We start from the raw sequence: 253606 nt of genomic DNA on the forward strand, positions 1-253606 counted from the left end.
AAGATAGTAATCTTATTTTCTTCATACGATTTTTGGGAGGATTAAATATGTAAAATGCTTAGAACTAGGCCTGGCCTAGTTTATTATACTTACACATCTATCTGTTGAGTGTTTTCTATCTGCTAGGCACTGTTCTAGACTATGTGGATAAAACTGATGTAAAAAGACAAAATTCCCTGTGTTCTCCTGAGAGGCGATAGAGTAATCCAAGTAATAAAAATACTCACGGTAAGACACTCATTCCCTACTGGTCTTTCCCTGAGGATGACATTTGAATAAAGATCAGATGCAGGAGCAATCAGCATTTCAAGTACGGGGAAGAGGCAAGCTCACAGTGAGGCTGCCTCCTGTATTTTAAGAACAGTGGGTCTCTGGCTTAGGGGAAGATCCAGGTTCGAGACCCTGAGGTCACCAGCTTGAGCGCGGGCTCATCTGATTTGAGCAAGGCTTACCAGCGTGAGCCCGAGGTCGCTGACTCGAGCAAGGGTCTGCTGTACCCCCTGGTCAGGGCACATAGGAGAAATCAGTCAATGAATAACTAAGGAGCCGCAACGAAGAATTGATGTTTCTCATCTCTCTCCCTTCCTGTCTGTCTGTCCCTCTCTCTGACTCTCTCTGTCTCTGCCACACGCAAAAAAAGAAAAAAGAAAGAATAATAGGAGATAAGGTGAAAAGAGTAATAGGAGATGAGGTGAAAAAGAGATAGAGATGGTAGAGGCTATTCTTATCTACAGGACAAGTAATAACAAGTGTTGGAGAGGTTGTGGAGAAAAAAAGAACTGTCATTCACTGTTGATGGGAATGTAAACTGATACAGCCACTATGGAAAACTGTGTGTCCGAAAACTGTGTGTTCTGGCCAGCTAGCTTGGTTGGTTAGAGCATCATCCTGAAGCACAGAGGTTGCTGATTCTATCGCCAGACAGGACACATGCAGGAACTGGTTGATGTTCCTGTCTCTCAAAATCTTTCTCTCTCTCAATCAACAAAGAAATATATATTTTTTAACAAAGAAATATTTTTTAAAAAGAGCAAACAGTTCAATTCTCAGCCAGGGCATACAGGAGAAGCGCCCATCTGCGTCTCCACCCTTTTCCCTCTCCTGTCTCTCTATCTCTCTTTTCTCCTCCTGAAGCCAGGCCTGGGCACTGAGGATGGCTCCGTGGCCTCCATGTCAGCCTCTAGATTGGCTTGGATTGCAGCAGAGCAATGCCCTAGAGCAGTGGTCCCCAAACCCCGGGCCGCGGACCGGTACCGGTCCATAGGCCATTTGGTACCGGTCCGCAGAGAAAGAATAAATAACTTACATTATTTTCGTTTTATTTTTTTATTTATTTATTTTTTACAGAGACAGAGAGTGAGTCAGAGAGAGGGATAGACAGGGAAAGACAGACAGGAACAGAGAGAGATGAGAAGCATCAATCATTAGGGGGGGGGGTTGTTGGGTTTTTTTCTGAAGCTGGAAACAGGGAGGCAGTCAGACAGACTCCCGCATGCGCCCGACCGAAACCCACCCGGCATGCACACCAGGGGGCAATACTCCGCCCATCTGGGACGCCACTCTGCTGCAACCAGAGCCACTCTAGCACCTGAGGCAGAGGCCATAGAGCCATCCTCAGCACCCAGCCAACTCTGCTCCAATGGAGCCTTGGCCACAGGAGGGGAAGAGAGAGACAGAGAGGAAGGAGAGGGGGAGGGGTGGAGAAGCAGATGAGCACCTCTCCTGTGTGCCCTGGCCGGGAATCGAACCTAGGACTCCCGCATGCCAGGCCGACGCTCTACCTCTGAGCCAACCGGCCAGGGCCTCATTAGTTTTTTCATTGTGCGTTGCAACACCTTAGTTGTTCATTGATTGCTTTCTCATATGTGCCTTGACTACAGGCCTTCAGCAGACCGAGTAACCCCTTGCTGGAGCCAGCGACCTTGGGTTCAAGCTAGTGGGCTTTTTGCTCAAACCAGATGAGCTCGTGCTCAAGCTGGCAACCTCAGGGCCTCGAACGTAGGTCCTTTGCATCCCATTTCGACGCTCTATCCACTGCACCACCGCCTGGTCAGATTATTTCCGTTTTACTTATATTTAAGTCTGAACGATGTTTTATTTTTTTAAAATGACCAGATTCCCTCTGTTACATCCATCTAAGACTCACTCTTGACATTTGTCTCGGTCACGTGATACATTTATCTGTCTCACCCTAAAGGCTGGTCCGTGAAAATATTTTCTGACATTAAACTGGTCCATGGCCCAAAAAAGGTTGGGGACCACTGCCCTCGAGGGACCGAGCATCACCCCCTGGTGGGCATGCTGGGTGGATCCCAGTCGGGCGCTTGTGGGAGTCTGTCTGTCTGCCTACCCCCCCACTTCTCACTTCAGAAAGATTTTAAAAAAAATTAAGAATGGAGTTACCATGTAACCCCTCAATGCCTTCTCTGTGTATCTACCTGAAAAAATTAAAAACATTTGCAAAGAGCCTGACCTGTGGTGGCGCAGTGGATCAAGTGTCTACCTGGAAACACTGAGGTTGACAGTTCAAAACCCTGGAGCTGCCTGGTCAAGGCACATATGGGAGTTGTTTCCTGCTCCTCCCCCCTTCTCTCTCTCTCTCTCTCTGTCTTTCTCTCTCCTCTCTAAAATAAATAAATAAATAATATTAAAAAAAAACATTTGCAAAGATATATACATCCCTATGTTCCTTGCAGCATCATTCATGGTGGCCAAGACATAGAAATAACTGAAGTGTCCTTCAATAGATGATTGAATAAAGAAGATGTGATAAATTCATGCAATGGAATACTACTCAGCCATAAAAAGATGAAATACTGCTATTGGTAGCAACATGAATGGACCTTGAGAATATTATGCTAAGCAAAATAAGTCAGAAAATGTAAGAACCACACGATTTCACTCATATGTGGGATACAGAACTGAGAGCAACAAACAAAAACTCATAGACACACCAATATGGCGGTTACAGAGGGAAGGTGAGTTGGGGGGAGTAGTAAAGTGTAAAGGGGATCAAATATATGGTGATGGAAGATGATTTGACTTTGGGTAGTGAGCACACAAGGCAATAAACAGATTACATTTCATAAAAATGTGCACTTGAAACCTATGTAATCTCATTAGCCTATGTCACCCCAATAAATTTAATTTTTAAAAAACAGTGAAATGGAGAGCCATTGAAAAATTTTAGCAGAAGACTGAATATAATCTATGTTTTTATTTTTTATTATTATTATTGCTAATCTATGTTTTTAAAGTATTGCTCTGTGAGGAATCAGATCAGGAGGACAAGACCACTAACAAAGAGACCAGAATACTAGAATACTGTCATATCCCAGGCTGGAGATGATGATGGTTCAAACCAGAGCAAGAAGGTAGAACTCTTACCTATGCCCATGACACATTAAAGGCCACAGATCTAGTAAGTGAATTCAACCCACATTATGTAGCTCCAAAATCCTCACTTTTTTCCTCTTAATGTTGCCCATCTTGCTCCTATACAAAGAACTCTTATGCAGTGTGCTAACTTCTTCAGCATTGATGTGCTCCTTACAAAAATTTTCTTTAATACATGCAAATTCAGGCCCTGGCCTGATAGCTCAGTTGTTTAGAACATCATCATGATATGCCAAGGTTGCGGGTTCAATCCCTGGTCAGGGCACATACAAGAATCAACCAATGGCCTGACCAGGCGGTGGCGCAGTGGATAGAGCATCGGACTGGGATGCAGAGGAACCAGGTTCGAGACCCCGAGGTCACCAGCTTGAGCAGGAGCTCATCTGGTTTGAGCAAAAGCCCAACAGCTTGAACCCAAGGTCGCTGACTCCAGCAAGGGGTTACTCGGTCTGCTGAAGGCCTGCAGTCAAGGCACATATGAGAAAGCAATCAGTGAACAACTAAGGTGTTGCAACACGCAATGAAAAACTAATGATTGATGCTTCTCATCTCTCTTCATTTCTGTCTGTCTGTCACTGTCTATCCCTCTCTCTCTCTCTGTAAAAATAATAAATAAATAAATAAATAAAATTAAAAAAAAATCAACCAATGAATGCATAAATAAGTGGAACAACAATGTTTCTCTCTCTCTCTCTCTCTCTCTCTTTAAATCAATAAAACAATGTTCCATTTAAAAATATATACTGTATATACAAATTTAATTTAGGTAATAGGTGATAAACAAGAAGTTGCTCAACCTGTTTCTTTTCCCATTCCCTAAATCCTGGCCACCTAGATGACTCAAACAACATCCCAATTGATCTTAGGCCTATAGGCTTGCCCTTTCCCGTCCATTCTTCACATAATAGAGTCATCAAAAATACAAATCTAGTCATTACCTACATTGAATACTTCAAAGGCTTCTCATATTTTTAGTATGAAGTAAAAAAAAATAAAAAATAAAAAAAAATATATATATATATATATGTATGTATATATATATTTATTTATTTATTTATTTATTATGGCCCTGGCCAGTTGGCTCAGCGGTAGAGCGTTGGCCTGGCGTGCGGGGGACCGGGGTTTGATTCCCAGCCAGGGCACATAGGAGAGGCGCCCATTTGCTTCTCCGCCCCCCCCCTCCTTCCTCTCTGTCTCTCTCTTCCCCTCCCGCAGCCAAGGCTCCATTGGAGCAAAGATGGCCCGGGCGCTGGGGATGGCTCCTTGGCCTCTGCCCCAGGCGCTAGAGCAGCTCTGGTCGCGGCAGAGCGACCCCCCGGAGGGGCAGAGCATCGCTCCCTGGTGGGCAGAGCGTCGCCCCTGGTGGGCGTGCCGGGTGGATCCCGGTCGGGCGCATGCGGGAGTCTGTCTGACTGTCTCTCCCGGTTTCCGGCTTCAGAAAAATACAATAAAATAAAATAAAATAAATATATATATATATTATAACCACCATCTGGTCCAGCAGCCACACCACTCCTCACCATTCACCTCATTCTGGAGGGCCCAGTCATGCTGAACAACTTTCACTTTCCCCCAACTCAGGGACTTGAAACAATCTGTTCCCTCTTCCTGCAGGGTTCTTCCTGACCCCTGCTACCCATGAACTCTAATTTATGCCTCAGGTCTGAGACTAAAAGTCAAGTCCTCTGGGACAGGAAACTTTCCATGATTCTCCTAGTCCAGGTTATATGATCCCCAACACACCTCTCCTAGCTTAGAAGTGAACACCCTGCAGTATAAACTCTGTAACTCAGTATCATGTGGGGATTAAGTTATTGATCTCCAAAGCTCAGCCTCGGTGTCCATAGGTAAGTCACTTGACTCTGTGTCTCAGTTTTCTTCTCTATAAAATAGATAAATCAAAATACTACCTACCCCATAGGGAAGATTGCAAAGAGTAAAAGAGTTAATGTTTGTGAAGTACAGTAAATTCTCAATGTCTTAATAGGTACTTGGAAACTGTGTGACTTTAAGTGAAATGACATATAATGAAACCAGTTTAACTGTAGGCTAAATGATAGAAACAAAAGTTAAGGTCCTACAGCATGACTACCTACTTGTTTTCTGTCTTTCTGTGGCACAAAGAGACATGGTTCAGTGTAAGTGTATGTGTGAACTTAGATAAGTTATTTATAATTAAGCCTCAGTTCTTTCATCTTAAATTCCTACCTCACAGGGATGTTGCATTGAGACTTAAAATGATTTCATGTCTGTAAAACTTCTGCTTTATAATTAATAAAACACTATACAAATTTAAGAACATTTTTAATATGGCACAAGGTGCTTAATGTTTACTTTATAACTAATACACTACAGTATATTGATATTTTGCCCAATTAAAAAACGTTTAAGTTTTGCAATAACACAATATAACATAAGAGGGGATTCTTTACGTTTTTCTTTCAATACCAGGTCATTTAACAAACATTTTGGGGTATTTACTAGGTCAGCAATTTTCAACCTTTTTCTTCTCATGGCACTCATGACCTAATTACTAAAATTCTGCGGCACATCAAAAAATATATTTTTTGCTGATCTGACAAAAAAAAAGTAGATATAATTTAAATTCATTCACACCGGATGGCTATTGTTGTGTTGGCTATTGTCATTTTTTAATTTTTTTAATTTGACAGTATAAGGGAAAAGAAGTCAGTGTTCCTGACGAAATAGGTATTGTATTTTTATTAAACAATTATTGTTGCACATCACCGGTTGAAAACAGCTGCTCTATAGTACAGTATAGACCTTTTTCCATCTTCTTTTTTCCTTTTTATTGATTTTAGCGAGAGAGGAAGGGAGAGGAAGAAAGAGACAGGAACACAGATCTGTCCCTGCATGTATCCTGACCAGGGATCGAACTGGCAACCTCTATGCTTCAGGACGATGCTTTAATCCGGCCAGGGCAGTATAGCCCTTTCAAAGGAAGAAAAACTACATTTCCCATGATGTCCAGGACCAGGAAGGAAATGAGACTAACTCCTTCCGTGATTGCTTCTAGACCGGAAGCCGGGCTGTTAGTTCTTTTTCCCATCTTGCAAGGTAAGAATGGCGGTTCTCATCTAGAAGACTCGATTTCAGGATCCCAATCTTTCGCCATCCGAACCAAGAGGGTATCGCGTTGACAGCTGCAAGGGTCAGACATACCCGTGGCCAACTGAGTGGCCGCCCAGACACTTCATTTGTCTTGCTTGGGCTTGCGGTGGGGCACGAAGAGGGTGAGGTGGAATGCAGAGGCTCGGGGTCGGTCTCCGGCTGCTCGCCACCCTCCTGGGCCGGGGAACGAGGCCTCTCCCAGGACCCGTAGCAGGCTAGTGGACCCACAGCACTAGGGCGACGGCGCGTACTGCGGAATCCAGGGCTGGTCTTCCCGAAAGACGCTGCCGAGCTTGTCTCCGCCACGTTGGGATTTGGGACTGAGGCCCGGTGCTACTCGCCCACTTCCCCGCAACCGGAAGTCACCTCTTGGGCTTTTTTTCAGTCCAGTTTGGGCTAATTGTCTATGTGCTCATTCTCTAAGCTGGATTTTTTTTTTTTTTTTTTGTATTTTTCTGAAGCTGGAAACGGGGAGAGACAGTCAGCCAGACTCCCGCATGCGCCGACCGGGATCCACCCGGCACGCCCACCAGGGGGGATGCTCTGCTCCTCCGGGGCGTCGCTCTGCCGCGACCAGAGCCACTCTAGCGCCTGGGGCAGAGGCCAAGGAGCCATCCCCAGCGCCCGGGCCATCTTTGCTCCAATGGAGCCTTGGCTGCGGGAGGGGAAGAGAGAGACAGAGAGGAAGGGGGGAGGGAGTGGAGAAGCAAATGGGCGCTTCTCCTATGTGCCCTGGCCGGGAATCGAACCCAGGTCCCCCACACGCCAGGCCGACGCTTAAGCTGGATTTTTTTTTTATTAATTAATTTATTTATTACAGAAACAGAGTGAGTCAAAGAGAGGGATAGACAGGGACAGACAGACAGGAACTGAGAGAGATGAGAAGCATCAATCATTAGTTTTTCATTGCACATTGCAACACCTTAGTTGTTCATTGATTGCTTTCTCGTATGTGCCTTGACCGCGAGCCTTCCGCAGACCGAGTAACCCCTTGCTAGAGCCAGCGACCCTGGGTTCAAGCTGGTGAGCTTTTGCTCAAACCAGTTGAGCCTGCGCTTTTGCTCAAACCAGTTGAGCCTGCGCTCAAGCTGGCGAGCTCAGGGTCTCGAACCTGGGTCCTTTGCATCCCAGTCCGACGCTCTATCCACTGCGCCACCGCCTGGTCAGGCAAGCTGGATTTTTTGAATGAGACAGTAGGTAGTGTGATAGGAAAGTCCTGGAAGCGAATGGTTCAAAATTCTAGCCTCGCTGCGCTGCTCTTAGTTGTGAAGATTTTTTAAGGCTCTTGAGTCTGAGAGTCGTAGTTCGCAAAACAGGACTAATGGAATAGGGACTTCTGACCATGAATATTTAGCAAGCACCTAAGAAGTGTAATGTATCTTCAAATCCTAAAGAAGTTTCTAGTGCATTGGAAAGACGACCCCGAGTTAACCAATCAGTATGAGATGGTTGCACATGTTTGGGGTTTGGAGGAAGGCCTATATCATATAAGGGGAGGGATGAAAAAGGATGCTATAGCTAGCATCCTTAGAGAGGGAGGGCTTGTCTGGGAACCCGTCTTTGTGCAGCTTAGATGTTGCCTTATGGGTTATTTGGTGAATATCTTTTTTAAAAATATATATGTGTTGGTAGATGGCGGGCGAAAAAACGGATAAGCCGGATACCAAGAAGAAACCTGAAGCCAAGAAGGCCGATGCAGCTGGTAAAGTTAAGAAGGGTAACCTCAAGGCCAAGACGCCTAAGAAGGGGAAGCCCCACTGCAGCCGAAACCCTGTCCTAGTCAGAGGAATTGGCAGGTACTCCCGGTCCGCTATGTATTCCCGAAAGGCCATGTACAAGAGGAAGTACGCGGCCCCTAAATCTAGGGTAAGGGTGACCCTGTACCCTGTTGTTACCGTCTGTCTCACCCTTAAGATTTTTGTCTGCCTCTGACTCTTGCTTGCGTTTGTGTCCTGATAGATTGAAAAGAAAAAGAAAGAGAAAGTTCTTGCTACTGTCACAAAACCAGTTGGTGGCGACAAGAATGGTGGAACCCGAGTGGTTAAACTTCGCAAAATGGTAAGCTTTGGTAGGCACTGTAAATTGGAGGGTTAGTTGAAGCTGGAATACTGCTAGGGTTTTAGATTTTTTATTTTTTTATTCATTATAGAGGGGGGAGAGGGAGGGAGAGAGAGAGAGAGAGAAGGGGAGAGGAGCAGGAAGCATCAACTCCCATATGTGCCTTGACCAGACAAGCCCAGGGCTTTGAACCGGCAACCTCAGCGTTTCCAGGTTGACGCTTTATCCACTGCGCCACCACAGGTCAGGCACTGCTAGGGTTTTGTGTGTCTGTGTGTACTCGGGTTTTGGAAGTTTGTGTTTCCCAGAGAATTACTAACGGAGGAAAATGGGTAAATGGGTTCTGTGTGTGTTTGGAATTAGATAAGAGTTACTTTCCTGTGCTTTTGTTTCTTTGCTTGTAAAACAGTCTGTCACACAGAGTGGTCATGAGAATTGGATATACATGGAGCCTAGGCTGCTGCCAGGCCTATAGAATGTTTATCCACTACAGCAGTGTTTTGTTAGCTTCTTTTTACTATGCACAAGTCCCAATGTTTCAGGTTTGCTCTGTGGTTTCCATTATAGAAATACCCCAGATTTATTGCACGCTTCACAGTTGGAGGTTACTGCACCAGGAGGGAGGGTGACACTTTGAGTCCTTTTTGTCAGAGGTTTTGTGAGCTTGTTTTTCTATCAGGTTTGTTATGAAAACAAAACTGTTCACTGAAATTATAACAGTATACTTAATAAATAGGTTATTGGGGGTTAACTTGTCATCTCCTTCATAGTCTTTGCATGGGGTATTATTTTTATCATTGAACTGGTATAACCTGTTCTAAACGGTTTTGTACAATGTACAATTTGTTTTCCTTTGTGGGTAAAATGGGGGGAATCATGTTAATGTGGCAGATAGAAGCCATGCCTCTTTTAATTATGAATGCAAAATTCCGGAGAATAGTCAGGGATCCCAGAAAAGCTTGAGAAGAACCACTGTTACATGACAGTATGTAATAAGAGCTTGCTGTGTAATTTCTAAAATTCAACCTTAAGTTTATGAGCATAACTTGTTGCTTTCTGTCTTTGCTTGAATGTGCAGCTCCTCCAGTTAAATGGATTCCACCCGTTTTGCATATAAAAGAATTGTTGGTAATTTCCAAATTAAAAAATATATGTAGAAATGAAAGTGCAATTGTGTAAATGAAGCATTTCAAGTAGTAAAAGGATTATAGCATAGGTTTCATTGACAATCAGCTCTGCTAACCTGATGAGTTTAAATAAAGTTAGACCTATGGACTCTCTGCAGCCTAGATATTATCCTACTGAAGATGTGCCTCGAAAGCTGTTGAGCCACGGGAAGAAACCCTTCAGTCAGCATGTGAGAAAACTGCGGGCCACCATCACCCCCGGGACCATTCTGATCATCCTTACTGGGCGCCACAGAGGCAAGGTGAGAAGAGGTGCCTGTGACTCTTGAGCGGAGTGTGTGGGACGTCTTTATTCACCTATGTTAGTGTCAGCCCCCAGTAACTAGTATAGCGTGGTTAGCCCATTATATTCAATAACTTAATACCACTTTGCTCCTGAGAATATAACTTGTTACAGAAGAATCAGGTGACCCTGTTCCCAAAAACATTTATGTATTTGAGTTATTTCCTTTGGTTTGATTTTCAGGGATGGAATTGCTGAGTTAAAGGATATTAATTTTTATTGTTGTTGAAAGTAATGGCTGCTCATTAAAAAAAAAAAAAAATGAACAAGCACACAGAAGTACTACTCATCATCCTGGTGTCACCTGTTCGCAGTTTGATTGAGTTCCATCCAGATCTGCTGCGCACATTAGTATATCATATATAGAAATTTCCTTTCCCAAATTTAGAAAGCTGTGATTTGATTTAATTCAGAGGTTGGTTCCTAATTGCAGAAACATAGTACATTTCTGTTTAATTCACAGAGGGTGATTTTCCTGAAACAGCTGAGCAGTGGCTTGCTACTTGTGACTGGTAAGAAGACCCTTGGGTTTTAGACTCTGAACTTTTTCTTTTTAAATTGCTGCAATATATGCTTTTGCTTCCACTTAAGATGGAACTTTTAGTGCATGAGATTCTGAGCCCCATTTCATTGCCTTATATACACGAATTCTAAGGAAGCAAGTATTTAAATTTTATGTGGCAGCATATCATCAAGTAACTGTCACCTAAAATGCAGACTGGTTTGCTATTAGCTCCAAGGAATGCATCCTGCCTAGGACTTGTAATTTGGTCTGCTACTTGACACTAGAATGGAGTTCCTGAACTGATAAGGGGAGCTTTTTTTTTTTTGCTTTTTTTTTTTTTTTTTAATTTTACTTATTTATTTTTTACAGAGACAGTGAGTCAGAGAAAGGGATAGACAGGGACAGACAGACAGGAACGGAGAGAGATGAGAAGCATCAATCATTAGTTTTTCATTGCGCGTTGCAACACCTTAGTTGTTCATTGATTGCTTTCTCATATGTGCCTTGACCACGGGCCTTCAACAGACTGAGTAGCCCCTTGCTGGAGCCAGCGACCTTGGGTTCAAGCTGGTGGGCTTTTGCTCAAACCAGATGACTCCGTGCTCAAGCTGGTGACCTCGGGGTCTCGAACCTGGGTCCTCTGCATCCCAGTCCGATGCTCTATCCACTGCGCCACTGCCTGGTCAGGCAAGGGGAGCTTTATTGAGGTCACAGGGTTTAGGTAGAAGGGCCTTATTTAACGTTGGCTACAGGGCATTGGTGTATTAACACCAACCAAGGTTCAGTTGACACATTTTTTTAATTGATTTTGGAGAGAGACACACAGGAACAACAATCTATTCCTGCATGTGCCCTGACCAGGGGTTGAACCCACACCTTGGCATGTGGGGATGATGCTCTAACCAACTGGGCTACTGAGCCAGGGCTGGCCACTCTTCTTGCAGCAGTTGACAGCATGGGGGTTGCAGCCATCATCTTGTTGCAGTTGTATTGGTAGGTGAGCTGGCAGAGGGAGGGCTTGATGCTGCTACCCTGCAGGCAAAGCTCTGAGTGCTGGTTGGACCCTATGAATATTGGAGTCTGAGAGAATGCAGCCATCTCCAGCCATTTGTCCACCAAAAAAAGAAAAGAAAAGGCACTACTGGTCAGCAGGATGCCCTCCTTGTCTTGGAGTTGAGCTCTGACATTCTAAGTAGTGTCACTGGGCTCAACTTCGGGGTGATGGTCTTGCCAGTCGGAGCTTTCACAAAGATCTGCGTCTGTTGGAGCTACTCCACTGCCTCATTGTAGAGAAAGCAAGTCTTGATGCTTGCAGCAGAAAGTTCTCTGGAATTTCTGCTGATCCAGAGAAAAATTAGAAATTCGCCCTGGCCAGGTAGCTCAGTTGCTCCACATTGTCCGTCCTGATAGGCCAAGGTTGTGAGTTCAATCCCTGGTTAGGGCACGAGCAAGAAGCAACCATCAATGCACAATTAAATGGGACAACGAATTAATGCTTCTCTCTTCCTCTCTAAAATTAGTAACTTTTTAAAAATTAGAAATTCAACTCACCTGCTTTCACCAAATTCAAAATCAGTTGTTATTTTTTTGCTTTCCCTTTTTCCTCATTATATGGATTTTCCCCCCTTAGGACCTCTGTGCCTTAACCGAGTTCCTCTGCGTAGAACACACCAGAAATTTGTCATTGCCACTTCCACCAAAATTGACATCAGCAGTGTGAAAATCCCCAAACACCTCACGGATGCCTACTTCAAGAAGAAGAAGCTGCGCAGGCCCAGACACCAGGAGGGCGAGATCTTTGACACGGAGAAGGAGGTGAGCCACCTGGGCCGCCCACAGCACTGCCTTCCTGGTCCGTGTATGAGACAAAACAGGGTTCAGTTAAAAGAAGAAATAGGCCCTGGCCAGTTGGCTCAGCGGTAGAGCATCGGCCCTGTGTGTGGAAGTCCCAGGTTTGATTCCCATTCAGGGCAAACAGGAGAAGCGCCCATCTGCTTCTCCACCCCTCCCCCTCTCCTTCCTCTCTGTCTCTCTCTTCCCCTCCCGCAGCCAAGGCTCCATTGGAGCAAAGTTGGCCCGGGCACTGAGGATGGCTCCATGGCCTCCCCCTCAGGCGCTAGAATGGCTCTGGTTGCAGCAGAGTGACACCCCAGATGGGCAGAGCATTGACCCCTGGCGGGCATGCTGGGTGGATCCCGATGGGGTGCATGCAGGCGTCTGACTGCCTCCCCGCTTCTAACTTTGGAAAAATAAAAAAAATAAAAGAAGAAGAAATAAAAGTTGTAAATAATGAGGAATATCTGGGGAATAGTCTAGATTCTGCTAAAAACAGTTCTTAATGGCAGGTAGCTCGGTTCAGAATCCTGAAGTTTTGGCAGAACTTTGAATTACAGTATTGCTACTTTTGGGTTGGTCGTTCATTTGTAATTAGTTTTGATGTGTTGTTACAGTAGACAAAAGAGTGAAAGCTGCTCTTTTTATTATATTAAAAACTAAAGAAAGCAATGTCAGTAATGCCTTCTAAATTATTACTGGGTTTAAGTACTTAAGATGGGGCTCCCTGTAAAGTTAATCAAGGAGTTTGGTGCTTGTGCCCTACTTTTAAGTGCTTTTCTCTTTCTTTAGAAATACGAGATTACAGAGCAACGCAAGGTTGACCAGAAAACCGTGGACTCGCAAATTCTGCCCAAAATCAAAGCTGTCCCTCAGCTCCAGGGCTACCTCCGCTCTGTGTTCGCTCTCACAAATGGGCTCTATCCTCACAAAATGGTGTTCTGAATTTCTTAAAAAGAACCTGATTAAAAAAGTAACCTATTTCCTTTGTGTCTTAATTCTTGTCGGCCTGGATTTGTTTTGTGACTCAGCCAGTTTGTAATGGGGCTTTAGCCTCTACTGACAGGAGTGAGCTAGAGCGGCATCAGGTCGGCATCCTGGCTTCCTCCGGTTCTGGCTTCTCCGCTCCTACCCAGCACCTACCAATATAGCATTTCCCTGAGCATCACTGAACCAAGTCGGTACTGAAATGTACAGGGATAAGAAATGTGTTCCCCCATCCTTTTCTCTCTCCCTCTTTCCCCAACCTCTAAAGTGGATAATTTTTTTTAATGTGGTATCTTCAGGTCACAGACTTGAACCCCATTCAGTGATTTAACATCCATTTCTCCCCCATCTCATCCTCAACCCGCTGCCATAATCATTACCAACTCATTCAGCAAATGAGTACAGTTATTTACCCTATTTAAAACCAAACTGTATAAATTATTATAGATACGAAGGAGATGACAGTTATTTTGATAATTCTGTAAAAAGTGTCTTAACTGCTACATTGTATAGTAGTCCCCGCCCCCTCTATACTGTATGTGGTCCAAGTCCTAGTGTGCTGGTTTTCACCCCTCATCCTCCAGAAAGTTAGTGCTGGTCCATGGAAGAGTTAAGTACCCTGATGGATGAAGATTATAGACCCAATGATTATAGTCTCCATAGTCATACAACATCAGGGTGATTTACTTGTGGACCAGCTGTTGAAAAACACAGCTCTAGTAGATAGCCTGAAACCATGGATAGTACCAAACCTGTTTATACTAAACATACATGCTTCAATGTGGTCTCAATACTGTATTCATCTTTGTGATACATGATAAAATGTGCTAAGTTGCAGTCAGCACTGACAGCATTAGCCCTGACAACTCGAGATGGTCACCTGCTTCAGGGGTCCTTGACAGTTGGATTTTTTGAGTAACCAGCTAGTTAGCATGTATAGCATGCATACACTGGACAAAGGGATAATTCACATTGCAAGCAGGATGGAGAAGACTGGGAGGCCATCATATGGCTCAGGATGATACACGGTTTAAACCTTGATTGTTTATTTCTGGAATTTTCCACTTAATGTCTTTTGGACTGGTTAACTATAGGTAACCATAGAAAACAAAATGGTGGATAATGACAACTGTGGCAGCCTATGGATATTTGGGTTTCCTCATTTGTAATTATATACAATATAAATAACATTAAGTATACATGCAGCCAAGTATGTATGATTTTTTTGCTGAATTGAAGGATATATGCATTTGAATTTCTATCAAAATGCTTAATTGCTCTTATATAGGTTATACTAGCTGGTTTTTTTTTTTTTTTTTTTTTTTTTTTTTTATATTCATTTTTTTTAGAGAGGAGAGACAGAGAGAGAGAAGGGGGGAGGAGCTGGAAGCATCAACTTCCATATGTGCCTTGACCAAGCAAGCCCAGGGTTTCGAACCAGCGACCTCAACATTTCCAGGTCGACACTTTATCCACTGCGCCACCACAGGTCAGGCAGGTTATACTAGCTTATACAGGTGCAAGAGTCCTTGTTCATTCACAGGCTTCCTAAACAGTGAGTCATCAAATTTGGGTTTTTTTGGCAATAAAGAAGTGAAAAATGGCTCTGGATTTTTTTCTTTTTTTTTTTTTTTAATTTTATTTATTCATTTTAGAGAAGAGAGAAAGGGAGAGGGAGAGGAAGAGACAAAGGGAGAGAGAGAGGAGAGAGACAGAGAAGGTGAGGAGAAGCTGGAAGCATCAACTCCCATATGTGCCTTGACCAGGCAAGCCCAGGGTTTCGAACCGGCGACTTCAGCATTTCCAGGTTGACGCTTTATCCACTGTGCCACCACAGGTCAGGCCTCTTCTTTTTAATTTATTGATTTTAGAGAGGGAATGGGAGAGGGAGAGAGACATCAATTTGTTGTTCCATTTATGCATTTGGTTGATTTCTTGTGTGCTTGCTGATCAGAGATTGAAACCACAACTTTGGTGTGCAGACAACGTTCTAACCAACTGAGCTACCCAGCCAGGGCCTGATGGTTTAGTTTTGTTTTTCCATTAATTTGAGAGACCGAGGAACAATTCTTTCCACTTAATTGTTCCATTTAGTTGTGCACTGGTTGATTGCTTCTTGAACGTGCCCTCACCAGGGATTAAACCAGTGACCTCAGTCCCTGGGATGATGCTTTATCTACTGAGCCACCTACTTTAAGTTGGTTATATTGATAAATAATTTACATTTGATGGCATTCAGGAATGTGGCATCTGGTTTTGTTAGCATCACCACCACCAAAGTTCCTATATGCTCTTTTATTTCCCTCCACCCCCACCAACAGCTGTCAAACTGCTGCATGCTCTTTCTGAAATAAAGTTTTTACTCCCCCCTTTTGACTGATGCCATCAGCTTGTTCTCTGTATTTATCGGTCTTTTTCTGTTCTGGTTTGTGCATTTGTTGTTTTGGATTCCACATATGAGTGAAAATCATACAGTATTTGCATGTTCTTATGTATTAAAAATTTTTTTGATTGATTTTAATGAGAGAAGGGACAAGGGTGGGGGACATCAATCTAATTGATCTGTTCCTGTCCATGCCCTGACCAGGGATCAAACCAGCAACCTTTGTGCTTTGGGATGATGCTCTAACCACCCAAGCTATCCAGCCACAGCTTGCATGCTCTTAAAGTCAGCCCCCACTCCAGGCAACCACTGATGGAATTTCTCTGTTCCTGTAGTTTTGCCTTTTCCAGAGCTTTATACAACATGCTAAGACTTAGCGTAACATCTGTGAGATTTGTTCATGTATGTTAGTAGTTCAGTGGGTATTTTTATTGTCAGTCAGCATTCCCTTGTATCAATGTATCATTATTGTTGTAAAATTCACCCAATGAAAGACATTTAGGTTATCTACAATTATTGGAGATTGAGTAAAGCCACTGAATAATGCATACAAGTGTTTGTGTAGATGTATCTTTTCGTTTTTTGTGGGTGAAAATAAATTGCAGTCACCGTGCTGTACATTATATCCCCATGTTTGTCTCTTTTATATTCTAGCCATTCCAATCAGCATAGGGGGTCCTCGGGTTATGACACAGTTCTGTTCCTACGACAGTGACGTAACCCGAATTTTGGTATAAATTGAAATACACCTAAGCCTAACACAAACAGAATACTTGCACTTTTAACAGTCCAAAATGGCGTAGGCAAGCATAATGGGGAGTGCCAACTCTCCCACTTATATGCTGCGTTACTGTGTATACTTCCACTGTGCATAACCAAACTAATTTGCCCGCATAGTCTATAAATACACTAATGGCGTAAGCCGAAACACTCATGTCTCAATTTTTTAAAGATTTATGGGCGTGAGCATTGCAAACTCAAAATGTCATATGTTGAAACTGTCGTAACCCAAAGACCCCTTGTATAGGCTCTGATGCATTTTTGAAACAAGTCCAAATGTCACTTCCAACTATGGTGCTTTAGTAGCTCCTGATCACTTAGTTACCATTCCAAAGTTGTCATGGCCACAAAGCCTATTTGCCCAGCCTTCTCCTTTCCACTGTGCCCCTCACCAGAGTGAGATTCTTTTAGTTCCTCAAATGGGGCTGTTTGTTGTTGCTTCAGAACTTCTGTTTGTGCTGTATGCTCTCTAGGATGGCCCTGCACACCTATCCACTCATCTCCCCTTCCTGCCACATGACTTAACTGAACAGTAATGATAATTTGACTTCTAGGGAGCTTAGCCAGGAGCAAGCAAACTGCTCAGGCCAGTGCAAGCACCCAGTCCACTTGGTAGATAAATTTAATCATGATACAGAAGGATAAAGTTTTGGGGTTTATCAGATCTAGAGCTACCTTCAATGTATACCCCAACACCAATCTCTGCCCTCCAACTCTTCAGCTAGAAGGGGCAGCTTCTGGTATTGCCTTGGGGTTCAGAGGACTGGTTTTAGAACTATCTTCCCTGGGTTCAGATCTTAGCTCGTGTCTACCTACCTATGAGTTCTTTTTGTGCCTTTGTATTTCCATCTGTAAAATGGGATAACAGTAGTGGATACCCTCCTGGGTTGTGGGTTCCCAGAGCAGGGGTCCCCAAACTATGGCCCGCGGGCCACATGCGGCCCCTGAGGCCATTTATCCGGCCCCCACTGCACTTCTGGAAGGGGCACCTCTTTCATTGGTGGTCAGTGAGAGGAGCATAGTTTCCATTGAAATACTGGTCAGTTTGTTGATTTAAATTTACTTGCTTCTTTATTTTAAATATTGTATTTGTTCTCATTTTGTTTTTTTACTTTAAAATAAGATATTGCCATACCACCCTGAACGCGCCCGATCTCGTCTAAAATAAGATATGTGCAGTGTGCATAGGGATTTGTTCATAGTTTTTTTTATAGTCCGGCCCTCCAACGGTCTGAGGGACAGTAAACTGGCCCCCTGTGTAAAAAGTTTGGGGACCCCTGGCCCAGAGTTTTGCTGACACATAGTAACAAATATGATCTATTATTGTTCTGGACTTTTTAATCTTTTTTTTATTTTTATTTTTTATTTTATTTATTCATTTTAGGAAGGAGAGAGAGAGGAAAGAGAGAGAGAGACAGAGAGAGAAGGGGGAGGAGCAGGAAGCATCAACTCCCATATGTGCCTTGACCAGGCAAGCCCAGGGTTTTGAACCGGTGACCTCAGCATTCCAGGTAGACTGTTTATCCACTGCGCCACCACAGGTCAGGCTGGACTTCTTTATTTCTTTCTTTATTTATTTTATTTTTATTTTTTTCTCCATAGTTTTCCAAAGCTGGAAACAGGGAGGCAGTCAGACAGACTCCCGCACGACCCCGACCGGGATCCACCCAGCATGCCCACCAGGGGGCGATGCTCTGCCCATCTGGGGCGTCGCTCTGTTGCAACCAGAGACATTCTAGCGCCTGAGGCAGAGGCCACAGAGGCCACCCTCAGTGCCCGGGACAATTTTTGCTCCAATGGAGCCTTGGCTCCAGGAGGGGAAGAGAGAGACAGAGAGGAAGGAGGGGGGGGAGGGGTGGAGAAGCAGATGGGCGCTTCTCCTGTGTGCCCTGGCCGGGAATCGAACCCGGGATTCCTGCACGCCAGGCCAACACTCTACCACTGAGCCAACCGGCCAGGGTATTTTTATTTTAAGCAAGAGAGACAGAGGAACAGATAGGAACAGAGAGACAGGGAGGGAGAGATGAAAAGCATCAATTCTTCGTTGCAGCACCTTAGTTGTTCATTGATTACTTTCTCATATATACCTTGACCAGGGGCCTACAGCGAGTCAGTGACCCCTTGCTCAAGCCAGTGATCTTTGGGCTCAAGCCAGTGACCATAGGATCATGTCTATGGTCCCACTCTCAATCCAAAGAACCTGCACTCAAGCTGGTGAGCCTGCACTCAAGCTGGCGACCTCAGGGTTTCTAACCTGGGTCCTCTGCACCCCAGGCCAATGGTCTATCCACTGTGCCACTGCCTGGTCAGGCAGATTTTAAGCTTCTTGAGAATAGGAGCTATGACTTAGTTATGAGAGCCTAGCAGGGAGTAGGAACTTAATCACTCCTTGTTGAACGAAAGGTTTCCATAGGTAAATTTTTAGGAGTGGAATGATGGATCCAAAGGCAGGTCCTTTTTATGACTTTTGCATATGTGTAGCCAGGGTGCTTTACCAAAAAGACTGTGCTGATTTAAAGTGTCACCAGGAGTAGCTGTGTCCACCCCAGAGCTTCACCATCTCTGGACTCAAATAGATTTTCTGAGGTGACACACAAAGGAACTGAGACCGCAATCCAGGCAGTCCATGATGTGAGCACCACACACACTGCATTTCACATAAATGTTTTTCTTTTGGTTACTAAGTTTCCCCAACCATCCTCATGTTTATTTAGCTAATTCACACATATCAGTTACTAGCATGAAATGCAATATTCTCAGGAAACCTTCCCCACTGTTCAGACCAGGTCCCTGAAATCCTCATCCTCTCTAGGATCACTTGTTTCAGGTCACTTCCCCATCCTAAGCTTCATGAAGCAGGGAGCCTGCCTGTCTCCCAGAGCGTTAGACTGTCAAACCTAACGCTTAGCTTGCACAAAGTAGGCACTGTAAATGCTGAATGAATGAAAACAGTGTTTACTTTTTCTCTGGACAGACTATACGATGGAGAGAACGTCTTTTGCCCACCTTTCCTTTGTGGGAGCTATCGATTTTTAATCTGCTTTTGCAGCTGGGCAGTGTTGGCTAACTTGCAAGTTGGAATTGGAAATTCTGGTGCAGCAAGGCTCCTTATGCTCACAAGGGGTCACTGGAGAACATGGCATGGCATCTTTTGGATCTCCATGGTGCACTTTTTTTTTTTTTTTTTTAATTTTCCCATTAAAGAGAGACAGAAGCATCAGCTCACTCTTCCATGCACTCATTGATTGCTTCTGGTACATGCCGTGAACCCGCAACCTTGATGCTTGGGGACAACACTTGATCCACTAAGCCGCCCAGCCAGGGCCCATGGGTGCTGATTTCTCCCAAGAGAGCTGCTCTTAACGCTGTTTGGGCTTTACATCAATGTGGAGGCTTGTCCCTTAGTTATGGAAATTCAAAGGCTCCAAGGAGACTTTCTCCCTCTTCGTTTTCAAATATCTCTTTCATCCGATGTTTTTTCCCTATCATCTCGTAGACCCCAACCATGAGCTGAAAGAATATACCTTGGGAGGGGTCGAGGAAAAGAAAAAAGGTAAAAGAACAGGACCTACCAGGTCACTGGAAAAAATATTTTTGAGTAGGTGTATGTGTTTCCTCTTTGAGACAGTGATTAGTGAGCTGGAAATAATCAATCCCCCCACAGACCCTGTCAATGCGTGAGTCTATTTAGCAGGGTGTGTGTGTGTGTGTGTGTGTGTGTGTTTTCCTTGTGTTTTGAAAGACCTTAAAAATTAACATGGCTGCTTTGTTTAAAGCTATTTCAAGCTCTATTAGTCTTATCAAGGACTACTTATCTTCATGCCACACTCGTATTTTTCTGAGCCTGGTAAGGATTACAGACTCATTTTAGACTGTCAGCTGGTGCAGAAAAGCCAGCAGAAGGGAGAGATATTTATTGCAGAATCCCAGAGAGGCCCAGCTGGGGCAGCAGGGAGATGGTCTTTATCAATAAATTTGCTTTTTCTTGGGGAGATGCCTCCCAGGAAAAACTGAGTCCCACCTCCTAAGGGCTATCCTTCCTCCTTCTGATGCTTCCTCTTTGCTCCCAACTCAAGGTTACCCAACTGACACCTTCTCTTGCTCCTTTTCCCATTCCGACCCTCCCCCTCATTCTCAAACTGAAGTGTGGAAAGGACAGTTCCAAAGAAAACAAGTCATAAACCATAAACCTTTCTTTCTATGAGTCTATGCAGGGATGTTTCTTGTGTACATCGAGTTCTTTGGACTAGGGGCTTTCTTTGTCCTGCTGATCCATTCTAGAAATTCCCAGTCAATGGTCTTTTTCCAGAGGGGGTTCTATAAACATTAATTCATCAGAAGCCTCATCATGGTACAATGGCAGCCATGCAGTCCTATGACTAATTAATTGTTGTTGCTAAAATATTAAATAACTACTCATTACGCAGTCTAAAGACTCTTAGTCCTGGATATGGGTTGTTTTCACTAATTGAGATGAAGGACAATACTCCCTGGGCATCTTGACTCCTGATCTTGAAATATAAACAATAAAAGCAGAAGAATTTTTTCTCTGAGCTGCACAAGATGGTTATTTAGATTCCTAAACCAGAGCATTTAAAATTTGTGATGCTTGTCCTTAGATTTGGAGGTTGTGAGCAAAAGGAACAAAAGGAAAGAAGGGTTTCTTTACAGCCAGAATAAGGAAGTGGGGATTGTAGAATGAGATAGAATTGGGTTCACATCTGAGGCTGGATGTTTACTGGCTTTGAGGCTTTGCACAAAGTATACAACTGGGCCTTGGTGTCCCAGATGAAAGTGGAGAAAATAATACATACTATATCTCTCAGAAGGCTGTTATGAAGATTTCCTGAAATGACCATTCTTTCACATTTGCCTGTTTTATTATTATTATTTTCCTGGCACTGATCTGGTCTGAACTGCTAGACTTACTGTCACTTGGTTTCTTTCTGTCTCCCCAACCAGATTGTCAGTTATTTGAGAGAAGACTTTTCTACATTGCTCAACCCAGTAACCCCACACCAAGAACAATGCAATGTTGGTCACGTGTCAGTAATCAAGAAATATGTGTTGAGTGAATAAGAGAGGAATAGCCATCTCCCAGTGGAAGATTCTCTGCATAGGTTAGATTAGCTGTCTAGGTCTTTGAAAGTCAAATTTTCATATATTATTTCAGGTATTCAGATATATTATATCTCCATTTTATATACCTCCCAGGATTTGGCCTGACCTGTGGTAGCGCAGTGGATAAAGCGTCGACCTGGAACACTGAGGTCACCAGTTAGAGGCCCTGGACTTGCCTGGTCAAGGCCCATATGGGAGTTGATGCGTCCTGCTCCTCCTCTCTTCTCTCTCTCTCTCTCTCTCTCTCTCTCTCTCCACTCTCTAAAACTGAATAAATAAAATCTTAAAAGGAAAAAAAAATACTTCCCAGGATTTGACACCTCTAGGGGCTCAATAATACTTGAGAAATAAATATCATGAAAGGAAAATTAACAATCACTGTAAGGACCATGAGATTATTGCAACAGTACAATGTGTAGGAATTATGTATTTGGGAGAAAGGCAGTGCAGGATGAAGCCAGTTATGGGTTCAAGTCTCCATCCTCCCAATTCCTAAGCAGGTGTAAGTCACTTAATTATAAGCCTCAGTTCCTTGTAAAATTGGGCAATTAATAAATACTCTGAAGGGTGTTATGATGAATAAATGAATGAATGAACCCTTACTCTTAGATGCTCAATAGCTTTTACTTTTTCTTTTTTTCCCAAAACTAATGCATGCTCTAGGAATAAAACTGGGAGAACATTCCAAAGCAAAAACCCCACAGATTCCCCAGTCACCTGTAAATGCACAGCTGAGATTCACCCAAATGTTATCAGGCATGTTACCTTCCCAGACTTTTATGCTATGCCTCTAATCATAAATGCATGTAATTTGAAAAGTGCAACCATATTATAAACACGGTTAAATTTTAAAATTTCCTTACTATTTTGGCCAGATTTTTTCCATTTAGCAATACATTATGCACATTCACTTGTGTCAGTATTCTTCATAAACATTATTCTGGATGGTTTCATAATATTTCATCTTATGGATATACCATTATTATAGTTAACCAGTCTCATATTGTGGGACCTTTAGCCTGATTATAATTTTCCTCCATATAAATAATACTAAGCTGCATATGATATATATTATATTTTATTTATTCATTTTAGAGAGGAGAGAGAGAGAAGGGGGGAGCAGGAAGCATCAACTTTATTTTTTAGAGCAGTTTTAGGTTCACAGCAAAATTGAGAGGAAGGTACAGATATTTTCCATGAATCCGCTCCCCCTACGCTTGCATAGCTTCCCCCATTATCAACATCTGTCCACCCTTATGGTATCACAGTGTATTATCACTGCCTTAACAAGGCTGTGTGCTCTATGTATTTATGCCTCCCTCCCGCAACCTCTGATCTTTTTATTGTCTCCATAGTTTTGCTTTTTCTAGAATGTCATATAATTGGTATCATGCGGTATGTAGCATTTTAAAAAGGTTTTTTTTCACTTAGTAATATGCATTTACAATTCCTCAACATCTCTCATGGCTTGATAGTCATTTCTTTTTAGCGCCAGATAATATTCCACTGTCTGGGTGTACTAGAGTTCATTTATTCACTCACCTACTGAAGATCTGGGTTACTTTCAAGTTTTGGCAGTTATGAATAAAGGTGCTATAAACATCCATGTGCAGGTTTTTTGTGGACACACTTTTTCAAGTTCTTTGATACAAAGGAGCGCTTTATTTTTTGTAGGTATAAAAGCAATACAAAGATAAAATTCTCACCTCAACCATTCTACGCCAGTCCTACTCCGGTTGGCAACTCACATTAACAATTAGGTATGTATTCGCCTACACATTTTTCTTGACACATATAGTTCTTTCCTGTTTTTATAAAAATAGGATCGCGTCAGAGGTGGATTTAATGGCAGGTTCACTGGGCGTGCACCCTGGGCCCCGCAAAACACCGACTTTACACTTTTTTTCTAATGACCAGGAGTCCAATATTTTCTTCTGCGCCCAGGGTCTCAACCGACCTTAATCTGCCTCTGGATCGCGTGCATATTTTTAAGGTACATGTCAATCAGTGTTGAATGTCGATGAAATATAACAATAGTTTTAACCTCCATTCGCGCAGCATTTATTAAGTGCAAGACAGTGGGCACTAATCATTATGACTGCTGTTTTGTTTTCACTAAATTTTGAGTGCTTATTGGGTATAGACTTTTTTTTATTATTTATTCATTTTAGAGAGGAAGACAGAGAGAGAGAGGGAGGGGGGAGGAGCTGGAAGCATCAACTCCCATATGTGCCTTGACCAGGCAAGCCCAAGGTTTCAAACCGCCAACCTCAGCATTTCCAGGTTGACGCTTTATCCACTGAGCCACCACAGGTCAGGCTGGGTATAGACTTTTTAGTAAATATGAAACACCTACTATGCGGTTCTACCCATGGCTATGAACAAGTTTGCAGCACCTCCTCTGTGCTATATTTTTTGTATATATCACATTTAAATGTGGAAGCAGGGAGTGAACCTCCATGCTCTGCCCAGGGTTGAGGGTTCTGGTATGAGCGCTGGGTGCATACCTGAGTAGGGGTAGGAGAGGAGGCGGTGGCCTCTTCCTCAGGTGGACTGCAGACTCAGGGCGCCCCCAAATGGCTAGGGAAAGAAGAGGAGGGAGAGGTCAGACTGAGTGCAAGATGAATTGAGAGGCGACATGGAGGTCCCACAGACCTAGGTTCCCGGGACTGTGGAGAGGTGGGCGGGGCCAGAGGTGGGCGGGGCTGGTATTGTCCGTTCCGCGGAGCATGCCGGGAGCCCCGCCCCCAACATGGCGTCTCACTGACAGTTGGCTGCTGAGCGCCAGAGGCGGATCCTGCTCCTCAGGGCGGCGGCGGCGGTGACGGCGGGGCCGGGGTCTCCGGGGCCGGGAGTGGGGGAGATGGCGGCTCGGACCGCCTAGGGCGGAGCTGCACGGGCGTGGCGGCGAGCGGGGCGTTGCAGGCGGGTGCGGCTGCTGCTGCCATGGACTGGTGATCGAAGCGACTTCTGCTCGCGTCTCCCCGGGCTGGGCGGCTGCTCCTCTCCGTCAACCTCTCAGCCGGGGCCATGGGCTCGTCAGCGGCCGCGGCAGCTGCTGCGGCGGCGGCCGCGGACTCGGCGCAGTGGCTCTCGGTGAAGGAAGAGACCATCTTTCTGCACGACGGGCTCATCCGCGTCACCGACCTGGCCGAGCTGCCCAGTGAGATCCTCGGCGCCCCGGAGGCCGCCGACACCGACCTGGAGGTGAGCGACGCTGTCTCCCTGGTCTCCGCCGTCAGAGGAGCCTATCCGCCCCGCAGCGCCGGGCTTGGGCTCTCACCTCCACCGCGAGGCCCCCGCGCGCCGCCCGGGCAGGTGTGTGTGGGCGCGCGGCGGGCAGGTGGAGCACCGCGGCCGCGGGTCCGCGGATCGCCTGCCGCACTCGCACCTCGGATCCTCAGGCCCACTGGGGATTTCATTTGTTGTTTCATTTGGAACGATCCGACACCCGGCACGGCCTTGACTGTCCGGAGGACCACTGCCGCCTCCCCTGTCCTCTGCCCCCTCACCCCCCTCCCAGACCCCCGGCCTCACTTCCAGGGCACACCCCGCTTGCTTAGCTTTGGGTACATTTTAATTTTAACGCTATACATCCCCCCGCTTTCCTTTCCCAGTTCTGTGTTGATGGTTGCTGTCTCCCCCCACCCTCCCACCCCCCGGGGGAGGTGAGTGGCAGCTGCTGGTCGGCGATGGGCAATCCAGCAACTTCTGTGTTTCATGCCTCGGATTGACACCAGGCCTTTGTCAGGGAAGCGGGCGGTGTGGACAGCGAGGGGGGGATGCTACAGCAGCCCTTGGTGCGCTCTCCGCGAAGGGTCACGGGGCTTTTAGGCTGTAAGGCCTTTTTGTGAGCGCCGGGGTCGCCGAGAAGCCCAGGCTTAGGAGCCCTGGCAGGTGCACAAGCCAATCTCAGCAATTGTGCTCCTGCTTTGGGGGCGGAAGGAAACCAAATATGCTTGGGTGAATGGGAACTTTCCACCGACTTCACTTGGCTTCACGTTAGCCCGGAGGTGGGATGCTGGCTGTAGCGTTTCATCCAGGCCACCGATGCTGACACTGCTCCCCTTCCACTCTGTGGGATGACATTTTGAGGTGTAGGTGGCCTAGGGTGTCACGAAATTCTTATTTTCGCAAAGAGGACTCTCGGGGGTAGGACTCAGAGAGGACGGCCTGTCTTCTGGCTCTAAACGGAATGCGAGGAATCTTTTGTGTTTTGCATGCACTTTGGCTTTCAGCACATGGAACGTTTATACGAATGGATTAAAACCCATTGCTGTGTGTTTTGGAAATGGCAGTGATCTGATGGCGTTGGCTGAGACATTTGGACGTGCCTGAGATGCGAAAAACGGTCTACTGTATTTTTGTGTCTGGATTTGAGATTGAGGTTGCAGCCTTCTCATTGTGACCTCTTAATTGATTTATTTTACAGTCTGGCCACCAAAAAAACAAAAAAAAAGGAAGATACAAGTTGGTAGGGAATTCCTAACATTGAATCACAGTTTTATTGTGTCTCATTTGAGCCTGTTCTATAAAAAGCAAGGTGTGTCTGAGTGTCTTATCTGCTTGAAAACTCATGGGGTAATATGCCGTGATGGTAGAATGTTTTGACTTAATTGGCTCTGTTGTATGTGGAATATGAGAATGAATGCTCTTTGTTCCTTAGAGACTTAAGTTCACAGGTCCAAAAATTTTATATATGTAATTTATTTATTTTTAGAATTAAAAAGAGAAGGAATAGTTAAAAATACCTGAGCTACGTTGGTTTTTCTAAGATGTTTACTGTAAATTGTGTTGAGTGAATCTGTCAGCTATTACCACAGAATAGTGATTTTAAAAGAAAGAATATCTCTGGCCTGGTAGATTAAAAAAAAACCCTTAAAAAATTGATGTTCTGGCTCTGGCCAGGTGGCTCAGTGAATAGAGCGTCGTCTTGGTGTGCCCTGGTTACTGGTTTGATCCTGGGTCAGGGCAGCACATAAGAGAAGCAACTGATGAGTGCACAACTAAATGGAACAACTAAGTGGAACAATGACTCAATACTTCTCTCTCTTTCTCTCTCTCAAATCGATGGAAAATTAAATAAAATTATTGTCTGATCTCTCAGAAACCAATATATATAAGGTGATAAACATTTATGACTGGCAATTGTAAAGAACTTTTTTCATTTCTTTCCACATGTTATATAGTCTGCATAGGTAGTATCAGGAGAAAAGGGTAGCTAAGAATGTTTTTGTGGCTATTGGATTTGTATTTGCTGGGTGTGGGTGTGTTTACATTTAATTATTTAATTATAATAATACTGATTAAGTGTATCCTTTGTGTCAGGCCTCATCTTACTAAATTCTCAAAAGGATCTTAGTAGCTACATATTGTTATCTACTGTAACAATTGTAAATATTGCACAGATAAGGCAAGTAAAGTGCAGAGCAGGTAGTGAGTTACTTAAGATCACACATAGTTAGGCCCTGGCTGGTTGGCTCAGTGGTAGAGCATCAGCCCCGCAAATGGATGTCCCAGGTTTCATTCCTTGTCAGGGCACACGGGAGAAGCTACCATCTGCTTCTCTACCACCTCTCTCTTCTCTCTTTCTATCTTCCTCTTTTCCTCCCACAGCCATGGCTTGGTTGGAGTAAGTTGTCCCTGGGTACTGAGGATGGCTTCATGGCCTCACCTCAGGTGCTAAAATAGCTCAGTTGCCAAGCAATAGAGCAACGGCCCCAGATGGGCAGAGCATCACCCCATTGGGGACTTGCCAGGTAGATCCTGGTTGGGGCACATGCGTGAGAGTGTCTCTCTGCTTCCTCACTTCTCACTTAAGAAAAAAAAGGCTACAGATAGTTAGAGAGCCTAGACCAGGCGTGGCCAACAGTTTTTGCCCCGGGACAGATTAGAAAGAAAACATTTTTTACAGGCCGGATGAAATATTAAAATTAAAAAATGTTAAATACAAAAACGATTCGTTTAAGTAAACAAAATTTTATTATGTAATTTGTTTATGAATAAATGTAAATGAGTGAAAAAGATTTTAATATACAATATTATTTTATTTTATTTTTTTATTTTTATTTTTTGTATTTTTCTGAAGCTAGAAACGGGGAGAGACAGTCAGACAGACTCCCGCATGCGCCCGACCGGGATCCACCCGGTGCGCCCACCAGGGGCGATGCTCTGCCCACCGGGGGCGATGCTCTGCCCCTTCGGGGCGTCGCTCTGCCGCGACCAGAGCCACTCTAGCGCCTGGGGCAGAGGCCAAGGAGCCATCCCCAGCGCCTGGGCCATCTTTGCTCCAATGGAGCCTTGGCTGCGGGAGGGGAAGAGAGAGACAGAGAGGAAGGAGGGGTGGTGGTGGAGAAGCAAATGGGCGCTTCTCCTGTGTGCCCTGGCCGGGAATCGAACCCAGGTCCCCCGCACGCCAGGCCGACGCTCTACCACTGAGCCAGCCGGCCAGGGCCTACAATATTATTTTAATAAAAATATATTTTAGTAAAAATGTAATTACATACCGTATAAATATCCAAACTGTATCACAATCAATCAAAACAATATTTAATTAATAGAATGAGCTTGAAGGGGTTATGTCGCAAATAAAACAATTATTTTGTTTTACAAACAGCCTGGACACGTTTTCAGTTATCAACTGCAGCTATTGTCTATGCTACAATGCCACTTGATTCAGCACACTTGACCACAAAAATAACAAAGTGTTTGACCTTGGGTGCGCACTGGCAAACACTGCCTAAAAGAATGTGGGTTTCACATCGCCACTAAACGTCAAACAGTTCATATCTAGTACAGACGAGTACAAAAGTTGTAAATCTTTACAACGGATTTTTTTTTTAAAATGAAGTATCACGAATCCATTCGACCAATTATTGGAAGTTAACCCTAGTTAGTCACACGCGGAATTCTTTTCCATGTATCACTTTCTTCTTAAATATCTCGATTTCCAATAATCAAAGATGCTCTGCTTCTGAGTAGCTAAGATTTTAAAGTAGTGGAGAATATTAAAAACTTAATCGCAGTACCTAACCAGGCAGTGGCGCAGTGGATAGAGTGTCGAACTGGGATGCGGAGGACCCAGGTTTGAGACCCTGAGGTTGCCAGCTTGAGCACGGGCTCATCTGGCTTGAGAAAAAAGCTCACTAGCTTAGACCCAAGGTCACTGGCTCAAGCAAGGGTTTATTCGGTCTGCTGAAGGCCTGTGGTCAAGGCACATATGAGAAAGCAATCAATGAACAACAACTATAGTTGTTGCAAGGAAAAACTGATGATTGATGCTTCTCATCTCTCTGTTCCTGTCTGTCTGTCCCTATCTATCCCTCTCTCTGACTCTCTCTCTCTGTCCCTGTAAAAAAAAAAAATTTCATCGCGAGCTGCATAAACTCATTACACAGGCCGGATTCGGCCCGCGGGCCGTATCTTGGCCATGCCTGGCCTAGACATTACCCCTAGGTCTGTTGGTCTCAGGCACATCTGCTCCTAATCATAATATTCTACTGCCTTTATGCATGCATAATATTCATATATGTAGCTATTTAAAATTTAATAACTGGCTAAAGATAGGGTAGTAAACAGCTATCTATTTTCTTTCTAGTAACTTATTCTTTTAAAACTTTTATTTATCAATTACAGTTAATATTCAATGTTATTTAGTTTCAGGTGTGTAGTATAGTGGTTAGACATTCATATACTTTGCAAAGTGGTTCCCCCAATAGTTCAAATACCCACCTGGCACCATACATTGTTATTACAATATTACTGCCTATATTCCCTATGCTGTACTTTATAACTCTAGGAGTATTTTGTAACTACCAATTTGTACTTCTTCATTCCTTCACTTTTATCACTCCATCTCCCCAACCCTCCCCTGTTCATTTATTTTGTTCTTTAGATTTCACATGTAAGTGAAATAATATGGTATTTGTCTTTCTCTGTCTGACTTATTTCACTGAGCATAATACCCACTAGGTTCATCCATGCTTTTTGCAAATGGTAAAATTTTATTCTTTTTTGTAATTGAGTAATGTTTCATTGTATATATATGTACCTCAACATTTTTTATGCACTTGTCTCTTAGTGGGCTCTAGTAACTTACACTTTTTAACAATTGAGAAATATTAGAGGTTCATTAACTTTTTAAAAACTAATTTTTGAAATTCTGTCATCCCTCATCCCTATGAAGTACTACCGCTATGGAGTTCCAGTGGACATGTGGGTGAACAATGGTCATTTTTTTAAACTAAGGTTTTATAATTCTTTAGAATACATCAGTTAATGCCTGGCCTGTGGTGGCACAATGGATAGAGCATAGACCTGGAATGCTGAGATCACTGGTTTAAAACTCTGGGCTTACTCAGTCATGGCACATACAAAAAGCAAGAAGCAAGCAATGAACAACTAAAGTGAAGCAACTATGAGTTGATACTTCTCCTTTCCCTCCCTCCTCTCTGTAAAGTCAATAAACAAATCTTTAAAAAGAAAAAAAGAATACTTGAGTTAACAATTTTGCATTTTGGGAGATGAGACTCAAACTAAGCTGACTGATTTATGGTTGGCAACCTTAATGCAAAAGACTGCACTAGCGAGCATTTGTGGTCTTGCTTCCCAGCCGTTGTCATCAGCTTGGTGCAAATAAATTCTTAACAAAGATTAAAAAAAAAAAAAAAAAAAAAGACTGCACTAGCTGCAATAGAATCTCTGAATTTTAGAGCAAGAAGATCCTTAGCAATAATAATTTCTCTCATTTTAGTGAGCAGGTATCTGAGATTAGGAGAGATTGTGACTTGGTCCCTGTGGTGTAGCTAGTTATAGAAGGGCAAAGGATCATTAGATCCTTTGAATTCCAGTGTTCTTTTCTCTTTGTAAGCGCTGCTCAAAGTTAAATGTCAGTATGAAAAAGAACCCATCTTGAGAAGTAGATCTGCATTAATTTAGCATTTTAATTTAAGCAAGAGATGAATTTTTGAATTAAGAGTTTTTCTCCAGTAAATTCTAAAAAGTATTATTATTTTTTAAGATCAAGTAGTGTTTAATCAATAAATTCATTCAACAAGTATTTGTGGAATTAAAGAGTGAGACGGGCCCACTGTCCTGGGTTTTGTGGACATACCAAGGGATAAAAAAATCTTTGCCCTTAAAACGCTTGTATTTTAGTGTTTGGATGTAGGCAATAACAAATAATCAAATACATAATATGACGTATACTATACATAAATGTCAAATGATAAGTTCAACGGAGAAAAATATAGCTGGGAAAGGGGGTGGAGAGTACCAGTGGGGAAGGGCTCTGTTTTACGTAGCTTGGGCAGGAAAAGAAAGCCCAGGATGGCTTTTGAGCAGAGACCTGAGGGGAGTGAGAGAGTACCATCTATCTGGCTTCTGGAGAAAGCACATTCCAGACAGAGGACAGCAGGTGCCAAGTCCCTGAGAGGGAGGCACCCTTAACATCCTTGGTTTGGAGCTCTGAGCTCAGTAAGCAAAGAGAAAAGGATAGAGATAGGAGATGGGGCACTGGAGATGCAAATCAAGTAGGGCCTTGTAGATAGGACTTTGCTTTACCTTCTGTGACTTAAAAATGCAGAGTGAGGATTTTTGGCTTTACAAGAGCTATCTGTATTTCATTTTACATTGCTGGCAAAAGCAAAAAGGCATGTAGTAAATTATTTTAAATTTAATTGAAATAAATGTCAATTTAAGAGAAATAAAAAACAATAGCTCAAACATGCCCACTCAAATATTATTGAATTTTGCATTACATTTCATGGAACATTAGTCTTTTTTTTCAATAAAGGGCATTGTAAGAAAAAAAAAAAAAAGCAATAGCTCATTTGTGAAAGTTCCAAAAGGTTTCTACCTCCTATCTCATTTTTCTTTACAAACTCCAGGTGGGGACAGGCATCATACATATGGATGTTGACAGAGATGCTAATTGCCTTCCCCAAATTGGCCAAGATACTTTTTACCCTGTAGTAAAAAATTAGATTGATTTAAATCCAAGCATTTTGGTTAATGTTTCTCATTTTTTATTGTGTTTGTTTATAAGGATTCCCCTACACACACACCACACACACACACACACACACACACACACACCCATTCAAAGACTTGAACACGAATGTTCATGGCAGCTTTATTTGTGATTGCCAAAAACTGTCCACTAACAGGTGAAGGGATAAACAAGTGTGGTACATCCATATGGTAGGTTCTACTCAGCAATGAAAAGAAATGAACTGTTGATATTCACAACATAGATTTATGCTGAGTGCAAGAACCCAGCCAGACAGGAGCACATACTGTGAGATTCCATTTAGGTGGAAATTATAGGAAATACAAACTAATCTGCAGTGACAGAAAGCAGATGAGTGTTGCCAGGAGATGGAGGCAGGCAGGAAGGGATCAGAGAAGGGATTGCCTAGGAGCATGAGAAAACTTTAAGGGTGATGGTGTTACCTATTTTGATTGTGAGGATGGTTTCATGGTTTCATGTGTCAAAATTTATTAGACTGTACACTTTAAATGTGTGTGGTTTCTTTTATGCCAGTTATACCTCAATAAAACGAATAAAAAGCCACACAGGCCCAGAATGCTTTACTGATATTTTGGAAATGAAAAAAGACTAGCAGGGTTTTCTGTTCATTGTTGCTGTTACAGTTTTTTGCCATGTAGGGGAAGGAGAATTTGGGTTTGAGCTGATGGACTGAAATAGTTAAGACTTTGACTACTTAGGTAGGATACACTCAAGTAAAATTTTTGAGACAGTATTTAGATTTATAAATATTGATCTGTTTGCTCAGGAGGATACTACTAGCCTGTTTATCCTGTGGTCAAGATCTTTAGAAGTGTTTTTATACTTTTATAGGATTCTAAATTCTAGATTTAGAAGTGTTAATGAATAAATAAATGACTGTTGTTCACCAGTATAATTAATTACCACTTAATTAGTGAACACTGGGACAGAAGTCACTGAATCTTGGTGCAGTGTTCTGTGAGCTTGGGTAAATGGTTGGAAAGCGCTCAGGCTTGGCTGGCTAGCTGTAAAGTTAGAATGAAGTATCTGAGGGCTGTTGGAGCAATATTATCTGGAGGTCAAAGTTAGGTTTAAAGATTCAGACTGGGCCTGACCAGTGGTAGTGCAGTGGATAGATCGTGGACACAGAATGCTGAGGTTCTGTGTTTGTAGCTCGAGGTTACAGCTTGAGCCCAAGGTCACAGGCTTGAGCAATGGGTCACTGGCTGAGCTTGAGCCCGCCCCTCCCAATCCCCCTCCTCCCGCACCCTGGTCAAGGCATGTATGAAAAGCAATCAATGAACAACCAAAGTGAAGCAACTACAAGTTGATGCTTATCTCTCTCTTAAAAAGCAAGAGTTAGAAGGGATTGAAATTCTAGCTCTGTCCCTTACTAGCTGTGTGACCTTGGGCAAGTTCTGTACCTTTAGTAATCCTTGTTTTCTTCTTCCACAGCAGCTTCTTTGTCATCACTGTCACCACTCTACCACCACCATGACAACAGTGTCAGCATATTGTGTGTCAGGCTCAATGCTAAGCACTTCCCACACATTAACTCATTTACTTCTCATAAAAACCTTATGAAGTTGATACTGTTTTTATTCTTATTTTACAAATGAGGAAACTGTGGTAAAGAATGGAGTAACTTGACAAAGGTCACATGGTAGTAAAACAGACTGATATAGATCTGACTTCAGTCCAGAGTCCAGGCTCTGAAACCATTGTACTAGACTGCCTCCTCATATGTAAGAGGGGATAATAATAAGGTTAATGTAAGCATTAGTGAGAGGGGAATGTGATTATGTATGTTCAGTGTGTGGACGCTCTTTATAAGGTACTATGTTGCTGGAACATTAGTTCATGCTTATTCAGTCGGTGCTCATTGTATATGAGAGCAAACGAGCCCATCAACAGAATTTCTTTTTCTCTGGAAGTGGGTAGTGAAGATAGTGGTGTGTGTGTGTGAGAGAGAGACGGAATTTTCTTTCCAGTTTATTTGCAATATGGCGAGGCAGATGAGATAATAGTCTTCATTTCAGTTTTCCTCCAATTGTATGCCTACGGTCTTGTTAAATAAATCAGTTTTGATATTATCTGTCTTCTTGGCTTCCATATTAACTGTCACAAAATACCACCTGTTGGCCAAGGTTACTGGGTAGATTGTCATCCATCTGTTCTTTCCTAAGTCATGAGGTGTCTGTGGTGATAATTATGAAAGGACTGCCAATTCCTGAAAATGCCCCATGCTTTCTGACCTCCCTCCCTCTTTCCATCTAGTTTTACAATGGTGGTGGGTGAACACAAGGAGTTGGCTAGCTTTGCAAGATGTTTAGTCAATAGTTGTACACATGTAAACAACAGCAGGTGATCAATATGGGACAAGTGCATAGTTATTTCAGAAGGAGAGAAGACAACAGAAATTATTGTAGAACTTTTACTTTGTGCATTTAAGAAAAATTTATTGATTGATTTTAGAGAAACAGAGAGAGGAAGGGAGAGAGAGATAGAGAAGCTTTCATTTGTTGTTCCACTTAGTTGTGCATTCACTGATTGCTTCCTATATGTACCCTGACCAGGGATTGAACCAGCAACCTTGGTGTTTCAGGAGGATGCTCTCACTGCCTGAGCTAACTGGCCAGGGTTTTATCATGCATTTTTAAGATAGCTTATGTATCCATTACGTTTTAAAAACCTAATACATTAATTCATTTTTTAAAAATGCAAGTGACAGATGAAACTGAAGTTCCATTTTTTTTTTTTTTTGTATTTTTCTGAAGCTGGAAACGGGGAGGCATTCAGACTCCTGCGTGCGCCCGACTGGGATCCACCCGGCACGCCCATCGGGGGCGATGCTCTGCCCATGTGGGGCGTCGCTCTGTTGCAACCAGAGCCATTCTAGCGCCTGAGGCAGAGGCCATGGAGCCATCCTCAGTGCCGGGGCCAATTTTGCTCCAATGGAGCCTTGGCTGTGGGAGGGGAAGAGAGACACACAGAGGAAGGAGAGGGGGAGGGGTGGAGAAGCCGATGGGCGCTTCTCCTGTGTGCCCTGGCCGGGAATCGAACCCGGGACTCTCGCACGCCAGGCCGATGCTCAACCACTGAGCCAACCGGCCAGGGCCTGAAGTTCCATTTTGACTATCATCCCTACTCCTGGTCTCCATCTACTCCCCACCCCAGTTAAATGAGGGAGAAAAATTTTTGTTTATTTAAGACGATTTCTGAATGTGTCTATGTATAAGTATATACATAACATTTTGTGATGCTAGACATATCTTTCTGTAACTTGTTTCTTTAAAAACCTCAATGATTTGTTTTGATCTTACTATGTCTCTATGTAAAGACCTACCACATTTTTTTTAAGTGCCAGTAAAGACTTTAGAAATTCCATACAGTTTATTTAGCCATTGCCCTATTGATGGATGTCTTAGTATCTTGTTGCCGTGCTAACAAATTATCACAAACTTAGTGGCTTAAAACAACACAAACTTATTCTTTTATATTTTTGGATATCAGAAGTCAGAAATGCGTCACTGGATTAAAGTTGGGTGTTGGCTGATCTGGTTCCTTCTGGAGACTAGGGGAGGATCTCCTCCCTTGCCTTTTCACAGCTTCTCGTGGCCCCCTGTCCTCCTTGGCTTGTAGCTCCATCCGCCGTCTTCACAGTCCATCGCCCTACTCTCTGATCTGTCATCATTTCTTCTTCTCTGACTGACTCCTCCCACATCCTTTATACAAGGACACTTGTGATTACACTTAGAGCCCACCTGATAATCCAGGCTCTCTCCATCTCAAGATCCTTAATTTAATCATATCTGCAAAGTCTCCTTGGCCATCTGTAGTCACATCCACAGGTTCCAGGGATTAGGACATCTTGGGGGGAGGGGCATTCTTCAGAATGCCATCATGGGTATTTTGGTTGGTTTCAGTTTTTCACTATAAAAATAGTCATTTAGTGCATATCCTTGCATGTCTGTTTTTGCACACATAGGAGTATTTCTCTAGAGTAGTTCCCAAAAAGTAGAATTGCTGGGTCACAGGTGACCATTTAAAATTTTAATAGATACTGACAACTTGCTCTCCAAAGTGACCATACTGATCCATACTCCTAAGTAACAGTGCTTGATAGGACCTTTTTACCTCACACCCTCATGGAGATTATTTTAGAACTCATGGATTTTGCTTAAATCTATCATTTTCTTAAGCCAGTGGCTTTCACTCCAAAAATGAGTCCAAGAGATGAAAGTGGGTACCTGGAAATGCATGCTGAACCATGGTTGCTGAAAGGAGCCTGAGTTTTCTGTTCCTGCTGTCTAGCTGTTACCACGTCCTTTCAGAGCACATCTTCTGTGGCTTGATCTCCTTGGCCTCCTGGCATATACTCATTTTGGTCAGTAATCCGGTTAATACAGACCATGCCCATATATAGGCAGGAGAGAGCAACAGCTTCCTATCCTGATGGGCTGGGGATGTGGCCAGGGGCGGGCAGAGGCAGGAGCTGCCCACTCTGGGAGGAGGCGCACTGGCCCCTGAAGTGTGTTTGGAGTACATAGCAATTGTTAAGACACGTTCATTCAGATTGTCTTAACATTTTCTCTCCCATGCCAGTATAAGGAGCAATTCTGTTTTTTGACCTATATGAAAAATAACTGATGTTAAATTGACTATATTTTAAAACTACGCAAAACTTTTTTGATTTTAAAGAAGTAATGCATGGGTGTTGTAGAAAATAGAGAAAACACATAAAAGTGTAAGAGAGAAGAAATATTCTTTGATTGCACTATGTAGAAATAGCCATATTAATGAAAATTTGCTATTATTTTCTCTGTTTAAATTTTTAAAAATTTGCCTGACCTGGGGTGGTACAGCGGATAAAGTGTTGACCTGGAACGCTGAGGTTGCAGGTTCAAAACCCCAGGCTTGCCCGGTCAAGGCACATATAGGAAGCAGCTACTATGAGTTGATGCTTCCTGCTTCTCCCCGCTTTCTCTCTTTCTCTCCTTCTCTCCCTTCCCTCTCTCTAAAAATCAATAAATAAAATCTAAAAATATAATATATGTATATTTTTTCAATTACAGTTAACATTCAATATTATTTTATATTACTTTCAGATATATATGTATTTGAAAATATATGCTGCATGCAGTTTTGTATCCTTTTTTTTTTTTTTTTTTGTATTTTTATTTTTTATTTTTTATATATATATATATTTTTTTTTTTTTTCATTTTTCTGGAGCTGGAAACAGGGAGAGACAGTCAGACAGACTCCCGCATGCGCCGGACCGGGTTCCACCCGGCACGCCCACCAGGGGCGGTGCTCTGCCCCCCAGGGGGCGATGCTCTGCCCATCCTGGGCGTCGCCATATTGCGACCAGAGCCACTCTAGCGCCTGAGGCAGAGGCCACAGAGCCATGCCCAGCGCCCGGGCCATCTTTGCTCCAATGGAGCCTTGGCTGCGGGAGGGGAAGAGAGAGACAGAGAGGAAAGCGCGGCGGAGGGGTGGAGAAGCAAATGGGCGCTTCTCCTATGTGCCCTGGCCGGGAATCGAACCCGGGTCCTCCGCACGCTAGGCCGACGCTTTTTTGTATTTTTCTGAAGCTGGAAACGGGGAGAGACAGTCAGACAGACTCCTGCATGCGCCCGACCGGGATCCACCCGGCACGCCCACCAGGGGCAATGCTCTGCCCACCAGGGGGCGATGCTCTGCCCCTCCGGGGCGTTGCTCTGCTGCGACCAGAGCCACTCTAGCGCCTGGGGCAGAGAGGCCAAGGAGCCATCCCCAGCGCCCGGGCCATCTTTGCTCCAATGGAGCCTTGGCTGCAGGAGGGGAAGAGAGAGACAGAGAGGAAGGAGGGGGGGGGTGGAGAAGCAAATGGGCGCTTCTCCTATGTGCCCTGGCCGGGAATCGAACCCGGGTCCCCCGCACGCCAGGCCGATGCTCTACCGCTGAGCCAACCGGCCAGGGCAGTTTTGTATCCTTTTAAAAAAATTTTTTAATTTATTGATTTTAACAAGAGAGGAAGAGGGAGAGAGATAGACAGGAATATCAATCCTGTATGCACCCTGATTGGGAATCAAACTGACAACTTCTGTGCTTTGGGACGATGCTCTAACCAACTAAGCTATCCAGCCAGGGCCACAGTTTTCTATCGTTTAATCACTTATTAGGACTATTTTAGCCTGACTTGTGGTGACGCAGTGGATAAAGCGTCGACCTGGAAAGCTGAGGTCACTGGTTCGAAACCCTGGGCTTGCCTGGTCAAGGCACATATGGGAGTTGATGCTTCCTGCTTCCCCTTCTTTCTTTCTCTCTCTTCCTTCTCTTAAATAAATAAATAAAAGGAAAAAAAATTATTTTTGGTATTTTTTTGAAATGAGAAGCGGAGAGGCAGAGAGGCAGACTCCTACATGTGCCCAACTGGGATCCACCCGGCATGCCCACCTGGGGGTGATGCTCTGCCCATCTGAGGCGCTGCTCTGTTGCAGCCGGAGCCATTCTAGCATCTGAGGCAGAGGCCATGGAGCCTTCCTCAGCACCCGGGTCAACTTTGCTCCAATGGAGCCTTGGCTGCGGGAGGGGAAGAGAGAGACAGAGAGAAAGGGGAGAAGCAGATGGGCGCTTCTCCTGTGTGCCCTGGCCGGGAATCAAACCTGGAACTTCCACACACCCGGGCTCATGCTCTACCACTGAGCCAACCGGCCAGGGCCCTAATAAAAGAAAAATTTAAGAACATAATTTTAAATGGCTGCATAATTATTTATGGATGTACTATAATTGTCCTATTGTGCATTACTGCTTTTACCTTGTATTTGTTTTAAAGATAATTTAAGCTTATCGGAGACTAAAAGATTTTTAGCATTTAGAGTGTTGTTTGATAAAGTTTGATAAGTTATAAATTTGGAGTAATTAAAGTGTGTTTCTGCAACCCGGTACTATTGACAGTTTATAATTTTTTTTTTTACAGGGACAGAGAGAGAGTCAGATAGAGGAATAGATAGGGACAGACACACAGGAACGGAGAGAGATGAGAAGGATCAATCATCAGTTTTTCGTTGCGACATCATAGTTGTTCATTGATTGCTTTCTCATATGTGCCATGACCGCGGGCCTTCAGCAGACTGAGTAACACCCCCCCCCCCTCGAGCCAGTGACCTTGGGTCCATGCTAGTGAGCTTTTTGGTCAAGCCAGATGAGCCCTCGCTCAAGCTGGCAACCTCAGGGTCTCGAACCTGGGTCCTTCTGCATCCCAGTCGGATGCTCTATCCACTGCGCCACCGCCTGGTCAGGCTTGACAGTTTATAATTTAAAGGGATTTTTATAGTGCTAAATGATTTCTCTCCCAATAATGTTGAATATTTGTGTGGAGCTTTGAGTTTCTAAAGTGCTGTTAAGCACAATTGTTGAATAATTAGTGTTCCAGGATGGGACACTTAGAGTACACTCTTGAATCCCTAGTGTTTCTGCTGAAACCTGCAGTTGGCTGAATTACTAGGTCATAGCACAGTGTACAGCAATTTTAGATTAACAGATTCATAATTTGCAAAATGTTTTGTGCAAATTATAAGTTTAGTAATGCTAATAACTACAGACACACATTCAAGTAGTGGTTTTATACCAACAAAATATTAACATTTAGCTTGTATTTGTAACAAATCTGATCCAATTTGCTTTGTGTTCTAGTTTGCATTACTGATTTCCGACCAACAAAAGTCTAACATTTTAGATGTAGCTACTCACAGAACAGACTGGAAAATTTGGACTTCCAGTCTCTGTTGATATGTTTGCTTTTCTTACTGTTGAAATAAAATAATTAAGAATATTAAAGGAGATGCTTGTCAACATATATTCATCAAACCAGTGGTTCAGGATAGAAGAATTACCTTTTTATTTTTTGATACTGATTCCTTCCTGATCATCTAAATGTAGTATAGATGAAAGACAGTGACTAGTTTATTTAATTTACAAAGGAGCAAATGGATAGAGAGGTAAAAAAACATCTGGGGAGCTTTGCAGAGAACACTCTTTGGATAAGCTTATAGGAAAGCAATGTTTTCTTTCAGAAAACATTCAGACCTCAGAGGTCTGAATCTGAATAGGATTCAGGGAGCCATAGGATCCATGGATAGAAATAAAAATTTTATCTTTATTTACCGTTAGCTGAAATTCAGCATTTCCTTCCATTATGAATGTAGTCAACAAACTCTAATAACATTGGAAGAATCTGTGGCTTTGTAACCAATAGAAATCATAGATATTTTTATATCATATTACAATTGTTGAACACATCTTGAAATATTATGTTCACCACCACCTAGAAATTATGGTATTACATCTTATTATTCAGTGTAGTAATAAAGAAGCTACTATACTGATATCACACAAATTTTTTTTTTTTTTTTTTTTTTTTTTTTTGCATTTTTCTGAAGCTGGAAACAGGGAGAGACAGTCAGACAGACTCCCGCATGCGCCCGACCAGGACCCACCCGGCACGCCCACCAGGGACGCTGCTCTGCCCACCAGGGGGCGATGCTCTGCCCATCCTGGGTGTCGCCATGTTGCGACCAGAGCCACTCTAGCGCCTGGGGCAGAGGCAAAGGAGCCATCCCCAGCGCCCGGGCCATCTTTGCTCCAATGGAGCCTTGGCTGCGGGAGGGGAAGAGAGAGACAGAGAGGAAGGCGCGGCGGAAGGGTGGAGAAGCAAATGGGCGCTTCTCCTATGTGCCCTGGCCGGGAATCGAACCCGGGTCCTCCGCACGCTAGGCCGACGCTCTACCGCTGAGCCAACCGGCCAGGGCGATATCACACAAATTTTAAGGTATTTTGGTAACTGTGTTTCAATGTACTGTAATTGGTTTCTTGTAATCCTGTGGGGGGTTTTTTTGTTTGTTTTTTTCAGAGACAGAGAGAGACAGATAGGGACAGACAGACAGGAAGGGAGAGAGATGAGAAACATCAATTCTTCATTGTAGTTCCTTAGTTGTACATTGATTTCTCATATGTTCCTTGACTAGGGGGCTACAGCAGACCAAGTGACCTCTTGCTCGAGTCAGTGACCTTGGGCTCAAGCTGGTGAGCCTTGCTCAAACCTGATGAGCCCGTCCTCAAGCTGGCGACCTTGGGGTCTCGAACTTAGGTCCTCCACGTCCCAGTCCGACGCTCTATCCATTGCGCTACCACCTGGTCAGGCTGTATTTTGTTTTATACACTTAAAAATGTTACCTGAGGCCTGACCTGTGGTGGCACAGTGGATAAAGCGTCAACCTGGAAACGCTGAGGTTGCCGGTTCAAAACCCTGGGCTTGCCTGGTCAAGGCACATATGGGAGTTGATGCTTCCTGCTCCTCCCCCTTCTCTCTCTCTCTCTCACTCTCTCCCCCCTCTCTATAATGAATAAATTAAAAAATCTTAAAAAAAAAATTAAAAAGAAAAAAATGTTACCTGAGAGGCATCGAAAGGCTTCACTGAACTGCAAAACGTTAAGCCCCTGAGATAGATACTCTTTGTCCAAGCATCTCTCCCTCTCTCTGTTTTTAGTTGTAGTTTGCTGAAGACCAGCATAGTTTGTAATTGTTTGAAATAAAAATGGCCACATTTTTGCCCTGTCCTGATAACTGAGTTGGTTAGAGAATTGTCCTGATACGTGAAGGTTGTGAGTTTGATCCCTGGTCAGGGCACATACAGAAATTAACCAATAAATGCATAAATAAATGAAACAACAAATGGATGTTTCTCTCTCTTTCCTTTTTTCCCTCTCTAAAATCAATAAATAAAAATTAAGAAAAATATGGCCACATTTTTGAAACTACATAATATTTTCTGTGGTAGAAAATGTTATTTATCCTTCTATAAGTTTTTCCACTACCTGCTATTAGCTAGTAATAGTTTTCTATTAGCTGTTTGCTAGTAATAGTTTTTTTGGGTGATCTGATTTTTGCCCATTTGCCTAATATGATATCATTAACAAGGAAGCTATTATTTATTTATTAAGATTTATTGATTTTAGGGGGGGAGAGAGAGATGGTGGGGTGGATTGGGAAGCATCAACTCATAGTTGCTTCTTGTATGTGCCTTGACCAGGGGTCTACAGCCGAGCCTGTGACCCCTTGCTCAAGCCAAGGACCTTGGGCTTCAGGTCAGTGACCATGGGGTCATGTCTGTGATCCCATGCTCAAGCCAGTGACCCCACACTCAAGCTGGTAAGCCCACGCTCAAGTCAGCAACCTCGGGGTTTTGAACCTGGTTCCTCAGCCTCCCAGGCCAATGCTCTATCCACTGTACCACTGCATGGTCAGGCATGTTAACATACTTTATATCAGTATTTTACACTGCTAATCATGAATTATGTAAACTTTCTCTGAGTAGTTCTATTTGAAGCTAAAACATCACTCTTTCTGTTTTGGGAGTTAAAAAGGCACTTATAATGAACATACATCTTGCGCAGGACTAGTTTTTAAATGTGTATAAAATGCTATACTGTATGGCTTGTAGAATGCGTGTTAACATGTGGGGCCACACAGAATTACATGCCCTCTGGGATTTAAAGAAGGATAGTATACTGAGTCAGTGACAAATAACCTGGACCTTCAAAATGCAGGAGTCTTGGCCTGACCTGTGGTGGCGCAGTGGATAAAGCGTCGACCTGGAAATGCTGAGATCGCCGGTTCAAAACCCTGGGCTTGCCTGGTCAAGGCACATATGGGAGTAGATGCTTCCAGCTCCTCCCCCCGTCTCTCTCTCCTCTCTGTCTCTCTCTGTCTCTCTGTCTCTCTCCTCTCCAAAAAAAAAAAAAAGAATAAATAAATTAAAAAAAAATGCAGGAGTCTTCAGGGGATGTGTAGACACAGAGAGTGAGCCTAGTGATTAAACCTGTAGGTTTTAGCGTTGACACATACAGCCGGCCTTTAGCCTGGCTCTGCTATCCATCAGAACTTCCATTCCTTGGCTATAAAATGCCCACCCTTAAGGGCAAATGAGAAGACTAATGAGATAAATTGAGTAGAACTCCCAGAACAGTGGCAGGCAAATAGCATATAATGAAATTATGTGTGTTGTGTGTGTTTGGGAGGGGGGAAGCTTTGTATTGAAACATTATTCATTCAAGTATTGGGTCCCTAAAGTTTTTTTAGATTTTCTATTTATTACTTTTTAGAGAGAGAGAGAGAAAGAGAAGGGGTGGAGGAGCAGGAAGCATCAGCTCCCATATGTGCTTTGACTAGTTTTTGTTGGCATGTTGTATTCTAAAATCATGTGTGGTAATGGAAGAATAGACATTATTCCTCAAGTTCTTTAAAACCTAGAAAAGTAAGATCTTGATCCTTGTCTTTATTTATGTAGCTGAAAGGTAGTATATACTGTGTCTTGATCTTGTCTTCAATAGGAGTAATATGATTGGTTATTTATTTATTTATTTTTTGTATTTCTCTGAAGCCGGAAACGGGGAGAGACAGCCAGACAGACTCCCGCATGCGCCCGACCGCGATCCACCCGGCACGCCCACCAGGGGCGATGCTCTGCCCACCAGGGGGGATGCTCTGCCCCTCCGGGGCGTTGCTCTGCCGCGACCAGAGCCACTCCAGCGCCTGGGGCAGAGGCCAAGGAGCCATCCCCAGCGCCCGGGCCATCTTTGCTCCAATGGAGCCTTGGCTGCAGGAGGGGAAGAGAGAGACAGAAAGGAAGGAGAGGGGGAGGGGTGGAGAAGCAGATGGGTGCTTCTCCTGTGTGCCCTGGCCGGGAATCGAACCCGGGACTTCCGCATGCCAGGCCGACGCTCTACCACTGAGTCAACCGGCCAGGGCTTGGGGATCTTGTTAAAATGTAGAGTCTGGCCTGACTGGTGGAGGCACAGTGCATAGTGTCAACCTGGGATGCTGAGGTTGCAGTTTCCAAATCCTGAGGTTGTTGGCTTGAGCGCAGGGTAGCCAGCTTGAGCGTGAGATCATCAGCATGATCCCATAGTTGCTGGCTTGAGCCCAAGGTCACTGGCTTGAGCAAAGGCTCAGCTGGGATCCCCCCAGTCAAGGCACATATGAGAAGCCAGCAATAAACAACTAAAGTGTTGCAACTAAGAGTTGACACTTCTTGGCCTGACCTGTGGTGGCGCAGTGGATAAAGCGTTGACCTGGAAATGCTGAGGTTGCCGGTTCGAAACCCTGGGCTTGCCTGGTCAAGGCACATATGGGAGTTGATGCTTCTAGCTCCTCTCCCCTTCTCTCTCTCTGTTTCTCTCTCTCCCTCTTTCTAAATGAATAAATAAAATTAAAAAAAAAAACTTAAAAAAAAAAGAGTTGACGCTTCTCATCTCTCTCCTCCTCCTCCTCTTCCTCTTCCTCCTCCTTTTTTTCTTTCTCTCTCTCTCTCTCTCTCCCCCCCTCCTCCCTCTCTCCATCACTCCCTCTCTCCCTTTCTCCCTCATTAAAAAATAATTTCTAAAAAAACAACTGTTAGTTTACCATGGTGTTTACAGGTTTGAGGGCATATTTTGCATACTAGTCAGGATGATAAAATTCCCACTCCCTATTTAAAGATAAAGAAATGTCAGTGACTGAGCCAAGTGACTCACCTCAAATGTCACCCCTTTAAAAAAATTCTTTGTATAATCCAAGAATCTTTAGAAATGAGATTTCCTTGACTTATTAGGTCTCATTTGGCAAATTTAAAAAATTTGAATGTTGAGAAACCTGCTTGGATTGCTTTTTGCTTGGAGATATCATCCATCTCTGTGATAGCCATACACAGAATGTAATAGGATAAATTTTTATCCATATAATGAAATGGAATGACACATTATATTTTTTTAAAATCTCATTTGGAACATCCTTAATCTTATGCTTAGTTAAATTTAGAATAAATATTTGATCTGTAGGGCAGCAATCTTCTTTGTTTTGAACCTCATTTTTATTTGTACAAGGCTCAAATTCTTTTTGAAAATGCATTGATTGATTGTAGAGAGAGAGTAAAGGAGAGAGAGACAAGAACATTGATTGATCTGTTCCTATATGTGCCCTGACCAGGAATCAAACCAGCAATCTCTGCACATTGGGACGACATTCTAAACAACTGAGCTATCCAGCCAGGGTCAAATTCTTAATATCTGCAATGTATGAAACTGAACTAGGACTTGAAATAACCAGCATCTATCATGGTTGAGAGTAGTTTTGCAATGATGACTCAAAATAATTTGAAATTTAAGGTGTTGTTCCCTGGTTTCAATAGGAGCATTTGTCTAACACCTTGGTTTCCCCCTCTCTCTCTTTTAGGAGCCAGGCTAATGAACGTCGAAAAAAGAACAACTATTATTAATCCTGTCTTGCATATACAACATTTTTGCAAATGCTTGCTTTGCTGATGAGATTAAAGTTATCCTTCATATTTTAAAAGTTATATTTCTGTAATAGTCTTAGCAAGCAATTGGATCCTAGGGAGACAGGACATGGAGATTTAGCCTAACTTTTCCAAGTTTAGAATTTATTTTAGGATTTTGCTTTGACATATGAAAGGATCTGGTCGTAGTTTCTTAAAATAACTCAGTTTATCTCTGTTCAGTAGTCATTGTTGAAACCCAAGGCAAAGCCACATTTGGGGAAATCTGAAAGGAAGAAACTGGCATTCATTAATGGTATATAATATATGCTTCTATGAGAGAGATGATAAAAATAGTCTGAAGGTGAGTTAATCATCCTAGAGCCTTTTCTCTCAGGTAGCATGGTTAGAATTTAGGAAAATAAGGAAATAATACAGGTTGGATGAAATATCCATTTGCCTAGAAAGGTATCTAGTAAGAATTCCTCACCTGTTCTTAAATTGCCCCTTGACTGTCATGAAGTGATTTGCTCATCCTTGGAAGTGCAGAGTGGTCAATATAACTTTGCTAGAGAGGTCAACATGGTTTTAACCTGGGAAGGGTGGCTACTGGTCAAGGGTCGTCCAATTAGGTTCTTAGTTCTTATGAAATTCTTCTGCTTATTTTCATGGTGTTGTCATTCCGTTTTGGTCTTGGCTAAGGCAAGGACTTCATCCTTGTCACAGATGTTTACTAACGTGACAATCATGATTCTTCCAGCCTTGTAGCAACTGACTGTCTTGTGCAAAATCTGAGTTCTCTTTACTCTCTCGTCGCAAGTCACGCACCAGTTTCTGCTGTTGAGTTTTTGAGGATCAAATAAACAAGTTATGTTCTGTGAGTTTAAAACTCAGGTTGATAGCTAAAACTGTTTTTTTTCCCCTTTTCTTCCTGTATTTTCAAGTGCCTAAATAGAAGGTATACATTTTTGTTACGTGGCTGTGTTATTTTCTGACCAGTCTTTGTGGACTGTGTATCCAGTACACAGCAGATGACCTGGATCAAGTTCAGCCCTGCACTGGGCTGGGCCATGCCCCTTTTTGCTTGTTGTCCCTCTCCATCCCTGTCTTGTTTTTGTTCCTTAGAAAAATTTTTTAAGATTTTATTTATTTATTTTACAGAGAGAGGAGGAAGAGAGTGGGGAAGAATGAGAAATATCAGCTCATAGCTGCTTCACATTAGTTATTCATTGATTGCTTGTTGTATGTGCCTTGATCCAGCAAGCCCAGGGTTTTGAACTGCTGACCTCAGCATTTCAGGTCATCACTCTATCCAATGTGCCACCATAAGCCAGGCAGAAATATTAATAGCCAGGAGGGAGGTTAGGTGGTGCTAATGTTTTGATGACTTTTAAAGCCAGCTTCTCCAACTTGTATTTATATCTGTGTATTATAAGCTAGTTTTTGTCTACATAGGATTTGAAATGTCGGTAAAACGGGCAGGAACTCTTTTCTGAGAAAACTCCATCTTCCTGTCTAATAGGGTTATATTGATGGCCACCTCCCTCTCAGTTTCTAAATTAATTCATACAATCCAGTTTATGTAAAAGAAACCTTCACACTGAACATTAATATTAGTTACATTTTTAGATATATAAAAGATGTGGTTCTAGTCTGAGGTGCTTTATGTGCTTTTTCATATTATAGCCTCGGTGCTTTACCTCCAAAAGATGAATGCCATTTCAGTCTTCAGAAAAGGCAAGGAAAAATCCAGTCTATCACATCCATTTGGTATCATAAACAAGAGAAATAGAGCTTTTTATCATTTAAAAAAAACCACAACTCTGCTTTTGAAGGATTCGCTATAAGATTGAACAAAGCTTTTAGACCATAATCAGGGAAAGCAAAGCTCTTATATAAAGAAAACTCATTTCATGAAGAAATAGAAGCATAGAAAAGGATTGTCTGGAGCAGATGAAAAAGGACCAGCGGCCCCAGAGCTGGGCAGAAGGGACAGTGCCACTACCTGGCTTCTTTCTCACTGTCATTGATTACTTTAGAGTCTTACTCATCATATTGTGCTTCAGGATATTAAATAAAGACTTTGGTGCATTAGCACAATATTTTAAATTTTATTTATTTATTTATTTTATTAGAAAGGAGAGCGTGAAAGTGGGGAATGGGGAGTGGGAAGCATCAACTCATAGTAGTTGCTTCTGCTATGTGCCTGGACTGGGAAAAATTTAATTTTTTAAATTATTTTTTGTTTTTTCTTAAGTGAGAAGCAGGGAGGCAGAGAGACAGACTCCTGCATGCGCCCTACCTGGGATACACCTCACTAGCCCCCTACCAGGTAATGCTCTGCCTATCTGGGGCTGTTGCTCTACTGCTTGGCAACCGAGCTATTTTAGCACCTGAGATGAGGCAATGGAGCCATCCTCAGTGCCCGGGGCCAACTTGCTCCAACCAAGCCATGGCTACAGGATGGGAAGAGAGAGGGGGAGGGAGAACGGGAAAGGGGAGGGGTGGAGAAGCAGATGATCACTTCTCTTGTGTGCCCTGACCAGGAATGGAACCCGGAATATCCATACATTGGGCCGATGCTGTACCACTGAGCCAACCGGCCAGGGCCTTGACTGGGAAAAATTTAAGTCAGGCAACATAGTATAAAAATGTGTAAAACTACTATGATGATTTTCCACAATTTATCTGTAGCATTAATGGAGAAAAAACAACAAAATACACTAAATTAAAACCTTTCAGGCCCTGGCCGGTTGGCTCAGCGGTAGAGCATCGGCCTGGCGTGCAGGGGACCCAGGTTCGATTCCCGGCCAGGGCACATAGGAGAGGCGCCCATTTGCTTCTCCACCCCCCCCTTCCTCTCTGTCTCTCTCTTCCCCTCCCGCAGCCAAGGCTCCATTGGAGCGGAGATGGCCCGGGCGCTGGGGATGGCTCCTTGGCCTCTGCCCCAGGCGCTGGAGTGGCTCTGGTCGCGGCAGAGCAAGGCCCCGGAGGGGCAGAGCATCGCCCCCTGGTGGGCAGAGCGTCGCCCCTGGTGGGCGTGCCGGGTGGATCGCGGTCGGGCGCATGCAGGAGTCTGTCTGACTGTCTCTCCCCGTTTCCAGCTTAAAAACAAACAAACAAACAAACAAACAAACAAACAAAAAAAACCTTTCACATTTACCCCCTTGCCTAGAAATTTCTGTTTATTAAAGGATGAGATTTATTTGACTCTATCCAGCCACTATGAATAGTTTATAGACAGATCTAGAGTTGTCTTTGTTGGGCTACCTTATAGAGTCCTCTTTCCTGAAACACTCACCTAGTTTTTTATACTATTAAAAGATGATTTAAAGTGGTTGCCTAGAGATCTCCATGATGCTGAGCTGAATTCTGAGATAGGAGGGCCAGCAGTGCACCCTTATCTGTGTCCCGGCAGACACTGAACCCACCCCACCCTGCATATTTGTTGAGAAGTGATCATGTGTTGGAGCTGATGATGAGTCCTGTCCCCTTCGTGCACTGTGGACCTCTGTTTTTATAGTAAGCTTGTATTACTTTGGATGCATGAGATTGGAATTCTTTGTAAACACGAGTAAAGCAAGTCATGAGGGATGAGCAAGGGCTGATTCCTTGATGCATCTACACAAAAAGCTGGGTTCAAGATCTTTCAGAGCTGCAAGATGGAGAAAAATAAACCCTTACTCAAACTGAACTGATGGCTAGACTTGGAAATGAAGTGGCTGATGAATGAAGGTGATTTATGCTGCCATTCACACTCAGTTGGATTTCTGACACAGAACTGAGCTCTTTCTTAGGGAAACTGAAAGGCCCTTAATGTAGATTGAACCGCAGCTTAGTTTGGTTCTAGTTGACTGAGCCGCCATGTTAGCCAAAAGAGTTGACCTGGCCCTCTCACTGAAAGGTCTAACAAGCAGGAGAACAACGAGTGTATGACATGTAGCCAAAAGTGTTGGTATCGTAAATCAGAGCAGACTGTATGTGGAAAACTAAATTGCGGGTATGTCTTGTTGACAGCCTTAAGCTTTTAATATTGGATTATTTATTCTTATGATGAAATAAAGTCTTACTTGAGGGGACACTAAAGATGTTTGCTTCTTTTTTTCCTGTATTTGATGTTTGCTTCCTTTGAAGCCTCTAACAATAAATTCATCCAAGAACACTGAAGCATAAAGTTAATTAGATAAAAAAATACTGAGAGATTAGGAAGGGCCTCTTTTAATTAATTCATTTACTGCATATTCTTAATAAAGAAAAACAAAATAGGCACTTTAAACCACTAAGAAGCAAATTCTGGAATTCGTATTAGACTGCTTAGAAGCTTAAGAAACGTACTGCTCCCAAAATTAGTGAAATCAAAGCAAGAAAAGTTACACGAAATGAGTTTTTTTCCTAGTAACATATGCTATTTCTTCAGATCTTCTTTCAGTACATTGTGAGAAGGGCATTTTTATTTTGGGTTTTGAATCTAAAAAGAAATTTGATACCAAAATAAAAAGTGGTGTATTTTTATTACCAGTAGCGCTTCTCCCCAAATTTTTTTCCAGAAATATAAAATTATTCAAGGTATTCCCGACATACTCTACTGCTTTTCTAGAATAAGTAGGCTTCTTTCATCAAATTTGTTTTTCTCTTTTGCCTTCAGCCCTTTCCAAAAATAAAATCCTCCTACACTTGCTCACTCATTTTTACTCCATAGCACTCCAGGGACTTTTTATAGGAAAAGGTGAAAATTAAGAATGCTGTATATCCTGTTGACCACCATGTTTGTACTGCCACAGCTGAATTCTGGACCAGTTTCTTTTGCCATCTGTTCTCAGCATGAATAAGTTGAGATTCATATAATTAGAGAGAAGTGAATTAAATGTTTTCTTTGATTTCCTTTTTCCACAAGAAGCATGGCTTATCTTTGCTAATTCGACTCTTCACTGGAAAAAAACTTGACATGGAAATAATACGCAACAAATTAAAAAATTTTTCTTTTTCATTGACTTGAGAGAGAGAGAAGCATCAACTCGTTGTTCCCCTTAGTTATTCCATTTACCTATACACTCATTGATTGCTTCTCATACCCTCACTGGAGATTGAACCCATGACCTTGGTGTGCCAAGGTGATGCTGTATCCACTGAGCCACCTGACCAGGGCCGCAACAGATTTTTAAAATGTTGATTTGGGGGATATTCTAAATTTCTCTCTTTTTTTTTTTTTTTACAGAGACAGAGAGTGAGTCAGAAAGAGGGACAGACAGGGACAGACAGACAGGCAGACAGGAACAGAAAGAGATGAGAAGCATCAATCATCAGTTTTTCGTTGCGACACCTTAGTTGTTTATTTATTTATTATATTTTATTTATTGATTTTTTTTTTTAGAGAGAGAGGAGTGAGAGAGAGAGACAGAGAGAGAGAGAAGGGGGAGGAGCAGGAAGCATCAACTCCCATATGTGCCTTGACCAGGCAAGCCCAAGGTTTCCCTTAGTTGTTTATTGATTGCTTTCTCATATGTGCCTTGACCGTGGGCCTTCAGCAGACCGAGTAACCCCTTGCTCAAGCCAGCGACCTTGAGTCCAAGCTGGTGAGCTTTGCTCAAACCAGATGAGCCTGCATTCAAGCTGGCGACCTCGGGGTCTGGAACGTGAGTCCTCCGCATCACAGTCCGACACTCTATCCACTGCACCACCCCTTGGTAGGGTATAATTTTTTGAAATTTATTTTTATTCATTTAAGAGAGCAAAGAAGGAAGAGAAACATTAATTTGTTGTTCCACTTATTTATGCACTCATTGGTTGATTCTTGTATGTGCTGCCCTGATCAGGGATCAAATCTGCAACCTTGGTTTATCAAGATGACACTCTAACCAACTGAGAAATCCAGCCAGGGCTATAATTTTTTTAAAATAATAAAAATATTTTATTTTTTTGAATTGCAGCCTGCTTTATTTACCTAATGTTATATAGATTAAGTATTTTCTCCATGTTATATTTGTTCTCCCCCTCCTCCATTCAAAGGCAATTTGTATTTATTTTACACAACTTGGAAAATAAAGATAATAAAAAGATAAAAATCAACTATAATTTTTCTACTGTTAAGGTTTTGAATCTGTTCTTTTTCTCTCTCAACCTTCTCTATAAATATACAGTATTTATACACACTTACATTTATGTATAAACTATATATTTGCATATTTGAAAATAGGATTATACTCTACCTAACATTTTAGTGACTGTAAGTTTTTGATCCACAGTTCTGTGTGATACAACTTTCAGTAATATCATAAAACCTATGTCAGCCTTGGCAGGATAACTTAGTTCGTTAGAGCATTGTCCTGATATCCCAAGGTTGTATGTTTGATCTCCAGTGAAGGCACATATTAAGAATCAACCAGTGAATGCATAAATAAGTGGAACAACAAATTGATGTTTCTCTCTCTCTCTCCCTTCTTCTCTCTTTAAAATCAACTGAAGAAAAATTTAAAAATAACCCTATTTAAGGACATAGCAGAGTCTACTTACTTATGAGGCTTATTTCTCTAAACCATAAAACTAGTCTGTTTCTTAACTCTTGCTTCAGAGGTTGCTTAACAAAATTAAATTTAAAAAGTTATGGTCACCCAGATACAATATATAGATAAAAATATATAGTCTTCTTGCCCTGGCCAGTTGGCTCAGTGCTAGAGTGTCGGCCTGGCGTGCAGGAGTCCCAGGTTCGATTCCTGGCCAGTGCACACAGGAGAAGTGCCCATCTGCTTCTCCACCCCTTCCCCTCTCCTTCCTCTCTGTTTCTCTCTTCCCCTCCCACAGCCAAGGCTCCATTGGAGCAAAGTTGGCCCGGGCACTGAGGATGGCTCTGTGGCCTCTGCCTCAGGCGCTAGAATAGAATGGCCCTGGTTGCAACAGAGCAACACCCCAGATGCGCAGAGCATTGCCCCCTGGTGGGCGTGCCGGGTAGATCCTGGTCGGGCGCATGCCGGAGTCTGTCTGACTGCCTCCCCATTTCCAACTTCAGGAAAATACAAAAAAAAAAAAAAAAATAGTCTTCTTAATTCATCCCTTGGTAAAACACTTCTTGTATTAATCTAATTTATATCTTAATATCAAAGCAATCATAATTTTTCTCTGTTCTGCAGTGATTTGAATAAATATAAAAAGTTTTTCCATCTGTAATTAGAATGTGTGGTCTTTAAAAACATTCAACCTTCATGTTCACTGGGCTCTACCATTTTATCTCTATGGTCTGTCCAAACTATAAGAAGTGAACTATTTCTCCCCAAACCTGAGGCGAGAACTAGGCAGAACCAATGAGGCGACAGCCTGAAAAAGTTCATGCAGGGAATTCTGTGTATTGTCCTAGTCCACGTCATCCATTTAAGTGGAATGTGTTTGCCTGACCAGGTGGTGGCACAGTGGATAGAGCGTCGGACTGGGATGTGGAAGGACCCAGGTTCGAGACCTCGAGGTCGCCAGCTTGAGCGCGGGCTCATCTGGCTTGAGCAAAGAGCTCACCAGCTTAGACCCTAGGTCGCTGGCTCCAGCAGGGGGTTACTTGGTCTGCTGAAGGCCCGCGGTCAAGGCACATGTGAGAAAGCAATCAATGAACAACTAAGAAGTTGCAACGCGCAATGAGAAACTGATGATTGATGCTTCTCATCTCTCTCCGTTCCTGTCTGTCTGTCCCTGACTATCTCTGCCTCTGTAAAAAAAAACAAAAAAAAAACAAAAAACACATGTAAGTGGAATGTGTTTATGGTTCATATGGCAAGCAATTGGCATGAAAGCAAACACAGCTTGGGCCAGCATACTGACCTTATGTTCAAAATAAGCAGTTCCTAACACCTGCCGCAGGGGCCCCCTCGCCTTCTGCCCTGAGCAGCACTGCATTGGGAAACTGCAGTGACTGGGAATAGTGTGCTGTGCCTTAGCTCTGGGGGAGCAGAGGAAGGCTGTGAATCATAGCTGCAAGCTCTGGCCACTATTGAGCCAATAGCATTCCTAATAGCAGTGTGCATATGGATGGTTGGAGGTGGGTAATTGCATGCAGGTAAATTCATCATTTTACCTGGCTTTGTATTTCAATCACTATTTCCCAACTTTGGAGTTTCTTTCTTCTTTTAAGCGGGGGGCTGGGGGCAGAGAGAGAATGAGAAGCATCAACACGTAGTTGTGGTGTAGCACTGTAGTTGTTTATTCTCATACAAGCCTTGACCAGGGGCTCCAGCTGAGCCAATGACCCTTTGCTCAAGCCAGAGACCTTGGGCTCAAGCCAGTGGCCTTTGGGCTCAAGCCAACGACCATAGGATCATGTCGATGATCCCATGCTCAAGCTTGGTGACCCTGCACTCAAGCTGGTGAGCCTGCGCTCAAGCCAGATGAGCCTGTAATCAATCTGGTGACCTCGGGGTTTTAAACCTGGGACCTCAGCATCCCAGGTTGATCCTCTATCCACTGTAACACCACCCATCAAACTGAAGTTTTGTTTTTCAAAGGGAACTTATTTGACAGATGCCAACTCATATACTATCATAGATTTATTTTTTGGCCTTATTGAAGTATAATTGGCAAGAAACTTTTAAATCCAATATTTATCCCCCCCATGAAATATATAAATATATATTTTATATAATAAATGCATATATTTATGAAAAAACTGAGATATAAAGAATTTGGGCCCACAAAATTGCAAACTACTATCAGGGCAAATTCAATCCACAAATAGGTTTTGTTTGGCATGCAGAATTTTAAAAAACACTTGAATTTTAGTGCCTTTAGGATGTACATGCACTTTCTAGTTTTGCTGTGGACCTGTTTTCTATATTTATGTGTATATGAAATATATATATATTTTTAAAGTGTTTGCCTTTTAAAGATTTTATTTATTCATTATAGAGAGGGGGGAGAGAGAGAAGGGGAGAGGAGCAGAAAGCATCAACTCCCACATGTGCCCCGACCAGGCAAGCCCAGGGTTTTGAACCGGCAACCTCAGCGCCTCCAGGTCAAAGCTCCATCCACTGCGCCACCACAGGTCAGGCTGTGTATATGAAATATTAATCTAAATACTTGCTAGCTAGGAAAGCTTTTATTTAGGAATATGACATTCCATGTCTCCTTTTCTACTATTTTAAAATATGGGAGTAACCAAGTCCAGCTGTCATTGAACACAATATTCGCTCCTTCTTTCCCAGCCTCTGCGTTCATGGTTGGGGAAAAACCCGCCAGTGACTCTCAGAGCAAAGATGGAGGCTGTAGAAATTCAGGAGCTATGGCAGCCTCAGCACAAAAGCTTCAGCTCCTGCTTCATGTTACAGACTGGTCCTTCCTCTCTCTCTGGAAACCCAAGAGTAGCTTCAACCAATAGATTATTTTTCTTTTTTCTTTTTTCTTTTTTTGAGAATGTAGAATCTGTCATTTAAACAGTTTATTCTAGCAATGAGGACTGGCTTGTATGCAGCGATAGGCTTCATCCCAAACAAATGTTTGGGTGGCAGTAGAGGGTGGACAGGGTTTTCCAAGTTATACCTGATAAAAATTACTGGGCTGCCTATAAATATACAAGTTACTGGAACCTCTGATGGAAGGTATAGGGCAGTGGTCCCCAACCTTTTTTGGGCCACGGACTGGTTTAATGTCAGAAAATATTTTCACGGACTGGCCTTTAGGGTGGGACGGATAAATGTGTCACGTGACCAAGACAAGCGTCAAGAGTGAGTCTTAGACAGATGTAACAGAGGGAATCTGGTCATTTTTAAAAAATAAAACATCATTCAGACTTAAATATAAATAAAACGGAAATAATGTAAATGATCTATTCTTCCTCTGCAGACCGGTACCAAATGGCCCACGGACCATTACTGGTCCGTGGCCCGGGGGTTGGGGACCACTGGTGTAGGGTACGTAGATACAGTGTGTTTCTCTAACTAGTATTCATGGCGATTCTTAGCATGTGTAGGAAACACGGGTGGTGTGGTTCAGAATTAGGCTCTGAACGCAGAGACTGACTGCCTTTTAATTCCAGTTCACCATTTACTAGTGAAGTGACGTTGGCTGTTGGCTTAATCTTCTAAACCAGCAGTTTTCTTATCTGTAAAATGGGCACCACACTGCTACTTTTCCAGATTAAAGACCATAGTGAATGGAAGCTTTAGCATAGTTTCTGGCACATAAACATTTGATAAATGTAGCTGCCTTACTACCAGGCTTCCTGTGAGCTCTTGAACTATAGCTTTCTAGAGCCTTCAGGAAAGATTATTTGATTACTTTTCTTTCTAAAATAACTTTTTTTTTTCCTAGTGAGAGAGAGAGAGAGAGAGAGAGAGAGATGGACAGACAGGGACAGACGGAAAAGAAGGGAGAAAGATCAGAAGCATCAACTTGTCGTGTCAGCACTTTAGTTGTTCATTGATTGCTTTCTTGTATGTGCCTTGACCCAGGGGCTCCAGCTGAGTTGGTGACCCCTTGGGCTCAAGCCAGCGACCATGGGTTCATGTCTATGATCCCTCGTTCTAGCCTGCGACCCTATGCTCAAGCTGGCAACCTCTGGGTTTCAAACCTAGGACCTCAAAGTCCCAAGTCAATGCTCTATCCACTGTGCAACCACTTGGTTAGGGCTAAAATAACTTTTTACAAAAGTAATACATGTTCTCTGGAGAAAATTTGAAAAAACAAAAGGATAAAAAGTATAAATTGTACTCCATTGTTCATGAATTTACTTACAGTGTCTATAGACAAATGTTATAATGTGATTAACATACAGTTAGTCATTTTTTTTTGTAAAATAGTTGTCTTCAAATTACTTATTTTGCTATTTACCTTTGTGTTTATTATATTATTAAGGTTTGCTTTTATTGATTAGTTTTTGTGCTTATAGGTAAGGTTTAGAGGATTGCTTGTTGTTTTTGTATTTTTCCTGATTTTTTTCTTTATCCAAAAATTTTGTATGCAGTAGGAAAAACTTGACATAGGCCAGAGACCTACCGCCAGTTTTGTTTCCTGTCTCTTCTGCTTTGTTAGTACCTGTGTGCCTCTGCTGTGTTGAGCGTTTTCTGAACTCCGGGTTAGGCCAATTCTGGAATTTGGTTTTTGGACAGAGGTATTGCTAAGTTTAGTTTCTTACAGTGTGGCTGCTTACCAGATCATGTTCTTTATGCTTAATGCTCATCTAAGTTGTTTTAAAGCCATAGGACCGGTTCTAACACCCTTGCAGTGTTTGGTTGACAGTTTTAGTTGTTTGACTTAAACAAGACATTGTAGTATCAATATTTCTGTGGTTTTTGTTGCTGATTTCTCTCCTTAAAGCCATTAAGAGACAGAAATAGCCTGACCAGGTGGTGGCGCAGTGGATAGAGCGTCGGACTGGGATGCGGAAGGACCCAGGTTCGAGACCCCGAGGTCGCCAGCTTGAGCACGGGCTCATCTGGCTTGAGCAAAGAGCTCACCAGCTTGGACCCAAGGTCGCTGGCTCCAGCAAGGGGTTACTCGGTCTGCTGAAGGCCCACGTCAAGGCACATGTGAGAAAGCAATTAATGAACAACTAAGAAGTTGCAACGTGCAACGAGAAACTGATGATTGATGCTTCTCATCTCTCTCCGTTCCTGTCTGTCTGTCCCTGTCTATCTCTGCCTCTGTAAAAAAAATAAAAAATAAATAAATAAAAAAAAAAAAAAAAAAAGAGACAGAAATACGCTGGAGTTAATTTTTTTTTCTTTGTATTTTTCTGAAGTTGGAAACGGGGAGGCAGTCAGACAGACTCCTGCATGCGCCTGACCGGGATCCACCCAGCATGCCCACCAGGGGGCAATGCTCTGCCCATCTGGGGCGTTGCTCTATTGCAACCAGGGCCATTCTAGCACCTGAGGCAGAGGCCATGGAGCCATCCTCAGCGCCCAGGCCAACTTTGCTCCAAAGGAGCCTTGGCTGCGAGAGGGGAAGAGAGAGACAGAGAGGAAGGAGGGGGGGTGGAGAAGGAGATGGACGCCTCTCCTGTGTGCCCTGGCTGGGAATCAAACCCGGGACTCCTGCATGCCAGGCTGACGCTCTACCACTGAGCTAACCGGCCAGGGCTGGAGTTATATTTTTAAGGTTTTCCCAAGAGTGACAGTTTTAAGTAAATGAAAATCAAATTTTATTATGAAAAATTAAGCGATCTGCAAACTTGCCTTAGGAGTCCTTGTGGAGAGATAATTAGGGTACACATTCAGCCCTATTCAAGATCCCAGTCCATTGTCCCCTAGCCATAGTCATCTCAGCTCCTAGTTTAGCCACAAAGCCTGAAGATGCTACCTATAGAAGATAATAGATAATATTGTATCAGTTCTAGACAAGGACTTTATAGCCCAGAAACAACAGCAAAAGCAGCATTAAGAGGGGGCATTTTATGTATACTGCTCACAAAAATTAGGGAATATTCTATCACTTCATAATCATTTTGAAAATATCCCCTAATTTTTGTGAGCAGTATATTTTCTCCTAATAATTGATAAAACTCTCAGAAATTGGAAGTCATCGATTCCAGATAAAGGCCAGAAAAAAGTAGATTTTTTTTCATTACATTTTTCTAGTCATGAGACAGGACCCCTAGCCAGCAACGAATGCTATATATTTCAGCCATCGAAATTGAAGCTGTAGGTTATAAGCCAGTTTAGGTTTTCTGATGTCCAAATGAGAGGGAAGTGAATGAGCAGAACTTTGTGGTTGATAGTCATATGTAATTATTTTGGGTGAGCAATATTTGGCATGTTAATTTCATCAGAAAGCTTTGCCTTTACATGTAAATCCATTTTAGCTGAGAGTTTCTGAATTTGTCCCTGATTTCTAAGGTAGGAGTTGAATATCTAAATATCTAATGTGGTTAAGCTTGTGTTACTTTCTTTTTAGTGATTTATCCTTATACTCCTTGCTCCCTGCCTCCAACTATATATGAAGCCTTAGCTAGAAAAGGTACATTTAATTTTAGCTAGTTGGTTAGTTTTTCTGAATGTTTGTTCTTTGCAGACTGAAGGAGACAGATGGATTTGAATTCTAAAGTGGAGTCTTTTGATTTAGTAGAAGAAATAACCAGTAAAGTAATAGATGAGGTTTCCAGGCAGTTTTAATTAGTCAGGCACAGCTGTGAGCAGGTATTGATGAGAAGGGCAAGATTCAGTGGCATTAAAAGATGCAACATTTCTTGGATTTCTTAGAGGTGCTTAGTGGTCAGCCATGGTCATCGGTAACTTTTATTGATTAGTCACTGGGTATGTATTCATGTTCTTGCCTAATCCAGCCAAACACTTTCAGGCCATGGGTTTAAAACTAATGCCTCTGATCTTATCATTAGTGTGTGAATGACACTGACTTCAGCTTTCTTGTTCATGTTGACTAGAAGATGAGGTCGGGCATCTCAAATAGAAGTGCTGACTCAGGAGTGCATTTGGATATAGTGCCTCATTGTGCCTATTGCTTTCTGTTGTTTTGTTTTCTTTAGGGGACATGCAGATGCACGCTCAAGTAGCATTTTTAGTCATTGGCTCATTCAATAAATATCTACTGAGCACCTATTATGTGCCAGGTTCTCTGGTGTTTGGGATATCTTAGGGAAAAAATAGACAAAATATCTTATGCTCTATTGCTGGCGTTTGAAATAAATTTGAAAAAGATGTTTTTCAGATAATATTAACTGAAATTATGAGTGCTCACTACATGCCAGGTGCTGGGCTCTGTGCCTTATTTTGGGAGAAACAACTCAAAGCATATTGAGCTTGTTCTTGCAGAAGATATAAAGACGAATGAATCAAAGGCTGCACCTTTGAGGAGTTTACAATCTATCAGAATCCTTTTGGCATAATAATTCTCCATAAACCTTATATTTTAAATGAGCGTATGATTAGAATCCCTCCTGTACACCATTCTGAGGATCAACAAATTTTGCAAACTGAGTCTCTCTATTTGCCTTATGGGAGATTGGGTCATCCCAGTTAATGTCCATGGCAGTCGGATAGGCTTCCAGAATGTGCTCAATCAAGTGGTTACTAAAGAGCAGGGTTTCACGGCCTCGGCTAGATGACTTCTGTTGTATGGCCTTCCTGCACCTTGTAGGATGTTTAGCAGTACTCCCAACCTCTACCCACTAGATGCCAGTAGCACCTCTATACTTGTGACAACCTTGATGTACCTAGGCACTGGCACATGTCCTCTGGGAGGTAATTTCTGTCCACCCTCCCACCCCCAGCACCGTCAAGAGTCTCTGCCTCAGCATTAGTCTCCCTGGAGAACCAGCAGCTCTTTCTAGAGACAGATGCAGCCACAGCGTCCCCCTAGCCAAGCTTGTGCATCGTCTCAGGCTATGCCTAAAAATACGGAGCCCTTGAGCTGTTCACACCTTATCCTGGGATACTTTCATTTTACAGTGGTGCCATCTCCAGAGAAACCACTGAGAGCTTATCGACAGTGGGGATAATGATCTTGGTCTACTTTTTAGGGCTGGAATAATAGGAATTAAACACTTTTTTATTAATAATATGAACATATTCAAAAATATATGTGTAAAGTGTATATCTTTTGGGCGGAACTTTTGAAAATAATATAAATAAAATTTGTGTATGTATATATATAATATAATATATAAATATATATATTATATAATATATATTCTGTGATCCCACCGCCCAGTTAAGAAATAAATGAATTCTTACCAGTACCTTTAAAATCATCTGTGTGTTCTGCAATCCAACTTTCCTTCTCTCCATGTAGGCAAACACTGTCCTGAATTTTGTTTTTCTTTTTCAAAATTGTTTTATCAAATTATGCACATAGCCCTAAACATAGAGCTTAGTTTTTTTGTGTGTGTTTTAAGACCGTATATAGCCTGGCCTGTGGATAAAACATTGACTTAGAATATTGAGGTCACCAGTTTGAAACCCTGGGCTTGCCCAGTCAAGGCATATATGACAAGCAAACAATGAACACCTAAAATGCAGCAACTATGAGTTGATACTTCTTGTTCCTCCCCACCTCCTCTCTCTATAAAATCAATAAGTAAAATCTTAAAAAAAAAAGACCTTATAAATAAATGTAGTGTGCCATATGTGTTTTGTTTTTGTTTTTTTGTATTTTTCTGAAGCTGGAAACGGGGAGAGACAGTCAGACAGACTCCCGCATGCGCCCGACCGGGATCCACCTGGCATGCCCACCAGGGGGCGACGCTCTGCCCACCAGGGGGCGATGCTCTGCCCTTCCGGGGCATCGCTCTATTGCGACCAGAGCCACTCTAGTGCCTGGGGCAGAGGCCAAGGAGCCATCCCCAGCGCCCGGGCCATCTTTGCTCCAATGGAGCCTTGGCTGTGGGAGGGGAAGAGAGAGACAGAGAGGAAGGAGAGGGGGAGGGGTGGAGAAGCAGATGGGCGCTTCTCCTATGTGCCCTGGCCGGGAATCGAACCCGGGACTTCTGCACGCCAGGCCGACGCTCTACCACTGAGCCAACCGGCCAGGGCCGCCATATGTGTTTTTTGACTTGCATTTTTCTCAGTCCCAAGTGTCTTGCATGTTGATGTGTGTAGCTGTAGTCATTTATTTCCATTGCTGTGCCATTATCAGTTATCTGACTACATAACAGTATGGCCATTCTCCTGTTTCTGAATATTTTAGTTGTTCACATTTGGGTTTATTACCATAAACAATGCTGTTCTGCATATTCTTGTACTAGTACAAAAGTTTCTGTAGGGAATAACCTAGGAGTGGATCGCTAGATTGTAGGCTGTATGATATGGTAGGCTGACCAATGGCTTCTAATAAGGTCCTAATCCTTGAAAGCTGTAAATGTTACCTTATGGAAAGAGATCTTTGCAGTGGTTAGATTAAAGATCCTTAGCTGAGGAGACTATTAGGTGGTCCCTAAAGCAATCACAAGCATCTTTATTTTTTTTTTATTTAAAAAATTTTTTTTAATTGATTTCAGATAGAGAGAGGGAGAAAGAGAGACAGAAACATCAAGCTATTTTTGTATGTGCTATGACCAAGGATTGAACTGGCAACCTTTATGTATCGGAATGATGCTCTAACCAACTGAGCTATCCAGCCAGGCCTTATTTTTATTTTTTATTTTTTTATTTTTTAAATTAAATTTAATGGGGTGACATTGATCAATAAGAGTACATCAGTTTCAGTGAATATCTCTATATCATTTGAATTGTTGATTGCATTGTGTGCCTATCACTCAGTCACATCATTTGTCCCTCTTTACTCCCCCACCCCCACAAGCATCTTTAATAGAGGAGAGGTGGAAGGAGATTTCACAAACTATAAAAGGAGGGGGCTCACAGAAAGAGATTGAAGTGATGTGGTCACAGCTAGGGAATGCCAGCAGCTTCTAAAAGGTGGAAGAGCCAAGAAATGGATTCTCTCCTCCAGCCCCTGGAGGGAGTGTGGCCCTGCCCACACCTGGAGTTGGGCCCAGTGATATTCTGAGTTTGGACTTCTGTTCTCCAGAACGGTGAGAAAATAAGTATCTGTTGCTTAAGCCACTAAACTTGTGGGGATTTATTACAGCAGTCACAGGAAATAGGACAATGTATTTTACATTTAACTTTTTTTTTTTTTGTATTTTTTCCGAAGCTAGAAACCGGGAGAGACAGTCAGACAGACTCCCGCATGCGCCCGACCGGGATCCACCCGGCACGCCCACCAGGGGGCGACGCTCTGCCCACCAGGGGGCGATGCTCTGCCCCTCCGGGGTGTCGCTCTGCCGTGACCAGAGCCACTCTAGCGCCTGGGGCAGAGGCCAAGGAGCCATCCCCAGCGCCCGGGCCATCTTTGCTCCAATGGAGCCTTGGCTGTGGGAGGGGAAGAGAGAGACAGAGAGGAAGGAGAGGGGGAGGGGTGGAGAAGCAGATGGGCGCTTCTCCTGTGTGCCCTGGCCGGGAATCGAACCCGGGACTTCTGCATGCCAGGCCGACGCTCTACCACTGAGCCAACCGGCCAGGGCCTACATTTAACTTTCAATGCCAATTGCCTTCTAATTTGTATTTTCACCAGAAGTATCTGAGAATTTCTGTTGTTTCATATTCTTTTCAGCATTTGGTACTTTTGCATTTTACTAACAGGAGATGTAACTAAGTAGTTCTATAAAACCTAATGCAAATTTTGAAAAATTTAGTTCAGAATGCAAAAAATAAAGAAACTTGAATATACTATTAAGAAGGTGAAATGTTGATACTGAATACTATAGAATGAAATTGAGGGGTTTAGTTAAATTTATAAATATGCTGTAGGTAATGTGTTATTATACCTATTATTTCTCTTGCCTCATCTCCTAACCACTAAACTTAATATTTCCTGCACACACTCTTTCTTCTCTAGAAAAAAATCCTTTGATTCGTTGATACTCACTACATAAATTGGCGTGCTCTTTAGTTTCTGTTTGGTTTATTTCTATTTTTAATCCATCTCATTTTACAAAATCTTTTGGTAAAAGATTAGTAAAATAGTATTTTTGGCAGGGAAGGGTAGTAACTAAACCTATCTGCTCAGTAAGATAGTGTACTTGTGCATACATTTTGAGGAAACAGATATAAATCATCAATCCCAGAAAACATTTTACAACCTTGTCTCATGAAGTTTACTTGGTGATAAACATATTGCTCATACTAACAATAATTGTACCTTAGAGATGAGTTGCAGTTGGCACTTCAAAAAAATAACTTTGGCCCGACGCTCTACCTCAGTGGTAGAGCGTTGGCCTGGCGTGCAGAAGTCCCGGGTTCTATTCCCGGCTAGGGCACACAGGAGAAGTGCCCATCTGCTTCTCCACCCCTCCCCCTCTCCTTTCTCTCTGTCTCTCTCTTCCCCTCCTGCAGCCGAGGCTCCATTGGAGCAAAGATGGCCCGGGCGCTGGGGATGGCCCCTTGGCCTCTGCTCCAGTCTCTAGAGTGGCTCTGGTCGCGACAGAGCGACGCCCCGGAGGGGCAGAGCATCGCCCCCTGGTGGGCAGAGCGTTGCCCCTGGTGGGCGTGCCGGGTGGATCCCGGTCGGGCCCATGCGGGAGTCTGTCTGTCTCTCCCCATTTCCAGCTTCAGAAAAATACAAAAAAACCCCAACAAAACAAAACAAAAAAAAACCCCTTTAAAATGTATTTTCTCATTCAAATAATTTCTGTTTTCTGTTGTGTTCCTTAAGGGTAAGCATTTAAATATATTTACCTACTGAGAAAACTGGACTAATAATATAGGCAGACCTTGTTTTATTGCACTTTGCTTTGTTGTGCTGCACAGATGTTGCTTTTTTACAAACTGAAAGCAAGACCCTCCACTAGCACAAAGATACAAGTCACTTTATTTATTGCTAGTGGTCAGAAACTGAACCCGCATTTTCTCTGAGATATGCCTATAGTTGTTTGGAAACAGTTTTGAGTCCCAAGAAAACATTTCTATTAGCCAAATTAAGTTTTTGTTTTTTTTTTAAATCAAGTGAGAGGCAGGGAGGCAGAGAGACACCCTGGATGCACCCTGACGGGGATCCACCCAGCAACCCCTATCTGGGGCTGGTGTTCTGCCTATCTGGGGCCACTGCTCCATTGCTTGGTAACCAAGCTCTTTTAGCACCTGAGTTGAGGCCATGGAGCCATCCTCAGCATCTGGGGCCAACTTGCTCATTTGAGCCCTGGCTGTGGGAGAAGAGAGAGAGTGGGAGGGGTGGAGAAGCATATGGTTGCTTCTGTGTGCTCTGACCAAATTGAACCCAGGACTTCCACACGCTGGGCTGATGCTCTACTGCTGAGCCAATTAGCCAGGGCCAATAGGCCTGTTTTAAAAGACTGCTCATTTTAATAGAGTCCTAGTATTGGAAAAAATCCTGTGTGTCATTTACATTACATGAACTAAAATAGAGGGCTGTCTGGTTTCTTCTTGATTATGGCCAGTGATGGGGCTCTCACAACCTCTCAATATACCCTGTTTTGGCTTTGACAAGCTTTTTTAAAATTTAATTATTGATTGATTGATTTTAGAAAGAAAGGAGGGGGGAAAAGAGAGAGAGAGCGAAACATTGATTTGTTATTCCACTTATTTATGCATTCATTGGTTGATTCTTATATGTGCCTTGACTGGGGATCAAACCTACAACCTTGGGTATTAGGACAATACTATAACCAACTGAGCTATTGACCAAGGCAGTATAATTCTATTTAAAATAAATGTAAAGAATAAGGTAAATCTATAGATAGATTTAGTGATTGCTTGGGGTTGAGAGATCTGAGGGAAAATGAGGAGTGGTTGCTAATGGGTGCTGAGTTTCTCTTGGTGGTGATGATAGCATTCTAAAATTGTGGTAAATGATTACACAACTCTGACTATACTAAAAGCCACTGAATTGTTAGATGAATTTCATGAGATGTGAATCACATTACAATAAGCGTTTTATAAAGATTATATCATTTTTAAGTAAGTATTACCCAGAATTACTCAGAGAACCTGCTTAAGATCGGATTCCAGGACACGTCGTAGACCTCTTGCAACAATCTTTATAAGTGGATCCCAAGAATCTTTTCTTAATAATTTATTTAATTTTTATTATTATATTGTACCTATTATGTGACAGATATGTAGCACTGTGGAGTCAAAGGATAGATAACACATGTCTCTGTCCTCTAAGGACTTGCAGTCCAGTAGGAAAGACAGACACATGTGCATGATTAGTTTATACAGCGTTACCTGTCACAGTTCAAGTAAGCCCAGGTCATCATACTGGAGCAGCTTCCAATTCTTTGCAATATTGTTTTCCTTTTTTTTTTTTTTGATTTTTCTGAATTTGGAAACAGGGAGGCAGACAGACTCCCGCACGTGCCCGACCGGGATCCACCCGGCATGCCCACCAGGGGGTGATGCTCTGCCCTTCTGGGGCGTTGCTCTGCCACAATCAGAGCCATTCCAGCGCCTGAGGCAGAGGCCACAGAGCCATCCTCAGCGCCCGGGCAAACTTTGCTCCAATGGAGCCTTGGGTGCGGGAGGGGAAGAGAGAGACAGAGAGGAAGGAGAGGGGTTGGGTTGGAGAAGCAGATGGGCGCTTCTCCTGTGTGCCCTGGCTGGGAATCGAACCCAGGACTCCCACATGCCAGGCCGATGCTCTACCACTGAGCCAACCGGCCAGGCCCCCCCCCCTTTTTTAAAAAGTAAGTACATCCAAGAATTCTGATATACACCGACTTATCAAAGTTCCTGATTGTGCTGTGCATCCCTGTGACTTCTTGTTTATGCTTCCTCGGGAGCAATAGAGATTGGCATTCTCTTCTGCGTGGCAACCCTTCAACCTGATGAAGGCAGCTCTCCCTACCCACTCATATTTCCTAGGCCATACATCCCCAGTTTCCTAACCCTTTCTCATGCAACATGATTGCCAGATTAGTCAAATCACCCTCTCCTGTACACCCTCTAGTCTCTTAATGACATCTTAAAATGAGGTGCTCTGAACTGAACCGGATATTCCAGTTACAGTTTGAACATGCAGAATACAAATGGGATTATTACCTCCCTTGCCACTGGCACTGGAATTCTAATACATTTTCAGATTGCACTAGCATTTTTTAAACATGTTGGCTCAAACAAAGCATGTGTTAAATTCAAATCTCCTTTATCCATCCCCAACACTCCTGCTTTTATCTAGTCAGGTCTGTCTTCTTGTGGGGTTATCTGGAAAAATTCCTTTCTTGGTTGTAATCTGCTTGGAAATAAGAAAGTCTCTGTAATGTCCTAACAATTGTTTAGCAGTTTTCATGTTTTCAGAGTACTCCCTGCACATTATTTCCCTTAATCTTAATAATTTTGTAAAATAGAAACAGGTGTCACTCTATTTTACAGATGTGGAAACACAGGCCGAGAGGGTGTAGGTAAATGCCTATGGGGAAATAGTTATTTGCAGAGGCTGGGCTTGAACCTTGTCTCCCTAACTCAGTGGTTTGCAATCTTGGCTGCACATTGCTTTCACCTCTGGAGTTAAAAAAAAAAAAAAAAGCCTAGTTCCCCTCCCCAGATAATCAAATTGGGATGGGGCCTACTTATTAGTATTGCCTTTTTTTTTCTTTTTCTTTTTTGTTTTTTTTTTTAGTGACAGAGAGAGGGACAGATAGGTAAAGACAGACAGAAAAGGAGAGAGATGAGAAACATTAATTCTTTGTTGAGGCACCTTAGTTGTTCATTGATTGCTTTCTCGTATGTGCCTTGACCGCAGGGGCTACAGCAGACCGAGTGACCCCTTACTCAAGCCAGCAACCTTGGGCTCAAGCTGGTGAGCCTGTGCTCAAACCAGATGAGCCTGTGCTCAAGCTGGCAACCTCCGGGTTCCAAACCTGGGTCCTCCGCATCCCAGTCCAACGCTCTCTCCACTGAGCCTCAGCCTGGTCAGGCTGCTTTTTTTTAGTATATGTGCTGCTGAAGCGAGCACAGGCTGCTTTTTTTTTTTTTTTTAAGATTCCTGAGGAGGAAATCTTTTTTTTTTTTTTTTTTTTTTAGTTTTTACAGGGACAGAGAGAGAGTCAGAGAGAGAGGAACAGATAGGGACAGACAGACAGGAACAGAGAGAGATGAGAAGCATCAATCAATCAGTTTTTCGTTGCGACATCTTAGTTGTTCATTGATTGCTTTCTTATATGTGCCCTGACTGTGGGCCTTCAGCCGACCAAGCAACCCCTTGCTCGAGCCAGCGACCTTGGGTCCAAGCTGGTGAGCTTTTTTGCTCAAGCCAGATAAGCACGCGCGCAAGCTGGTGACCTCGGGGTCTCAAACCTGGGTCCTCTGCATCCCAGTTCACGCTCTATCCACTGCGCCACCACCTGGTCAGGCTGCTTTTTTTTTTAATTAAATTTTTTTTCTCAATTGCTGTTGATATATTACATTATTAATTTTAGGTATGTAACATAATGATTAAACATTTATATAACTCATGAGGATCACTCTGAGCAGTCTAGTACCCATTTGATACCACGCATATTATTACAATATTATTGACAGTATTCTCTGTGCTGTATGTTACATCCTCAAGACTTTTTAATTTCATTTACAGAGACAGAGAGAGAGAGTCAGAGAGAGGGACAGATAGGGACAGACAGACAGGAAGGGAGAGAGATGAGAAGCATTAATTTTTTGTTGTGGCACTTTAGTTGTTCATTGATTGCTTTTCTCATATGTACCTTGACCCGGGGCGGGGGGGCTACAGCAGACTGAGTGACCCCTTGCTCAAGCCAGCGACCTTGGGTCCAAGCTGGTGAGCCTTGCTCGAACCAGATGAACCCGCACTCAAGGTGGTGACCTTGGGATCTTAAACCTGGGTCCTCCGCATCCCAGTCCAACACTCTATCCACTGCGCCACTGCCTGGTCAGGCCCTAAGACTTTTTATAGCTGCCAATTTTTACTTCTTAGACCCTTACCCCTTGTCACTCATTTCCTCCAGCCCACATTAGTATTATTAAAAAGCTCTCAAAGGAATTCCAATATTTAGCCAGGTTGAGAACAACTGCCCTAACTCATATTCTGGTGTCCCCTCCTTCAATCACATGTATTAATGTTTTCTTCATCTAATTAAGAGGCTCTTATGTGGAAGAGGAAGAATATTTTTTCAATGCTCTAGAAGGCAGAAGTATAATCAATCCAAGTAAGAGAAAGTTATTCAGATGTACAGTGGGAGCCAGATGTACGTCCTAAGAATTATTTTTGGAGTTTATGTATCTTCCCATTAATTTATCAGACATTGCCCTGGCTGGTTGGCTTAGTGGTAGAGTGTTGGCCTGGTATGCAGGAGTCCTGGGTTCGATTCCCGGCTAGAGCACACAGGAGAAGCGCTCATCTGCTTCTCCACCCCTCCCCCTCTCCTTCCTCTCTGTCTCTCTCTTCCCCTCCGGCAGCCAAGACTCCATTGGAGCAAAGTTGGCCTGGGCGCTGAGGATGGCTCTATATAGCCTCTGCCTCAGGCGCTAGAATGGCTCTGGTTGCAACAGAGCGGCACCCCAGATGGGCAGAGCATCACCCCCTGGTGGGCATGCCGGGTGGATCCTGGTCGGGCGCATGCGGGAGTCTCTCTGACTGCCTCCCCGTTTCCAACTTCAGAAAAAAATAAATAAATAAAATAAAATAATAATTTATCAGACATTTATGTGCCAGACACTGTGCTAGGCTCTGCTGGTACAAATAGAGTAAGATATGGTTTCCCCTTTCAGGACTTACAGTTTAAGGAGCGGACAGACTGTAAATCAATACCATTATGGTAGAGTGTGGTATTGCACATATTGGAGTTGTATAATTTCCTTCTTTAATTTGTTATCTTTTTTATTTAAAAAACTGTCAACAGTGATTTTCTTACTAAAACATATTTATGCAAAGCATATGAATATATCACACTATGGTAGTCTTTATGTTATATAATTCAAGAAATTAACAGATAAAGTTAGTCCTTTCGGAGATCTCTTTTTTCTTTAAAACTCCTAATACAATCTATAATAGTATGTAAACTATTTTGAGGAGTCCATCCCTTCATCTTTCTCCAAATATCATTCTGTTGAGTATTATTGGTTCTGTCAAGATTTTATGTTGGTGAAAAAAGGACTTTATAACATGGAGAGATTTTAGATACAGATTTGATATCTTGGGTCAACTTTCAAGAGCTGTTCTGTGCATCACTCACAACATTTTCTTAATGTACATCATTTATGAAAAACTAATCATTGATACATTCCTGTCGAAACAGCAGACATTTTTCCTTATTGTTTTGGCTGATCTGCTGATAGAGGTATGTGCTGGATGTTATGGAAACATGCAGAAGCTAATTCTGGAAAGGGGAAGAGAGAGAGGACATCAGAGTTTCTCAAAGAAGGCGGCAGAGCTGACTTTTGAAAGATAGGTGGGATTCAGATTGAGGGGGTTCATAACAAAAGATGAAAATTAGGCAGAGGCCAGGACAAAATGGAACTATCCTGTAAAAAAAATTGGACAGTGATTTCTTAAATATGGAATCCTCACAATTCTAACAATCTTGCTATCTGTAGCAATTTTGTGAAAGTCTAGGGAAGATCACCAAGCTTGACAGGGCTGAGCCAAAGCTAAATAATATGGTATCAAGTCAGGGTCCATTCCTAGTTTTGGCACCAAGCTATGGGCTAAAACTTATGAATTAAAGTGTGAAACTTAAGCCTGGTTATCAGTTGAGTTAAAGACCTTTTTAAAAAAGATGTTGAAAGAGAGTTTGAATGAACATGTATTTCCAATCTTGGATAAGGTCATGTAACTTCAGGGTCTAATTTAATTGCTAAGTGATCTAGTCTTGATATGGGCTTTCATATTAGAGATAGAATTCCATCCTTCCATTCACAATTCATTTACTCGGTCCACACGAGATCTTTCTGATCTTTGAACTGGCATATGCAATTCAATTTGGCCATGATTGCCATCTTCATAATGTGTAAAATGGTAGGACAATCTGTAGAAGGGTTTAAAAATGCACTCTAACATTTGAGAGGATTTCTTTATTCTGTACACTTTACTGAGAAGTTTTGTATTGAGGTTGCAAATCTGGTCAGTTGATCTGCTTTGAAATAATCCACATATAAGTACCTTTTATGCTGACAGGTTTGTATAACGAATTGAATTGGTTAGTTTACCATAGTAGGGAGTATAGTAATATAATTCATCTATTTGGAGCTTGAGTGATCCTGAGTTTTAAATTTCATTTATTCTTGGAGAGTGAAAGGTTTTATTATTCATTGATAGTTCCTACTATCTACAGTGGTCTTTCCTGTCCTGTTACCCAGCCTTTCCTCCTAGCCAGGAATATAATAAGCCCCTCGTTGAGATAGACTGCTGCAAAAGTTGAGTAGATGGAACTAGGGAAGTGGTTTAAGGAAAGCATTTCCTATGGTATTTGTGATTATTTTTTGTCAGATATGTCCCCCAAATTTGAAATACATCAATTGTGTCACCATTTGATTACCAGTTATTTAAAGATAGTGTTTGCCTGTAAAAACCATCAGCTCTAGTTATGACTGCTTTTCTTAAATATAAACTATTGAACTTGTCATTACTGGTTGTTTTTTATTGGGACCCCGCCCCCTCATGATTCTATTACCATAATTACTGATGACATTTCAAACTTGAACAGCATGTCTTACATAGTCCTATTATAGGGTATATACAATTTTATACTACTTTTTATTGTTGCTGTGTGGCTATTATTTTTATTGCATAATACTCTGTTGTGATGTGTTATAATTTAATCAAACACTTCTCTTTCGGACGTTGAGATTTCTTCTACTTTTTCCATTATAGGACTGCAATCAACATCTTTGTTTGTTTTTTATTTCTGGAACTTTTTTTTAGAGTAAATTTTTAGAAATGGGATTACTTCCTTTTTCTCTCAGAAATAGGCTTAATGTAATGTATAGTTTTCTACTTGACCCTTTTGGGGAATTTTTTTCTCTGCTCTTTTTTTTTTTTTGTGGCAGAGACAGAGAGTCAGAGAGAGGGACAGATAGGGACCGACAGACAGGAAGGGAGAGATGAGAAATATCAATTCTTTTTGGCGTCTCCTTAGTTGTTCATTGGTTGATTTCTCATATGTGCCTTGACCGGGGGCTACAGCAGACCTAGTGACCTCTTGCTCGAGCCAGCAACCTTGGTCTCAAGCTGGTGAGCCTTGCTCAAACCAGATGAGCCTACGCTCAAGCTGGTGACCTCGAGGTCTCGAACCTGGGTACTCCACATCCCAGTCCAATGCTCTATTCACTGCACCACCGCCTGGTCAGGCTTCTCTGCTCTTATATCGCAGATTATCTGGCAAAGAATATTTTCCCTACCTTTTATTAGTTCTCCAGAATGATTGTTTTTTTCTCAGCTTAAAAACATGTCATGTATGATAAAATTACATTAAAGGTATGAGTTACTTCAAAAGTCACTCCCTTAATTGGGGTGACTTCGGCATGATCTCTAAAGTACAATGAGTGACCTTTCCTTCTGATTAAGGGTGATAGGGATCTTCCCTTTTCCTTAAATAACTTTTCTTCTTTTTAAAGAAAAGAATATAAATTTTTCTAATGACATTTTGGTCTTTTCTCTTCTTGGTCAAGAGCAGTTACTGAGGGCAGTGGTTTTATATAAGGACAAATCATTTAATATTCATGAGGACCAGAATAGATCCTCCAGAGCTCACTTACTGAAACCGAAAGGTATAATGTCTTTATAAAATGATTTTAGGCCATGACCTTCAAACTTTAGAATTCTAAAAAAGTGGCAGCATAGCCGACAGTTCTTAGTGTTCATAGGGGCCACTGAAATGGATAATGCTGAGTGGTCTAATGGATTTCTGAAAGGATAGTGTGCGTTAGATACTGCTAAATCAATAAACATAACAGTCACTTAAGTGTCTATATTTTATAATATTTGGTTAATTATATTATAACTCACATTGTTTCAGAATATTTGTCTTTCAAGTAGAATGCTAAAAATATAACTGAAGTACTTTAAAATAGAATCATCAGAAAAATACAGTAGATTATATAGTTTTTTTCAGTTACTCTTAATATTGGGAGTTAGTTACAGATTCTGTCATACACATATTTTATGAAGCATGAAATACCATATTTCAGAAGCACTTATGTTTGAGATTGATAATAAAAATAAATGACTGGGTTTAATATTACTAAGTTGTTCTTTGCTTCTTTTTTTTCTTGAGTCTAATAAAAGCCTGTATTGAACTTTTTTTTTCTTAGCACACAAGAGAGAGAGAGACAGTGAAAGAGAGGGAGAGACGGAGAGAGACAGACAGGAAGGGCATGAGATAAGCATCAACTCATAGTTTCAGTACTTTAGTTGTTCATTGATTGCTTCTTATATGTGCCTTGACCGGGGTGGAGGTGGGGGTTGGGCTCCAGCCGAGCCAGCAACCTTGGGATCATGTCAGTAATCCCACACTCAAGTCAGTGACCCAGCGCTCAAGCCAGTGACTCAGGGTTTCGAACCTGGGTCCTCAGCATCGCAGGTCGACACTCTATCCATTGCATCACCACCGGTCAGCACCTGGATTGAATTTTGTAGTAGTTGCTTCATATAACATAAGTAGCTATCAATGTACCATAAGTAAAAATGTATGGGGAGCACACGAATTTTATATCAAAGCGTTGTGTTCGATGAAAATCACAAAATCAATGTTGGAAAAGCCTTTTTAAAAGGGCAACAAAATGTCTTATTTACTTAGATGTTCATAACTGGGAAGGTGCTAAAATTTTTAATTGTGATTTTATTTTAAGCAACATTCAAATATGTATATCTCAAGCTTTGGTTGTTGACCATCATGGTGGAACTGGGTGCTTATTTTTTTAGGGGGAAGAGAGCCTTTAAAAAAAGAATAAAGGGCAGTCTAGTTTCCTTGGATATGGTCATGCTTCAAGGTACATGATTTCAAGGCCCTTGAAAAGTGATCATTTTTTAAGAAACTTGAGTTATTTTGTATACTGCCATGTGAAAAATAACCAAAAGGATAAGGATAATTTGTATTTGATGAATCTCGACAAAAGATAGGAAAATGTTTTGTATGACTTGATGGTGAAGAACATTTAGTCATTATTTGCTTGATATGTATTAAAAACTAAGTAAAAACGACCCTAGCCTATATTTTTAATAACATGACTTGTAATACAGCTGTACCCAAGGATAGCTCCAGTGTCTGCATTGCTCTGGAAGTTCTTGTTCTTTTGGGGGGGGGGGTAAAAGTATTTTCCAGGTTCGTGAGAGAAATAAAGTGAACTATGAACTTTTATTTTATTTTCTTTATTGATTTTAGTGAGAAAGAGAGAAAACAGGAGCATCGATCTGTTCCCTGCATGTGCCCTTAACTGGGATAGAACTGGCAACCTCTGTGCTTCAGGATGATGCTCTAACCAACTGAGCTATCTGGCCAGGGCTGAACTATGACCTTTTAAAATGTCACTGCCACCTACTTAACAGATATTCTTTGCTTTTATTTCAAACCTTGACTTTCTGAGAACCAGGTACCTCTGGTGCTTGATAATCTGTTTTACATGCTTGCTCCTAGAAGGCCCTCCTTTATGTATTGGTTACAATAGTCTGTTCATTCTCATCTAGTCAAATGTATATGTATAAACTCTGCATCATAAATTTAGTTTGATTCTTTTTCTTGATAGCTGGTTTCTTTCTTAGTTGATTGAGGGTTTAATGATTTTATTCCCCTAGTTGCCAAAAATCTAGAGGAGGCTTTCTGATATGTTTCGGCAAGAAAATAGTAGTGATTTCTCTATCAGTATGAACTGAATAAAGTTATACCATATCACCAATTGAAATGATGATTAACAATAGTAAGAATGGAAGGTTCTTCAAAATCAGAGAAAATAACAATCATTTATTAGTAGGTTTTGAAGATAAAATCCACCTGGTAATAGGAATTAGAGACTGCGATTTTAAACTGACCATTTATAACTCCATTTTCTAAAATATTGCTAGAATTAATTTCTGACTTTCACACCTAACTCTTTTCATGATTTGCATTCTTTCAATTAGGGCTAATCTCATGTTTAATATGAGCATTAGCAGAAATGCCAGGAAAAAAAATCTCCATCAACAAATACCTGCTTTAACAGCACATAATTTATGTGTGTGTGTGTGTGTGAGTGACAGAGACAGAGAGAGGGATAGACAAGGACAGACAGACAGGAAGGGAGAGAGATGAGAAGCATCAATTCTTCGTCGTGGCACCTTAGTTGTTCATTGATTGCTTTCTTATATATGCCTTGACCGGGGGGCTACAGCAGACTGAGTGACTCCTTGCTCAAACCAGATGAGCCCACGCTCAAGCTGGCAACCTCGGAGTTTTGAATTTGGGTCCTCCGTGTCCCAGTCTGACACTTTATCCATTGTGCCACTGCCTCGTCAGACAACACGATTTTTTAAAAAGATTTTGTTTATTGATTTGAGAGAGAGAGAGAAATGGGGGGGGGGGGGGAGAGACATCAACTCATAGTAGTTGCTTCTCATATGTGCCATGACTAGGCAAGCCCAGAATTTCAAACTAGCAACCTCAGTGTTCCAGATGGGCATTCTATCTACTGCACCACCACAGGTCAGTCTAAAGCACATGATTTCATATTTAGTTGCAATTAAAATAATTTTTGATGTGGACCGTTTTTAGATACCATTGGATATATATATATGCTTCCACAGATGAAAGCATATATAACATAGTGAAAGCAGTACATAACTACCTTTTCTCTATTGTTTCCTTTTTAGATTTTAACATTTGAGACCAAGAACCCGATGGAACTAGCAGAACGTTTGCGCTCTGTCTGCGGGAATCAGAGCAACGCCTATGCCCGGCTGCTGGAGTACCGCCTGAATGCCCTGCGGGGACTGTGGAATGCCCAGCGCCAGCTGGCCCTGGAAGAACAGCACGAACGGGAAAGTTCAGGTGACGAGGAAACGCTGGCCCTGCTCAAACGCCAGGGCTTGTTGCAGCAACCTGAGCAAGCTCCCTTCACATCACGAATGGGGCTCCTGCTGGTCTTCCCCCTTATTCAATCCCAGAGTAGAACAGACCCCTCTCTCTGTAACATTACTGCTGAGGTGCTATTGAACTGCCTTCGTGACTGCCAGCCCCTGAGCTTGACCAAGGAGCCCGCCGACTGTCTCAATGGCATTGAAACTCTGCTTTGCTCTTGGCTAGAGGAGACTTCCGACACGGGCCGACACATCCCACATAAGCAAAAAGAAAATGCTGCTGCCGCCCTGGTGGCCTTGGCGTGTGCCAGGTAAGGAAAACCCAGCGTCCCACTTGGGGACCTTGTGACTGCTGCTGCTGCCTCAGTTGGGTGAGTGGCTAAAAGGGCAGGCACACTTGATGGCAGTCTTAACCTTCAGAAGTCCTTCTTTGTCTTCAGTATTGAATTTCACAGCCTTGACAGTGTAGAAGGTGCTTTCTCACCAAAACTTGGCACCAGCAGCCTGAGCAGGAACCCAAGTTCAAGTTTTCACTTTCTGCTATACTGTGATAACAGCTTAAATAGCTTGAAATGGAGAATCAACCCTTGCCATGATCTATTCATGCCCTAGCTGATTAGTGTTTGACATCAGGTAGTTTGTGGAGGATCCTCTATCTGTATTTCTTCTGGAAGGACAGTTTGAAAGTTTGTAAAGCTGTAATTTTTTTTCATGCATGTCTGTAGGTGTGCATTAGCAGGTGAGTGGGTTATTACTCACCCGGACTCAGTCACACAACTTGGTCACCAATTATATTTTTGGACTCTGATGCTTGCCTCCATTGATTTAATTGGAAGATGTCTCTGTATATGTCACGATTTAATAGTGCACTGTCCTTTGTGTGTAAGTTGATGTTAAGATCTGCAGTCAATAGGAAATGTGCTTGAAGTTGCTTTTCTAGGAGGGGATTTTTATGTTCTCCTGTCCAGTAACCTGTATGATCTCTGGCACACATTTGTGAGAAAAAATGTTCATGACCCTCACTTTTCTCAAAGCTAGTTGTCTGAAGACCAATTAGGACCATGGTCTGACAGATTAGTGTCACTCTCTGTCCCTTTCCCTTCAGAATGTTTTCTTTGATTGAATCATTCCTTTTGTTAAGGAGTATGTGGAAAACTCTCCTTGGAGGATTATGAAGTTTGCACCTATAAGACTCCTTCCCCTACTTTTATGGTTTCAAAGTTGACTTTCAGATGGTTGAGTCTCAAGCTAATTTTTTTTGGAATTTTTCCAAAGTTAGAAGTAGGGAGGCAGTCAGACAGACTACCGCTTGTGCCCGACTGGGATCCATCAGCATGCCCACCAGGGGGCAATGCTCTGCCCATCTGGGCTGTTCCGTTGTGGCTGGAGCCATTCTAGCACCTGAGGCAGAGACCATGGAGCCATCCTCAGCACCTGGCCAACTTTGCTCCAGTGGAGCCTTGGCTCTGGGAGGGGAAGAGAGAGATAGAGAGGAAGGAGAGGGGGAAGGGTGGAGAAGCAGATGGGCGCTTCTCTTGTGTGCCCTGACTGGGAATTGATCCCTGGACTTCCACACGCCGGGCCTATGCTCTACAGCTGAGCCAACCAGCCAGGGCTCTCAAGCTATTTTTAAAGGCAGAATGGCACCAGTATTTATTGTCTGTGTCTTTGAGCTGAGCAAACCATCCTAGCCCAGTCTCAGGTCCCTGAAGACCATAGCTGATTGTGGAAATCCAGATGTGAGCATGAGCCTGGAGACGTTATTGGGTAGTTCTATAATAAGTTTCCCTGTAAAGGCTTTATATTGGATTGACTTACTTTTTACATATGCAAACGACAGTTTCAAGCCCTAAATAGATTTGTTATTAGTGCAAAACTCCATTTTGAGGAAATTTACTTTTAGATAGACTGTCTTTAGATAGATTTAGAATTTTTGGAATAATCATCTACTTTTTAATTTCAAACATTTAAAATATTGGACAGATGATTATAACTTACTTTTTTTTAAGGTATATTTTATTGCTTTATATTCATTTTGAAATAATCCCCCAATATTTATGAGCATTATATTTGATATCCATCGACTACTTACACAGATTTATTTTAGGTTATTTTTAGATTTTGTTCATTTTTAGAGAGAGAAAGAGAGAAGGGGGGAGGAGCAGGAAGCATCAACTCTCATATGTGCCTTGACCAGGCAAGCCCAGGGTTTTGAACCGGCGACCTCAGCATTCCCCGTTAATGCTTTACCCACTATGCCACCACAGGTCAGGATATAACTCACTTTTTATTCTTTTTTTTTTTTTTTGTATTTTTCTGAAGCTGGAAACGGGGAGAGACAGTCAGGCAGACTCCCGCATGCGCCCGAACGGGATCCACCTGGCACGCCCACCAGGGGTGACACTCTGCCCACCAGGGGGCGATGCTCTGCCACTCGGGGGCGTTGCTCTGCCGTGACCAGAGCCACTCTAGCACCTGGGGCAGAGGCCAAGGAGCCATCCCCAGCGCCCGGGCCATCCCTGCTCCAATGGAGCCTCGGCTGCGGGAGGGGAAGAGAGAGACAGAGAGGAAGGAGGGGGCGGAGGTGGAGAAGCAAATGGGCGCTTCTCCGATGTGCCCTGGCCAGGAATCGAACCCGGGTCCCCCGCACGCCAGGCTGACGCTCTACCGCTGAGCCAACCGGCCAGGGCATAACTCACTTTTTAATTAAGTATCCTGCTTGACCAGGTGGTGGGCAGCAAATAGAGCTTCAACTTGGGATGCTCTGGATTCAGGTTTGAAACCCTGAGATCACCAGCTTGAGTGCAAGCTCATCTGGCTTGAGTGTGGGATCATAAACATGACCCCATGGTCAATGGCTTGAGCCCAAGGTCACTGGCTTGAAGAAAGGGTAACTAGCTCAGCCAGAGCCCCTCGGTCAAGGCACATATGAGAAGCCATCAATGAACAACTAAGGTGTTACAACTAAGAGTTGATGCTTTTCATTTCCCTCCCTTCCTGTCTGTCAGTCTTTCTCACAGAAAAAAAAATTATGTGTCCAAATTCAATCTGAACCACAGGTAGTTATTAACATTGCTTCATGTACTTGATATTTCAAATTTCACTCAGCAGAAATGTTGAAATGAATATTTTTATTTCCTTCTTGGATGCTTTTTATTAGATGGTTCCTATATTTTTATGCTAATATTACCTTGTTCTGGACATTTTTTACCTCAGAAGTCACATGTTTTTCAGTGTTAAATCAGCTCCTCTTATTAAGCCCAGATTATTGAACTTTTGAGATTGATGTTCTCAGAGATGAAACAACCTTTCCAAAAATAATTTTGAAGATGTTTATTCATTCAACTAACAGTTACCAAGTATTTCTGATGTGCCCGGAGCCTTGCTAGGTCTTAGGCATAGAGTGACTCATGGTCTCTAACCTTACAGTTGAACAGACTCAGGGAGATTCATCTGTCATAACTATTGCTCACTTGTGCAAGGCAATCTTCTAAGCAGTGGGGCACAGCGGTTGAGCCAGATGGATTGTCCCTAAGGTTGCAAAGTTTTCATGAGAGTGAGAGAGGCAGACCACTAGGAACAAATAGATGTATAAGTTAATTTTAGAGAGGGATAGTCACTGTAAGAAGACAAACCAGGATATTTTGATAGAGAATGACTAAGTGGAGGTGAGGGACAGCATTAGCTAGTTATATCAGGGAAGACATTGCTGAAAAGATGACGTTTGAACTGAGGACTGCATGATTGAGAAGAGCCAGCCACGCAAACAAGCCAGTGGCAGTATTCCAGGTGAGAGGAGCAGCAGGTGCATGACTCTGGTGCTGTCTCTGTGCTTGGACAGCAGAGTGAGCAGGATGGCCAGATGCAGTGGTAGAAGGAAATGGGCAGAGATGAGGCTGGCAGGGCCCAGACCATGTAGGGGCTTAGGAGCCATAGAAGGAGTTTAAATTTTACTCTTAAAATCTACTTGAGTCTGGCAAGTGAATACTGAATAGTTGGTTTAATGGTTTTAAATGTTCCAGTGTGCTTTCACCCTTTTATTTCTTTAACCTCACTGTGCCCCAGGAGTTATCTCTCCCTGCTGGATAAAGCAGCAAAAATCCATAGGAGTAGGGTGACAGGACTGAGATGGGGCAGTGGTGAGTGGCAGAGCTGGGTTTCAGAGCCCTTGTGCCCTGACTCCCAGCTTGTGCTTTATACTCTGTTGGCTGCCTGTCTTACACTGTTCTTTAGTTTTGGTTCTTTGAACACCAGAGATAGTGAAAGGGGCCATTAAGAGGAGGACTCCAGGTCTGCTCAGTCCAGCATTAGGTATTCCATTTCTTTTGGGGTTTAGGCATATGATACCTAACAATTAAAGCCTTGGCTAAGAGAATAAGGCAGCGATCCGAAGTCACCTATCTGATACAGGCGATCATTTAGATCAGGAAATGTTCTTTTGGTGATTTGTACTTGGGATCTGGCCAGGTAAGTCTTATGCATCTTAAAAGCACCTTCTCTTAGATTCTGCTGACCATATTATGGACTTCTCAGAGCCTCCAGCTTTGGGACAAAAAGGAAATCAAGTAGTGGTGACCTCTGAAAGTATTATAATTACCCATTTCACAGCAGGGGAAGCAGAAGGAACAGCTCTCAATACAAAGTATTAATTATTTGAATGTATTCCTTTTTTGATATGATGGGGTTCAGTGAGATGTTATGTAAAATGAATGAACTTAGAAAGACATGAAAAAATTAATCCTGGAAATACTGTTAGATTATAAATATAACCTTCTCCTATGAAATGTCTCTAGACTAGAGAATGACTCAATGAAAATAGCATCCGAGAATAGTAATCACATGTTCTTTGTACTTGAGCCTTATGTTTTGAACTTTTGTGTTACGGGCAATTATTAACCTTTACTAATGCAAGAACATGATAATTGACTGTTCAGATGGTGCTACTCACATAGCAAGCCAGTGCTCATAGGTAAGACACATCTTCTGATTGGCAGTTTAGAACCTTCCCAGGTGGTTAATAAAATTAACATTAACAACCTTCTTATTTGACTTTGCAACTTTGATGATTTTCTATTCCCTCCTTTTATTTTTAGGGGGTCATTGAAAACTTTTGTCCACACAGTCCATCTATTACAGAAACAAACCGATCTAGGGTCCCTGCCTGTGGCCGATGTACTGTACAGGTAAGTTTTCACTTTGGATCCTTACCCTCCTTCTATGCAAGGGAGATTGTGCATAAGGTCTCTTTTTATAAGTAGATTGCTAAACTCTTATCAATTAACGATTCTTTTTTTTTTTTTTTTTTCCCTGAAGTTGGAAACGGGGAGGCTGTCAGACAGACTCCCGCATGCGCCCAACCGGGATCCACCCGGCATGCCCACCAGGGGGCGATGCTCTGCCCATCTGGGGTGTTGCTCCATTGCAACTGGAGCCATTCTGGCACTGAGACCAAGACCATGGAGCCATCCTTAGCGCCCAGGCCAACTTTGCTCCAATGGAGCCTTGGCTGTGGGAGGGGAAGAGAGAGAGAGAGAGAAGAAGGAGGGGGGGAGGGTGGAGAAGCAGATGGGCACTTCTCCTGTGTGCCCTGGCCAGTAATCGAACCCGGGACTTCCACACGCTGAGCTAATGCTTTAACCGCTGAGCCAACCGGCCAGGGCCCACAATGAATTCTTATTGTAGTTTGTTGTTGTTTTTTTTACAGAGACAGAGAGAGAGTCAGATAGGGACAGACAGACAGGAATGGAGAGAGATGAGAAGCATAAATTAGTTTTTCATTGCAACACTTAGTTGTTCATTGATTGCTTTCTCATATGTGCCTTGACCATGGGCCTTCAGCAGACCGAGTAACCCCTTGCTCCAGCCAGTGACCTTGGGTCCAAGCTGGTGAGCTTTGCTCAAGCCAGATGAGCCCGCGCTCAAGCTAGCGACCTCGGGGTCTCGAACTTGGATCCTCCGCATGCCAGTCTGATGCTCTACCCACTGCGCCACCGCCTGGTCAGGCTTATGGTAGATTTTGAGATGATATTATGTTAAGGTGAAAAGAAGAAAGGTAAAATCATTCATCCTCTCATTACCCAGAGATAACTACTCCTAATGCTTTGGTGTGTTTCCTGATTCATACATTTCTCTCTCTCTCTCTCTCTATCATGTGTACATAAAATGTATACATTTTACACACAGCTGTAATTTTACTATAACATTTTTATAAGCACTGCTTTGTAAATTTTAAATTAAAAAATATATTGTGAATATCGTTTTAGATGTATAATATCTGTGTAAAACTTTTTTAGTTTCTTCTTTGAGATCGTAGGTGGACTTTTTTTTTTTTTTTTTTCTTTGTATTTTTCTGAAGCTGGAAACGGGGAGAGACAGTCAGACAGACTCCCGCATGCGCCCGACCGGGATCCACCTGGCACTCCCACCAGGGGCGATGCTCTGCCCACCAGGGGGCGATGCTCTGCCCCTCCGGGGCGTCGCTCTGCCGCAACCAGAGCCACTCTAGAGCCTGGGACAGAGGCCAAGGAGCCATCCCCAGCGCCCAGGCCATCCTTGCTCCAATGGAGCCTTGGCTGCGGGAGGGGAAGAGAGAGACAGAGAGGAAGGGGGGGGTGGAGAAGCAAATGGGTGCTTCTCCTATGTGCCCTGGCCGGGAATTGAACCCGGGTCCCCTGCACGCCAGGCCGACGCTCTACCGCTGAGCCAACCAGCCAGGGCTGGACTTTTATTTTCTTGCCAAAATGGATAGTCTTGGCATCTTATGACTGACCATTTCCTTCTTTTAGGCTGTTGCTTTTAGAAGGGGGGCCTGGATCCCCATCCTGTTTGCTCGGGGGCAAGCACATAGTGTCATGGGGATATGAAGACATGTTGCCTGCACCGGATAGCAACACTGGCTCCAGCTCTGAGAATAAAGGTGATATAAGGGGTTTGGTCCTGTGATTGAAATTAAGATGTGAAAAGAATGGTTTTAAATCATTGCAGCTGACGATTTAGATATAACTCTATGTTCCTTTTAATTAAAGAGCTCAAGGTTCCTATACAGTGTGTTCATTGTCTGCTTTATCAGTCAAAGTAGAAAAACTGATACTCAGTGAGGTAAGAAAATGGATAGGTTTCACTATCTCTCCAGGAAAAGGTATCATCCACACACTTCTGCCAGAGAGGCATGGATTACTTAAATTGGTTCCTGGGTGTTTGAATTTGGGCATGAGAGCCCTAAATTGAATTTTATGTCCATGAATAGAGTATCAGGTCTTTCTGCCTGACTGTTCCTTTTAGTTATTGATTGTGTGTATGTTGATGAATCCTCTTGTCCTTAAAGCAAATATATGAGATTGTTCAAGAGAACATGAATTGTTCAGTATGTATTTTTTTTTTTTTTTCTGAAGCTGGAAACGGGGAGAGACAGACAGACTCCCGCATGCGCCCGACCGGGATCCACCCGGCACGCCCACCAGGGGCGACGCTCTGCCCACCAAGGGGCGATGCTCTGCCCCTCCGGGGCGTCGCTCTGCCACGACCAGAGCCACTCTAGTGCCTGGGGCAGAGGCCAAGGAGCCATCCCCAGCGCCCGGCCTATCTTTGCTCCAGTGGAGCCTTGGCTGCGGGAGGGGAAGAGAGAGACAGAGAGGAAGGAGGGGGGCGGGGGGCGGAGAAGCAAATGGGTACTTCTCCTATGTGCCCTGGCCGGGAATCGAACCCGGGTCCCCCGCACGCCAGGCTGACGCTCTACCGCTGAGCCAACCGGCCAGGGCCTAAGTATGTATTTTAAACAAAGTGGGCTGGATGAAAAGGTTTTTATAGCTTCACAAATATTTCATATCAGTTTATTCTGTGACCTCAATGAAAATGGCAGAATCTCTCTTAATTGACCTACACCTAACTGGCCTGTCGGATGAATTCAGGCCCTCATTCACTGGGCAGACGTGCTGTCTGGTGCCCTGGCGCACCCCTGCTGCCCTTCTCTGGAACTGACGGCCTGCCGAGTCCACCTTGCTCCCAAACCTGTTTGTTATTGTAATTGGTACTTGTTATTATGATATATCGTTAAATATTACCTGAATGATGAAATAGGAGTGCAAAAAATTCCAGGAAATTTTCCCATTTAAAAAAAAACATGTTTTAGTAAGATTCAACAAAGCGAATCGCTAAGAAATTGGTGTTAAAAATGATTTACCCTCTTTAACTGATTTTTTTGAGGAAACAATAGGTATAAATTAATCTCAGATTAATAATTGTCTCAGGTTAGTATACTGAATTGTTAGGATAGCAGCACACTCAGTACTAATTTGAGTGCTGTGACATTGGATTCTCCTAAAATGACAAATAGTAAACAAACTCAAACATAGTGAGTGATTATGAAAATAAACACTGAAGAGCTTATTTATAAGCTCTATTTAATGCAAACTCTTTATAAGTTTGCAAACCATTTACTATTGTATAGAGATATACTATTTTAGGGGACACTATTATGTTTCCCCTAGCTAAGGGGAAACATAGTTGCTGTTTATAAATAGAAGAGATTATTCTTTGGTGCTATATCTCTCAAGAATTTAGAATTAGGATTTCTGCATGGACAATCCATAGAAGCAGATTTTTAGTTTAATGTATATCATTAGTATGTCAACATAATATCATTTATCATTTATGGAGCATTGGCTTTGAACCAGAGTACAGTATGGGTGTTTACCTGTATTATCTCATTTAACCTTCACCGTAACTCTTGAGGTATACTTGTCTTACAGATGAAAAAACTGAAGCTCAAAGAGACTCACGGTCAACTAATAAATGCCCAAAGCTCTTAAACCCTCCCAACTTTTTAAGTACAAAATTGTTAGTGAGAGTTTCATATTCTTAGTCATTTCAGATTAAAATTAGGAATGCATCAATTGGACTCAGTATTTTTGCTATTCTGAAAAAAGCAAAAACATTTGGCAGGCAGAACCTGGTAGTCCTACTAAAAACTATCTGACCTCTTTCCCTGACCGTGGTCCCTGATTTCACATGCAGTTTGGATGTTTGCTGTTGGGGTTCAAGCCATCTTCTTTGGAGGTCACATTGAAGCACTTATTTTAGAAGTGGGAGATTATCTTTCACTCAACCTCCTAATGGCTTTTTCATTAAAAAGAAAAAAAAAGAGCACATTAGAAAAGCACTTAAGTAATTTACCTGTGGAAAAATGATTTCAGATGCTGACTTGGGACGCTGTCTCACGGCTGACGGCCTTTACCTGTATACTACTAACTCGGTTGGAAGAGGAGTGAGCAAATTGGGGTCTGGATTACATGGTACTCTCAGGTGAGCTGCATGGAATTTGCTGAATGATTTGACCAGAACATTTCCTTCTTATATAAACTTCTATGAAGAAGACACATGGGGGTACCTGCTGACTCTTCGCAGGTGGTCTAGTAATAAGCCTGAAAGAATTCATGTAATTCAGGTTTTCTCTCATTGTCTGTCTCCCACCCCTTTCATTCTTAGCACGTTTCAGATTTGTTTTGACTCTGAAGTCTTGTAACCCTAAGATTGTTGTTTTAACCAGAAAACCCTCTATGATTAGAGTTTCTATAATATTACTTTCTTCTCCATGTTGAGAAGTGGCCATTTTTCTAGTTAAGTCTCTTCATACTTGGATTTGACATTGGATCAGCAGTGATTTTCAGTTGGGATGTAAAAAATCATGAATTGCTGCTAAAAGAAACCATAGTTTGAGATCCTTTTATATATTTAGTTAGACCTTTCTCCCAACTTTTTCTCCTCTCCATTTTATTATAGAAGATTAATATTTGCCCTAGAACATCAGTCCCAAAGTTAATATAATATAGTCATTCTCCTTTAGATTGTTTGCATACTTAGTCATTTTAAAAAATTAGGTGGAAAATGTTTATGTCTGTTGTCACTCGCTGTGGGGTTCAGACCCTGCCAGCTGACCCAGCCTGTGTCCCTTTCTCTTCCCACAGAGGCTTTGTGTACTGTCGCAACGAGGAGCTGGAACCAGGATGGGTGGCCTTTGGCAACGGCAGTCTTCTCCATCGGCCTGTATCTTTTGATAATAAACCTCACTCCCTTTTCCAGGTCATTGACCAGAATACCCTTCAGGTAAACAAAAAACCGAGGCATTGTCTTTCTCAGCAAGGGACATTTCTGACATCATCAGAAGTAATAACACAGTTGATGTAGTTTCCTGTGACAGTGGCGTGCTTTTAGTGAAAGGCGAAGGATGTTTGTGAGCCAAGGAGAAGCCAGAGTGTGCAGAGTGGTATACCTTTAGTTGTCACTGTCTGGACAGTCTAGTTTTTTATGTGATATCTTAGAGTTTTCCTACATGATTTGAGTGAATGTGCTCCCAAAGTTTCTCAGGCCAACAACAAACTTTTTATATTATTAAAAAATTCTAGAGAGTCAGAGATGATACAAACATTAGCTTCTTCTTCTTCCTTATTCTTTTAACCAGCTCTATTTTGGGAAGACATTACTTCCCTATCAATTTGTTCCAAACAGCCTTTCTGTGGGAATGGGAGCTCTGAAACAAATTTAGATAAAAATCATTATGTGTTATAGACTCAGAGCTTATCTTGAGTGCTCTCTTAGCCCTCTCTTGGCCCTTGCTGCATCTTACTGAAATACCTGCTCTGTGTTTAACTCCTCCCCCAGACCATGCGCACCTTTAAGCCTGGCCCGTCTTACTCATCTTGGTGTCCATAGAATGTAGTGCAGAGCCTAGCATTTGATTGATGATGATAATAACAAGTGCTATGTCTCTCCTGTGCCAGGCCCTGGTCTAGGCAGTTTACATGCACTTGTGAGGCATAACTATGGCAGTTTCATCATAAAGATAAGTCAACTGAAGCTAAATTCATTGCATGCAATCAAGTCAGTGTTTATTGTTAAATAAGGAGTGTAGCTCAGAGAGGTTAAGTAACTTGCCAAAGGCCACACCGACATGGCAGCACGAGAAATGGAATGCATGCTTCTCAGCTGTAGGGTTTGAGCTCTTTATGCTACAATTTCACCCAAAGTTGAACTGAATGGTTCAAGTTCCCACCTGTGGCGTGAGCTGACGGTAGTTAACGTCCAGGACTTAAGTGGGATGTTATATCTCTCTTTGTCACTCAGTTGTGTCTTTCCTGGAGAACAGGGACTAGGTCTTGTCACCATTGTGTCTCCAAAGCACACAGTAGGTGCTCAGTCATTGTCAGATAAGTAAAATAAGCACTTTAACTAATAGATGCCCTATGACCTTTGTTCATATCACTAACACAGATGAGAATATCTCCTGTATTTATTTGAAATAGAGTTATAAGCCTGGGAATTAAACAGATGTTAAATCTTGGAACGCCCTTCACATTTGAAGTAATAATCAGTTTCCTCTGTGTTGTTGCAGAAACTTTTTTTTTAATTGCATTTATTGGGGTGACATTGGTTAACAAAATTATACAGTTTTCGGGTGCCCAATTCTACAGCACATCTCTGGACACCATATTGTGTTCACCCCCCAAGCAAATCTTTGATCATCACCATTTATCCCCCCTACCCCCTCCTCTCCTGGAAGTTACCACACAGTTGTCCATATCCATGAGTTGTTTCTCTCTCTTTTTCTCAATTCCTCTCTCTGCATCAGAGCAATTTGGGGTGGCTTAGGCCAAGCAGTAGTTGTCAACTTCCTAAACTTCCTGGCACTATAAATGCCAAAGTGTGGTTATATAAACTAGATGACTTTTTAACTCCCCCCCCCCTTTTTTTTCTTTGCACTTCTCCGAAGCTGGAAACGGGGAGGCAGTCAGACAGACTCCCGCATGCACCTGACCAGGATCCACCCAGCATGCCCACCAGGGGGCGATGCTCTGCCCATCTGGGGCGTCGCTCTGCTGCAACCAGAGCCATTCCAGTGCCTGAGGCAGAGGCCACAGAGCCATCCTCAGCGCCTGGGCAAACTTTGCTCCAGTGGAGCCTTGGCTGTGGGAGGGGAAGAGAGAGACAGAGAGGAAGGAGAGGGGGAGGGGTGGAGAAGCAGATGGGCGCTTCTCCTGTGTGCCCTGGCCGGGAATCGAACCTGGGACTCCTGCATGCCAGGCCGACGCTCTACCACTGAGCCAACCGGCCAGGGCCGACTTTTTAACTTTTGAGGTAGAAACAAGTCTAGAAAAATAATTCACATGAAATGAGTTCAGGGGTCAAAAGTATTCTTAGGAAGCTAGTGACTCACCCAGAGAGGTGGAGTAACTGAAAGTTCTTCTTACTATTCTCTAAAGGCATCTGACTTTCTCTAATTATTTTTATCTTGGGATTTTTAGTTCTCCTACCATTGGACTTTTTAAAAATACCAAGTCAGCAGTTTTCTTGGTTCTCATTTTCTCTCATTTTAAATGCTTTTCTCTGGCAGTAAAAATTAGCATGTAACTACACATTTAATGTGAAATGATGTAAAACTTATTATGTGGAAACTGAAGGATGTTTAGTATTAGGAACACGTGCCTTCATGTCTAATACAGAGCGTGGATGTTTGTCTGTTTCTTCCTCCTCATGGACTTGATGAGTTTCAGTAAGCCTCTGTGTGCTAAGTTAGGATCTTGTGTGTGCCTTTTTTTTTCTCACTTTTTTCTCCCTTTCCCTTTTCTCTGCTTTCCCTTTTGACTTCCTTTTGCCCTTTTTTTCTTCCTTCTGTATTTATTAAATAACGTAGAGTTAGACTCTGAATTAGATGCTAAGTTTATAAAGATGAATAAGATACTGTTTCTGTCTTTTAAGTATACTTAATAGTTTTAAATTCACTTACTAAGAAAATTTCAGAAAGTACTATTTCTCTAAAACTCTGTTTTAATAAATGTTCGATAAAACACACATGCATAGCAAATTCAAAGGGTTTATTTTAGTAAATACATTTTTTAATGTAATTTGAATTAATCTCAAGAATCTTTTTATTTGTTGCATGGTCTTTTTACATTTATGTCATGTAATTTTCATATGTTATTCTTAGAGATAAATGTGAGTTTTATTTTGACCAAGAAGCCTACTGAATTCTCATCTTGGAATTAATAACATTATTGATGAACTGATAGAATTTATCACAAATTATATGCCACACTGATGAAGTTTTCCTTCTTTTTGGGTCCAGGTGTGTCAGATGGTGCCCATGCCAGCCAATCACCTCCCTGTTGGCAGCACTATGAGCACTGTGCACCTTTCTTCAGATGGTACATACTTCTACTGGATCTGGTCTCCTGCCAGTCTGAATGAGAAAACACCCAAGGGACATTCTGTCTTCATGGACATTTTTGAACTTGTGGTAAGTTTCACTTTCTCACTTTGTGTCTTTACTTAGACGTTTCTATTTGCTTCTTTTCATATTGGTTTACAAAGGACCTAAGAAACTTGGAGAATGTACAGTGTGTCCACTCTTGCCTCAAAATAGATTATTTTTTTCTTTACAGGGACAGAGAGAGAGAGTCAGAGAGAGGGATAGATAGGGACAGACAGACAGGAATGGAGAGAGATGTTTTTCGTTGCGACACCTTAGTTGTTCATTGATTGCTTTCTCATATGTGACTTGACCATGGGCCTTCAGCAGACCGAGTAACCCCTTGCTTGAGCCAGTGACCTTGGGTCTAAGCTGGTGAGCATTTTTTTTTTTTTTCTTCATTTTTCTGAAGCTAGAAACAGGGGGAGACAGTCAGACAGACTCCCGCATGCGCCCGACCGGGATCCACCCGGCACGCCCACCATGGGGCGACGCTCTGCCCACCAGGGGGCGATGCTCTGCCCATCCTGGGGGTCACCATGTTGCGACCAGAGCCACTCTAGCGCCTGAGGCAGAGGCCACAGAGCCATCCCCAGTGCCTGGGCCATCTTTGCTCCAATGGAGCCTTGGCTGTGGGAGGGGAAGAGAGAGACAGAGAGGAAAGCGCGGCAGAGGGGTGGAGAAGCAAATGGGCGCTTCTCCTGTGTGCCCTGGCCGGGAATCGAACCCGGGTCCTCTGCACGCTAGGCCGACGCTCTACCGCTGAGCCAACCGGCCAGGGCAAGCATTTTTTTTTTTTTTTAATTTTTTTTTTTAATTTTGCTCAAGCCAGATGAGCCTGCGCTCAAGCTGGCAACCTTAGGGTCTCGAACCTGGGTCCTCGGCATCCCAGTCCAACACTCTATCCACTGTGCCACTGCCTGGTCAGGCTCAAAATGGATTTTTCTCTTGGATATCCTTGAAGGTTTCTTTGTTTGGAGTTATATACCAAATAAAGCCAAGCTTTCCGAACTTTTATCTGGCACGAGAATGGAGATAATAGCAATTCATGTGTAGATACTGAAGTTTTTAAATAGAAATGCTCATGAGGCTTGTTGGAAATGTGAAACTAAATTGCATTAGCAAGATTGGGTCTATTGATAGGTTTTTGGAGTCCCTGAGAGAGATGACAATTAAAATTGTGAGAAGGCAATTATTTATTCATTAGATACCAGCTGACTGCCTACTGAAAACCAGGCAGTGTTTTTTCTATGTGGTGGGAAATTTAGTGGTGGGCAAGGTGGATAGAATCCTTGCTCAAACAGAGTTTGTGTTCTGGCTGGTTGGGTGGGTTGGAATGGTGGTGTTAGTGAAAAAAACAAAAACAACAACAACAACAAACAAATCATAAAGAAGTGAACAAATAAGTAGACAAGATAATTTTAGGTAAAGTAGTAGTTTACCAGATGAAGAAGTTGGGTAGAGACTATAAGTGCAAAGGCTCTGTGCCAGGAGTGAGCATGCGTGTTTTAGGGAATGACTGTGAATTAGAGTGGCTGGAATGCAGAGAGTAGGAAAGCTTGGGGCAAGGAGAGGCTAGGGACCGTGGTAGTCTACATCCACAGTGTTGTAACTTGTAGCCACAGGCAGCTATTTAAATTTAAATTAATCATAATTAAATAAATTTAAAACTTTAGTTGTTCAGTTGCATTAGCCACATTTCAAGTGCTCAGTAGCCAGTGTGTCTGGCTAGTGGCCGCCATATTGAACAGCAAAGATATAGAAATTGCCATCACCGAAGACAGTTCTATTGGACAGTGCTTATCTAGACTGTATTTGCACAGACTTGTAAAGGAAAGATTGTCCCAAGCCAGGTCTTTGTCCAAACCTTTTTTCATGATGTAATTTATAGCCTCCTTCTGGGAAGAAATTAGCATTCCTGAAAATAAACATTGAAGCCATTTTCTAATAAATTTTAATAGGGTTAAAACTTGTTCTGGGAAACCAGTCATCCATCCTGCCAGTTGTCAGTCAGGAGACTAGTAACCTTTAGCTGGACATTCTTTTCTAACTAGTTTCTCAGTATTCACTAATCATTATCTTTCCTTGTAAAATGCCTCTGCCAGAGTGAATGTTTGAATTGATCTGCTAGAGATTATACCACATGAAATGTGTTCATAATTGTCAGAAAAGCTGTTTTATTTTATTTTAAACAGACTTACTAGCTGGTTAAAGGACTTAGATCTTTGTCCTAAGAGCAATGGAAAACTGTTGAAGAATTCCCCCTTTCCTTGATATGCACTTGTTAAATTTAAAAAAAAATTGTATTCAAAGAGGTACATGCCATGGAGTAAACTTCAGGTAGCACATCCAGGTTCATACTGAGAAATGGGAGTCCCCCTCGGCCAGCTCCTCATAGCCAGTTACTTTCATGGTTTCAGCATCTCATTCTAAGCAATGGCTTCCATTGTTGTTTCTTGACTTATGAACTCCAGTGTGTGTGTGTGTGTGTGTGTGTGTGTGTGTGTGTGTGTTTTATTTGTTTGTTTGCTGTGATAGATGAAGATTTGGCTTAATTCTTACAAAATTTCTTATTCTTCCTAATGTATTTACTCCATTCATTTTAATTCCTCTTTTGGTTGTATCTGTAGCTTATAAATAAACCTTTATTTCTTGTTGCTCTGCTTTAAGCAGTATCTCTTATCCCCCTACTTTAGGAGATGGAGATGGTAGTGTCTGCCTGTCCTTCAGTGTGGGGAAAGTCCAAACAAAAAGTGTGTTTGGGGCAATCCTGAGAGGGAGACATATGCTTCAGCCCCGCCCAGCCTTAGCATGTCTATTGGATTGGAGCGTGTGGCCTGGTGCAGTACCATTGTGAGACGGGCTTGTAGGGTCAGGGTTATGAAAGAACTGCCCTCCCCTTCCTGGTGCACATAACGTCTGTGCTCAGGTGCCATCTGCCCAGGCATAACATGAGACCAAAAAAGACTAGACCTCAATTTTCTGAAGACACTGAACGACCATGGAAAAAAGACGCTGATAAACTGACATTGGGGTTCATTTAAGGAAAAGACGTGTCACCCAGTGACTCACCGCCACTGATGTGTTTCAGTAAGCAAGCCTCAGCCATGAGCACAGCACTTCTGATTGTGCAGAACTGTGAATAAAAAAGGCAGTTAAAACAAAACAAAACCCTACAAACTTTGGAGAGGTGTGTGTGTGGAAGAGAAATAGGTTAAAAAAAAAAGAGTTGGCAAAATACTGATAATTATTGAAGCTAAGTGGTGGTACCTGGGGAACTCATACTATTCCTTCTTCTTTTATGTACATTTAAAAATTACCCTAATTAAAAGTTTAAAAGCAGACAACCAAAGATCTCTAGACAAATGAGAAAAGTCACTAATTTGAGAATTAAAAATAAGAAAAAAAAATCAGAATTCTAGCGTATAGAAAGAATAGAATAAAACTTTATAAACACTGACCACTCCATGAGAGGTGAGAAGATACTGCATTCGTAAAGCTGAACAGGACGTCATGAAAGAAGAAGTTAGAGAACGAGAATGAGCTGGAAATTAAAACTATGACTGTCAAGATTTTTAAATTAATAAAAGAGTTAAAGATAAGAAATTTCTTGGAGAGTCAGACAGAGATAGAGGAACAGTAAACAGGAGAGAGAAGATAAAAGATGTAAAGGAGAAACCCATCGAAGGTTTTAAAATAGAAGATCCAAAAAAAGGACAGAGCAAATAAAGAAGAAAGCATGATTAAAGGAAGAATCCAAGAAGAATGTCAGACTAAAGGACACTGGTGTCCAGATTAATGAAAAATGCCCACAGCATGGTACATCATCCTGAAACTTCAGATTATCAAGAATGAAGAGAGAATTCTAAAGCTTCTAGAAATAAATTAAAGTCTTGCACAAATGATAAGGAGTTAGAAAAGCACCAGGCTATCCCACAGCATTACTGGATGTAAAAATGGAGCAAAGTCTTCAAAATTCTGAGGGAAATTGATTGCCAACCCAGAAGTCAGTAGTCAGCCAAAGTATCAATTCAGTGTAAAGACAACATGAAGATATTTTTAGACAGATGGTTATACAATCAAAAGCCCATGCCCACCCTGGGGGAAACAGGACTAAATTAGCCTTTCCCAGTGCCATGAAATAAAAAGTTGGAGGAAGGAGCCTGCTCTAGATTAAAAGAACAACTTTTTATTTATTTTTATTTTTTTATTTTTCTGAAGTTGGAAACACGGAGGCAGTCAGACAGACTCCTGCATGTGCCCAACCGGGATCTACCTGGCGTGCCCACCAGGGGGCGATGCTCTGCCCATCTGGGGCATTGCTCTGTTGCAACCAGAGCCATTCTAGCGCCTGAGGCAGAGGCCACAGAGCCATCCTCAGTGCGTGGGCCAAGTTTGTTCCAATGGAGCCTTGGCTGCAGGAGGGGAAGAGAGAGACAGAGAGGAAGGAGAGGGGGAGGGGTGGAGAAGCAGATGGGCTCTTCTCCTGTGTGCCCTGGCCGGGAATCGAACCCTGGACTCCTGCACGCCAGGCCGATGCTCTACCACTGAGCCAACTGGCCAGGGCCTAAAAGAACAACTTTTGAATCATTTTTGGAGTCTGGATCAAGCAAACCAAGTGTAAAAAAAGGAAAACCTTTTTGGAGACAATTTGAAATTTTGATATGCATGTTCGATGAACCGAGGGGTTATTCTTTATTTATTTTTAAAATATAATAACGGCAATGCGGTGATACAAGAAAATATGTTTTGAGAGATGTGTAGTGAAGTGTTCAGAAGTGGAATTACATGATATCTAGGATATGCTTTAAAATGTGTGAGCAACAGAAGAGGCAGATAGGTTAGATAGGTGTAACCATGCCTGGATTATAGGCGAATCTGGATGATGGGTATATGGAGGTTTATTATACTACTCTCTATTTTTGCATATGTTTGAGATTTTATTCCTCATAAAAAAATTTGAAACACCACTGGGCCCTAGTTTAGCAGCACCTAAAATGCTGTCTTGGGAAGCTAAACATAGCTATCTATCTGGCTTTCTGCCTGTGGTACTTGCACAGAATGGAACACTGTGTAGCCATTAGCCATTAAAAAGTATGAGGCAGATGGGCAAGGACTGAAGTAGATTAATTTCCAAGTTACATTGTTTAGTACAAAAAGCTAGACTGGATTGCTACCTGCTGTGCATTGAAAGTTAGGGTAGGGGGGCGGATTCTTTCTGCAATTGTCCTCCTACATTAACAGCTTTCCTCTCTTCAATGGTTCATTCACTACAGCATACAAATACGTTAGAGGATATCCTGTCTTTAGAAAACAACTCGACCCATACCCACCTCCACTTCCCTAATTTTGGCTTCCCTTTACAGCAATACTCTTCAAAGTGTTTATTCTTACTGTTTTTATGTTCTTTCTTTTTCATTCACTCTTGAACCTACTTTAGTTAGTCTTGTATCCTTATCACATCACCAAAACAGTTCTTTCGAAGTTCTCCAGGGACTTCCTCATTAGTAAATTCAGGGTCAACTCTTCATTTTACTTGACCTGTTGCAATATTTAATATGGTTTATCACTCCCTCAATCCGAAACTCTTTTTTTTTTTTCTCTTCTTTTTTTGTATTTTTCTGAAGCTGGAAATAGGGAGAGACAGTCAGACAGACACCCGCATGCGCCCGACCGGGATCCACCCGGCACGCCCACCAGGGGGCGACGCTCTGCCCACCAGGGGGCAATGCTCTGCCCCTCCGGGGCGTTGCTCTGTCGCGACCAGAGCCACTCCAGCGCCTGGGGCAGAGGCCAAGGAGCCATCCCCAGCGCCCGGGCCATCTTTGCTCCAATGGAGCCTTGGCTGCGGGAGGGGAAGAGAGAGACAGAGAGGAAGGAGAGGGGGAAGGGTGGAGAAGCAGATGGGCGCTTCTCCTGTGTGCCCTGGCTGGGAATCGAACCCGGGACTTCTGCACGCCAGGCCGACGCTCTACCACTGAGCCAACCGGCCAGGGCTCGAAACTCTTTTCATTTGGCTTGTGGGACACCCCGTAGGACTTCTATCACTGATTGTTCCAACCCAGTCTTATCTTCCCTACTTCTCAACAGTCATATGTTCCAGGACCTATTTCAGGACCCTTCTGATCTGTTCTAACTCCCTCATTGATCTCACTCTGTCTTAGAGTTTTAAACACCTGTATAGGACTGGTGATGCTTATAGTTGCCTCTTAGCCAAAGCCTGTCCGCGGAACTCTAGATGCATATTGATGTGGGTGTTTGTTCGTATATACACAGAATATGAGACTTGTCCTATCCCTCCCAAAGGCTTGCTCATTTCAGTTAATGGCATCTGTGACCTTCTGGGCTGGCCAGAGACTTTTGATATGACTCTTGATTCCTCTTTTTTTCCTTCCCAAATTCTATGTCTGGTCAGCAGATGCTGCCTACCTTCAAAGTTTATCCCAAATCTTACTCTCTCTTTAAGAGTACTACATGATTCAGGCCACCTCTTCACCTGTCACACTCTGGACCAGCCACATTGCCCCTCCCAAGTCACTCTGGGCACAACTGGCCTCCTTGCTGACACCCAGAAACACCCAGTGGGTGCCTATATGGGGACCTTTTGCTGGGACATTGTCCTGCAGATAACCATGGGGCTTGTTCGATCCCATTTTTAGGTCTCTGCTCAAATATTACCTTATCAGAAAGACCTTTCTTAAAATTCTGTATACAACATTTTATATAAAATTTATATCTTTTTATCTCTTTTGTCCTGTTATATTTTTCTTCATGGCTCTTATTACTGCCCATTTATTTGCGTCTTGACTCATGTCTCCCTGGCCTAGAATGTCAGCTCTGAGAGGGTAGGGATTTTGGTCACTTTGTTGACTCCTGTGTCCCCAGCACATAGAACAATGCCCAGCACAGGGTTGGTTGTGCTTCTAAATACTTGTTGAATGAATGGGTGAGGGGAAGCATCACAGGAAGCCCACAGCACTGGTTACCGCTGGGGAGGGGGAGAGCTGGGGCAAGGCTTGCTTTCCATCCATTCATTTTTTAATATATTTTTTAAAGTTTTAAAATGGGCTTTAAAAAAATTAACTCAAAAATAAGTTTTTATAAAAAAGAGAACTTGGTTAGCAGCATTGCATTCTGCTGAGGAGTCAAGATTGAGAGTGAAAGTGGTCTTTTGAATGGAGACTGTGGAAGCCACTGGTGGCAGCCTTAGCAAGCTCTGTGTGTGTGAGGGGTGGGGTGGGGTGGGGGCAGGGCTGCAAGCCAGACCAGGTTGGCTGGGGAGTCAAGTGCAGAAGTTAGGATGGAGAAGAACAGATAATTCTCTCTAGAGGATTGTTAAGAGAAAGAGAAATTGGAGGGAGGGAGGGAGAGGAGTAGACTGTGGGAATATTGAAAAAAAATTTTTTTTTAAATTTTTTTGCATTTCCTGAAGCTGGAAACGGGGAGAGACAGTCAGACAGACTCCCGCATGCGCCTGACCGGGATCCACCCGGCACGCCCACAGGGGGCGACGCTCTGCCCACCAGGGGGCGATGCTCTGCCCCTCCGGGGCGTCACTCTGCCGCAACCAGAGCCACTCCAGCACCTGGGGCAGAGGCCAAGGAGCCATCCCCAGCGCCCGGGCCATCCCTGCTCCAATGGAGCCTTGGCTGCGGGAGGGGAAGAGAGAGACAGAGAGGAAGGAGGGGGGGGCGTGGAGAAGCAAATAGGCGTTTCTCCTATGTGCCCCGGCCGGGAATCGAACCCGGGTCCCCTGCACGCCAGGCCGACGCTCTACCGCTGAGCCAACCGGCCAGGGCCTTGAACTATTTTTAATTTTAGTTTTTTAAATTTAAATTATTGAATAGATATCACCTTCTGCAATTAGATAACTATTCATTATTTTATAAGGTAGACTAGACAAGTATAGTTAGAAGCACAGTTTGAAGAAATGCAATGTAGAGAATCCCCTACCTAACTAACTTCTAAACCAGGGGTCCCCAAACTTTTTACACAGGGGGCCAGTTTACTGTCCCTCAGACTGTTGGAGGGCCGGACTATAAAAAAAAAAAAGAACAAATCCTTGTGCACACTGCATATATCTTATTTTAAAGTAAAAAAACAAAACGGGAACAAATACAATATTTAAAATAAAGAACTAGTAAATTTAAATCAACAAACTGACCAGTATTTCAATGGGAACTATGCTCCTTTCACTGACCACCAATGAAAGCGGTACCCCTTCCGGAAGTGCGGCGGGGGCCGGATAAATGGCCTCAGGGGGCTGCATGCGGCCCGCGGGCCGAAGTTTGGGGACCCCTGTTCTAAACTATTATTCATATAAAACAACCTCTAACACTTGGATCACAGTTTCTCTCATGTTTGGGGTATTTAGTTCAGCAAGCCACCCCAAGACTAAGTGACTTCAAGCAACAGCAATTTATTGGTTGCCTGGACTCAGCTGGGTGGTGGTTCTTCTCTGAAGGTGAATCTGAGGTCACACCCACAGCTTCATTCAGCTTGGAGCCTGGCTGGGACTGAAACATTCAAGATGGCCTCTCATCTTCCAGAGCCTCTCTACTCTTGACCTCGGTAATCTTGGCTGAACCTTGACAGCATAGAGGCTGGCTTTTGGGTGGGAACTTTTCAAGAGGACAGCTGCTTATCAAGCCTCTGCTTGCATCATGCTTTGTAATGGCTAAGCCCCGAGTCACTGTGGGAGGGGACTGAACAAGGATGTGCATACCAGGACTCATTCACTGAGGCCACTGATGTGACAGTCTACCACTTGAAGTCACAGGCCTTTTGAGGCTCTGAGACACTTTGAATTCTGGCATTTAAGACAATAGATTTAGTGAGGTCTGGAATCTTCTTGCCTGATTGGTTACTTCTACCTTGGCCACAGCCCTGCCTGAGAATCTTCTATAACTCATTTTACCTTTTCAGAGCACTTTTTAACATCTTCTGTGTTGTTCTGAGAGTTCTTCCTGCCCCCATGTTATCTCTATAAACTGCTGTTCTTTGGATAGATTTAGTGACAATTTTATTGCTATTTTGTCCTCTTTATGTCCCTTCCTAAACATATGCTCAGTCTAGTACTGGACACACTAGGTTCCTTTTCCCCCTCTTCCTTTGGGTAAGTTTCCTTTGAATTAGGATCTGGATGACTAAGGTGACCTTCATTCATTCAGTATTAAGCCAGTACCTACTAGTTGCCTTGTCTAGATAACAGGTTAAAACGCCTTTATTTTCAAGGAACTAACAGTAGAGTGTGGGGAGTTAGACAATAAAAAGAACAAAATAATTTTAGCTAGTGATAAATACTGGGACAAAACTAAATCAGGAGAATGTGATAGAGAGTGAGTAGGAAGGTAGGGCGCTCTGTTCGTCTGCCTGGCTGATAGGGCCTTTCTAAGTAAGGAAGGACATCTGAGCTGGGACCTGAATGATAAGCAACCATCGTCCTAACAGATAGGGTGACCAACCATTCCAGTTTGCCTGGGACTGAGATTTCTGAGGACCTGGGACTTTCAGTGCTGAAACCTGGACAGTCCTGAGCAAATGGGAATGGTTGTATAATCTAGGAGGAGGGGACAGCAGCACAGGCTTGCGTGAGGAGAAGGCGTGGGCACTTGGAGGAGTGACAGAAGCCAGTGTGGCTGAACGTGTAGTGTGTAGGGTGAGCCAGGCCAGGCGGTCAGTGGATGTTGCACCATGCAGCTTTACCAGTATTTTGTATTTCATTATAAGTGTGTTCAGAAGCCACTGCAGGGTTTCAAACAGGGAAGGACATGGTTTTATTTACATGTGTAAATGCTCATTGGCTGGTGTGTGGAGAATAAAGCATAGGGGTGCCAAGGTGGAAACAGGGAGACCAGTAGAAAGGTTGGTCAGTCCACGGGCTGGAGGTGATGGTGGCTAGGGCCAGGGAGGGGCTTCTTGCTTCTCTCAGCCTAGTCCCCTCCTTTCTAAATCGGTAGCATTTTAATCCTGAAGAGCTTCTTTGCTAAGTGGAGAAGTTGCCAGAGCTTATTACAGGTGCCTTAGCAGGTTTTCTTTTCACTGTTTTCAAGGTACTCGAATACCATAATACAGTTTTTCTTAAGTTACCCATTGATTTCTCATAGAGCCACATGTTATTTTTTTGTTGGTTTGTTTGTTTTTTAATTGACTTTGGCAAGAAAGGAAGTTTGGGGAGAAGGGGAGAGGAACATCCAGCTGTTTCTATAGGTGCCCAGATTGGGGATTGAACAGGCAACCTCTGTGCTTCAGGACAATGCTCTACAACTGAGCCATCTGGCCAGGTCTAGGGCCAGATCGTTTTTATTTGATTGGAGTATTTAATCCATTTACAGTGATTACTGATATGTATGTAGTAATTGCCATTTTATTATTCATATTTATGGTTTTGTTTTCTCCTTCTTAAAGAAGTCCCTTTCATGTTTCTTATAATACTGGTTTGGTGGCAATGAACTCCTTTAGCTTTTTTCTGTCTGGGATCGTAGGGCCAAACTGAATAAAACTTTCGAATGCCAAGCTTAAAATGATTGATTTTTATCTTGGATGCCTTTGAAGGGTTATATTTAGGGATTGTGCAACATAAAGAGAGGTATGCTTGGTAAAGGGTAATCTAGCAGGAGAGTGTGGGTAAAACCATGTGCTAAGATGTGGCTGTGTTAAATTTTAGGCGACAGTAGGCTATTCAAGTCCAAATGCCAAGGTGGGAGGCGGTTAGAAACATGGGACTGGATCTCAGTAGCAAGAATGGGTCTGTGTAGAAACACGGAAATGCATTTGGGTGAGAGCATGGATTTGTTAATTCAATAAGGCATCAAATTGTCATTATGTGCCTCCTAAATGCTGGGAATGTTGTGTTGAACAAGGCAAGCAGGATCCCTGCTGTCTGGGAGCTGGCATTCAGTCAGGGTGGGAGAGATAGAATGGCAAACAAAAAATAAGTTAGTAAGATCATTTCAGAGCGGTAAGTGCAATGTAGGTGTAACAATGATGGATGCGCTCTGTCTTGGGGGTGGTGGTGGAGGAGATTCTCCTTTAGATTGGTAATCAGGGAAGGCCTCTTTGACATTCTACCTGAGACCTGAATTCAGGGAAGAGCTAGCGACAGGAGGATAGAAGTCTTGGACACCAGAAACTAGGTCTAGTCCTAGGCAAACTCTCATTTAAATAAGTGGAGATGGGGGAACCAACAAGTACGAGAGAGCAAGGAAGGCAGCAGCTCTGGCTTTACTCATTAGTGGAGTATCTCACACATAGGTCAGTGCTTATGTTAAGAAGCAAACCAGGACTGTGGAAGGAAAACCCCAGGAAGACGAGCATCCATGGCACAGCCTTGGATAAGACACAGAAGCCAAGGATAAGTTAGATGGTTTTGGTTTTAGGTTACTTGTGGGCCACCAAGAATGTCCACTTGTTAGAGGGTGCTGAGTTAAGTAACTGCCGAGGGTTAAGAAGCAGGGACGAGGAAATAGAAACAGCATTTTGGACTCTACGAATGCCTCTCCCTTACCGTTTGTGAATGTGTCACAGACGTCTCCCAATTCTGTACAGCTCTTCCTAGCTGTGCTCCTGAATTTGCTTGCTTTCTTTGGCCTCTTCTGTTACCAACATTTCACTTTGGACTCCTTGGCTTTTTAGTTGTTTCTTATAAGCCTTGCCATTTTGTACGCCTGTCCATCTTACACCCTGCAGCTGCAGGCCAGTTCTGGTCACCTTTGCTGGTGGCACCAGTTTCTGAGATTCCAGCCAGATCCAGAGCCCAGGTCTAAAGGGGACAGCGGGATGCAGAGGCTGCATGAGATGTATGTGAGATGTTTGACAGTACATGGGAGTGGAGAGAAGGGGTGGGATTTCCATGGGCCAATGAGGGTAAAGTTGTGGGTGAGGTTCCAGAAACCTGTGAATATTGGAAACCAAGGAGCGGGAAGTTAACAGGGAGACACTGGAGATGAGGAGCCAGACAAAGTTAAGAGAGCAGTTAGGAGGCAGAGGTAGAAGACAACCTTAAATAACTTGAGGCGAAGTGCTTCTTCCTTGGATTAAGAGGAAAGGAGGAATAAATGAGGCTGAGTACAAAGATTCTTGAGTTTAAAGAGGAATGAGTGTGAGCAGCGTACAGTAAATGGTCTGGATCTTTGAGGCAATAAAGACAACCAAGTGGTCTGCTTAAAGTCAAGCTCAAAATTGGTAAAGGAATTTTGAAATCACCACTCCAGGGACTTTGCTGGGGAATAATCAAGTGATGAATGAGGAGCTGCCAGCGCCAGCGAGGACCCAGTTGACGTTGGCATATATTTTTAGCAGTCTACCTTTCCCTGATTGCTCTGCCAGGACCCGAGCAGCTGGGGCGAATGTTAACTGCTGTTAATACGGGGTTTGGATTGTAGCCACTAATTAGATTTCAAGAAGACATTGTCCTCATAGTGGTACTTAATAGTAAATAAAAAACTGATTTGTTTTCCTCTCATCGTACTTGTACCTGTCAGAAGCTTGCAGTTCATGAGAGCTGCCCGTGAAATTCAATGTAAGGAATTTTAATCAATGACCTTTCGTAGAATTATTAAACTTGGCTCATTACTTTTAGAAACTGGGCTATTAGGAAATATGAAAGCTCCGAAACTTAGCATGGCCTTTCTTTTGTTCCCAGTAGTTTGTGCAGAGCACATGAATTTTGAGGTTTCCCCTACTCAGGTACAGTTTGGGGGAAGCTTTTGAGCAACCAGATATAATAATGTAATTCTTACATAGAAATTTGCTAACTAAACGGAAACAGATCTCATTTAAGGACCTCTTTTTTTTTAATATTAGGTTGAAAATGGTGTGTATGTAGCCAGTCCACTTCAGGAGCGCACAATTCTCATGAGGAAAGAGGGTGAGTCAGCGAAAAGCATCAACGAGATGCTCCTGAGCAGACTGTCCCGCTACCGAGCCTCACCGTCCGCGACTCTGGCGGCCCTCACCGGCTCCACCATCTCCAACACGCTGAAGGAGGACCAGGCCGGTATGCTGCCCTTTGCCCCCGCCTCTCACCTCCATGGCTCCATTCGGCTATGTGGTTATAAGATTTAAGACTCTTATAGAACAGTTTTAGGTTCCCAGCAAACTCGAGAGGGAAGGTACTGCTATTTGCATGTACCGCCTGCCCCCACACAGTCATAGCCCGTCATTAACATCCTGCACCAGGTGGTGTATTTGTTATAACTGGTGAGCCTGCATGGGCACACCATCACCACCCAAAGTGCATCATTTACCTTCCCTTAGGTCAGTGGTTCCGATGGCTTTAGGCGACCCCTGTGTTTTGGTCGTTCGACCCTGCCGGGGTCGCGACCCACAGGTTGAGAACCGCTGACTTAGTGTCACTGCCCTAAAGATCCCTCATTCCCCACCTATTCATCCCTCCCTATACCCAACCCCTGGCTACCACTGATCTCTTAAATTATCTTCCTAGTTTTTCCTTTTCCAGAATGTCGTATAGTTGAAATCATACAGTATGCAGTCCTTTAAGATTGGCTTCTTTCACTTAGTAATATGCATTAAATTTCTTCCATGCCTTGTCTTGGCTTTTGTTTTTTAAGATTTTTATTGATTGATTTTAGAGAGAGGAGAGAGAGAAGGGGAAGAGGACAGGGAAGCATCAACTTGTAGTATAGTTCTTTTCCTTATGTGCCTTGACTGGGCAAACCTGGGTTTGAACTGGTGACCTCAGCGTTCCAGGTTGACGCTCTATTCACTGTGCTACCACAGGTCAGGCTCTTGGCTTAATATATATTTAGTGGAGCTGCCTATGGGATTCAGGCAATATTCTTTTTAAATTTCTGTAAGAGTTTGTTTGAGCTGGATGGATGACATATATCAAGGAGCAAGATCTTAAATGCTCCCCAGGCAATATTTTTATTAAGCGCCTACAGTGCACGCCATACAAAAGCACTTTGCTTTATATCATTTGCCTTTTTATCTTTTTTCAGTCATTGTCCATTTTTTTATTCCATCCTAATACATGTTATTGGCTATGAATATGAATTAGCATGAATCTGTAATGTTTCAAAACAACTTTGCCTTTAACAGCAAATACCTTCTTGTTACTGTTAGTATAAAGTGATTTTATGTTTAGCATATGCTTCACAAATGTAAAAAGCTCATATTTAACATTATCTTCCCTAAATATAACCTTCACCAAGCAAGTAAGAGGTAAAACTTCCACAGCAGAGTTTGCTTTTTCTAGAATTTAGCCTTTGGTGTTTGTACTTTGTTTTAGAATAGATAATACATTTACAAAGTTTGAAAGTAAAAACAACATAAAAAGCTGTATGGCCTGACCAGGCAGTGGCACAGTGGATAGAGCGTCGGACTGGGATGCCAAGGACCCAGGTTCGAGACCCCGAGGTCGCCAGCTTGAGTGCGGGCTCATCTGGTTTGAGCAAAAGCTCACCAGCTTGGACCTAAGGTCGCTGGCTCCAGCAAGGGGTTACTCGGTCTACTGAAGGCCCACAGTCAAGGCACATATGAGAAAGCAATCAATGAACAACTAAGGTGTCACAATGCGCAATGAAAAACTAACGATTGATGCTTCTCAACTCTCTGACCCTGTCTATCCCTCTCTCTGACTGTCTCTGTCTCTGTTAAAAAAAAAAAAAAGCAAAAAAAAGCTGCATGTAGAGAAAGTTTGGTGTATTCTAATTTTTCCCCCACCCTGCCCCTTATGGCTAACTATGTTTATTAGTTTTTATCCTTATAGAGTTCCTTTATGGAAATACAATTAAAGACAAATTCGTGTTCTTATTTTCCTCCTATTCTTTGTGTGTGTGTGTGTGACAGAGACAGAGAGAGACAGAGAGAGGGACAGATAGGGACAGACAGACAGGAAGAGAGAGATGACAAGCATCAATTCTTTGTTGCGGCACCTTAGTTGTTCATTGGCTGCTTTCTCATATGTGCCTTGACCGGGGGTCTACAGCAGAGTGAGTGACCCCTTGCTCAAGCCAGCTACCTTGGGCTCAAGCTGGTGAGCCTTGCTCACACCAGATGAACCTGCACTCAAGCCGGAGACCCCAGGGTTTCTAACCTGGGTCCTCTGTGTCCCAGTCCAACCACTGCACCACCACCTGGTCAGCCTTCTCCCTATTAATAACAGGTAGCCTACTAAATACACTGTTCTGTGCTTGAAGGCAGGAGTTCTTAACTGGGTGGGATATGCCTTTAGGGGTTCATAACCATGCTCCCCCACAGTTTGAAATAACATCTGTATTCATCATAATTCTCATCAGATTTTTGAGGTCATTTATGGCCAAAAAAGATTAAGAACCATTAATCTTGAAGAGTTTACAGCTTACGTAGCAACAATGTGAATTTGTGCCTAGTCATCAACTGTAATTAAAAGATAAGGCTAGAAAAATGTATCTGACTTAATATTTAATGAATTCAATGCAATTTTATGCTTTAATCCTTTTATATATTGAAGTGTTAAGAGGAGAAAATTATTAATTCATTATGAGGCTATCAAATTAAATACTTATTAGTTTATATTGGAATTTAAGAAGTATAGTATTTCTTTAGATCTCTGTTGTATTAAGTATAAGTGGGGGGATTATTAATAGCTATTATTGCTCATGTGGAAAATTTAAGTTATAGGAAATACTGTTAGGGGACAATTCTTTTTACCTAAATAAACATTTTCTTGACAAGCTGAAGGTTTCATCTGGATTTGTTCCTTGAGAGAAAATTGAATCCCACCCTGAACCGTATAAATACTAAATGAATGTTTGTTGGGTAAGAAAATATGAGCGAAATAAAAAAGAGAACTCCAAAGGCGAGGGTATATTTAGAATTTTGTGAAAACAGGAATCTGTATTCTAAACATGTGATCTCACTGTTTTTACAGATACATTCTGTATGTGTTCATGTGACATGACAGTGCTACATAAAAATTCAGCAGTCACCAAGCTAAGAGATTTTTGACAGTTCAACATTTAGAGACTAGAGCATTTTTTATTTTGTGATAAACTAATATATCTTGCCATGTTACTAACAGTATGTCTATGAAAAACATCTTGGTGAAAATGTTATCTGACAAAGTTGCTACCTTTTCAATCATTATCCCTTTTGGTTTTCTTACCTATGGGAAATTACCCTCCTGAATTTATAGTCTGAACAAGAATATACCTGTTGGGGGCGTGGAGTTGTAAAAAATAGAGCTTTCTTAGAAGCACAAGAATTCAAAACAAATACCAGGCAGATTAGGTGTCATTTTTCTAATCTACACCATCTAAGATGATTTGACATCTGTCTAAGCAGTTGTATTTTATACCCTGACAGTGTCCTAGGTGAAACACTCTTTCTGTGGCCGTCATCAATCCTCACTAGACTAGTATAGAAAATCCTTAAACTCTCGCTGAGTTTTCAGATCTGCCAGTGAGTAAGGGAGATTAAAGTTTGTTTTATGCCTCTTGATTAGAAACAAGTATTTTCTTAATGATAATTTATGTCCTGACCCTTTAAAGAAACTGTATAATGGGTTATCATAATCATACAGGTATAACATTATTTTGTGATAGATATTGTGAAAGCTTTCTACTGTATTAACTAGTTATAGGTTGAAATTTCTGGTTTATTTCATGTTCAAAGCTGTTTCTAATGGACGTAATATCACAAACTTGTTCTTTATAAAACGAGAAAGTCTCTATGGGAGCAGTTTCCTGCAGGAAACAGAAGCAATAGGATTCTTCTTTTATTCTGAGATTTAGTCAATATGAGAGTTCATTATTTTGAAAGAATTCTTAGACCCACAAGGTATGACCACGGGGAACACCTTGTAGAACTGTTGTGTATCAGGAGGCTTGAGGCCAGGCTAGGGAGCCAGAAGATCATTATTTTTTCCCTTAGCTTATTACTTCCTGTTCTATTTTCCGAATCTGGGTCTATACTTGTATGAATTTGGAGCCCCCTCATTATCCTCTGATCTGTTTTGGTAATAAAATTAATGTGTCAAATATTTCTACTCACCATTTTCATTCCTTTCATTAGCAAATACCAGCTGTGGGCTACCTCTAAAGATGCTCCGGAAGACACCCATCTACACCTGTGGCACATACTTGGTGATGCTGGTCCCACCGCCGGGGGGGTCGGGCAGCTCTGCCACCCGCTCTCTTTTTGGTGGAACGAGTGGTTTGTCTTCTTTAAAAAGTAAGTACATTTTACTTTCGGCACTTTTCCCAATTTGTCTCCAACTTTGAAATGTAAGGCTTTTCTATGAATGATTTTAAACTTACTCTGTTAAACAGTCATTTGCAGTAGCTCTCTGCTGACAACCAAAAAACATATCTATAGAGTGACAGGCTAGGAGGAATTTAAAATATAATTTTTATAGATGATATAATATTACACTTCTGAAAACTGTCACCCTGTAAAATTATTAAAAATAATACTGAGTTCAGGAAAATTTCGGGAAATAAAATAATGTGTTGCTAACATTATTTATAGCAAGAGATTTACTCACGGTGATAGAATCCCAAGGTATTAAAATAAGTAAGTAAAATGCCTCCATTTTAGGACACATATACATACGAAATATTAAACCAAAAATGTATAGTACAAAATAATATATGCAAAAATTCATTTATGTTAAAAATGCAAATATTTTCATAAAAGAAAGAGGCATACTAGAGTAATTAAAGCAGTGCGATTTTACTGTCAGAGTGGGCATATAGTTAAATGAGAGAAAATAGAGAATCAAGAGTGTTTCTTTTGCATTTGCCACTTCCCGGCTTTCTTACCTTAGGGACATCATTAACCCTCTTGAGCCGCACTTTTCCCACTTGTAAAAAATAAAAGGATAATACTATCTCACACTATTTTTTGGTGATCATATACAATAAAGTCAGAGTATTTTTAAAAAACAAAAAACAAAAGGAATTGTTCTTTTTATATATGATAACTTTTTTTAAAATTTGTTTAGGCACATAAAATGAAAATGTTTTAAAATCTATTCACTTGTTTTCATTTTCCAGTATTTGATATTCTGTATTCTTAAAATAATTTGCTTAGAGTAATTTCATTACAGGGTTATATTTCACATTTAGATTTTTTTTTTTAGGCTAGAGGTGGGGAGATAGACTCCCACACGTGCCCTGATCAGGATCCACCTGGCAACCCCATCTTGGGCTGATGCTCAAGTACTGAGCTATTTTTAGCTCCTGAGGTTGATGTGTTCCAAGGGAACTATCCTCAGTGCCTGGAGCCATGCTTAAACCAATTGACTGCAGGAGGGGAAGAGGGAGAGAAAAGGGAGAAAGGGAGAGAAGCAGATGGTTGCTTCATCTGTGTGCCCTGACTGGGAATGGAACCAGGGACTTCTACACGCTGGGCAACACTCTATCCACTGAGCCATGTGGCCAGGGCCACATTTAGATTTTTAAAAAGCATTTCTTATCCTGACTTAGCTTGCAGATATAAATTTGACCTCAGCAGTTTAAAAAAATTATTTATGTAAGAAAAGTTGAACTTTAGGCCATTTCCAGTAGTTGCACAGTTTGGAATTTAGATATTCATAATAACTATAAAACTCTTTTGCCTTTAGAATTAATGATTGGACTTTTTTCAACAGTTTATTTTCTCTAACAGTTCATATGACTAGACTTTAGTCAATGGGTTAATGATATAAATTTGCTATTACTATCTTTAAAAAAAAAAGCAGCGCGTGCGGAGGACCCGGGTTCGATTCCCGGCCAGGGCACACAGGAGAAGCTCCCATTTGCTTCTCCACCCCTCCGCCGCGCTTTCCTCTCTGTCTCTCTCTTCCCCTCCCGCAGCCAAGGCTCCATTGGAGCAAAGATGGCCCGGGCGCTGGGGATGGCTCTGTGGCCTCTGCCCCAGGCGCTAGAGTGGCTCTGGTCGCAACATGGCGACGCCCAGGATGGGCAGAGCATCGCCCCCTGGTGGGCAGAGCATCGCCCCTAGTGGGCGTGCCGGGTGGATCCCGGTCGGGCGCATGCGGGAGTCTGTCTGACTGTCTCTCCCTGTTTCCAGCTTCAGAAAAATGAAAAAAAAAAAAAAAAAAAAAAAAAAAAAAAAAACAGCTTTATTGAGATATATGTTACATACCATAAAATTCACCTCTTCGAAGTATAGAGTTCAGTGGTTTTTGGTGTATATATATATATTCACAGAGTTGTACAACTAGCACCACTATCTAATTCTAGAACATTCCCTAGAACTCCAAAACAAAACCCCTTGTCCATTAGCAGTCACTCTCCATTTCTCCCGTTACTCTAGTCCTTGTCTTCTGAATTTACCTATTCTGGACTTTTCCTATATATGGAATTATATAATACATGAACCTTTGTGACTGGCTTTTTAAAACAAAACTTAATACTTTCAAGGTTCATCCATGTTGCAGCATGAATCATTACTTTATTCCTTTTTGTGGCTGAATCATATTCCATTGTATGGACATACCCCCATTTTGTTGACATTTGGGTGGTTTCTACTTTTTGCCTATTTTCAATAATGCTAACATTCATGGGTCAGGTTTTTGTGCAGACCTATTTTCATTTCTCTCAGAGATGTACATTGGAGTAGAATTCTGGGTCATATGGTAACTACATGACTACCCTTTTGGAGGGGCTGCCAGACTATCCCAGCCATGCTGCACTGTTTCCCGTTCTCACCAGCAGTGTATAATGGCTCCAGTTGCTCTACATCCTTACCAACATTTGTTATTTTCCAATTTAAAAAAATTATTATTATAGCCATCCTAGTGGGTATGAAGTGGTATCTCATTATGGTTTTGATTTGAATTTCTCTAGTGACTAATGATGTTGAACATTTTTTCTTGTGCTTATTGGTCATTTGTAGATCTTCTTTGGAGAAATACCTATTCAAGTCCTTTGCCATTTTTAAATTGGGTTATTTGTCCTTTTATTGACCGTTAGTCTTATTAAACTCATTTTTGGTCTGCTTGGCATGGCTTTTTCTCTCAACTGAAATTGGCCCCATTCGATTAAGGCAGGCCTTCACACTGCTATTTTTTTTCATAAGGATATAGCTTACACAGTGATTCTATTTTAGACCAACAAATCAATAAGTGCTGAAATTCCTCCTGTGTCCTGTTCCACATTGGTCACTGTGGGGGCCGCTCAGTAAGCAGGAGAAGTGGTGCTTGCTGAGCTCACAGGCTGGGTGGGGGAAGTGATGGAGGGGTGAGAAACAGCTAGAAAATGATTTACGACACTGTGTCACTGCCCGATCTGCGGGCAGCATCAAGTGCTGCAGAACCAGACAGAGGGTTGTCGTGGTGTGAGCTAGAGGGAGAGAGTGATGAGGTCTTCAGTGTAAGTCATGAAAATGGATAGTATTTGTGTAAGTGGCCAAGTCGAGGGAAAGGCATATGCATGGAGACAATGAAAAAGACATTGGGAGAAGATCTTTTTGTTGCTGTGCAGGATGGAACAATGGTAAATAGACCAGAAATGAAGAGTACAGTGTAGATTATAGCTCACATCAGGTGTGGTAAGGATCTGGATTACTAGGGTGATAGAAATAAGAAAAACAAGCCCAAGTGACACAGTGCTCGAATTTTATGTTTGAAAGTCAGGGAGAAAGTAATAGCAATAATAGCAGCTAGCACATATGAACTGGTGTAGGTCCTGGACATATTTTAACTTATTTAATCTTCACAAGAATGGTTTAAGGTTGGCTCTTCTATTATCTCCACTTTACACATGAGAGAACTGAGAAGTTCTGTAATTTCCCAGAGTCGCACAGGAGTGGTAGAGCTGGAATTCAAACCCAGACACCTAGAGCCTATGCTTGTCATCACTGCACTATCCTGTGTTAAGGAAAAAGGTCAAAGCTCCAAGTGTTAAAGCTACTGCTTGGAAGGACAGCCACTGGGCTGTGTTTGTGTCCACTAACCTTTATTGAGCACCAACTATATATAAAGTGTTTCTTGTAAATGTTACCTTGTGATATTAATGATCATAGCCCTTTTTGCAATTACCCATAATAACCTATATTGAAAAAACCTTTATACAAAGTTGCTGTTTATAAAACACTTTTAAAAAATGGTCCAGCCTGACCAGTGGTGATGCAATGGATAACAGTGTTGACCTGGGATGCTGAAGTCCCAGATTTGAAACCCGAAGGCCACGAGCTTGAATGTGAGCTCATCCGACTTGAGCACAGACTCGCCAGCTTGAGCATGGGATCATCAACATGATCCCAAGCTCGCTGGCTTGAGCCCAAAGGCTGCTGGCTTGAAGCCCAAGGTCACTGGCTTGTGCCCCTGGTCAAGGCTTGTATGAGAAGCAATCAATGAACAACCAAACTGAAGCAACTATGAGTTGATGCTTCTCATCTCTCCCCCCTTCCTGTCTCTCTCTCTCTTTTCTCAAAATAAATAAATAAATAAATAAATAAAAAGGTTTACTATTTAGGAAGATATTTTGTGACAGTGTTCTTTGTGATCTTATGTGTGTGTTTTCTCCTCATTGTTACCATCAATAGTCAACAAAAGGTGTGATTTTTATGAATGTCTTCTTAAGAGCCCAAAATTTAAACTCTAAAAGTAGACTGACCATCATTTTAAGGCTTATTAAACAGCTTAATGTTTGTTTTCGAAGTCCTAGCCTCTAGCTTGGTGTATAATATTTCGGATGGTCAGTTCACAAGTCGTGCCGATCTCATAGATGCCGCTGGAAGCTCACTGGGGCGTGGTGCTCTTGTACCAGGATTGGGTAAGAAATGCCCACATTTCCTTGGGAAATTCAAAGTTTTAGCAGTTTCTCTCGAAAAACTTTGCCAATTCTCTGTGGTATTCTAGTTTCCTTGAAAGAGAGATTTTTAAAAATATTACTGTTTAATTTTGAGAATTAATATAAGAAACTGCCATATGAAATGCCTCTGCATAAGCTGCTATCGAAGACGCTGTTCATTAGGTTGTGTAATGGTGCCTGTAACAAATTCTTCAAAGTTCATGCCATTAAAAGGTATATTTCCCGTGAGGAATTGATGAGCTGTTTATTGTTTGAAAATGAGCATTGTGTAATATTTTTTTCTTTGCCTTGATTCCTAGGATGCTCTTATCTTAAGTTATGAGCTTAGTTACTAAGACTTTTTATTGGGCGTTATGTTAATTAATCCTATTGTACCTGGGTTTTAATGTACACTACTTAAATCCTTTTTGGAATTAACAAGGCCACATAGAAGTCAGTTACAGTACTAAGAACTGCCTCTTTTATGAGACTTACTCCATTTCAGTTTTTTGTTTGTTTTCTGAAATGAGAAGTGGGGAGGTAGAGAGTCAGACTCCCACATGCACCCAACCAGGATTTACCCAGCATGCCCACCAGGGGAAATGCTCTGCCCATCTGAGCCACTGCTCTGTTGCAACCGAAGCCATTCTAGCGCCTGAGGCGGAGGCTATGGAGCCATCCTCAGTGCCCAGGCCAACTTTGCTCTAATGGAGCCTTGGCTGCGGGAGGGGAAGAGAGAGACAGAGAGAAAAGAGAGGGGGAAGGGTGGAGAAGCAGATGGGCGCTTCTCCTGAGTGCCCTGACCCAGAATTGAATCCGGGACTTCCACATGCCGGGCAAATGCTCTACCACTGAGCCAACTGGCCAGGGCCATTCCATTTCAGTGTTAAGGAGAGCAGACATTGAATCCTGCCTTTTTGCTGAGCCTCAGTCTGTGGCTCTGCCCAGGAAATGCATGGGAGGAGGATGGGACAGTCAGCACTGGGAGAACCCGAGCATTCCTGTTCCATAGCAGTCTGGGAGAGCTCTGCACACTGGTGGAGGATGACATGACAGTTGGGTCAAGTATGCTCTTTCTGCAGGTGCCTGCTACGACACAGTCAATAACATGCTGTGGACCTGCTCAAACGACTATATCGATCAGTGGTGCAATCCTGGGAATCAGGCCTTCCATTACGTCTGCCAGAGACTTGGAGTCAGCCACATCATTGCTGAGCCTAGAGGTGAGTTGTGCTCCGTCTTACCAGAAAAGACCCCCCCCCACACACACACATGGGATATCAGAGTGCAGCAGCGAGTGGGAGCGTAGCCCAAGCAACCAAATGGGTCAATGGCCACTGAGACCCATTCTAAGTTCTCTGAACTTAGAAACCTAAAATCCTTGTTCTCTGATTGCTTTATGATTAAAATAAGTTTTTTGGGTTTTTTTTTTTTTTTTTTTTTGTATTTTTCTGAAGTTAGAAGTGGGGAGGCAGTCAGACTCCTGCATGCGCCTGACCGGGATCCACCTGGCATGCCCACTCGGGGGCGATGCTCTGCCCATCTGGGGCATTGCTCCACTGCAACTGGAGCCATCATTCTAGTGCCTGAGGCAGAAGCCATGGAGCCATCCTCAGCACCCAGGCCAACTTTGCTCCAATGGAGCCTTGGCTGCGAGAGGGGAAGAGAGAGATAGAGAGGAAGGAGAGGGAGAAGGGTGGAGAAGCCGGTGGAGAAGCAAATGGGTGCTTCTCCTGTGTGCCCTGGCTGGGAATTGAACCTGGGACTTCCACATGCCAGGCTGACACTCTACCACTGAGCTAGCCAGCCAAGGCAGGAAATAAGTATTTAAATAGAGCTTTTGAGGTGGTCTATAGATTTTTTTTTTTTTTTTTTACAGAGAAAGAGTCAGAGAGAGGGATAGACAGGGACAGACAGACAGGAATGGAGAGAGAGAAGCATCAATCATTAGTTTTTCATTGTGACACCTTAGTTGTTCATTGATTGCTTTCTCATATGTGCCTTGACCATGGGGCTACAGCAGACCGAGTGACCCCTTGCTCGAGCCAGCAACCTTGGGTCCATGCTGGTGAGCTTTGCTAAGTTGGTGATCTCGGGGTCTCGAACCCGGGTCCTCCGCATCCCAGTCTGACGCTCTATCCACTGCGCCACCACCTGGTCAGGCCATAGGTTTTTTTTTTTATGGGAAAATTATGTTTTTTCTGCAGTTGTCAGAACTTTGGTACAAAAATTGATTCTTTGTTTGTATTTGGCATGGGATTAAATGCTTTTATAATTGACAACTTATACACAAACATAATTAGATAGAATTACTAATAAAGGATCTTTATAAATCTTAATATTGAGATTCTTAATATTAAGTTTATTTTTTTTATATATTTAAAATGTGCTTATTGGGACAGTTCCCCACTCCTCTTGATTCGGGATGCTCTCAGGGCTGCTCCCTCTTCTGGAAGCCTCTTCTCTGCCTCCTGCAGGCTGGGGAAGGACAGGGCAGCAGGCAGCACACAGAACGACCGTTTGTGTGCAGCTAGAAACAGTGGTGACTCCATAGCATCCTGGGCAGGTCCCGCCCATGCAGCAGGAGCTGGGTCTTTGCACTGGGCGCTTCTCGGGTTTCCTCTCTCCTCTGAAGAGAGAGGCGTGTTGTTGTGGAGGGTTGTCACCGCCAGAAAGCAATGTTAAGTTAGTATTAACTCTAAATTTTGCAGCACCCAAGTCAGCTATAGCGGTATGGAGGAGTAAGTAGCTCAGCAAATTCTCTCTTCATAAAGCAATGATAAACTGACAAAATAACAAAGTCAACTATTCCTAGGCTCCGGAAATTGAACAGAGGCATACACCAAATTGAAAAGTGGGTGTTCTTTAGAACCACTGGACTTTGGGCTGGAACACTGCACATTTGTGGTGTTCTTAGCTGGAGATGCTTCCCTCGCCCCCCTCAAGCGTGGTCAGCGCAGTAAGTGCACCAGGCTGGGGCAGACTGTGTGAGCCAGCATCCTTGCTGCCAGAGCAGCCGACTTGCTTTGGAGCAGAGCACGGAAAAACTCATGCCCAGCAGTCCTGTCCCTGACACTAGCAATCTGGCGGTGAACAGAATACCAGTGGCTTGGCTAGACTGAGGCTTGTGGTCCTGGGTCGGGCTAGCAGTGAACCAACAGTCTAGCCAGACTTTGACTAGTGAAATATGGGTAGTACGAAAGCTACTGAAGGCCTTGATAAGCTCCCCACACATCTGCACAGAGGAAGCCGAGAGGGCCCAACTGTTTGCACAGGCCTGGCTAGACACGAGCCTGCAGAGGTGTGACAAGGGTCTGGCAGGAAGTGAGGCCCTGGGCAGAGTTGAAAACTACCTGAACTGTGGTGTGCTCCCCCTGAAACAGGCATCCAGGGTGGAAGTCTTGCTAGCTCAAGGTGTTTGAGCACAACCTCTGACTCATATGAGATAACTCCAAGGAAGGGAGGCTTAAAAGAAAAACAAGAATAATAAAAATAAACAAAGAAAAAATTAAAATAGAAGCAAAATTAAAAACAAACTAAGAGAAATCAGTAGCTACATGCTGTAGCAAAACTCAGATGTTGGACTTAGTAGATGAAGACTTTAAAGCAGCCTTTATAAATCTATACAAAGAACTGAAGGAAACCATATTAAAATATTAAAGGAAGGCCTGAATGGTGTTAGCGCAGTGGATAGAGCATCAACCTGGGACACTGAGGTCCCAGGTTTGAAACCCTAAGGTTGCTGGCTTGAGTGCAGGCTCACCAGCTTGAGCACAGAGTTGCCTGCTTGAGTGTGGGAGTATCGACATGATCCCGTGGTCACTGGCTTGAGCCCAAGTGCTCACTGGCTTGGCTGGAGCCCCCTGGTCAAGGTAAATATGAGAAGCAATCAATGAACAACTAAAGTCCTACTACTATGAGTTGATGCTTCTCATCTCTCTCCCTTCCTACCTGTCTCTCTCTCTTTCTTTCTCTCTGAAAAAGAAAACCACACACACACACAAATATCTATCTCTACACACACACACAAAAGGAAAATATGATGACTATGATTGAGCAAATAGAGAAATTCAACAAATAAATTATTTTTTTTTAAAAGATCCAATTGGAAATTCTGGATTTGAAGAGTTAAGTGACTGAAAGAAAAATTGTTAAGAGTGGCTCAGCAGCAGATCTGAGACAGTTGGACTTAGATGGATAGAGTTACACTCTCTGCATAAGAGAAGAAAAAGGCTCTTTTGAGGAGTGCTGGTCAGGTGTTTTATAGACTGTCCCTTGGTTTGGGTTTGTCTGATGTTTTCTCATTTTAAGTTGAACTTACAGATTTGGGGAAGGAATACCACAGAGATGAAGTGCTTTTCTCATTATGTCAATATCACAGGGGTACATGATATCAACATAGTCATCTTTTTCTTTTCTTTTTTTTTTTCCTGAAGTGAGAAGCAGGGAGACAGTCAGACAGACTCCCGCATGCACCTGACCGGAATCCACCTGGCATGCCCACCAGGGGGCGATGCTTTGCCCATCTTGGGCATTGCTCCACTGTAACTGGAGCCATTCTAGCACCTGAGGCAGAGGCCACAGAGCCATCCTCAGTGCCTGGGCCAACTTTGCTCCAATGGAGCCTTAGCTGCGGGAGGGGAAGAGAGAGACAAAGAGAAAGTAGAGGGGGAAGGGTGGAGAAGTAAATGGGCGCTTCTCCTGTGTGCACTGGCTGGGAATTGAACCCGGGACTTCCACACACTGGGCTGGCACTCTACTGCTGAGCTAGCTGGCCAGGGCCAACATAATCATCTTAAATAGAGTAATATTCAACTTATTACTAGTGATATTAAAATTGGTTACTTGGTTTAAATGCCAGCTTTTTTCACTGTAAAGTTACCATTTTTCCCTTCCCATGCTCTATTAGAAGCAAGTCATTGAGCCATTGAGCCCACACGAATAGGAAGGGGAATTAAGCTCCAGCTCTGGGAAGAAAAAGCATCAGAGAATTTGTGGACATGTGTTAATCAGCACAGTAATTAATAACTATTTGGGGGGAAGGGAGAGTATGCGGCTATGCAGTTTTCTACTCATATTGTTTATTTCTTCTTGAGTTAGTTTTGGTGATTTATGTTTTTTCTAGAAACTTGTGTATTTTATCTAAGTTTTCTTACTTGTGAGCATAAAGTTGCTCATAGTATTCCCTTATAATTAGTTTAACTTTTATAGGGTCAGTAGTAATTCTTCTGCTTTGGTTCCTGATTTTCATATTTGTGTAAATTTACTAAAAATCATAGAATTGTGTACTTAGAATGGGTGAATTTTATAGTATGTAAATTATATCTTGAAAAAGCTGCTTTTTAAAAAGCAAAAAGAAAAAGTCAACTATGTATTAGTGACTCCCTAATTATTATCCCTAAGCTTCTTGCCTGAACTCTAGACTATGTATTCACCTCCTCTAGGACAGTGGTTTCCAACCCCTGGGCTGCAGACAGGTACCGGTCCATGGGCCATTTGGTACAGGTCCGCAAGGAAAGAATAAATAACTTCCATTATTTCCGTTTTATTTATATTTAAGTCTGAATGATGTTTTATTTTTAAAAAATGACCAGATTCCCTCTGTTACATCCATCTAAGTCTCACTCCTGATGCTTGTCTCGGTCACATGATACATTGCCACTAAAATTAAACCCATAAACTAGCAAAATGAGTGAAAAACAAAATTCCATCAAAAGTTTTTTTACGAAATGGAAAAGGGCCAGTGAGGAGACAGAAGAAGAACCTATGACCTGAAGAATAAGAAGGCTTCATTTAACAGATAATACCAGGAGTCCTACTTAAAGTATGGATTTATCGCAACTGGTGATTCTCGCGCACCAAGGCCGCTCTGCATAATATGTGGCGACCGGCTAAGTAATGAGGCAATGAAGCCTTCAAAACTGCTTTGCCACTTGGAGACCAAGCACCCGACTTTAAAAGACAAGCCTTCTGAGTATTTCGAAAGAAAAAAGCATGAACAAGAAGGACAGAAAGAATTCCTGGTGGCCACTACATCAATAAATGCAAGTGCACTGAGAGCATCATACTTGGTGGCTAATCGTATTGCTAAGGCTAAGAAGCCATTCACCATTGGTGAAGAATTGATCCTTCCAGCCACTAAAGACATTTGTTGTGAACTTCTAGGAGAGGCTAAGGTTAAAAGATAGCACAGATGCCTCTTTCAGCTACCACCGTCACACGGCGCATTGAGGAAATAGCGGAGGACATTGAATCACAATTGTTGGAAAGGATTAATAAATCACCGTGGTATACTCTCCAGGCTGACGAATCTACAGTTATTGACAGGCAATGCTACTTGTTTACGTGCGTTATCTTTATCAAGAAGATATGCATGAGGATATGTTATTTGCACTATCATTGCCAACCAAAACCACAGCTGCAGAACTATTTAAATCGCTGGATGACTATATATCAGGAAAACTGAAATGGTCTTTTTGTGTCGGCATATGCACAGATGGAGCTGCTGCCATGACCGGAAGGATGTCTGGTTTAACTACTCGGATTAAGGAGGTTGCACCTGAATGCGAGTCTACGCATTGTGTCATTCACAGGGAAATGCTGGCTAGCCGAAATATACCACCGGAACTTATCAGAGTATTGAATGATGTCGTTAAAGTTATTAACCACATCAAAGCACATGCCCTTCACTCGCGCCTGTTCGAGCAGCTTTGTGAGGAAGTGAACACAGAGCACAGACACCTTCTCTTATACACAGAAATAAGATGGTTATCCCGAGGGAGGTCCCTGGCCAGAGTGTTTGAATTACGAGAGCCGCTGCAGAGATTTCTCTCAGAAAAAAAGTCACCGCTAGCAGCACATTTCAGTGACGAGAAATGAGTCGCAAAACTCGCTTACTTGTGTGACATATTTAACCTCCTCAATGAACTCAATCGGTCATTTCAGGGGAAAATGACAACTGTCTTCAAGTTGGCAGATGAAGTAGCTGCATTTAAAGCCAAACTGGATTCGTGGGGACGACGCGTGAACAGGGGTATATTTGACATGTTTCAAACATTTGTGGGAATTTTGGAAGAGACTGAGCCCAAGCCTTCATTGTCCCAGCTGGTGCATGATCACCTGTATTTGCTTTTAAAAGAGTTTGAACACTACTTCCGAACCACAAAAGACCCACAAATTGCCAAGGAATGGATCCGCGATCCATTTGTCAACAAACCAGGTGAATCCAGCGTGTCTGTGCAAGAAGAGGATCAACTACTGGAGATCGCAAATGACAGCGGCCTTAAAAATATGTTTGAGACTACAACTCTGCCAGTGTTCTGGATTAAAGTCATGGCAGAATACCCCGAGATCGCCACAAAAACACTAAAAACTCTGTTGCCATTTCCGACATCCTATTTGTGTGAAGCGGGATTTTCTGCAGTGACAGCAACCAAAACAAAATTACGGAATAGACTGGACATAAGCAACACACTTTGGGTGTCATTGTCTCCCATTACCCCTAGATGGGACCGTCTCGTTGCAGAGAAACAAGCTCAGGGCTCCCACTGATTTAGCATTATGGTTGTTGAGAGAGAGGCTACTATCTCTCATTCTAAATAAACATTATAATAAATAACCCTTAACTTACAATATTCATAACAATGGTGAGTTGTATTTTTCATGCACTCTTTATATTTGTTTTTGTGTTGTATCTTATTTTTAAGGCGTGTTTAAACTTTACATAGCGACTGGAAAGTGTTTGGAGGCAGAAAGGATGTTATTCATGTTATGTTGTTGGTGTGATGTTAAGAGGACGCTTCTAATAAACTTGCATATGAGTACACAGTGGATTCATGTTTATTTTTATTGTTGTAGGTTCATGATTGGTAACGAGCTTGTACCTATCATATTACATATTGATGTCAGACATGAAACGTTGTCAGAATAACATTTAAATACAGCCTGAATAATGAGGATCATGCTCGTTCCTCCTTTAACTTAGCCCAATAAATATCGTAAGTTCGACAATTATATTTAAAAATACCACAGTTTTTGCGCCAGTCACATAATTTTATTTTGTGCATTTATCTGCCCCACCCTAAAGGCCGGTCCGTGAAAATAATTTCTGACATTAAACTGGTCCGTGGCCCAAAAAAGGTTGGGGACCACTGCTCTAGGATATCTAATAGGCATCTTCAACTTAACATGTCAAAAACAAACTCCACATTTCTTCCCTTTTCCAAATCTATACTTGTTGAGTCCCCTATTCTAGTATATGGATTACTATTCTTTCATTGCTCAGACCAAAAACATTGCGGTTATCTATGACTCTCATTCTCTCACACCTCACACCAGATGGACACAGCAAATTCTATCAGCTCCTACTTTCAAAATATATCCCAAACCCAGCCATTCCCACTGCCTGTGCCACTACAACTCTAGTCTAAGCTGTCGTTGTCTTCCCCAGAATTATTGTAGCAGCCTCCTTGTTGGTCTTTCCATTTCCTCTGCAGTTCCTTCCTCTGCCCCATCTCCATGTAACAGCCAGTCTTTTAGTCTGAAATAGTCAGATCTGACACTCCTGCTCAGGTACCTCCAATGGCTTCCTATCTAACACAATAAAAATCAAAGACTTCAGCCCTGCCAGATGGTTCAGTTGGTTAGAGCATCACCCTGAAGCACAGAAGTTGCCGGTTCAATCCCTGGTCAGGGCACATACAGAAGCAAATCAATGTTCTTGCCCCTCTCTCTCCCTTCCTCTCTCTTTAAAATCAATCAATAAATTTGAGTGTGTGTGTGTGTGACAGAGACAGAGAGAGAAACAGATAGGGACAGATAAGGGAGAGAGATGAGAAGCATCAATTCTTCGTTGTGGCTCCTTAGTTGTTCATTGTTGCTTTTTCATATGTGCCTTGACTGGGGCAGGGGAGGCTACAGCAGAATGAGTGTCCCCTTGCTCTAGCCAGCGACTTTGGGCTCAAGCTGGCAACCTTGGGCTCAAGCTAGCAACCTTGGGCTTCAAGCCAGTGACCATGGGGTCATGTTTAGGATCCCACACTCAAGCCAGCGACCCTCACTCAAGCTGGATAAGCCCACACTCAAGCTGGCGACTTCAGAATTTTGGACCTGGGTCCTCTGTGTCCCAGTCTGATGCTCTATCCACTGTGCCACCGCCTAGTCAGGCAATAAATAATTTTTTTTTTAAATCAGAGGCCTCTGTTATATGAAAGCTAGCTTTTGAAAAGTCTTTAGTGAAAACGAATAGTGTGAACCTGAATTTTATTGTTGTGAGATCAAGGACTCAAAAGACACAGAATTAATGGGGCCCAGTCTGACCCTAGGATTAATACTCAATCAAAAAGTGCAGTTTTGGCAAAGTTTGCCTTCTCTCTGGTTTCCCTGAGTCTCAGTTCCCAGTGCCCACAATCTGAGTGCGGCTCTAAGGTTCCCCCACCCAGTCCTGCCTCTCCAAGGTTACCTGCTCTCCTTTTCCGGCAGTTCACTTCAGCTATTTTAAGGAAAATATGCAATCTTTTAAAGAATAATTTTGTACTTTGCATGTTTAGATGTTCCCCTCTATTTCCTGAATTTCTGTGACCATGAGACATTTATTATTATATAAGAGGTTACATGTCAACCCTCACAAGGTATGGCTGATGGCTATTTAGGCTATGGTGACCAAATAAGATAAAAATGTTGAGGTGTTGTGGGAGGAGATATTTTCGGAGCAGGGAGGGGTGATGGGGTCTACCATAGCGGAGCCATGGAAGATGGAGAGATGTTACCAGTATGATTGCGGGCATGGGCTCTGAGCTGAGATGGCCTGAATTCACATCCCAACTTTGGGGTGAGTTATAACCTCTCTGACCCTTGATTTACTCTTCTACAAAACTGGGCTAAAGCAGTCTAAGTTTATAATGACGCTGTAAGGTAATGCATGCAAAGCAAGTAGCCAATGTCAAGCGTATGGAAAGGGCTCCATGGTGGTAGCTACTTACGCTCTAAAAAATGTGGAAATTCCCAGCTGTTTCCACCCCAGTGCTGTGGGGCAGGGAGAGGGGTTCTCTAGAAGCAGCAGAAGATATTGGAGCTGATACTCTCCTAGTGTGTGTGCACCTTTTGTTAAGTCAAAAGACGGTTCTTTGGGGATGGCCCACAGAGATGTCTTCCTTTACTGCGTTTCCTTTTTATTTCCTAGAAGAGGCTATAACCACGAATGAGGTTATAAATCAGTTACTGCACCACGTTGGTGCGATGTGCATACACCAACTCAATCTTCTTGCTACCAACCCAAACCTCCCGATCACCAGTGTCTTGGGCAAGCAGCACCCGATTGAAGCGCACCATCTCAGCAGCATCTGTGACATCATGGAGAAGGCCATGGTGAATGGAGACACCTGTATTATCCGCTGCATTCTTGTTGTCTTTCAGGTAAATACACTGTTTGGAGATAAATAAGGTAATAGAGAAAAAAAAACAGCACAAAGCTTTGCTTCAGCCAGCTCATCTCTACCAGAAGAAAATTTAATAATGTTCCTGTTTTGCATCTTACTGCATTCTAATCCTATAATCTGAATTATTATCATATTCATTGCATGGCAGTTAATGGAGCATTGCTGCTATATGTAGTTCATTGTAATTAATATATGTAAAATATTTACTGTAATTATATTGTTACACAATAGAAGAGATTGTGGTTAAAAATCTATTCATAAGAACATCGACATGATTTTCTTTAGAGGGATAATTTTATTCCCAGTAGCATTTTTAGTTATGCCCTTTATGTTTCTGTAGGTGGTATTTAAATTTTTCTTCAGCCCACAAACCGAAAGGAATCGAGACATCATTCGACGGTCGGGATTGCTTCTTTGGCAGCTGTTGATGGCACCGAAAGATCAAATTTGCCCTGAAATTCAGAAGGAAGTCTGCCTTGCCATCAGGTAAGCAGAAAATAGTTTTCTCTTCCAAGCATGGCTGTCTCTTACCCCATCCCACCCTGTCAAGACCTCACACACAGAGTATAACTTAACGGACACAGGCTTGTGCCTCACTTCCAGAGGATCCATGCCATCTGTGTACCTATGTTCTTGTCTCACTGTGCACCTAAGATCCTACTGGATATTAAATAAAACAAAAGACAAAAAATCCTTTAAGTGGATGTTTTGATGGTTTGCAAGCAGGTGTATATTTGGGAGAGACTATGGCAAGGTAGTGAATAAGTTTTTTACTTATTGATTGATTTGAGAGAATGAGAGAGAGAGAGAAACACCAACTTGTTCCACTTATTATGCATTCATTGGTTGGTTCTTGTATGTGCCCTGACTGGGGATTAAACCCACAACCTTCGCATATCAGGTTGATGCTCTAATGGTTAACCAACTGAGCTACTCAGCCAGTGCTCCTTTGAATTTTTTTATAACTCAGTTCTCTTCAACCAGTTCTGCATCTGACCTCAGATAAGTTAACATTTTGGTAACTCTCAGACAGGAGAAGGATAGGGAAGCTGTCAGCAGACTATAGCACAATGGTGAATTTAGGTTCAACTGCTTTTTTAGGGATGAAGCTTACCTCAGAGTTTTATGTAACCACCCTGGCATCCTTAATAAAACAAAAATTTAAATAGAGTTTGAATTTTCTAGAACACTTGTCTAAAAGCATTTTGATTTTCCTGTCATTTCAGCTCTGGTTTAAATATCTTGTACCCAGGTGAAACTGAAATCAATAACTTACTTAAGTTGGTCTTAACAGAAGGTGAGAATCCTTTAATTATCCTTGAACTACCATCATTTTTTTTGTCCCTTAGGAAACAACTGGATATAGATAATAGATTTTTTTCCTTCATATCTGTTAATCAGCATTAATTTTTAAAACATATCTACACATTTGCCAACACTTCAACCAGATTGAAAGCGGAAACTGTTTTATATATTTTCAAGCTTTATAAACCTTTCTATCTCCACTGCTTAGTTTAATATACCTTATTATAAATGTTTAATGAGCGTTAAAGATAATGACTTCTTAGAGATTTCTAAGCCATTTTTTTCCCATGCATTAAAATGGAACTTGAAAACTAGACTAAACCACAATAACAAAATTTACCATGTCAAAAACACTGCACTTATAAGCAACATTAATTAAAGGAGTTAGAAGTCACACATATGATGAATCAAGGGGGTGACTACCCTTAAATCAGGATGCAGCGGATTAAAAAAGTCAAATTGTTTGTGATGCACTTCTTGCTGCTGTTGCTTGTGGGAGTACAGATGCCGGGTACTAGATTATCGACAGTCTGCTTGTTTAAAAACTTGAATAGCATCCCTTTTCTAAGTGTAATTACCAGGGTTGTTAATGGAGCTTTGTTCTTTGTTAGGAGAGAGAAACAGTGGCCTTTCCCAGCTGCGGGATGTGATCCTAACCAATTTAGCTGAACAGCTTCAAAACAACCGATTTGGCAGCGAGGACGATGATCATTACAGGTGACACCAGTTATCTTAGTCACTGCTAGCTCTTACTCTGCATTTTTCTCAGTTATTAACTTACATATAAATGCAATCAACTTTAGTCTACTCTAATATCTAATACAGTTAGCATGTTTAAACCATGGACCAGTTGAAAGACAATAAATCTGACAGTTGCCACTTAGCACCTTTCAGTTTTATAAGTAAAGTGACTTGGGCCTGAGGAGAAAGGCACTTACCAGAAATAACGGGTGGAGCTGATTTAAAAAATCTTGATGGAAGGCATCATCCAAATTGCTGATTTGTGGGAGAATGAGGGTGTGGTTGGAGCTGGTGAGGAGAGAAAGGTGCTGGTTTTCTCTGTTGTTTATAAAATCCTTGGACTGGGTGCTTGGGTGCCATTTTGTTTCTGTAAGTTTCATTTACACCCAGTTGTTAGCATCATTACTTAGATCATTGACTTCCACCAATTACTTTGTGTCTTCTATTTATTTTCTAATACTGATTGTATAGAATTTATCCTTTTATTACTAAACCATCAATATCTTATTGTTACGTTTTTCCTGCATTTAAAGACTAAATGATGAACTTTTACACTACATTCTGAAGATTGTTGTACGAGAATCCTGTATCTTAATCACCAAGTGCCAAACTGTCTCTAAAGATGATTTTCAAAAACTCCTTTCAACGGTGCCTGTAAGTAAAAATGTATTTATCCTGGTTGATTGTTCTATAATTTAGTTGTAATTTTGATGTCGTGGGAGACGGTGAGTGCAGTGTTCACCTACTCTGCCATCTTGACCAGGTCTTAGCAAAACTGTGTTTAAATGAAAGTAAAATTTAATTCATTGTTCCTGTTTTCATTTTACTGGGTTGAGGTGTGTGTGTACACATGTACATACACACTTTACAAGGATGGACTAACTGGTGAAGGGCCTTACATGACTGTGCTGGCCCTGGAAATGTAGAATTAGACAAATTCACTTGAGTTATTTTCTCCATGATGACTCCTGCTTTACATGTCTTTTTTGCAATGAATTATTTAACTGAATTTGGATGTTTTTGTTTTGTTTAAAATAGTAAGAGAATTTCTCACGCATTAATTTGAAGTTGAGCATTGTTTTCTAAACTATCAGTGTTTTTACAGAGATTGATAAGCACCAAAGATTCTTTTAACGGTTTTGGTAGAGTCGTCTCTAGGGAGATATATGTGAGGGGATGGAGGGAGGGGAAGAAAATTACTAACAAAAATTCAAGGCAAAAAAATTACTTGGCAAAAATTCAAGTAAGTATCCAAGTAATTGGTGCAAAGTATGTAACCGAAGGCAGAAAGTTATGGTAAATGTGCCAAATTCTATCTCACAAGCCAAGTGGAAATACATCACCTTGGAAACTAACTTGATCTGTTTTCTGTACTTTGCCTTTTGCTTCCCTTGTCGAAACGTGAGGATTACATGCTCCCTTTTTTCAGTAACATCTAGATCATTTAAATGCCCTTATTTGTATTAAAGGCGGCGTCCTCCTGCCTGCGCTATCTGATGGCAGTTCAGAACCACCTTCTCAGTAACACTATTTTGATTAAACCTGATGAGAATGATGACAGTGACAACTCCTTGCAGGGAGAGACATTGAAGGTACAGGTAAACACCAAGCTTTATTCTAACGATGCTTTCTATCCAATGTGTAAAGTACAGCTTAACTGGCTAAATTTCTGTGTATTACGATGTCAAAGTTCACCATGTGGCTTATATTTTTGTGAGAGATAATATCAAGCGACTCATTTCATAGATTTTTATGTCATTGCACAGTGGCTACCATGTATGTGACACTCTCATAATGTGTCATCCATGTGCTTCTGTCTATCTTTCTGTGCCTTTATTTTCATCTTTTTTTTAAGAACTATAAAATATGGCACTTACAAGTGATCTCATATGCATCTGAAAGTTTTATTTATACAGAAATATATAAATAAATCTGGGACCATAACAATTTAAACAGCTAGGTCATTTTGACTGGTTTATTATATTCTCTTGGTTCAAATAACTTTAAAGAGATAATTTTCTTAAAATCTTTACATTGAATAATTTCTAAACCTAGAGTTCATTTTATGTAATTATTTTTAAGTTAGCTTCTGTGTAAACTCAATAATTTGTTCCCACATGGCAATTTATAGCAATCCAAAGACTTTTTATAGCATTGTTTGTTATAATTTTGACAGATGCTCAAGGCTGTTGTTTGCATTGTTTCTCAGAATTTCATCTTTGTGGGAGAATAAGAAAAATCAATAAAAACTTGTTTTTTCCTTTAAAATGTTGACCAAAATACGCTGAAAAATTGGCCCTGTTGGGTTGGCTCAGCGGTAGAGCGTCGGCCTGGCGTGCGGGGGACCCGGGTTCGATTCCCGGCCAGGGCACATAGGAGAAGAGCCCATTTGCTTCTCCACCCCCCCCCTCCCTCTCTGTCTCTCTCTTCCCCTCTCGCAGCCAAGGCTCCATTGGAGCAAGGATGGCCCGGGCACTGGGGATGGCTCCTTGGCCTCTGCCCCAGGCGCTGGAGTGGCTCTTGTCGTGGCAGAGCGACGCCCCAGAGGGGCGGAGCATCGCCCCCTGGTAGGCAGAGCTTCGCCCCTGGTGGGCGTGCCGGGTGGATCCCCGTCGGGCGCGTGCGGGAGTCTGTCTCACTGTCTCTCCCCATTTCCAGCTTCAGAAAGATACAAAAAAAAAAAATACGCTGAAAAATTAACCAAGGAAGCCACAGTTAGAGATAAAATCCATTACAGTATGCCCTTTTCTTACTCTTTGATGCACACCTACTATGTAAATTATACATGTGCTAGTTTATATTTATGAATTTATCTCATTATAGAATCAGTTTTTTTAAATAGGCAAAAATATATGGCAGTCATTTAAATTGCTGCCACTATCTATTATCTTGTTTTGCCTTAGTTTTTTCTTTTTTTTTCTTTTTCTTTTTTACAGAGACAGAGAGAGAGTCAGAGAGAGGGATAGACAGGGACAGACAGACAGGAACGGAGAGATGAGAAGCATCAATCATTAGTTTTTCGTTGCGCATTGCAACACCTTAGTTGTTCATTGATTGCTTTCTCATATGTGCCTTGACCACCGGCCTTCAGCAGACTGAGCAAGCCCTTGCTCGAGCCAGCGACCTTGGATCCAAGCTGGTGAGCTTTTGCTCAAACCAGATGAGCCCACGCTCAAGCTGGCGACCTCGGGGTCTCGAAACTGGGTCCTCGGCATCCCAGTCCAACGCTCTATCCACTGCGCCACCGCCTGGTCAGGCGCCTTAGTTTTCTAATCAATAAAGAGAGACAACTCTGTTGTAAAGAAGCTATGAGTGTCAGAGATGAGGCGTGTGAAATTCCTGGCACTGGGCTGCTTCCAGGTACGCAGGCAGCAGCGAGGGCACTGGTGATCAGTATGTCAGCCATGATTTATCTCATCCGGTCCATCCCAAGTTCCCTTTCTCTTAATATATAAATAAAAGAGAGAGAAAGAGAGAGGGACTCCAGAAAATTTTAACAGTGAAGGCCAGTGTTTTCTATTTGAAAGGCTAAATTTTATAAATTCTTAATAATCCTTAGAAATATTCTTGGTAAAGGCAGAATAGGCTGGGTTGTCTAGTATTTGTGGGAAAAATAAAAAACAGCCTGACCAGGTAGTGGTGCAATGGATAGAGCATCAGACTGAGATGCAGAGGACCCGGGTTTGAGACCCCGAGGTTGCCAGCTTGAGTGCGGGCTCATCTGGTTTGAGCAAAGCTCACCAGGTTGGACCCAAGGTCACTGGCTCGAGCAAGAGGTTACTTGGTCTGCTGTAGCCCCATGGTCAAGGCACACATGAGAAAGCAATCAATAAACAACTAAGGCGTCGCAACCAAAAACTAATGATTGATGCTTCTCATCTCTCTTCATTCCTATCTGTCCCTAATCTATCCCTCCCTCTGATTCTGTAAAAAATAAATAAATAAAAATAAAAATAAAAACAGATTTCACCTAAATGGTTAGTTTGGTTATATTTTTTTAATAGGAAATAATTGTACATGAAACATGTCTATGACCTCAACGAGTGTTTCTTACATTATTTAGTATTTGTACTCCCATGAACTCTTTAATAGTCATTTTCAATGTTTAATAGACTGGAACTGCCTGCTACTTTAGTTGAATTTTATTTTAACTTGCCTGTTTTCAAGTGTAATGGTTTAAAACATGAAGTAAAAAGGTCACTTGTACTGTTTCAGAATGTTGTGTTTCTGTCTCATTTTTTCCACCGCCTCTACATGCACCTTTTACTGTTCTGTTTTTCTCTTTAGCTATCTTCATACCACCCAAGGCACTCTTCCACCTGGACAGTTTCTGGGCTGGCCACCGGGAGCCCCCTTGTGCTGGAGGGGATGGGAGAAATGCCTTTCTCCTGGGACTAGGTGTGCTCCCTGGGAAATACTGCGTATTTCTGTCAGCACTCCCAACCAGAGCCTCCCAAATCACACGGCTGCTTGCCATCCTAGCGGAACTTACTGCTTTGGGCTTACTCTGGCCACCTCATTGTTTGATTTGGAAATGCATCATAGAATACGTCATTTCATGTTGTCATTGTGAGTGTGTACTCATCACAAAGCTTAAAAATAACGTTATGATATTTTCTACCTAGGAGCTAAAGGTCAGTATTTTGGCTCTTGCCACCCAGATCCTGACAGGATGTGATGAAGTGTTGGAAATGCTGCAGCAGGTCACAACTGCCCTCATAAATGGTGACATACCCGACCGCGAGCAGAGGTGAGGGGGTGGGTTGTGAACTGTGATCTGCTGCCCTTCGGGGATAAGAGTGTGCTTAGGAAAGCAGATTCCATTAGAGCAGACATCAGATGTTCAGTTACCACAGAGGGGTTTTGTGAGAATAAGTTGAAACGGCAAGTGTTTCAAAGCCAAGCGCGATTGAGCACTTGAATGATGCTTTTCGGTGCGATTGGCTAACAGCCATGAAATAAAGGCAGCGAAGTTGTAGGGGACAGCATCTGCTCTGACCTCTGGGTCTTCTGCCATCATTAGTCCCAGATGGCCCTCTCCTTCGGATATCTAGCTCAGCACCATGTGCTCTTAGCTTTCTTGTGATTATTAGTATGTCAGGGGGGTTGCAGTGACTTAGTGAAACTGACAGTTCCCTGCCATGCAGAAGATGACACTGACATGCTGTCTCCAGATTTTACTGTAATTTTATTTCTCCAGACATAGAAGTGACCGGTATAGAGCGTAGACTTCTCATTTCCAGGAATAAAACTTTCTCAGCTCTCCCCACTACAGATTCTGCTGTGACTTGCTATTAGGGATGACTTCCATACTGTGTGTGTTGATGATTCTAATGTAGAGATGCTGATCTAGAACAGTCCTGCAGTGTGACTTTTCCTCCAGTAACCCTGTCTGTCCCTGTGTCCCTGTTTCTGGGCTTTTCCCAGAGAGTAGTGGGGGTGGGTTGGAACTGAGAACATCATAGTTCAAATGTACATGGCATTTGGGTTTGGTAAGGCAGATAGGGTCCCCTGTGGGCATGTGGTGCAGGTCTGCCCTGTGGGGGGTGCAGCCCAAGAGCCGGAAGCCTGAGTTCTGTTTCTGTTCCAATCTCAATGCCCTAAGTAGTCTTAGAGAACCTACCTAACCCACATCTTTCTTTGGGCAAGTCGCATACCTTTATTCTTCCAGCAGAGGATTGGGAGACTAAGAATGTGACCAGGTAGTCATTTCACAATTTATAGATAGTCAGATCATTACATCGTTCACTTTATTGTTTTTGGTGGGGTTTTTTTTTTTAATTTTTTCCCAAAGTTAAAGCAGGGAGACAGTCAGACTCCTGCATGTGCCCAACCAGGATCCACCTGGCATGCCCACCAGGGAGTGATGCTCTGCCCATCTGGGGCATTGCTCTGTTGCAGCCTGAGCCATTCTAGCACCTGAGGCAAAGGCCATGGAGTCGTCCTCAGTGCTTGGGCCAATTTTGCTCCAGTGGAGCCTTGGCTGCAGGAGAGGAAGAGAGAGAGAGAGAGAGGAAGGGAGGGGGAAGGTTGGAGAAGCAGATGGGCGTTTCTCCTGTGTGCCCTGGCCGGGAATTGAACCCAGGACTTCCACACGCCAGGCCGACGCTCCACCACTGAGCCAACTGGTCAGGGACATCATTCAGTTTAAATTTATGCAATGTTATTTGTCAGTTAGAGCTCAGTAAAACTGGGGCTGTGGGAAGAATGTGATTTTAAATATAAGTGAAAAATCTGCTTGTCTCTGTAACCCACCTGAATCAGTTTCTCTTGGCTAGAGTGGGTATTACTCCTGTGGGCAGGTGCATTGGTGCAGTTGCCATTCATTTTCTCCCTGTCAGAGACTCAGGGCAGTTCCAGAGCCAAGGGAACTTTGTGGATGGTAACCACCTAGAGTAGCTGTTTGCCTACCTTGCGACCCATTTATAAAGTACTTCAAAGGCGCTATGAAATTCACCATGTAAATTTTTTTGTGTGTGCAAAATCATAGGTTGAAGATGAGATTTATTATGAGATGTCTATTCCCTCTCTCAGTGGTAGAAGATTGGAAATTTGTAGATTGAATTGCTGTTAACTGTACCTGCTTCACTAGTTTGAGGAAATGTAGTTTAAAAGACTTGTCAAAGAAAAATTATGTTAATTTTGCATGATTGGAAATTGCTTAAGATGTGTGTTTTCTTGAACTTTTTGTAGGTTAAAAGGCTTGGAACAAGTTACTAAGGCTACTATGCTTGGTCACCTTCTTCCAGTGTTACTGACCTCCCTGATGCATCCAAATTTGCAGACTCTGACCATGGCCGACGCCCTGATGCCCCAGCTAGTCCAGCTGGTACTCTATACCAGTCAGGTACGACTCTTGGTGTGCCCGAGTGGACTGCTCTTCGGCCAGCTTGCCTCCCACTGCAGCCATGCATGTTCACTGAAGGCAGACTAAATAGAACTGTGTCTCTTAGAAGCTAAGGGCGAGAGTGATGGAATGAAGAAAAATATTGTGGCATAAAAGTAAACTGAAACATGAAGGGAAAACATTAAATTACTTACTGCAGTCTTTCAGCGAGAATTACTGGTCAGCTGTAAAAATGCTAACCTACACTGCTTGTGAGATCCTACCATGATATTTTGGCTCCTGAGTCCTTGCTGGCTATTGGTAACCAGTATAAATGATGTGTTTCATTCCAGCATTAGATAAAGTGATGTTAAGTGGTCTAAATAGCAAAGTATTTCTTAGTGAAAGAGGGCAGAGTAGGATTGCAAAAAGGTGATTTGAATGAGAATTCTAAGTTTAGCTCTGGTACCATCCAGATAACTGACAGTAAGCACTTTAAGACATGATGATGGTTTTGTGTTTCAGACGGCTCTGCTGCTTAAAACTCAGTGTCCAGTTTTTGCCGAAGTGGGCTGTTCCCCATGTAGTGCGTCAGACCAGAAGGGCAGGCTGTTCCCTGATGAGAGGTGAGCGACGCTGCTTCCTTGCAGGATCCCCTGCCTTGTTTTCTTCTGGTGAAAGCCTAGGGCTCCTTTTACAACAATGATTTTTGGCAAAGGATTACCTAAACAAAAAAGAAAGCATTTAGGGACAAAAATTTACAGATAATTATAGAATTGCTCTGTAGTCTTATAGAAACAGATTAGACTAAATTTCTGCACAGATCAAGAGGTTAGTTCAAAATTGACTAACTGTCAAATGCTAATGATGAAGTTATAAAACATTATGACTTTGGCAAACAGTTTGACAGTTTCTTTAAAAAGTTAAACATATACCTACCGTATGACCCAACTATTTCACTTCTAGGTATTTACACAAGAGAGAAGAAAGTGTGGATTCTTACAGAGACTTGTATATGAAGGTCATAACAGCTTTAGTTAGAATAGCCCAAGCCAAGAAGCAACGCAAATGTCTATCAGCAGGTGAAGGGATGAACACATAGTGGTATAATCATATAACAAAACCCTGCCCAGCAATAAGAAGGAATGAACTATGGATATAGTCAACCTCATGGAGGAGTCTTAAACTACTTATGCTGAGTGAAAGAAGCCAGATCCCCCCAAAGTATATGCTGTATGATTCTATTTAAACTCTGAGAAATGCAAGATGATTTCTAGGACAGACCTCAAAGAAGTGGTCTCCTGAATTACCAAGAAAGGGAGGATACATGTGCCCCAATTTACCAAATTGTACACTTTAAAATTTTTTTATTGATTGATTTTAGCAAGAGAGGAAGGGAGAGAGGGAGAGACATGAACATCGAGCTGTTCTTATATGTGCCCTTGACCTGCTATCAAGCTAGCAACCTCTGCACTTTGGGATGATGCCCCAACCAACCGAGCTATTTAGCCAGGGTCCAAGTTGTACATTTAACAATGTGCAATTTATTATATGTAAATTATACCTCACTGTGGCTGTCTTTAAAAACATTGATCAGCAAGAAGGACTTCCAGGTTTCTCTAGAGCAGTATGCTATCTAACTGAGCTTTGTGCAGTAATGAAAATTTGTGGTTTTGTTGTCGAATACTATTGGCGACAGCCACATTGTTATTAAGTACTTGCGATGTAGCTGATGTGACCAAGGAATTGAATTTTAAATTGTATTTAATTTAGATTCGATTTAAATACCCACGTTTGACTAAGTAACTACCATATTGGATAGCACAGAGCTGAAAGAGAGTGAGAGAATTTCCCACCAGCTAAGTGCAGGTATTCGAGTTTGTATTACCCTGGGCTGTGAAGTCCTTGAGAGTTCAATTACAGTAGATAAGAGGAACTTCAAAGGTACTTTTCTTTAGTAAAAATTACAGTAAAAAGTAGTTGTGTAAACTCATGGAGTTTTCAACAATTGACATTTAGATATCAACAAAAGGAACCTTTATAGGATGTTGATCCTGTGGGATTTGGAAAGTGGCCAATTTAAAGGTCCTTACAGTATCTTTTCTTTTTTTCTGAGTATCTTTAAATGAGAGTTGGCAAGATCCTCTCTTAGATGTGAATTGGGCCTCTGCTTTGAAAAAAGAAGTGAAGAATGCAAATATATTTTATAACAACAAAAGAAATGAACCTTAAATATAGAACTTTTTTTTTAATGTTTATGATTGCCACTGATAGCAAGCTTTCAAAGGCCACAATGTTGTTGTGCTACATGCTATGGAAAATTAAAGTGAAATGTCTCAACGTTTTGTGTTTTCCTGTGTATACATTTTCTTCCTTTTTTCCTTGCCGCTAAACTCAATCACGTTTTCCTTGTCTGATTTTAGAATGCTGGAAGAGAAGGAAGAGCCGGGCTTTCTCACTGGTTTAAAGATTCCTGCCCCATGGGCTGCTGGCAAGACTGTGGAAACAGTCCATCCTGTCAGAGACAACTATAAATTTAAAGAAACTGTCCACATCCCAGGAGCTCGCTGCCTGTATCTTAGATTTGATAGCAGATGCTCTTCACAATATGACTATGACAAAGTAAGCAAGAACTGCTTTAGAATCAGATCCACCCCTAGTAAGCTGGTTTCTTTGATGCTTCTTATTTTTCTTTACTGCTGGTCCCTACTCTTGACTTATTTCTGTCTGCAGATACCTTTTAGGATCACTTTCCTAAGATAATGCCTTAAAGGGTAGTGATTGAGGGAGTCAGAAAGCCAGCCCCTCTACGGTGTAAGAACTGTGTTTTAACGATCTATTGAGAGTGGACTTTTGTGAGCTTTCAAAGTTTAGATCCGAGTCACAGGAAGTTTTCCTTTCCATTCTCCTTACCTCCTGCCCTCCCTCTGTGCTTGGAATTCCTGTAGATGTGTGTGTCTATTCATCTGGAGACCTCTTACTGTCTAATTCTTGGGGCTTCTCATGAATCTTTTTTTTTTTTTTTTTGTATTTTTCTGAAGCTGAAAACGGGGAGAGACAGTCAGACAGACTCCCGCATGCGCCCGACCGGGATCCACCCGGCACACCCACCAGGGGCGAAGCTCTGCCCACCAGGGGGCGATGCTCTGCCCCTCCGGGGCGTCGCTCTGCTGCGACCAGAGCCACTCTAGTGCCTGGGGCAGAGGCCAAGGAGCCATCCCCAGCGCTCGGGCCATCTTTGCTCCAATGGAGCCTTGGCTGCGGGAGGGGAAGAGAGAGACAGAGAGGAAGGGGGGGGGGTGGAGAAGCAAATGGGCGCTTCTCCTATGTGCCCTGGCCGGGAATCAAACCGGGACTTCTGCACACCAGGCCGACACTCTACCGCTGAGCCAACCGGCCAGGGCCTCATGAATCTTTTGGGAGAAGGTAGCCTGTTAGAATTTCAGAAGTGTTAGAATCTGTTTGTGTTTATTGAAGTTATTCCTTGCCATTACCTCAGGGAACACATAGATTCTGAGGAAGTGTAGTTTCCAACCTGGTGGGCTGAAACCAAATTATAAGTAAAAGCAAATGTTTAGGATTTGAAGTATCTTCTTTCGTTTGTAGTTGTTGCACTGTAAACCATTATATTGAACCTAGGAGGAAAGGCTAATGAAATCATGATATGTAATGTATAAAAGAACAAGCGAAGGATTATCTAATCACTTTGTACATACATGGGACTATTTTTGTGTAGGTTGTTAGCTGTCTGTTGTTGCTGTCCTCTGTTGAACAGTGTAAGACACGTGGTCTTGAATCCCACCAGGGAAGATTTTTAGGTTTAAAATAAAGGACTTCTTAACTGTATGTACTAGGAGTTGGTAAAACACATTACTAGGCAAATTATAGAGTCCTCTTCCCCATTATCTTTAGACTCCTGAAGACTCTCTGATGTCAGCAGGGGTTAAGACCTGCCCCCAAAACTCACCTGAGCTGCAAGAGAATTTAGAAAATGGTCTTTGGTGGGCCTTTCAAAACATCTATCTCCTGACACCACTTCATAGCTGCTGGCATAAGCTATCCCCATTTCCTAGATTCAAGTGATATGATTATTTAAAATGGAAATGGAAGAGATTGTCATTTTAGTTGGTGTCATTTTGTTTCTCCTTTAAAAGCCAGTAATTTGCATCTTCTGATGTATGATAAGCACCTGCAGGATACATCAGTGTTAAATGTGGAGGCACATGGATGCCCACTGCACAGACAAAAGTAACATATACTTTTCCAGTGTCCCCAGCTGGTGTAAGATGAGTAAGAAGTCACAAAATGATGTGTCCAGAGCTAAAAGTGCAGCTTTAGATCCGAACTGATCTCTCTTACGCAGTCGGAGGCGGTCAGAGTGCACACTGGAAGGCAGGATTTGGTATTGACAGAAGCCAAAGCCTTTTTCTTCCCGAGAAAGTATTTGATGCCAAATAATCTCTGAGTGGTTCTCCTGCATGTTAGGAAGTTGGTTAATTGGATGTAAATGCATAGCCTTTGTGTTGATACATGAAAACTGACCCAAGAAGCAGCAGCCCCGCTCTGGCCCAAATTTCTGTCACTTTCCATTTACACCATGAAATGACATTCTAAGGATATACGGCTTATTTTCAATTTGTTGCATTTTATAAAAATCCTCATTCATTGAAGTTTTGGGTTTTTTTTTACTTTTATTTTGTTGTTGTAGGAGCTCTAACCATTTTTTCACCTGTATTTGCTCACTTTATTAGTTTTGGGGAGGACTTAAGAGGGCACACTACCTTTTATTAATGAATTGTATGTGATTTTTAGGATTAAAATAGCTATTTAAGTATATGTGTATATATGTATGTGTATTAGCTGAGTCTATTTTAACGTGAGGTCCCCAAGTCAATTAAATTGTTGTGATATCTGTTAATATTCTGTGGCTTGTCCTATAAATCACCATGGCCAATTGCATTCAAACTAGTATCAGTTATACTTTTTAAAAAATCAGGAATATTAGTTATATTATGACACCAGTGCCTGGATATAAATGTATTTTTAAACAAACATTTTCTGCAGCCTTTTTATTTGTAGATGTTGTCTTTGTTTTTCTTTTACAGTCTAACAGTATATTTTCTGTTTTGAAGTTGGTGATATATGCGGGGCCTAACACAAACAGTAGGAAGGTTGCTGAGTACGGAGGCAACACACTGGGCTATGGCAGCCGTAGTGTCTTAGGAACTGGCTGGCCCAAGGACTTGGTGAAGGTATGGTATCCATTCACATTTGCTTCCTAGAAAAGAAAACTGATCTTCCTCCTGGTCATGAGTAGATTAGCGTTCCAGAGGAAGTTTGCTATGGGGGCGCTAGTTGAGGTGGGGCAGCCTTGTCAGGCCTGTGTGGTCACTGCTTCGTTCAGACTGCCGCCCCTCCCCCTGTAGGGCCTCCAACCCCTGACCACTCCAGAACCTGTCCCAAAGGTCATTGCTGGGACTGAGGTGGTCACAGCACTTCCTTCCCTGTCCTTTAAACGGACTGCTAGTTCTTCCAGCTTCTCTAGACTGCCTTATGATGGGTATCCTGGAACCACAAGGCCACTGACGTTTAAAAATGTGGGATCCATGTTTTCTGGGGCCTTTGGGCCTTTGGAGCAAAGATAGTGATCCATTCTCAACCTGGTGAGATTGGAGCCAGGCTTTGTAACCTGGGCCCTTGAAATGCAACATCTCTACCTAGAATATGAATATGAACTGAAATGCCCACTAAAATCCGAAAACCTCTCCAAAGTCTGTTGCTGAAGCTGTATCTCACGTACATTATATCCAGTCTGACTCAGCCTCAGGGGCCTAGTGCAGATGCATCCAAGCCAGATCAGCACAGCGCTTTCAGCCCTTCTCTGTTTCCTGCCCTTTGTCTCTTATTCACTGTGTTGGTTCCACAAAACCGAGTAAGCTTTTCCAGCACTGTCTCTGTGTTTTTCATGAACCGGCCCTTTGTTCACCTATTGGCATAAGTGAGGTGATGACATGGAGAGAGGGCATGGGGGCCCAAAGAAGAGGATTGGAAGAAATTATTGTAATTATGCTTAAGATTTGATTCATCTTTACTTTGATCCTGCTATTGGGCAAAAGTGACCCATTTCAGAGATGCCTTGTCCCAAAAGCTACCTGGTCAGGAGAGACACCTGAAAGATTGGCATCCAGATGAGATGGGATGGAGTTTGAATGTAAAAAGCAAGTGAGAAAAGGAATGAAATATTGCTATGATCCTTTTGAAAGTAAATCTCTGAAATTCAGTGCTCTCTTGAAAACTGTCTTGTTTTTAAAGTGCATTTTCCCCCCTTAAATTTTAAGGTGGAAGGCGATACAGTCACCTTCTCCTTTGAAATGAGAAGTGGCCGCGAACACAACACTCCCGATAAGGCTATGTGGGGCTTTGCTTGCACAGTTCGTGCTCAGGTATTTGAATCTAACCACTGCTGTGGACATAACATCCTTTCTCCTCTGTGCCTTAGTACATATATCATATTTGCCTTGGAAATGGGGCAAAATATGAGCTACTGTTTCATTCATCTCTTCCATTTGGCAGAGGTAGACTACTGATAGTATGTTGTAGTTTTGTGGAATAAAACCAGTTGTGACCTCAGATGAGTTCAGCAGCCCAAAGAATCCATTGCTAGGGGCTCTGTCTTCAAAGCCTGGAGAGGTGATCGGCCTCCAGCGTCTTTACTACGGCAAAGAAAGCTTCAACCCTAAGCACTTGGACTGAGTTTTAAGCATAGTCAGGTCAGATTATTTTCATTCTATTCCCAAAGGCTTTTCTTGCTAGACTGGGTCTGTCTCTGTTGATAAATGTTATACTCTGTGTATAGTTTTAATCTACTCTTTTTGCAGTACCCAACAGTTATACCCCCAATCCCTGCCCCTGGAATCTATGTAAATAAGTTCTATTCCCACCTGAAAATAAGAGAGAGGGAGTGGTAGGAAATTTACTAGCCCCTCAAGTTGCCTGATTTGTGAAACGTATTTTAGATGGGAGGTTGCTTAAGTTTAACAGAACTAAGACCTTCCAGAGTGGCATTCTCCACTAGAATGTAAGCTCCATGAGAGCAGGCATCTTTGTTGTTGTTCTCTGCTGCACCTCAGGCACCTAGAACAATGGCTGGTATACAGTAGGCGCTCAATAAATATGCATTGCATGAATTCAGTGTCATCAGTGACAACCTCTTGGTTCAAGCATAGTTTGGAGGTGACAAAACGACATAGTGATTTATACACAGGAAGGCACAGCAGGGAGGGTGTTACCCAAGGAGTCATGAGTGGATTTGTGTTGTTTCTAATACAGAGTCCTATTGGCTCTTCTCTCCCCAGAATTTGTGTTGAGACTTCACTCTGTGCTCATTCCAGCACCACCATCTATCTGCTCATAGTGTCGGGTGCTGTCCCTGTGTCCCATAGCAGTGATACTCGCTGCTGCTCTGTGAGCCCCGTGGTTGGGGACAGTGCCGTGCGGTGAGCGTGGTGGAAGGCTTCGCCATGTACACTGACCGGTGTGGTTTGCCCCTGTCTGCATTGTAGGAGTCTTCGGAGGACGTGTCAGGAGGCTTGCCCTTTCTGGTAGACCTGGCTTTAGGTCTGTCTGTGTTAGCTTGTTCCATGTTAAGGATCCTGTACAATGGACCAGAAATTACCAAAGAGGAAGAAGCCTGTCAGGAGCTATTGCGATCCAAACTTTTACAAAGGTAACAAAAGGCTCAAATTGAGCTAGTTATGCCCACAAAGGAAAAAGGGCTTGATGTGGAAAACTACTTTTAGTGTGTTTCCCAGCTGATCCTGCCTACTGCCTGACTATCCCATGGGTGTCATTGTGTCTAAGAAATGTATAAAATGAAAATTACACCAAAGTACCTTCTGGACTTGACTTTACCAACTTTGAAATTACAGCCTTGAACTGTAAGCTTTTCTCCAACAAATATTGTTTAATTAAATTAAAGGCTCCCCAGAAGGATGGGTAGATGGGAGATAAACAGGGCAAAGAGTTTATTCGAGAATCTGGGCAATGGGTGTCAACCATGTACTTCTTTCAGATTTTCTATATATTTACAAGTTTTCATAATGAAATGTTGGGAATTGTAGTTTCATATATTATGCCCATTTGTACAGTGGTTTCACACGCTATATGGTTTGTATACTACGATCATTTCTCTTTAGAGACTTTATGAATAAATACTTAACACATAATGTGATCCTTCATATGTTTGATTTATCTGCAAACTATTGTAGCTTTCTGGATAGAAGAAGAAATGAAGAGTCCCTTTTCTGTCTGTTCAGGTGCCAGTGGCAGGTGGAGGCCAATGGTGTGATCTCCCCTGCCCTCACTCCCAGCCCGTCTCCACTGCCTCTGACCATCGAGGAGGACAGAGAATTCACCTACCCCTCTGACGTCCTCGTGCCCCCTGTTGGAAACTACTTTGACCTGCCCCGGATCAGGCTCCCTCCAGGAATCATGATAAAGCTCAGAGAGATTTCTGGGCGTGCTAGACCTCAATTTAGACCAAGTATAAAGTATGTTGCTCTAGAGCATTTCTTATTTCCCAATGGAAAAAAATGTTTCAACAGTTGAAGGGGGTGTTCTTTTACAGTCTAGCAAATCAACTTTTAATTTTCTATTTACTGAATGACTCTTAACCAAGTACTTTGGGGAGTATCCCCAGGTGGTACTCCAGGGCAGCAGGTCTCAAAGTCAGGGCCTCCGGTCAGCAGCGTGAGCATCTGCTGGACACTTGCTAGTTCTTGGGCCCCTTTGCACACCTGTTGAATCAGAATCTCTGAGGAGGGGCCTAGTTAATGTGTATTTTCATAATTTTTCCTTATAATTCTGATACGTACAACAGTTTGACACGTTCTGGGTTTTTCCCAAGTGGTTTGACCTTCTATTGGTAATCATCAACTTTCATTTCCTTTGAGTCTAGAGGCATTTCTTTGATGCCTAGAGAGATGATGAGGAGGGTTTTACTGTAGAAGGTGAAGTCTTGCAGTTACAGATATCTTTGTGGTACTCTTGTTTAAACTGGAGTCTATTTTGCAGGCCTCTGCTCTGCCTTCTGAGGCGAGATGAGCCATTTCAGAGAAAATTTCCGGAATATATGAAATTTAAAATGAGCAAATACAGAAGCACCATTGTTTTTAGCCCAACATCCATACGCATGAAATAACCACAAGCCATAAATTGTGTAAAATTAATTGGCAAATAAATGGTACCGAAGGTCTCTCTTAGCCTGAGACTAACTCTAATGTGACTATAGCTTAAAATGTATAAGCCATAGAAAGTGAAGTGTCTTTAATTTTGATTTTCAGTTTTATCAGCCAATGTCAGTTTTATCAATTAAACATAATTGCCAACTTGATAGGAAAGCCATCATGCCTCTTTATTGGAATAAAGAAGGTGTAGTGAATATTTAATATATATATTTAAATCAAAGCCTATATTCTTTAACTTATAAAAAAAGTATTGGTGAGCACATGGCGTGTACCTGACTACTTTCCATCGTAATCACAGAGAAGTAATTCAACCAGATGTGATGGAGGAAATGGTGGTATCATGTGTTATTAAGCACTTGAACTTGGTTGATGCACTGCAGTCCCTAATAAATTTCCAGTATCAAGAAGAACATGCTGAGGAATATGATTTGTTGTGTAAAATTATGGGAGAGACCTTTAAGAAACTCAATGCCATGGAGAGACAACTGCAGGTAAGTAAAGCTAAAATACCAAACCAGTATTGCTCTTCTAAGTATTGGATATCATTTCTTTCCTAAAAATTTAATGAAGTTTACCAAAGTGATCTGAACTTTAATAAATTATTACAACTAAAATTTCTGAATTTATAGATTGCTCTTGTTTTTATTTTGCATGAATGTTCACATTATTTTATATTTTGACATATCAGAGTGTTGCAGAATTGGAACAGAAATGGCAAAGTGAGGTTGATGATGCCATGCAGGGAAAACTGGAGAACAACATGCCTTTCTTCTATGACTACCATTTCAATGAGGTGAGCAAGCTGTGTGCGTTCCCACAGTGCAAGGCTATGTCCCCTATGTGCAGAGATAAAATAATGTCACTTCTTAAAGTGTTGTGGGCCTGGCCAGTTTGCTCAGTGGTAGAGCGTCAGCCTGGCGTGCAGAAGTCCCGGTTTGATTCCCGGCCAGGGCACACAGGAGAGGCGCCCATCTGCTTCTCCACCCCTCCCCTTCTCCTTCCTCTCTGTCTCTCTCTACCCCTCCTGCAGCCGAGGCTCCATTGGAGCAAAGATGGCCCGGGCGCTGGGGATGGCTCCTTGGCCTCTGCCCCAGGCGCTAGAGTGGCTCTGGTCGCAACAGAGCGACGCCCCAGAGGGGCAGAGCATCGCCCCCTGGTGGGCAGAGCGTCGCCCCCTGGTGGGCGTGCCGGGTGGATCCCGGTCGGGCGCATGCAGGAATCTGTCTGTCTCTCCCTGTTTCCAGCTTCAGAAAAATACAAAAAAAAAAAAAAATTAAAAAAAAAAAAAAAGTGTTGCACATCCCAGAATGTACCCATTTTTTAAAAGGATTAAATAAAATTATTAGATCCATATTGTCAATAATGCAAATAAATTTTTTTTTTATTAAGTGAAAAGCGAGGAGGCAGTGACAGACTCCTGCATGCATGACCAGAATCCATCTGTCTAGCCTCCTGTGGGCAATGCTCTGCCCATCTGGGGCTGCTGTTCTATTGCTCGGCAACTGAGCTATTTTTAGCAACTGAGACAAGGCCATAAAGCCATTCTCATGCTTAAACCATTCAAGCCATGACTTCAGGAGGGGAAGAGAGAGAGAGAGAGAAAGAGATGAGGGGGAGGGGTGGAGAAGCATATGGGTGCTTCTACTGTGTGCCCTGACTAGGAATCAAACCTAGGATTTCCACACGCTGGGCTGACATTCTACCACTGAGCCAACCAGCCAGGGCCATAAATTGTTTTTTAACTGATTTATCATGTTATAAAGAAGTTATCATTATCAAATTTTGCTGTCAAGCCTTAAAAAACAAGTCAGAGTTTATAAGCACTGAAGAAATCCCCAAAAAGCAGTGAATATCATTTTTTATCATTGAAATATCAAATAATAACTTACAAAGGTACTTCTGGCATAGAACTATAAACCAAAAGTGGTGTGTTTTTTCCTTGCAATTTTCTATTCCTTTTAACATGTACAATAAAACTCTAGTTTCTGCATACACTCTTTTCTTGATTTTTCTTTCTCTAGAGCAAAATGAAAGAACTAGAACTTTTGTGTTCAATGAAGGAAGTCTCCTTTGATGGAAATGATCTTGAAAACATGGTTCTATCACTGAGGTTAGTGATGTTAATAATTATGTAAAGCTAATTTATTCCCTTGCTGCTCAAAGCAAAATGTGACGATCTAGTCTCAGCAGATATTTTTTTTTAAATATTGTGCATACACTAAGTGCTTTAGCTTTAGAGACATTTGGTAATTTGGGAAGTTTGACTTTAACCTTCAAAAATTAGGACCAGGGCATTTGAACCTGGGCAAAAAGAACTAAAACTAACCCCAGTTTATCACACTGCTCCCCTTGGATGGGGAAAGGGGCAGGTGAGCAATATTCAGCAGATGACTTTTGCTTAGTTTCCCTGCTGTCTTCTCACATCCTTTGTAATTGAAAAACTTTGGTTCGGGCCAACTGGAGACCCACTAAATGCACCTGAGCTTTTCTTTACAGGGAGAAGTTCCTACAGGAAGTGAGTTCTCTTATTCAGAAACCCTCACACCCACTGGCTAAAACGAAGACGCTGGTGAAGAGTTTGATGAACCGAGCTGAGCTCTTGCTGCACGTCACCATCGCGGCCCAGTCTGGCCTCACCAGAAGCATCTCGGGGACCCCTGCGGAAACACCGGGTACTGCTCGGAGCAAGCCCCACAAGGCAGTCCACACTAGTCTGTCTCGAAAATGCATATCAGCTGCTTACAACAAAAGTCGCTCTTGTGTACTCCCAGAGGGAGGAGAAAGGAAATGTCAACAGTTTTTATTTTGCCTTTGACTTTTCTCAGCCAAGAAATGCTTTCCGTTGAATTCATGTGGTGGTTTATGAGTCAGCTGAGCATCATGGATGCCTCCTCACCTGCCTCATTCCGTTTTTTCTGGCAAGCATCTGAAAAGCCCAATGACCTGTTTTTTTTTTGTTGTTGTTGTTGTTGTTTTTCATTTTTCTGAAGCTGGAAACAGGGAGAGACAGTCAGACAGACTCCCGCATGCGCCCGACTGGGATCCACCCAGCACGCCCACCATGGGGCGACGCTCTGCCCACCAGGGGGCGATGCTCTGCCCATCCTGGGGGTCGCCATGTTGCGACCAGAGCCACTCTAGCGCCTGAGGCAGAGGCCACAGAGCCATCCCCAGCGCCCGGGCCATCTTTGCTCCAATGGAGCCTTGGCTGCAGGAGGGGAAGAGAGAGACAGAGAGGAAAGCAGAGGAAAGCGCGGCGGAGGGGTGGAGAAGCAAATGGGCGCTTCTCCTGTGTGCCCTGGCCGGGAATCGAACCCAGGTCCTCTGCACGCTAGGCCAACGCTCTACCGCTGAGCCAACCGGCCAGGGCTGACCTTTTTTTTTTTTTATAATTCCAGGCCTCTTATTTTCAGTTGGTGGTTTGCCATTTTCATAGTGACGTATATAACTAGATAGTCAATATTGTGACTCTTTTAATGCCTCATATTTTCCGCTTAAAGCTGTTTGAATTTATTTTAGTATTTAGCTGGAACCTTCTAGTATGAATTTCCACTATTCATTTTCTTTTTCCTGATCACATTTTAATCATTAGCCTGAAAAATGTATTTCTTGGGAAATCAATGAATCTTCTTACTTAAGCTGGAACCACAACACTGGGCATAGCCCATAATAACAAGTGTTAATTCTTCCCCTGAGAAAACAAGTTGAATGAGACTCCATGTTATCCAGCCCATAGCCTCATGGACACTGTCAAGCAAGCACACTTGTGTGCACCCTAGCTCCCTAGCTGATGGCCCCAGGTTCCTCTCACTTGGGAGAGAAGTCTAGGCTGATGCCCAGGCTTCTGACCCTGGCGATAGCTCCTGCTCTCTGAGGACATCAGGGGAAGTTGGCCTAGTATATGGCTGATCGCATGCCAGGGTGGTCTGCTGCACACATCCCTGGCCACGTGAGCCCTTGGTTAATGAAAGGTCCCGTATGAAGATCTAACCGCTCACAAAGTCTAGTGATGCTGTCCAAGCAGCTCTTGGTATCAGAGATGATGAACCAATAGTTTCCTGAGAGATCATCTTCAAAAATTAGGGTTTTTAGATTGAAGCTATCTAACCATTCCTAAGAGAGATTCAAAATGTCCCCTTCTCCACTTTCCTCACACATTTTATTTCTTAGCAGATCTTGACATGTCTCCCAGTAAAGTGTCTTTTTATAAAACAACTATTTCCCTGAATAGGGTTAAGGAGTTATCTTTTAGGAAGGGGCAGGTCAGATTCTATCTCGATTGTGATATTGACTCATGCCAACTATGATCAGAGCAGAGGTGCCACCAAATGGTAATAAGGCAGGATCCTAAATAAATCTAGGATCAAAGGGGGAACAAAGGCCATCTCTGAAAAAAAATGAATCTGGATTTATTTGAATTAAATTATTGCTTTCAGAAATTACTTTCTCTGTCCTCTCTTGCTTTCTCAAATGCGTATATTAAAGTGAACATTGATTTTTTTATTTTATTTTATTAGGGTGACTAGTTTACAAAATTAATGAATTTTTCAGCCTTCCTTTGAAAACCCAGTTTGAAGAAAAGATTTTTTTTTTTTTTTAGGAAAAGATTTTAGTTTTCCAAGCTAAGGTAATTTTTGACCTAATATCTAGGTTTAAAAAATTAGCCCCAAAATATTAGTTATCCTCTGCTGGCTGGTTTGGTGGCTGAACTCGCATAGAAAGCAAAGACACCTTAGTAAGTCCCCAAACTTTTTACACAAGGGGCCAGTTCACTGTCCCTCAGATGGTTGGAGGGCCGCCACATACAGTGCTCCTCTCACTGACCACCAATGAAAGAGGTACCCCTTCTGGAAGTGTGGCAGGGAGGCCGGATAAATAGCCTCAGGGAGCCACATGCGGCCCGCGGGCCCGTAGTTTGGGGATGCCTGCTAGACTGTTGGTAGCTCCGCGGTAGGCTTACTGTTGCCACTGTCCTCACCAGTGGGGAAGGGCGTGTCAGCCCTGTTACTCCTCTGTTCCAGCCTGTAAATCGGCCTCTGAGACGAAGGTGATATCTCACGCTGTGCGGCAGCCTGTCTTTCTGCGTAGCATGTCGGCTCCCTCTGACCTGGAAATGATTGGTAATGAAGACTTGGAATTCACTAGAGCCAGTCAGAGGTAAATGGCTGACGGCCAAGGTTAGAATCCCACCTGCAACTGAGTACCCTTCATCGAAACACATTCCCTGAAGGTCTCTTGTTTTTCGGATCCAACACTTTTCTTTTCCATAGGCGACGCCATGTGACCAGCCACCGAAGCAGCTCCTTTACACTCCTACAGTCACTAGCCATTGAGGACAGCAGGGACAAGCCCACCTACAGCGTCCTGCTGGGGCAGCTGTTTGCTTTCATCGGCACCAACCCCGACCAAGCTGTAGGTCACGTTTTGCCGACTGCAGATGAACAGCACTGACCAGTATGGGGTCCTGTGACAGTCAGCAGTACTCAAGTGGACTTCCTTCTCATGCGTTTCAGGTGTCCAGCAGCAGCTTCCTTTTGGCTGCGCAGACGAGGTGGCGGCGGGGAAACACGCGCAAGCAGGCCCTGGTGCACATGCGAGAACTGCTGACCGCGGCTGTGCGAGTCGGGGGAGTGACACATCTCGTAGGTCCGGTGACGATGGTCCTTCAGGGAGGACCCAGGTCAGTTTCTGTTGGGTTACAGTGGCCCATCTGGAATGGGCAAAAGCCTTTCCAAAGATGATTTTTGGGGCCAAGTCATAGACAGTGTCATTTATTTACGTTTTCCCCTAAAATAGTTTATTTTTATGAAAGTAGTTCATAATTTTGGAAAAAACTCACATATATAGCAGAAAATAAGTCTCTTTATTCACCTTTTCCTTCTAAATGCCACTGTTCATTAACAGCTTGTTATATCAACTACACATACATAAATACCTATTTAATTCTTTTTGCACATAAGTGTGAATGTTTGTGGTTTTTTTTTTTTTTACTTAATTCAGATCTTATCGTACATGCCGTACTGTAATCTGCTTGTTATTTTGCTCCATGAATCTTGGAAACCTCTATCTTCTAATGTCTCTACATGTAGATCTGCTTTATAGTTTTTAAGAACTTCATGGAGCCCTGGCCGGTTGGCTCAGTGGTAGAGCGTCGGCCTGGCATGAGGGAGTCCCGGGTTCGATTACCGGCCGGGGCACACAGGAGAAGCGCCCATCTGTTTCTCCACCCCCCCCTCTCTCCTTCCTCTCTGTCTCTCTCTTCCCCTCCCGCAGCCAAGGCTCCATTGGAGCAAGGATGGCCCGGGCGCTGGGGATGGCTCCTTGGCCTCTGCCCCAGGTGCTAGAGTGGCTCTGGTCGCAACAGAGCGATGCCCCGGAGGGACAGAGCGTCGCCCCCTGGTGGGCGTGCCGGGTGGATCCCGGTGGGGCACATGCAGGAGTCTGTCTCTCCCCGTTTCTAGCTTCAGAAAATAAATAAATAAATAAATAAATAAAAAAGAACTTCATGGACCTCATTGTATGGAAGCCTATATATATATATTTTTTTTCTTTACAGAGACAGAGAGAGAGAAAGTCAGACAGAGAGAGAGTCAGAGAGAGGGATAGACAGGGACAGACAGACAGAACGGAGAGATGAGAAGCATCAATCATTAGTTTTTTGTTGAACGTTGCAACACCTTAGTTGTTCATTGATTACTTTCTCATATGTGCCTTGACCGCGGGCCTTCAGCAGACCGAGTAACCCCTTGCTTGAGCCAGCGACCTTGGGCTCAAGCTGGTGAGCTTTTGCTCGAACCAGATGAGCCCGCGCTCAAGCTGGCAACCTCGGGGTCTCGAACCTGGGTCTTCCGCATTCCAGTCCCATGCTCTATCCACTGCGCCACCGCCTGGTCAGGCGGAAGCCTATATTTTATTTAATTTAACTCATCCTCTACTGATGGCCATATCGGTTCATTCTTACTTTGCTCTCTCTCCCCCTTCCTTCCTTCTGTTCTTTCTTCCTTTTTTCTGTTTTGCTTTGTATTCAACAATAGTGCTTTAGTCAACATCCTTATACCTATATTTTTATTTACTTTTGTGCTTATTTACTGGATTAATTTCTAAAAACATAATTATAGATATTCACTTTGAAGAAGGTTTTGTAATGTATTTTCTATACTGGTCTTCTACTGGGCTTCCAAGACCTTCAGCCAGGATAGAAAAGGTGTCCCCCCCCCCCCCCCCCCCCGGCTTCAGGCCCAGGGCCGCTGCCGCTGGGTGCTGCTGGCCTCCTGGCGGCTCTCTTACAGAATTCAGGGCAACAAGCAGAGAGCCGAGGCTGGAGGACAATGTGTTAACCAGGAGCTGATGCAAATAGCTTGAGACATTTCTGACAGAAGAGCCCGAGTGATTCTTCACAAACAAACAACCCCAAAATCTCAGTGGCTTCAGCAAAGTGTTAGTTCTTGCTCAAGTCCATTGCCAGCCATCTCAGCTCATGGTGGTCACAAAGAGCCCAGGATGGAGATGAGACAATTGTCTCAAGTTCTGGCTCACTGGCCAGACTGGGCGCATGCCCACCCAACCACAGGGCTGCGCAGAAGGCTTAGAGAGTAGCACTAACGACTGCCACAGCTGACTTCCAGAATAATTTCTCCACAGCACTGGTGGCGTTATTCCTTTTTCCCTTCATTGCCAATACCATGTGACAAATATTTGGAAAAAATGCAGAAAATGCTGAAGTATAAAATCATCTTAAATTCAGTATTGAAAGATGAAACCTATTAACATTTTAGCATATTGTCTTTGTTCTAACCATAACTATATCATCTTCTCTAGTGTTTTTAGTTGTATAGAACTGTATCGTATTCCTGAACCTTTCTTTAGCCAACTCCTTATTTTTAAACCTTAGGTGTTATTTATTTATTTTTGTTATTATAAACGGTATTATGTTGCTTATCTTTGTAGATAGATGGAAATAGTTTCAGTTCTCAGCTAATAGCAGTTACTATCGAATCTACCCCAAGCTGTGTTTTTCCATTGGGAAAGTCTTCTGTCATACCAACTAGGTTCTTGTGTTCTGCTAAGGAGTGTGAACTTGAAAAGGACACTTAGCTAATCTGTCTGGACCTTGGCTTTCTCATTAGAACAGGTGCATTTACAGTATTCATTGCTGCATGGGATACTGTAGTTGTGTCTTAAATGATGGTTGCATTATTAAATAAGTTTAAGAAACGTTAGGTCCCATCCTCTTGCTCTTAGAGATACTATGAACTTTATAAAGTTCTGAGAAGTTCTGCAGAAGAGCACCCTGCTTAACATGACCTGACCTAGGATTCCCCTGACTTTTCTTGAGTGTGGGCATTGTCTTTGAGGCACACTTAGGAGTCCTGCCCAGCGCTCTTCTGTCGTCCTGCAGCTTGGGAAGCAGCAGTGATCTTCAAGTTCCTTTAGTTTTGAACTTATCTAGTGACTCTTGGGTTTTGCAGAAGAATGCTTCTGTTCTCATGTTCACTGTCACTGTCCTTGACATGGCTCGAGAAGCCTGAGTTTTGGTTCTGTTTCATAGAATCGAAGAATTAACCTGTGGTGGGATGGTCGAGCAGGTCCAGGAAGCCTTCGGCGAGACCATGACCTCTGTCGTATCTTTGTGTGCTCGTTACCCTATTGCGTGTGCCAATAGCATTGGGCTCTTGTGTACCATACCTTATACCAGGTAAGCCAGGAAATGCTTTTTATTGTATGGAAGTTATACCACAATGTGGTTGATTAAATCAAACTATTTTTAATTTTAAAAATTGGACTTTTTGCTTTGATTATCCAATGACATTATCACTCTGATTATATGAGGTTGCCCCCTGACCCCTGAAGTTATATTTAAATTCCTTATTGTTGAGTTCCTATATGATGAAATGTGGCCATTAGGGATTATATTACATTATCAGAGTGGAGAAAGGTTTGGAGGAAAGAAGACAGTCCCTAAAAACTTAACATTTGGCAAAATTTTTTTTGCATATGCACATCTATTTCCTCTCTTAGTCACTCAGTTAATAGTTTGAAGAAGTCAAGCGCTCATGAAGTCATTCTTTGAATCCTCTTTTGATAAACTACATAATTATTTTTATTATGCCAACCTTGAGTTGATACCATACATTTTTACTTTGACGTTCTGTATGAACAAACTAAAACTTGATGTTCCTTATTTATGGAGGAAATCCTCTTTCTCCAAAACCATTTCTATGTTCAGTTGTACATCGTGATATCCTGCATTGTAGACAGAGAACTGTACCGACACGGTTTCTGTCCCTTTGATAACCTGAGTCCTAAGTAGGAGGGTCCTGAGGGCAGGTCAGTTATGTACTGCACAACTCTGTCCACCCGGCGCAGGAGCGAAGAGAAGTGCCTGGTGCGCAGTGGCCTCGTCCAGCTCATGGACCGGCTGTGCAGCCTGAGCAGTCAGACTGAGTCCAGCTCCAGTGAGAAGCAAACCAAGAAGCAGAAGGTGGCCACCATGGCCTGGGCAGCCTTCCAGGTGCTTGCCAACCGCTGTGTTGAGTGGGAAAAAGAAGAAGGTAAGAATAAGAAGCAAGATTCCTTTCTAGAACACATTGATTTCTTCGGTTGATGTGTTTATTTATTATTTATGCTGGAAGAGGGAAAGAGAAGCTGTTGTTAAACGACATCATCAGTTGGGCTTCATCGATTAATGACTCCATGAAAGCCTCTTCCTTGGCATGGTTCTAGGAAAATTTATAGCTATACTGTGACATTGAACAGTACCCTATCCTAGGGGGCATGATGGTAAGTGAAATATGCCAAACACTAAAAGACAAATCCTGAATAATCACATTCACACGTGGAATCCAGAAACCCAAACTCATAGAAACAGAGTAGAACGGTGGTTCCCAGGAGCTGGGGAAGTGGGAAATGGGGAGATGTTCGTCAAGGGACAAACTTCCAGTTACGAGTACGTTCTGGGGATCTAATTTATCACTCCCAAGAAGGGCAACTGTGAGATGATGAGTATATGAACCAACCTGACTGTGGTAATCCTTTCACAATGCATATGTATATTAAAGCATCAGGTTGTATACCTTTTAAAAATTCACATTGTACTATCTAAACATATATCATTTTTACTTGTTAATTATATCTCAGTAATGCTGGGTGGGGCAGGATGCTAACCGCCCTAAAGAAGTACAGTAACCCCAGGAAATTGAGAAGACATTTTTGTTTCTTTCTTGTCGACACTGATAACAGTCTCCAGATAAGTATTTTAGGAAATGGTTTTCCAGTTGCACTTTTGAGGTGCTATTTCCAAATTATATTTTAGTTATTACCAATATGATTTAAAAAGTAAACTTGAAGGATAATTATTCCCTAACATCCCAGCTCTGTATATAGCTTGTTCGTTTACATTTATACATTCACCATGTATTTCACTGTCTTGAGAGCCAGGCATAAAATGAAGAGGGCGTTGTTTCTCCCTGTGGGACCATAGAGGTTCCTACAGATGAGCTATGCTAGGGGGCAGGCAGAGCTTACCAAAGAAGGTGGCACATGGATGACTCTTGAAGGGATGACGAAGACTTCCAAGCAGAATAAACAGTGTGTGTATGCGCAGGGATCCAAGAGATCATGGCAGGTTCAGGAAATGACAAATAATTTTGGGGCTTTTATAAGAGATGCTGTGAGGGGTGGGTAAAAGGATGCCCTGGAACTACAGTGAAGAGGGAAAGATCCAAAAAGCTCTTATTTGAAAAGAGGTAGGTTGTGGCTTAAAAATTACTGATTTCGGCCCTGGCCGGTTGGCTCAGTGGTAGAGCATTGGCCTGGTGTGCGGAAGTCCCGGGTTCAATTCCCGGCCAGGGCACACAGGAGAAGCGCCCATCTGCTTCTCCACCCCTCCCCCTCTCCTTCCTCTCTGTCTCTCTTCCCCTCCTGCAGCCAAGGCTCCATTAGAGCAAAGATGGCCCAGGCGCGCTGGGGATGGCTCTGTGGCCTCTGCCTCAGGCGCTAGACTGGCTCTGGTCGCAGCAGAGCATCACCCCCTGGTGGGCGTGCCGGGTGGATCCCGGTCGGGCACATGCGGGAGTCTGTCTGACTGCCTCCCCGTTTCCAGCTTCAGAAAAATTAAAAAAAAAAAAAAAAATTACTGATTTCATCACAGTAAAATGGTGACTCTTCCCTGTCAGTCACAGTCTTGTTTTGTATGGATTAATTGTAGTCCGTTTTAATTAAAGATAATGTCTTTCCTCAACATTGAATCATTGTTCAAGTTACTAGTACCTTTTTATGTGCAGATGTTATCTAATGAGGGGTTGCTAATTGGATGGCTAATGAAATACTGAGCAAGTTAAAGAAAACAGTTGGGCAAGGGAGAGGGCTTTAACATAGGGAGGCTGGGATGGAGGGCTGCCCATAGCTGCAGGCCGCCATGGCTCCCTGGGGTTTCACCGGGCTTTTCCTTCTTTAACTCAAGGCGGCTCCACAGAGGCTGTGCACTCTGGGCTGGCCCGGCAGGTGTCCAGCCTTCTCACAAACCACCTTGCCCGAGCGACCGAGTGCTGTGGCAACCAGGCTGCGGGGAACGATGCTCTCCAGGACGTGCTCAGTTTGCTCAATGATCTCTCGAGGTATGGCAGGCCGAGTTGGGACCCTGGGGTGGGGGCTTTCCTCTTGAATGACTGTGATTCCTTTGGGTGGTCCTTGTCTTTTGAACCACCTATGGTAAATTGCTAGGCTGTTCTGACATGCTCCTGCCTCGAGAAAAAATAGTGGGGAATAAAGTCATTGAAAGTTAGTATTTAGTTCCAAAATGTAAGGATTATTTAGATTATCATTTGCTTTAATACTTTACTGGTAACATCTGCTACCCTTTCAAGTCTATGTATTTGCATTCAATGACCAAATCCTTTACCGTCATTATAGCAAGATTAAAGAATAATCTGCCAGGACCTGTTCATTCACTGTCTCATGCTGTGTCTTTGAAAGATCTCGGTGGAGGTTTAATATCATCCTCTGTGAGCCATGAGGCCCACAGAGCTTGTCCACCTAGGCTGCTTGTTCCTTGGCTTCTGTTGGACTGTGTACCTTCTCCTTAGGAAGACGTGACAGATTCAGCTGTGGCTGGTCCCATGCTGGTGAGGCTGGTGTGATACCTTTGGTCTTGAAGTATTCCTTAAAAAGGAAAAAAAGACAAAACTGTAAGGCACCTAGATTGGGTTTCTAAGTCTTGGTGCTCTGTGAATGAATCATGCCAAACTACAGGAGTTCATGTAAATAAACATCAGGGATCAGAAAATAATCAAAAAAAATTTTTTAGTATAATTGGTCAATTGTGAGCTTTCATCAGATAATTACAACCTGAATTCTCTTCCATAAAAACAGAGTGCCAAGTCTATGTCTTTGCTGTGATATCTGAAAATTAGCCTCATTCAGAGACCTCTTTCTTCTGAATGTCTATAGACGAACATTCCTAGCATTGCTCCTTTCTTGCTGCTTTTCCAGGAGTCACATAGGTAAAGCCATCCTAAGCCAGCCAGCTTGTGTGTCCAAACTCCTCTCCCTGCTGCTTGACCAACGCCCATCGCCAAAGCTGGTCCTTATCATCCTTCAGCTGTGCCGTGCGGCGCTCCCACTGATGAGTGTGGAAGACTGTGGGAACGTGGAGCTCCCACCATGGAGCTACTCTGTTCCCTCCCTAAACAGTGAGCAGGAGGATCCCAGCGACCCAGCGTCCAAGATTGCCTCGTTGCTCTTAGCAAAACTGGCAGATTACGTGGTCCCAGGTGAGCAGCTTTTGGATGGGAGACTGGCACAGAGGCGCCCACCTCTGTGGATGGTCAGACTGGGCTTTCACTGGTCCACAATGGCAGCTGTGCTTCCTGTGGTAAAAGAGACAGAAGGGACAGAGAGGGGAAGAGAGAGTCCAAAACCACTGTTCTCCATGCACAAACAACACAGCAATTGTTCTGTTTACTTAAAGGCTGCCAGACAGTTCTTTCTCCAACTGCTTCTGAACCGGACACCACACTGACAAAAGCCAGTCCCAAGAATTCCTTAAAAGGAGATAAAGATCCTGGAGAAGAGAGTGAAGCGGTAGATGGCAAGCTCTCCATCTTCATCCATAAGCGGGAGGACCAGTCATCCCACGAAGTTCTCCAGCCGTTACTAAGGTGACCATGATTGCAGTAGCTGCATGTCATCAAGCAGTAACCCTGTCTCAGGTCCTGTGCTGAGTAAGCCCCTTACGTATATCAGCTGTCTCAGGCCTCCTACCAATTCTAAGACATAATCTGTTACTATCATCCCTATTGTTACCCATGTCAAACTGAGGCTGAGCTGAAATGCAGATACAGGCCCACTATCCACAACTTAATCACAGCTTAGTGCTATTTCCCAACGCAGCAGAGAGCAAAAGCCCCGTTGAGAATGTATTGTTTGTGTTTGATGGAGAGTTGACAGTGTGACTTGGGCTGTGAGAGGAATAGTGTCAACAGTGTTACTGGCGTCCCTCAGCCATCAGCAAATTGAAGGATACCATTGACTGTGGGATGGAGAAATAAGAAAATCTTTTTGAAAGCTTTAATTCATTGAGGTATGAATGGTATGATTGCTCAACAAGGAAGGAGAAATATATTGTTATTGTCCCATGATTACAAACCTATGGGGCCCTGTTAGTGGGAGCCAGGACATGGGACGGCCTGCCACAGAACACCGGGGAATGTAGGCAGGTGTTTCTGTCTCAGAGGGGGAGTCCTCTCTTCAAATAAATGATTTGATGATGGTGTCATCTTTGTAATTGGGTCTCTTGTTAGCTGTCATGGCAACTGAAAGTACTAGTGGGCTGCTGGCATAAACCTATCAGGGTCAAGGCAGGTCAGTGCTTACATGAGGAAATCGCCAAGAGGTAGTCTTGGCCATTGCAAAATGTCATAGTGTCAAATTGGTGGCAGAGGAAGCTGAGAAAGGATAATATTGCGGTCATTCACAGCAAGACTTAGACTCCATACTGCTGTGAAAGTCCCCTCGCTTGGGCATTCAGATCACTTGCTTGAGGGCGTCATGGGTGCCTTGCCTTCCCTTTATTATAGGTTCAGTCTCCCATTTCATTTGGGTCTTTGGTGTTTTTCACATAGGTTTTTAATTATATTTAAAAACAGATGTTGTTTTGATTGCTTATTGTGCTATAATTAAGCACTAATAGATGGTTTCCTTTTTGGAAAAATTGAGTCTTCCTGTGAATTTTTAAAACCCTTTATAGTGTATAATGGTGGCCCGACCACAGCAAGGTTGCCCTATGACATGCAGCCCCATCCTGACCATGCCCGTTAGAGTGTGGCCTCTCTCTGCTTCCCTTTCCAGTAGTTCAGAAGGACGGCCCTTCCGCCTTGGGACTGGTGCCAACATGGAGAAGGTTGTGAAAATGGATCGAGACATGACCAAGGTAACCTTAATGTGGAGGCACCTGCTTTGACGAGACACACGGTTAAAGAACATTTGCCATGCTTCAAGTTTCATGAGAAAAAAAATAAGATTAATTCAAGTTCCCGGAAAGAAGCAGGGTGAGAAATTGAAGCCAGTGGCTTAACTGAAGCCATTTTCATGAGAAGTAGTCAAAATCAGTTTGTCATTAATGTTAAAACGTAAAAGGGAACTCTTGGTTTTGACCTAGAAATTTTTTCTTAGCTCTGTTAAAAAAAGTTTTATAGCCTAAACGTACTTTAAAATTGATAATAAATGAAAGGCAGTTAAAAGAGTTATATTAGATAATAAGAAATAAAGACAAACAGCCCATCAAAATATAAAAATGTGCCCAGGCTTACAAATTACCCAATATGTATAAATAAAGAAAAGGAATGAAACCAACAGTAGTATGTGACTTTCACGTGGCAGGCGGGTAAAGTTAAGAAAGATTGATAATACTCATTATTGTCACAATGAGGGTAAAAAGACATTCTCAAGTATCCAAAGACAACCATTTTCTCTTCATGATTTTGTTTGTAAAAAACAGAACAGAATCTGTGTGCACATAAAGAGAGGATTGGTTAAAGAAATTGTTATATGTCAATTACACCTCAATTTTTAAAATTATAAACAATTTTTTAAATTATATAATAAAATACTGTACACAACTATAATAAAGAGTCAGATAACTCTTTATATACTAGCCTAGAAATACATTCATGATATTTAATAACCAAGAGACATAAATGGAAAAACTGTGCGTGTAGGGTGGTCCATGATCATGGAGGTCAGAATCTGCACGGAAAGAATCTAGAAGATAAACATTTACCTGTGTCCAGGTGAAGACACAGGATTTTGGAGGGATCTCACTTCCTACATAAAATATTTTAATATTTGAACTTTTGAAAATTAGCCTGGATTGCTTTGGTAGTTGGGGGAAGCAGGTTTACAGTCCGGTGGTGAGAAGAGTGACATATGGAGACTATCTTGAAACTGACCCCCAGGGCGGCTGTTGTGAAGTCATCACAGAAGAGGCTGCAGCTGCTCTCCGGAAAGCAACCAAGTGGGCACAGTCCGGCCTTATCGTCAGTGTCGGGCCGCCCGTGGAGTCCATCAGCCCAGAGACTGTGAGTGGACTGTCCACAGGCGACAAAAAGAAAACCGCCCAAACCTCCATTTGCCGAGAGAGGAACTCTGATCTTGCCAGGTAAAATCTTTCACAGCATGGAACCTGTCCGCACTCTTCTCAGATTTTCTTTGTAAGGGGTTTGTTTTTAGGGCGTTAACTCTATATTACCCCCTTGACCTGCTGGCAGTGGGACTGAGGGCTTCAGATACCTGCCTGAGGTTGTAAGCAGTGAATAGGGGTGCACTCTGAGCAAATGAACAACCTGTGGCCAGAGGGTTGTTCTTCTGAGAAAGGCCTCTACCAGGAACACCAGTATAGTTTTCTGAGTACAGTATTAGCGAGCTCTGGTCTCACTGCCTTCACTTCTTCCAAACGATACACTCTACCATCCCAGCTGTGATGTCAGCTTCTTCCTAGGAGAGGAGAGGGTGAATGGGCGGGTCCCTGGGGAGTTTGTGCCAGCTGTTCTGTGCTTGTGTGCCAGTGGCAGCTACCATGTGGTAGCTTTCCTTTATCCTGATGGCTTACACAGTCAAAAATCATGGATCCATTCCTTGGCAATTCATGGGTCTTTTGTGGTTAGGAAGTAGCGTTCAAACTCTTTTAAAAGCAATTATAGGCCCTGGTTGGTTGGCTCAGCGGTGGAGCGTCGGCCTGGCATGCAGGAGTCCTGGGTTTGATTCCCGGCCAGGGCACGCAGGAGAGGCACCCATCTGCTTCTCCACCCCTTCCCCTCTCCTTCCTCTCTGTCTCTCTCTTACCCTCCCGCAGTGAGGCTCCATTGGAGCAAAGATGGCCCGGGCGCTAAGGATGGCTCTGTGGCCTCTGCCTCAGGTACTAGAATGGCTCTGAATGCAACAGAGCGATGCCCCAGATGGGCAGAGCATCGCCCCCTGGTGGGCACGCCGGGTGAATCCCGGTCGGGTGCATGCGGGAGTCTGTCTGACTGCCTTCCCGTTTCCAGCTTCGGAAAAATGAAAAAAAAAAAAAAAGCAAATACAGGTGATCGTGCACCAACTGGGACAATGAAGGCTTGGGCTCAGTCTCTTCCAAAATTCCCGCAAATGTTTGAAACATGTCAAATATACCCCTGTTCACACGTCATCCCCACAAATCCAGTTTGACTTTAAATGCAGCTTCTTCATCTGCCAACTTGAAGACAGTTGTCATTTTACTCTGAAGTGACCGATTGAGTTCATTGAGGAAGTTAAATATGTCGCACAAGTAAGCGAGTTTTACGACCCATTCCTCGTCACTGAAATGTGCTGCTAGCGGTGACTTTTTTTCTGAGAGAAATCTCTGCAGCGGCTCTCATAATTCAAACACTCTGGCCAGGGACCTCCCTCGGGATAACCATCTTATTTCTGTGTATAAGAGAAGGTGTCTGTGCTCTGCGTTCATTTCCTCACAAAGCTGCTCGAACAGGCACGAGTGAAGGGCATGTGCTTTGATGTGGTTAATAACTTTAACGACATCATTCAATACTCTGATAAGTTCCGGTGGTATATTTTGGCTAGCCAGCATTTCCCTGTGAATGACACAATGCGTAGACTCGCATTCAGGTGCAACCTCCTTAATCCGAGTAGTTAAACCAGACATCCTTCCGGTCATGGCAGCAGCTCCATCTGTGCATATGCCGACACAAAAAGACCATTTCAGTTTTCCTGATATATAGTCATCCAGCGATTTAAATAGTTCTGTGGCTGTGGTTTTGGTTGGCAATGATGGTGCACATAACATATCCTCATGCATATCTTCTTGATAAAGATAACGCACGTAAACAAGTAGCATTGCCTGTCAATAACTGTAGATTCGTCAGCCTGGAGAGTATACCACGGTGATTTATTAATCCTTTCCAACAATTGTGATTCAATGTCCTCCGCTATTTCCTCAATGCGCCGTGTGACGGTGGTAGCTGAAAGAGGCATCTGTGCTATCTTTTAACCTTAGCCTCTCCTAGAAGTTCACAACAAATGTCTTTAGTGGCTGGAAGGATCAATTCTTCACCAATGGTGAATGGCTTCTTAGCCTTAGCAATACGATTAGCCACCAAGTATGATGCTCTCAGTGCACTCACATTTATTGATGTAGTGGCCACCAGGAATTCTTTCTGTCCTTCTTGTTCATGCTTTTTTCTTTCGAAATACTCAGAAGGCTTGTCTTTTAAAGTCGGGTGCTTGGTCTCCAAGTGGCGAAGCAGTTTTGAAGGCTTCATTGCCTCATTACTTAGCCGGTCGCCACATATTATGCAGAGCGGCCTTGGTGCGCGAGAATCACCAGTTGCGATAAATCCATACTTCAAGTAGGACTCCTGGTATTGTCTGTTAAATGAAGCCTTCTTTTTCTTCAGGTCGTAGGTTCTTCTTCTGTCTCCTCACTGGCCCTTTTCCATTTCGCAAAAAAACTTTTGATGGAATTTTGTTTTTCACTCATTTTGCTAGTTTATGGATTTAATTTTAGTGGCAACGTATTACGTGACCCAGACAAGTGTCAAGAGTGAGTCTTAGACGGATGTAATAGAGGGAATCTGGTCATTTTTTAAAAATAAAACATTGTTCAGGCCCTGGCCGGTTGGCTCAGTGGAGGAGCATCAGCCTGGCGTGCAGAGGTCCCGGGTTCGATTCCCGGCCAGGGCACACAGGAGAGGTGCTCATCTGATTCTCCACCCCTCCCCCTCTTCTTCCTCTCTGTCTCTCTCTTCCCCTCCCGCGGCGAGGCTCCATTGGGGCAGGGATGGCCCGGGCGCTGGGGATGGCTCCTTGGCCTCTGCCCCAGGCGCTAGAGTGGCTCTGGTCGCGACAGAGTGACGCCCCGGAGGGGCGGAGCGTCGCCCCCTGGTGGGCGTGCCGGGTGGATCCTGGTTGGGCGCATGCAGGAGTCTGTCTGGCTGTCTATCCCCGTTTCCAGCTTCAGAAAAATACAAAAAGGAAGGAAAAGGAAAAATAAATAAATAAATAAAACATTGTTCAGACTTAAATATAAATGAAATGGAAATAATGTAAGTTATTTATTCTTTCTCTGCGGACTGGTACCAAATGGCCCACGGACCGGTATTGGTCCTCAGCCCAGGGATTGGGGACCACTGTTCTAGAGGATTCTTGAGTTACCAGAAAGAATAAGAGAGAAGTGATTTCTTCCTTATGATAACTTAGCTTCACTTTTTCTGTATAAATAGAAAACATTCCCATCGGAGGCCAATGCTAAAAGCCACTTCTTACATTCTGAACCATGGCACTGGGCACTGACAGTTTTCCCTGTTGACCCTTGTAGGACCGACCCCGTCCGACCCTTCATCAGTGGGCACGTGGCCAACAGCATGGCCGCGGAGGTGATCGCCTTGCTTCATAGCCTGCTAATGGCCCCAGAATCAAATGCCGCTCAGATATGGACCACCACTGCAGAAAAGGTTAGTGCGGTATCACCACTTAGCTGAGGAGGCACCAAGGAAGTCGGGGTTCTTTTTGAATCATGCCTAGCGGGGGATAATTTTAGTAGAGCGAGATTTCCCCAGTTGGCCAGTTATACTTGTTACCTATTTTCCCTCAAATTTGCTTTGATTTGGCAGTTTCAACTTTGTTCACATCTATGGTTACTGCCAGATCTAATCTTGCAGAAGACAGGACAGAGTTCTCAGGGAAAGGATAGCACCCCTTGTTTCTCCCTCTTGCTTGTGTTCAAGTGGTACCGACATAGGAAAGCATGCAGCAGCCTTGTTTATTGGATATTTTGAGTGTGCTAAGTCCTAAGGAGGCCTCTGTGTGAGTTACCCTTCCTGAGTGCTCTGTCAGTGATCCATCATTACAAACAATAGCCCAGTGTCTTGAACAATAGAGACCTGTGATCAATTCCCCTTCCGTATAGTCATTCTGCAAGTGAATTCTTTGTGTCGGGTCCTTGAAGTAATTGGGTGTTGAGATGTGGGCAGTATGCCCTGATGGTTTTCCTTCAGATAAGTTTGTGCTTTATTTTAGGGGTTTTATTAAAACAATGTTTGATTTTTCCATATTTTGAGGTTGTGCGTTTCCAATTCTGTCCAATTACCTAAGGCCAACATGGCAGGAATGTCAGTGGTCGCACCTAATAGTTATTTCATCCATTGCATAGCCACAGTTCCTTCAGTGCCTGGGACCCAGTCACTGTTGTAGACACTCATCACCCTTCCTACCAAAACGGCCAAATCTCTGACTCCTCCTACATGGGCTGCTCTCATGTTTAGGTTCTGTCTCGTGCGCTGATGTACATTCCACAATTGGGGAAATACGCAGAGAGCATTCTGGAAAATGGAAGCAGTAGTGGCAGAAAACTTGCCAAACTTCAGAGAATTGCCCGCCAGGCCGTGGCTGCACTGTGTGCACTGGGAGGCTTCAAAGAGACAATCAAGATAGGGTCCGAGGTCCAGGTAACCAGCCACCTTTCCCCAAGTCCTTGCTTTTCCCTGTATATAAGTATCCATTGATTAATTGACCATCTGTGACACAAGTATTGTTCACCCATTTGGACAAAAATCCTTGGTCCTTCAAGATGAATAAGGAACCTGAAAAACTCATCAATTCTATCCACACTATGTTGCAGACAATTTAAATATTAGAACGATACTGTATGGTGTTAATTATAATACTTGCGTCTTGCAGTGTTGTTACTATTGGCAGTATTTTAGAATTGAAAGTTTTGAAATTAAATCATATTATGATCATCATGACATAAGGTTTTAGGACTTATTACTTTAACCCATGTTCAGGACCTGGTATCTGCATTATAAATAAACTGTACTGGAATGCCTGTAATGATAGCTGTCAGTTTGCTCTTCCTGCTTGTCACACACAGAGTTGCTTTGCCCACCAGAGCCGGAATGTAGTGGTGCTGACCCATTTGTGTCTCTAGGTTTTAGGTAGAGGAATATCAGGAAGCATCGGAGTAGTGGCTTCTATCAATGAACAGGAAGGTATAGCTACAGTCAGATTCCCACCCATAGACTGTAGAAAGACTTCGCAAGCATCAGACACACTGACTATTCCATTGTCTAGACTTTGTGTTCCAAGATCAGAGGTAAGGTGATTTTTAAATGCATTATAAAATGTCTCTGCAAATGGTAAATGTACTGTAATGAGTAATATGCACAGTAGAGAAGCACGGATACTTGGTTATCTTAAATTTTATTTGTGATGTGTATTTATATATGGGGATAATTATCTAATAGTCATATTTGTATGCAAATTTTTATCTTAATGCCAGAAGTCAAATCTTTGGTTAGAAATATTTCATTGTGTTGTATTCTTAATTGGTTGGGTCTAGTCTGTAATTTTCTGTATGGTGATTTGATATTTTTTAACTGATATCTTGAGAATTAACTCCAGAGAACACCCTCATTTCTTATACACTAACTACTTGAATTTAACTTTTTGCCACGCCCCCCCCACCATCAGGCACTGCCTCTTCATAAACTGTCCATTACTGAGAAGGTAGTACAGGCAGTCCAGTCCATGTTGCTCCCTCAGGAGGGAAGTCTCTCTATTCACACCTCACTTCCTGCAACAGGAGATGGGTCAGCTCCTGTGATGGCAGTCGTTCGGCTCCTGGCTGAGATAAGGACAAGGTGAGCACCCTCCAATGTGCTGGGTGGCGCAGACACAGAGGCCGGGTCCTTGGGGGCCTCAGTGCTCCAGCCGTGCTGGGGCCACAGTGTGAAGCTTGTGCCTAGCTGAGTAACAGAAACCATTCTCTTATGCTATGTGAACTACAGTTTTTGGTGCATTTCCCAATTTCTGCAACTTTTGTTGCAGTCCCCATTTTCTGTACTCTGAAAGTAAAGTTTAGCTATTCCTAATGTGATTCCTGCAAATGCATTTTTTTACTATTAAACAACAGAAACAAGTTTCACTTTTTATTCTTTTTTTGTGTGTGTGTATTTTTCTGAAGCCAGAAATGGGGAGGCAGTCAGACAGACTCCCGCATGCGCCCGACCAGGATCCACCCGGCACGCCCACCAGGGGGTGATGCTCTGCCCCTCTGGGGCATCACTCTGTTGCATCCAGAGCCATTCTAGCACCTGAGGCAGAGGCCACAGAGCCTTCCTCAGCGCCCGGGCCAACTTTGCTCCAATGGAGCCTTGGCTGCGGGAGGGGAAGAGAGAGACAGAGAGGAAGGAGAGGGGGAGGGTTGGAGAAGCAGATGGGCGCTTCTCCTGTGTGCCCTGGCCTGGGATCGAACCCAGGACTCCTGCACACCAGGCTGACGCTCTACCACTGAGCCAACCGGCCAGGGCCAAGTTTCACTTTTGATAATGAGACTTCTCAGAAAACCCTCATGTGTATTTCAAATCAGGTGAGAATCAGAAAAATGACAGATCTTCCAAGCCTTTGGATTCCTCTTATTCCCAGAACACTAATATTGCCCACGGAACTCAGTTTATGAAGAACTTTTAAGGGACAATGCTAATTTCTCACCTGGCACTGTATGTCTCCATTTAGTGGAGGTGACATCCATTTTTCGCTTTTCTGGTTGTCCTTGCTGTGTCGGCAGTTACTGTGTGGGAAAAGCGAAGTTATTTATGTGTGTCCTAACTAGTCCAGCTCAGAAAAGAGGCAGGGGGAGTTTGAACCTTGTTATCAATTAGGGGACAAAATTGATTGAAATGTTTTTCACAGTTGACTTTTTAGAGAATGAACATTGATGACTTTGAAATATTGTAAATCTTTTAACATTAAGAGCATGCCTGGTCATGGCCCAGCTTTTAGAAGACAGTTTGTTTTGTGAAGAATTCATACAACAGTGCCCAGCAGCTGTCGAAGTCCTTAACCTAGTCGCCCAGGAATGCAGTGCTGGTGAGTACCTATTATGGAAAGTATCCTGCTTTATGGAGTTTTGTCAGCACTTTACGGTTTGATAATGGAATATACAGTTTCCATACACACACCTGTCCAACATCTGAGCTCTCTAGACAGCACTTATCACAACTCACTTTTATCCCAGATCTAGAAATGGAAATAAGCTTTCGGTATACACCAAGTAAGAAATCGCCATTTTCAGTTTAACTTTAGGACTATCTCAGAGTGTTATTTTCCCCCTCCATTCATATTAATTCATTGCCTTTATTTTTCCATTAGAGCTATGCATGATTGCAGATACTTTGGGACTGTTGTGACTGCTACATTTGAATTTAAAGTCAAGAGTTGCACTAACATCTATCTTTATGTATGTGTATTTCTATGTGTGTTTATGAAAAAGTTTAAACAAACAAAAATAGGAAGACTAGTATAATGAGCCCTTATGTTTCCGTCACTGGTTTCAAGAGTTATCACTCATAATCAACCCTGTTGCATCTGTGCTCTGCCCTCCCCATGGTCTCTTAAGAAAATTTTTAAATATTATTTTATCCAGAAATATTTTACTATGTGTCTCTAAAAATACTAAAGACTCTTAAAAATATAGCCACTATGCCATGATCACATCTAAAATAATAATAGTAATTCTTTAATACTATTAGATATCTAGTCAGTGTACAGCTTTCTAATTCTCTCAAAAAGTCATAGCTATTTTTACATTTGTTAATTTGAGTCAGGATCCAAGTAAAGTTCATACACTATAATTCATTGCTGTGTCTTTTATGTTTCTTTAAAATACAGATTCCCCTCAGGGTCCCTTTTCCCTGGCAATTTATTTGTTGAAATGTTTCTCACAGTGAATTTTGTCAATCGTATGCTATGGTGTCATTTAATATGTCCTTTTGTCCTCAAATTTTCTGTAAATTGGTAGTTGGCCTGGGTGTTTTTAAGTGAAAATTTATGCCTTGTCCCCAAGGATATAATTGAACCCTATATAAAATTGTTTACAATTAGATTAGCTTTCCTCCATTTACTAGTTTTTCCTAAATTATAAGGAAGAAATTAGTTTTTAGCTTCCTTAATAGTTTTAGTTGATTTTTTAGTCATTTTTTTGTATTATTTACTATTCTTCATTTAATTTGCTTTTTCAGTAACTCTCTAATCATGTTTCTGTCCTTAAATTCTTGTCCCTTTTCATGTGGTAGTGATCTCCATTGGTGTGTTTTGCTTTTTAATTTGTCTTTGTTCTGTATCTGTTTTACTTCTCAAGCCTCCTCCTCTGAAAAGCACAGTGCAGTGGAGCCAATGACCATTGTTAAAACTCTGAGACCCTGTCCTGGCCGGATAGCTTAGTTGGTTAGAGCATCATTCTGAAGTACAGAGGTTGCTGGTTTGATCCCCGGTCAGGGCACATACAGGACAAATGGATGTTCCTGTCTCTGTCTCTCTCTCTTTCTTCCTCTTCCTCTAAAATAAAAAAAATAAACATTAAAAAACAAAAAACAAAAAAACCTCAAAGACCTTGAGAATAGAGGAATAGAGCAGAAGAAAAGGAATTTGCTAGACTTCTTGGGTGAAATTACTTGTGACTAAATTTTTGCTCATGATTTAGTGTTATATTTGTGACAGGTCTTTGATTCCCTGTCTCTGCTTTTTACTCTTCTTGATTTAGGTTGCATATGAGACATTTTTGAATAACTTTAGCAAGCACATAACTTGCTGAATTAATCACTTGTTCTTCTATAGGACTCTTCCTGAGTATCCTCTTTTATACATTTCATGAAATAAAGAGGTCTTATTGTATGGATTTAACTTTGGTACTTAATGTACAGGCTTGAATTCATAATAACTTAGAGCACTGATCTCAGATGGTTTTAGTAATAACCCACCTAACCCTTTTTTCCTAGTGGAAAAGAACTCTGTGGTCACAAAGGGTTGCAAAGAAACATGTGGGAAGTACTTATTAATTGATACAGAAGAGATGAAAGTAAGCTTATACACATCAATTATATTCTAAAGTAGTGTCCTATGTCATAAAATATAAAGTTGCTGACTCCTCAGTCATAAACCAAGCACTCTTCCCCCTGCCCCAGCACCCGGGTTACTTTGCAGCACAACAGTGCATTCTCATAGCCTACAAACAAAGAGAACTAGGCTGCACTTGGCAGAAATGATGTGTAATAAAAAAGATTCAGCCCTGGCCGGTTGGCTCAGCGGTAGAGCGTCGGCCTAGCGTGCGGAGGACCCGGGTTCGATTCCCGGCCTGGGCACACAGGAGAAGCGCCCATTTGCTTCTCCACCCCTCTGCCACGCTTTCCTCTCTGTCTCTCTCTTCCCCTCCCACAGCCAAGGCTCCATTGGAGCAAAGATGGCCCGGGCGCTGGGGATGGCTCTGTGGCCTCTGCCTCAGGCACTAGAGTGGCTCTGGTCACAACATGGCGACACCCAGGATGGGCAGAGCATCGCCCCCTGGTGGGCAGAGCGTAGCCCCATGGTGGGCGTGCCGGGTGGATCCCGGTCGGGCGTATGCGGGAGTCTGTCTGACTGTTTCTCCCTGTTTCCAGCTTCAGAAAAATGAAAAAAAAAAAAAAAAAAGGTTCAAGGTGTGGGTAGAAGAGAAAGTTCTTTGATTTTTATTTTAATGTGTTAATATTTTTAAATTTCATGTATGAAAATGTTATAAAATTTACAGGCAATAATATATTGAGTCTCTATAATGCCCCCCAAAATTCAGTGAATTCCTTCTATTGTTTTACTTCCTCTGGGATGAATTAATTAAGCAGCACATTTTGCCATGGTAATGTTAACGAATGCATATCTAAATTTTATAGCTTCTCTGATCTAAGGAGGAGTATCTAATTCCATTTGATCTAAGAAGATAGCACTACAGAGCTTTTTCCCATGAAGAAATATTCCTGAGAAGTTAACTTGATCCCTAGGTTGAAATAGCATAGGAAACAGATTTTGAAACTGAAGAAAAGGCTTATGGAAACCAAAAAAAAGTTCTTGATTTTATTTTGTGCTCTTACAGAAACCAGAATCTCGAGGTTCAGCTGCTTCCTCTCCTTACTTCCTAAATTTACACATTCCCTGACCCAGAGGTTTTTCTCAAACTTTGAAAGTTCCTAAGAATCCTGGGAAGCATGATTTTTTTTTTTTTTTGTATTTTTCTGAAGTTGGAAACGGGGAGGCAGTCAGACAGACTCCCGCATGCGCCCAACCAGGATCCACCTGGCATGCCCACCAGGGGGCGATGCTCTGCCCATCTGGGGCATTGCTCTGTTGCAACCAGAGCCATTCTAGCGCCTGAGGCAGAGGCCACAGAGCCATCCTCAGCGCCCGGGCCAGTTTTGCTCCAATGGAGCCTTGGCTGCGGGAGGGGAAGAGAGAGACAGAGAGGAAGGAGAGGGGAAGGGGTGGAGAAACAGATGGGCGCTTCTCCTGTGTGCCTAGGCCAGGAATCGAACCCAGGACTCCTGCACACCAGGCCAACACTCTACCACTGAGCCATCCGGCCAGGGCCCTGGGAAGCATGTTTAAAATGCTGTCCAAGCTCTACACAGAAGGCAGAAGTCACAACTGTAAGCTGGGGGAGAGGGGGTGCCCAGACAGTTGTGATACAAAGTGGACCTCAGGCCTCACCTAAGGAAACAGTGCTCTGAGTTTTGCCCTGGCCCACCTTCTGCATCTGCCTTCTGCTATGCCTTCATGGCTCCCGTGTGGGCAGTCCTTCCCTTGATACCTGGGCCTGGCAGCTGTTCCTTTCAGAGGGACCACAGCCTCAGGAATACATGGGTTTTAAAACCATCATTATTTACTGTGGAATTAGCTCTCCTCTCTGACTTCCCCATTTTAGGTGGCACTCAGACTATTCTTGACACACAGATACTGAGTCACATATGAAGCCTCCTCCCTGTCCCTCACACATCCAATCAGTTGCCATATCTGATTCTGCCTTTGAAATCCTCCCAAAATGTATCCCTTTCTGCACATTTCCACAACCGGCTCCTTAATTCAGGTGCTTTTTCTCCTGTGTTTAGACATTTGCTTTATTCTCCAAACTTTTCCTCCCGCTCCTCATCTTTTCACATTGTCATTAGTCACTTTCCTGAGGCCCCAATTCGAGTGGCTGCCTGTCAGGGGCATGGAGCTGTCAACAAGAGGCTGGCTTTCCTAAGCACAGTTACTACTGTGAATCTGTCATTTATGGACTAGAAGGAGTTTACAGCTACTTCTGGCAACTACTTGTTACTATGGCCCAAGTACAGTCTTTCTTGAATTTCAAGTATAGGAGCTTTTTATTCTCACACGAGAGTCTGTAACGTCTCCTCTGACAGACAGTAAGTCCTCCTCGGGGTGGCTATGCCTCAGCTCTGCTAGGTTACCCCTGCCCCCTCCAACTCCCAAGCACGTGCTGGTCCCTTGTTATTTGGTGTGATTCCACCTGTCTGTGTGATTCCATTCTGTCTGCATTGAAATAGCTCCATGACACTTGTTACTGATTGGTTATAAGGACATTGTTTTTTTGTTTGTTTAATTATTTTGACAGAGACAGAGAGTCAGAGAGGACAGATAGGGACAGACAGCAAGGGAGAGAGATGAGAAGCATCAATTCTTTGTTGCAGCACCTTAGTTGTTCATTGATTGCTTTCTCATATGTGCCTTGACCGGGGGGTTACAGCAGAGCAAGTGACCCCTTGCTCAAGCCAGCGACTATGGAGTCATGTCTGTGATCCCACGCTCAAGCCAGCAGCCCTGTGCTCAGGCTGGTGAGCCTGCGCTCAAGCCAGCGACTTCAGGGTTTCAAACCTGGGTCTTCCGTATCTCAGTCTGACGCTCTATCCACTGCGCCACCGCCTGGTCAGGCTATAAGGATGTTGTTGAAAATAGTGTTCATTGAATTATCCAGTATAAAGCCTCTCAGGACAATTTTTAAGTCATCTTAACAAGAATTACTGCAAAGTGCTTATCAAAAATAGCTGAGCTCTTAATGACTAGTCCTTTTACGTTTATGGAATGGATTCCATGAATCCTGTGACAGAATTGTCACTGGGACACCCAGATCTGGATTCGTGCCTTCCCAGGTCTGAATAAAGGACACTGAATGTGCACCTCGTGGCCTGGCCTCACTCCTGCCTCTGCCTTGACTCCCTTGTGTCTTTGCCTCAACTTTCCTCTCACCTTCTAATTCACATCATTGGATTATGTTAGGTGTCTGGATGTCTGTAGCTATGGTACAAGTCAATAAACCTTTCTTGCTAGTACTGTGTTTTACTTTTATTGGACTACATTTGATTCATTTTTTAAAGATCTTTTTTTTAAGTTGAAGTATAATTCATGTACCACACATATCATTTTAATGTGTACAATTCAGTGGGTTTTAATATATTCACAGAGGTATGTGACTGTCACCACTATCTAATTCCAGAACATTTCCACCTCCTGCCCCCCCAAAAAACCCAAAACCTTTGAGTTGAACCCATTAGGCAGTTATTCTTCATTATCCCCCTTCCCGAAGTCCCATGGCAACCACCAATCTACTTTCTGTCTCTCTGGATCTGCCTGTTCTGGGCGTTTCATATGAATGGGATCATGCAGTACGTGGCCTTTTATGTCTGGTTTCTTTCACTTGGCATCATGTTTTCAAGGTGCATCCATGTCATAGTGGGAATCAGTGGCTCATTTTTTATGGCTGAATAGTATTCCATTGTATGCATGGACCACACTTGGTTTACTCATTGATCAGTTTAAGAACACTTGTGTTTCTACTTTTCAGCTGTTATGAATGTTACTACAGTAAACATTCACATACAAGTTTTTGTGTAGACTTGTTTTCAGGTCTGGTGGGTGTCCAAAGGAATGGAATTGTGAGGTCTTAATAGTAATTCTATGTTTAACTTTTGAGAGACTGCTTCCTTTTTGGAGGAACTGTTTTCCAATGTGACTACACTTTGGTTTTTTTTTTGCTTTTTGGGTTTGTTTTTTTTTTGTATTTTTCTGAAGCTGGAAACAGGGAGAGACAGTCAGACAGACTCCTGCATGCGCCCGACCAGGATCCACCCAGCACGCCCAGCAGGGGGCGACACTCTGCCCACCAGGGGGCAATGCTCTGCCCCTCCAGGGCGTCGCTCTCTTACGACCAGAGCCACTCTAGCGCCTGAGGCAGAGGCCAAGGAGCCATCCCCAGCGCCCGGGTCATCTTTGCTCCAATGGAGCCTCGCTGCGGGAGGGGAAGAGAGAGACAGAGAGGAAGTAGAGGGGGAGGGGTGGAGAAGCAGATGGGCGCTTCTCCTGTGTGCCCTGGCCGGGAATCGAACCCGAGACTTCTGCACGCCAGGCCGACGCTCTACCACTGAGCCAACCGGCCAGGGCTGTGACTACACTTTGCATTCCCACCAGCCATGTACAAGGATTCCAGTTACTCCATACCCAAGTTGTCCTTGTGGGTGGGAAGTAGCATCTCAATGTGGTTTGGATTCACATTTTCCTAGTGACTAATGATGCTGAGCACCTTTTCATGTACTTATTGATCATTTGTATCTCTTCTTTAGAGAAATATCTATTCAAATTTTTTGCCCATTTTTAATTGGGTTATGTTGAGTTATAACAATTCTTTGTATATTCTAGTTATACTAGTCCCTGATCGGATATGACTTATATTTTCTTCCATTCTATGGGTTGTCTTCTCACTTTCTCAAAATGGTCTATTTGTGTCTTTAGAAACACAAGTTTTTCATTTTGATGAAGTCTACTTTATCTAATTTTCTTTCATTATTTGTGCTTTTGGTTTCATATCTAAGAAATCATTTCCTAATCTAAAGTCATAAAGATTTACACCCATCTTTTATTCTCAGAGTTTTATAGCTCTGGTGTTTTAGATCTTTGATCCATTTTGAATAAATTTTTGTGTGTCATCTGAGGTACTCCTGAGACATCTGACTCCTGACTAGTCTAGACTATTTTCATAGTGCTGAGCCACCCAGAATTCCCTTTTTTCTCTGCTTATTGAAATTGATAGGATATAACATCTAATTTAATGCTGTCTTCATTTAGCCTTTTTGAGTCCTGGAATGAAGTGCCTATGTTCATGCCTTATCATGTAATGACATACTACAACCTTGTCCTATGTTCTTCATTGTATATATGTATGCATGTACACGTTTTATCTCTGTGTCCAGGCTGGAGACTTCAGCTCATATGTCTTTGCACTCTCCACACCTAGCACTGTGCCTTGCTTACAGGTGATGTCCAGTAGGTATTGGACTTTTAAAATAATCAATTTAGATGGTAAGAATAATAGCGTTGTTAGATGATAACTGCTTTCATTTGAGTGTTTGCCTCATGCTAAGGACTTGGCTAAAGCCTCTCCTTGAACTATTTCATCTCCTCGTCACACCCATCCTGTGAGGCATAGGCACTATTATTACCTCCATCCTGGAAGTGAGATAGCAAGTATTGAGCAAGGGTGCCAGATTCAGATTCTGAACCCAGGCAGCCCAGATCCAGAGCCCGTGCCCTTGACCACATCGTTCTGCTGCTAAGCTTCATGTAGTAGTCAAAGATATCTCAGGGCATTTTCTCTTTTGGGAGAATTTGAATAATCTCTGCAATCATTTTATTGCTTTGACCCTACTTGATAAGAGTTAGATAGAGCCCTGTCAAGTAGGGCTTGTTGTCACACATCTGATGTGTCCCCTGCAGGAGAGCGGCTGGCAGTTGTGGAGGTGCAGTGTGAACGGCTGAGGATGCTCTACCGGGACTGTGCTCGGCCCCCACCGCCGCCCCTGCAGGCCGACCGGAGACAGGTGAGCCCCCTTTAGAGTGAGCATTTGCAAAACCATTTGGAGGCATATACTCTGCAGTGACATGCTATCACCTTTGAATGTCAAAGCACATTGATTTGACATTGAGTTTTAAAAGGTTATAGCAGAGGAGCAGAACTCATTAATTTGTAAATTTCTATGTTCTCAGTAATAGAAAAGAGACCTTTCTCAAAATTTTAGATCTGTAGTTCGTCTCATAATAATAAGAACATGTAGAGGAAGAATGAGAGAGTGATTAAAAAGCAGAAGTGGCAAAATGTTAACAACTGGTGTATCTGGCACTGTTACTAACAGCACTATTCATAATACCCAAAAAGTGGAAACAGCCTAGGTGTCCAGCTTCTGATGAATGAAGGCATAAAGTGTGGTGGATTCATACAGTGGAATAGTATTCAGTTTTAAAAAGTAATGCTGGCCCTGGCTGGGTAGCTCAGGAGATAAAAGCATTGTCCTGGCACGCCAAGGTCACAGGTTTGATCTCTTTCAGGGCACGTAGGAGAAGCAATCAATGAGTGCACAATTGAATGGAACGAGTTGATGCTTCTCTCTCTCTCTCTCTCTCTTTCTCAAATCAATGGAAAAATTAAAAAAGAAAAAGTAATGCTGTAGTAGTACATGCTATAATATGGATAAACCTTGAGAGTATGCTAAGCAAAAGAGAAGCCATGAACAGAAGGCCACATGTTTTATGATTCTATTTACATGTCCAGAAGAGGCAAATCCATAAACACAGAAAGCAGACTGATGGTTGCCAGGGCTGGGGGAGAGAGGGAGGGGAGACTGCTAAGAGGCAGGGGTTTCTTTTAAGGGGGACAAAAAGGTTCCAAAATTAGATCATGGTGATGGTTGCACAACTCTGAATATCCTAAAAACCATTGAGTTGTACACTTTAAATGGATATGTTATATGAATTATATTTCAAAAAAATTGGTGTGTCTTAGCAAGAGTCTATAAAAATTGCAATATTCTTGCAGTTTCTTTGTTGGTTTGAAATTATGCCCAAATAAAAACTTTAAAAAATACATAAAAAGAAATGTCATCTGAAATCTCAACATCTCCAGTTACCTATAATTTTTCTTTAACAAAAATGTTGGTTTTTGCAGTCCATACTGTTTTGTGTCTAGTTTTCTCCACTCTGTAGATGAGTACCTTTCCACATCAACCACTAAAAACTTAATAGTCTGGCGTATACTTGTGCCTCTGTTTACTTAGGCTTTTTATTTTCCTGAAACGAGAAGTGGGGAGGCAGAGAGACAGACTCCCGCATGTGCCCGACTGGGATCCACCCAGCATGCCCAGCAGGGGGCGATGCTCTACCTATCTGGGGTATTGCTCCATTGCAACCAGAGCCATTCTAGCGCCTGAGGCAGAGGCCATGGAGCCATCCTCAGTGCCCTGGCCAACTTTGCTCCAATGGAGCCTTGGCTGCGGGAGGGGAAGAGAGAGATAGAGAAAAAGGAGAGGGGAAAGGGTGGAGAAGCAGATGGTCACTTCTGTGTGCCCTGGCCAGGAATCGAACCCAGGACTTCCATATGCCGGGCCAATGCTCTACCACTGAGCCAGCCGGCCAGGGCTCACTTTTATTGTCACATCGTCTCTAGTTGCGCCCTGATGGTGATCTGAATGTCCTGGGAGCTCATTTTTACATGTACCTTTCATTTCTTTCTTAGGATAAATGTGAAATGGGTTTGTTTGTTTTTTAATATGCTTTTATCTGATGGAAAAGCTTGAAATTTTATGATTAGATTTATTGAAAACTATGATTGAGGAAATTAACCTACCAAAGAAGAAAGGTAATATAACCATATTACTTTTTTTTTTTTTTTTGCTTTGAACTGTGCAAGGTAGTTAAAACCTCTGTCATAACAGAGTATAAATGATATCTTAACAGAATTTTATTTTTTTTAATATTTTATTTATTGATTTTTAGAGAGAGAAGGGGGAGGAGCAGGAAGCATCAACTCCCATATGTGCCTTGACCAGGCAAGCCCAAGGTTTCGAACAGGCAACCTCAGTGTTCCAGGTCGACGCTTTATCTCACTGCACCACCACAGGTTAGGCCCTTAACAGGATTTTAAAATTAGCATTATATAGCCTTGGTCAGATAGCTCTGCTGGTTAGAGCATCATCCCGAAGTGCAGAGGTTGCCGGTTCTATCCCCGGTCAGGGCACATACAGGAATAGATGTTCCTGTTTCTTTCCAGCTTTCTCCCTTCCTCTCTCTAAAATTAATAAAATGAACATTTAAAAAATAAGCATTGTGAGCATAGAAGGTGAAATATAGAGAGGTAAGTATCAGAATTAATGGTTAAAAGAGTTGAGTGAGTGTTTATTGGCAGGACTGGGCAGAGGGAAGGAGACTGCCACTGTTTAAGTACACGTGCTGCCTAAGTAAGCACTGACACTGCCTTTTTTAAAATAAAGAAAAGTTTCCTTTGGAAAAAAAGAAGACGATATGCTATTAAATGAAAATCATTTTTCTTCTTTGAGATAGTAAAGGGGTTTGTGTCTGCCATTTTACTGAGTGAGCGTTTTCCCCCAATGTAGCCCAAAGAGGTAACCTGGAGCCCTTCGCGAGTGTTCCCCCCGGTGCGAGCCTGCATGTTCTCATCACACCTCACCTCTGTCACCTTCCTGGCGGACCCTAGCGCGGGGGGTGGCCTGCCGCGGGGCACCTTCATCTACGCCACCTCTCCACTGCCAGTCCAGGTGAGAAGGCACAGGACGTGCCAGTGTTCGCCTCTTTCCTTCGAATTGGGGAATGAAAACGAGTTCAGGGACCCAAGCTGAGCCCTCTGAACCTGCTCCCTTCTGGTGTTTCTTCAGGCCCCATCTTTTTACTGGGAAATTGAAATTGTGTCCTACGGAGATACTGATGACGACACTGGACCAATAGTTTCCTTCGGCTTTGCCACGGAAGCAGAGAAACGAGATGGGGCTTGGACTAATCCAGTGGGCACGTGTCTTTTCCATAAGTGAGTGGCTACCATTGCTGTTACTTATAAAAGCAAAATAGTGGGTTGAGTGCTTTAATAATAAAGTGATATTATAATCTCTATCCCCCAAAATGTATAAAATACTAGTTGGAAATATATTTACGTTCAGGAAAAAAAGAATAGCTCTTAGGATCTCTCTACTAATCACTTTCATGCCGCCAAACCCCGTTTACCCGCTCACCACTCCCTGGCATCCCTGTCGGCGGGCTGGCCCTGTCTGACACTCTCCTTGTGTTTCCCATAGCAATGGCCGGGCTGTGCACTACAATGGCTCTAGTCTGTTGCAGTGGAAGAGTGTTCGCTTAGATGTGACCCTTTCTCCTGGTAAGTGCAGCGAAGCCTTTTTTTTTTTTTTTTTCTTTCATTTTTCTGAAGCTGGAAACAGGGAAAGACAGTCAGACAGACTCCCGCATGCGCCCAACCGGGATCCACCCGGCACGCCCACCAGGGGCGACGCTCTGCCCACCAGGGGGCGATGCTCTGCCCATCCTGGGCGTCGCCATGTTGCGACCAGAGCCACTCTAGTGCCTGAGGCAGAGGCCACAGAGCCATCCCCAGCGCCCGGGCCATCTTTGCTCCAATGGAGCCTTGGCTGCGGGAGGGGAAGAGAGAGACAGAGAGGAAAGTGCGGCGGAGGGGTGGAGAAGCAAATGGGCGCTTCTCCTGTGTGCCCTGGCTGGGAATCGAACCCGGGTCCTCCGCACGCTAGGCCGACGCTCTACCGCTGAGCCAACCGGCCAGGGCCGAAGCCTTTTTTTTTTACTCTCTGTATTTCTGTTGTTCTCAGGTTTTGGTCTGAGGAGGTTAAAATTCAATACACTTAGCAACTGGAAACAGACAACTTATCTTTTAGTAAAAACCAAATACTTGTCATTGTTGTTCCCTAGTTTATACCAAACCTGTCATGTTCTGAGGCCACTGTCATTTAGAGCCTCCATTTGATGACTTGGGAGTCCCATTTACTTTTGTTCCTCATCATTAGGAAATACTGAGATTTCACTTCTCTCTGAAGCTTGGTCTTTCATCAGCTTGTTAAATAGCTTCAAATAAAGAGAACTCTACGACTAGCCATGAGACACTTGTGAAATAGATCATACATGAAATGTAGATGCATGCTGTCAACTTTGTACTTGATAACATAAACATCTGGACCAGCTTCAACAGCTGGTCCACCCAGATGTTTCCATCACATAGTCAATTCAATTAAAAAACAGTCTTTCCCCCCCTCCTTTTTTGCCTCTGTGTAAGTAATTTGATCTGTGTAGTAGATTAGTTGGATTAGTCCTACCAGTCTCAGCAGTAGCAAAACATAGGTGTTCTTCTAATATTAGAAGCAGCCAAACATGTTGGTTTCTTACTGTCAGACAGGACATCTTAGCCTCATCTCTGATAGAAATGAAACTGTTCCATGTGGTAGATGGCCTGGATGCTCAGACAGGGAGTACCAAGTCCCTTTGCCCACAGATGACCCTCCAGACAGCCCCACAAGGTTATTTCATCATCACTTATCCTCGAGGGACCTGCTTGTTAAATCACACTTTTCTGAGGGGGGTTGGTAGTGTTTTCAATTATGGTTAAGTTTATGAGTTGGAAATAATTTCCTGGCAAAGTTATTTCCTCTGACCTTATGGAGCAAACTGTGCCATCACAGCTGAGTACCTTCCCAAGTGCTTTAAGCCCAAAGAGGGGAAGGGAGGGCAGGGGAACCATATAGGCAGAAGTTGTAGTTGTTTGTTGCTATTGTTTGTTTTGGTAACATTCTGGTTTTTGAAAAACTTTTGAATGGGACCTCAGGCACACATGCTACTCTCTTCTTACAGAATGTGTCTGTGTGGAATCGGGTACTCACGTGGTTTTTACAACATAATCTCACCTCTATATAGACTCTGTGATGACAAACTAAACCATAGAACTTTAAGCATTTATTGGCAAGTTTACAATAGATGAATTACAGAGCTACACATGCCAGCAGTTTCTCTGGAGCGCTGACGTCAGCGTGCTGACGTGGTGGATGCGCTCCCCTTGGTGTCGTAGAAAAGCCGCAGGGCATCTCGTAGCTCAGCTTCCTGCAGAAACACCTTACGTCCCAAGTAGGAGGCATAATGCACCTTTAGGTTGCATTGTGGGTTGTTTTAAATTACATTTTTAAGACAATTTCTAAGTCTTCTTTGAATTTATTGAGAAAATGCTCTTTTTACCTTTATGCCATAAGTAATCTTCCACATGTCAAAAAAACCTCATATTCCTCCATTTAAAAAATCGTACCCATTGTTTTCCCTTTTTGTCTTGGCTGCCAGGAAAATCCAAGCTGAGTTTAATGTGTAATTGTGGTAACTAACTTAACTCAGACTCTAGGCATTTTCTTCTTCTAAATATTTCCTTTTTAAATTTATTTCCACTGTAACTTTATGTTTATTTAAAAACAAGAAGTTACTTTGTGCTTTTTCAGATGTAACTGATGGCATAATAAAAACAAAGAGTCAGTGACAGGTGGCCTTGTGACACTGGTTGCATTTGGAAGTTTAGTTAATAGTGAGAGGGTGAAAGTGTCGTCTCCTTCCTGTTCTGTGCCGTAGGTGATGTGGCGGGAATCGGCTGGGAGAGAACCGAGGGGACACCGCCCCCACCAGGGCAGCCAGCCAAAGGCCGGGTGTACTTCACATACTGCGGGCAGCGCCTCTCGCCATATCTCGAGGACGTCTCCGGTGGGATGTGGCCTGTGGTTCACATTCAGAAAAAGGCAGGTTGTCTTGTTGGACAGAAAATAAATTCTCCTTAGTAATGTGGGTGATGCTTAGCCACACTTGAAGGGGGGAAGTCTGCTTTACTGAGTCCACCGATTCAAATGATAACCTTACTGGAAACTCCCTCACAGACACGCCCAAAAATAGTCTAGTCTGGCACGCCATGGTCATTCAGGCATGCCACACATAAAACTAATTATAAATCTTGAAGATCGTAAACTTTATGGAAGCAAGTACCAAGCAGGTCCAATCGTGTCCTTGTTACCTTGGGGAAGTGATGTTTGAGCCAGGTCTAGAATGTGTACTGGTCCTAACCGGGAAGAATTGGAAGGAAGCACATTTAGATGAAGAGGAGAAGACATGCAGGGCATCGAACATGGATGTTGCTTAGTAGCAGAGCGGAGTGCCAGGTGAGGGCATCGGGCTGGCCTCGGCAGGGCCATGAGTCCAGTGTGCAGTGACATCAGCTTTCATCCTGCTTCCCCTGCTGTCCCATCACCAGGGCCATTCTTATGGTTTGACATTTAGTGAGGGTCACATCAGGGTGTTAGAAATAAATAAGCAAGCCTACATCCTCAGATCCTGTATTTGCTCTCCTTTCCAGAACACCAAGACTCGAGCTAACTTCGGCTCCCACCCGTTCGCCTATGCCGAAGGGCAGGCCCACCGCAATGCCGCTGACCTGTGCACTGACCTGGCAGAGGAGATCAGCGCCAACTTCGAGGCCCTGCCCTTTGCCATGGCATCTGACAGTGACAATGATGCTGGCACCAGTATTGCCTCAGACCCGGGCATTCATGGGCCACCGTGCCGGATTGCAGCTGTGGCCACTGCTCAGCTACGTAAGCCACCTTCCCCCAGGGCCCACTGCACCCTGGGAACACAAATGCCATTAGTTGCAGAAGGCCATTTAACTTGGGCTCGCTCTGGTGCCCATGGGGAGTGGGAGAAGGGGCCGGTGAAAGGGTATGGGACCGGGGGCGGCGTGGCAACTGGAAGGTGTGTCCCCCACCTGTAGGAAGCCTGCCACTGCTCAGAGCCACATGGAGTGTGACCACATGAAAGTGGTAAAAGATAAAAATCCCAGAATTTTATATGAAATCTCATTTTAAAATGTTAATTACTTCTTTGAATTGTTTAAACCTAAGGTCACCAAGGAGTAATGCAATGCTGATTATGGAATCAAGGTGGTGGGTGTAAAGGTGCACTAAACTGTCTGTTGTTTGAACATTCTCATAATCAGGATGACTAACACTGAGCTTCCCCAACTGAAGATGTCTGCAAGCCAGATTGGACCCTTGGGGGAATTACTGCTTTGCAAACTGTCTTAATTGTCTGTTTAATTCTTATGATGAAGAACTTTCCATATTCTTCTCTGAGTTGAATTATACCCATAAAGCCTATTGTAAGATTCAGGGTAATTATAAATAGTTATTCTTTGGCTGTGCACTTGAGAATTCCTACAAGACCAGGAGTCTATCATGTAAATTAAGAGAATCTGGTTTGTCCAAGGTGAAAAGTCCATGAGTTTTCCAGCCTTCGTTGCCTCTAGAATTCACTGTCCTTGTGCTTTGTTACAGAATATGACAGTGACACTTCCTGTCATTATAAAGTGGAGCTAAGCTATGAGAATTTCATCACCTCTGGCCCAGATCCCCACCCGCCCCCTATTGCAGACGATGAAAGTGATGACGATGACGATGACGACATCCCACAGGTAAGTGACCCGCCGCATCTGCTTAGCTCCCGGGTGCGCAGGACAAGACAGAAAGAATAATTTTGATCTGAGTGCACAAGGCTGGAATTGTTACGCTTTGAATTATGTCATTGGGTTTCAATAGTGACCTTGGAGGGTTTGTTTTTCTAAACCACACATCAGTAGCAGTATCTCTTAGACTCGTTTGCCTGATCCAGATGTTGGAGAAGTGAACTACTCTGAGAGTAATTCAGCAGTAAAGTTGGTGTTAGCAGGAAGGAAGAGGCCGCCCCAGTCTAGCTGTGGCCTCTCTTGTAGCTGAGGCAAATTTAGCTGTGGTCCACACGGTGTTTCTGTGACTGATGTGTGAGTGGGGGCGGCCTCAGGGGTCGGAGCTGTAAGTGAGGGCAAGGCTGATGCCTGCATGAGGCCTTTTTTCTCTGATCATCAGTTTCCCTTTTTCCAGGAGGACCACTATGCCCTGCTGGTGAAAGCATGGGAGACCAAGGTTTTTCCTACAATCCGAAGACGTTTCCGCAATGAAGCAGAGCGGAAATCAGGCCTGGACCAGATAAAGGGTGCTTTACAACTAGGTCTGGTGCTTTTTGTTCTCTTAAGAAGCTCACTTCATGATTTGAAGAGATGTGTTCGTATGACACTCAGGATATAAATCAGTAAGGAGGGGCTCATCTAAATTTGAGCTAGACCTAACAGTGTCTTCTACCTGTGCTTCAGCGGAACTCTGTGGTCTTGGCTTCTGTTGCCAGGTTTTCCTCCCCTTGTCAGTTTATCTCAGTGTTTTTCAGTTGATGGGCTCCTGACGTGAAGCTGGCATAGCTCTATTAGGAATCTGGGTAGCCTGGTGGTTAATAGCTTGAGCTCTGAAGTCACAGCTGTGCTGTTTACCAGATACGTATGTGACCTTCGGAAAGTTACTTAACCTTTCTGGAATCACCTGACAGTATATGAAGGAAAGGGATCAATACAGATCCTAAAAGTTCCTAAAAGTAGTGCCTGGCACATGGCACGTATCCCGTTAACACAGTCCTAAATGTCACAGCGATTAATGATGGTGCAATATTTTTCTCCTACTGACTACAGTTTATCTGGCAAAGAATGACACAGAGTTTGACCCCAGACAGTGGAATGTTACTGGGTTGAGTGTGGACAGCTGATTTCTGTTTTAAGCCATTTTCTTATTCTGTGAAACACATGCTTTCTGAGACATGGAAATGCCTTTTCCCAGCAGGCACAGCTGCCCTCTGCTAGAATATTGGTTTGGTTGTCTGGCGTCACTGCGGCAGTCAGAGATGATATAAAAAGTTTAGTAATTGTCCCATGTCAGTAGTCTTTCTCTTCTTATAACTTTAGTCCTGAGACTAGAACCAAATAAAAAGAAACCTTGATTGTTCTTGGCCAACTTCTATGCTGAGTCCGTGATTTCCAGGGAGAAATGAGCAACACCTTCTCATCAGTGCCAGGACTGATAAGAGAGAGAGTATGTGTTCACGTGCACATGTGTGTGTGTGTGCGCGCGCGTGCACTTTCTGTGCTTTCATCCCCAAAGCTTAGATCTCTGACAGTGAAGTGATCTTAGATCTCTGACAGTTAAGTGTTTATACTTAACCTGTGGGAACATTCATACATCCTGTGATATGCATAGTGTGAATGCCCCCTGCTCTTATCAGAGCCCTGTTTCAGCTACAAATGGATCATTTATATTCTTCTCTTTTCTTCTCTCTCAAGAGTTTCGGGCAGAGGGAGTTACATTAGGAAGTGGTTGGGGTAGATGTGAACATGGCATGGGGAGGGCACGGTGAAAGCACAGGCCTGTGTAAGGAAGAGGACCCAGCCAGGGAGAATGGCAGGAAGGAGCAGGGAAGGAGCAGGGGGCAGCACCAGCCTTGGCAGGGACTTCGGGTTGTGTTCTGTGTAAAGTGCGAAGCCACTGGGGTTGTAACCCTTTGAGTAGTACAAACGTTCATGTACGTCCTCAAGCCTCCTGACCATCCAGAGTACGATTGTACAAAAATTTTTATTTTAAAAATGTGTAAGCAACATTAAAAGAAAAGCAAATGTATGTTCTTCTTGTTTCCATAAATTGGTTAACAAACAAGCATGATTTTAAGTTAATAAAACTATAACTGGAACTAATTTCATTTTTTGAAAAAAACTCATTCCTGGGGTTCAGTGAGCATGAAAAAAACTCACTACTCAAAGGGTTAAGTAGAGGAGCCACAGGCTCTAATATAGTAGGTCCTACAGATAAAAAAGGTAGTTCATTATTCTTCATTCATTCTCATTCATTCTCCACATCTGGATGGCATACCCTTTTTGTGTCGTATCAGACAATAGAACAGATCTTACCTTGTTTTCAGATGACATGCACTTAATAAACATGACACCAAATTCCTCATTGCCGGCCTTGAGGCCACAGTGCTGGCCATTGACTTACTGAGTGAGGAGGGCTTGTTTCAGTACCATTTTTATCGTCATCGCTTTGTCCACTCATTTGTCCATGCACGTAGCATGTGCCTCCCAGTGCCAGTCCCCGTGCTAGGGATGGGAGTCATCTGTGAACAAGACCGAGGTGGTCTCTTCTCTCAGAGCACATCCTAGGGGGAAACAGGCCATGAAATGACAGACTGCATTGTCCTAAGGCAAGAGCACGAAGCCACAGTATGGCTCCTCTACCCACATGGTTTTAAGCTGAGACCTGGAGCTAACTCGGAACCACAGGATTAAGGTTAGAGAAATGAGGCATTTATTTAGGGAGGCTGGTGCTCCTTGCTGCTTTGGGAGAGTAAGAAGGGGGGAGAGACTTTACATGTGTTCACAGAAAGCTCCCACATATGATCATTCGTCACTGTGCCTTCGTTTCCACATGGGTCCTACTTAAATTAGGATTTTTTTCTTTTCTTTTACTATTTGTCCAGAGCCATTCTTACTGTCTGTGGCCAAGTGGGCCTTCCCCTCCTCTGCTCCCAGCTCAGAGGAGGGAAAGTCTAGACAGCACAGCAGAAAATGTGATTATCCAAAGCGGGCTGTGGACCAGAGCCAGCACAGTGACTCCTGGTCCAGCCCGACTCACCCAGAAGTGCCTGTGGCCCCTGACTTACCTCTTGCCCAGGCAGTCTCTTGGGATCCATCTGTGTATGGCCAACCAGCTGAACTATATATATTAATTTAAACATAAAACATGCACCTTCCAAATACAACATCCTTCACTATAGCAGTGGCAGAAGGCCTGAAAGAGGATGTAGAGAAGGTGGGCCCAAAGGACCACCTCTGTGAGGGTGACCCACAGAACATTAAGGAAGTGACCTCTGGGCTATTCTCTCCGGTTCCCGGTTTCCTACTGACAGGACAGCAGAATATTTTTTCACCTTACCCCTATTTCTTTGGAAAATGTGGCAAAGGTTATTTTTCCGTAATCTTCTAATATCACGCCCCACCTCGCGTTTGTTCTGACACTTCTTTCTGTAAGCATCCTTCTCTGATTTCAGCCTTCTCCTAAACTGTGCTCAGAAAATTGCTGTGCCTTTTCATTACAGCAAGGCCAGCAGATAAAGGATGGCAGACAGGTGCAATGCCAATGAGCCTTGTCTAAAAGCAGATGCTGTCAACATGGCTGTGTCACCCGCAGCCTCCCAAGCGAGCGGCAGGGAGCTCAGGCAGCCTCGACAAGGGGGAACGTCATGCCCACCCTTCTGTCCTCCCCACAGTGCATGCGTCAACAGAGCTTTGGACATTTATTTACTTGGTTTATTAATTAATGGTGACTCTTGGTATTGAACAGGATGATGTGTTCTCCCCCAGGAAGGAAGAACAGAGCAGCCTCCAGTACTGGATAGAAGTTATATAGCTGTCTGTCTCTCTTCACTAAGGAACATGTGTTTAGTATAGTAAAAATTAAACAGTACAGAAATGTATGAGGGAGGGGAAAAATTACCCTCACTTTCTTATCTTCTATTTGTACTAGAGTTTGTTCTATAGACTTAACTAAAATGAAATATATCATTTATAACCATTCTGTGTTGATGAATATTTTCGTTATTTCCATTTCTTATTATATTTATCAGCAATGCTACAGAATGTTCTCTGTACACTCATGCTTGTGTTCTGTGGGAGAGATTGGAGAGATTCCTAGAAATAAGGCATTGGGTACTTTAAGTTTGGTAGACACTGCAAAACTACCTTATCTTATCTGTTCTCACCTCATTTTAGGTATGAGTTAGTGTCATGGTTGACCTGAAGATCCTGAGTTCTTTGGGTAGTTACCAGCGCTGCTCTGTTTTTTAGGCATGGTGGATATTGCCCGACAGACGGTTGAATTTCTCTATGAGGAGAACGGTGGCATCCCAAGAGACCTTTACCTTCCCACCATTGAAGACATCAAAGACGAAGCAAACAAGTTCACAATTGATAAAGTTCGAAAAGGTTTTGCTTTCCCCCTTTCTTCAGCTATGAACATCCTGTGCAATGAGCAGTTGTGTTTCCCCAGCATAAGCTTGAGCCTAGCAGCTGCTGGCTGTCCCCGGGTGCCTCTCCTTAACTCTGAGTGATGTGACCTCGTCCCAACTCTGCCACATGAGGCCTAACACTTCTTGGTGAGGCACAAGTAGACACTTGTCTGGCCTCTGGTGGCCTCACACACTTTCCCAGAGCTCACTAGCATGAGCAGGCTGAGGCCGGGCAGTTGTACAGAGAAGTGGGTGGGCGGAGTCCAGGTGGGCTTCTCAAGGCTTAGTCCCTGACTGCTGGGCTGATAAACCAGGAATATGTGGTTGTGCTGTGTTTTTTAGAATTTTCACAGAGCAAATTTATTCTTTTGATTAAAAATCTATCACAAAAAAATCTTATCACACACAAAAAAATCTATTACACATTTTTTTATTTTACTAATGCCCATTTGAATTTTATGGATTCTACTAATAAAATTTAGGACCCTAACCCATTATCGTCTTATATCTTGGACTTTCCCAAGGTATAATATGGAGTTTTATGCAAAATTTCAAGCTATCATGCAACTTTTTTTTACCATAATAACGAGGAGGGATTGTTCACAACTTTCTTTACGTGTTGTATTTAGTCTGGAAATGTAAGATCTTTTCAAAGATGGTACAGTTTTGAGTCTTTGGCTTAACTATCCAACTTTGAGCTTCATGGCATGTCAAGTTTGTCCATATTCATAGGAGAGCTGTTCTGTGTATAAACAGCTCAAAATTGCAAAATGTGAATGATACGGTAACTATGACATGTCTGTATTGTATCATATTTGAAGACTATTTGACAAATCTGAAGTTTGAACTTAGGTATTTCAACTTTTGTGCTAAAAAAGTACTGAATTAATATAACAATCATTTTTAAATTTACAATATTATAATCTCAGTTAAGAATTTAACTGAATATAAAGCCCAAATGATTTTGTCTGTGTGTGTGTGTTTGTGTGTGTGTGTGTGTATGTGAGAGAGAGAGAGAGAGAGAGACAGACAGACAGACAGACAGACAGAGGGACAGATAGGGACAGACAGGAGGAGAGAAAGATGAGAAGCATCAATTCTTTGTTGTGGCACCTTCATTGCTTTCTCATATGTGCCTTGATTAGGGGGGCTACAGCAGACTGAGTGACCCCCTTGCTCAAGCCAGTGACCTTGGGCTCAAGCTGGTGAGCCTTGATCAAACCTGATGAGCCCACACTCAAGCTGGCGACCTCGGGTTTTCAAACCTGGGTCCTCTGCATCCCAGTCAGAAACTATCCACTGTGCCACCGCCTGGTCAGACCCAAATGATTTTTATATACTAAAGTGTACCAGTAAGAAATAAAAATCTGTCATGCATTTTGAGGAAATGAAAATATGAAAAATCACAGAAAATAAAATTTAAAACCACTCGTAATTAGACCTTCACAAAATTATTCAAACATCCTGAACAGGAGCAGGAATATATATTTACTTTTCTTTTTCTTTTTTTTTTAATTTTTATTTGAGATCTAATTCAATACCATAAAATTTACCCTTTTAAAGCATTCGATTTAGCAGTTTTTAGTATATTCACAAAGTTGCACAATCATCAAACTATTACCTTTAATTCAAGAGCATTTTCACCTCCCAAAAAGAAATTCTATGCCCTTGCCACTCCCCATTCCCCCTTCCCTTTAACCTCTGGCCACCACTAATCTACTTTCCATCTCTGTAGATTGCCTTCTGGACAGTTCATATAAATGGAATTGTACAACATGTGGTCTTTTGTCTCTGGCTTCTCACATAGCATAATGTTTCAGGTTTCATCCATGTTGTAGTATATGTTGGCACTTCATTCCTTTTCATGGCAAAATAATATTTCATTGTACAGATTGTACCCCATTTTGTTTATCCATTTATCAATTAATGGGCACTTAGGTTGTTTCTACTTTTTGGTTATGAACATTTGTATACAAGTTTTTATGGGGACAGGTGTTTTCATTTTTATATGAGGAGTGGAATTGCTGGGTCATGGTAGTTTATGTTTAACTTTTTGAAGAAATGCCTGATTATTTTCCAAAGTGATTGCACCATTTTACATTTCCACCAGCGATGTATGAGAGTTCTGATTTCTCTACATCCTTGCCAACACTTTCTATTGTCTGTCTCTTTGATTATAGTCATCCAGTGGGTGTGAAGTGGTTCCTCACTGTGGCTTTGACCTGCATTTCCCTAATGACTAAATGATGCTGATAACTTCTCCTGTGTATCTTTTCATTTCTTTTTGGAGAAATGTTCATTCAAATCCTTTGCCCATTTTTAGTTGGCTTTTCTTGATGAATTGTGAGAATTCTTATAGCACTGTTGTGTCGTCTTCCAGACTAAGCTGTGTTCCATTTTGCTATAACTAAACTGAGGGCATTGCTAAATACTGCAAAGATATTTAGAACCCAACATAGAGGTTCCCGAGGTGATGATGGAACTTGCACCTGAAAATACTTCTCCCTCTCCCCTACTCAGGTCTCACAGTAGTGACCCGCTCTCCAGATAGCAATAACGTAGCCAGCAGCACCGTTGGAACTGCTCTGCCAAAATTCGCCATCCGAGGAATGCTGAAAACCTTCGGGCTCCATGGAGTCGTCTTAGACGTGGATTCAGTGAGTGCACAGCCTTTTCTACACTGAGACTTGCATGCCCAGACTCCAAGTACCTTAAAAGTGATTATACAGATGGGTTACTCTTCAAATTAGGGGTAAAGAATCCAAGCTAAGTGCTCTTGTGCCAGGTGATTTCCCTGAGAAGAATCCAAGTCAGGGCTGAGGGATTATAAACTCTCCACTCTCAGTGTGGTCGACCCCTTCAGACCTCCCTCTGCCATTTCTTTCTGCCAGCCATGCTCAAACTGTCCGTGCTTTCTGTCTGCCCAAGCTCCAAGGGGAGATTCTCCCACTGGCTTTGATGAATGGAGTATCTGTCATTGTTGTGATTGTTACAGACACAAGTCACAGAAAGAGTGTTGTGGTTTTAATCACATCATCTCACTGGTCCTCCTAGCTTCAGTTTCCCTGTGTATTAAACTAGATGTTGTTTTCTTCTCCATTTTGGAGGGTCCTCTCAGGGCTCAGCAAGGATTTGGGGCAGGAGAAAAGGAACAGAAAAGAGTGAGTGAAGGGAGAGCTAAAACTTGCTTTTGAGAGTGAGGTCTTGTTTGAAAGCCACGACTCCATGACCCAAAGGTGGCATGAACGTGCTTGCATTTAAGATGTTTCCCATGTCAGAAAAACTGATGAAATAGTGTATAGTTTAAACCTAAGGGTCTCTGACATAGAAGTATCTAGCACCACGTAAGTAAGCTTTAGTATCTATCTAGATAGAGATACTGCTAATGTTAGGTACCATTAACAATTTGAAATGGAAAGTTTCACATCTTGCATGAGCTTCCTTTTTATTTTCTTAGTAATAAAATAGAGCCACCAGACAGATGCCCTACTTTTGCAAGGTAGCAATATCAAAGCAACGAACAGAAAATTTACCTGGCAACAATGTACATTGAACTGTTGCTGAAATAAAGCACTCTTCTTTTTAAATTTCAAACTAATAATTGCATTGAAGCACTTTAATTTATCTGACCAGTAAAAATTTGCCAACTGGTATGAAAAACCTAAATATACTATCAGTACAATACTAACCAGTGGTCTTTGAACTTTTAGACTCAGTGACATGAAACTAGCATTTACTGCTATAAAACTTTGGTTTTATATGTATATACACATGTATTTTAAAACTGGGTGCAAGAAAGTCAGTGCAGAAAAACAAATAGACATTTCCTTTTGCTATTATAGGTAAATGAGTTGGTGCAGGTTGAAACGTACCTCCGCAGTGAGGGTGTGCTGGTCCGCTACTGGTATCCTATTGATATGTTGGAAAGGCCCCCAGCAGGCTACCGAAGGACTGCCACCAATGGACTGGTCACACTGGACAATACCAACCTTCAAATTCACAGGTAAAATGAACCCTTCTTTCTTTTTTGTTCTTTAAATTTATTGATTTTAGAGAGAGAAAGGAAGGGGGAGAGAGAAAAAGAAAAAACATCAATTTGTTGTTCCACTTATTTATGCATTCACTGGTTGAGTTTTATATGTATCCCGACCGGGGATCAAACCTACAACCTTGGTGTATCGGGACAACGCCCTAACCAGCTGAGCTACATAGCCAGGGCCAAGAGCTCTTCTTTCTAGTGGGTCACAGAAATCCACTTCCTCTGTTTTACTGCATGTGCCGTTCATCAATGAGAAGAAAGCTTCCCTTCCAAGCTAGGAGTTGGAGAGAGGGCAGCTAGTAGAGAAAACAGCACCCCTGCAGTGGTAGGGGAGGGAAGTTGTGGGATGCAGGGTGACCTGGCCTGTGGCACAGGCTCTGCTATGAGCTGGAGGAGGTGAAGAGTGAGAAGGTTACAGAGAAAAGCACGTCAAGAAGAGAGAGCTAAGAAGGACATCCAGACGCCGTGTGCGTAGCAGCTTTCTCTCTAAGCTCTGGAAGCATCTTGGTGCCTGCTTTGTGCCCAGCAGTACACGGAGTACTGGGCTGGGGTGCTCTCTAGGGCACAGGTGCCCACTTTCAGTGGGGTAAAGCCTAATGGTCCAGCAAAATTCCCTCACGTGCCCCAGTGAATGACTTCTTTCCGTCTTAACAATTTTTGCAACAACTCAGAGGAAAATATTAAAGTTTCCATAAACTCTTTTTTATGTTCTGCATCCATTAGTATCACATTTTCTCATAGTGTCAGTTTTGAACCAACTTGACTATATCTCAGGCGTTGCCCTTGCTGAACTCCGCTGACATACTGCATCACCCCTCTGGATGGTCGGAAGTTCATTCAACAATGTGATCACAAAGCCGAAATGGCCACACTGTACTGACTGCACTCCGAAAGATACAGGCCAGGATGCATGCTGGGCCACAGTGCACTGCCACGCATGTTCCAGCAGAAAGATGAAACACTGTTCTCTGACCCCATCCACCCACCTGACAATCTAGGTGTGAGGACTGGCCAGTGGCCAGTGTTCACGTGGTGGCTGCACATCCCCATGTCCCAAATACTGTAGAGGCCGAAATCTTCTGGAGCAGCTCCGCAGGTACACCTTGTAGGCATTCCAACAAGAGCTCATCCTCCAGGAAGCTCAGGGCTCTGGCTTCCCACCAGGAATCTCCCTTTGGTCTCCCGAGGCCAGAGGCCGCTTTCTAGATAGGAGTCATTTTCCTTCTGTGCTCAGCAGTAGCTAGGTTAAGATTCTTTCCCAAGAGCTGCAACTCAAAGCGGGACCTGCCTAGTCACTAATGAGCCATTTCAAACCAATTAGTTCATAAATTCATCAAACTAAAAACAGTTTTTCGTATACTCATGAAGTTCTGCACCCATCACCACAGTCGATTGTAGAACCTGTTGATCATCCCAAGGAGAGACCCTGTCCCCATTTGTAGTCCGTGTCCATTCAACCAGCGATGTTTTCTGTTTCCATGGGTTTGCTTAATTCTGGGCAGTCTGTATAAGTGCAGTCAGGCACTCTGTGGCGCTTGTCGCCTTCACTCTGCAGCATGGTTTCCGGGTTCATCCATGTGGTGACATGGGCGGTCAGCACTCCATTTCCTTTGTGTGGCTGGACAGCACTCCCTTGTGCAGATTTACCATTACTCCGGGACTTGTGGGCTGTTTCCACTTTTTGTCTGCTATGGGTAATGCTGCTATGAACATGCATATATAAACTTTTGTGTGGACATATATTTTCATGACTTTTTCCACAGTGACTTTTAAGTTGGGAAAAATCAAACATAACTAGATGTATTTTTTTGCCAAAATGTGAGTCACTAACTTGGAGGACAGAACATGGGACCAGAAAAGAGCATGGTCCCTTCCCTTCGGAGGCCTGTGGCTCAGTGCGCAGGGGCCAGGGCGTCGGCATCCCATGACCTCCCTGCCTTGTTCCCTGCAGAGAGCTGCTACGCTGCGAGGCCGCCCTGGCCCGGCTGTACTGCCGCGTGGCCCTGCTCAACATCTTTGCCCCCAAGCTGCCACACCTGTTCACCCGCCTCTTCCACATCCCTGCCATCCGTGACATCACCCTGGAGCACCTGCAGCTTCTATCCAACCAGCTCCTCGCTCCTCCCCTCCCAGGTAAAGTATGGCCCGGCTGCTAGCGCCGCAGAGTCAGCATGGGTGGGTGGGGATAGTTCTGAGCGCATGTGGACTCCAGGCTGGAGTGTGCTCAGCACTCACTGTCCACGTGAGGGAGGGGAGGGAATGTGTTTAGCACTCACTGTCCACGTGAAGGAGGGGAGTGTGCTCATGCGGCTCCCTCAGACGAGTGCAGACAGCAGCACTGAAGAACTTCAATGGCCTTGGCAGTACTTGCTCACTCTTTGAAAAATGTAATCACTCTTTTGGTCATTAATCTATTAAGCATTCACTGAGCTTCCCAAACTTATTGTGGATCAAGAAAAATTAGGTATTATTTATGAAATCTCGTCGCTGTCCTGTTGCCATAGACATTCCTTTGGGCACTTTAAAGAAAGCAGGATTCTCCTGTTATCATCTCCTCCAAAGCAGACCTGCTGACCACTGAGACTTGAGGCCGGGCTGCTCTGTTTGCCAGCGTCTGCGTGTGCTGCCTCGGGGCTCTGGGCGGGGGCTGCGTGTGGCACAGGCTGCCCTGCTGAGTGTCAGTGGTGAGTCTGCGTAGCCATCCCAAGGCTGAGGGCCCGCTGTGTTCAGCCTGCCTACCTCGACCTCCCAGCAACCAGAATGAGAGCAAGAGGTGAAGGGACGGTGGCACTCTGAGCCTAGAGGACACCTCACAGCTGTGGAGTACCAGTCCGTCTGTGACCTCCACCTGCACCAGTTCACCTCAGCGCTTGGGGTCCACTGCCCCACCCCGAGAACTTAGAAGCTCCAGACAGACCTGGAAGCCTCTAAACTGTTTGTGAAAGCAGCTTTGCCGTGATGACCTGACACTCGTTCTGTACACTCCGCTCCAAGCACCTTACAGCTCCTCGGTGCAGCATGGGGTGGGCTGGGCTGCCTGACAGCTCAGGCGCGCTCAGGGGAGCCCTGATCCCAAGCAGCTTTCTTCTTCTTGGGCCTTCACTTCAGATTTTATTTCAGGGAATAGTTGTGCTGATTGAAAGAAAACAAAATTTAAGGAGCACTGACCTCCTGAATCCCCCAGCCAGGATCAGATTGGTTGCGTCTGTTATCTCAGACATTATGTCCAAGCTGTCCCACCCCGGGTATCTGGACAGTCTGTTCACTGTTGCTGAAAATCCACAGCCATTGGCTGCTGTGGTTCTGGCAAACTTCGGTTCCTCCTTGTCCGCAGACGGCACCATCAGCTCCAGCTCGATCCTCCTGGTCCAGTCTCTGCAGCACTGCGTCCATGCCCAGAACTGCTCAGCCACAGACCTCTTCTACCAGGGCAGCTCCCAGACTGTGAGAGAGTGGCTCAACGTGGCCATCACGCGGACCCTGCACCAGGGCGAGGAGAGCCTTCTGGAGCTGACGAGACAGATCTGCTCTTTCCTGCAGGTAAAAATCTAAAGCTCTAGTATTCCTGATCGCATGTCTCACGAGACATCCTAGAAATGACATTCTTTTTCCCCAAGCCACCCCTTGCCCACCCCGCAACCCTTGCACTGGTCTTCTCTCTTTGACACTACTGCCTTGTCCCGCCTCTAGTATCCTTCCTCTGAAGGACATTCTTGTCCTTCTGAACCTGTGACAACGAGTGGGGGCTCTGCCCTTTGCCAGGGACGGGGAAGGTGGAGAGCTCTCCCGTGTTTAGCCTGGGCCCTTCCTTGTTAAATGTCTCTTTGCAGACAGCACCAGAGCAGTTTCCCTCCGAAGAGTTTCCAGTCTCCGAGTCCAAAGTCAGTATGGATGTTAATTTCCCTGGGGCGGCTTTTGTCGTCGTGTCTTGCAAAGAAAGTCAGTCTGGATTCCGCAAAGAGTAAGTTGTTGCTTCCTCAGTGCTGCGATAGGGAGAGAAAAGTAAAATGGATTCTGGGCAAATTGACAGAAGAAAACTCAAAATGGTTTTTTTTTTCTTTATTGCTTATATTTGAAAATAATTTGCAGTTATAGAAATGAGTCTTTATAAATAACGACCACCTGAAACGGGGTGGGGATGACTTACATGTGCGCAGTCCTCACCCTTTCTCTCCTGACAAAGCGCCTGTGGGCCTCCCTATGAGCGCAGGTTCCCCTCACTCTCATCCCTCCTCCCCAGCTCCTCCCTGTACAAGGCACCGTGGGCACGCGTGCTTGTGTACGGGCTCGGCCACAAGGTCAAGCGGAATGGCCAGCTCAACCTCATCGAGGCTGTCTGTTACCCACGGGACGCATCTCCGGCCAACACTGGGCTCACACCTCCGCCCACCACCAACCAGTACCCTTCTGTGATCCTCTCCACAGACAAGGTCCACATCAGATTGGGTAGGTCCTGCGTCAGCTCGTGTGATAAGAACGGCCTGAAGTCATTCTCTGTTTCCTTCCTTTTAATGATAGAAAGGATTTTATGCCCCGTACCTTGCTGTGTTCCAGTTCCCCATCAGTAAAGAATAGGGTCCTTGGAGCAGTGTATTTTAGATGCAGAAGCAAAAAGCATTGGCTTTCCTGCCTGGGAAAGCCAGGCAGCACTGCCCAGACAGCAGCGGGACCTCCTCCCCTTTTCTAAGTGAGTGCTGGGACAGCTGCACTCTCACTGACCTGACAGAGCAGTCCCATCATTCCGCTGTCATAATCCCAGTGGCCTTTCCTTGCGGTCTCATTAGAACTGGCACCTCGCGGGTGTGATGTGGTCCCTGGGGCATGGGCTTCTGACTGTCTATTCCCTGTCTAAGGGATTAACAGCCTGTGACCAAGGTTTGTCTTGTCTCCCTGCCATTTGCTGTTGAGCCTCAATGGATTTAAGTTTATGTATGGGCTCCATCACTGTAAACTTGGAGGCTGTTGCCAACTGTGCTCTGTGTCCCACACCCGGCTGTTTCTGAGGAGAGCCTAGTCTCAAAAGTCACTGCACTTTCTTGGTATGTTTGACAAGGAAAGACAGACATGTTTTCTAGAGACAATGATAAGGTATAGTTGAACTTTCAGCCCAAAACATGGGCCTTGGCTTCTGCACAGCCCCAGTCCTGGAGGCGTTACATCTGTAGGGAATGAAATGGAAGGACAGCTCTGGCCGGACAGCTCAGTTGGTTAGAGTTTAAATCCAAAGTCCAGAGGTTACGGGTTCGATCCCCAGTCAGGGCGCACACAGGAACAGATCGGTGTTCCTATCTCTCTCTCGCTCTCCCTTTTCCTTCCTCTCTCTCTAAAATCAATTTTAAAACTTTTTTAAAAAAAGAAATGAAAGGATACTTCATAAGCAACTTGGTCATTGCTAAATAACTTTATAATCTTTTTTTATTAGGGTCTGTTTTTTTCATAGTATTTTCCCTGTGCTAGCTGGTTTTGCAACTTTTTATTAAACGCCAAGGATCTCTGTCTTACCTGTCCTTCCCAAGTAAACATCCCTGTGTACACGTTCACCCCAAAGTGCAAGCCAGTCAGCATGGTTCCTTCCAACTTGGCTGGGAGCCCTAGTCTCCAGCCTCAGTCTAACTGGTACTTGCATGGGAGGGATGCAGTGCATGTGAGGGCCGCAGGCCACAGAGTCCTTCTCCTCTCACTGTGGGCAGCTTTGGTCAGACTTGGACCATGGCAATGACAGAAGATAATGAAAGAGAGTCCAAGCCCAAGGTTCTGTTAATTGCCTCTCTCAACCTGATGTAAATGCAATGCTCTGATGGGATTGCAGCCATACCAGGGGGCTGGTATTTCTCCACTCTCCTGGGACTATTCCAGTGAAGCATCTTTTAAAATCCGACTTAGTGTCTCGTGCTGAGTCATCAGGCTGGCTGCTTTCTGACTGAGGAATGTTTGTCCTTCCTGTTCCCGTTGCTTCCATTTGTCCTGTTGTCACACCAGTAACTCGACCCCTTGGAGGATGCCCTGGCTTCTCCTGCCTTCAACAGATGAGTGGCCAGGCTTTCTGGCCCTATTTCTCCACGGACACCTGGGAGGTCTTTTTCTCAGGCTTCGGATGCAGTGCTGCCAATCACAAACCGTCTCCTGGGCCCTTCTCCTAGGAGTGTCTCCACCTCCTGGAGCTGTGCTGGTGTTGCATTCTCTGCCACTGGAGTTCCCACTGGCTGTGGCCTTTGCAGAGCAGCTGCTGTCCTGGAAGTCCGAGGACGGCGAGGGGAAGTCTGAAGATGAGCCTGACACCATCCCGACATCTGTCCTCCTGCAAGTGGTGGAGCTGCTGGGTGAGGCTTACTGTCCCTCCGGATCAGGGCCTGAGGGAGCTGTCTCAGGGCCTGGGAGTGCTGTCTCGGGGCCCAGGGGAGCTGTCCCCGGGGCTTCGGTGGGGAGCTGTCCTGGGGAGGAGCTGGCGAGGTGGGCAAGGGAGTGAGCACAGGTCACCCAGGCAGGGACAGCCCCTCTCAGGTTACCGTCATTGAAGTGGGCTTGGGGAACTGAGTGTAAGGTGTAGTCTAGTCTTCCATATCCACGATCTGCTGGGATTTCCAGTATTTTGAGGCGGTAGCAACTAACCATGACAGGAAGATTAGTTGTATCTCTTTTACTTTAAAACATAAATCTATATCATTATCATAAGTTTGGAGATTAAAGGTGTTGTCCTCTGTGAATGGCTGTGAGCTCCCATGTCCCATGACAACCATGAATTTATTTCCAGTTATAATTATCAAACAGCATCACCCCTGAGAGCAGGGAACTGAGTCCCTTCCTTTGTAGGTGCTGGGCTTACTTGGAGATTTCTGGTAAGTCCACCAGACCTGGCCCTTGGGAACCACTGTCTGTAACACAGCTGTGTGATGAAATACACATCTATCACAAAGGGGACCTTGGTATAAATTTGCAGTCCATCTTGTTCAACCTTCGGCATTCTCATGCCACCTTTGTGACTTCTGTCATGTCTGCAAATCATGCCTTTTGGTGTTTAATTGTTGTTATGATAGTCACCTCCTTTCTCCTTTTTTTAAACTTTAATTTTAAAGAAAACTTGATGTTGTTACTTTAAATGGAAAATTAGTGTCCCTTGCCATACATAATGAGAAGATAACTATAAAAATAGAAAGATAAGTAGTTACTTTATGAAATCTTGTCAGAGGATCTGGTCTGGGCCCACTCCCTGTTCCGAGTACCTCTTGTTGACCAAAGCAGGACTAAAGGAAGGTTTCTAAAGGGATGATTTTTCAGTGTGTTTCTGTGCTTTGGGGTAAAATTGGATCATGTGCCCCCAGTGGTGAACATCCCAGGAGTAGGAAACATTGTTTTAGTGACTTGTCACCAATCAGCCCCGATACCCTTATGAGAAAGAAAGTAAGGAGTCCAGGCCTCCACTATAGACGCCAGCTCCAGGCGGTCGCTGTGCCACAGGGGTTAAGGTCCTGGGCTCTGAGCAGCCTGCTCAGCTCTTCCTCAGGTAGCTGTGACCTTGGGCAAGACCTTTAGCTCTGCGACCCTCTGAATCTTCGCCTATGCGATGGGAGCGAACACTGCAGTGCTTGTCTCAGGGCTCCCGTGAGGGTTGAGTCCACTGAAGTGCTTAGAAAGCACCTAGTACACACTGAGCATCCCATGAGTGATTGCCACTGCTTTGTCTCTGCTTCAGGAAACTTCCTGTGGACCACAGACATGGCTGCCTGCGTGAAGGAGCTCGTGTTCCACCTGCTGGCAGAGCTGCTGCGCACAGTGCACGCCCTGGAGCAGAGGAAGCACCCCGTCGGCCTGTCCTCATCCATCGCCCTGCAGCTGAACCCCTGTCTGGCCATGCTTATGGCCCTGCAGTCAGAGCTCCATAAGCTGTATGACGAGGAGACCCAGAGTTGGGTCTCAGGCAGTGCCTGTGGGGGCGCAGGGGCAGTGGCAGCTACCGACCAGGGCCGGTTCTCTACGTATTTCCATGCTCTCATGGAAGGTTGCCTGGCAGTGGCCGAAGTGACCCTACCTACCAACATGAGTGTCACGGCTAGTGGAGTGACCTCAGCAACTGCCCCGAACCTCAGTGACTCGTCCTCATCCTCATCGTCCTCCCCAGGACAGACACCGCAGAGCCCCAGCCTCCTGTCTAAGAGGAAGAAAGTCAAGATGAAGCGGGAAAAGGCCTCCTCCTCTGGGAAGCGCCAGTCCTCCCGCTCCGGGGACTCCGACCCCACCATGCTCAGTATCGGGGGCAGCAAACCTGAGGACATGCTATGGTTCCATCGAGCACTCACCTTGCTCATCATTCTCCGGCACCTGACCAAGAAGGACCCGCAGGGCCTGGGTGTGACAAGTGACGCCATCGCCGACGCCTGCCAGGCCCTGGTGGGCCCCACCGCCCACAGCCGCTTGTTGGTGATCTCTGGCATCCCCACCCACCTGGACGAGAGCATCGTCAGAGGGGCCATCCGTAAAGCCTGCAATGCCCACGGCGGGGTCTTCAAAGACGAGATCTACATTCCCCTGCAGGACGAAGACCCCAAGAAGCCAAAAGATAAGGCCGAGGGCAGTGATGGGAAAGCTGAGCAGGAGAAGACCCTCAGCTTCCCCAGCACGGACAGCTTGGAAGTCAGCACGTCCAGCAGCCTGACCCCCGCCATGAGCGTCAGTGCATCCGCCTCCACCAGTCAGGCCTCCATCTGCAGCTCCCAGGGCGTCTCGCAAACAGTCAGCGACCTATCTGTGGACCCGCTGCCCTCGGGCCTCGAGCTGCCTCTTCCCCCAGGCCTGTTGGAGCCCCACGTGGTGTCCAGCCAGGAGAGCCTGGACATCTCCCTGTGCAGCACCGGCAGCCTGGGCAGCCTGGGCAGCCTGGGGGAGCCGCTGGACAATGCGGAGACAGCCTCAGTGGTGGACGTGGGCTCCATGTACACCGTCACGTCCCTGGACAACCAGCCCCTGGTGGCGCGCCCCATCAAGGGCTTCGCGGTCGTGGAGGTAAATGCACCCACACCTTGGCAACTACTAAAATCACCATCACTTTGACTACCGCATGCCACTTAAAGCATCCAGTGTTATTTCCTAGGGATTTCCTAATAGGTGCCACTCGGGCACTTAGGGGCTCCCCGAGGCAGCTTGTGGAAACAGCAGTGATTTGTTGTGCTGATTATCTGAATTTGAGGTCACAGCTCTAAGAGTGCTATCAAGTCTGACTTCAGGCAATAAACGCAGCTTATGGCTGGGTGGGAGGAGGCAGAGGGGCCCGAAGGGCAGGCTTTTCCCAGTGGGTGGGTTCTATCGAGGGCATTCCAACTCAGTTACACCAGCATCTTTCTGAGGGGCTTCGGGTTGTTGTCAACGTTGCTGCACAGGAAGGATCTTCCTGGAGCAGTGACAAAGGGCACTTACCAGTGTTCCAGGTGATGCTAAGTTTCAGATGATGCACATGTGGCTGGGTTACATTTTTACTTCAAGATCCCATCTGTTTCTTGGGCCTCCTTACTTAGAAATCCTGCATCCTATGACTTCCTGCATCCCTGTGTGACGGGATTCAGGCTTGGAGTGACATCTGCGCTCCCCTCACCAAGTGTGGGAATGCATTGGCACGACCTTGCCGGCTTCGAAAGGGGCTCAAGGTCCAGCTGTCGGTCCCCTCCTCAGATCGCGCCTTTAACCTCGCTGCCTTCTTCCTGGGGACTTCTCTGAGCCCAGCAAGGACTTCAGTCTCTTGGGCTTTGGGGTAAAGGCACCGACCTGCCCAGGGTTTAGCGACAGATTCCCAGCTGAGCTGTTTCCCTGAAAGTAACTTCTGTTGGTACGTGGGTGAGGTGTGCCCAGAGGGCAGGTGGCCAGTGCAGATAACAGCATCCCTAGGGGAGGCCATAGGTGTTGAAGGAGAGGTCACGCTCTATTCCAAACATGAGCCATTTCTCTGTTTCCACAGATACGATCCCGAGCCAAAATCGAGAAAATTCGAGCAAGTTTATTTAACAATAATGACTTGATAGGTTTGTCAAGTTTGGATGGTGAAGACGAACTGATGGAAATGTCAACGGAAGAGATTCTCACTGTGTCTGTAGTAAATCAGAGTTTGTTTGATACTCAGGGGAGCCCAGGGTTAGAAGATTATTTCAATGATAAGTCCATTAAAGGTGGGTTAAGTTTTTTGATTAATAGACTTTTTTTGAGCAGTTTTAACCCTTTGAGTAGTACGAACGTTCATGTACATCCTCGTGCCTCCTGACCATCCAGAGTACAATCGTACAAAAATTTTTATTTTAAAAATGTGTAAGGCACCTGACCAGGCGGTGGCGCAGTGTATAGAGCGTTGGACTGCAATGCGGAGGACCCAGGTTCGAGACCCCGAGGTTGCCATCTTGAGCGTGGGCTCATCTGGTTTGAACAAAGCTCACCAGCTTGGACCCAAGGTCGCTGGCTGGAGCAAGGGGCTACACGGTCTGCTGAAGGCCCCGTGGTCAAGGCACATATGAGAAAGCAATCAATGAACAACTAAGGTGTCGCAATGCGCAATGAAAAACTAATGATTGATGCTTCTCATCTCTCCTTTCCTGTCTGTCTGCCCCTGTCTATTCCTCTCTCTGACTCTCTGTCTCTGAAAAAAAAGAAATGTGTAAGGCAGGGGTCCCCAAACTTTTTACACAGGCGGCCAGTTCACTGTCCCTCAGACCGTTGGAGGGCTGGACTATAAAAAAACTATGAACAAATCCCTATGCACACTGCACATATCTTATTTTAAAGTAGAAAAACAAAATGGGAACAAATACAATATTTAAAATAAAGAACAAGTAAATTTAAATAAACAAACTGACCAGTATTTCAATGGGAACTATGCTCCTCTCACTGACCACCAATGAAAGAGGTGCCCCTTCTGGAAGTGCGGTGGGGGCTGGATAAATGGCCTCAGGGGGCCGCATGCGGCCCGTGGGCCGTAGTTTGGGGACCTCTGGTGTAAGGCATCATTAAAAAAAGGCAAATGTTTGTTCTTCTTGTTTCCATAAATTGATTATCAAATAAGCATGATTTTAAATTAATAAAACTGGAACTGGAACTAATTTTATTTTTTGGAAAAAAACTCACTCTTGGGGCTCAGCGAGCATGAAGAAACTCACTACTCAAAAGTTTAAATTTACAGGAAAAATGGAATAAAAAGTATTGCCCTCTCACTCCCCATTTCCTGTATTTGTAACATCTTATAAAGGAACTCCGAGGCACCCTGGGTTTGCAGGTGTAAGGAGTGACTTGGGTGCTGGGGGACAGGGCAGAGGGTTGTCGCTTGGCTGACAAGATTCATTGTATGTATCTTCACCTGACGTAGGAGAACACTCCTGCCCTGTCCCAGCTGTCAGGGCTGGCGTGGTCTTGGGCAGGGACCACCAGGAGTGGCTCTGCCACTGCCAGCTTCAGACTAGAACATGGGTTTGCATTCAAGTCGTATTTTTCTCTTTATCTAGCCAGGCTTCCCCTTGTTCAGGTTCAAATGCGTTTATTTTGTTCTGTCCTGCAGGGATAGAATGGGCTATGTTCATTGCTGGTAATCGTTTGGTCACGTGGTTGAAATCAGTGAATGCCTCACCTTTTAAACCTAACTGTTGGGGAAGAAACAAACGGTCCCAGCTCCTTCTCCACAAAGCCCCCCTTTGTCACTGCAGCGCTCCCGTGTGGTGGTGCCTGGCGGGCCTGCCACTTGTCTTGCTGTGACAGGAGAGGGCACCTGCAGCGCCAGCCACACAGCTTCCCTGCAGAAGTGGCAGTGATTGCTTGTTTTTTGTTTTGTAATTGTAATTGTGTTCTCATTTTTATTTTATACTAGTCTCTCAACTTCTAATCCCTGTTCTTTTTTCTAAATCTTTATTATTGTTTGAAATTTCATAAGAGGGTTGTTGAGTTTATTTTGGGTTTTGTATACAAGAATGTGATAATCCTGAGTATGGGTTTTGTTGTTACTATTTCAAATTTTTATTCCCAATCATGAAGTTTTAAAATGTTCCCTCAGCGCTGGGACTAGGGTGAGATGAGGCTCCAAAAAAAATTAATAATCTAGATAAATAACATTTTAATGAAATATTTATACAAGTCAAAATTAATGCATGATCAACAAAATGTTAACGTTTTATTTACTGTTTTTTTTATTGTTGTTGTTGTTGTTTTTGTATTTTTCTGAAGTTGGAAACGGGGAGGCAGCCAGACAGATTCCCACATGCGCCCGACCGGGATCCACTTGGCATGCCCACCAGGGGGCGATGCTCTGCCCATCTGGGGCGTTGCTCTGTTGCAACCAGAGCCATTCTAGTGCCTGAGGCAGAGGCCACAGAGCCATCCTCAGCGCCCAGGCCAACTTTGCTCCAATGGAACCTTGGCTGTGGGAGGGGGAGAGAGAGAGAGGAAGGAGAGGGGAAGGGGTGGAGAAGCAGATGGGCGCTTCTCCTGTGTACCCTGGCCGGGAATCGAACCTGGGACTCCTGCATGCCAGGCCGATGCTTTACCACTGAGCCAACCGGCCAGGGCCTTGTTAATGTTTTAAATAAAGGTAAGATCAATATTAGTGATTTTTGATTTTTTTCCTTTTATTAGGCTTTAATATGGCTTAGCACAGACTTAATATTTTGCTCATCATAAGTTTTTTTTTTTATGTGCCTTGACCACGGGCCTTCAGCAGACCGAGTAACCCGTTGCTTGAGCCAGTGACATTGGGCTCAAGCTGGTGAGATTTTGCTCAAACCAGATGAGCCTTCACTCAAGCTGGAGACCTCGGGGTCTCGAACCTGGGTCTTCTGCATCCCAGTCCGACGCTCTATCCCCTGCGCCACCGCCTGGTCAGGCTCATCATGAGTTTTATTTATTAATTTTAATTTTTTAAAATACTATGTGAAAACGTGTACCTTGCTCACTGAGCTATTGAGTTTGACGCGGGGCGGGGGGATGCCTCGCTCTCGTTGTCCGCTGTGGTCCTGTTCCCAGTTAGTAGGTATTTTGCCCCCTGGCTGCCCACGTGGGCAGTGTCAGACCTGTGAGAAACCTGAGGTCTTTTTCTGCCATAATTAGTGCTTTTCCAGTCTTGTCGTATTTTAAATCTGAATTGTTTGAATTCTAGTTCCTGATTCTGTTAGAGTCAAACCTTCCACATAAGGGACTCAGTCTTTGGTAGTGTATTTGCTACACACGTGTTGCTCTTTTTTTTTTTTTTTTTTTTTTTTTTTTTGTATTTTTCTGAAGTTGGAAACGGGGAGGCAGCCAGACAGACTCCCGCATACGCCCGACCGGGATCCACCCGGCACACCCACCAGGGGATGATGCTCTGCCCATCCGGGGCTTGCTCTGTTGCAACCAGAGCCATTCCAGCGCCCGAGGCAGAGGCCACAGAGCCATCCTCAGCGCCCAGGCCAACTTTGCTCCAATGGAACCTTGGCTGTGGGAGGGGGAGAGAGAGAGAGGAAGGAGAGGGGAAGGGGTGGAGAAGCAGATGGGCGCTTCTCCTGTGTACCCTGGCCGGGAATCGAACCTGGGACTCCTGCATGCCAGGCCGATGCTTTACCACTGAGCCAACCGGCCAGGGCCTTGTTAATGTTTTAAATAAAGGTAAGATCAATATTAGTGATTTTTGATTTTTTTCCTTTTATTAGGCTTTAATATGGCCATCTTTGCTCCAATGGAGCCCTGGCTGCGGGAGGGGAAGAGAGACAGAGAGGAAGGAGAGGGGGAGGGGTGGAGAAGTGAATGGGCGCCTCTCCTGTGTGCCCTGGCCGGGGATCAAACCTGGGACTCCCGCATGCCAGGCCAACGCTCCACCACTGAGCCAACCAGCCAGGGCCTGCTCTATCTTCTTTAAGCTGTGGTTCTGCTAAGTCACCTGTCCCCCAACCTCAGCCCGGATGCCTGCATGGCCTTTGTGCTGTGGCTGTCCTAGCAGGGCCTGACCTGTGAGTGGCTCTGTGTGTCACACCCGCAGAGAGGAAGGATGAGGACACAGGGCAGGAAGGAAAAGTCAATCAGCCCCTCAGAAGGGCCCCCTGGCCATGGGAGCCAATCAGAGAGGTCCCTGCAGGAAGGGGGAGAGTACCTTCTGCAGCACCTATTTGGGGATCAGAAAAAATAAGCATTTTCTCTGTGCTCATGGACAATTTTCTTACATCAGAAGACTCTTTTCACTTGCTCATTGTGTCAGGGTTTTTTTTGTTTTGTTTTGTTTTGTTTTGTTTTGTATTTCTCTGAAGCTAGAAACGGGGAGAGACAGTCAGACAGACTCCTGCATGCGCCCGACCGGGATCCACGCGGCACGCCCACCAGGGGGCGATGCTCTGCCCCTCTGGGGCGTCGCTCTGTTGCGACCAGAGCCACTCTAGCACCTGGGGCAGAGGCCAAGGGGCCATCCCCAGCGCCCAGGCCATCTTTGCTCCAATGGAGCTTCGCTGCGGGAGGGGAAGAGAGAGACAGAGAGGAAGGAGAGGGGGAGGGGTGGAGAAGCAGATGGGCGCTTCTCCTGTGTGCCCTGGCCAGGAATCGAACCCGGGACTTCTGCATGCTGGGCCGACACTCTACCACTGAGCCAACCGGCCAGGGCTCATTGTGTCAGTTTTGAAACATGTTCTCTAATAAGTTATAACTGTTTAACAGCTTGAACTTTGCCTGACCGGTGATAGTGCGGTGGATAGATTATTGATCTGGGACGCTGAGGTTACAGGTTCAAAACCCCGAGGTCTCCAGCTCCAGCACAGACTCTCCAGCTTGAGTGCAGGGTTGCTGGCTTGAGCGTGGGATTATCAAAATGATCCCAAGGTCGCTGGCTTGAGCCCAAAGTTCGCTGGCTTAAGCATGGGGGTCACTGGCTTGGTTTGAGACCCCGGTCAAGACACGTATGAGAAAGTCAGTGAACAACTAAAGTGACACAACTACAAGTTGATGCTTCCTGTCTCTCTCAAAACAAACAAACAAGCAAACAAACCAGCTTGTACTTTACACTAAAAATATTTGCAGGTTCTGTGTCCTTTTGTTCCTTTGGGACTATCCATCACAAATATGCTCTTTCAGTTACGGTAGGTTAAAATGCCGTAATAAGTAGACCCAAGAGTTCAGTGGCTCAAATCCAGTAGAAGTATGTCCTGCACATGTGAGAGTCCAGGCTGAATGCTGAGGTCTGCCACCCCCGGGTTTGTCATGCTGGGCAGCCAGGGGAGGGGACCAGCGCAGAGGAAGTGGCCTGGCTTAGGGGTGGCTAACATCCCAGGTGTCAGGGCCACACCCTGCAGCAGAGAAAGCTGATGTGTAACTGAGATGTGTGCCCCAGAGGGGAAAGAAGGCTTTGGTGAACAGCTCCTAGTCACCACTAAGTATCTGATACCCACTTTTAAAAGTGAACTGTTGACCTGAGGTGGCGCAGTGGATAAAGCGTTGACCTGGAAATGCTGAGGTCGCCGGTTCGAAACCCTGGGCTTGCCTGATCAAGGCACAAATGGGAGTTGATACTTCCAGCTCCTCCCCCCCTTCTGTCTCTCCTCTGTCTCTCCCTCTCCTCTGTCTCTCCCTCTCTTCTCTAAAAAAATGAAAAAAAAAAATAAATAAATAAAAATAAACATGCTGACAGCGAACAGTAAGCCTTTAAAAAATATTTAGCCTGACCTGTGGTGGCGCAGTGGGATAAAGCGTCGACCTGGAACACTGAGGTCGCCGGTTCGAAACCTTGGGCTTGCCTGGTCAAGGCACATATGGGAGTTGATGCTTCCTGCTCCTCCCCCTTCTCTCTCTCTCTGTCTCTCTCTCTCACTCCTCTCTCTCTAAAAAAAAAAAAAAAAAAAATCAATAAAAGTGAACTGTTTATGAACAATAAGTAAAATGCTGCCAAGCTAACCGGACATAGCATGCTCACAGCAGAACTGTCTTCCTTCCCCCATTCCATGACAGGTGAGAAGCTGGTACCCGGGGCCAGAGAGGTGCTGACGGAGATATTTAAGAGCTGTGCCCATTCCGAGCAGATGCTGAGCCTGACTCCGGCAAAGCCCATCAAAGTGTCTGACATTTATCTTAGCAAAGAGCAGATCAACTCCCAGACACCTGGCAACCTCCTCCATGTCTTCTTCACCAATGTCCGGCCCCCCAAGAAGGTGCTGGAGGATCAGCTCACCCAGGTAGCTGCCCTACCCCTGTGCTATGCCTTTGGCATGTCCTGGATGGAGCCTGAAGCCCCTCCCCCTTTGCCACTCCCCAGATCCTGAGGAAGTACGGTGTGCCCAAGCCCAAGTTCGACAAGAGCAAGTACAGCAAAGCCGGGAAGGAGCAGCACCCTGTAAAGGTGGTGAGCACCAAGCGGCCCATCACCAAGCCTCCCGCCAAGGACAAGGCTGTGCTCAACAGCGTCAGGTAGGCCTCTTCACAGCTCAAAAGATGGGCTGGGCAGGGGGCCATGGGGCCATCTCCTAGAAGGTTCCTAGGGGGCCAGACATCTTAGCTCTTCTCTGCTGCTGGTCCTTTCAGTCCTTGGCTGGGCAGCTGATAGCACATTTTATTTTATTCACAAGGATGGTAAAACCTGGACCACATAGACTGGGCAGCAGACCTGTCCAAATCAATAAAACATCTAAGATATACAGACTTGTTTAAAAATTCTGCCTTATGTTAGCCTCACAAATAATATGTACTATTATAGAAAGACTATAAAATAAGTATATGTATATTGAAAAAAATTGCCTGACCTGTGGTGGTGCAGTGGATAAAGTGTTGACCTGGAATGCTGAGGTCACCGGTTTGAAACCCTGGGCTTGCCTGCTGAAGGCACATGTGGGAGTTGATGCTTCCTGTTCCTCTGCCCCTTCTCTCTCTCTCTCCAAAATGAATAAAATCTTAAGAAAGAATGGAAAAATATTGAACTACCCAACACATAGCAACTACTAATGTGTAAGTGCATAACATTGTGTTTATGCATATGCAATCTTTTCTTAAACTTTAAATGACTGAAAATTCATGGTACAAAATTTAAAAATATGGGCAGTGAAAGCCTCTCTTCTTTCCATCCCCTTCAAGCCTAGTGGTTTCCCTCCCTGAGACAGCCAGTGTCACTTAGGTAGCCTTCCCAAACCCTCCCATTACACACGAGCAGATGCACACACACCTGACGGTGCAGGCTGGGCACACCACTATCTCCTTGCTCTTGCCATTTGCTGCTGCTCTTGCACAGGGAGAACTTCCTCCTTACTTTTTTTTTTCTTTTCCCGAGTTAGAAGCAGGGAGGCAGTCAGACTCCCACATGTGCCCCAACCGGGATTCACCCTGCATGCCCACCAGGGGGTGATGCTCGGCCCCTCTGGGGCATTGCTCCGCTGCAATTGGAGCCATTCTAGCGCCTGAGGCAGAGGCCATGGAGTTGGCCAACTTTGCTCCAATGAAGCCTTGGCTGTAGGAGGGGAAGAGAGAGACAGAAAGGAAGGAAAGGAGAAAGGGTAGAGAAGCAGATGGGTACTTCTGTGTGCCCTGGCCGGGAATCAAACCCAGGACTTCCACATGCTGGGCCGATGCTCTACTGTTGAGCCAACTGGCCAGGGTCCCTCTTTACTTTTTTTAATAGTGATGTACTATTCCATGGGGACATGCTCACAGATTCAATAGAATATTCTTTAGCTGGTGGCCCATAACTCTCGAGTACTCGTAACTGAAACTCTGACAGCAAAGTGCAACCTAGCAAGAGTCTAGCAGAATTGTTAAAATAGTCAGAAAAACAAGGGGTCTTTTTAATGATGCCTTTAAATCTGTGCTGTCTAATAGAACTTTCTGAGGTTAGAAATCTCTGCAGTTTCTAAGCGTATGCTATTCAAGACAATAGCCACTAGCCATACATGAGCACTTGAAATGTGGTGGGTACAGCCAAGGAACTGAATTTGTAATTTTATTTTAATAATTTAAACTTAAGTAACTACATCTGCCTAGTGGTTTATTCTTGGACAGTGCATCTCTGAAGTCTATAGAAAGAATGTTTTGAAAAGCGTTGCTTTGTTATTTTTTACATCTGACAACATCATTTGTCCTGATAATTTACTCGGTAAACCTTTCTGGATCCAAACAAAGCTGAGCTTGAGCCAGCCCGGTGTGAATCCTACGCCTGAGCTTGGGGTGTAAACTAAGGCACAGGGGGGTCTGGCTCCTCTGTCAGGAGGACCGGTGGCCATGGCAGCTCTGATGGCAGTTCTTGGTCCACAGCAGGACCGCCTTAAGTGAGAAGAAGCCAACCATGAAGCCCAAGTCCCCAGAAAAGAGCAAGCCAGATGAGAAGGACCCAGAAAAGTCCCCCACCAAAAAGCAAGAAGGTGAGTAAGCAGCACGGGGCCAATGCAGGCGAGGAGTGGCTTCCACTCTCACCTGGCTGGACACCCTTGGGCCTTTAGTTTAGGCAGCTGCCGCATTGCCACAGACACTGGGCAACATACCTGCCCGGTGCAGGCCAGCACCCCAGGGTGCTGTCTTTGATGGCCTTGAACTTGAGGAGGTTAAAACAGCAGCTCCAGAAATACCACACCCCCAAGGAGACGATGAGATGACGGTGACTGAAAGTAGAAATCCGGACACTGGCTTAGAAATGCTCTTCCAGAAGTTTCTGACCTGGTGCATTGGAACTGAGCCTCCGAAAGGCCCAGGCAGAGCTGGAGATAGCTGTTCTCACTGTCACAAAATTTGTCAGGGCTGTTTCTGAGATTAGAGAAAGAAAGGTCTATGGGAAAAGCACTGCACCCCTGGACCAGACAGCTGGCATGAAGCTGTGGCTCGGAGCCCTGTAAGGTCGGGTGCCGCGAGTATGTCCGTGGGCAGAGGGTGGAGATGGCCAGGTAACAGCCTGGGAGTGGCGGGAGACAGAGGGGCCATGAAAGAGAGGTGTGACCAGAGCATGCTGCACTTAGTTCTTAGCAAGTCCCTAACACGTGAGCACTTCCCATCAGTCCCTGAGGAGAAGTATCTGACCTTGGAAGGCTTTCACAAGTTTGTCGTTGACCGAGCCAAGCAAGATATCCGCAGTGTCTGGAGGGCGATCTTATCCTGTGGTTACGACCTCCACTTTGAGAGGTAAGCGGTTGTCCCTCAATCCCTTTGATACCTTGTGTAAAAATTGTTTTCAGCCACTGGGTACATCCCCAAGAAACTGCTTCCTGGTGAGCCATCTGTCTGCCATGTTTTTAATGCCTACTAAGTTTCTAATTTTTCATAATTGGGCTGACCTGTGGTGGCGTGGTGGGTAAAGCGATGACCTGCAATGCTGAGGTCACTGGTTTGAAACCTTGGGCTTGCCTGGGCAAGGCACATATGACAAGCAATCAGTGGACAACTAAAGTGAAGCAATTATGAATTTATTCTTCTCTTTTCTCCCTTCTAGAAAATCAATTTTTTTTTTAAATCTTAATTTTTCATAATTGTTAAAGTGGATTTCCAAACCCATTTGAAAACAAATACTGTTCTAAACCACAGAAACTCATTTTCTCACAGTTCTGAAGGCTGAACATCCAGGGGCAGGGTGTCAGCAGGGTGGCTTTCTCCTGAGTCCTCTCCTTGGCTAACAGACGGTCATCTTCCACTCTGTACTCTGGGCAAGTGCACCCTGCAGTCTCTCCCTCTTCTTGTAAGGGCACCAGTCCAATCAGTTTAGGGCCCATCCCATGACCTCATTTAACTTTACTTCTTTAAAGGTCCTATCTCCAAATGTAGTCACATTGGGTTTCCACATATGAATGGGGGAGGGGTAGTGAGAAACACATTTCTGTCCCTAATGGGGACGAAGTCTTATTCCAAAGAACCTTTCTTTCTCTGAGTCTTTATGGGCCTCTGTCCCTCCCAAGCACAGCAGGGTTACCACTTACCAAGTCTCCAGGGCCAAGCAAAGCTCCTTTCCTTTCTAGCTGTGAGGGAAGGCCCAGCAGCCAAGGTGTCTGCACACCACCCTCACCCTGCCCCCTCCCTCTGGCTCCCTCCTCCTCCGCAGCAGGCTTTTTTAAACACTTGTTTGTAGAGTTGAGAAATTTGTACCAGTGTTTTGCACCTTCATTGAGGGCTCCTAGTCAATCATGGGTAGGCCTGGGTATCGTGGGCAACAACAGTTTTCTGACTTGCAGAAACCAGTAAAACAGAAGAGTTCCGGGGTTTTGCGGACTAGAAACTATATTCTAAGTCGGAAGGGAACGACTGCAAACTAAATCCAGAGACACATTTGTAATAGCTAGCAGGGCTCATTCCTGTGCATCATGAAGCCATAGTGATGTCCTGAGATATCCTTCCCTCCTCGCCACTCCTGGTCTGAGGGCAGCCAGAGATACCTGCCGGAATCAGCCAGCCTGGAAGAACTGTGAGAGGACCCTCCCAGCAGAGGACCCCTTCTGCAGGAGGCTGGGTTTCTGAGCACTGGTTGGGCAGGATGGAAGTAGCCTGGCCCACGCTCTACCATCTCCCTGAGCTTGGCCCTCCCCGCATGCTGTGCCCCATGCTGGTGACTCTGGAACTAGGGCGCCTGGCCTTGCCCACCTGCCTGCCCTTCTGGGGTTAATGGCTTCATGATTATGGAATAAGGACACATACTCTTTACAAGACCCTCATGCAGTTCACACAAGCACAAAGGAGACTTTCTCTATATAGTTCTGTGTCCAGAGGTAACCACAATGTTTTGGAAAACGTTTCTCCCAATATTTTCCTGGAATAAATTTTTGTATTGATTTTAGAGGAGAGAGAGAGAGAAAGAAAGGCAGGAAAGAGGAGCAGGAAGCATCAACTTGTTGCTTCTCTTTCATGCCTTGCCTGGGCAAGCCCTTGATTTCTAACCAACGGCCTCAACATTTCATTCAGGTCAATGCTCAACTGAGCACACCACCACAGGCCCAGGCTCTGGTGTGGATTTCTCAGTGCTATGGAGATGATATCAGGCAAGACACACTGCTCTGCAGTCTGCTTTGCTCACTTTTCCGCCTCATTCAGTATTACTGCACAGATGATCTGAATGGCTGCCTAGTGGGCCATTATTGAGGGTACCAGTGTCTTTCAACCGCCAGTCCTTAGACTGGTGCAGGTCCACCAGAGTTCACCACCCTGATGTTGTATGATGATCAGAGACCCAGTGATTACAGACTCCAGGGAGGTCCTTTCAGCCAACATCTGGGTGGCATCAGATGTTGCTGTGTGATGCAGCCCTGAAGCACTGCCTCACAGACACCTTGCCCTGTTGATCAGGGGGCAGGGGAGTGGCTTCAGTGACACCAGCGGCTGTCACAGTTCCTGCCCTTTCACCTGCGGGCACCATACTGTGTGTTCACAGGCATCCTCACTGCGTCCTCATGCTGTTGCAAGCTCCATTTTATAAGTGAAGAAACTGAGGCTCAGAAAGTAGGTGTGCTTTCTCAGATTTCACCCGAGGACTTCAGAGCCCTGTCCTTCACCATGACACCCTGCTGCCCACGTGCAAGGGGAAGGCACGTGTGGATGCGTGTCGCCAACCTGTCCGAAAAGGTGGCGCTGTTCCCGCCGTCTCCCGCCTGCTCAGCTCTGCAGTGGGCACTGGCTGAGCTCCTGGAAACAGCCCGGGAGGTCAGGCCACCTCAGAAATGTCCTCCTGGAACCAGACGTGGCCCTGGAGGGATCTGACCCCCGCCCGCAGTCCCTACCCTACCTATCCCCTCTGCCCCCAGGTGTGCCTGCATCGATGTCCGCCATGCACACAAGGCCTCAAGGAAGTGGACCCTGGAGATGGACGTGGCGCTCGTGCAGTACATCAACCGGCTGTGCCGCCACCTGGCCATCACGCCCGCACGGCTCCATCCCCACGAGGTGTATCTGGACCCCGCAGACGCCACCGATCCCAGAGTAGCCTGTCTCTTGAGTATGTGGCCCTGGGAGAGTGCCTTTCCAGACAGCCCCGTGTACTGCCCTCTCGGGGAGCTCCCCCGACGGTACTGGGAAAACACACAAAACCAATGTGCACAGGAGGGCATGCTCTATAAGTCCATCCCTGGACAATGGCCCCTATCACAGCACGGCCCAGGCTTGTGCCTGTCCCCATGTGCACCCCAGGCTGCAGCTGCACCTGCGCACCCACACTCCACCATGTGCCTGGGGCCCTGGCTCTCCCCAGGACACTGTGAGGGGGTTCAGGGGTAAGGGACTATCCCAGCGTCTGTCTCACAGCTGGACAGGAGATGTGTGAGGACAGACAAGTAAAGCACAGTGTGCTAGTGTCTTGCCTTCCTGGTTTAGATGTCACTTTGGGGGAAAGGTACACAGGACTTTACACAGTTGTTGCAACTTCCTATAACTTGGTAATTATTTCAAAAGTTAAAGTTTAAAATATAGTACATAATCCAAGCATGGTCCCAGAGGTGGGCTGAGGGAAACTCAGTTCCTTAAGAGCCAGGCTTCCCACTGGCCCACCGGGGCCTCGCCCTTTGTCTCAGGCACACTGGGGGCGAGAGTCCACTGCAGGACCTTCAGGTCCCCACCTGACCACCCCATGCCCTGCAGACGTGCCCATTGAGAGCCTGCGCCTGCGCTTCGCCCTGCTCCAGTCCCTGAACACCACTCTGGAGACCTTCTTCCTGCCTTTGGTGGAGCTGCGCCAGACACCCATGTATACCCACAGCATCGCAGCCCTGCTGAAGGAGGCCCAAGGTCAGTGCCAGCCCGGCGTCCCCCGCCTCCGGGTTGCTCCCACAGCAGCCACCACACCCTGCCTCACGCTGATAGCCCGGCAGCCAGTCTGTGCTCTGAAAACACGAAAATGATCTGAGAAAAATGAAACCACCTAAACAAGGGTTCAGACTACTTAGAAGTATAAAACTTAAAACTCTGACTTACTGTCTGCCCCCCATTTCTGCATCCCAGAGATGACTGTTAACAATGTCTGTCCTTTCTGACTTTCCTATTCGCATACAAATAGATGCACACATACACACACTTTCTTTTTCTTTTTATTTTTAAATTCACTCTTTAAAAAAAAATTTTTTTAGGCCCTGGCCGGTTGGCTCAGTGGAAGAGCGTCGGCCTAGCGTGCGGAGGACCCGGGTTCGATTCCCGGCCAGGGCACACAGGAGAAGCGCCCATTTGCTTCTCCACCCCTCTGCCGCGCTTTCCTCTCTGTCTCTCTCTTCCCCTCCCGCAGCCAAGGCTCCATTGGAGCGAGGATGGCCCGGGCGCTGGGGATGGCTCCTTGGCCTCTGCCTCAGGCACTAGAGTGGCTCTGGTCGCAACATGGCGACGCCCAGGATGGGCAGAGCATCGCCCCCTGGTGGGCAGAGCGTTGCCCCTGGTGGGCGTGCTGGGTGGATCCCGGTCAGGCGCATGCGGGAGTCTGTCTGACTGTCTCTCCCTGTTTCCAGCTTCAGAAAAATGAAAGGAAAAAAAATAAAATAAAATAAAATAAAATAAATTAAAAAAAATTTTTTTTAGATTTTATTTATTCATTTTTAGAGAGAAAGGAGAGAGCGAGGGAAACAGAGAGAGAGAGGTGGGATAGGAGCAGGAAGCATCAACTCCCATATGTGCTTTGACCAGGCAAGCCCAGGGTTTCGAACTGGCGACCTCAGCATTCCAGGTCAACACTTGATTGTCTTAGTTCTTAATAAAAAATGGGTGTTGCCTGACCAGGCGGTGGCGCAGTGGATAGAGCGTCAGACTGGGATGCTAAGGACCCAGGTTTGAAACCCCGAGGTCACCAGCTTGAGCATGGGCTCATCTGGTTTGAGCAAAAGCTCACCAGCTTGGACCCAAGGTCACTGGCTCAAGCAAGGGGTTACACGGTCTGCTGAAGGCCTTGGCACATATGAGAAAGCAGTCAATGAACAACCAAGATGTCGCAATGCGCAACAAAAAACTAATGATTGATGCTTCTCATCTCTTCGTTCCTGTCTGTCTGTTCCTGTCTATCCCTCTCTCTGACTCTCTGTCTCTGTAAAAAAAAAAAAAAAAAATGGGTGTTATACATTCCATTCTGCAACTCCTTTTTCTATGTTGTGATAATCTTCTTCAGAGACCTCTGTCAGTGAGCACAGAACCGCCTGGCCTCACAGACCACTGTGTCGGTGCCCGTGGCTCATTATGGCCTTTTCTCTAGCAATGGACACATGGGTGGTGGTAATTTTTTGCTGTTCCAGGAGCTACTACAGCAAACCTCCTTGTTCTTTCTGTGTTAGGGTTTTTATTTCCACCAGCTGGGTATCTCCTCGGCATGACAGCATCCAGATTTGAGTTAATACTCAAATGTGTTAGCATTTGAGTAGGTCCCAACAAATTGTCCTCCAGAAGGTCCCCACCACTGATGCCCCCACCCAGGGACCTGAAGGGTGTCCCAGGACAAACCCAAAGGGTACAGCATGGCCTCAGCAGGGCCTCAGGGATGACTGGGGAGGAAGGGAAGCAGCCGCCTCTCAGCCTCTCCCACATCCCTCCTGTCAGGGCTGATCTTCTATGACACGAAGGTGACAGTTATGAACCGAGTTCTGAACGCCACGGTGCAGAGGACCGCCGACCACGCAGCGCCCGAGATCACGCTGGACCCCCTGGAAATCGTGGGAGGTAAAACTGGCTACACAGACCAGAAAATGCAGATAGCAGTGTTTAAACAGGCAGGGTGACTTCTCACACATAAAGGAAGCCTCTAGAAGAAAGGAGTTCGGTGCTGTGGTGACAGTTCTGACTGTTCTCTCATTGTGCTGTCCCACCCCAGTGCATGGCTACCACCTCCAGGGTCCCTGTGAGCTCTGCACTCAGCAGCAAGAGCAAGGGGCAACTGTCGTTCCCGCAGCCAGACCTGACTTCGGCGGGGGGCAAGGGGGGGCATGGGAAAAGTACATTCATTCCGCTTGGCCAACGACCTCCTAAAGTCGGGGTTCTGGCACCAAAGAGAGGGTCTTAGGGATAGGGACAACCTCCCCAGGAGACAAAGGGCAGGACAGGAGGTGCTGACACTTAGAGAACCATGAGGTGGCTCTGGAGGGCACCAGGAGCGCAAGGCACTTCCTGTGGGGGAGGGCTGAGGATGGCCACAGGGGCGTTCTCAGTCCCTCTTTCTCTTTCCAGGGGAGATCAGAGCTTCTGAAAACTCCTACTTCTGCCAAGCTGCCAGGCAGCTGGCCTCGGTGCCATCTTCACAGCTCTGTGTCAAACTGGCGAGTGGCGGCGACCCCACCTACGCCTTCAACATCCGCTTCACCGGGGAGGAGGTCCATGGCACCAGTGAGTGGTGTCCCACCTCGCCCTCCGGGTGCAGGCTGTGTTCAGAGTATAACAGTGCCTGCGGTTATTTGTAGCTTGAACTGCCTGAGATCTTCCCCATTAGCAAGAGTCCCAGCCATACACCCTCATCACCGGCTCTGCAGAAGCCAGGACCGCCCTGGGGGATCATCCCAGCCAGCCTCTCCCAGTCCAGCCCCCACGGGCTTGCCCTCGCCCCCGCCCCCAGTGGGAAATGTCTGGGATGTCAGCCCAGTGCTGTCCAGGCTTGGGGACTATGCCTCTGGTCAGTGCTGCGGTGCTGTTGTGGCTGAGTGGGCCTGGGAAGGCCAGTCCGCGTGATGGACTGGCTGGCTGATGGGTTGGTCAGACTAAAAGATTGTAAGTGCCCCATGAGAGACAGGGTATCAGGAGCCCTTGATGGCAATGGGACCTTCTATAGGACCTTTTGTCATTTCACTCTGTAAGGCGAGGAAAAGCAGCTCAGAAACTGTTCCTTCGTGGCCCTTTTGGTCATTTTTAGCCCCAGACATTCATGAAATATCTCCCACTCTGGCTGGAGAAGGGAGCCAGCTCTTTTTTTTTTTTTTTTTTTTTTTTTTTCTTCATTTTTCCGAAGCTGGAAACGGGGAGATAGTCAGACAGACTCCCGCATGCACCCGACCAGGTTCCACCCGGCACGCCCACCAGGGGGCAATGTTCTGCCCCTCTGGGGCGTCACTCTGTTGCATCCGGAGCCATTCTAGCGCCTGAGACAGAGGCCACAGAGCCATCCCCAGCGCCCGGGCCATCTTTGCTCCAATGGAGCCTCAGCTGCGGGAGGGGAAGAGAGAGACAGAGAAGAAGGAGAGGGGGAGGGATGGAGAAGCAGATGGGCGCTTCTCCTGTGTGCCCTGGCTGGGAATCAAACCCGGGATTCCTGCACACCAGGCCGACGCTCTACCGCTGAGCCAACCGGCCAGGGCCAGGAGCCAGCTCTTTATCCAGGTGCATGGGCAGGGCCAGGCTGTTGGGGCAGCTCCATCCCCCTTCCCCGCTCTGATCCTGGGAACACTGTCCCAGCAGCTGCGATCAGCCAGCACAGTGTCCTCGGGGACACCTCCAGGTCTCCGAGAACAGAGCCCAGGCCCCTGCTCATCACTCTCCAGTCCTCAGAGCACCAAACTCCACAGATAGGTAGATTGGGCCACCGCGAAGTTAAGTAGCATCCCCAAGGTCAGGCAGCTACCTGGGGTTCAAACCCAGGTCTGTCCACTACCAAAGCTCTCCATCCCTGCACTTGGTGGCTTCATCAGGCAGGAATCTCCTGCCCCTTCATGAAAGCTGAGTGAGAGCCAGGCCCTGACATCAGCCCCCATACAAGTCCTCCACGTGGCCCCGAGCAAGCATGCACAGCTGTCCTCAGAGCTTCCCAACCTTGGGGCACCGACCAGGAAGGCACGAAGGAGAGGAGGCCGAGAAAGAAGTCTTGCAAGAAAATCAAAGGAAGGACGGGAGAAAGCTGATAATTGCCATCACCCTTTGCATGTGCTCATGCGTCAGTCCACTCATGTGTTCACTGAGCAAATGCTGAGTACCTGAGCCTTGGTGGGAACAGCACTGAGTAAAACAGGTGCCCTGCTCATAACACAGGAGATGGGCACGGACCAGACAAGCCCACAAATCAGTGTAAGCTCGCAGCCGTGAGAGCTGCCCACGTAGGGATCTACGTTTAATCTCAATAAATCCTTGAGCCTGACCAGGCGGTGGCGCAGTGGATAGAGCATCAGACTGGGATGCAGAGGACCCAGGTTCGAGACCCTGAGGTCGCCAGCTTGAGCGCGGGCTCATCTGGTTTGAGCAAAGCTCACCAGGTTGGACCCAAGGTCGCTGGCTTGAGTGAGGGGTTACTCGGTCTGCTGTAGCCCCACGGTCAAGGCACATATGAGAAAGCAGTCAATGAACAACTAAGGTGTCGCAACGAAAAACTAATGATTGATGCTTGTCATCTCTCTTCGTTCCTGTCTGTCCCTATCTATCCCTCTCTCTCTCTGTCTCTGTAAAAAAAAAAAAAAAAAAAAAATCCTTTAAACTAGCCTGTGAGGTTGGTACAGTTACTGTCCCATCTGATCAGCTGAGTGATGGAGGCTGCTCGGAGGGAAGTGATTCCCTGGGGTTGTCCAGTAGCAAGTGATACGGCAGGGTTGGACCCAGGTCTCCCGGCCCTCAGGTGCTTTCTCTCCGCTCCACCGTAGCTGTGACCTGGCTGGCACACGAGTTGATGCTCCAGGTGTGGACAGGGCATGTTGGGCAGGGACGCTGGCAGAGCCCCAGTGCTAATGGCTGTCTGTACCACAGGTGGCTCTTTCCGCCACTTCCTGTGGCAGGTGTGTAAAGAGTTGCAGAGCTCTTCGCTGTCCCTCCTCCTGCTGTGCCCCAGCTCAGCTGTCAACAAGAACAAGGTAAGACTCCTGAGGCCCAGGCTGTTGAGGTCCTGTGACCCAGCGGCCAGTTCCCAAGGGGCAGTGGCTCTAGGTGTGTCATTGGCCCTGTGCCCTTTCACCAGCCTTCCCTGTCTGGGCGGGGCGGGGCCTGCTCTGGGACACGCTTGTAGGCATGTGTTCCATCCCCACACCTCTGCTTCCGCGTCCAGGGCAAGTACATCCTGACCCCCAGCCCCATCACCTACGGGGAGGAGCAGCTGCTGCACTTCCTGGGGCAGCTGCTGGGCATTGCAATCCGAGCAGATGTTCCTCTGCCCCTGGACCTCCTGCCCTCCTTCTGGAAGACGCTGGTGGGTGAGCCCCTGGACCCTGACCAGGACCTGCAGGAAGCCGACGTGCTTACCTACAACTACGTCAAGAAATTTGAGAGCGTAAGTAAAAATCCCACTTCTTCTGGGCAACAGCAGGGCCCCAAGCAGTACCCCTGGGACTCTTTTGCTGCCACCGTGGTCCCAACTAAAGACTGGTTGGGACCTCCCAAAGGACATTAGGGGACGAGAGCCGCCCCTAATAGCAGGGCTTGCTTCATGGGGCCCAACCTTCTGTCTGCCCTCCCTGAGAACAGCAGCCAACTGGGGTTGACCTGCCTGGCCCTTCTGGTCCTCGCTGCAACACGGGTGAAGGGTCCCCAGCGGCTGAGTGAGCAGAGATGTTGGGGTGGGGAAAGCTGTAAGTAGACCAAGTTTCACTTTAAAGAGCTCTGTTTCAGGGCCTCATCAAGAGCGCAGGTCAATTTCTGGGGACCCCCAAGATTGGCCAGGAAAGGCGGAGGGAGTGGAGCTCTCTCTCCCTCCCCTTGGGCATTGGGACACAGCCAGCGAAGCTGCAACAGTGTCCGTCCATCCCTCTCGGCACACAGACTGGCCCGTCAGAGGGATGTGCTTGGCGCCCAGGCTGCCGGCCGAGCTTGTGGGCGACACTCGGGTCCGAGCATTGGCTCAGCGTCAGGAGGCTGCCACGGCCAGGCTCTTGGCTCCCCTCCCGTCCCCGGGTGGAGGACTATCTTCTGGCGTCCCCACCACAGGCCACAGGGACTGAGGCTCAGACAACTGTGGTCCTGGGGCAGAACACCGGCACAGCCGGTCTGTCCCCTGAAAGCTGTGCTTTGGCCACCGCTCTCCTCGGGTTAGACGTTAGAGGGTAGACGTCCCAGCAGCAGTGGAGGCTTCAGATCTGGCCTTCCCTCTGGAGGCCAGCTGCTCTGCTCCCAGGGAAGCCGGCTTTGTGTCTCAGGCTTGTCAGAGCTGCCCCATAGGGGCCTCAGCTGAAGGCGGTTGTCAGCTGACTGCCTTGACTGGCACAAAACCCACAGGGGCCCTGTGAGGAGTCTTCATGCCATGCTTGCTGCATCTGTCCCCTAGCTGCCACTTGAGGGCAAATTGTGCAAGGGAGCCACGAGGCCTAGAGAGGGATAGCAGCTGGCTTCTCAGCAGAAATGGGGATGATGAGATATCTAAAGGGTCAAAGCAGGATGTCACCCATGGGCTCAGGATGTGAGTGCCCCCGGCACTGCTCAGAGAAGTCTTCCCGGGGCTGTGGGTAGCGGTCTGGACCCGGAGAGCAGATGTAAGACGGTGTCCAGGCAGATACCTCAGCCCAGGCTTCTGTCTAAAGGGGAAGGGCAAGGCCACAGAAAGTGCTGGAATACCAGGACTACAAGGGGTTGGGGAGAAGAGGTGCACGAACCAGGAAGAAATGCTCTGAACGTCCGTGGAGTGCCTGCAGCCTTCACCATGGGGGGAGGTGGCTGCACGGGACACCTATATGCTCAGACCCAAACTTGCTCCTCCACACTCAAGCTGTAGGTTTATTCTCTTCTGGATTGAATCCTGTCATCTCAGTAGCCCAGCATACACATCGGTGTCTTTGGGAACCTAATTTTGGTGTTCCAAATGATGAAGGAGCCATAATATATCTTCCACAGATGGAATTAAGTCAGGGCTCTCTGCTGGCAAGTGACAGAAAGCCCAGCTCATAAAACTAAACATATCTGTATAGATTTGTCTTTAGGCAGGGCTGAGTCCAGTTCTTCATGTGATAACTGGTCTCAAGATGGCCGCCAGCGGGACAGGTTGTCCCATCTCACAGTCAGGTCCACACCAGTGAAAGGCTGCTGCATCCAAACAGTATTAGGAAAAGCCCTGCAATTAGGGTCTCACACGCCCAGCCCTGAGCTGACAACAGGCTCTGACTGGCTGGGCCCATGCCATGTGCCCACTCATGATGGCCAAGTGTAGTCCCTGCCCAGGCGGTACCTGCTGCCGGCCCCTCTGGAGCTCAGGATCCGTCTTCTTGGGGACCCTGGGGGTGAAGCAGGCCGTCAGCCTCTGTCTGCCTCTGCCCACCAGATCAATGACGAGACCGAGCTGGAGGCCCTGTGCGCCGAGATCGCCTCACAGCACCTGGCCACCGAGAGCCCTGACAGCCCCAACAAGCCCTGCTGCAGGTTCACCTACCTGACCATGACGGGCGAGGAGGTGGAGCTGTGCAGCCGCGGCCGGCACATCCCTGTGGCGTGAGTGCTGTGTGCAGGGGGCAGGCCGTGCTGGCTGACCTGGGTCCAGCAGTAGCACCTGGGCAAGGACAGCAGCACAAGGGCCTGGGGCAGATGACAGGCAGCTTTCACCTGTGAGGGTTGGGAGGTGGGGACAGGAGGAAGGACATAGGATATCAAGAAAGGTGGTCTGTCTCCAGCAGAAGGAATTTATATTAAGAAAATGCCAACCTGACCAGGCAGTGGCGCAGTGGATAGAGCGTCGGACTGGGATGCAGAAGGACCCAGGTTCGAGGCCCCGAGGTCACCAGCTTGAGCGTGGGCTCATCTGGTTTGAGCAGTGCTCACCAGCTTGGACTCAAGGTCACTGGCTTGAGCAAGGGGTTACTCGGTCTGCTGAAGGCCGCGGTCAAGGCACATATGAGAAAGCAATCAATGAACAACTAAGGTGTTGCAACGCGCAACAAAAAACTAATGATTGATGCTTCTCATCTCTCCGTTTCTGTCTGTCTATCCCTATCTAGCCCTCTGACTCTCTCTCTGTCTCTGTAAAAAAAAAAAAAAGAAAGAAAATACCAGCCCCGAGGTCGGTGGCACCTAGAGGCGGGGCAGAGTTTCTTGAGCTGCCAGGACTGGGACATCTGGGGCTGGGCACCTAGGAGCGACCACTTCAGCGGCCTCAGCCTTCTCCTGGCCTGTGTCCCGCACCACAGGTGGGAGAACAAGGACATCTATGCGGCAGCCATCCGGGGCCTGCGGCTGCGGGAGCTGCAGAGCAACGAGTGCGTGACGGCGGTGCGGGCAGGCCTGGGCTCCATCATCCCCCTGCAACTGCTCACCACGCTCAGCCCACTGGAGATGGAGCTGCGCACCTGCGGTCTCCCATACATCAACCTCGAGTTCCTCAAGGTCAGGGCTTGGGCTGGGCCATAGTGTCCACGACGTGGCCTGTCATGGTACTGCCTGTGTCCCAGCACTGTCCTCACATCTGGGCGGGGCAGTGCTCATCCCTGTTTCACAGCAGCGTAAGCCGAAGCTAGGAGACAAGGTGCTTGCCCAGAGTCACACAGCCAGCAGGTGGCAGAGTAAAACTTTGGACCCAGATCGCCTGCTTCCAGAGCCCGTGCTTTAGGCCAGTGGTCCCCAACTCCTAGGCCGCAGACTGGTACCGGTCCGTGGGCCATTTGGGACCGGTCCACAGAGAAAGAATAAATAACTTACATTATTTCCATTTTATTTGAACGATGTTTTATTTTTTTTTAAATGACCAGATTCCCTCTGTTACATCCGTCTAAGATTCACTCTTGACGCTTGTCTCCGTCACGTGATACATTTATCCGTCCCACCCTAAAGGCCAGTCCATGAAAATATTTTCTGACATTAAACCCGTCAGTGGCCCAAAAAAGGTTGAGGGCCACTGCTTTAGGCCACCATTCTTGCCAAGACCTCTCTACTCCTCAGCCCATGTGGCTTCTCTCAAGCCAGGCCCTGGTACCCCAGGGCTGATTCTTACCACCTGGGAAGCCTTGCCCAAGTGACTTTACCTCTAGTGGGAATGGTGACAGGACCTGCCCAGTGTGGTCAGAGGGATAACACACAAATAAGCCGTGCTGTCAGGTCTAGTGTCCAGGCCACAGTCGCACAGATAAGCACTGGCACAACTACTTTTGCAGTCACCGTCGTCATGGTACCCTCCCTGTGTCCTGCGGCCGTCATTTTCCTGATGCATCCTCTCCCGGGATTAGGCCTGAGCTGGGGAGGCCCTGGGTTAGCCGAGGCCCATCCTGCTCACGTCCAGAATTTTCCTTCCCCAGGCCCACACCATGTACCAGGTGGGCCTGATGGAGACGGACCAGCACATCGAGTTCTTCTGGGGGGCCCTGGAAATGTTCGCCCAGGAGGAGCTGTGCAAGTTCATCAAGTTTGCCTGCAACCAGGAGCGTATCCCATTCACCTGCCCCTGCAAGGACGGGGGCCTTGACACAGCCCACGTGCCCCCATACCCTATGAAGATCGCCCCTCCGGATGGCACAGCAGGTATCACTTGTGGGGACACACAGGCCCTCGGTTTGGAGCTGGGCCCTGCAGGAGGGGAAAGAACAATGTGCGGGGGGGGGGGGGGACAGGCCAAAACCCTGAAGCCTAAGCCCAAACATACACAAGGGCAAGGCCGAGAGCTCACGTGCCTTCCAAAGCCCACCTTCAGCCTGCTCCCTCCCCAACACAGGTCTGATGTTGGTGTACCTTCCAATAGTTTCAAAAGCTAGAAATGCAGAAGTGTTTTAATCTTTCAGCTTTTAAATTCAGAAATATAATTTAAAAATCAAAACAAAAGCTGTTGGTGATCAAACCTACCACGAGATTCCCTGGCAGATCAGCAGTTTGGTGCCCATGCTGCACAGCTGTGTATGTCTGCCCTGTTCTCCAGTCCCCTCCTGCCCCGCCCCAGGCTGCTGGGACCTTGGCCTCAGGCCAGGGGAGAGGCCCGCCGGCCTCCCTGGGGTCCTGTCCCGCCCTCTAACCTGGCCCAATGTTTTTCTGGCAGGTTCCCCAGACTCTCGCTACATCCGCGTGGAGACTTGCATGTTCATGATCAAGCTGCCCCAGTACTCCTCTCTGGAAATCATGCTGGAGAAACTTCGTTGTGCCATTCACTACCGTGAGGACCCCCTGAGTGGCTGAGGGAGGGGGCCTGGAGTTAGGCTGTCACTGAGGCACCGCTCTGCCAGCTTGGAACGCCTGCCACTGCGGCACGTCCCTCCAGGGCCCTGTGTGAGGAGTTGGCGACATTTTGCTTTTCTAAACTTTTGTCCACATTCCAGGGCCTCCTGGAAGACTTAACCTTTTTGTATTTGTATGTTTTGTGATGGGTTGGTTCTTTTGCTACCTGTTTATGGTACGTTTGTAGGGTAGTTTAGATCCCAGTTTGTGTCTCACTTGCTCTTCTGGCCACTGTCCTTCACGGCCAGTGGACTCTGAGGCCCAAAGGCCCCAGATGGTTCCACACCACAGAACCACCCAGCAAGGAGCTGAGAAGGAAGAAGATGCCGTCGGCCACTCAGTGCCCTGCTCCTTCTGGAGAGCACATCCACAAACGCGCATGGCCAGGCCTGCCCCTTGTGGAGCTGCAGTCTCCCCGGGACACACTCCTGCAGGCCTTCTCCTGTCTGGAATGGTTGGGCCTGTTGCCCAGACACGGAAGGTTTACGTGTTCATCTTCCAGTCGTAGCGCCTTGTGTATGGTCTGGGGTTTTCCAAGGAAGAGCCCGTGGTGGTCCCTCACCCCTTCCCACAGACAGCCCTCTCTGCTCTCCATCTCTTTGGGGGCCCTGGCTGGTGTTCCTCCGCATGCTCCTTGGGAGCAGGCGACCGAAGGGTTCACTCCCGACACTGGTTCACGGAGCCAGGCCGGTGCGTCCCAGCGCCAGGAGGTGACAGGACACTGGAGTTGGAGGGACAGTGCTCGAGATGATGGCACAGGAAAGCACGTGACTCAAGCCCCCCACTCCTGCGCTGGGAGCGGCCCCTCCTCACTGCGGTGCTGTGTGAGGGACTGAGCAAAGGGCCACGCCGCCCTTTCTAAAGAGCTGTCTGAGGTGCTCTGCTCAATTCAGGGTCTACGTCAGTGACTGGACCATCAAGCCCAGATGGAGACATGGGATCCTTCAGCCCTGTGGCTGGGCCCTCCCAGCACCCCCCTCACTGCCCCATGTGTGTGCCAGGGCTGCCCTAGTACATTTGTGCCCCAATAAGGTCTTCGTCCAGTGGTACTTTGTTAAAGAGCAGTCTGCGCTATCTTGTTGGACACTGTCATTTTGGGCCTTGCCAGTTCTCACAGAATCACATCACTGTATTTATTGTATAATATTGTGAATATTGGAGGTTGAGCGGGTACGGATAAGCGGCTTTGGAATGTGATTGCCGATGAGGAGGGTGTGCTCCTTCTTTCTCTGCTGCAGCCCAGCCTGTTGCAGAGATGTGTGGATTTTGGAGCCGCTAGCATCCATCTCCGCCCTGTTCTTAGGAAGTGTGTGAGAACCATTATAGAACAGATCTCGACCTAAGGAAAAGCTAAGCCTGGATTGATCTCCGGTTGCATCCTCACATGTGATGGGATCAGTGGCTGAGGTGTGCCTGCAGTTTCCCTGCTCAGAAGGGATGTGGTTGGCGACTGCCCCAGGGGCACAGCCCAGAGAAGGGAAGTCACGGCAGGATGTGGTCCTGACAAGGATCCTCTTCATTTCTGCATAATGAAAGAGACTTTGGATGTATTAGAAGTGGTTTTTCCTCCTTTATTTTTAAATTCTTGGCCCCTCCAAACCCCTCCACCCCACCCCTTGAATGAACTCGGATTCTGTCAGCTACCTCCCCAGAAGGGGTTTGGAAGCTCCTGTTGACCCATCACTTGATTAGGGGACAGCTGTGAGTAAGGTTGCTGCTAATACGACTGCTTCTCCCAGAGAGCACATGGAGGTCCAGACAGATTGAAACCTTGGCCCTAACACACGTGTGCTGTAAAGTTACTTGATGTATATTTATTATAATTATTTATGGTTGCATTTAACAAACTTTTCTTTAAATTTGATGCTATTTACACCATTGCTGTGTAAAGAAAGTTCACGACAGGAAAAAAGTCTCACCAATAAATAATCTTCATCTAATTTTGATTTACCTTAAGAGTTGTGTCATCTACTCTTCTTAAAATTTTTTATTTTTCAGTTATATCACTATTATATATTATTATTATTATTATTGTAGTAGTTTCGGGTTTACAACATAGCAACTATTTATATAACTTATGAAGTGATCACTCCAAGTTTAATATCCACCTGATGCCATAGTTATTACATTATTGACTATATTCCCTATATTATACTTTATGTCCCTGTGACTTTTTTTTTTTTTTTTTTTTTGTATTTTTCTGAAGTTGAAAACGGGGAGGCAGACAGACAGACTCCTGCATGTGCCCGACTGGGATCCGCCCGACTGGGATCCACCCGGCATGCCCACCAGGGGGCAATGCTCTGCCCATCTGGGGCGTTGCTCTGTTGTATCTAGAGCCATTCTAGCAACTGAGGCAGAGGCCATAGAGCCATCCTCAGTGCCTGGGGCCAACTTTGCTCCAATGGAGCCTTGGCTGCAGGAGGGTAAGTAAGAGACAGAGAGGAAGGAGAGGGGGAGGGGTGGAGAAGCAGATGGGTGCTTTTCCTGTGTTCCCTGGCTGGGAATCGAACCCGGGACTCCTGCATGCCAGGCCAACGCTCTACCACTGAGCCATCCGGCCAGGGCCCCCTGTGACTTTTTATAATTGGCAATTTGTACATCCTAATCCCTTCATCTTTTTCACTCATCCTCCCAACCACCTCCCCATCTGACAACCATCAATTTGTTCTCTGAATCTATGAGTTTTTGTTTCATTAGGTCCACCCACGTTGTCGCAAATGGCAATATTTTGTTTTTTATGGCTGAATAACATTCTAAGGTATATTTAGATCATCTTCTTTATTCATTTGTCTATTGACAGACACTTAGGTTGTTTTCAGATTGTGGTTGTAAATAATACTACAGAGAATATAGAATTGCGTATACCTTTTCAAATTAGTTTTTGATTTCTTCAGATAAGTACCCAGAAGGAGGATTGCAGGATCATTTGGCAGTTCTATTTTTAAATTTTTAAAATTGATTTGAGAGGGGGGCAGAGGAAGAGATAGAGGCCTTGACTCATTGTTTCACTTACCATAGTTGTTCCGTTTAGTTGTATACTCATTGGTTGCTTCTCATACATGTCCTGACCAGGGATCAAACCCACAACCTTGGTACATGGGATGGTGCTTTATCCACTGAGCCACCCGGCCAAGGCTCTAGTTTTAATTTTTTAGTAATCTCCATACTGTTTCCCATAGTGGCTACCACTTTGCAATCCCACCAACAGTGAATGAGTTTACTTTTCTCCATTCTTGCCAACGCTTGTTTGTTGTACGATTTGATTACTATTCTGACAGATGTGAGGTGATATTTCACTGTGGTTTTAATTTGCATCTCATGATTAGTGATGCTGAGCTCTTTTCATGTCTATTGGCCACCTTCTTAATCAGATTGTTGTTTGGTGTTAAGTTGTATGAGTTCCTTCTTATTTTGGATATTAACCCCTTATTGGATGCATCATTAGCAAGTATTAGTTCTGCAACATCTCCGTCTTGGCAGGGTGGCCTTATGGTAGTAGGTATTCTATGGGACTCAGTGGCAGTCTTCCTGGTCACCAGAGCTGGGTGCTCCAGGGGTGTCTCTGTGTGGGTGGTGTGTACCCTCCTATTGTAGTTAAACCTTGATTGCTGTTGGCACATTAGTGGATGGGACTAACCCTCAGGCTGCTTGGTTTTGTGGATTTGCCCTGACTACAGCAGATGAGCCTTTGTACAAGGGCTGACCCTACGGAGCAGGAGTCCTTTAAGCGGGGCTCTTGTGCCAGCCAGGCCCACCTTTGGGTGTGTCATTTGTGGAGCTTATTGGGTGGTGGTGCGCTGGTGTGTTCTGAAGCTGGCCATCACCTGACTGGGCGGTAGCACAGTGGATAGAGCATCGAACTAGGATGCGGAGGACCCAGGTTCAAGACCCTGAGGTCGCCAGTTTGAGTGCAGGCTCATTTGGTTTGAGCAAAGCTCCACCAGCTTGGACCCAAGGTCACTGGCTCAAGCAAGGGGTTACTCAGTCTGCTGAAGGCCTACGGTCAGGGCACATATGAGAAAGCAATCAATGAACTAAGGTGTTGCAGTGAAGCTGGCCACCAGGTATGTTGGTTCTGGAGCCTCTTAGAATAGGGGCTCCAGTGCAGGACAAGATCAGCAGCAGCTTGAGGGGCTACACCTCGATCTGCAGTTGACTGGCACTTGTGCTGGGCTCGGCATTCTTTGGCATACATGAGTTTTGCCTTAAGCTAATTATTCACTGCTCAGGTCCTAGTAAAGCTTGAAAGTTTGTTCCAGAGGCATCAAACTCTTTCCAAGTAAGCAAGTATGAAAACAAAGCTCATGAATATTTATAGAAATACAAAAATACACAGCAGCCAAGTAGGTAAAATTCAGAATAAGAACCACCAGACAAATCAGTTGAAACTGATGAAGAAATTACACTAATGACTGAATTAGTTATAAAACAGGATTCCACATGTTTAAGAAGCTAGGGAAAGGGGGGAAAATTGGACATGTTGAGAGATGAAAAATATAAAAAAAAACTAAACTGAACGTCTACAAAATGTAAATTATGTCTTAAGATGAAAACTACACTGGATGAATTAACAACAGGTTCTACTTCAAAAGATTTCGTGAACTGGAGACATGACCTTTCCACCCATGAGGCGGGCCAGTTCTTCCACTTCTATCCCCACTAGGTTGTTGGGAGAAAAACAAATGAGCTCAGAATAACCCCAGGTGCTGTGAGGTGCTGGGGGCCGTGGATCCTTCTGCCAAGGTTTGGCAACTCTCAGGATCTAGGCTTTTGAAGAATCTGCCTTTCTCTATGCAGTGCGCAAGTCCCCACCCAAGGTCACCACTAGAGCTGCAGCGACGGTCAGTTTCCTCGAAGTGCAATCAGTATAAGAGCTCCCTGAGAAGGAGCTCACTCTGGTTCTGCTGAGGCTGCGGGCACACGGAGGAAGCCCCGTCCTTCTCCCTTCCCCCAGGACGTCGGGCCGACACCAGCCCACTCAGACCCCCCTGAGGTCTCCAGCGTACACAGGAGACACAACCACAAGACTCACTGAATTCCAAATACAAACTTTATTTCTATTACAAGGATGTTAGTAATTACAATAATAAAATGAGGGAGGTGGGGGCTCTGATACGGGCTTCTGAAGCAGGTCCCAGAGCTGAGGCCTCAGTCGCAATCAGGCCGAACCCAGCCTGGCCCTGGCACCCACCTTCTCCGTCAGGACGCGGTGGAGACACTGAAGCGTCCCCTCCAGAAACAGGAGGCATGAAGCCAAAAGGCCGAAGCAGCAGATGCAAACAAAGCTGGAGCCCACACTCTAGCTCCTCCTCTCTGGAAGCCTGTTCCTGACGTGTCCTTGCCACCGGCCTGGCACTCCTGGGGGTGGGGGGCACAGGAGAGGGCACCCAAAGGCTCCCAAGTTGAGGCCCCGCAGGGAAAAGAATCATTTCACAGGTGGGTACCAGGTTCCCAGAATCCTCTCCTCTCTCTACTAGGACCATATAGCACCAAGAAACAGTGGTGACAGTATGTCAAAAGATGGAGCCCTGGTGCCCGAGAGCCATATCTTGTATTTCTGTGCTGCCAAAAGGCAGCAGCTAAAACTGAGCCATCCCTCAACAGCCTTCCTAACCCTCCCTCAAACCCCCAACTCTCACATCACAATCTCAAGACACAAAATGGCCATAACCTAGAAAAAGTTAAGATCTACAAAATCTCCTCTGCCCACAGAGCCCAAAAGGCAGGGCCCACCCTGCGGCGAGAGCTGCTGGCAGGATGGCATCCCCTGGCAGGCTCTCCAAGGACCCCACTACTCCTCCTCCTCCTCCTCCTCCTCCTCCTCCTCGGCGTCCCCAGCTCTCTGCTGCTTCGGGGGCTTTGCCTAGTGAAAACAAAACAGGCAACACTTACAGAGAAAGTAAAAAGGCAGCCCACCCTCAGAACCCTGAAAACGTCAAGCTTCCGAAGAAACCTCATCAAAATCCAAAAGCACAGTCCCTCAGCCACAAGTGGCTTGACACCCAGCCACTGCTCTGGACCTCAACACCCATACCAGAGCCCCCCCACCTCCCGGGTCCTCCCTGCTTGTGTGGGGCCTGTCACCTTGGCCGTTCTGTTGCGATAGCTGGCGGCTGTGGGGGTAGCCCGGGAGTTCCTGCCACCTTCACTCCTGCCACTGAAAGAGAAGGATGGGAAACCAGTTCCTGAGATGCCCCTGAGCACAAGTCAGACACTCAGATGACACACAGCTGGAACCAAACACAAGCAGCTCTCTGTGAGCAGACAACAGTACAAGCAAAGTCCACACTCCGAAGGTCTCCTGAGCTCCTCAAAAGCCGCTCTCCGGGGCCACCGATTCTCACCTTGCCCGTCTCCCTGCAGGCCCCAGGGGGAAACAGGGCATGAGGTTTTCTGAGTAGAGGTTTGGAGCAGGGTGAATCACTGGAACTTGCGCAGTGGCCATGGCCCCGCTATGGCTGTTCTGATTGTGCCCCCGGGTGTCCAGGCTGTCCAAGTTGTTGAGCTTCATTCCGTGCGGAGGGCTGGGCTGGGCACCAGGCTCGGGGCCTGATGTGGACGTTGTTGACAGTCGGTTACAGGTCGCCGTCATATTGTTAACGGGTCTGCTAGGGAGAAGAGGGAAGGTCGACACTCGACTGGTTTCCTGCTTGATATCATCCATGTAACCAGAAGGCAGGTCTCCTGCAAAGAAAGAGCAGCAGCTTTAGGGAAAGATGGCCCTTAGTGCTAGCACTGGGTCCGGAGCAGGGACAGTAGGTTTCTGGGTAAAACATGGCTGCCTCACACTTAAGAGCTGCTGAAACCCCAGTGCCCAGGACAGGGTGGGAACAGTTTGTCCACACTGTATACTTACCACCTGAGTCCTCAAACACATCCTAACTATTCAACAGTGATGTGCAAGCAAACCTTAAAAATAATTTCCAACTGATTTTGTAGTGAGTTCCAAACAGCTGACTTGCCCAGTCACAAGACCCTTTAATAATGATGGTGGCAGATGACGATGGCTACGTTCCCTAAGCAGATCTCAACTAGAGTCGGGGCCCAGGACAGCCACAGTAAGGTCTGAAAATCATCTCCAAATAATCCACGGAGGAAACCTACAGCTGAGCAATCACTGACTACTTGGCATGTTTCATAGCTGTCCCCAAAGCCATTACCTTATTCAGTCTACCAGGAGACCACAACTAGCCCAGTGACATCCTACTGTGCTGGGTCACCCGGTACTCGGGAAACCCCCAGGTTAGGGGGTAGGTGAGGAACGGCCAGCGGGCCCGAGTCAGCAGCAGACCTGTGGCTCTGGCTCAGCCCTTACTAATACCCTGGTGTCTGATACGCCTCTTGGGCAGCTCTGGCGAGGTCTCTTGAGGCTGGAAGTCCTGTCTAGGAATCTCGTCCATCACATGGTTGTTTGCTGTGGCTGGGCGTTGGTCACACTGGTCCTAACAAGAAAAACCAAAATTAGTACCTGTGGACTTAGTCATTTCTAGGAGCGGAAACAGTGAAGGGAAAGGGTGGAACAGCAGAGGGTGAACACACCGTCCCGGCAGGCCCCTGACAAGCACCGAGGAAGGGCCTAGGTCTGAGAGGAGCGCATCTGGCCTGGAGCCGTCATTCCCATCAGCACCCAAGGCGCTGGAGAAGCCCTGTCTGATCTGCACAGGGATCAGAAGGGCTGGTCGGAGAGCCCAAAGAGCGCCCGCCTATCCATGGACCGCAGAGTGTCCGCACAGTGGTTTATTCCAGTCTCCTGGACACAACCAGCAGCCACTTATCTACTGCTCGATCCAAACACAAGTCTTTATTACAGGAATGAAATGTGTGTGTTCTAGCAACAGCTATGCGGCATCAAATACAGAAATGGCCCTGAACACACCTGCAGTATTGGTTCCCAGAACGAACAGGACTAGACAGAAAATGTATTCTTCACTAAGTACTGGAACCCTAGATTGCAAAACCCAAAAAAGGACTTCAGATCATCTAGTCTAACTCCATTTACAGATATCCCCAGTGAGGGAACAGGACCTACCCAAGGGCAACCGTAGAACTAGACCTCCAGGTCTCCTGAAACACAAGTCTCTCATGTCATCACGATGGGAAGAATCTGCCTAGTCAGAAGGAGAATGTGTCAATGACCTCAGGGGAGTCTCATCTAAACCCCTCTGGCAAGTCCTTCACGCCTGTTTAATGAAGTCCTGGCTCCCTGGTCCTCAGCTAATGACACGACTGCTTCAGTTGCCAGAATGTAGAGAAAGTCAGCTCACAAAACTGGGCGTGTCCAGTAGCCAAGTCAGGTGCACAAGCAACTTAAAGGTGAAAAAAGCCTTGGCAGCTCTCAAAGCCGCAGGTTCGCTTGGGGATAAGCGTGGAGCGAATGGACGGGTTCTTCAGGGGCTCTCACCTGGTGATGGAACAGCACCTCCTCTTCCAGCTGCACCCCACAGAATTCACAGGGGATGATCACACTGTCCTCCATAGAGGGTGGACTGCTCAGGCCCATCAAAGAGTTTAACTGGTTACTTGTAGCCTGCTGCAAAAACTTCTGGAAAATGACATCAGGGTCCTCCTCCACCCCTTTGGGGAAAGTGCTACGCATATTATATGAAGGTAAAGCACAGGAAGGGTTACAGCTTGTCTGTCTCAAAAAGAATAAAAAAACAGGTTAAAATAAGGAGGTTAAGGAAAAAATACATTCCTCAAACATTTCCTAGAGTCACAAAATCTTACTGATACTTAATATTGGAGAAAGGAAACTAGAAATGGTCAGGGGAATGCAAATAGAAGATTCACTTTATTTTAAACATTTCTGTGCTTTTTTTTTTAACTGTGTTCATGTCTTTTAAACTAATTTGAAAATATTCAATATTCTTCCAATAGCCATAGAGTGAAAAAGGCCCAAATAGTCTTGGGTTATCCCTGTTAATGGATTTTCTTATGCTGCTCCCAAACCAAACATGACATGTATTCAAATACTGTATTATTTGACTTACGGGGGAATATATTGCACCAAGAGCAAAGGGACGCTTAATAGTTTTGGAAATGCCCTGGCCTGCGGGCCGTAGTTTGGGGACTCCTGTGCTAGACTAAGCCAAACCAAATCAGAGAGTGCAAGAGCATTGAAAGAAAAAGTTCCCTTCAATAGACAATCCTCAAACAAAGGAAGGCTATTCTCTAATCATTCCTAAATGGCTCGACAACTTTCAATCATTTAAAAAATATCTGACACCTTTCATATACCATGTATTAAGACTCAGACAGAAACTAGGCCCTGGCTGGTTAGCTCCGTCAGAGTGTCATCCCAAAACACCAAGGGTGTGGGTTTGATCCCTGGTCAGGGCACCTAAGGGAAGCAACCAATGAGTGCACAACTAAAGAGGAACAACAGATGAATGCTTCTCTCTCTCTCTAAAAAAAACCAAACACCTCAGAAACTAGGGAAACCAAGAAGCTGGCCCCAAGGAACTCAGCCTAGCAGTGCAGATAACAAAGAGGGAATCAGGACCACATCACAGACTAAAAGAGAAGTGCGCAGAGAACTTCTGAGGAGCACAGAGGTAGGAGCTCTGACCTAGCCTTCAGAAGTCTTTCAGGATGGTTTCTTGGACGTCTCGTCTGAACCACGTTTACAAGGAAGGGGCCTGTGTTGTTGGGTATGTTGAGGCAGGGCTGGAAGGCCACACAGCTTCCAGGCAGAAAAACTAAAGTATAAGAACGGCCCCAGACCGTACCAGGGAACTGCAAGGGCTTCAGTACAGCTCTAGTAAACACGTGGCAGAAGAGGAGACCAGATTACAGACGGTCAGCAGAGATGTACAGCAGTCACTGCACATGGAGGGCGCATCCTGGGCCTGCTAAAATCAGCATTACTTTTCCTGAGAGAGAATGAGACCAAGTTCTCATACCCGTGTGTCAGTAAAAAAACCTCAGCTGCCACTCCTATAACAGGCACATTAAAGTAGTGTCCTCAGACCTCATGTGTCCTGCAACACCAACTATGGCCTGCACACATTCCACTTACAGCCTAAGTAACTCAACACACCTGATGGTCAATCAGCAGTTCCTCTGGGTAGAGCTCCTCACAGAATTCACAAGGCAGCATGGTCTCATCGGCTGCACCTGAGTATCAGAGGCCACACGGTCAGATGCCAGATGAACAAACCTGACTCACCCCGTTATCCCCCGGCAGTGGTTAGCAAACTCATTAGTCAACAGAGCCAAATATCAACAGTACGATTGAAATTTCTTTTGAGAGCCAAATTTTTTAAATTTAAACTACATAGGTAGGTACATTCCTTATTGAGGTAGCGCCCGCACATGGGATTTTGTGGAAGAGCCACACTCAAGGGGCCAAAGAGCTACATGTGGCTCGCGAGTCGCAGTTTGCCGACCAGGGCCCTAGTGGGGTTTTGATATTTCAGAGATGTGGCAGTTTATGGGGCTGTAACTCCTCCCACAGAAACTACCTAAGAGACAAACCCTATGCCAAAAACGGCCACTTAGGGGGAAAGATGCATTTGTCCCCACTCCATGAGCAGCATTACAGTAGTAACTTACCCACTGCTCTCATTAAGAAGGAAATTTCAATGTGTATCCTTGGCACTAATCTAAGAGCCCCTGTGCATTATTTCAACCCTCAGGAAAGACTCACAAAGGAGGCCCTACATCACCCTCCTTTTATAGATGGAGAAACTGATGCTTGTATATTACTGGCAAATACCCTGGAAAACCCAGTACAAAATATCAAAAAAGATGCTGGGTGAACATAACTTTAATGTTGGAGGGTGATCATGAGAGGAGTAAGAAGCCTGCCTGAGTAAGTCTGGGCTCTGGGCAGGAGAGAGAACAGCCTCTACTGAAGAAAAGTAACTAGAGTCGGGCCTTTCCGTAGGTTTGAGTCCAAAATCTACATTTAGGGCCCTGGCCGGTTGGCTCAGCGGTAGATCGTCAGCCTGGCGTGCGGGGGACTGGGGTTCGATTCCCGGCCAGGGCACATAGGAGAAACGCCCATTTGCTTCTCCACCCCCACCCCCCCTTCCTCTGTCTCTCTCTTCCCCTCCTGCAGCCAAGGCTCCATTAGAGCAAAGATGGCCCGGGCGCTGGGGATGGCTCCTTGGCCTCTGCCCCAGGCACTAGAGTGGCTCTGGTCGCGGCAGAGCAATGCTCCGGAGGGGCAGAGCATCGCCCCCTGGTGGGCAGAGCATCGCCCCTGGTGGGCGTGCCGGGTGGATCCCGGTTGGGCGCATGTGGGAGTCTGTCTGACTGTCTCTCCCCGTTTCCAGCTTCAGAAAAAAAAAAAAAAAAAAAAAAAAAAAGAAATCTACATTTAGGATGTTTAAAGACCCAAACCTAAAATCCAGTTTAAAATTGTTCCAATCAGTAGTATCCCTAAGTGCCTGCTAGAAGCATGCATATATATATATATATATATATACACACACACACACACACACACACACACACACACACTCAGAGGAACACACCAGAAAACACTAGTTCACGTGCATATGTGCACACACTCAGAGGCAGCAAACCGCCATGAATGAGTCAGCATAAACAAATAACAAAACAAATTTTAAATATATTTTCAGACAATAGAAAATTAAGTATATTTAACATGCATAAAGATATGTTAAAAAGGGAATTTCAGTATGACTACCTAAGTTATAAAAGGTTATTTTGAAAATGAGACACATTGAAAAAAAAATCAAAGAGAACTCAAAACAAATAAAAAATATACAATTCCTGAGTGAATACACCAATGGCCATATTAAACAACAGGTCAGGAAGATAGGTAAGAATCACCCAGGTTGCAGCAGCACAGAGGACAAAGATAGAAAATGGACGTGAAGAAACGTGATGCATACTGCTCACTTCGGCAGCACATACACTAAAACTGGAACAATAAAGAGATTAGCATGGCCCCTGCACAAGGATGAGATGCAAGTTCGTGAAGTGTTCCATATTAAAAAAAGAAAATACATGGAGGATAGAGTGATGGCTGACACATCTGAACAGATTCAAGAAGAGACTACTGAGAATGAAAGGCAACAATCAAATAACAGATGGTAATTTTCCACTTATATAAAAAATACTAAACTTATAAACCAGGAAGGCCGGCCAATGCCAAGAAATTTAAAGCCAGAGAACTCATCAGAAAACTGCAGGAAAAAAATAAAACTGCAGAACCCCAATGACAAAAAAATCTTAAAGTCAGCCAGACAGAAAGACAGAGTACCTACAGAGAAATAACAACACTAATGAATGTCTTCTCTATAGCCAACAACAGAAGCCAAGAAATAGAATAGTAACTTCAAAAAACTAAGACAAGTCTGACCAGTGGTGGCGTAGTGGACAGACCTCGTCCTAGTACGCTGGGGTCTCAGGTTCAAAACCCCAAGGTTGCCGGCTTGAGCGTGGGCTCACCGGCTTGAGCACAGAGTTGCCGGCTTGAGCACGGGCTCACCAGCTTGAGCACAGAGTTGCCGGGTCACCCACTTGAGCGTGGGGTCACCGGCTTGAGCACAGAGTTGCTGGCTTGAGTGTGGGCTCACCAGCTCGAGCAGAGTTACCGGTAGGCTTGAGCAAGGGGTCTCAGGCTCTGCTGTAGCCCCCCACCCCCGCTCCCACCCCCGTCAAGGCACATATGAGAAGCAATCAATGAACAACTATGGTGCCACAACTATGAGTTGATGCTTCTCATCTCTCTCCAGGAAGCTGTCTCTCTCTCAAAAAAAAGGGAAAAAAACTAAGAAAAAATAATTAGCAATCTAGAATTGTAGGGCCAGAGAAAACTATCAAATATGAGGATAAAATAAAGATATTTTCAGACAAACCAAATCAGAAAATTTACAATCAACAGATACTTTCAATAGAGTTGCCAAAGAATGCACCTCAGGAAGAAATTTATCCTTGAAGGAAGTGCTGAGAAACAATGAGAAATAAAATGGTAAATAAGCAAAATAGAGGGCGGGAACTAAAATAAAGGGACCTGAAAAGAAGTTACCCAACACAGGAGCCTGGGTTTTAAAAGCAAACAAACAAAAACTCTAACGGACATTATGTGCAAGTAGGGAGCTTTCTTAAGACATACAGAATGATGTATGTAGGGATAAAATGTTATTCATTCTCAAGTGGTCCTGGGAGGAAACTTATAAAGATAAAAGAAAAATACTAAAAATGGTGAACAGAAGAGGAGTACATAGATACAGATACACTATTCTGACAGTTTTTAAAAATAAAAAGTTGGGAAAAGCAATGAACAAAAAGACAAATTTTATCTCATAAAAAACCTAATTTCATAGGAATTGTATAGTGTAAGACTTAAAACACTGTGGAGACAGAGGCTAGGGAGGAAGAAATGAACCTACCCTTTACGTCATTCAGAGCATTGAGACTTCTGTGGGTCTGGTCCACCTCACACACGGCCCTCCAGAAGTCCTGCTCTGCCAACTTGGGGCCCTGGCCTTCATTCTGCAGACTTAGGGCCAACATAAAGTCCAAGTTTGCACTGTCTTCACCACCCTCTTTGGGGGACTGCCGGCTTCTATTCCTTTCCTGTCTTTCTTGTTCCTCCACTGAAAAAAAAAAAAGGAAATCAGTTCTCAGGATGTATTTGAGATGCTGCTAGGCTTTAGCTCAAGTCCATGCCTACCCAATACTCAAGTCCGTGCCTACCCAATGCTCAAGTCCGTGCCTACCCAATGTTCAAGTCTACACCTACCCAATGCTCAAGTCTACACCTACCCAATGCTCAAGTCTACGCCTACCCAATGCTCAAGTCCGTGCCTACCCAATGTTCAAGTCTACACCTACCCAATGCTCAAGTCCATGCCTACCCAGTGCTCAAGTCCGTGCCTACCCAATGTTCAAGTCCACGCCTACCCAATGCTCAAGTCCGTGCCTACCCAATGTTCAAGTCTACACCTACCCAATGCTCAAGTCCATGCCTACCCAGTGCTCAAGTCCGTGCCTACCCAATCTGTGCAGGAAAGAGGTCCAGCCCTCCAGTCCTCACAGGACTCCAGATCTTAAGTTTACCAAGATAAAAGTCTCCATTACTGTTTTAATTGTTTTACTAATAAGCAATCTTATTGAGCTTTAACTATATGATAGGCACTGCGCTAAACATTTTACATACATTTTCTGCACTGTAGCAGAATGGTTTAAAGTACGGGTCAGACTGCCTGAATTCAAATCCCTGCTGTACCAGTTACTACCCTCATAAGACTGCTGTGAGAATTCAATGAGTTACTACATGTAAAGCACTTTGCAAATACCTGAAGCACATAGGGCATACTTAGGAAATATTAGCTGTTAATAGTCTTGTAATCACCATCATCATCAACCCTAATTATAATCCAGTAGCAATCCTATACCAAAGAGGTTCTGGTGCTCCCACCTTTAGGCAAGTTAGTATTTTTCCTTACATTACATTGGCTATAGGCGGGTTTCTATAATTAAGATCTATTTGGCCCCAAAGCCCTGTTCCTATTTGCCCTGACATTTTGATGCCCTGTAATCCCAACACAACTCACACAGATTATTCTGAATTGGAAACGGGGTTGTCATGTTCCTTTGGTTGATAGTCCTACTATGGAAAAGGTCCGAGTCAAAGGCTCTCAGCGGCCTCCGGGATAGCCTCATGGGTGGGTCCAGAGACTCGATTTGTCGGAGGAGTTGGGATGCAATCCACATTCCTTCTTGACCCCAACACTCATCATACGCGTTAGGAGGCATGGCAACCTCATCTCTCTTTTCCTCCCCTTCTCTCCCACAGACTTCAGGATGAGTCTTCAGATCTTTCACCAGGACATTACGCCCACAATTGCCACATAACTCTGTCCGGGCACCACAGTAATCTTCATGGTCCTTCAGTTTGAGGACAGAGAGTTCCAAATCACAGTGCTGGCAAAGGGCCAGCCGTAGAGGACACTCGGTCTCCTGCAACATGAGTAATGGGGCAGTTAATGTGCAAATCAAAGAGAGCCCATGTTCCAGTACTGGGCAAGGAGAGCGAAGAAGCTTCACTTCAATGCTTCCTTCCAATACCAGCTTCACACTCAGCCCCCCTCCCCTGACATCATTTTGTGCACACATAACAAAGCAACCCCAAATCAGCCAGGTAAGCCCAGAAGCAAATGGCAAAAGCACAGTGATTCAGATGTTTGTCAAAGCTCCACCAGCCAACTTCCCCCTACTATGCCAATCAGTCTTAAGTTCCTGGTAATGAGGAAAAGAGACTGCCCTTTAGAAAGACATTAATTTTTTTAATCTGTACATTTATATTATGGCACTAGCTTTACATTGACCAAAGAAGCCAGGAATCACCAGTAAGAATAAGATGACCCAGGAGTACTGCTGTACTTAGCAGATGAAGGACTAAACTTTTACTTTTTTCTTTTTTAGTACAGGTGGGGACAGACAGGAAGGGAGAGAGATAAGCTGTGGCATTTTAGTTGTTCATTGATTGCTTCCTCATATGCGCCCTGACCGGGGATCTCCAGCTGAGCCAGTGACCCCTTGCTCAAGCCAGCGATCTTGGGATTATGTCTATGATCCCACACTCAAGCTGGTGACTCCACGCTCAAGCCAGTGAACCCGCACTCAAGCTGGAGATCTTGGGATTTTGAACCTGGGTCCTCAGCATCCCAGGCTGATGCTCTATCCACTGCAGCACCACCTGGTCAGGCACTAGTAGGATTTTTTAAATGCTGAATTAATAGTTTGGTTAGAGCATCATCCTAATAGCCCACAGTTGTGGGTTCGATCCCCAGTTATGGCACATACAAGAATCAACCAATGAATGTATAAATGGGTAGAACAAATAGATTTCCCCCCTCTCTCTCTCTTTCTCTCTCTCAAAATCAATTAAAATATATATATAAAACAATGGACAGTTTTATCTCAACTAGTAACCAAATATTACTATGTTCTCACTCACCAAATGCTCTTTGAGGAATTTCTTTGGGTATAAACAGCATGCTCTTCAAGTGATCAAGAAGTTAAAATGAAATTATAAGACTTAAGGCAGGTTGTGTGCTAAGTAAGGAGGTCGTACCATGTTGGCAACTCCAAGCCTGGCTTAAGACTCAGTGAGGCTGCTAATAGCCAAACCCCAGAATGAGAATGAAAGACTCAGTTCCAAAGGGAAAGGCTCTGCAACCTGGACAGGGGGCACAACAGGCCACGCAGCCAAATCTGGCAGCAAATAGTCAAAGCCTCAAATAGGCTTTGAGAGGTGGTGTGCACGGAGCTGGTAAAGAACAGACAACCAGACTGGCCTTCTGCTCTGCATGTGGCTCTGGAATCTCGGGATCGGCCCCACGGTAACGCACTTCTCCCTTCGCCGTGCAGGGAAACTAACCTCATGATTCTTTAACTGCCTCTTCTCCAACTTCTTATTACATTTGCAGGTAACCTAAGATAAGAAGTGAGAACCGATAAATGGGCTTTGTGACAACTTGCTCACTTGCCATTGCACAACAGCAAGTATAATACACTGGAGTCCTTGAGGGCTCACCTGACAGTGTTCTGCAGCCATGTGAGTCTCCATGTCAGACTTGGGGAGTGGGTCCTTGCAGATAGGGCACACACCAATGTTCCTTTGACAGTGGATCTCATGGATGGTAAAGTTGCACACCGGAATTTCTTTTTTGCTGCAGAAGTGGATCAAAGAAAAAGGCAAGCGTTACTGACTGATCCTGCACAGTGTATCATGTGGAAACCTATCATGTCCAATCTTTATTCTCCATTATTACTCTTCAGTGAGTACCTAGTCTATTAGCTCTTATGATTGTTACTACCCCTGCGTTTCATGAGTTAACTCCTGAAGGTTCTGAGTCTGCTGTGCCACACTCTGCGCTGTCGGTGCTGTGTGCTACCCGAAAGCTCAGCCTACCTAGCTTTCTAGACATCAGAGTTGACCACAACCAACACCTCAGCCATTCTATGGAAACAACTCTGACGATGAGCCACCTCTATTACAAGAACTGGGCATGAATTTTGACTACAACTGGAAAAAAAAAACACTTAACAGTGTTACAGCCATTAAAAGCCTAACTTTTTCCTCATTTGGATTTGACCATTGGAAAACTCTAATTTCACAGTCTAGGTAAAGACTGCATTAAAACAACGTACCTAAGTATGTCACCTAGAGTAAAATTTCAGAAAAAGAAAACACTGAATAGGATACAGATATTCACACAACAAATCCTTAACACTATGTTTTGCCTCTGACCCTTTATCCCACACTAAGTTGAAGCTAGCTTCTCTCTTACAGTTTTAATCTACATATACAGTCTAAGAAACAGTTCAGAGTGGGATGACTGATGTGCCTCCAGCTGTAGTCACATTCCCAATATGAAAGACCAAGACACCAAATTTATTTTCATCCAATGATGGAATTATGAAGAAATCTCCAATATTAACGCTGAAAGGTGACACAGTAGAGTAATCAATGATGGGGGTTGGGAGAAAACTCAACTGGATAAAGGGGAAACTACTAATGTTTTCACAGATTTAATTTCTGCTATTTCTCCAAAATTCCTAGCTTTCTAAGAAAACCAACCATTGGTTTTAAACTACCAGTTTAATTTTTTTAAACTGTAGGATATTTATATAGTGGAAGGAGCCATAAAATCAGTTATCATCTAAACCTATTAATTCGCCTGACCAGGCGGTGGCGCAGTGGATAGAGCATCAGACTGGGATGTGGAGGACCCAGGTTCGAGACCCCAAAGTCGCCAGCTTGAGCTCGGGCTCATCTGGTTTGAGCAAAGTTCACCAGCTTGGACCCAAGGTTACTCGGTCTGCTGAAGGCCCACGGTCAAGGCACATATGAGAAAGCAATCAATGAACAAGGTGTCACAACGAAAAACTGATGATTGATGCTTCTCATCTTTCTCCGTTCCTGTCTGTCTGTCCGTCCCTATCTATTCCTCTCTCTCTCTCCCTGTCTCTGTAAATAAATAAATAAATAAATAAACCTATTAACTCAACAAAAATTAACATTAGTAAATCCCATTACAGGCATACCTCATTTTCTTGCACTTCATAGAATCCTGCATTGTTTACAAACTGAAGGCAAGACCCTCCACCAGCGAAAAGATGGGCTCTTTACTGTGGTGGGCCAGAACCAAACCTGCGGTATCTCTGAGGTAGGCCTGGCGCAGAGGTGTTGGGAAACTAGTACTCTAACACTAACGGACATGCGAACTGCTTTAAAATAGCCTGAAAATGCATTTCTCGGACCCTAAAATTATGCTTTTTAACCCAGTAATCTCACTCTTGGGATTATGAAGGTTTTTCATTAGTCATAATATTGTACAAAAATGAAAACCATTAAAAACATTGAAACAATCAGGAACAACAAAGCTAACTATGGTACAGCCACAAAGGGAGAGAAGCAGAGCTATATCAAGAATGGACTCCCCGTTTCCAACTTCAGGGGAAAAAAAAAAAAATTAAAAAAAAAAAAAAAGAATAGAAATTGTGCACAAAATACTATGAAAAATCAAAGCCAGTAATAACTGCTTAGGGTGTTAACATTCTAGGTTCTTTTTTCATAATTTTGACCAAAATATTATTTTAACAGCACAAGTTAAAAAATAAATTATAGTTTATTTTACAGGGCTACTCTGGATAACCTACTGACAAGATCATTCTATATATACAAGGAAACTAAAATTTTGAGTTAGAACATAAGGACCACATAATCTTAAAGAAGAAAGAATCAAAAACAGCTGGAGGAATGACACAGAGCAGTTGCTATTACACGCTTTCACCTCTTGGGAAACCTTGAAAAAGAAGGGTAAACGATATTTGCAACAATTACATGAAACCTCGGACTGCTGGTTTTGTTCTCTTTCAATTGAACTCCCAAGATAACCCCACCAAACATTCCAACCAGACAAAATACTAATACACTTGCTTCCTACATACAGATAAAATCAAGATGTTTAAAGTGAGGTAAGTGAGAACACAATTCCTTATGTAGTTAAAACTGCTAAAAGCCCCAAGAACTAGCAAGTTCAAGATAAAATTTCATTTTAGATAGAAATGACTGACAAAGCAAGCCAAGACTTCCCGGAAACTTTCCAGCAGCCTTTCAAACAATAAACGCAACAAGCCAGAAATAATTCTTTAATATGTGCAAATATAAGAAGGTGACTGAAGCTTGTGTTCCCTAAACCACACACCCCTCCCAATCAGGACACCGTAAGAGAAAACATGCAAAGACATCTTCAATCACAACAAACTATTCTTCTTACTGAGCCAGTGGGTCTAACTGCAGCTCATATTTTGAAGGGTACCTTAACTTTTCTTAGGGAACAAAGAAATATGGATCTAAAGACAAAATTTTAAAACCTGGCATTTAAACAGGGTGACTTGGATGGGGAGGTCTGTGCTGGCTTAGCCTTCTATGCTAATCTATTTTTTTTTAAATAAATTACTTTCACTTTGAATAACCTTGTTTTCATTAGCTTTCCAGTAACTTACCCTTCTTTTTAAATTCCACTGGCATAGTTATTTATGTGTTTACTAGGCTTGAGATTCTTTGGGGTGGTAAGAGTATCTTAACTGATGCTAAAGCCTTATCTCCATTTTCATAAAATAAGTGATTTTTACTTATTATTTGTACCACTGATTACTTAGTATCAGTAACAGTATATGTAAAACCCGAACAAAGCTAAAATAGTCTTTTAAACGTCAAAAAGTGATAAAAAGCATAGTAGAAAAATACCCTACAAAGGCAAGACTCCCTCACAGAAATAAAATCTGGAGTTGTTTTTGTTTTGTTTTTAAGAAATGAAATCTTAATTCCAGGCAGGGAAAGAATATTGTGACCAGCAGTTGCTGTGATTACATCCTAATTCTGCTAAAAGGCTGAGCAGAAACAAAAAGGCAATTAAAAAAAAAAAATTATTTGGCTTGAACCTTTAATCAATCTTCATCAAACTATTCCCCTTATTCAACATCTCTTTCCTTTTACCACAATTTGGTAAGTTAAACATAACACAGTTTTGCTTTCTTTAGCTTTTAGTAAGAGCACTTATATCTCACTAAAGTACCAAGTTCTTGAGAAATCCCAACCAGGATCAGATTATTAGCTGCATTCCTGAGCAGTTTCACTTCAGCAAGGAAGAGCTGCTCTTTCTTGTCACTCACGTGGGTTAAAAACACCAAAATAGAAAGCTGTTTAGCCCTGAATGTTAAGTCAAGACTGTGCCCAGTCTTCACTCACAGCTCTGGAATCATGAAATGGTAACAAATCAGATCTGTCAGAAGACTTTAGACTTACTTTTTTTTTTTAACAACTGAATATTCCTTCAGCAAAATCTTTTATAAAAACCGTTCAGCTGCTCTGGTTGAACTACTTTCTCACTACTAGAGGTAGAGCCAAGCTCACTAACCCTTGCTCCCAATCAATCCCAAGACAGCCAGCCACTGTAGCCACTCAGGGAAATAAATCCTTGCAACACACTTTGAAAAACATTAATCCAAGTATTTTACTATATTTTTAGTATCTTTTTAAAATAATGTAAGATGATAGTTTTCAGAAAGACAAAAAAATCTTAAAAGTGAGGCCCAAAGCAGTCAAGTGACTTACCAAATCATTACCTAATTAAAGGCAGGAACCAGAGCCCTAGCCAAACTGATACCTAAACCAACCATCTTGTCAAATTACAAAAACAGGCAATTTTATCCAAAAGTGGTTAAAAAAACTTTAGTCTCATATACTGCCATGACACATATACAGGCTCCAATTTTAACCCACCAATAAATAAAATTAATAAGCACCAACTCTTTACTGAAGCTATTTTGTCCTCACTCCAAAAACATTTCTTAACTTCTTACCAGTTGTCACACAGTCGAGTGTCTTGGTCATCTAGAAATTCAGCCATCTTTAGCTCTTCCTGAAAACTGCAAAGGTAGAAGTGAGAACTTTCATTTTCATTTCTGCTTTAAGGATGACAAGAGAAACACAAAAGCAAAACACTCAGGCACAGAAAATGTCACCAAAGCCAGTGCATCTATTCTAAAGCATTTTATTTAATACTCTACACATGGGTTTTACCTTTTTAAGATTTTCTTTTTAGATTTTATTTACTTGTTTTAGAGAGAATAAAGAGAGAGAGAGAGAGAGAGAGAAGGGGGGGGGGAAGAGCAGGAAGCATAAACTCCCACATGTGCCTTGACCAGGCAAGCTCAGGGCTTCGAACCAGCGACCTCAGTGTTCCAAGTCGATGCTTTATCCACTGCGCCACCACAGGTCAGGCCCTTTCTATTATTTAATTTTCACTTTAAAATAATGTGACTTGCAAAAAACAGCACAAAGAATTCCCATATACTCCTCACTCAAAAAACATTATAACCAGCCTGACCAGGTGGTGGCGCAGTGGATAGAGCATCAGACTGGGATGCGGAAGACCCAGGTTCGAGACCTCAAGGTCACCAGCTTGAGCACGGGCTCATCTGGTTTGAGCAAAAGCTCACCAGCTTGAGCCCAAGGTTGCTGGCTCAAGCGAGGGGTTACTCAGTCTGCTGAAGGCCCGCAGTCAAGGCACATATGAGAAAGCAATCAATGAACAACTAAGGTGTTGCAACGGGCAACAAAAAACTAATGATTGATGCTTCTCATCTCTTCGTTCCTGTCTGTCTGTCCTTGCCTATCCCTCTCTCTCTCTCTGGGAAAAAAACAAACAAACAAACAAAAACCATTATAACCAAAGTAAAATTATCAAATATAGGAACTAACACTAATACAGTACTAGTAACTAATCAATAGATCTTCAAATTTCACAAATCATCCCACTGATACCCTTTAGTCTAGTTCAGGATCAAATCCAGGGTCACATACAGCATTCAATTATTTCTCTTTAATCTGACCAGGCAGTGGTGCAGTGGACAGAGCACCAACTGGACATGGAGGACTCAGGTTTGAGACCTCGGGGTCGTTGGCTTGAGTGCAGGCTCACCTGGTTTGAGCAAGGCTCACCAGCTTGAGCCCAAGGTCGCTGGCTTAAACAAGGGGTGACTTGGTCTGCTGTAGCCCCCTGGTCAAGGCACATATGAGAAAACAATCAATGAACAATTAAGGTGCAGCAACGAAGAGTTGATGCTTCTCATCTCTCTCCCTTCCTGTCTTTCCCTCTCTTTGTCTCTCTCTGTCACAAAAAAAAAAAAAAAAAAAAAAAAAAAAATTTCTCCTTAATCTTCTTTGCTCTGGGATATTCCTTCAGTTTTTTGTTTGGTTTTTTTTTAATTTTCCATTGATTTGAGAGAGAGATGAGGGAGGGAGGAAGAAAGAGAGAAAAAGAGAGAACTAGTATCAATTCGGTGTTCCACCCAGTTGTTCCATTAGTTGTGCATTCAGTGGTTGCTTCTCATATGTTCTCTGACTGGGGATCAAATCTGTGACCTTGGCCCTGGCCGGTTGGCACAGTGGTAGAGCGTCGGCCTGGCGTGCAGAAGTCCTGGGTTCAATTCCCAGCCAAGGCACACAAGAGAGGCGCCCATCTGCTTCTCCACCCCTCCCCCTTTCCTTCCTCTCTTGTCTCTCTCTTCCCCTCCGCAGCCGAGGCTCCATTGGAGCAAAAGATGGCCTGGGCGCTGGGGATGGCTCCAAGGCCTCTGCCCCAGGCGCTAGAGTGGCTCTGGTCTCGACAGAGCGACGCCCCGGATGGGCAGAGCATCTCCCCCTGGTGGGCGTGCCGGGTGGATCCCGGTGGGGCGCATGCGGGAGTCTGTCTGACTGCCTCCCCGTTTCCAGCTTCAGAAAAAAATACAAAAAAAAAAAAAAAAATCTGTGACCTTGGCACACCTAGATGATGGTCTAGCCACTGACCCCAACCCACCCACCCCCCGGGGCCAGGGCCATTTCTTCAATCTTTCTTCATCTTTCATAACTTTATTAAGTGTATTAGCTATTTTGTAGAATGTCCTTTTAGTTTGGGTTTGTTTGATGTTTTCTCGTGATTAATACGTATCTGGCAAGAATACCACAGAAGTGATGTTGTATTCATCTTGGTGCATTACATCACAAAGCATATGATCTCAACAAGCTTATTATTCCAGATGACGTTAACTTTGATTATGTAGTTAAGACAGTGTCTACCAGGTTTCTCCACTGCCAAGTTTCCCCTTCCTTTTTTTTTTTTTTTTTTTTTTTTGTATTTTTCCTAAGCTAGAAACGGGGAGAAACAGTCAGACAGACTCCCGCATGCGCCCAACCAGGATCCACCAGGGGGCGAAGCTCTGCCCACCAGGGGGCGAAGCTCTGCCCACCAGGGGGCGTCGCTCTGCCGCGACCAGAGCCACTCTAGCGCCTGGGGCAGAGGCCAGGGAGCCATCCCCAGCGCCCGGGCCATCTTTGCTCCAATGGAGCCTCGGCTGCAGGAGGGGAAGAGAGAGACAGAGAGGAAGGAGAGGGGGAGGGGTGGAGAAGCAGATGGGCGCTTCTCCTGTGTGCCCTGGCCGGGAATCGAACCCGGGACTTCTGCACGCCAGGCCGACGCTCTACCACTGAGCCAACCGGCCAGGGCCACCCCTTCTTTTTAAACAAATTATCAATGTAGAAAGCAAAGTGCTGGAGACTTTATTACCAATATTTATATTTTTAACCTTTTTTTAATTTAATTGGATAAAGAAGAGAAATATTGATTTGTTGCCCCACTAATTTATGCATTCATTGGTTGTCTTGTATGTGCCCTGACAAGGTGTCGAACTCACAACCTTGGTGTATCAGGATGACTAACAACAGAGCTATGTGGCCAGGGCACCAATATTTACTTTAGATTATTCCTTTCCATGATGCAAAAAAAATGGTCTTAAATACTGCCCCCAAAAGGATTTTTTCATGGTTTTTACATTTTTAAACTCACTTTTCAAAAACCATTCATTCAGCATGTTAAGACTGTGTGCGCCAGACACTGTTCCCTGGTGTTAAGAATACTCTACAAATTAAAGTGTCTGACCCAACAGATCAATTTAGTTAAAGAGAAAAATAAGCGAAGAAATAGATAATGCCTTAAGGTGAATATTTTGATGGAAAAGTACATTGACAAAACAACAACAACAAAAAAAATAAACCCATTCCCAAAAGGTGGGGAAGCCTAGGTACCTTTCTCGGGGCTGATTCTAGGTGCGATCTATTCTAGTCACTAAACTAAACCCAGGACAGAGTCTCGGAGGAGGGAAGTCCCTGGTTTTCAGCTGCAAGAGGATTAGGGGCGTCATGTACGGCTCGAGGGCGGAACCTCTGAGGGTCAAGTTCTGGTTCTGTCACTCAGTGATTTAACCTCTCTAGTCCCCCAATTCCTCACAAAAACAACTGACAATATTTCCAAGGGTCGTTAGGAGGAGCGAATGAGCGAACGCACCAAGGCGCTTTGGTACTGTAAGTCTTCAGCTGTGAGAGGGGCCCGTCTTAGGGACTTCGAGGGCCGCCCCCCTGCCCGAGAAGACGGAGCTACCGCTTGAGGGTCCAGACCCAGAAGGCGATTTCCAACTGCCCCTCCCCCCGCGAGGTCGGGATCGGGAGTGGAGAAGGCACCAACCAGCTTCGCAAATAGCAACAGTTACCATTTAGTGGCCGTTCACTGTAAACGTTTTCCACCGGCGATCTTTATTTATAATACAGGCCACAGCCCTATGAGGTGCAAGTTATTAAAGTGGAAGCCTGGGCGACAGTGACTGCCGCACAGTTGGTCAGAGTGGGGACTTGAACCCGTGTCGCGGGCTGAGAGTCGGCAGTAGGCCACCGCGACCCCCCACGCCGCCGGCAGCTCGAGGCTCGGGCCCAGATCTGCCCGGGGTGCGGTGACCCAGGGGGCGCTCCGGACCACGCCCGCTTCCCGGTCACCCCGGCCAAGCCCGAGAAGGGGCGGCGACGATGCCGCCGCAGGCTGTCGAGGCTACGGGTTCCTGAAAAGAAAACGCGGCCTCCGCCACTGGCCTGAGGAGCCGCCGCGGCGCGGGCAATTTTCCCCCCGCGGCCGCCACTCCCCCGGCGTACAGCCCCTGCACACGCACACCCGCCCTCGGGGTACCGGCCTCCTCCGAACTGGGAGCCGCAGAAAGCTCCCCCTGCCCGTGCCGCCGCTACACTCACCCGGGACCAGAAGAAGGACCTCGAACTGACTCGCCAGCCACGAACACTTAGCCACCCCTCTCGGCCCCCGCACTGAACAACGGCCCACCGGGCCGCCTCACCACTTCCGACCGTCGCGGAGCAGCGCGTCCATTGGCCACGGTGGCCCCGGGTGTCGGCCAATTGGACAGCATTGTTGTCGCTCCCAGGGCCCCGCCTTCTGTGTACCGATTGGCTCCTCGGAGCTCAACGGAGGCGTGTACCTGGAAGTCCCTGCACATCTGGAATGAGGGACAGAGACTTGAGCTGTTCCAGGCCCAGCACTGCCCCTGACACAGGCTAATAATATTTGCATGAATAATAGTTGCAATGAATAATATTTGCATTATTAATACGCCTAATATATTAAGGTAATAAATGCCATTTGTTTTCTTGTTATGACCCATTAATATTTATTAGTCGTTCTTTTTGCTATTACAATGCACTTTTTCAAGATATCTGCAAGGCTCTGCCCATAGTTGAACACTCGCTTTTTGCAGTTGGCTGAGGCACACGCCTGAGTCCCAGTTTCTTCCCATACTGCCTGTATGGATTCTCTGACTCTTCTTCCCTCACAAATAAAAATAAATAAATAAATAAATATTTAAACGTAACCAAGGTCATCCTAAGGAAATGAAAACTTCAGAGACTTAGGCTCCAGGGAGCTCCTGGTTGGTGAACACCTCGATTATGCCAGGAGTGTGACACATGGACAGCGAGAAGGTACAGAAGCTCTGCATTGCCCCCTACGTGTCTCTTCATTTGGCTGTCCTGATTGATATCCTTTACATTAAAGCTGTAATTGTAAGTACAGGCAGACCTTGTTTTATTGCGCTTTGCCTTATTGTGCTGCACAGATGTTGCATATTTTACAAACCGAAGAGAAACCTTCCACTAGCACAAAGATTACAGCTTGCTTTATTGCGATACTCACTTTATTATGATGGTCTGCAACCGAACCCGAACCCACAGTATCTCCAAGGAATGCCTGTATAGTGCTTTCCTGAGTTCTGTGGGTCAGTCTACTGAATTAACCAAGGGAGTTTTGTGAAACAGTGAATTTAGAGCTGGTTTATTAGAATATGGTTCACCTGGAGACTCCCAAAGGGGGGACTACTAAGATCTGTTTCTCACTGACAGCAATTCACTTCTGACAACTTCACAAATGCGTAGTTTTTCCTCACAACAACAACCAATCCTTCAACTCTCTGGGCTTCAATATATATTTTCTTTTTTACCCTAGTTTTTCAATTTTATTAAAGCACACTTTGCAAACAATCAAAGCCTCTTTTTTTTTTTTTTTTTTTACAGAGACAGAGAGAGTCAGAGAGAGGGATAGACAGGGACAGACAGACAGGAACAGAGAGATGAGAAGCATCAATCATTAGTTTTTCATTGCACATTGCACACCTTAATTGTTCATTGTTTGCTTTCTCATACATGCCTTGACAGTGGCCCCTTGCTTGAGCCAGCAACCTTGGGCTCAAACTGGTGAGCTTTTGCTCAAACCAGATGAGCCCTCGCTCAAGCTGGCAACCTCGGGGTCTCGAACCTGGGTCTTCTGCATCCCAGTCCAACACTCTATCCACTGCACCACCCCCGGTCAGGCTCAAAGCCCAATTTTAAATGCAGAGTACAATGTGTTTGACATATGTAACTATGACTACAACCAAGAAATAGACCATATGATCTCTCATCTGTCAAACCCACCCCTTCCCCAGCCCCTGGCAGCCCCTAATATGCTTTCTATTATTGCAGAATGGCATTTCACATAAGAGGAACCAAATGGTATGCCCACTTCTGTGTCAGGTTTTTTTCACTCGGCATGTGTTTGAGGTCCATCATGCTACTGACCATCTCAATAATTCAGTCCCTTTTATTGCCAGGTATTATTCCATCCTGTGAAGGTACCACAATTTGCATTGATGAACATGAAAGTTGATTCCAGTTTTTGGCTAAGATGGGTAAGGCTGCTTATACTCTGTATAAGTCTTTTGGGAGGATATATGTTTTTATTTCTCTTAGATAAATACTTAGGAGTGAAATTGCTGGATCACCTGGTAATTCTATGTTTTAATTTTACAAGAAACTGACAACTGTTTCCCAAAGTGATTGTACCATTTAACATTCCTACCAGTGGCGTGCGAGAGTCCCAATTGTTCCACTCACTTGCCAACTTGATATAAATACATTTTTAATAAATAAATAGAAGAATAGTGATCATGTCTCTTGGGAACAACTCATTTTCTTCCTTTGCAAGGGTGACTCAGATGTTCTTCTGGATTCAGGGTTCATAGTGAGACACAACACCATCCAGGGGAGCAAAGAATAAAGTAGTGATAATGACAAGCTCAAATTTCACTTAACTCCCTGCGGTGCCTTATTAGTACTGGCCTATATCCAGCAGCAGAAATTTCAAAAGTTTACCAACATTTTATTTCTGACCAAAACAGGCCAGCAGGGTGTGGTGATTGTAGCAGCAGCAGAAAGGATTCTGCCTCCCAGTTTACTAGGAGACCATTTGTGAAAGAAGCTTGGATGCAGTTCCTCTTCAATAGTGTTTTCCCAACTGGAGTTAAGAAACACCCAGAATCACCCCGTTGCACCAGAATCATTTGAGGGCTTGTTAAACATTTAAATTTCTGTGGGGATGTAAAGTACGGCATAGGGAATATAGTCAATAAAACTGTAATAAATAAATATGGGCCTGACCTGTGGTGGTGCAGTGGATCAAGCGTCAACCTGGAACACTGAGGTCGCCGGTTCAAAACCCTGAGTTTGCCTAGTCAAGGCACATATGGGAGTTGATGCTTCCTGCTCCTCCCTCCTTCTTTCTCTCTCTATCTCTTCTATAAAATGAATAAACAAATAAAAATTTGAAATATGGTGTCAGATGGGTACTGAAAATATCTGGGGGGTCACTTCATAAGTAATATAAATGTCTAAGCACTATACTGTACACCCAAAACTATTAATAATATAATATTGACTATCAACTGTAATTGAAAAATTCAGCCCTGGCCAGTTGGTTCAGCGGTAGAGTATCACCCAGTGTGTGGAAGTCCCGGGTTGGATTCCCGGCCAGGGCACACAGAAGTGCCCATCTGCTTTTCCACCCTCCCCCCTCTCCTTCCTCTCACCATCTCTCTCTTCCCCTCCCTCAGCCAAGGCTCCATTGGAGCAAAGTTGGCCTGGGCTCTGAGGATGGCTCCATGGGCTCCTCCTCAGGTGCTAGAATGGTTCATGCTGCAACGTAGCAACGCCCCAGATGGGCAGACCATCGCCCCCTGATGGGCATGGTGGGTGGATCCCAGTTGGATGCATGCGGGAGTCTGTCTCTCTGGCTCCCCGCTTCTCACTTCAGAAAAATACAAAAAAGGAAAAAAGAAAAATAAAACATTTTAGGCTGACCTATGGTGGCGCAGTGAATAGAGCGCCTATTTGGAAAGCTGAGGTCCCAAATTCCAAATCCTGTGCTTCCCAGCAAAGGCACACATGAAAAGCAACCAATGAACAGCAAGAGTGAAGCAACCCTCTCGTTCCCTGCCCTCCAACTCTCCCTGTAAAATCAATAAATAAAACCTTAAAAAAAATTTTTTTTAATTTTTTTTTACAGAGACAGAGAGAGTCAGAGAGAGGGATAGACAGGGACGGAGAGATGAGAAGCATCAATCATTAGTTTTTCGTTGCGCATTGCAACACCTTAATTGCTCATTGATTGCCTTCTCGTACGTGCCTTGACCACGGCCGTTGCTCAGCCAGGTAAGCCCCCGCTCAAGCTGGCGAGCTTTTGCTCAAACCAGATAAGCCCTCGCTCAAGCTGGCGACTTCGGGGTCTTGAACCTGGGTCTTCCGCATCCCAGTCTGATGCTCTATCCACTGCGCCACCGCCCGGTCAGGCAAAACCTTAAAAAATTTTAATTTATGGTCGTGGATACCTACCATCCCCGAATAATTTGAGAGAGAGGAAAGCATAAACTTATCAACTCGTCGATCCTCTTAGTTGTGCACTCATTGGTTGCTTCTCCTGTGTGCCCTGACTGGGGGGTGGAGCCTGCCACCTCAGCGGACGGGGACAATGCTCTATCCATTAAGGCACCCGGCCAGGGCCTTACCGAATCCAAGTTTGGGGGGGCATGGCCTGAACGTCCCTTCTTGGCTCAGGCCAAGTTTCAGCATTGAATGAAATGGAATGTAGATAAAGCCCTTGGGAAAATTTTGCCTTGCCCTTCCCGGTTTTGCCAAACTCAGGTCCTATCCAAGATGGGGGAGGGGAATCTCTCTCCTCTAGCGGAAGCTGGCGCTACAGCGTCTGAAAAGCCGGCATGGACGTCCCCTCTGCAACACTCCCCCGCCGCCCCAGTTCCCACACACACACCATCCTACCCTCAGCCTCACCCCCGTTCAAGGCTAGGGATCTTCTCTAACAGAATATGAACTAAATGCAGCTTTTCCTTGTGTCTCTAGTGCCAATCTCTTCCCTTCCTCCCACATTTACTCCCAGCAGCTGCCCAGAGTCACATATTCCTGGCCCCATGCCCAGCACAGACTCAGACACATAGAAGGCACTCAATTTCTACTTGCAGAATTGCATCAAGGTGTTACTAATAGTTATCTTGGGTTTGTGGTAGTTGGTGGCTTTCTTTATGTGCTGCTTTATAATAAACATTAGAAGGAGGTTTTTTGTTTGACCAACACACGTTGTTTTCATCAACTGGATCCCATTTTACTTTTTGGCATTTCATCCTTTGCACTCCCACAGCCCTTGCCCAGCGCCATCTATGTTGTAGGGCCCTGGTCCCACCCCTTCATACTTGATCTCTCTGGCACTTTTTTTGGGTGCAGCAAGGGGCAACTCAGGCAGTGAGTGAGTCCCTGGCTCCCTGCCATCCCACAAACCCCCACCCCAACTACCTTTCTCCTCTCGGCTCATCTCAAATACCTTTAGAGGAAGGGATTGATTTCTTTTGTTTTGTTTTAATTTGTATTGGGCTATCCTGACATAAGGTGAAGTGCAGAAATCTTAAATTTATCATGATCATACAATCAACTTTTTACAAGTTTTATTGAGGTATAATTTAAATATATAAGTCACCCACTTAAAGCTGTTTGGTGGTTTTCAGTACATTCACACAGTTGTGCAACCACCACCAAAATCTAATTATAGAATATTTTTGCCATATCAAGAAGAACCTTTAGGCTCATGAATATAGTCACTCCCTATTTCTCTCTTATCTCCACTCCAGGCCTGGCATATTTGCTATGTTTTTGTTTGTTTTGTTTTGTTTTTTGTTTTTTTGTGACAAAGACAGATAGAGGAACAAAGAGGGACAGACAGATCAGAAGGGAGAGAGATGAGAAGTATCAATTCTTCGTTGCCGCACCTTCGTTGTTCATTGATTACTTTCTCATATGTGCCTTGATGGGGGGGGGGGGGGGGCTACAGCAGAGAGAGTGCCCCCTTGCTCAAGCTAGTGACCCTGGGCTCAATTCAAGCTGGTGAGCCTTGCTCAAATCAGATGAGCCCGAGCTCAAGCTGGAGACCTCGGGGCTTCGAACCTGGGTCCTGTGCATCCCAGTCCAACACTCTATCCACTGCGCCACCTCCTGGTCAGGCTATTTGCTATGTTTTATTCTTATTTTTTTTTTAATTATTTATTCATTTTAGAGAGGTGAGAGAGAGAGAAAGAGAGAGGGGCAGGGAGAGGAGCAGGAAGCATCAACTCCCATATGTGCCTTCAGCAGGCAAGCCCAGGGTTTTGAACCAGTGACCTCAGCATTCCAGATCAATGCTTATCCACTGCACCACCACAGGTCAGACTTTTTTGCTATGTTTTATTTTAAAATTTTTTAAATGAGAGCCTTTCTGACTTGGAAAGTAGCCTGGGCAATTTGGCTTTTGTATGCCACCTGGTGGAAAGAATTGGAAGTGCTGGGTGGACTAAGGCTACACAGGGGCAACTGAGAGGTAGAGAGACCCACACCCACCCTCTCTTTTTTTCTGGGGAAACCAGGCCTTGGATCACAATGTCAATTGTTGGCCAAATCAAGACTATAACTTTGGTTCTCCAAAACTCTTAGCTCCCAGTTCTATGTTTCTCTGCCTTGTCTACCTTTAATTCTGTACTTTGCTCTTTTGGCCTACTTTATACTAAATGTTATGGGATATTCCAAGATATTACTCCTACCACGGGGCAGGTCAGATGGGGGAAATTCTTTCTTTTGTGTCCCGAAGTATAGGAAGAGGTGATTTCTGCAGTTTTAAGAGAAGAGAGCAATACTATTATAACTAATATTAAAGATAGTAATAGTATTTGACTGTTGTTGAGTGCTTTCTGTCTGTCATTTCAACACTATGGGGTAGGTCCTTTTAGTGTCATAATATTACAAATGCAGAAACTGAAACTCGGAGATGTTCAGCCACTCGCTTAGGATCACACAGTTGATATGTGTCAGTGTTCGGATTTGGACCCAACTTTGTTTGCTTTCAGAGTCAGAGTTGCTGTTTATTCTACCATCAAAAATGCAGGGAACCAGTGCACTCTCCCTCTCAGGAGCACCTCAGCGCCTCCCTCCCCTCCCCTCACAGGGCACCTTACCTCTCCTTTCTCTCCTAAACTCCAACGGCCCTTATTCTGCTTCTGTAACTTGTTGCCTGAGCCCATGCAGCCCAGCTGGCTCACTTCTACTACCTCTGTAACTTTATTTTTATTTATTTAATTTTTAAAAAATTATTTTTATTTATTTATTCATTTTAGAGAAGAGAGAGAGAGAGAGAGAGAGAGAGAGAAGGGGGAGGAGCAGGAAGCATCAACTCCCATATGTGTCTTGACTGGGCAAGCCCAGGGTTTTGAATCGATGTCCTCAGCATTCTAGGTTGATGCTTGATTCATTGCCCCACCACAGGTCAGGCTATTTATTTAATTTTTAAAATTGAGTTAAGAAAGAGGGGGAAGGGAGAAGAGAGAGAGAGACAGAGAGACAAAGAAAGAGATCAATTTGTTGTTCCAATTATTATTATTATTATTATTATTTTGTGGGGCAGAGAGAGAGAGAGGGGGACAGATAGGGACAGACAGACAGGAAGGGAGAGAGATTAGAAGCATCAATTCTTTGTTATGGCTCCTTAGTTGTTCATTGATTGCTTTCTCATATGTGCCTTGACGGGTGGTGGGGTGGTGGTGGGGCTATAGCAGGGCCATTGACCCTTTGCTCAATCCAGCTACCTTGGGCTCAAGCCAGCGATCTTGGGCTTCAAGCCAGTGATCTTTCGGCTCAAGCCAGCAACCCCGCGCTCAAGCTGGTGAGCCTGTGCTCAAGCTGGATGAGCCCACACTCAAGCTGGTGACCTTGGGGTCCCACACTCTATCCACTGTGCCACCCCCTAGTCAGTTGTTACAATTATTTTTGCATTCGCTGGTTGATTCTTGTACTTTCTCTGCCCTGGCCAGGTAGCTAAGTTGATTAGGTCATTGTCTGGATGCACCAAGTTTGTGGGTTCCATCCCTGGTCAGGGCACGTACAAGAATCACATACATGAATGCAAAAATAAGTGAAATGAGCCCTGGCCAGTTGGCTCAGCTGTAGAGTGTCGGCCTGGCGTGCAGGGGACCCGGGTTCAATTCCCGGCCAGGGCACATAGGAGAAGCGCCCATTTGCTTCTCCACCCCCACCCCCCTTCCTCTCTGTCTCTCTCTTCCCCTCCCACAGCCAAGGCTCCATTGGAGCAAAGATGGCCCGGGCGCTGGGGATGGGTCCTTGGCCTCTGCCCCTGGCGCTAGAGTGGCTCTGGTCGCGGCAGAGCGACGCCCCAGAGGGGCAGAGCGTCGCCCCTGGTGGGCGTGCTGGGTGGATCCCGGTTGGGCGCATGCGGGAGTCTGTCTGACTGTCTCTCCCCGTTTCCAGCTTCAGAAAAATACAAAAAAAAATAAAAAAAAAAATAAGTGAAATGACAAATCTTGCTCTCTCTCTCTCTCTCTCACTGTCTCATCAATAAATAAAACAATTAAAATAAACTAAATAAACTTTCTCTTATAATTTGAACAAAGTGCAGGAAACCAGTCATAAAAACTATAAAATATGCACTGATCTGTTTATTCTGTGGAGAATTTTCAGGATTAGATATTGGAACATCTCCACAAATGGAGAAGAAAAACTAGAAAAGTCATCGGGTGGAGATACCCACCATCACTACATCCAAGTAATGCCCGCCTGCCCTGCGTCCCCCACCTATTCAGGGACAATACACCCATGTGTGTCCCTGCCCTTGAGTGAGAGAGTGTCTCACCACAGCAAATCTGTCACCAAACAGGACAAGAATGAAGGGCGTACCCCTTGTTCTAAGTTAAGAAAATGAAAAGCATCATTTAATGAACACCTACTGTATGCCAAGCATTTGCTCATGTCAGCTCTCATAGTTCTGACTTCTGAATTGTACAGCGAGAAAAATGGGTTTCTGGCTCCCTTGGGGGTCATCTCATTTGTTACCTGAAATGATTCATGACTTTTAGGGAGCAGGTAAGGACAGGCCTGGAGCCAGTCTCTGCTTCAGCCTTAGGCTCTGAGGACAAGGGGTAGGAAGAAGAAAAGAGAAAGGCCAATTCATCCTAGTTGGATGCCAAACAGGCTTTCAGGGAGGAGGAAAACATACTCCACCCAGAATGGTGACTCAAGGATCTAGAGGCTTCTGTTAGGTAGGTCCATAATGCTCTGGCTCTGCCAAGTCCAGGGAACAGCATGCCAGGCCTGTCAGCATTCCTCCGGGCCCAGGCCAACAAAGGTAACCTAAGACCCGAGCTGAGTAACCACAGCCCTGGCCAGGAGCCTCCTCTGGGCCCCCTTGAAGGTGCTGTGTTTTTCCATTCTGGGAAATTCTTGAAACACAGGTGACTCCCTGGCTCTTTCATTTGCCCCAAAGATGAACAAATGTTGTTCCTTTTAGCCCAACATGAACCTGGTCTCCTTTCTCTCCTCCCCTTTGCAAGCCCAACCTGACCCTGGTTATACCTGGCCACATCCCCTCAGAGTGACCCTGGGCTCAGTTCAGCTGAGGCTCTTGATCTTCATTCTTGCTGGTTAGCATGATTTCAGGAGCATGGAGTTCTCCCTGGTATACAGTTTACCAGATTTAGTAAATAAAAATACAAGACCCCTGGTTAAATGTGAATTTCAAGTAAATAATGAATATCATTTTAGTATAAGTATGTCCCAAATAACACATTGTTATTTTACTTGACAACTCTATCCTGTGGGTATTTAAATGCCTTCCCTTCTTCTAGGGCAGGGGTTGGCAAACTTTTTCTGAGAAGGACCAATAGTAAATATTTTAGCCTTTCTAGGCTACGTGGTCTCTGCTTCGATTACAATGCTGTCATTGGAGCACCAAAGCAGCCACAGATAATACATAAATGAATGGGCAACATTGTGTTCTATAAAATTTTGTTTATGGACTTTTTTTTAATGCTTATTTTAATTTTTTCAGAGAGGAGGGAGAGAAAGAGAGGGGAGAAGCTGGAAGCATCAACTCATACTAGTTGCTTCCTGTATGTGCCTTGATCTGGCAAGCCCCGGGATTCTAACCAACAACCTCAGAGTTCCAGGTTGATGCTTTATCCACTGCACCACCATACGTCAGGCTAATGTTTATTTTATTGATGAGAGAGAGGGAAGAAAAAGGAGAGAGAGAGAGAGAGAGAGAGAGGAACATCAATCTGTTCCTATATGTGCCCTGACTAGGGATCGAACCAGCAACTTCAGCACTTTGGGATGATGCTCTAGCTAATCCAGCTATCCAACCAGAGCAGTGGATACTGACCTTTAAATTTTATATAATCTCACTTTGTGTGTGTATGTGTGTGTGTGTGTGTGTGTGTGTGAGAGAGAGAGAGAGAGAGAGAGAGAGAGACTTGAAGTTGCAGCACTTTAGTTGTTCTCATATTTTTTATTGCTTTTCATATTTGCCTTGACCAGGGGCGCGCGGAGGGACTCAAGCTGAGTCAGTGACCCCTTGCTCAAGCCAGCGACCTTGGGCTTCAAGCTAGTGACCTTTAGGCTCAAGCTAGCGACCATGGAATCACGTCAATGATCCCACACTCAAGCCAGCAACCCCATGCTGATGAGCCCGTTCTCAGGCCTGATGAACCTGCACTCAAGCCTGTGACCTCGGGATTTTGAACTTGGGACCTTAGCCGATACTCTATCCACTGTGCCACCAGTTGGTCAGGCTAAATCATTCTGTTTTTAAGAGAGGCTATTTTCTAGTGGTTTACTAAGGTGTACTTTCAAGTTCCCCAAGGGGTTCTGTCCACTAAAGTTGGAGAATCATTTTCTTGGACACTGAAAAGCCTAGAAAGGGAGAGGGACAGGACATGCTGAAGGGATCAGCCCCAGTTGGTCAAGGCTGACACTGTGGACACTACTGGGCCTGAGACAGTGTATTGGAGGGGTTGACTTGGTTCTGTACTCAGAAAGACTTGGGTTTGAATTACAGTGACTACTGTGGTTTAAGGACATGACCCTGCTGATCCTGACACATCTGTTTGGCTCCATCTCTCTCCCATTTCCTTGAAAGTCTTTGACAACTGTCATTTCCAGCTGGCCTTCCCCTGACTGCCCTGGGTAAAACTGTCTCCTTCCTCCACCACCCCAGCCCTGTTCTATTTTTCTCAGTATCATTTATCACTATCTAATATACAAGGGTGGGCAAAGAAGGCTTTCAGTTGCTCATATGGGAAAAGACACACAGATTATGATGATTGCAATAACTTGATTAATTCTTTTGCGGACTCACTACTGTAAACCTACTTTTGCCTGCCCCATACATCTATCTTATTAATCTAATTGTCTGTCTCCCCTACTATAAGTAAAGTGCCACCGAAGATTGTCTATTTAATTTTTTTTAATTTATTCATTTTTTTTAGAGAGGAGAGGGAGAAACAGAGAGAGAAGGTGGGGAGGAGCTGGAAGCATCAACTCCCATATGTGCCTTGACCAGTCAAGCCCAGGGTCACGAACCGGTGACCTCAGCATTTCCAGGTCGACGCTTTATCCACTGCACCACCACAGGTCAGGCCGAAGATTGTCTATTTATATATTGATGTATCCTTCGTGCCTACAGCAGAGTATGCCACATAACAGGCACTCAATGACTGTATGTATGAATAAACCCACTGATAAAAAAAAGATATAATATCTCCCTCCTAGAAAGATAGGAGGGTTGTTATGAGTATTAATGAGATAATATATTTAAAGAGCTTTCAACACATACTACCTGAATTACTTTTTCCCTCCAGCTTTATTGAGGTATAATCGACTGGGTTACAATTCATAGATGTTTCTTAGTTGGCTGAGCCCCAGGAGAGGGGTGAGGGGACTTGGAAGTCATTCTCCCAGAGGTGTTCCCGGTTCCTCAACAATTAAGCAAATACAAGTCTAACTGGTCCTTCTCAGCACAGAATATAAATAGGATAAGCAGGA

At 44.5% G+C, this 253606-nt stretch overlaps 3 protein-coding genes and 1 non-coding gene across 11 annotated transcripts; 3 read left to right on the forward strand and 1 right to left on the reverse strand.

Annotated features, from left to right (window-relative positions):
* Window positions 1–6453: 6453 nt before the first annotated feature.
* RPL6 (ribosomal protein L6) lies at window positions 6454–13392 on the forward strand. 2 transcript variants are annotated; one of them, XM_066370862.1, is made up of 7 exons: window positions 6454–6474; window positions 8161–8394; window positions 8488–8586; window positions 9872–10015; window positions 10520–10568; window positions 12192–12376; window positions 13187–13392. In XM_066370862.1, exons 2-7 carry the CDS (start codon window positions 8161–8163, stop codon window positions 13337–13339), a joined length of 864 nt encoding a protein of 287 aa, XP_066226959.1. In that variant the 5' UTR covers window positions 6454–6474; the 3' UTR covers window positions 13340–13392. The 2 variants fall into 2 exon arrangements, with proteins under 2 accessions (XP_066226959.1, XP_066226958.1); XM_066370861.1 differs by lacking the exon at window positions 6454–6474 and adding an exon at window positions 6476–6568.
* An 11038-nt stretch (window positions 13393–24430) lies between these two features.
* Window positions 24431–218955, forward strand: HECTD4 (HECT domain E3 ubiquitin protein ligase 4). Of its 6 annotated transcripts, none has more exons than XM_066370863.1 (76): window positions 24431–24872; window positions 74206–74723; window positions 79506–79595; window positions 81198–81328; window positions 83604–83712; window positions 84375–84513; window positions 87530–87700; window positions 100457–100649; window positions 104669–104827; window positions 109264–109377; window positions 110478–110618; window positions 119576–119808; window positions 120172–120317; window positions 121058–121128; window positions 121748–121853; window positions 122411–122531; window positions 123347–123475; window positions 126503–126627; window positions 128571–128724; window positions 129229–129329; window positions 131127–131325; window positions 133809–133955; window positions 135042–135146; window positions 136266–136429; window positions 137019–137252; window positions 138247–138439; window positions 138637–138741; window positions 139970–140058; window positions 140445–140620; window positions 142970–143105; window positions 143219–143360; window positions 143462–143628; window positions 146497–146643; window positions 147315–147499; window positions 149410–149563; window positions 150438–150718; window positions 150916–151105; window positions 152295–152376; window positions 153401–153603; window positions 156796–156931; window positions 157742–157924; window positions 158407–158571; window positions 158949–159118; window positions 160231–160346; window positions 168048–168151; window positions 170717–170878; window positions 170996–171144; window positions 171410–171489; window positions 173742–173905; window positions 174514–174751; window positions 175490–175626; window positions 176072–176198; window positions 179908–180045; window positions 182589–182725; window positions 183911–184071; window positions 186059–186240; window positions 187442–187647; window positions 187938–188068; window positions 188348–188553; window positions 190248–190427; window positions 191798–193104; window positions 194051–194258; window positions 200023–200246; window positions 200327–200478; window positions 202309–202415; window positions 203043–203166; window positions 205767–205957; window positions 206596–206742; window positions 208525–208644; window positions 209149–209304; window positions 211639–211742; window positions 211934–212155; window positions 214133–214299; window positions 214992–215187; window positions 216093–216315; window positions 216824–218955. In XM_066370863.1, the coding sequence occupies exons 1-76, from the start codon at window positions 24696–24698 to the stop codon at window positions 216958–216960; spliced, it is 13284 nt and encodes a 4427-aa protein (XP_066226960.1). In that variant the 5' UTR covers window positions 24431–24695; the 3' UTR covers window positions 216961–218955. The 6 variants fall into 6 exon arrangements, with proteins under 6 accessions (XP_066226960.1, XP_066226961.1, XP_066226963.1 ...); XM_066370864.1 differs by having other exon boundaries at window positions 202312–202415; XM_066370866.1 differs by having other exon boundaries at window positions 133836–133955.
* A 3083-nt stretch (window positions 218956–222038) lies between these two features.
* On the reverse strand, window positions 222039–242251 carry TRAFD1 (TRAF-type zinc finger domain containing 1). 2 transcript variants are annotated; one of them, XM_066370872.1, is made up of 12 exons: window positions 242114–242251; window positions 237859–237924; window positions 233522–233657; window positions 233366–233419; window positions 231537–231942; window positions 230370–230576; window positions 227042–227118; window positions 225404–225637; window positions 224324–224444; window positions 223347–223686; window positions 223087–223159; window positions 222039–222865 (listed from the first exon to the last, which is right to left on the reverse strand). In XM_066370872.1, exons 2-12 carry the CDS (start codon window positions 237903–237905, stop codon window positions 222794–222796), a joined length of 1767 nt encoding a protein of 588 aa, XP_066226969.1. In that variant the 5' UTR covers window positions 237906–237924; window positions 242114–242251; the 3' UTR covers window positions 222039–222793. The 2 variants fall into 2 exon arrangements, with proteins under 2 accessions (XP_066226969.1, XP_066226968.1); XM_066370871.1 differs by having other exon boundaries at window positions 224318–224444.
* Window positions 228866–228969, forward strand: LOC136396521 (U6 spliceosomal RNA). The gene has a single exon (XR_010749803.1). It is a non-coding gene; the product is annotated as a U6 spliceosomal RNA (small nuclear RNA).
* Window positions 242252–253606: the final 11355 nt, after the last annotated feature.

The sequence above is a fragment of the Saccopteryx leptura genome, chromosome 2, assembly GCF_036850995.1.
Source record: "Saccopteryx leptura isolate mSacLep1 chromosome 2, mSacLep1_pri_phased_curated, whole genome shotgun sequence".
NCBI classification, from domain to species: Eukaryota; Metazoa; Chordata; class Mammalia; order Chiroptera; family Emballonuridae; genus Saccopteryx; species Saccopteryx leptura.

Coding starts and splice junctions, on each gene's coding strand:
- RPL6 (XM_066370862.1), top strand. CDS start 8,161: ATGGCGGGCGAAAAAACGGATAAGCCGGATACCAAGAAGAAACCTGAA. Junction 10,016..10,519: donor CTGGGCGCCACAGAGGCAAG/GTGAGAAGAGGT, acceptor TTTAATTCACAG/AGGGTGATTTTCCTGAAACA. Junction 10,569..12,191: donor TGGCTTGCTACTTGTGACTG/GTAAGAAGACCC, acceptor TTCCCCCCTTAG/GACCTCTGTGCCTTAACCGA.
- HECTD4 (XM_066370863.1), top strand. CDS start 24,696: ATGGGCTCGTCAGCGGCCGCGGCAGCTGCTGCGGCGGCGGCCGCGGAC. Junction 171,145..171,409: donor GGCACGTGTCTTTTCCATAA/GTGAGTGGCTAC, acceptor TGTTTCCCATAG/CAATGGCCGGGCTGTGCACT. Junction 180,046..182,588: donor AATTGATAAAGTTCGAAAAG/GTTTTGCTTTCC, acceptor TCCCCTACTCAG/GTCTCACAGTAGTGACCCGC.
- TRAFD1 (XM_066370871.1), bottom strand. CDS start 237,905: ATGGCTGAATTTCTAGATGACCAAGACACTCGACTGTGTGACAACTG. Junction 231,943..233,365: donor GGCAGTTAAAGAATCATGAG/GTTAGTTTCCCT, acceptor CTCATGTTGCAG/GAGACCGAGTGTCCTCTACG. Junction 223,160..223,346: donor CCTGCAGGGAGACGGGCAAG/GTGAGAATCGGT, acceptor CTTCTCTTTCAG/TGGCAGGAGTGAAGGTGGCA.